Source organism: Macaca fascicularis, chromosome 12 (genome assembly GCF_037993035.2).
Source record: "Macaca fascicularis isolate 582-1 chromosome 12, T2T-MFA8v1.1".
Taxonomy (NCBI): domain Eukaryota; kingdom Metazoa; phylum Chordata; class Mammalia; order Primates; family Cercopithecidae; genus Macaca; species Macaca fascicularis.
Window position 1 is genome coordinate 33,193,777 of NC_088386.1, and position 288,358 is coordinate 33,482,134.

A 288,358-nucleotide genomic window follows, 5' to 3' on the forward strand; every position below is an offset into this window, starting at 1 on the left:
TATCTACTTGTTCTAATTTGATCAATATTTTATTATAAAAACAACATATGCACATAATGAGCTATTATGCCATTGCCATTTCCAGTTAGCTCATAGGTAGCCTCTTTTAACTACCTGTGTTTTTCAGTTTCTGGTGATTAACAACATCTTAGTAATATCAATATGACTTCATTGCTTGACTTACCAACTTAGGATAGTTTTCTTTTATTTAAGCTATTAGAGACAAAAAATTCAGCTTACTTATTCAGCCATCTGCCAAATATTTCCCTGTATTCTGAATTTCAAGAATTATACTATCATTTTAGTTATGCTGCAGGTTGTAAAACACAATGTAAATAAAGTATCTGGGCCTACATATTTGTTCCATCATCTTGAAACCTAAAAAAGACAAGGCAATGTACTTCCCTACACTAATCCACTCCATTTACCACTATCGTACCTACTGTATTATTACTGAAGTATCAAGACTTGTACAAGTTTCTTTCTGATAAAACTGTAATTAATTCAGGTATGTTAATAGTTTGAGATTCTACAAATCTAAGTGCCAATAAATAGCATTAATAATATTTGGATTATCCAAATACTACTTTTTACAAGAACAAAGGAGTATGATCAAAACCATGAAAAGAAACCCAGAGAAAGAAATATAATTCAACATCACATAAGATATGCTAATGAGAAGAGAATCAGCCAGCATCAATCAAAGTAATTCTCTTTTCAAATTTTCTATCATTCAAACAGGACGTATTTTGCTTTGCTTTTTTGAGCATCACCTTCATGGATGGCTCTTTGTTTTTTGGAGGATTCATTCATATCTCAATGCTTCTTTTATGATGCAACTGATATCTTCCAGCTTTTAAGTCATAAAATTTGACCAATAAGGTCACTTTGATCTTTCCGTCATTCTTCTTTATGCACTCTTTCCCTCTTGCAGCAGAAGAGCCATGTCCCAGAAAAGGACCTGGATCCTAGGCAGAAGAGAGCTACAGTCAGCCCACAGTGGGCATGTAACTTAAACATATGGGGCCATTTGCTACCTTAACAGTTTTTACTCTGTTCTGATACAGGCTTGACATGTATGGTTGAGAATTTTTTTATATATAATTTTGAATTACTGTTCTAGCATCCAGTGCTTTTGAAGAAAGATTTGATACCAATTTAACTATAATTTCTCTGCTAATTGATTGATATATTTTATCATGTTCTTTCAGAAAAGTTTTAGAATCTTCAATCATTGGTGTCTTGAACTCTTCTAAGGATTGTCTAAGTGTCAACTTTGTTTCATTCATATTTCAATTAAAGATTTATCTCTCTAGTTCTAATAAATTTCTTCTCTTCCTCCCTTAATTTTTCCCTCTATGTTCCCTAGTCTTAATTGAAGTCTTCTAGCTTTTAAGCCATGATATTGAAATTTTTATTAGAAACAGATCTTCCTAATTTTATATTTTGAATTTCTGTCCTGTAGTTTTAACTGTTAATTTAATTGGAAATTAAATTAATTGCAATTTAAACAAATTGTCCCAGTCATAACATAACATCCTATTGGCTTTAGGTTATATGTGATTTCCTCTATTCATTTCTCATTTTTTTTCTTTTACTAATGACATTTCTAGTGTAAGTACTATGATCTTTTTTCCTAGAAGTCTTTTTGCAATGAAGATAAATATCTTTTCAATTCTCTTTGAAAATAAAAATTGAAATTAAAAATATTACTTTAACTTTGCTGAATTGTATCTGCTTTCCTCTTGATCAGTTGATTGGTGTGTTCATTTTGGTACTTCTGTATCAAGTCATTTGTTTTCCTCAAGTGCTTAGTTGTCTTTAATTTTCTATCATATTTATGAGTAAATGGTGAGGTGGATAATCATAGATAATTAGAGACCTGTTCTAAGCTTCTGACAAGTCTAATACCTATTTTTTTTATTAAAACAATCAAAACATCCTTCTTGTAATTGAAGGACTGACAGCGATGACTATAAGTCCTGGGTGTCGGGACAAGGTGAGCTGGCTTTCAGGTTTCCTATTAGGGTACACAGATGGGGTGTAGGTAGCAAACTGTCCTTCTCCTCTACTGAAAGAAATGTGTTTTCCTCTTAAGATACATACTGCCTTAGGAATCCTAACCTTACATGAATAGGTTGTTCAAACTCAATGGAAAACTCTTTTTCTAGTTTTAGCTACAGAGGCAACTCTACTGCTCTCTGATTTTTGGTATACGTAGATTTGCTTAAATTTAAAAAGATCAATTGACTTAGTATTCATATAGACAGTTTTAAATTTATTCAGATTATTACTCTACAACCCTCCGTACCTTCCCTGCCTAATGATTCTGAGCCTTGGTTTTGCCAGGGTTTTGCCATTCTTTCCAGGGTTTTGCCAGGAAGCTCAGCATCTACTTTTTTTTTTTTTTTTTTTTTTTTTTTGAGACTGGTCATCCAGGCTGGAGTGGAGTGTGTGATCTCAGCTCACTGCAGCCTCAACCTCCCAGGCTCAATGGATCCTCCCACCTCAGCCTCCCAAGTAGCTGGGACTACAGACACATGCCACCATGCCCAGGTAATTTCTTGCATTTTTTTGTAGAGACAGGGTTTCATCATGTTGCCCAGACTCATACGGTTCCAGGGCTCAAGCAATCTGCCCACCTCAGCCTCCCGAAATGTAGCTTCAATGTAGCCTTCTTTGGGGTTTTTCTTTCTATTATGACTTGCATGTTAATGTGGTTCCATTCACTTTCCAAAATGTCCTGTTTCCTGAGATGCTTGGCCTATCCTTAGTATTATTAAGGATATATTTCATTTTGTACCTTCTTACTAGAATCTCAAACATATTTTGGCATGTATGTGTCTCAATCTCCCATCATGAACAGGAAGCTACCAAATTTATTTTCCCAAACATTGGGGAAAGCTATGCATTTATACATTACTAGATGAAAAATTAAATTGTACTAAGAAATTTATGCAAAAATGATATAGAAAAGGGAGGAAGGAAGACTAACATTTGCTGATGACATTCTGATAGCAAAGAATTGAATAAGAGACTTTCTTTTTTGCTTTCATTATCTAATTTGATCTACACAATAACCCTAAGTGGTGTCATTATCCAGTTTTTAAATGTATGTCAGGAAATTCAAATAAAACCAGGGAGCTCAAAGAGTTTAAATAAATTGTCCAGGTCGAGTCATAGGACTAATAAATTGTAGAACTGATCCTGGGCGTGTCTAGCTCTAAATCATCTGCTAGTTGCTTCACAGCATGCTAAATGACTTTGAGTGGTTTAGACTCACTGCTCGAACATTGTTAGTTGTTTCTAAGTTATTACTGTTGTTGTTGTTTTTAAACAGGAGAATAACACGTGAAATATTAGATTTTATTTGCAATCTTCAAACTCAGAGAAATTCTATATAAAGGGAAAATATATTATATTATTTTATTTTATTTTATTTTGAAACGGAGTCTCACTCTTTCGCCCAGGCTGGAGTGCAGTGGCCGGATCTCAGCTCACTGCAAGCTCCGCCTCCCGGGTTCACGCCATTCTCCTGCCTCAGCCTCCTGAGTAACTGGGACTACAGGTGCCCGCCACCTCGCCCGGCTAGTTTTTTGTATTTTTTAGTAGAGACGGGGTTTCACCATGTTAGCCAGGATGGTCTCGATCTCCTGACCTCGTGATCCACCCGTCTCGGCCTCCCAAAGTGCTGGGATTACAGGCTTGAGCCACCGCGCCTGGCCGGGAAAATGTATTTTAAAGTACATTTTCAGACTACCATAAACAGTAGACTATACTGCATCCCTTTCACTGAAATTCAACCAGTGACACATATTTTTCCTCCCCGTAATTGGATTACGCATAGATAGTAACAAACATGTAAATGTTAGTGTTCTTTAATGACAAATCAAGGCTAAAGCAAGAGATGTTGTGATCTGGTGCTCATAGACTATGAGACAAAGACAGTAAAGTGGGTAAATGTAGTTCAGTCTTCCCCCAAAATAGTCTACATGACAAAACAAGGTGACAAAGGCTAGCTCAAGTGTCATGGTCTTCATTCAGTCAAGAAATGCTGTGTTTCTTTCTTCCCCAGTGAATTAGGTATATATGACATTCTCAGTATATGTGGATCTATCAGTCTATCTTCATCCTATATGATTCTTCCCATAAGCAATGGGAGCTGAAAAATTGCAATCAGCAGTAGAAACACAGAAACAAACAAACCCTTTCTGTTAGATGGTTTGTGAGGCAGAATAACATTAGATTTTTCATAGAAAAAAATATACTGACCACATTACTGGTCAACTTATTATTAAAGACTTCTCACAAACAAAAACAAATCTTTGCTATTTTGATATGGCTGAGTTAAAACTTACCGTATTGCAGGGTCTTTTTCATTTATTCAATATCTTCTTGCTTAATTTTCACCATTTATTTGAAGAATACATGTTTATTCTAGTTTATCTCCTTTATTGACTTATTAGTTATGCACCTCTGTTTTGTTGTTAGTGGTTGCTTTATTTTTTGTCCAATAAAACTTTATATGATTATGAAAATGTTCTATTATCTGCATCGTCCAACCCTATTCTCTGGTTACATATGACTATTGTGTCTTTGAAAAGTATATTTAAATTTAATATCAAATAGATACATACAGCTATCAAATGCTATACCATGAAGCTTAAGGGATTACTATGTATAGTTTTAACTTATCCAGGTTTACCTTCAAATAATATTACTTTACCTACCTGGTGATGTGTGCCTGTAGTTCCAGCTACTTGGGGGTATTCTAATTCCAGCTGAGGCAGGAGGATTGCCTGAGTGCAAGAATTTGAGACTGCAGTGAGCTATGATCACACCACTGTGCTCCAGTATTGATGGCAAAGTGATACCCTGTCTCTAATAAGAAAGAAAATAAATTACTTTACCTAGACTATAAGAATCTTTTATCTATGCTGTAAGTTTAAGACTAGACTAGTCTAGTTCAATTGTCATTATGCATTTTATGTCATAAGCCCTATTGTCATAAGCCCCCATTATACATTGCTATCATTTTTGGTTTAAGCAATCATATTTTAAAAACACTTTTAAGTAAAAAGAAGTATCTTATATGTTCCCACATATTTAACTTTTTAAGTGTTCTTCATTCTTTTGTAAATTTCTACCCATCTAAAGGTCTTCTTTCTTTCTTTCTTTTTTTAGTGAAGATCTGCAGATAATGAATTGCCTCCGCTTTGTATGTCTTAAAAAGTATTTATTCCACTTTTGTTTTAAAAGTTGCTTTGGCCGGACACGGTGGCTCAGGCTCTACCTGTAATCCCAGCACTTTGGGAGGCCGAGATGAGGTCACAAGGTCAGGAAATCTAGACCATCCTGGCTAACAAGAGAAACCCCATCTCTGCTGAAAATGCAAAAAATTAACCAGGCGTGGTGGCGGGTGCCTGTAGTCCCAGCTACTCGGGTGGCTGAGGCAGGAGAATGGCATGAACCCAGGAGGTGGAGCTTGCAGTGAGCCAAGATTGCACCACTGCACTCCAGCCTGGGAGACAGAGCAAGACTCCATCTCAAAATAAAAATAAAATAAAATAAAATAAAAAAGTCTTTCTACTGTGTATAGAATTCTAGGTTGACACTTTTCATTCAACATTTTAAAGATGTTGCTCTACTCTTTTCTGGTTTGCATTATTTCTGACAAAATGCCTGCTGTCACTTACCTTTGTTCATTTGTACAAATGGTCTTTTTTTCCTGACTGCTTTTAAGATTTTCTCTTTATCACTGAGATTCAGCAATTTGATTACAATGTGCCTTGCTGTGTCTTTCTTCAGTTTCTTGTGTTGAGGTTGGTTGAGCTGTTCACATTTGTAGGGTTATAGTTTTCATTAAATTTTTAAAAATTGAACAGTATTTCTTCAAATATCTTTCTGTCTCTACCCTATTATTGTTTGTCTCCTTCAGGGATTCTAATTATAGATCTATTAGGCTACTTGATATTGTATTGTCCCACAGCATGTTCACTTTAGAAAAAACTTTTGTTCCCTGCATGTTTAATAAGTTTATCAATTATTTTTAGGCAGGGTCTAAAATGTTGCTAATATGATACAGTGTTTCTTTTTTTTTTTTTTTTTGTCTTAGCTGCTACATTTTTCATCCCTAGAAGTTAAATTTTTGTCTTTCTTTTATAAATTATATTTCTCTCTTCGACATATTTATGCTTTCCTTCATGTTAATTAGCATACAGAAGACATTTTTTGTCTAGAGAAAGGGATATCCAGATGGCTGTTAAACATTATGTATTACGTATTATGTATTGGACCATTCTCATGCTGCTAACAAAGACATACCTGAGGCTGGGTAATTTATACAGGAAAGAGATTTAATTGACTCAGTTCAGCATGGCTGGGGAGGCCTCAGGAAACTTAACAATCTTGGCAGAAAGGGAAACAAACATGTCCTTATTCACATGGCAATAGGAAGTAAAGAATGAGAGCCGAGTGAAGGGAGAAGCCCCTCATAAGACCATCAGATCTTGTGAGAACTTATTCACTATCATGAGAATAGTATGGGGGAGCCACCCCATGATTCAATTACCTCCCACTGGGTCCCTCCTACCTCACCTGGGAATAATGGGAACTGCAATTTAAGATGAGATTTATGTGGAAACAGAGAAAACCATATCACATTATTTCTGGGTGTGTCTGAGAAGTTGTTTCCAGAAGACATTAGCATTTGAATTGGTCAACTGAGTAAAGATCACCCTTACTAACATGGATCAACATCTTTCAATCCATTGAGAGCCCAACACAGCAAAAAGGTGGAGGAGAGCAGATTCACTCTCTCTTCTTGAGCTGGGACATCAATCTTGTCCTGACCTTAGATATCAGAGATCCTGGTTCTTAGGTCTTTAGCCTCCTATAACAACTCTTTAGACTTTATATCATCCCTTTAGATTATGACATCAAGATCCCCCTGATTACTAGGTCTCCAAATTTGGATTGTTTCCCAGCTTGCTGATGGCAGATGATGGAACTTCTCTGCCTCCATAATTACATGAGCCAATTTCCATAGTAAATTAAACCAATCATCTTCTCTCCCCATCCCCATCTGCCTGTTCCTCTTCTCACCCTTTTCTCTTTTATATATAGATAGATATAGGCATAAATATCTTTTACCAGTTCTGTTCCTTTGGAGAACCCTGGCTAATATACCTTTACTACCATTTTGCCTAATATCCTCTCCAGTCAATACCTCTCCAGTCAATAGGCTGTGGATGTCATTGGTCTCATCTTGCTTATTTTTGTTCTCTCAGTTGTCACTATTCCTTACTCTCTGCTGTACAATGTCTGAAAACCATTGCTTCACAAATTTTGTCTTGTTTCTTAGTTCAAGAAGGGGGATAAATTCAGTTCCTGTTATTCTTTTTTTTTTTTTAATTGTACTTTAAGTTCTAGGGTACATGTGCACAATGTGCAGGTTTGTTACGTAGGTATACATGTGCCATGTTGGTGTGCTGCACCTATTAACTCGTCATTTACATTAGGTATTTCTCCTAATGCTATCCCTCTCCCTGACCTCCACTCCATGACTGAGTGAAAATAGTCATGACTATTTTCATGACTGTGATTTTTTACTTACCTCATGCCTGCTTGCATTTGGTAAAAAACAAACAAAAAACAATCCTAGCTGTTAGAATATGTGTGTGGTTGGAATTCTTACACAAGAGCCGGGACCACGTCTTGTAGCCTTTCTGTCCAAACAATTTTACCTTACTGTTTTAGCCTAACCCTCATGTCTGCGTGCGGTTGCTGCTGCTGTTTTAATACTTTTAGAGGCGCTCAAAATCACAAACTATGCTCAACTCACTCTCTGCAGTTCTCATAACTTCCAAAATCTATTTTCTTCCTCCCACCTGACTCATGTACTTTCTGCTCCGCGGTTCCTTCAGCTATACTCACTCTTTGTTAAGTCTCCCACAATTACCATTGTTCCTGGCCCGGACTTCAATCCAGCCTCCCACATTATTCCTGACACCACATCTGAACCCCATGACTGTATTTCTCTGATCCACCAGACATTCACTCCATTTCCCCATATTTCCTTCTTTCCTGTTTCTCACCTTGAACACACTTGGTTTATTGATGGCAGTTCCACCAGGCCTAATCGCCACTCACCAGCAAAGGCAGACTATGCTATAATATCTTCCATACCTATCATTGACGCTACCACTCTGCCCCCTCCCCTACCTCTCAACAAACCAAACTCATTGCCTTAACTTGAGCTATCACTCTTGCAAAAGGACTACGCATCAATATTTATACTGACTCCTTTTTCAGACTCAGCCCGCCTACACCCAGGTGAAATAAACAGCCTTGTTGCTCACATAAAGCCTGATTGGTGGTCTCTTCACGCAGACACGTGAGACAGTATGGATATAGGCAGCTTTTCTTTTTAACGTTTCTAGTTTAGTCCACAATAAATCAATCCAATAATCATAAATTTTAAAATGAGATTATTTTAAAGGTACCATGCATCTTGGGAGAGCAAAAGGGTAAACCTTGGAGGATATATGGCTTATGTCTAATATCTACATTGTTTTGATGTTACATCCAGAACTTTACACCTATTGCGATAGCCTTATTTTACATAAGATGAAGGACATTTTATCAGGAAGACTTCTTCTAAATTAGTCACTCATATTTGAGATATATTTGAATACAAAAGACAGTAAAGCAGTGAAAGAGGGGCAGTGGTCCACATACAAGACTAAGTTGGTGTTTTTTATAAGCAGGCTGGCTAGGAAATGAGGCCCTCCGTGCAGCAAAAATTGCTTGAGAGTAATTTAATAACCAAATATGATCAATAAAAATATCAGGGCTATTTATAATGTGTCGCTAAGAAAGATCACAAACAAAAACTCATTTCAGAGTACTTGCCAGCCATTCATAGTGGGAAGACACATCTCCAATGAGTCAGAATGGCAAAAAATGCTGTAGTTGTCACTGACATTCAGCAAATCATTGGCTTTTGCAGTCTTTAAGAACTAAGAAAAGCTTTGTGTTCACTTTTAAAGCCCCAAGCATTTAAATGGACCGTCTTTTTCTTTATATATGCTATGAAACATAAGTTCTATGTTATCACACATTTATCGACCACTTCAAGCTTAGTAGTGTGTGCTGACTATTTGGATGTATAATGATGGGTAACAGCAGTTTTATCCCTGAATAATTTTATAATAAAAAGGGGTTAAGAATTTATGTCCAAATATTCACAATCCAAGTCATGATATGCTAAGAGCCATAAGGATAGTCTGAGGAAGGATGTCCAGGGGCAGAGATCTCACCTGAATTGTCTCTAATGGATGCTTTCTTGGAGGAGGTAGTTTTAGAGTAGATGACAGAAGGTGGGCAGGATTTTCACAGGAAGACGTAGGAGTGGATGGTAACTTATTAAGAGCAGAGGCAACAAATTACCAGTTAGTGATTTAAAGGAATAAGTACATAGAAGGCTAAGGGAAGAGGGACTCACGGAAGAAGACACTGGAGAGAAAAGTTGGGCATAGGATTATAAAGAGCATTATATGGCAGGCTGAAAGGTTTTTGTGCAAGATAGGTAGGTCCCTTCTGAGTTCCCATGACAGTGCATTACAGAGCTAGGATTTGTTACTAGATTTACAGCTTTACATAGTATGGATTTAAAAAACAAAAACAACAAACAAAAAACAGGTTTTTGGAGAAACTTAAGTTCATATACAAGGAAAAAGATGTCATGTGAGTCCTGATGTTCCTTTCACCCCAAAGAGAGATGTATGGAGGCCAAGGCAATGCTGAGCCTGCAGCAGATCCAAGTGGTACCACTTTACCTTGTTACTCTCACTTTTTCCAGGAAAAGTATGATAAATTAGCCTATCAGTGGACGAATTCACAGATTAATTAGTCACGTGGTGTCTGAATTCATAGAAAGTGTCTGGAGAAGCCAGATAGCTGGAACTTAAAGACGGTGGGTCCCCTGGATGTTACTGTGTGACCCCGAGGATGCCACATGGGAAGCTGAATTTGGACCCAGCAACTCTCATTGAGACATAGTGGTCCTAAGTTCCAGCTAACTTTCAGGGTCACTTTTTGGACCATTATGCTCATTATACCATCAAAGGATTGGAATTAATAAGGTTAATGGAGGTTGCAAATTCAAAAAAATTTCTAAAGCCAAACAGAATTTTAAAGAAAAAGAAGGGCAGGGCTTACGGCATATTGAAAAGATTAACAACATTCAAAGTTAAATGTAGCAAGAACTTGCATAACAAAGGTCAAGATTATCCTGACCCATCTATTGTTCAGATGAGGAGTGAAAAGGATAATAGAGTCAGGATGACTCGGTCATGAAAACAGGTAACTAAAAATATGCCAATACCATCAGCAGTGCTAAGAAATTTAGAAGAGCTAGTTTGGGTGGAAAGAAGGCAGTAAGTCTGTATTTTAGATATTTTGGATTGGAGAGGTCAAGTAGAATCGCTAAACACATTTTGTGCTGTTTTTTTGCCTCAGGTGCACTTCTTTTCTTTTCTTTTCTTTTCTTTTCCTTTCTTTTCTTCTTTTCTTTTCTTCTTTTCTTTTCTTTTCTTTTCTTTTCTTTTCTGAGACAGACTCTCACTCTGTCACCCAGGCTGGAGTGCAGTGGCACGATCACAGCTCCCTGCAGCCTCCAACTCCTGGGCTCAAGCTATCTTCCTGCTACACCTTTCCAAGTAGATGGCACTACAGGCATGCACCACTCCCAGAGAATTTCTTTTGATTTTCTTTAGAGATGGAGTCTCACCGTGTTACCCAGGCTGGTCTCCAACTCCTGTACTCAAGCAATTTTTCTGCCTCGACCTCCCAAAGTGCTGGAATTACATGCATGAGCCATCGCACTCGGCCCATTTAAGTCTTACAATTACTCTTTGAAGTGGAAACTATTATTATTATCCCCATTTTACTGGGAGAACAACTAAGACTTAGAGATATTAAAAATGGCTAATTATACCATTCAGCTAGTAAGTGGCAAAATCCAAATGAAGACAGTCTTCTGATGCAAAGCTGATCAACCACTGAGTCAGAGAGCAAATTCCAACCACAAAGTCTATCTGAGAGCAGCCAGAGGCTTTGGTTTATCCACCTAGTCATGGCAGAAGGAGCTACAGGAAGAAGACAAAATTGTTCAAAGGGAAATAGAGATATGAAAAGAAAGACAACCCTGAAGAAAATGTTGGGACAGACCAATTTGAGTGAGTAGTGGGAAACAGGAAGGAGTAAGAATATGGAGAATGGGAGAAATTAGAGAAGACAGGATGTGTGTTATGAAAAACAAGAAACAAAGTTTGGAGAAAAATCCATAATCCACAATGTAAACTGCTGCCAAAGGGGATAACAACTAGAAGGTTATGGGGAACTTTAGTATAATAATGACAAACAAGTAAAACACGCTTATTACATGTTGGGAACTGTTTTAAGTACTTTACACGTATTAATCATATGGTCATCACAGCAAGTTTATTACCCCATTTCACAGATGGAAGCTGATACACAGAGAAGCAATGCCTTGCTAAAATAATTAAATGGGAGGAACTTTGACTGAGATGTCTCTGACACCCTGGGTTCTGGAGTAAGCAAGCCAAAACCCAATACAGAACTTAAAAGAAAACAAAACTTAACCTCAGCCAATCACAGGCACCCTCCTGGCCATTAGGTAATGTTATCTTGAACTTTCTGTCAAGATATTCTAAATAAGGCATTGGCTCACACTTTAGCCAATCAAATAATTTATTTTATTTGCTCTTACATTCACTTTATAAAAGCTTCCCCTCATGTCCCTTTTTAGTGCTATGAACCATTTCTAGTTTTAAGCTGTCTGATTCATGAATTACTATCTGCTCAAATAAACTCTATCTTTTAAAAGCCAAAAGTCACTCAGCTCGTAAGTAGCAGAGATGTGATGCAACCCAGTGAGTCCAATCCAAGTATGTATGTCCTTCATTGTGCCACAGTTTCAGGAGAATGGCACCTGCACTGACCAGATGGTAGCATGTTAACAAATGACTAAATGATATTATTTTCCATCTTGCTATCCCGTGGTTAATGGGATAACCTGGCTTAGGGATCTTCCTTTCTTGACAACTCACTTTTTAAAAAGCCCAAGAGCTGGAGTCCAGCAAGGGTCAGTGTAGCTGTGCTGCAATGACCACACTGCAGCTTCTGTGGCTCTGGGGACTCCTGGACTCTTTTGACAAGTGAACCAAAGCCTTAAAGGCCAGAATCAGTATTTCTTTGGGAGTTGCTTAACTCCCTCTCCCCTTTTTTCCTGATATATTTTCCTTCAAAATAGCAGAGAAGCCAAGTAGACCCACATATTTGGTAAGAAGTAGAAAAGAGGATGCTGGTGAAGAACAGGGGTCTGAGTCAGTGCTAAACAAAAGGAGGTCCCAGTATCAAACACAAGGGCCTTTTTCATTATGAGTCAGGCCTTTGCTACTTGATTTGAGGCACAGTACATAGAGTTTAGGGTTAACCTTACCTAACCACAGAGAGGCAGCTGCTGGCACCAATGAAAAGGAATGACTGCAAACAACACTCACCAATTCTTTGTCTCCACAAGAAGACCCTCTTAGTCATTCCTTACTGTTCCTATTCATTAATTCCTTTGACAAGGGCCATTGATTGTGAGTTTTGGTTGAAAAGCTCAGCATCTTTCCTGAGAGGAATTCTACGTTATCCCATTAGCTGGAGCAAAGTGGGAGTGAGGCCATTCTGCAGGCCCCAAAGGGGTCTGGTTCTGGGGAGGAACTGATCATGATTTGTATAACTTACCAGCTCAACCCCAAAGCCTCAAATTTCTCATCGCTTATGTTGCTGAATTTATGGCTTCTGCAGCCTCCCCAACTTGCTCTCTCCTTAAGAGCCCAATTTTTTTCTGCCTTCACCATCTTATTGAAGAGCTGTTTGTCAAGATTCCCAATGACGGAGTCCAGGTACCAAGGGGAGGATGGAAGACCAGGCAGGGGAGCCTTGGTTACTGCCCTCCTTTTGTGGGGAGTGGAGTGTGTGTGGAGAGACACTGGTCCTACAAATAAAAGTTGGAAGAATTGAAAGCAACTTTTTCTGTATCAGTGGTTCCCAAACTTTGCTGCATATTGAAATCAACTGGGGACCTTTAAAAAATATGGCTGCCTCATTTCCACTCCCAGACATTCTGATTAAACTAGGATGGGATGGGCATTGGAAGTTTGGAAAGCTGTCCAGCTGATTCTAATATGCAGCAAAGTCTGGGAACCACCAGTCTACACTCCACTTGCCTCCCCTGTTCTAGATTCTTGAAGAATATCTTTGAATGTGTGGTCTTGAGTTGGCTTAAGGAAGTCTGGATCCAACAAACATATTTATTCAAGCTGGCCTGGTGGGCTTTTTCCGTTTGGATCTGGTATGGTGTCATACTTGTTGGAAGGGCCTTTCTGACACCTCAATCTCTTTGCAAAAGTGTACAACAGTTAGGCTTGGTCAGCTGGAAAGGGAGCTTAAAGGAGAGGCAGCAGGTGGCAGAGTCCAAATCTTTAAGTTCTAAAGGCTGACAGAAATCCCTGGAGGCAGGTGGTGAAGAATACCAGAAGAATGGAGGAGGCAGATAATATCTGTTAATCCGGCAAGTTTTGGTGAATGATAAATAGCAGCTTTGATAGGGATACAGCTTGATTCTAGAACAAAGAATGTTCAGGTGGAAGGGTAATCACAACCATTTGAACTGGCCTGGAAGCAGGAGGAGGGAATCTGGTAGCCATGGGAGATGCATTGACACCAATTTTCTGGTCTTCGTTGTACTCATTTTGTGTGAATGTGAGTAATCTGTGTACAGAGATAACAAAACTCTAATGAATATTATTATACAACAACATTGGAAATACGTATTTGGGTGGTGTCATCTACTGGGTGATACATAAGCACCTAGCACAGCTGGGAAGACTTTGCAAAAGAAGCTTGTTGTAGTGTTGTGTAAGCGAATGAACTCCCCAGTGAGACAGACCTGGGAGAACATGGCCTGAACACTTCTAGTTGTGTGATATTGGCCAAGTTACTAAGCTTTCTGAGCCTCATTTTCTTTATCTGTAAAGTGAGAATATGGTTTGCTCTCATAATTTTTTTTTGTTGGATTAAGTAAGATAATGGCATAAACATCTTGTACATTTCTTGGCATATAACACGAGTTCAACAAATACCAGTTGCCTAGCCTTTGAAGGAAGCCAAAATAGTCCTCTCCAGAATACTGAGGATTGTTGAGCTGAAGAATGCATGGGGTATCCTGCCCCTCCCTCTGCCTGCATGATGTCAGGACAGCAATTTATAAAGACAAAAGTCGACCTTCCCTCCTCCGCCTTTCCCACCTAAAGATAGGCTGCTTTCCAATGCTTGCTTATCAGCTCAGAGACAGCAACACCAGAGCATCTAGGAGCAGACTTTACTCTTCCCATAAATTTACATTCCAAAGTTTTCCCGCCTTTAGGAAGCCTGAAGATATTCTCTTCTTTATCGTGTTACTATAGAGGATTTATGGCTCTTTGACAAAATACTATATAAGTAAATCCCCCAAGCCACTACCTTGAGAGAGAAATACTTTGAACTGAGGCCTCTTCTGTATGATGGGTACTGTACGCATTACTAAACTTCTCTTGGCTTTTCTCTTGTTAATCTGACTTTTGTTTTCAGGAAAATGTCTCAATTAAGAGCCTATGAGGGAAAGATAAGAAATAATATCCTCTCCTTTACACTTTTCTCTGTCATCTTGTTCTTTTATCTCTAGGATAGAAACATATTAAAACATTTTTATAATATGCAGCAGGTTTAGTGAAAGGACACAAAGATAGATGTGTACCAGCCCCCCACCTGCTACACCCTTGTTCTGCTCTCTAATCTTTGCACGTACCAGAGGTTTCGTAAGTTCTGTAAGTACATGTTTTTCTTTCTGAGGCCAGGTCACAAGGAATGTTTAAGTAAGATAGCCAGGTCACAAGGTGTGTTTAAGCAAGATAGCCATAAACTGGTCGTGCAACCTGATGCAATATAATTAACTGCCTTTGTGTAAAACTGCTCTTCCGCCTCAAGGGTTGTACTGAAATATCAGAAATGGTGGGAACCAATCATAGTTTGCCAAATCGCTTTGTTCAAACTCCAGCCAATCATACCTCTAATTTGTATAATGATTCTATGCCTACTTTCCTTAGACTATATAACATTGTTCGGAGCTCAGTAGGGGAGCTCTCCTGCCCGTCTCGTTTCACGAGCAAGTGAGAGCTCCAGGTTCGAACCTGTAATAAAGATCCTTGCTGCTTAGCTTTGACTCTGGACTCTGGTGGTCTTCTACGGGGAATAAACGGTCTGGGCATAACAAATGGGGGCTCGTCCGGGATTTACCCCAAGCCCACCAGACCCCCAAGTCAACGGATCTTAATCTGTAGGTAAGCCGGCTTTGTCACTGTCTCTGTCTTTGTCTCTGTCTGTCTCCCTGAAATTTCGCGAAATCCGTAATCTGTAATCTGTATTGGTCTGTTCTGTAAGTGGCACGGTCTTGGCGGACGCGCTAGAAGACAGCCACTCGGGACTGGTGGGAGACATTCCCCAGTGCCCATCTGGGGGCCTCCATCCTTGGTTGCCCGTCTGACTCAGGTCGGAAGTCCGACAGGCGCTCGCGAATGCTCATCGTTATTACTGTCTGTCCGTTATTGTTAAGTGTTAAGTGTAAGCCCAAAACGAAACATAAAACCTTTTCTTTCCCTTCCAGGACCAGACCTGTCGGATACTCCCCTCTGCTTCACACTCATTTTCGTCCCCCCTTCTCTTTGTAGGAGCAGTCCAAAGATGGGCAACAACCAGAGCACGCCGCTCTCACTCCTTGTTACCAATTTTAAGGATGTGAAGGCTCGGGGGCGTAACTTAAGCGTAGAACTAAAGAAGGGAAAGCTAGTTACTTTCTGCCGTTCGGAGTGGCCCTCTTTCGGCGTAGGGTGGCCCTCCGAAGGAACTTTCTGTCTCTCTATTATTACTAAGGTAAAAACTAAGATTTTCCTGCCAGGGCAGTCAGGACATCCTGATCAAATTCCTTATATTCTAGTGTGGCAGGATCTTGTGGAAAACCCACCACCCTGGATAACTCCATTCATCCCTGAGCCCTGCAAAGTCCTAGTAACGCGACCTACAAGACAAAAGACTCCCTCTGCTCCCTTGGCCCCTGTGCTGCCGGACAGCCAGGACCCCCTAACGTTAGAACCCACATTTCCCCCACCATATCCGCACCTTATCCCGCAGGACCCAGTCCCCCAGGGTGGTGCTTCCATAGAGGGAAACCGAGAAGCGGAAGCAGCCGAGAGCGAAAGTAACCTGGGGGGGCCGGCCGGCTGAACACAAGGCCGCGTACAGCGGGACCAAGCTTCCCGACTCCCTGACTCCACTGTAGCCCTGCCTCTCAGAGAAATAGGATCGCTCGATGATACCGGGCTCTCCCGTCTCATGTATTGACCTTTTTCCACCAGTGATTTATACAATTGGAAGTCCCAAAATGCTCGGTTCTCAGATAATCCCAAAGATCTAACCTCGTTGTTAGACAGTGTCATGTTTACTCACCAGCCGACCTGGGATGACTGTCAACAGCTCCTCCGAATCCTGTTCACAACGGAGGAGCGGGAAAGAATCCAAGTTGAGGCCAGAAAACTGGTTCCAGGAGATGACGGCCAGCCAACTGCAAATCCTGACCTCATTAATGCAGCTTTCCCTTTGACCCGGCCCAGATGGAACTACAACACAGCAGAAGGTAGGGGACGACTGCTCATTTATCGCCAGACTCTAACGGCGGGTCTCCGGGCTGCAGCTCGCAAGCCCACCAATTTGGCTAAAGTATATTCTGTGTTACAAGGTAAGACAGAAAGCCCCGCTGTGTATTTAGAGAGATTAATGGAAGCCTTCAGACAGTTTACCCCTATGGACCCGGAAGCACCGGAAAATCAGGCAGCAGTAGTAATGTCCTTTGTAAACCAGGCAACACCAGATATTAAAAGAAAACTCCAGAAATTAGAAGGTTTAGAGGGAAAGCAGATTCAGGACCTCCTTCAGATGGCCCAGCGAGTTTATAATAATAGGGATACTCCAGAAGAAAAACAGTTCAAGGCAACCAAAGAAATGACCAAAGTCTTAGTAGCAGCTTTCCCCCAGGCAGGAAATGGCCAAAACAGAAAGCAGAAAAAGCAAGGCCCTAGGCAAGGATTAGAAAAAGATCAGTGTGCTTATTGCAAGGAACATGGCCACTGGATTAAAGACTGCCCAAAGAAACGGAGACCAGCTAACCCTACCTCCGTACTCGTTATCCAGGACTCTGACTAGGGAGGACGGGGTTCGGACCCCCTCCCCGAACCCAGGGTAACTTTGCAAGTGGAGGGGTCCCCAGTTCGCTTCTTGGTCGATACTGGGGCGGAACGCTCAGTCCTAACCAAACCAATTGGAAAAATGTCTAAGAAAACATCCTGGGTGCACGGGGCCACAGGTATCAAAAAATACCCCTGGACAACCCAGAGGACTGTAGACTTAGGAACGGGAAAAGTCTCCCATTCCTTCCTAGTCATCCCAGAGAGCCCCTGCCCTCTACTAGGGAGGGACTTGTTGACAAAGATGGGGGCCCAAATCCACTTTGAGCCAGAAGGGCCCAAGATAACTGATTCCCAAAACAGGCCAATATCTATCCTGACTGTCACCTTAGAAGATGAGTACCGACTCCATCAACAGCAAAAGCCCCCCGATCAGGGAATTGACTCTTGGCTCCAGCGTTTCCCTGAAGCGTGGGCAGAAACTGGGGGCTTGGGGCTAGCTAAACATCGACCTGCCATATTTGTGGAAGTTAAGCCAGGGACGGACCCGGTTCGGGTTCGGCAATATCCTATGCCCCTGGAGGCAAAAGAAGGAATTACGCCCCATATCCGCCGACTCCTAGACCAGGGAGTCCTACGGGCTTGCCACTCATCCTGGAATACTCCACTGTTACCTGTTCATAAACCCAACAGTACGGACTACAGGCCAGTACAGGATTTAAGAGAAGTTAATAAAAGGGCCACGGACATACATCCCACTGTGCCCAATCCATACACCCTTCTGAGTGCCTTACATCCCAAAAAACAGTGGTATACCGTTCTTGATCTAAAAGACGCTTTCTTCAGCCTTCTTCTGGCTCCCAAAAGTCAAGAACTCTTTGCATTTCAATGGACGGATCCTGAGAGGGGCATCAACGGTCAGCTAACATGGACCAGACTGCCACAAGGGTTCAAGAACTCGCCAACCCTGTTCGATGAAGCCCTTCATGAAGATCTGGGTGAGTACCGGCGGCAACACCCTGAAATAACTCTTTTGCAATATGTTGATGATCTCTTAATAGCGGCCAGGTCCCCAGAAACTTGTGTTCGAGGGACTGAGGACCTCCTGAAGACTCTGGGGGAGCTAGGCTACCGAGCCTCAGCAACAAAGGCTCAGATCTGCAAGTCGGAGGTAACTTATCTGGGGTACCTATTAAAAGGGGGGCAATGCTGGCTAACCAAAGCCCGAAAGGAAACAGTCCTATGCATCCCTAGACCCCAGTCAACACGGCAAGTGAGAGAATTCCTGGGGTCGGCAGGGTTCTGTAGGTTATGGATACCCGGATTTGCTGAGTTAGCCAAGCCCCTATACCAGGCAACAAAGGAACGGCAGCCCTTCAATTGGACGGAAGAGGCTGAGCTGGCCTTTCAGCAAATCAAAACTGCCTTGTTATCAGCCCCCGCGCTGGGGCTCCCTGATGTCTCCAAGCCCTTCCACTTATACGTAGATGAAAGTAAGGGTGTTGCAAAAGCCGTGTTAACACAGTACCTAGGCCCCTGGCAGAGGCCAGTTGCCTATTTGTCAAAAAAATTAGATTCAGTGGCTGCTGGCTGGCCACCCTGCCTCCGGATAATCGCGGCGACCGCCCTAATGGTCCGAGACGCTGATAAACTTATCATGGGGCAAGAGTTGCGCGTTATAACCCCGCATGCCATTGAAGGCGTCCTCCGGCAGTCGCCGGACCGATGGATGAGTAACGCCCGGCTCACCCACTATCAAGGACTGCTGTTAAACCCCCTCAGAATAACTTTTCTGCCCCCAACCTCTTTAAACCCTGCTTCACTGCTGCCAAATCCAGACTTGGACGCCCCGTCCCATGAGTGCACTGAGATACTGGCTCAGGTGCATGGGGTGCGGGAGGACCTGCAAGATGGTCCGCTCCCCGACACAGAACTCACCTGGTTCACTGATGGCAGCAGCTATGTCCACCAAGGCCAGCAGTATGCAGGAGCGGCTGTAACGTCAGAGACTGAGGTAATCTGGGTGGAACCCTTGCCTCCAGGGACATCGGCCCAAAGAGCCGAACTGATAGCCCTTACACAGGCCCTCACCCTAGGGGCAGAGAAAAAACTAACAGTATACACGGATAGCCGCTATGCTTTCGCTACTGCGCACATACATGGGGCCATCTGCAGAGAAAGGGGACTATTAACAGCCGAAGGCAAAGAAATAAAAAACAAGCAAGAGACCCTAGCTCTATTAACTGCTTTGTGGAAACCAAAGAAATTGGCTATCGTACATTGCCCTGGGCATCAGAAACCAACTACGCCAATTGCTCGAGGCAACTTCTTAGCCGACCAAACCGCAAGGAGCATAGCAAAAGCTCCCAGTCAGCTCCTTGCGCTCCAGCTCCCCGATCCTGGCCCGCGAAATTTGCCATGTTTTCCCGACTATACCGAACAGGATCGCGAATGGATGAACACGCTTCCCCTAAAACAGGTTAAAAATGGGTGGTGGACTGATATAAATGACCAAACCATCCTACCAGAAAAATTAGGACAGCAGGTGTTGGAACACATCCACCGGACAACCCACCTGGGTGCCCGGCGAATGATGGACTTAATCAGGCACGCCAAGTTTAGAATCAGGCGCATAGCTGAACTGGCCAGCGATGTCACAACAAATTGCAAAGCCTGCCAACTAAACAACGCTTGCCCCCAAACCCAGACCACCGCAGGAATTAGGTGTAGAGAAACTAGGCCTGGTATCTATTGGGAAATAGACTTTACTGAGATAAAGCCTGGAAAATATGGGTATCAGTACTTACTTGTCTTTGTAGATACTTTTTCAGGATGGACAGAAGCGTTCCCAACTAAGAGAGAAACTGCTCAGGTTGTAGCAAAGAAAATTTTGGAAGAAATCCTCCCCAGGTATGGCTTTCCTGTCCAAATAGGGTCAGACAATGGACCAGCCTTCGTTGCTAAGGTAAGTCAGGATTTGGCTTCCATTCTGGGGGCAAATTGGAAATTACATTGTGCTTATAGGCCCCAAAGCTCAGGACAGGTAGAAAGGATGAATCGGACTCTGAAGGAGACCTTAACTAAATTGACCATGGAGACTGGCGCTAATTGGGTAGTACTTCTCCCCTACGCTCTGTTCCGGGCCCGAAATACCCCTTACAGACTGGGCCTCACACCATATGAAATCATGTATGGCAGACCCCCACCCCTGGTCCCCAGTCTAAAAGATGACTTACTCAAACCTGAAACTGAAAATGTCTCTGAGCTCCTGTTCTCCTTACAAGCCTTACAGAAAATTCACCAGGAAATTTGGCCCAGACTACGAGAACTGTACGAGGCAGGACCTCCGCCGACGCCTCATCCGTTCCAGCCGGGAGACTGGGTCCTAGTCAAGCGCCACCGGCAAGAAACTCTTCAACCCAGGTGGAAAGGACCACTGCAAGTACTCCTGACTACTCCCACCGCTCTCAAAGTAGAAGGCATCGCTTCGTGGATCCACTACACACACGTCAAACCAGTGGACCCAACATCCGACCTTCTTGAGCCGTCTGGAGCACCGGTTACATGGACTGTAGACAAAGCTAAGAACAATCCCTTAAAGCTAACCCTGCGCCGTCATCCCCATAGCCGTAACCATGTCTAGCTTACCTATGCTTTTATGCCTTATGCATCTGACTCTCCTCACTGCTGCGCCGTCTAATCCCTATGTCTGGAGGTTCTGGCTCTATGAGAACAAAACTCACCCCGGGGAAACCCCCCAAGCGGGTAAACTGCTAGCTAGTGCAGACTGCCCCCCCCTCAGGGTGTAATACTATAGTTTACCTCAATTTCACTAGGTTCCAGATTGCCCAACCAGCAATACCCATGATCTGTTTTGAATATGATCAAACTAAATATAATTGTAAAAATTATTGGTGGCACCAGAGTGCAGGTTGCCCATATAGCTACTGTAAGACGCACTCTGTCCGATACTGGAGAGAACGACAAGGGTGGTATTTTTACAAAACTGAGTCTCCCGTCACTTACACTTGGATAATTAGAGACCCATGGGACTCTCGGTGGACAACCCCACAACATGGGGGAGTATATTACTCATCAACTAGTACCTGGCCCAGTAGCCATTTATATCTGTGGAGAAGTCTAGTCCAGATTCAACCCTTAATCCACACACAAATCCACAGGACCCATACCAAGAGAAATACCCCTATTGTTATTCGGCATTTAGCAACAGCCTCTGCAACCAATCGGCTACATACCCTAATAGTCCCATATATGCTCCCCCTGGTGTGTTCTTCTGGTGTAATATGACTCTGTTAAAAACTCTGTCCAAAAGCATCTCTGATGGACAGTTGTGTATCCCTGTTACCCTAGTTCCCCGACTGACACTGCTAACCCCGGCAGAGTTCATAGGCTGGGCAGGGACCGCCCCAACTAAAACTGCGCGACATAGACGAGCAGTTTTTCTACCACTAATTGCCGGAATATCCTTAACCACCTCTGTCGTCGCAGCGGGGTTAGCAGGAGGGGCCCTACAACACTCCATGATAGAAAACGACAAGCTGTTACAACAATTCTCTGTTGCTATGGAAGACTCCGCCTATTCCCTAGCCTCCCTTCAGCGGCAGCTCACCTCCCTAGCACAGGTCACCCTTCAAAACCGCAGAGCCTTAGACTTACTCACGGCTGAGAAAGGAGGTACCTGTATGTTCCTCAAAGAAGAATGCTGTTTCTATATAAATGAGTCAGGGTTAGTTGAGGAAAGAGTCCAACGCCTACACGAACTAAGCTTAGAAATGAAAAAGCAACAATTCACTACAGCCGCTAACAATTGGTGGAGCTCTTCAATGTTTTCCCTTCTGGCACCCCTTTTAGGCCCCCTAATGTCTTTACTACTTCTATTCACTATAGGCCCCTGTGTGGTAAATAAAATTTTACAATTTGTCAGAGAAAGGTTTGATACCATCCAACTAATGGTCCTCCGTAGCCATCACCAGCCTCTCCTGCACCCAGAAAGTGAGGCTATATTATAAGACTCTGGAAATCCAAGATTGGACATCCAGTTACTTATGAGAAGGGAGAAATGAAAGGACACAAAGATAGATGTGTACCAGCCCCCCACCCGCTACACCCTTGTTCTGCTCTCTAATCTTTGCACGTACCAGAGGTTTCGTAAGTTCTGTAAGTACATGTTTTTCTTTCTGAGGCCAGGTCACAAGGAATGTTTAAGTAAGGTAGCCAGGTCACAAGGTGTGTTTAAGCAAGATAGCCATAAACTGGTCGTGCAACCTGATGCAATATAATTAACTGCCTTTGTGTAAAACTGCTCTTCCGCCTCAAGGGTTGTACTGAAATATCAGAAATGGCGGGGACCAATCATAGTTTGCCAAATCGCTTTGTTCAAACTCCAGCCAATCATACCTCTAATTTGTATAATGATTCTATGCCTACTTTCCTTAGACTATATAACATTGTTCGGAGCTCAGTAGGGGAGCTCTCCTGCCCGTCTCGTTTCACGAGCAAGTGAGAGCTCCAGGTTCGAACCTGTAATAAAGATCCTTGCTGCTTAGCTTTGACTCTGGACTCTGGTGGTCTTCTACGGGGAATAAACGGTCTGGGCATAACATTAGTATCACTTAAATTTAAAAATATTATAGGTGATTAAATATAATAACATACATAAAAGTGTTTTGAAAATTATAAAGTACTAAGTGACTCTAAGGTATCATTATTTTAATTACATAATTACACAGGAGCAGCTCCTATCTCATTGTTCTGCCTATTACCGCCTGCTGCTGACTCTCGAATCTGTATTTCTAGGACAAATCCCTGATGGCTTCTTCTCCTCAGGGGCACTCACAAGTCTCCACTTTGCATTTCCGTAAATGGACTCATTACCTTCCTTCCTATGTGTTTTCTTCTATTAGTTGGTGCGAAAGTAATTGCGGTTTTGTCCATTGCTTTTAATGACAATTAAATGGTGCAATTACTTTTCCATCAACCTGACACTTCCATTGGCACTTTGGATGAAGTGATCCTGTCTGTTTTGGGTGAAGAAGGATCTGTCTGTGAATTCAGCTTAGAGTGGTGGAGTGAGCCGAGGAGGATGACTGAATTAGACAGTCGTAATTTGAAATCTTGGAGGGGCAGAACAGTATATGGTGAAATAATATATTCTCGAACCTAATTACCTTGGTTCAAATCCCAGCCTCACCTCCTTCCTATAAGCTGTGTGACCTCAGACAAGCTTCCAGATTTCCCTGTGCCTCAGTTACCTCAGCTGTGGAATGGAGACAATAATAACAACACTTACCTTACAGGGCTACAGTGATAATTAAATGGCCTAACACAGTTAATCTACTTACAGTACGTTCATTATTTATTTGCTTGGTGCTGCCTTTATAGCCACATAGTCTCTGCAAAAGTAGCTCAACTTGGAGCCTATTAGCTTGTCCATGAAGTAGAATAAAAATGCTTGCCTGTTAGAGACTGTGATGATTAAGTGAGAAAGTAAATTTGCTGCCAAAGAGTTGGAGTCATTCTCTAGTTTAGTTGACATCAAGGAAGATCGTGCCTTTTGCCCACTGAAGACAGAAAATATAGATGGGCACCCCCTTCCTGCTTCTCCTTTCTGCATCTAGACTGGTCATCTTACCTGGGATTGGCCAGTTACATTGAATTTGGAAGCCATTACCTTGGATTGGCCAGTTACCCTGGATTTAGCTTCTATTACCTGGGTTTGGCCAGTTCCCCCTGAAACTGTGCATCTCACATGGGAGCCGGTGAATCTAGTGTCCAGGTACCTGGGCAGGCTGGTTCGGCAGAGACACTGTGGACAACACTTTCTCACTTGCTGTCTGGCTACTTCCATTCCCCCATCATGGAGATTCAGAATTAGACTTAAGGAAAGGGCTTCTCACCTGAGCAAAATGAGTGCTGTACATGGTAGGCCTCAGATTACTACAGGACTTGCAGAGAACCCCCACAATAATCAAGAATAATTTCCCTTCTATTTGATATGACTGTATTTACCTAAAACCTGATTTGGGTTAACTTGGGTATCCCTAGACTCTGGCTATCTTGTTGCCATAGGAGGATCTTGATCTGTTTGTGTTTTCTGTCATAAGCACTGGGATTGGTATTCATTCTATTTCCACTTGTGACGTGGTCAGTCATGCTGGAAAGGGGCATTTTCCTCCTCCCTACCTGTTTGATGTGCTTACCTCCTGAAGTCCATGGCCAATATGATTTGTACACACTTTCTTCCAGACAGTAGCTGTTTTCTTGCCAAAGCCTCTGCTGTATATTCTCTCGGTCACATGAGCTCCACATCCCTGTGAATTTGGGCTGCTTCTTCTCTGTCATTGTCCATATTGTGTTTGTCATCTAATATGTGGTGATACTCCCTCCAATGGCTCTCTCTTCTATGGTGTTTAAATAGTGGTCTCTCCACATTCATTGGGTTTCTAACCATTGCAAAACTAGATTCCATCTCCTTAAAGCAATAGTTCTGATGCCTCACTGCAATGATTCTCCCATCGTGCATGTGCAGAAGTGGATTTGCCATGAAGCTAATGAGGCATAAGGTTGAGGGCACCCACTGGCAGGGCCCCTGGCATTATGTTTGTATGGTCATATGTCATTGTAAAATAAATAAAAGTAAGACATTTAACCTAAATAATTTCATACCTCCATGTCTTTCTGCTTTGGTTCGCCCTTTGTACACACCCCCTCGTGTCAGAAGGTGATGTCATAGTGTGGATATTTTAGATTCGTGTAACAGGAATTTCAGCTGAGCGTATATTACAATCCAGTTTGGTGCCATATATCCTTTTTTGATTCACAGCCACATTGTGCCATTATGCTATTTTCCTGAATTTTGTGATGTTTTGGAAATCTGTCAGCTGTGAAAAAAAAACTAGAGCATGTTGTGGCTTATTTCCTTACATAAAATAATGTGTTTATTTTTATTTTATTTTTATTTTTTGAGATGGAATTTTGCTTCTGTTGCCCAGGCTGGAGTGCAATGATGCCATCTTGGCTCACCGCAACCTCTACTTCCCGGGTTCAAATGATTCTCCCGCCTCAGTCTCCTGAGTAGCTGGGATTACAGGTACCTGCCATCATGCTCAGCTAATTTAGAGATAGGGTTTCCCCATGTTGGCTAGGCTAGTCTCAAACTCCTGACCTCAAGTAATCTACCCACCTCAGCCTCCCAAAGTGCTAAGATTACAGGCATGAACTACTGCGCCTTGCCCATGATGTTTATTTTTGTACCTAATTTTGTAACAGAAGTTTTATGATGGTGCCCCAAATTATACAAGCTGCAAGCTTGCAACAACAACAAGAAAGATTCACTGTTGCTCATATTTTTTAAAGAACACACTAGCTTGGGATTCTCATCTCACCCTTCTGGGCTGCTCATGTATTTTCCAAATTTTCCCAACCTCTACCACTGTCAATGAGGAACTTCTACTCCTGCTATTTACTCCTTTTCCCCTCAACATGTCGTACATGTATTTCAAGTCCTGTGTGTCTCTAAATTCCACCCATCACTTTAGGCCCTCACCACATTGCATACCAAGGATAAACATGACAAAGTCACAGTTACTGACTATTTCCTATAGGACAGGTGGTCTGTATACTTTATCTTTAGTTCTTACAGCCTCCTGGAGAGGGAGGCATCATTAGGATCATTCTGTAGTTGAAGAAAGATAATCTGCAGTTATTTTTCCCACTGTCATGGCACACAAAGGCCAAGAGCCAGCATTTGCTATTGCCTTGAAGCAGCAACTCTTTAGAATGAGAACTCACCTCCCACCATCAGTTCAGAGTTATCTGTGATCCCTAAAGTATGATGGTGTCTATCTTGTAAATGACCAATCAGAATCTTAACTGTTTCGTAGACACACTTAATTCCTCCTTCTTCCTCCACCCCAACTAGAGCACAATAACCTGGAAAACTTGGACAAAATTTATGCTTCCATTATATCTCCTGTAGGGCCCACGGCATGCAGACAGGTTAGGGTTTATTAAATCAAGGTACAAATGAAACACTTTATTAGAAAACTAAAATAAAAGCAGTTGGAGGAAGTGCTCAATTTTAATTTATAAGAGTTAGGAAACTTGAGAATAAGAGTCTCTGTTCTAACATTTTAATCCCAAAATAGAAGACAGAAGTTAAATGATGCACAGCAGCAGAAATATATTTGAATCCACAATGTCAAGAAATATTAACTAAAAATGTTTTTGGCACAAAAAGTAATTCACTTGTATCTGGAGACTGACACTTCAGTGTAGGTGATTAGACTGAGAGGAATCCGTAATTTTTAGAATATAGCTGAAAAATTACGTAGAAATTTTGAAATCAACTTCTGTTCTTCTACCTGAAAATGCATATTTTCAAACCCCTATCAAATACAATGATAATGAAGATTAACAAATAAGTTGCATATCAGAAAGATGATAATGCCATTATGGTTTTCTTTCTCTCTCTCTCTCTCTCTCTCTCTTTTTTTAACCTAATTGTCCATATGTTGTTTCATGGAATAGTTGGAGTGAAATATACAAGCTTCAAGTTTTCATTTTCTCTCTCTCTCTCTCTCTCTCTCTCTCTCACTACTCCTCCCTGCCTCCTCTCTTACTCCTATTACATTTCCTTCCTCTCTATCCTTCTCTCTTTCAAAGCATTAATGTATTAAATTAAATGGAACATTTTTTTTTCCATACACAAGCTATAGGTATCTGTCTCCAAAGACCATGCTGGGAAAATTTCTTGATAACCTGCTGTTGCTCAGTCATTGGATCACAGAATCTCAGGTTTATTCTTATAGTGTCTAATATCTTAGATATTACATAGCTCAAAGCATTTCATCAAATTAATAAACATAGTTTAGAATGTCAAGCACCATATTAAATACAATACATATTTTATTTTTGTAAAGGAAATCCATAAGGCACATATTATCTTTACTGTAGAGGAAACATAGGTTGAGAAAGTTGAATAATAATTAACATTTGACTGGGCATGGTGGCTCACGCCTGTAATTCCAATACTTTGGGAGACTGAGTTGGGCGGATCACCTGAGGTCAGGAGTTCGAGACCAGCCTGACCAACATGGTGAAACCTCATCTCTACTAAAAATACACAAATTAGCTGGACATGGTGGCATATGCCTGTAATTTCAGCTACTTAGGAGGCTGAGGCAGGAGAATCACTTCAACCCAGGAGGCGGAGGTTTCAGTGAGCTGAGAGCTGAGATTACACCACTCCAGCCGGGGTAACAGAGCTGAACTCTGTCTCAAAAACAAATAAACAAATTTGTTAACGTTATTTAGGTGCTTACTATATGCCAGGTAATGTTCTGAGTTTTATGTTTGCTAACTTGTCTGATCCTCACACAATGCTCGTAATAGTACTTACAAGACAGAATGTATTGCTGTCCACATTTTGTAGATGAGGTCATTGAGGCCAGGAGACATTCAATGCCATGCCAAGGTCACACAGCTGGTAAGTGCAGACTAGATTGAAAACCAGGCTATCCAGCTTCAGAAACCACAACTCAGCTCAAAATAATGTATCTATTTAGAGAAAGTCTTTGAACTTAAGTCTTTTTTTCCCAAAGCCCATTTTCTTAGTTGCATTGTTTCAATCTTCTTTCCAATTACCTTACAAAAGGTTATTAAGCCTTGTCTACAACCCCTGAATGGCTGGGGGAGATAGGCAGCTTCTGCTTCTGAAGAAAATTCATTCTATTTTCCGACAGCTCTGTTAGAAAATTCTTCCTTATACTGAGCTAAAATGTTCCTCCCCATTACCTGTGTGAAGGGAGCAGGTTAGCAGAAAATGTCACTAGATGTGAGGCTGGACAGGAAGGTAAAGGCTGGAGTGTGCAGTGCCTTGAGGCCATTCCAGCCTCTGAAGCTGCTGCGGGGAGTGATCCCTGAAATAAGTCCAGTGTTAGCACACATCTTCCCGTGCTGCACCTGGACAGCAGGTTTCCACCTTTGCAGAAGGAATCTACTTTCATCTATGCTCCATTTAACAGTGTTGGCTTCTGCTTATCATTCCAAGGTAAAGATGTTTTGTCTCCCAACTCTGACTTTCAGTATTTTACCTACCCTTTTCAGCTTTCTACATTCATCAGTACTTTTTTCAAGCTATTGATAAGCTTGACAGCAAGCTTGATACCAAGAAAGATGTTACTGGATACTGCCTGAAAAAAATAGACTTGAATTTCTCAATCACCATTAAGTTATAGTATTCTTGCCTTGTAATATATTGCCAGAGATTCTCTTCTCTTTTTCTCACCAGGCAGTGTCCTGGGTGCTTCACCAGCTAAGAGATCACTGGGTGAGAAATAGTAAAAATCATAAAACTTGGACCTCTGTAGCCAAGGAGGATGTTTAATGGTGTTACACAGGAAATAAAATGGTATTTATGCTTCTGCTTAATGGAGAATCAATATTTAGCTGTGACCTAATTGGAAACTTCTTTGAATGACAAAGGGGGAAAAAGGTATGGATCATAAAAGTCTACTCACTGCCACAGCTTTGAGAAGAACAAAAAGTTGACTGGGCAGAACACAGAGCAAGTACATGAGGCCAAGGCAAGACAAGAGTACTGACCCAAGAAAGCAGAGCCAGGTGCCTTTCCGGATCCATTCATAACTCATAGCCAGCAGGCTGGGTGCTCGCAGGCTGCAGGCGAAAAAAAGCCCCTTCTTAGAAATACCTGGTAAGGACTTTATTAATTAACGTCTAAACTCTCAGTGGCTATAGCTATAGAGAGGGTAAATTCTCTGTAATTACAATGAAGATCATGATACCAGGAAGCAATCTTCCCAGCCACCTGGGAAGGGTCCAGAGAGGTATCTATCTCATAAGGAAATTAACAAGTTCTGTTCAGAGGAATAAATAAGACATTCTGAGTTAAAGCAAAACAAGACCATTCCCAACTGGCCAAGATATTAGTAAAGGTAGAATGAAATGTAACACAGAGTGGGCCATTTAGATCTTTCATTTTATTATGCAGTCATTCTCACATTGCTTTTTTAATAATCTGCATATAATTTCATTTTGAAAAGGTTCATATGTTTTCTCGAAGTACTCTATTATGAAAAATTAATAGTAATAACTCTCCATGTACCATATTAGAGAGATGTCTGATTTGAGCAAACCCAAACTAAAAATCACATGTAAGACTCACATTTACAACTCTGGAGCTAATGGCAGAATCCTCTCTGTCACAAATCTCCCTATGCCTTTCTAAGGACACTGGCCATTGGATTTAGATCTCAATGGATAATACAGGATGAGCTCATCTCAGGATTCTTAACTTCATAACATCTTGAAAGACCTTTTTTTTTTTTTTTTTTCTCCAAATAAGGTCACATTCATAGGTTCTATGTGGACATATTTTGGTAGGGCTTCCATTAACTCACTATGAAATTCTCACGCATTCACAAACTAAAGGCAGATGTAGGAAGAGGGAAATGGCGAGCACCGGCGTCCATACTGTGACCTCCTGCCTGTGCAAAGGCCGTGAACGTTAGTTCAACATTGCAGACCTCTCAAAAGTTGGCAATGCTCCTCACAGGAGAGGAACTTCATGTGTCAAGGAGAGATGATAAGGGGAGCAACTGCATTTGAGAACGTGAAGAAAAGGTTATTGTGACACTTTGTGGGGAAGTTTTAGCCACATTGAAGCAGAGTAAAGAGTAAATCTTCTCTCTTTACTTTTCAAGACCCACAATTTCCTCACAACCATACCTGGAGATTAGATTAGTTTAGGACCTAAAATCTAAATTCTATTATTTTTTCCCTACCCAAAGGAGACACAGAGCTATTAATAATTGACTGCTTATTAAATCTTACATGTTTTAATAATATTACTCCGTTTTACTTCATTTTTCTTTCCCTTGTAAGAAAGATAACATTCCCACCCATTATATAAATGCGAACACTGAGGTCTTGTGATGTTAAGCAACTTGCCAGGATCTCATAGCTAAGAATTACAGGAGCTGAGACGCACAGAGTCCATGCTCTTTCTAGCCGTGGAGTCTATCTAGAACAGCCCTGGCCCTCTAAGTTGACTGTCTTAACGTGACTGAATTTCCTCCTTTTCTCCTGAAACAGCGACAAAACATCCTTTACCAACAGCCAGAGAAGCTTGGGGCTGAGGGAATAGGTTTTTTCTTTTTGCTTACACTATACTGCCATCTAGTGGATATATAATTAATTACAAATAATACTGTTTCTGGTGTCTTCATTCTTCTGGGGGGGGCGGGGGAGAGGGTATTGGTAATTAACTGATATTTAAATATTGCTTTTAAGCATTGTGATTCTATAAAATCTACATCAACTTCATGCCTTCGCTTCCATATATGCACGCAGGGCTTCTCCTGTACACCTGTCCTACATCTGTGTACCCCACTTGGTCATATTTCGTGTAGCAGAGAAGTGAGTTAGGCCTACCTTCGGTACTCAGAATATGACTTGAAACATCCAGAAATTAAAATCGGATGCAAACACACCACATGCTCCCCCTCCTCCCTCCTCATGGAACTGTGCTCCTTCGGCATGATCTAAATAAAGCTTGTCCAACCTGTGGCCTGCAGGACACATGGTGCTCAGGACAGTTTTGAATGTGGCCAAATTCATAAAGTTTCTTAAAATATTATAAGTATTTTTGCAATTTTTTTAAAGCGCATAAGCTATCGTTAGTGTTCATATATTTTATGTGTGGCCCAAGCCAATTCTTCCAATGTGACCCAGGGAAGTCAAAAGATTGGATACCCCTGGTAAATTGACAGAAATGTTAGGAATAGTTTAGATGAAAATGACCTATAGACTTGCTTTTGATTACCTTTTTAGATCTGAATACATGATTTTTGTCCTACCAAAAATGACATCTGCACTAAGCCGTGGCAGAACTGCCTCTGGTACTGACTGCCCAGCGCACATGCCGGAGTGAGATCACCCATTCAGGGATATGTGCTGAGTGTCTCTGTGTACATGTGGAGTGGAAGGAGGTCTCACCGCCCCGTTACAAAATATACATTCTGAGGCTGCAAGACACCAACTAGTGCTAGTATTAATCTCCTACTGTAGCTGTTGTAAAAAATTACCACAAATTTAGTGGCTTAAAACAATGCATTTTTATTATCTTACTCTTCTGGAGATCAGAAATTTAAAATAGGTTTCATGGGCCAAAAACCAAGGAGTAGGTGTTCTGGTGTCTTCTGGAGGCTCTAGGGGAGCATCTGTTCCCTGACCTCTTCCGACCTCTGGGGGTTGTCTGCATTCTTTGGCTTAGGGCCCCTTACTTCTGTCTTCAAAACCAGCAACATAGCTCCAGTCCTACTCACATTGCTCTCTTTCTGGTTTGCTCTCTTTTGTCGTCCTCTTCTCCACCGAAAAATCCTTGCTGGTTATATTGAGACCACTACAATAATCCAGGATAATGGCCCATCTCCCTATTTTATGGGTAGCTGATTAACCACCTTAATTCCATCTGCGACCTTAATTCCCCTTTGCCATGGAACATAACATATTCACAGGTGCCAGGGATTGAGGCTTGGACATCTTTGGTGGTGTGGGTGGGGCATTATTGTGCTTACTCAATGCTCAATAGAAGGGAAATCTGTACTGAAGTGTTTCTTGCTGGGCCATGGTAGTGACGGGAGAGGCAGGTTCCACTCAGAGATCATTATTTCCCTTCTCGCTGCCTGTCCATCTTCACAGACTGCAGAGAGGCTTGTAAGCATGAGGACACACCCACCCTTAGATTCTGCCCACACTGTTTTGGAAGCCACACTTGATAGTAGATGGGAGCATAGATTTAGACAGATTTCAATTTAAATCTCAGATTTATTCCTAGATGTAAGAACTTGAGCATATTACTAAGCTCAGTTTCTTCATTATTAAAATGGGTGTAATACCTTCCTCCTAGTATTGTTGTAAGGCTTAAGTAAAAGATGTTGGGATCCATGCTGGGGGTGGTGGAGAATGAAAGAACACACAAAAGACAAAGACACACAGAGAATATGGCGGCCGCGCTCAGAGCCTCCGCCTCACTTTATTTATACCTCATAAACCCCACGTCAGCAGAAAGAATGTAATGCAAAACAAACTTTTTTTTCCAGATGTAACCTTCTACTCAGTTCTTTGTTTCTATGCTCTTCCTTATCTGTCCGCCTTCTTGGCGCCTACGGGAGTTCATTAAAAGTTCAATTGGAGACACTGTCCTTGAGCCCTATCTATTCTCAGCATACTGTTTTCAAAGGCCCCTGCATTTCCCCCTTTTTGTTTTTGTTTTGCCTCAATCCTAAAAAGGTAGCCCATATTTGTTCCTGTGTTTTCTTTTGTTTTTGGAGGCGACAGAGGGAGCATCGAATTACCAAAAGAAGTAGACCCAATCCAAGTGCCCAAAGTAATATACTTCCAGAGATTGTAGAAATCCATGTTTTTATTTGGGTCCATGGGTTAAAGGCAGCAAGGCGCTGACCCAGCTTCTGCAGGGTTACGGTTCCAGACAACACATGTAATTGTTGTCGAAATGCTTCGGAAATGTTTTGAGTGAGTTCTTGGATGTCCAAACTAATATTTTTATGGCCTACTAATAATTTTCAGATTACGGTCCAATTTTGAGAGATGTTAAAAGGCACAGGCATTACACAAAATTGAGTGGAGTTCCAATCACATTGTAATGTTATCCAAGTACTGAGTACAGTGAGCTGATTTCCAAGCCATGTCAATGTTTGCTCCGTGTTGTCCAATCTTTTAGCAAGTTGAGAGTCAATGTTTTGTTGTTGAAGTCAATGTTTTGTTGTTGAAGTCATAACCAGTGAGATTGTTTGTGTCATTGTTGCACAAATTCAGCATTTTGTATACTTTGATGTAGAGTGAGCCCTGCTACAGCCGCAGTGGAGATGATGGTGACAAGGCTCATCACCGAGGCAATTATAAGTCCAAGGGCACGGCGGGTTTGCTGGAGAGAAGTTCAAGTATAAGTTTTAAGAGGTGATGCCCCCCACGGTCATGTAAGGTTAACAGGTAGCCAAATTTCTTTACGAGCCCTGAGGATATAAATATCCCCAGTAAAGTTGTGACACCAAGAATGATTGAGGCAAGACAAAAATGTACCCATATCTGTACAATTATCAATTCCCGTATTATTATCACATGTCAAATTTCCCGCTAATAATAGGTAGGGCTTACGGACACAAGCAATAATATATCGGGAGGTATTCCGATATAACTGAATATGAAAGGAGTTATTTGGGTTAGAAAGATTAAGGGACATATTCCCCACAAAAATGTTAATGGCATCGCCTGTAGCTAACAACTTCCAAAGATGACTCTGTACTTTAGGCCTCCTTCACGCCATACCAAGGTTTCATTACTGTTAGCGGCAATACTTTTATTTACCCAGTGTTATTTCAAAGGTATGTGACTAAATTTTATTTGAAAATCACCGTGCACACTCCAATCAGTTATTTACATTTTATTGTATTTTAAAAAATCCGGGGTTTAGTTCCCCGACATTGTTGTCACTCCAGCACCTCAATATTAGGAGAAACCTCTAGAATAGGACAAAAAAGTAAAGAACTATGAATAGTTTCATTACTATATACAGTATGATTATATTAAAAGCTTTTAGTTACAATAATAACAGTTTTAGCAGCCACATGACTATGATTATAGTGAACAGCCCAGGCTTCATGCGATTTTCGGAGACAATGAGGACTATTTCCCATACATATTGGAAGTCCTTCCACTCCAAATTGATATGTGCTGATTATAATTCCTGTTTTCCGTTTTATGTTGTCTTTGTCCATATAGGGGGACGGCATCCAAGTAATGTCATTGGTGAAAACCTTAATTTCCACCTCCTCCCAGGCGACTCCCTGATACAAGGGCGGAAAGGGAATATAAGTCCAATATTCATACAAAGCCTCACTAAGAGAAATAAGTCCCCTGTCGAGGCACATCTAACAAAGGAAGAAATGCATGCTGAATCCAGTTTTTTTTTTCAACAGGATTTCAATTATCTTGTAGGAAACCACTTAGGTCCGCTCCCTGTAAGGACAAGAGCATAGCCCCGTCCCTGTTTTAGAACTTGCCCTTGAACATACTTACCTTCTTCATTAGGATACCAAACCTTTAAATTGTCAGCAGGGACTATCACCGAGGGAGGTGAGGAAAGATGGGTTACGGCAGCGGAATCTTGCAATTGTCTCCATTGATTTAAAAAAATTAAGGTAAAAAGAACCTTCAAAATCTGGTTTCTGGGGGGCTCATTTTCCCCTTTTTGTTTTAGTAGTTGAGTTTTTAAAGTTAAATTTGTGCGCTTAATGATGGCTTGACCTTGACTGTTGCCCGGGATACCGGTGATATGTTGAATATTGTATTGTTGTAAGAAAACTTGTAATTTATGAGAGACATGGGCAGGGGCATTATTAGTTTTAAGTATAAGAGGAATGCCCATGATGGCGAATCAAACCAAGAGATGTGTAATAACAGAATTAGCTTTTATAGATGGTAACGGAGTGGCCCATTGAAAATGAGAAAAGGTATTAATGGTATGATGAACATACTTTAATTGTCTAAAGAAGGGACATCTCATGGATTAACCCCAGGATGGAAGGATGGAATGCTCAAAGGAGTATAGGATAGACAAGCTTGAATAAGAGAACGAGCTTGTTTTTTTTTTTTGTAGTATGTAGGTGGCCGATTAAAAGTGAATTAATCTGAGTATTACCATGAACTAATGGTCCAGGAAATTGAGAATGAGAACGAAGATGAGTGGTGAATAAAGGAGCTCGATGTTGGCTTAAAGTAGAAGATAACAAGGAAAAGAGTTTTTGAAGAGAAGAAGTAGTACAAAGAGGTAAAGTGGCCTGAGAAATATAAGAAGTAACATAAATGGCGTATTGAGAATTACTAACAATGTTACAACCAGTAGTAGGGAAATTAAGTAAGACCATGAGAATAGTAAACAGTTTTTCCTGTTGTACCGAGGGATAAGGATAAACTGTAACTTGAGATTGATGAACACTTCAATATTTAGCCTCACCATTGTTATTAGCATTAGTAAAAAAGGTAGGACCTTGAATAGGAAATACAGAAATTGGTGAGAAAGGCAACACAGAATGTTACCTAAAAAATGAAAAGATTGGAGACTTAGGATATTGGGTAGAAAATTGTCCAACAAAAGAAGCGCAAGTAACTTGTTAAGAATTAGAAGTTGTAAGAAGATAAGTGATTTGATTATGAGTGAATTGAGGAATAATTAAGGAAGGATCTTTTCTCCAAAGTTGTCGACAGTGATGCCGTCCTTTGATGATTAGTTTAGCTAAATGATTGATATAAGTAGTCAAGCGTTTAGATATTTTATTGGACAAAAAGATCCATTTTAGTGGTTAACTAGTTTGATGAATCATTTTTGTGGGAGAAGGTAAAGTATGAAATAAACAAAAGGAAGGGCCTTTTGAAGTTGTTTTTCAACAAGTTGGAGTTCCTGTAAAGCCAAAGGAGTTAAATGGCGTGAGTTGTCTAAGTGACTGTCTCTTTTTAGAATAGAAAAAAGATGTTATAACTGATATGTTGGTATTTCTAAAGCAGGACGCATTCAATTAATGTTTTCTAGAAGTTTTTGAAAATCATTTAATGTTTTTAAATGATCACGTCAAATTTGAATTTTTGGGGGTCGAATATGTTTTTAAGGTATAACCTAAATATTGAATAGGAAAATTTAGTTAAATTTTTTTTGTGGCAATATTAAGGGAGTAGAAAGAAAGCTGAGTTTGTAATGATACAAAAGCATCTTGCTGCTTTTTTTTGGTGGGTGTAGCAAGAAGAATGTCATCCATATAATGATATAAAAAAATAGAAGGATGACGCTTTTGAACAGGATCTAAGGCCCTATGGACAAATTTTTGACACAAGGTAGGGCTATTTAACGTAACTTGAGGTAAAACTTTCTATTGATATCGAGAAAGTGGCTGAAAATTATTAAAAACAGGGACAGAGAAGATCCATACAATGATAAATTAACACAGTTAGAAACTGATTGTTTACAGGATTTAAAGTTCTATGTACGAATTTTTGACATATAGTAGGGCTATTAAGTATACCCTGGGGAAGAAGTTTTTGTTGATATTTTTGAATAGGTTGTCTATTATTATATTTAGGAATAATAAAGGCAAACTTTTTACAATTTTGAGGTTGTAATGGAATAGAGAAAAAACAATTTTTGAGATCTATGACCATTAATTTTTAACTCTGTGGGATAAGGGCAGGATTAGGAAGACCGGGCTGTAAACTTTTCCTAGGTTGAATGTAAACACTTATAGTTTTAAGAACAAGACAAAGACGGGAATTTTATGCAGAAGTACGTGGCTTTAGATTTCTCTTGGCCATTTGCTTTTTGACTTACTTTTTTAAAATCCTAAGTATTTTTTTAGATAATGGCCACTGTTTTACCTAAAGAGGAGTGGTCGTTTTACACTTTAATTATAAAACTTGAGGCTGGTGAACAGTGGCTATGAGTTTAAAGGATTGTAGCCCATTTTGAACATTATATTTTTGACAGTTGAGGAAATATGAAGAATGTTTAAAAAAGCACCAAATTGTTATGAAAGATTTTGTCCCCAAAGATTAATATTGATAGGAATAATATAAAAAAACACTTGACCTTGTTGACCTTTAGGACCGACACAGGTTAAAGGTTTTACGTTTTGATAAACCACAGAAGTAGCACCCAAGTCAGTGAGTGTAACTGAAACTTATCTTTTTTTCCATTGTATAGGCCACTAATTTAAACAAATAATAGACATATTTACCCCCATATCAATTAACCTTTTAAAAACTATTTTATTAATATGTAATGAACATAAGGGCTTTTGATTAGAAACTAAAGTTTTCCAAAAAACAGTTTTTTCTGTGTTACCAAACCCTTCCTATTGAGAATACATTCCCCGGCCTCTAGGCATATAAATTGTGAACTTATACCATAATAAGAATTTTATTAGTAACATCAAGATCAACGATTTTTGAAATCATCATTAACTTCCATATAGTACTGTTGTTTTGACCTAACAAAAGTCCTACATGTCCTTTTGGCAAAGGGCCACACACTCTAATAGTTAATTTATATACTTTTTTATTAGGAGACAAAGTATAAGGCTGAGTAATAGCTAAGTCAGCAGCGGCGCTCTGCTTAGTTGCCGCATAAAGCTGAGAAACTGGGGTAAGGTTTGGGATCCTTAAGGAGGACTTGAATTTATTTCTTAATGTTGTAGGCCATTGCTCACTGAATATTGTAGTAGACTTGTATTGTAATTGTTGGGGCCTTAAACCTGTGGGCCCTGACTCTCATTTTCCAGGAAAGGAGATAGTAAATTTCCACTTTTATCAGTTTTGGAATGACATTTATTTGTCCAATGTCGACCTTTATTACAACATTTGTACACCTCTGAAGGTAGCTTTTTGCCTTGAGGGATAAAAGTGTTCAATTTTTATGACATTTTTTTTTTAAATGTCTAGGTTTACCACACTGAAAACAAATACCTTGTTTGTTATTTTCTTTTAAGGCTTTAGACAAAGCTCCAGCAAATAATTGAGCATTATAAATAGCCCCTCTAACACTAACACAAGTTTTATTATTTTTATCTAAATTGGCCCCATTGGCCTTTAACGATTTTAACAAATTTGACAGTCAGTATAAGTATTTTTAAAAGACAATGTTTGCAACAAAATTTTTGAAGTAAAGCCAGCACTCAAAATTTTTAAGACAGTATCCTGAAGACGGGCTACGAAATTTGGATAGGGTTTATTTGTGCCCTGTAAAATCTTCACAGAGGAAAGGGAAGATTTTCCTGTTATCTTTACCTTATTTTAGGCCCTTAAAAACAAAGTTTTGATTTGAGTAAAGACAACATCATCTAGACCAGTCTGAGCATTAAGAGTAGCATATTGGCCCGTGCCTGTGAGTTGTTCCTCAGTGGGTCCTGGGGGATCACACATAACATTTTTTTTAGTCTGTACATGTGCCTTGTCCATTTACCAGCTGTGTAATTATACCACTGAGAACGATCAAGAAAAGCCTTCCCCAAAGTCTTCCAGTATATAGGAATCATTAAATTTTCTGATGAAAAAATATCAAGAAGACCAAGGCTAGGGGTCCATAGTTAGAAATGGCAGCTTTTATTTTTTAAAAAAATTTAATTTGTAAGGCATTAAATTGGACATTATTGCCACCATTTGAAAACTGAGTATTAGGCACAAAAGAAGCACAAATAATTAGAAACAGATCCAGCTCCTTAAATTTTTTTTAATTAAAAGTATATATAATATATAATAATACTCATATCCCCAAATATAAAGAATCCCAACATATTAATGAGGAAGGCAAATAACCCAACCAAAAGTAGTAGAACAAAGAAATGACAATAAACCTATATGTCTAACATCATTACTCACTAGGAAATATGTATATTAATACCAAATTGAGAATCATTATATACACAATACAATGGTTAAAATTTAAAAACACAGAAAATATCAAGAGGTAGTTAATGTGTTAAGCAACTCGAATACTCAACTTTTGTTTGGAGTGTAAATTGGTGGAACCTATGCACCCCTATAACATAACAATTACCTAGCTGGGGTTATTAATACTATATTAATATTAATAGTTAATATTAATGTGCTTATTTATTGACTATTGAAATACTCATAATATTTTAACATACAATAAGATATACATATACACTGGTTTTGACATATTAAACAGGTGTTTAGTATAAATTTAAAGTATGTCTGATGTGAACAGGGCTTCAACTTTGCCAAACAAAGGTAAAGATAAGGAAGCCGGGGGGTTGGAGGCTCTGGAAAATCCTTTTTTAACAGGGCAGAAGGAAAAGAAACAGGGAAAGCTCGCAAAGGTGAATTAGAAGAATATATCTGTAATATTTGTTGAAGCATTTCCATAATACACTGTATGTCAGAATTTCCCTTAGAAGAAGGAAAAGCTGGCTTTTTTTCTTCTCCCCCTTTTGCTACCCCCCCAACCTCTGTTATCCTGGCACAAATGGGCTCCATTTCAGATTTATTTTTTTCCCAAATCCTTAGATACCTTTTCTCCTGTGGCTACATTACCACACTCTGAATCAGTCTCAAGTAACTCTAATGTCTGAGTGATAGAGTTACACAAGGTCCACAATTTTAGAGGCATAATATACCCTAACTGGAGAGCTCTAAGCAGAGCTTTTACTACCTGTAACCATTCTCTGTGATTCAGCTGCACTTTAGTCTGATACTGAAACCAGTAACAATGTTGTTCAACATGGGCAAACAATCACTTCAAAGTCTTTTTCTTTCACTTCTACTCCTATAGACAGCAACAGTCCTTGAAACAGGCGTAAATATTCTGAGGCCAGAGAGATGGAATTCCCATAATGAAAGCTTAAGAAGGTTCCCCTTAACAATATCCAGGGCTTACCCGCCCCTAGGGGGTTCCCCTTCTTGTTCTCCCCTACTCACCCCTGCTGACCCTGCTCGCTGCGCCACTTGTTGGGGTCTGTGCCGGGGGTGGTGGAGAATGAAAGAACACACAAAAGACAAAGACACACAGAGAATATGGCGGCCACACTCAGAGCCTCCGCCTCACTTTATTTATACCTCATAAACCCCACGTCAGCAGAAAGAATGTAATGCAAAACAAACTTTTTTTTTCCAGATGTAACATTCTACTCAGTTCTTTGTTCCTATGCTCTTCCTTATCTGTCCGCCTTCTTGGCGCCTACGGGAGTTCATTAAAAGTTCAATTGGAGATACTGTCCTTGAGCCCTATCTATTCTCAGCATACTGTTTTCAAAGGCCCCTGCAAAAAGAGTCTCCAAAGAGCACACAGCAGAGCAATAGAGCACATGGCATATATTAGGACTTCATAAAGAACAGTTTCTGCAAATGAAGGTTTTTCTATTCAATATTTAAGGAGAGATTAACTAAACACCCAACTAAACACTTTGCTGGTGCTTGGGGAACAAGGAAAGGACAGTGTATATCCTCACTGAATTAACTGCTAGTGGATGAAAAAAGATTTCATGTGTGAAATTAGAGACCAAGTTATAGCCTATGATAGGTATAGAAGTTGCCCAATCATACACCTTTAGGTGCAGGTGCATTTGTAGAGAACATTGAAGAGAAAGACATAGCCATTAAAAGGAATGAAACAATGACATTTGCAGCAACCTAGATGGAGTTGGAGGCTATTATTATAAGTAAAGTAACTCAGGAATAGAAAACTAAATATTGTATATTCTCACTTATAAGTAGGAGCTAAGCTATGAGGATGCAAAGGCATAAGAATGATAATTTGGACTATGGGGTCTTGGGGGCAAGGGTGGGAGGGGGTGTACACTGCTCGGTGACAGGTGCACCCCATGATCACCACTAAATCACCACTAAATAACTTATCCATGTAATCAAAACCACCTGTTCCCCAAAAGCGATTGAAATAAAATTACAAAAGGAGGAAGATAATCTTTCCTTAATTCGTTCTATTCTTCATTTTCTAGAACATGCATACCAATGTACCCACCTGGGTGGCTATTTCCATACTGTATAAGAATACACATGGAAATATGGTAATTTTGACCTGTTTCCTAATGGTGTTTAGATACATATATATGTATTGCTACCACACACAAGCGCGCACACACACACACACTCACGCACACGCCATTAAGTTATATCAAGACCTGGGGTGGAGCAAGATGGCCGAATAGGAGCAGCTCCAGTCTCCAACTCCCAGCGCGAGCGACACAGAAGACCGGTGATTTCTGCATTTTCAACTGAGGTACTGGGTTCATCTCACTGGGGAGTGCCGGACGATCAGTGCTGGTCAGCTGCTGCAGCCCGACCAGCGAGAGCTGAAGCAGGGTGAGGCATTGCCTCACCTGGGAAGCGCAAGGGGGAAGGGAGTCCCTTTTCCTAGCCAGGGGAACTGAGACACACAACACCTGGAAAATCGGGTAACTCCCACCCCAATACTGCGCTTTAAGCAAACAGGCACACCAGGAGATCATATCCCACACCTGGCCGGGAGGGTCCCACACCCACGGAGCCTCCCTCATTGCTAGTGCAGCAGTCTGTGATCTACCGGCAAGGCAGCAGCGAGGCTGGGGGAGGGGCGCCGGCCATTGCTGAGGCTTAAGTAGATAAACAAAGCTGCTGGGAAGCTCGTACTGGGTGGAGCTCACAGCAGCTCAAGGAAACCTGCCTGTCTCTGTAGACTCCACCTCTGGGGACAGGGCACAGTAAATTAAACAAACGCAGCAGACACCTCTGCAGACGCAAACGACTCTGTCTGACAGCTTTGAAGAGAGCAGTGGATCTCCCAACACGGAGGTTGAGATCTGAGAAGGGACAGACTCCCTGCTCAAGTGGGTCCCTGACCCCTGAGTAGCCTAACTGGGAGACATCCCCCACTAGGGGCAGTCTGACACCCCACACCTCACAGGGAGGAGTACACCCCTGAGAGGAAGCTTCCAAAGCAAGAATCAGACAGGTACACTCGCTGTTCAGAAATATTCTATCTTCTGCAGCCTCTGCTGCTGATACCCATGCAAACAGGGTCTGGAGTGGACCTCAAGCAATCTCCAACAGACCTACAGCTGAGGGTCCTGACTGTTAGAAGGAAAACTATCAAACAGGAAGGACACCTACACCAAAACCCCATCAGTACATCACCATCATCAAAGACCAGAGGCAGATAAAACCACAAAGATGGGGAAAAAGCAGGGCAGAAAAGCTGGAAATTCAAAAAATAAGAGCGCATCTCCCCCGGCAAAGGAGCGCAGCTCATCGCCAGCAACGGATCAAAGCTGGACGGAGAATGACTTTGACGAGATGAGAGAAGAAGGCTTCAGTCCATCAAATTTCTCAGAGCTAAAGGAGGAATTACGTACCCAACACAAAGAAACTAAAAATCTTGAAAAAAAAGTGGAAGAATTGATGGCTAGAGTAATTAATGCAGAGAAGGTCCTAAACGAAATGAAAGAGATGAAAACCATGACACGAGAAATACGTGACAAATGCACAAGCTTCAGTAACCGACTCGATCAACTGCAAGAAAGAGTATCAGCGATTGAGGATCAAATGAATGAAATGAAGCGAGAAGAGAAACCAAAAGAAAAAAGAAGAAAAAGAAATGAACAAAGCCTGCAAGAAGTATGGGATTATGTAAAAAGACCAAATCTACGTCTGATTGGGGTGCCTGAAAGTGAGGGGGAAAATGGAACCAAGTTGGAAAACACTCTTCAGGATATCATCCAGGAGAACTTCCCCAACCTAGTAGGGCAGGCCAACATTCAAATCCAGGAAATACAGAGAACGCCACAAAGATACTCCTCGAGAAGAGCAACTCCAAGACACATAATTGCCAGATTCACCAAAGTTGAAATGAAGGAAAAAATCTTAAGGGCAGCCAGAGAGAAAGGTCAGGTGACCCACAAAGGGAAGCCCATCAGACTAACAGCAGATCTCTCAGCAGAAAGTCTCCAAGCCAGAAGAGAGTGGGGGCCAATATTCAACATTCTTAAAGAAAAGAATTTTAAACCCAGAATTTCATATCCAGCCAAACTAAGTTTCATAAGTGAAGGAGAAATAAAATCATTTACAGATAAGCAAATGCTTAGAGATTTTGTCACCACTAGGCCTGCCTTACAAGGGAACCTGAAGGAAGCACTAAACATGGAAAGGAACAACCGGTACCAGCCATTGCAAAAACATGCCAAAATGTAAAGACCATTGAGGCTAGGAAGAAACTGCATCAACTAACGAGCAAAATAACCAGTTAATATCATAATGGCAGGATCAAGTTCACACATAACAATATTAATCTTAAATGTAAATGGACTAAATGCTCCAATTAAAAGACACAGACTGGCAAACTGGATAAAGAGTCAAGACCCATCAGTCTGCTGTATTCAGGAGACCCATCTCACACGCAGAGACATACATAGGCTCAAAATAAAGGGATGGAGGAAGATTTACCAAGCAAATGGAGAACAAAAAAAAAGCAGGGGTTGCAATACTAGTCTCTGATAAAACAGACTTTAAACCATCAAAGATCAAAAGAGACAAAGAAGGCCATTACATAATGGTAAAGGGATCAATTCAACAGGAAGAGCTAACTATCCTAAATATATATGCACCCAATACAGGAGCACCCAGATTCATCAAGCAAGTCCTTAGAGACTTACAAAGAGACTTAGACTCCCATACAATAATAATGGGAGACTTCAACACTCCACTGTCAACATTAGACAGATCAACGAGACAGAAAGTTAACAAGGATATCCAGGAATTGAACTCATCTCTGCAGCAAGCAGACCTAATAGACATCTATAGAACTCTCCACCCCAAATCAACAGAATATACATTCTTCTCAGCACCACATCGTACTTACTCCAAAATCGACCACGTAATTGGAAGTAAAGCACTCCTCAGCAAATGTACAAGAACAGAAATTACAACAAACTGTCTCTCAGACCACAGTGCAATCAAACTAGAACTCAGGACTAAGAAACTCAATCAAAACCGCTCAACTACATGGAAACTGAACAACCTGCTCCTGAATGACTACTGGGTACATAACGAAATGAAGGCAGAAATAAAGATGTTCTTTGAAACCAATGAGAACAAAGATACAACATACCAGAATCTCTGGGATACATTTAAAGCAGTGTGTAGAGGGAAATTTATAGCACTAAATGCCCACAAGAGAAAACAGGAAAGATCTAAAACTGACACTCTAACATTGCAATTAAAAGAACGAGAGAAGCAAGAGCAAACATATTCGAAAGCTAGCAGAGGGCAAGAAATAACTAAGATCAGAGCAGAACTGAAGGAGATAGAGACACAAAAAACCCTCCAAAAAATCAATGAATCCAGGAGTTGGTTTTTTGAAAAGATCAACAAAATTGACAGATCACTAGCAAGACTAATAAAGAAGAAAAGAGAGAAGAATCAAATCGACGCAATTAAAAATGATAAAGGGGATATCACCACCGACCCCACAGAAATACAAACTACCATCAGAGAATACTATAAACACCTCTACGCAAATAAATTGGAAAATCTAGAAGAAATGGATAATTGCCTGGACACTTACACTCTTCCAAGACTAAACCAGGAAGAAGTTGAATCCCTGAATAGACCAATAGCAGGCTCTGAAATTGAGGCAACAACTAATAGCCTACCAACCAAAAAAAGTCCAGGACCAGATGGATTCACAGCTGAATTCTACCAGAGGTACAAGGAGGAGTTGGTACCATTCCTTCTGAAACTATTCCAGTCAATAGAAAAAGAGGGAATCCTCCCTAACTCATTTTATGAGGCCAACATCATCCTGATACCAAAGCCTGGCAGAGACACAACAAAAAAAGAGAATTTTAGACCAATATCCCTGATGAACATCGATGCAAAAATCCTCAATAAAATACTGGTAAACCGGATTCAGCAACACATCAAAAAGCTTATCCACCATGATCAAGTGGGCTTCATCCCTGGGATGCAAGGCTGGTTCAACATTCGCAAATCAATAAACATAATCCAGCATATAAACAGAACCAAAGACAAAAACCACATGATTATCTCAATAGATGCAGAAAAGGCCTTTGACAAAATTCAACAGCCCTTCATGCTAAAAACCCTCAATAAATTCGGTATTGATGGAACATACCTCAAAATAATAACAGCTATTTATGACAAACCCACAGCCGATATCATACTGAATGGGCAAAAACTGGAAAAATTCCCTTTGAAAGCTGGCACAAGACAGGGATGCCCTCTCTCACCACTCCTATTCAACATAGTGTTGGAAGTTCTGGCTAGGGCAATCAGGCAAGAGAAAGAAATCAAGGGTATTCAGTTAGGAAAAGAAGAAGTCAAATTGTCCCTGTTTGCAGATGACATGATTGTATATTTAGAAAACCCCATTGTCTCAGCCCAAAATCTCCTTAAGCTGATAAGCAACTTCAGCAAAGTCTCAGGATACAAAATTAATGTGCAAAAATCACAAGCATTCTTATACACCAGTAACAGACAAACAGAGAGCCAAATCAGGAATGAACTTCCATTCACAATTGCTTCAAAGAGAATCAAATACGTAGGAATCCAACTTCCAAGGGATGTAAAGGACCTCTTCAAGGAGAACTACAAACCACTGCTCAGTGAAATAAAAGAGGACACAAACAAATGGAAGAACATACCATGCTCATGGATAGGAAGAATCAATATCGTGAAAATGGCCATACTGCCCAAGGTAATTTATACATTCAATGCCATCCCCATCAAGCTACCAATGAGTTTCTTCACAGAATTGGAAAAAACTGCTTTAAAGTTCATATGGAACCAAAAAAGAGCCTGCATCTCCAAGACAATCCTAAGTCAAAAGAACAAAGCTGGAGGCATCACGCTACCTGACTTCAAACTATACTACAAGGCTACAGTAACCAAAACAGCATGGTACTGGTACCAAAACAGAGATATAGACCAATGGAACAGAACAGAGTCCTCAGAAATAATACCACACATCTACAGCCATTTGATCTTTGACAAACCTGAGAGAGACAAGAAATGGGGAAAGGATTCCCTATTTAATAAATGGTGCTGGGAAAATTGGCTAGCCATAAGTAGAAAGCTGAAACTGGATCCTTTCCTTACTCCTTATACGAAAATTAATTCAAGATGGATTAGAGACTTAAATGTTAGACCTAATACCATAAAAATCCTAGAGGAAAACCTAGGTAGTACCATTCAGGACATAGGCATGGGCAAAGACTTCATGTCTAAAACACCAAAAGCAACAGCAGCAAAAGCCAAAATTGACAAATGGGATCTCATTAAACTAAAGAGCTTCTGCACAGCAAAAGAAACTACCATCAGAGTGAACAGGCAACCTACAGAATGGGAGAAAATTTTTGCAATCTACTCATCTGACAAAGGGCTAATATCCAGAACCTACAAAGAACTCAAACAAATTTACAAGAAAAAAAAAACAACCCCATCAAAAAGTGGGCAAAGGATATGAACAGACATTTCTCAAAAGAAGACATTCATACAGCCAACAGACACATGAAAAAATGCTCATCATCACTGGCCATCAGAGAAATGCAAATCAAAACCACAATGAGATACCATCTCACACCAGTTAGAGTGGCGATCATTAAAAAGTCAGGAAACAACAGGTGCTGGAGAGGATGTGGAGAAATAGGAACACTTTTACACTGTTGGTGGGATTGTAAACTAGTTCAACCATTATGGAAAACAGTATGGCGATTCCTCAAGGATCTAGAACTAGATGTACCATATGACCCAGCCATCCCATTACTGGGTATACACCCAAAGGATTATAAATTATGCTGCTATAAAGACACATGCACACGTATGTTTATTGCAGCACTATTCACAACAGCAAAGACTTGGAATCAACCCAAATGTCCATCAGTGACAGATTGGATTAAGAAAATGTGGCACATATACACCATGGAATACTATGCAGCCATAAAAAAGGATGAGTTTGAGTCCTTTGTAGGGACTTGGATGCAGCTGGAATCCATCATTCTTAGCAAACTATCACAAGAACAGAAAACCAAACACCGCATGTTCTCACTCATAGGTGGGAACTGAACAATGAGATCACTCAGACTCAGGAAGGGGAACATCACACACCGGGGCCTATCATGAGGAGGGGTGAGGGGGGAGGGATTGCATTGGGAGTTATACCTGATGTAAATGATGAGTTGATGGGTGCAGCACAGCAACATGGCACAAGTATACATATGTAACAAACCTGCACATTATGCATATGTACCCTACAACTTAATGTATAATGATAATAAATAAATTTAAAAAAATAATAAAATAAAAAATAAAAATTAAAAAAAAAAAGTTATATCAAGACCTATTTTATCCCTAAAAAGAAGTAAACATTTGGCGATAAAAATAAAAATGTCTTTAAAACCATTTTTTTATACTAAAGATTATTGTCTGTGGAAGTCCTGAAATAATGAGGTTAAAAGTTCGTTGGTTATGAGCTACCCCAAAACAATTTACTTAAATTATTTTTTTAAAATCTGTGCTTTTAGGTAGGCTAAATCTATGTGTTCCCTATAGTCTTGTTTCAATAACTTTATTTATGCATATGTTTCTTAGAGAAGGTAATTTTTACAACTATTATAAAATTTTTTGAATTTGTGACATCTAATGATATGGTTTGGCTGTGTCCCCACCCAAATCTCATCTTGAGTTCCCACGTGTTGTGGGAGGGACCTGCTGGGAGGTAATTGAATCACGGGAGCAAGTCTTTCTCCTGCTGTTCTCATGATTGTGAATAAGTCTGATGAGATCTGATGGTTTTAAAAAGAGGCATTCCCCTGCACAAGCTCATTTTCTGTCTGCTGCCATCTACACAAGATGTGACTTGCTCCTCCTTGCCTTCCGCCATAGTTGTGAGGCTTCCCCAGCCACATGGAACTGTAAGTCCAATTAAACCTCTTTCCTTTGTAAATTGCTCTGTATTGGGTATGTCTTTATCAGTGAAAGTGGACTAATACATCTAATACGTTTGAAGATATAGTTCATTTTAGAATTTTATGTAACATTCATGGTTATAATGCATTAATTCCTTGAATATAGAAACTAAACAGTAAAATGCTATTTTGCACATTACAAATATTAAAAAGACATCAAATACAAAGTTTTACTTTGGCCCTGATGGTCTTTTTAATTGCCTCAATAGAATCAGAAAATAGAACCCTGTTTCCCAGGTCTATCAGACCTTCCTGGAACAAACAGAGAACATTTGGCCATGACCAGTTCTGCTTGGATCCGTGCCAACTCTCTCACTTAGATGGCAGCCTTGAGAAAGGTCACCAGGTTTTTATTGTGGCCTCAGTTCCACTCCTGCTCGCTGGAAACCTTAGGACTTGGAGGACTAGATGAGGACTGGAAAACCTAGTACCAACAACAAGATCACAGTTCTCAGATTTGCATGAGCTTGACATTCATTACATACCAGGGACTTTGGCATGAGGACATTAAAAGTAGATGGACAAACCCAATCTCCATTCTGAGTTACATAGCTGAGGCTGAAACTGATGTGGTAGGGAGGTGGTCATAGCTTGGGTAATGATGCCTTTGCAGACTGCATGTGCAACTGTACTTTGAGGCACTGTTGTGAATACACCCAGTACCTCCTCAGAGAAGCCATGGAGTTTTATCTTTGAGAATTGTTCAACGCTAAGCTCAGTGTGCATGCCAAGTCCAGCATGCTAATTCAGTGTGACAAGACTGTCAACCTGGTCCACTTAAGCAGTGGCTAAGGCCACATTCCAGCATAACCTGAGTCAACCCTGCCAGAGGAAGACTGGAAAGGATACACTCAAGAATCCATCATATGTTGTTCCTCTGTGCCTCATTGGAATGTCTTAAAACTGCAGCTGTCCTGAATTTAGTTTTTAGAAAGTAATGGCTAGTTCTTTTCAGTATTTGATAGATAAATTGGACTAGTTGGTAACATTTATTTAGTACTTAATATATGGCAAGCACTTGACTAAGAAACATATGTGCATTATTTATGTAAAGTAGTCAACCACACTGTTAAGTGAGTAGAATTAGTGATTGATGAATTTGAGGCCTGAAGAAGTCAAATGACTTCCCCAAGTTCGCATAGGGATTAAAGAATTGTATTAATGTTCCCCTCACAGCTCTAACCCCTTTGAGTTCTACTGTTACTTAAGAACACAGAAGTTAAATATAAATAAATAAATAAATAAATAAATAAATAAATCTTAATCAAATTTCACTAGCCTTTCTATTTTTTATTCAACGGATTAGTTTTTCTCAGACATAGTCTATCTTTGTCCACTTCCCTACCAAATCAGTTTCCGTCTCAATCATGTAAACTCGGGATAGAGGTTGGGTTTGTCCATCTGCTTTTAATGTCCTCATGCCAAAGATAGACTATGTCTGGCACCTCCGTATCCTTCATGCTAGAATGTGTAGTATTGTGACTCTGAGAGGGGCCACATTTGACTACTTCATGGGATAGATTTTCATTAAGAGCATTCATTTTTTAAAAAAGAGTATTTACAATGGGTCAGGAACTATCATTTGTCCTTTGTTCTGGATTAGGTCATCCAGGAAATAACAGGTTTATTAAATAAAATAAGAAATGGGTAGATGAGGCAATGAGGGCAATAATTGTTAGAAAGAATGAATGGAAGAGATAGGGGGTCATTAGACTCTTTTATCCCATCCATGAGATCATGGAAGGGCAATGGTGTGATCATTTCTATTATATGTTATGTATCAATATAAACTTCTTAGTTTCCTCCATCAACTCACTGAATTAAAATTCTTTCTACTCCAATGACTGGCACATACTAGCCAACAAATCATTATTGTTATTGTTATCACTGTTCTTTTTGCTACGACCATCAATAGAACTCAAAATTTTGGCCAAAAAAAACAAATTTCTTTCTACTCTATGATTATTTATTTCTACAATCAACAGAAAGGAATAAAGGAGTCTTTCTGTCAAGCCTCTGAGAATATGTTCAGTAAATGAAAAAGATTGTTTTGAAGTGGATTCTTAATGTTTTCTCCTTCATTGGCCTAGATTGGAGGTGAAACTCAATTGTCCATTAAGATGAACTTCTCTCTTCAATAATGAGGAGGTGATGATTAGGAGAAATACATTAGCACATAAGAAGGTCAAATATGTACCATAAAATATTAGCTAATGTTTTCCCTTTCCTGGTAATAGAGTTTGGGAGCGTTTCTCATCTATTTAAGAAATGGGCTACATTAGTCTTCAGGTTATGTGACTCAACGTTCTATCATTCTCATAGATCCAGTCCTAAGCTAAGGGGCTTGTTGCTGCCAAAGCTATTACATTTTTTGGATGATTAAAAACAAGAGCTAAGGATTAACAATAATTAAATGCCTCTTCAAAAAGGTCAGTGGTACAAAGAAATGGTTAATTACTGTGAGAGAATAATAAGGAAGTTGAAGAGGATGTATTTTTTTCACAACAAAATTGAGTAAAAGCTATCCAAGCAATGAGATTCACTAATTCATAGCAACTAAGTAGCTAATTAGAAGTCTGTAATTATCTTTGCCACTTAATTAAGAACTCTGTACAGATTTCTCAATATAACTTATTGGAAACTCTACTTATCTTGGTTATTGGGATTTCATGAGGAAACTGCTTTCAGTGTGTTAGATTGTCTCATTAAAACTTTGCTCAGCCATCCGTGGAAGCATGAGTTGATTCCTAAGAGTTTAATAGTTCAGGGTTTGCTGGTTAAGTGTGACTGAAAGGGCATAAGACAGCACAAATAAATTTTTAATGCTCAATCACTAAGGTGGATATTAACCCACTATGCACAACTATGGCATTATTACTTACTTATGTTGGCATTGATTCTTATTGACTGTAGGCATCCATTCTTACCGTTTACTGCCCAGGCTGTATTAGATCATTGTAAAGCTCACCTATTCTACAAACGGGTGACTACCTGGATGGAGAAACAGAACCTACAAGATACTGACTTCAGATTAGCTAATTTGACAATTACAAGAGAGCTCAAACTTATTTCCATCTATAATAGCCAAAACTCATAAAAACAAGTCTCCAGGAAAGAAATCAAAATGCAAAATTGTGGTAGCATCATTCGTGACTCTATTTTTCTGTATTTTTTTAATAGACAGATCCTGTGATTATTATCAACATTGTCAATAATCCTTCTTAGAGAACTTGCAAATGTAGTGGCTACAGTGCTGTAAACAGATGAATAATAAAATAGTAGAAATTCCATTGTCATCAGGTAATATAGAAAGAATGAAGTTAATGAATATGTGTAGCCTCTTAGCCCAACTCTGGAATAAAGTACTTTCTCAGTAAATAGTAAGAAATATAAGAAGAAGCATTTCTCCATGTTTTTAAGACTGATTACTACCTAATTTTTAATAACATATATTTCTTCACCAATTGAATGCATTGCGATTTTTTAACCACCTTATTATAGTTGGACGTTTAGGTCATTTCAAAATTTTTGTGACTGAAAACAGTAACAATCTCTTCATGGACATCTGTATGTATCATGAACATTGTTTTTGCATTTTGAATTATTTCTTATTCTATTCCAAGTGGATTGGCTGGGTCTAGTGTGCGAATTTGTTAAAGAGTCCATTGCAATTGGTCCTACTCTCCTTATTTATTGTCTACTTACTGATAATGGTGAACTGCATATGGTACCTAACTAAGTTTAAAGATTTGTCATGTTTGTAATAAAGATTAATAAAAATACAAAATAGTATGTCATAAATGTGGTAGAAAACAATGAAGTAGAAACTAAGGGCCACTGATTTTTAGACTTTAAGTAGAGATTGAAGCTGGAATTAAGAATTCAAGGAGAAATTTTTATCATTTCATCAGTAAAATGATAGGGACAGGATATATAACAGTGGACTCACAGACAATAAGAAGATGAATTTTGCTGACATGGTTTATTCATACACAGAAATAATAGGGCATCAATGGAGAATCAGGAGTAGGTAGAGGCCAGATAGGAAAGCACTTTCAACATAATTTAAGGCATTTATACTTAATTATTCAGTCAATTGGAAGAAATATGATTTCTCATTATGAGGTTGATACTCAAAAAGGCATTATAGGAATCTATACTTTTTAGGGGTGTGAATTGCAAGTGGTTAAAAGTAGAGAAAAATTTTTTTTCATATACTTGTTAGCTATTTGTATGTCTTCTTTCGAGAAAAGTCTATTTAACTCCTTTGCCCATTTTCAAAATCGAGTTACTTGTTTTCTTGCTATTGAGTTGAATTCCTTATGTATTTTGGACATGAATCCCTTATATGATGTATGGTTTGCAAAATTTTTTCTCTCAATCTGTAGGTTGTCTCTTCACTCTGTTAGCATTGTTTCCCTTGCTGTCCAGAAGCTTTTAGTGTGAAGAAATCTCATTTGTTTATTTTTTCTTTTATTGACTAAGCTTTTGGGATCAAATCTAAAATATCATTGCCCAGACAACTGGTGCAGAGCTTTTCCCTTATGTTTTATTCCAGTGGTATTACAGTTTCCATTATTATGTCTAGGTCTTTTAGCTATTTTGAGTTTATTTCTGTATGTGCTGTAAGATAAAGGTCTAAATTTATTCTTCTGCATGAGGATATCCAGTTTTCCCAGCACCACTTATTGAATTGAAGAGACCAAACTTTTCCATTGTGTGTTCTTGCCATCTTTGATAAAAATCAATTGATTGTAAATATGTAGGTTTATTTTGGGTTTTTCTATCCTGTTTTATTGTGGTATGTTTTTATGCCAATACTACACTGTTTTAATTACTATGACTTTGCAACATATTTTAAAATCAGGTAGTTTGATGCCTCCGGTTTTGTTCTCAAAATTGCCTTGGCTATTCAGGATAATTTCCAGTTCCATATGAATTTTAGAATTTTTTTTTCTATTTCTGTGAAAAAGGACTTGGAATTTTGATAGGGATTGATTGAGTCTATAGATTTTGGAAGGCAGTCTGGAGATTTTTAACAAAATTATTCCCAGCTATGAACACAGAATTTCCTTTCATTTATTTTCAATTTGCTTTATCCAAGGTTTACAGACCTTTTACCTCCTTGGCTAAGTTTAGTCCTAAGTGCTTTTTTTTCCGTAGCTACTCTCAATGGAATTTTTTTCTTGATTTCTTTTTTTGGATAGTTTATTGTTAGTGTATATAAATACTACTAATTTTTGTATACTAATTTTTGCATACTGCAACTTTCCTGAATTTATGTATCAATACTAACAGTCTTTGGTAGAGTCTTTAGAGATTTTTTGTACAGAGTATCACTACTCACTAGGAAAATACAAATTAAAACCACAATGAGGTATCACTTTACTCCTTTTAGTATAGCTATTATTAAAAAGATGAAAGGTGAGTGTTGGTGAGGATGTGCAGAAAAGGGAAACTCTTGTACAGTGTTGTTGGAAATGTGAGTTAGTAACGTTATTAAGGAAAACTAAGGAGAGTTCTCAAGAAACTAAAAATAGAACTACCACATGACTCAGCAATCTTTTATCTAGCTATATATGCAAAGAAATTGAAATCAGCATGTCAAAGAGGTAGCTACATTCCCACGTTCATAGCAGCATTAGTCACAATAGTCAAGATATGGAATCAATAGATAAATCGATAAATAAAATGTAGTGTATTCACACACACACACACACACACACACACACACACACACACACACACACAGACGTGCATGTGCACATGAATATTATCCAGTCTTTAACAAACGGGCAAAATCATATCATTTGCAACAGCATAGATGAACCTGGAGGATATTGTGCTAAGTAAAATAACCAGGCACAAAAAGGCAAATACCACATGATTTCACTTACATGTTGAAATTAAAAAGTCAAACTCAAAGTAAAATAGTCATTATTAGAGGCTGGGTTGGGGAAAAAGGAATGGAAAGTTGTTATATAAAATTCCAGTCAAATTGGAGTTACAAGTTTTTGAGATTGATCGAACAACATGGTAACTACATAGTTAATAACAACATATTGCATATTTCAAATCTAAGAAAGTAAATTTCAAATGTCATTATGAAAAATGATAAGTATGTGAGGTGATGGATATGTTAATTTATCTTGAATTAATCATTGCACATTGTATACATATATCAAAAGATCACATTGCACTCCATAACTGTATACAATTATAATTTGTCTTTTAAAATTTTTGAAAAATAGGGATGGTAAAATGCTAGTAGCCATGGATTTGTCATTAAGAATCTAGAAGCGGCTTCTTGCTATGCAAAAGAGACTCACTTGATATAAATAACTATAGCTTTTATTTTATGTGTTAAGAATGTTGGGTTAAATGTAATAATGTAAAAGTTGACAGGCAGTACAATTTTAACAGTAATAGTTAACATTTTTTACTATTTAGGACCTAGTATGTGGCAGGTACTGTGTGAAGCATTTTACATTTCTTTTTAAAATTCCTCCAAAGCATATATGGTAAGAACTATGATTATCTCAACTTTACAAAAGAAATAATAACTTAAAGAGGTTAAGTAAGTTCCTCATTTAATGTAGATATTTAGGGGCAAAGCCAGGATATGAAATTGCTTCTGCCTGACACCAGAATATTTGGACTATCTTCCTGCAGGCATGGGCACAGTCATGGCAAACATGATTCATTTACTAAAATAACATTATAGAAGTCCAGGAAAAGGGTGGCTCCAGCGTAAATGGAAAAGAGAAAAAGACGTAAGATAAATTACTAAATTGAATACAAGCGGAGAGATGAGGATCTGAGAATAATTTCAAGTGTTTAAACAAGAGATAAAAGGAGAGCCATAGTGCCACTAGTGTAAATAGTCAAACTAGAGCATAAACTTGTTTCCAGTAATAAAATATTTTGGCTTGACAATGGTAAAACAGTATGGGTTTATTTTAGACCAAAGTCCAAGTTTTATAATTGTATCCCTTGAGTCCAGCAATTCCCAAAATAATGTTATTAAGGATGAGGTGTTTCCAGGGAGTGACTTGACCACAGTGCCTATCTTCTCTTCTTCCTAAGATCAGCATACACAGCAATCACTCAACACAGTATTTGGTGAACTAGCTCTACTACCGTGGGCATTAGTATCCTGGATTAAGGATATTCAGTTTCAATCTTACTGAATTTCCTTAACTAAAGAGAAGTAATCTCTTGTTGATTATCAGTCCTCCTTCATGTAAACCAAAGTCCCCATCAAGTTTCAAATGCCTTGTTTTTAAACATGAACCAAAAAAAAAAAAAAAAACCCAAGAAGCTACAAGCACACAAGAAAATTAACATATACATGCAAAAGAAAAATTAAGTATAAAATAGAAAGAAAGAATGGAAGAAAGGAAAAAAGAAAGGAGGGAAGGAAGAGAGGTAGGAAGGAAGGACAAGAGAAAGTTGGTATTGAAAAGAATAGAAAATAGCTTAAAATAATAAAATAAAATATTGATTACTGTTCTCAGAGACAGTCCTGAAGATATTTAATTTATAAAACCCGTGTTGTGGCCCTTAGAAATCATTACGTCTAATGTCTTTTGTTGATAGTGTTTATTGAAAAGAAAAGTGTTTGGATGAATGCTAGTTTCTTAAGGGCTTTTGCTTGAAAATTGCAATATTAATTGTCAGTACTTTTATAGAAAATATCATTGAATGACTACATCTGTGACACAAAAATGAAGGGAATAGTTTTAATGTGAAGCATTTTCTTTATCACAAATTACATATCTAGCAGAATTCACAGCCCTTCAAATAAGGTTTGCATTTACAGGAAACTATCTCTAGAAGCCCCTTGAGAAGCCCTGGATTGGATTCCATGATTCCATCAGGTATCTCTTAGAGGTATCACCTCCTACAGAACTCAGCAAAGCTCTTGCTAGGTAATCCGTAGAAGTATAATAAACTTTAAGTAATAGCCTCATGAAGCCATCACAGTTTACTGGAAGTCACTATTATGGGCAACTAATCTACAAATTTTCTTATATCGTCCAAACTTTGAAGCTTTGCTACAAAAATCTAGGTATAGAATTAGGAAACAAGCATTAAAATTACAGCTGTTTACCATTTGATTTTAAATAAGTCAATTACCATTCGAGTTGTGGTTTCTATGTAAACCATGAATATAGTAATATCCTTATAGTATAAATTGCTAAAAGAATACGTAAATTAAGAAATTTTAAAGCGCTATCTTGATAAATAGCATATAGAAACTCTATTATATTGAAGATAATTTGTTACATGGGCATTAACTAAAATTCCCCTATAAAATCAAGATCATTACACATTATCATAAAAATGGAATATATCTGTTATTTTATCCACCTCAAACAGGTCTAGCTTTATTTTTTAAAAAAATCTATGTATACCCCAAACCCTCTCTCTTCTATTAGAGAGATAGACATTAATTTTGAGAATTAATTTTGAGTATTTTTGAGCATTAATTTTGAGCATTAATATCTTAAATGTAAGATATAGACGTTTGAAATGATGATTTATAAGATCTATCTACAACACTTTGAAACTTAAGCTCTAAATATTTGTAATAATCATCCAACCTGGCCATAACTGTGAATAAAATTGGTCTGAAACATAGATTTTATTTTTTCTAGATTTCTCTTTATATCTATAAATATTTTTAGAATAGTAAATTTACCTTTTCAGCAAAATTATATCTCTCAATTAATCATGTAGAGAAAATATTTATGATCTTCATAAAACTTTCTTTGCCTTATAAACTCCACAATACTACAGAAAATGTCACCAATAAATTACAGCCAATTGAATATTCTTGGAAAAGTTTCTCAAAATGTTAAACATTAGAGTTAGTACATGACCCAACAATTTCACTCCTATATATCCTAAAGAAGTGAAGATATATATTCACACAGAAACTTTTGCATAAGTTATAGCAGCATTATTCATAATAGCCAAAAAGTAGAAACTGTACAAATACACATGGACTGATGAATAGTTAAACAATATGTGGTATATCTATACAATAGAATATCACTTTGCAACAAAAAAGAATGAAGTACTGACACATGTTACAACATCATGAACCTTGAAAACATTAGGCTAAGTGAAAGAAGCTGGTCACAAAAGACCACATGTTGTATGATTCCATTCATATGAAATGTATGGACTAGACAAATCTATAGAGACAGAAATGGGAGGTAAGAAAGGGGACCTTTGAGCATTCTACTCTGTGTGCTTTATATCATTTGAATCTTAGGAAATAATAATATATTCCTATGCTACTCATGGCATTGGAAACGGAGACTTATGTTTTAAGTAACTATAAACTTGCCTATATTTTGATATGGAGTTTCACTCTGTCACCCAGGCTGGAGTGAAGTGGCATGATCTCCGCTCACTGCAAGCTCTGCCTCCCAGGTTCACACCATTCTCCTGCCTCAGCCTCCCGAGTAGCTGTGACTATGGGCGCCCACCACCACGCCCAGCTAATTTTTTTTTTTTTATTTTTAGTAGAGACGGGGTTTCACTGTGTTAGCCAGGATGGTCTCTATCTCCTGACCTTATGATCTGCTCGTCTTGACCTCCCAAAGTTCTGGTATTATAGGCGTGAGCCACAGTGCTGGGCCAGGATTTTTTTTTTTTTTTTTTTTTTTAAGTAAATAGATGGTCCCAATATGCTTCAGAATCCAAGCAAGCAGAAAAGCTGCCTGGGTTCTCTCAACAGATAGCAGGTTCCACCAATATTGAGGAGAAAAGGGGGAGAAGGGTAGACTGAGGCTTGGCCAGACCATGGTCATCCCCTCAGCTCTCAGAAGAGCATGGGGGACAAGTCTACTGGAAAGAAAGGGTGAATGAGCTGAATCTTACCTTTATGATGTGAAATGACTGGCCAGTTGGAAAACTATCATTGACTGTCATCTTGACCATTTTTACTTTAAAACTTTTGTAGGACACAGCACATGATAGATGATATTATAAGCCATGGTATAAGCCATGGTCCTGGACAGTAAAGAAATGACATTGTCACAGGGTCATGGAATAAGTAATGAAAGGACTAGTTAGAAAGCTGGAGGCAGGGTTAAGGGAACCAACAAGAGAAGGTGAACCACAGAGGAGTAGGATGGTATGAAGCCTGACCATTTCAAGGCCTGACTGGAAGTAGAGTAAGTGGTTGCTAAAACCTGTGAGAACTGCCCCTATGAGTGAGGGTCCACCCCACAGGAGCTGTGGCTGTTGATGAAGTATCACTGCTACTATCAAACTGCTATCCAGCCAGAGAAGCAACTTGAGAAGTACAGAACTTTCTCTCCTCCTGCTCTCTACTACCAATGCCCTCTTCCAGCCAAATCTAAAGGTCACATGATACAACAGCAGGATTAAGGGCTGAGAGGGACTAATTAATTACCAAGGCTATTGCCCATTTCAAATGAACTGTGCCTTTAAAATGAACTGATATTTGGGACATTACTATGTTATTCTGGCTGTGTCTTATTTTGCCATTGTCATGTAAATATCAAGGGGAATAAAATGCAAAATGAGGTACACTTAACTACTCAAACATAATGGAAATGTGTTTAAAAGATGGAGGCGAGTCTCTGCAAAAATGAAAATATTTCAGGGAGAATTCACATGTCTGTTCTAGCTCGTATAATTAGAAACCATAAAGTGATTCTCCTGTCTTTGTCATGAGGCTGAAACAATTTTCAGCTGTCCCATTATTCACTGTGGTAAAGAAGATAATATGTAACCTATAAAGTTATTTTGCAAGGGTCTTTTTTTTTTATTTTTGTAGCAAGACATTGCCAGATTTGAAATTCAAGTGATTCAAATGATCAGAATAAGCCAACTGGCACTCTTCAGAACGCTAAATATCAGCCAGGATGATCCTATGTGGATGTAATTTTTTTGGATATCAGAAAAACAAAATTTTGAAAAACAATTCATTCTTTTGACTAATCTAAAAAAAGACTCAACTCATTCTATTATAAATTCAATTATCATCCTATATGACTTTAAAAAGCAAGTAAAACTTAATATGAATAATAAGATATGCATCGAATCATCTCTCGAGTTTCCTTTGCAAATAATGAATGAATGTCTCCAAGTAGAAGAAACAGCCATTTGAGAGTCACAGCAACATGGGCATACTCGGTGTGTTTGAAGAATAGCAACAGGCCAGCATGGCTGCAGCCAAGTGAGCAAGGGGAGATACAGAGATGAAAATGCAGGAGAGTAGCTGAACAAAGCATATAGGATCCTGGAGGCCAAAGGCAGAACTTTGGTTTTTATCCTAGGTGAAAAGTAGCAGAGGCTTCAAGAAGCCTTGCCTGTTTCTGCCTGTTTTTTCTTAACTGTCTAATGTCTGTCATGAGTACAGCAGAACAGCTGCTGCCCTTTCACCCTGGCTCCCAGCAGATTGTTGAAACTGCTTCTTGTGGTGTGTCATGCATGTTTTGGAGTTGGTTTGTTGCTACAGCATAAATTGAGTAATACTTTATTTTTGTGTGCATGTTTATGTCTGTTTTTGACCAACATGTGGATTCCCAGTGCTAGCATGGTTCCCATCAAATAGTAGGTGCTCAGCAAATGAATGAGGGTGGTGAAAATCCCAGGCTACTGCAACAAAATGCCACAGACTGTGTGGCTTAAACAACAGGGCAAGATAGAGGAGGTGATACTCTTGATTGGTTACTTTGCTTATCAAAACCATGCTCCCTCCTGAGCCATTTGTTATCTCTAAGAAATGGCTAGACCAGGAGAGTCAGTCTGTCCCCAATCAGAAGAGTTTTTTTAATGTGTCGAAATACAATATACTGATAACAAAAATAAAAACAATATATTCCCTATTCTCTTACTAATGTTTGTATACTCCATATATTTTTATGTATATATAATGTACTCATACAGATAGGTGCATTTATACTTATAAGTATGTATGTATATTTACCCATACATATATTTCATAGTGATATTATAGCATATGTATTGATTTGCAATTTATCACATAAATTGAAAACATTTTTATGCTTTTTAAAATTTATTTTAAAAAGTTTCATGTTTTATTATACACACACACACACACACACACACACACACACACACACACACACATATACCAGTATGTGTTTAAGCAACATTCTATTGATATTTATGTTTTTCTGGACATTTTTCTAAGATATGCCTGTGCATTTCTACTTGAATATATGTAGTGCAAATTTGTAAAAGTAGAATTGCTGGACCCCAGGGTACACATGATTTGTATTTAGATAGTGACAGATTGTTCTCCAAAAGATTCTCCCAGTTTTCCATGTTTATTGTTAAAATCTTCATTGATGATAAGAATGAACACTTGTGGTTATAAACCACTGGGTGAGATGAAGAAATACAGAGAAATCTTGACATAGGAAGAATAACTTTTCCAGTCATGTCACATGCTTATCCAGAAGTGAATAAAAGGACACTTTGCCATTTACCCGTTGGAATTGACTCTTTTTACATTTTTAAATTTATTTTGGTTACCTTCTTTTTTTTTTTTTTTTTTTTTTTTACTCTTTTTATTCTTATCATCTTTTCTCCTAATGAACTTTCAGTAATACCTATTTTCTCTGGAGCTCCTTGTAACTTTTTATCTTCTCAGATGATTGTATTTATTTATTCATTTATTTATTTACCAGATCCAATTATTTGATTCTAAGGAAAACTCATCTGGACATCAGCTACCCCATTATCGTAAACCCAGAAAAAGTTATTTCCCAGGGCTGCCTCCTCTGGTAATTCACATATTCCAAACTGGTTTTTTTGTAAATTCCCAGTAGTAAGTCTTCTGATACTCCAGATTTCAAACATATTCTCCATATTGTGTTGTAGAGAATATGTTTGAAACCTGGCATATCAGAGGACTGACTACGGTTGTATATTTCAAACATATTCTTTGCCCAATCAGTGGGTCTCTTTTCTTAGAAGGGTCAATCCTAGTTGATGTAATCTGTGTTCTCCCATGGAACTCTCACATATCTCCTCTTTTCTGTGCAATCCACACATGACCAGCAACTAATGCATAAACTCTATACATAACTCTAATGTTCTGGCTTATTTATGTGCTTACTTAGATATAACTTGAAGTTTGTAATATTTTCAGTCTTTTAGTTATCTGTGGGTATGCATTCTGGGAGATTTTATTTATTTTCATTGGTAATTGGTATGATTTTTTGATGACATGGTAAGATTCAAAGTTAGGAAGCTATCACCTTTGCACAATTTTTCTTCATGAGAACTTTCCAAATAAACAAGTTTGTTCTATATTAATTAGGATAACTTCTGAATTGGTAGGAATTAAATAAATGCTAGTCTAATAGTAATAAAGATAATAAACAACAAGATAATATATAGAGCTTTATATTTAAATTATTCACAGTACTTTAAGAGTTTTCAAAATCCTATTAGAAAGGTATTCACAGGCTGGAATCTGATACTATTATTATTATTTGGCCAAACTTTAAGCCAATAAAAAGGATAATATGCTCTTTGAGCTAACTTGATAGGTTGTGTTAAACGGCACATTACAGCTTGTGAGAGAAAATAAAAAGAAGAAAAGGTAAGCCATGCCAGTCGGGGAAACATTCTCACTTTGCAATAATTTTTTGATATTGTAGTTGAATTGCCATTTTATATAACTTCAATCTATTTGCTTGAATAGATAATTCATTACATACTTTATCCCTCTTTGTCTACCCTTCAATACTATTATACAGGCTGCTCATATCTTGAAATCTTGGCTAGTGAATCTTTAGCTATCACTCCAAGGTCATCGTGGCATTTAGATAATTAAGATTTAATACAATATATTACACTTTCAACAAAAATTAAACACCTCAGATTTAAGAAATATAGCCAAAGAGTGAATTCATCAATTATAATGTCTTGCCATCTTCCTTGGAGATTGCTGTTTCCAATAAAAGTGATCATGTAATTTCCCTTTGTCACTACATGGACATGTACTATTAATTTTAAATATTTTGTCTGAAAGAAGGTAGTAACCCAAAATTTGCAGGTATATAACACCTATTAAAAGGAAATGTTTTTAAAATCTATTTTCAGATTTTCTCTAAACGTAAAAAATATTAGACGTTGATCATATCACAGTTCAGTGAGGCTTAATGTAGTTTGAGTACATTGACACTTAGCTATAAAGGACATTATATCTGGACTATGTTTTAAAAGCTAAGAATTGAAGAAATCCAGTTAGATTGTTTGCATTTGATACCCTTAATGATCAAAGGTAAAAATTTTGCTGGTTATATGGAAAATTATAGCGCAAGTTTAGTAAATTTCTAAACTAGAATCTGTTCCTGAGAAAGCCGAAAGATGGCAAAGTGTCATTTTCTTCACTTCTGGCTAAGCATGTGGCATGAGTGGAAAAGTTATTCTTCCTACTTCAAGATTTCTTCGAATTTCTTTATCTCACCCAGTGGTTTATAACAACAAGGGTTCATTCTTATCATCAATGAAGATTTTAACAATAAACATGGAAAACTGGGAGAATCTTTTGGAGAACAATCTGTCACTATCTAAATACAAATCATGTGTACCCTGGGGTCCAGCAATTCTACTTTTACAAATTTGCACTACAGATATCCAAGTAGAAATGCACAAGCATACCTGTAGAAAAATACCTAGAAAAAAACATAAATATCAATAGGATGTTGGTTAAACACATACTGGTACAGATATGTAATAAAACATGCAGCTTTTTAAAAGACGTAGGAAAAACAGCATTAAAATATTTTCAGTTTGTTATGTGATAAAACAAGTTGCAAATCAATATATATGTTGTAATATCACTTATGAAATATATGTACGGGTAAATATACACACATACTGTAAGCATATATGCACATATATGTATAAGTACATACATATATGCATAAAATATATGGAGTGTACAAAAATTACTAGGAAGATAATACGGGATATATTGTTTATGTTTTTGTTTTCAGTATATTATGATATTTTGACATCTTAAAAAACTCTTCTGGTTGGGGACAGGCTGCCCCTCCCGGACTAGCCATTTCTTAGAGATGACAAACGGCTCAGCAGGGAGCATGTATTTGACAAGCAAAGTAACCAATCAAGAGTAACACCTCCTCTATCTTGCCCTGTTGTTTAAGCCACACAGTCTGTGGCATTTTGTTGCAGTAGCCTGGGATTTTCACCACCCTCATTCAATTCCTGAGCACCTACTATTTGATGGGAACCATGCTAGCACTGGGAATCCACATGTTGGTCAAAAACAGACATAAACATGCACACAAAAATAAAATATTACTCAATTTATGCTGTAGCAACAAACCAACTTCAAAACATGTATGACACACCACAAGAAGCAGTTTCAACAATCTGCTGGGAGCCAGGGTGAAAGGGCAGCAGCTATCTGAGTTCTGCTGTACTCATGACAGACATTAGACAGTTAAGAAAAAACAGGCAGAAACAGGCAAGGCTTCTTGAAGCCTCTGCTACTTTTCACCTAGAACAAAAACCAAAGTTCTGTCTTTGGCCTCCAGGATCCTATATGATTTGTTCAGCTCCCCTCCTGCATTTTCACTTCTGTATCTCCCCCTTGCTTCCTTGGCTGCAGTCATGCTGGCCTTTTGCTATTCTTCAAATACACCAAGCATGCCCATGTTGCTGTGACTCTCAAATGGCTGTTTCTTCTACTTGGAGACATTCATTCATTATTTGCAAAGGAAACTTGAGTTGAGAGAAGATTCGATGCATCTCTTATTATTCAATATTAAGCTTTACAAAGTTTGAAAAGGGACAAAATGAGTAGTGTCAAGGCAAAAAATCATTGAAACAGAAACGTTATAAAGAATCATAGGAAAGTCCAAAAACTTATTTGTAATGCTTTTTTCTCCTATCTTATATAAAACACAATCACATAAAGTGCTTAATATAAATGTGCTTGGATAGACATACAATGTGGAAGGATATAAATCATACAACAATAATAGCACAAAGATGAAAGAGGAAAGGTTGCTATATAGAAGCAATTTTTGTATGGTATTGAAATTAAGTTGCTATTAATCGAAATTATATGGTTAGAAATTAAGATGTTAATTAATCTCCAAGGCCAGAACTAAGAAAATACCTTTTATTCTGTTTATTATATTCATCATTTTTCTGTTTTTTAAATTTGTATATATGTAGGGGGTACAAGTTCAATTTTGTTACATGGATAGATTGCATAGTAGCCAAGTAAGGGTTTTAAGGGTATCTATCACTCTAATAATGTACATTGTACCCATTACGTGGTTTCTCATATCTACCCCCACTGCCCCCCCCTCAATCTTCTGAGTCTTTTTTGTCTATCATTCCACTCTCTATGTCTATCTAAACACATATTTTAGCTCTACTTATGAGTGAGAAATGCAATATTTGTTTTATTGTGTCTGACTTCTGTCTATTTTTATACCAGTACCACACCATTTGGCATGGCTTATCAGTTCATCAAATGGTTAAACATATATTTACCATATGACCCAGAAATTTCATAATTAAGTATACATCCAAGGGAAATGAAAATATAAAACTACATAAAAACTTATACATGAATGCTTATGGCATCATTATTCATAATAGCCAAAAGGTGAAAATGAAACAAATTCACCTGTCAGTTGATGAATTAATAGAATGTGATATATCCAGACAATGGAATACTGTTTTGTAATTTAAAAAGAAGGAATCATTGATACCTGTCATAAAATAGTTGAACCCTGAAAACATTCTAAGTGAAAGAAGCCAGTCCCAAAAGACAATATATTATAGAATTCTGTAATACGATATGTTCAGAATAGGCAAATCTAGAGAGACAAAAATTACATGAATAGTTATCTAGGACTAGTGGAGAGGAGTAAGAGGGATGGAGGATTGTAGGATTAGGGTTAACAAGAGCAGTGTTTCTTTTGGGAACAATGAAAATGCTCTAAGGTTTATTTTGGTGATAGTCAACTTTGTGAATATACTAAAAGCCACTGAATTTTACACTTTAAATGTGTGCATTGCCTAGTATGTGAATTGTATCTCTATAGAACAGTTAAAAGTTTGGGGAAGGAGTACTCATACACGCTGCTGTGTGGATGAATCTTGAAACTATTATGCTAAATGAAGTAAGTCAGACACAGAAAGCCACATATTGTAAGATTCAATTTATGTGAAATATCCAAAATAGGCAAATCAGTAGAGGCTGAAAGTTGATTAACACTTGCAAGGGACTAGGGGAAGAAAGGCATGGGGAGTGATTATTATTATTATTATTTTAAGTTCAAGGTTGTATGTGCAGGTTTGTTACACAGGTAATCTTGGGTCATGGGGTTTGTTGTACAGATTATTTCATCACCCAGATATTAAGCCTATCTGGAAGTGACTATGAATGGGCATGAAGTTTGTTTCAGGGTAGATGGAAATTTCCTGAAATTAGACAGTAAGGATTCTTGCAGAGCCCTATGAACCCTGTGATTGTGGCAGAACTAAAAACCACTGAATTGTACATTTTCAAACAGAAAATAGGTACAGTCTTTTAGTTAAAAAATAAATAAATTATCTATTTTTAGTGTATACTGCTGAAGTTAATGGTAAGTGTAATTATCTGACTGTATTTACTTTTAGCCTCCTAAAGATATTTCAAGTTGTTTCTGAACCAATTAGGTGTTTCTTTCCAACTAAAGTGCATTAAGCTCTAAAGTAAATGTTTAATAATTAACATTTATAGATTTAAAAAATACTTTCTTAATTAACAGCATGTAGGATTAATGTAATACTATACCAACTCACACTGTAGTGTTTTTGCCCAAAACTATATTAGCTCCAGATTCAAATGTAGAACCTGGTTGAGTCATGAATGGACATTTATGGGCTCTGACTGCATCCAGTCAAGCCATTAGGAACTTGGTAAGGGCAACTCTGTACAAAGAATAATCAATTTACTTGTGTTCAGATAATAAATCTGATGACAAGAGTTCAACAGCCATGATTATGATTATATTAATTTTACCTGCTATCTGAAAATACAGATTATATTGACCCACTCAGAGTTGTTTCACATAAAATCTCCTAAGGAACAATTTAGGTGAATTTAATCAAATAATCTATATTTTTTTCTTAATCAAGTTCATAAAACAGTATTTGAATTTTTAACTTTTTCAACAACTTGTTGACATAGTAGACAATCAAGGACAGACAGGAAGATTGATTAAGTGGCACTTAAGAATGTTTGAAAGTTTTAAAAAATTCACTGAAGAAATAACATGAATTGAAATTGTGGAATCTCTGTTTTAGCCACAATACTGAAAAGGACAAGGATTTATTTTTCTACTGAGCTTATATTTTAAATGGGGAGTAAAATATAAACTTAAACAAACTAATGAATGGATGAACAAATAACTGAAATAGCATAGTATATTTGAGGTGAGAAACTGTATGGAGATAATGAGCACAGTAAGTAGAAAGAAGTGTGCAAGGGAAGGGATGGGGATATGCTGCAGTGTTAAATAGTGTGATCAGAGAGGGCTTCATTATGAGATGAGAATTGTATGGAGATTTCTCCAAAAATTAAAAATAGAACTACAGTATGATGCAGCAATCCTACCACTGGATATGTATCCAAAGGAAATACAATCAGTGTTCCTATGTTCATTGCAACATTATTCACAAAAGCCCAGATATGAAAGTTACCTAAGCATCCACAAACGGATAAATGGATAAAGAAAATGTGGTATATATTATATATACAATAGATTATTATTCATTCTTGAAAGAAGGAAATCCTGTCATTTGTGATAACATGGATGAACATAGAGGATGTTATGCTAGGTGATATGAGCCAGGCACGGAAAGACAAGTCAGTACTGCATTATCTTACACATACTTGGAATCTAAAAATGACCAACTCATAGAAGTAGAAGGCAGAATAGTGGTTCCCAGGGGTTGGCAAAAAGGTGAAGGATGGGGGGGATTGGGAAGATGTTGATCAAAAGATACTATATTTCTGTTAGATAGAAGAAATAAGTTCAAGAGATCTGTTGTACCACATGGTGACTAGAGTTAGTAACAATATATTGTACACTTGAAAATGGCTCAGAAAGTAAATTTTAAGTGTTTTCATCACAAATAAATAAGTTCATGAGGTAATGTATATGTTAATTAGCTTTATTTAGCCATTCCACAATGTATTATCATAAAAACATGATAAATATGTATTAGGTTGATGCAAAACTTATCACGATTTTTGCTAATATGATTTTTGTTAATTAAAAAATAAATTTTAAAAAAGCTAATGTCTATCAATGGGGTGGTTAATAAACAGTTAAAATGAGTAAAGAGGAGTTAAACAAGGTATTCAAAGGGTGGTAAGAGAATCGTTCTGAAAGAACTACCAGCAAGAGTGAAATCCCTAATGTGCAGTCATGTGGAAACTGGCTTGTAACTGTTCACAAACGCTCATTTTTAAATTATCAGAAATTGTTTGAGCCAGTTGTTAAATATGGTCATTATTAAACATTATATTACATACACATAAAATAAAATAAAATACATGAGAAACAAAGATATTCATTACTTCTTAATCACTTTACTACATTTTATTGATGATCTTGAAATTATTTACTCTTGTTCTTTCTGTATTGTGAATACAATATAATGATGTACTTCTGTGCATTTCTTCTCAATTCTGTGTTCAAAGATGTCACAATGCTCATTTGAAATCTCCAATGGTGGAAGTACTTACATCACAGAAGTTGGCAAACACTACAAATCAGGGCTTTCTTTCGTGTTGTATTGATTATCTAGACACAAGAAAGAGAAGAATGTTAATATTGCATATTGAACTTAAAGTGTGCTGTATCCTATTATTTCAAGATCTTAGTCAACTTCATATATAAAGCATGCTGTGCTTCTGGGTTAATTTTTCTAGGAAATTGCTGTGGTTTCTTCTTCTTTTGTATATGTGAGTGTCTTAGTCTGTTTTGTGTTGCTATAAAAGAATACCCAAGACTGAGTAACTTATTAATTAAAGAGTTTTATTTAGCTCTTGTTTCTGCAGGCTGGACAAGAGGCATGACACCAGCATCTGCTTTTGGTGAGAGCCTCAGACTGCTTCCAATCATGACAGAAGGCAAAAAGGAGCCAGTCTGAACAGAGATCACATGGTGAGAGAGGATGCATAAGAAAGAGAGACGTACCAGACTCTTTTTAACAACCAGCTCTCACAGAAACTAATAGTGAGAACGCACTCATTCCTGTAAGGGTGACACCAAACCTTTCATGACTAGGCCCCACATCCAACATTGAGAATAAAATTTCATCATGAGCATTGTGAAGGACAGACATCCAAACTACAGCAGTGAGTCTCACTTGACTAAGGAGTTTTACCTATACACTGAAGGAAGATCAGAGAGGCTAAATAGATAAAACATGCTTAACTTTAGGGTGACAGGATGGAGATAGAACTCTAAGCTGAGTGGAATGCATATGCCAGAAAGAGTAGAATGCCAACATCTATCCTAGGAATCATAATTCCCAAACAGATAATTTTTACCTCTGTCAAAAAGAACCCTGTTAATTTTTCCTGGGAGTAAATGCTGCATTACAAGCATTTGTAAAGGGGATGTGGAGAGAAAACTGGGGTATTTGACCTATAGGTAGACTTTTAATTAATTACCCTGATTACCCTGCTTTGATTTCCCTTTGATATGGTTGAGCTGTGTCTCCACCCAAATCTCACCTCGAATTGTGATCTCTATTATCTCCATGCATTGAGGGAGTGATCAGGTGGGAGGTGATTGGATCATGGGATGATTTCCCCCATGCTGTTCTTATGATAGTGAATGAGTTCTCGTGAGATCTGATGGTTTTATAAGGCAGTTTTCCCTGCTCTTGCTAGCTCCCTCTTTCCTGCCACCATGTGAAGGTCTTTGCTTTCTCTTTGCCTTCTGCCATGATTGTAAGTTTCCTGAGGCCTCCCCAGCCATGTGGAACTGGGAGTCAATTAAACCTCTCTATGTAGAAAAGGTGCCCATATAAGCCTACACCAAATGGTTAATAGGAGTTCTTTCTGTGCAATAGTACTAACTTAAATTTTTTTCTTTTCTATATTTCCCAATTTTGCAAATAAACCTATTTACTTGCTTAATACAATGGTTTTTAAGGACATGTTACTTTCTGATTTTAAGTTTGCAACTGGTAACATTATTGCTGCCTTCACCAGTTGTCTAGAACTGGCTGATTGGTTATTTTTAATAATAAGATTAACCAGTACTGTCTCAGAAGATTAATTTGTCTTTCAAAACTGGGGTAATTTTTCTTCGTTCATGTTAGTTTAGCTGCAATCAATGAAAGGGAATTTTTACAAAGATAATCAGAGCGTAGATAAGCTTTCAGAGGATATTCTTATTTTCTACTTTCATGTTTTTCCTCAATAGTACCTTAAAAGGCAGCATACATATGAATGAAGATCTGTTAATGTCAGCATTGATTTTATAATCCCTAAGCACAAACTCAAATGGGATCTGATGTCTGCCATGACTTTTTTATTCTTATGGAAAAAGTACGGTTTAAGAAACTATGGCTTCGTTGTTTGTGAGGCAAATATTTCCAACTTTGCTGCATTCCTTGACAATTTGCCTTAAGGAAGAATATATGACTTACTTTTTGCCTAAAAATTTTGTGTGGTGGATTTTTTGATGTAGGTATATATACATATATATTTATAAAATGTATATTAACAAATATTTCTTTATATCCCAAACAATTAAAAATATACTGTCATAGACACCATTATTATGCAATTCCTTCTGGGGGAGATAAGAGGTGTTAGAACATCGATCTCACTTCTTTGGAGGAACAACAACCTGGTTATACCAATAGCTTGGCTGTAGGGTGTAAGAAAGTAATACGTTCCTCACTAGGAAATACATAACTGCCTTTGTGACATTGCAATTAACTCTCAAGTTGGAGACATCTGGTTGTGTGGGGTGTGAGAGTGAGGAGAGATGTCTTTTCTAGTTTCTTCATAACATTTTGCATTCAGGGGTCTCAACCAACAACAATTTATTGATGTTCATATGTATTATTAGATATATTTGGGTATATGGGAATAACTGCTTTAGTCTCAAAGTGAATCATGTTGAAGCAAAACACTAAATAAATGTATTTTGAACTATCTGTATCAAATAGATGATATGTCCTCCTTAGATTAATTCAAAAGTCATTCTTTAAATATGCATTCAGTGAAGTTGTCAGTCCCTCACATTTGTGGCCAGTGAAAGAGCAAAACTATGAAAAGGTTGCCAGAGTCCATAGCATATCACTTGCATGACAATACAGCTGCTGCTAGCGAGACAGATATTAGTGGAAAATTCAAGAACCTAGGGTTGAGGGCATAATTGCATTTGCCAAATCATGCTTAAAACTTAAAAGAGGCTACAGAGCATTGGATGGGGAGAGAGAATGCAAAGCCAAATTCTAGGTGAAAGGCATAGAGGCATAGGGATTGTAAGAAAGACTTTGTGAAAATCATTCTGGTGGAATTTCTGTCCCTAATTCAAACTCAGACTGATAAGTGCCATACTCATCCCCCATATTCTAAACTAGTCACATCAGTCAGTCAAGCCATTGTTGAGAAGACTTAAATGATTACTTCATGGATAACTCTCTGGAGCAGTGGACTGGCAAAGAAATATGTGTAGATATAATGGTTAATCAGACTTAATATTTTATGTTAAATTTGGAATCTGTGTATATTATTTAAAATATTTGTAATAAAAATAATTGATATATTAGATTTGTGGGTTTAAGCTGAGAGAAAATAGGATGTTTTTGTAAACTGAATTGTGATATTTATAGGAACTCAGTTCCTGGCTTGTGTTAATTTATTTATTAGATTGATAACTTGTAATATCATGTCTAAATATATATATATATTTAATTCATAAAATTTAGTTTAGTATGCTTAAGATAATATACTTCACTAAGTTTGTAGACAAGAACTACTGGTTAGGAAACATTAACTGCTTACCTTGGGTTAACCATTAATTTTAAATAAGATGAAATAGACTACTCTCATTTTTATCTAAATATTGCTTATAAGTTAATAAAACATAGATGAACTAAAAGGTCTAAGGAAAACTAATCTTTTAGTAAAATTGAATATTAATTTGAAACTCACAAATATTAAAACTCATGTCAGCCTGCCACGATTGATAACATAAATTTGTATATAATACAATTGATAATGACATCCTATTCCTCATCAAGTGTCAGAGAAAGTTTATAGTTCTAGGTACTTATGGAAGTGGGAAAGAGTGGAGAGACGGTCCAAAGAAATGAGGTCAGGTATGGAAACATTGAGGTCAAGGTCTACCCATCCACAAGACCTCAAATCATCCTCATCGGTATTTAACTCAAAGTGGCCAACAGCCACTAGGTGGTGCCAAACTACAGCCCAAACCAGTTATGGATTTAGCTCACACAGACAAACCGCTGGGCCTCATTCTGACTAAATACATGAACTTGAACCAATTAATTCATTAACCTCACATTAATTGAATTGCATTTTCATAAAATTCAATTTTTGCCCTTCAATCACAGTGTAATGTTGGGATTTTACTGTGACTATAAATATATTTTTGATTCTCAAGGTTTCACCTAACACATTTTAAAAATTTGCATTCATAGACATAGTTGCCTTATAGAAGATGGGAATTGTACAATGCTCCAACTTTTCTCTGTCTGAAGTTATTTGAACTCAGTACAATTTGTCTGGTGTTATTAAGAATATTAACTTGGTCTACATAATCAATGGTACCTAGAGAATATTCCACAAAAGTATTCTGTTTTTAAAGTTAGTAAAATAATTTGTTAATACTTTACCCCAAATATCAAATATACTATACATAATTTGTTACATATTTACATGAAGATAAATATGTTTAACAAATTGTGTATGATATTTACAAGTAACTAATGAAATTGAAACTCTAATTGGTATTCAATGTCAGTCCATTTGTAGTGTACTCATGATTATGATGGGAGTAAACAGGCAAAAGTCTTTATAGCCTTCCTCTTCCTGGACATCAGGCTTCATCATATGTTAACGGAGAGTAAATGAGTTGTCTCCTGGAAGTAAAGCTGATATGCAAATTGTAAGAGGTTCCTTTATCTCTGTATAATTATCCAATGTTCAGATCTGTGCATGTCTATGTACTCTAAGTATACATAATCAACTTAATTTTTATGTTCTGATATTATCTTTATTTTACTAATTGGTGCTAACCCATGAATTACAGAAACACTTTCTTATATGCCATGAATACCTGCAAATGTGTGTATCTGTGCTATATATATCTATGAGAAAGGTTTATCACCTAGGCTGAACACTTGAGTTTCTCCCGTGAGTTTTTTTTCTGTTTGTAAAGATGACCTGTCTTCAAAAGAATCTCTTGCTCTTGGGGGTGAGACTAATCTAACTGACTGAACTAAAGCTTCACTAGAAAGAGATTTTTTGTTCTTTACATGCTAATTACAGTAGTGCTGTGAAAAACCACCCAGAAACATAGGTCCAACACAAGCATGAAGCTATGAAATACATGCCAATTTATGTGAACCTGTACAATACTAGTTCATCCAACCACCCAACACTCTCCAAAAGGATCTCTTAATATATTAGAATATAGACTGATTCACAATTAAAATTTACCATTTGCTTTTAAAAAATATTTTTAAAATTTTTTTGACTTAATTGTATTTTTAATTGACAAATAATAATTGCCATATTCATACATATTCATGGAGTACATAGTAATGTTTGGATACCTATAATGTATGGTGATTAGATGAAGGTAATTAGCATATCTATTATCTCAAAGCTTTAGTATTTATTTGTGTTGGGAGCATTCAATATTCTCTTCCTAGCAATTTGAAACTACATCATACATTGTGGTTAACTATAGTCATCCTACAATGGTATAGATTTCATTATGATATAAATTTAGTTGGTGGCAGCCTACCAGGTACATAGGTCAGAGGGGAGACAATCCTGTAATCAATTATATGACCCAGAGAGCAGACTGTGATCATTGAAACAAATCTATAAAATAAGCATAGACCTGACCTTGGAGGCCCTTGTTTGAACATATCTTTATAATCGTTTCCATGGCATGCCTCCAAAAAATTCAGCAATACCCCATTGGTTTTCTTCCCAAGATGTTAAGAGCAGTAAGCAGTTAGTATTTAAGATAACTGATAGGATCATGAAGAAGCTTCATGGAATTTTAATGATAAAATCTGAGTTGAGGGGAAGCACATTTTAAAGTGCTTGCATTTCTTTCTATGGGACAGTAATTCAAACTATTTTTTTTTAAATATACAAGGCTAAAGTGTTAACATCAAGTATGTTAGCAAAATGAGTAAAATTTTAGAGTTATGAAAGCAATATCAGCCAAGTAGAAAGTAAAAGTATTTCTACTCAAGGCGTATAAATTTCTGTATTAGAAAATAGACCCCTGACTTTGTTGAGGGGTGTTCCATTTGTTAAGTTATAAGTAGTCAATAACTGTCTATCTCTTGAAGACATAGAGAATACCTAATGTCTAAATTATATCCCAAGTACCTAATAATGTGCTAAGACCTTTTGGATCTTCAATAAAATCTAGTGATTAACAATGAAAATAGATTATACTTTTCACAGCCTCCGTATCAAGAGCTTTAATTTGGTAGGTTTGTTTGGCTTCCTTACCGTCAAGTTTGCACATAACGAAATGGGATAAGAGAAACAGGTGTCTTTTGATCTTTAAAACTATACAGATCTGCCCCACCAATTCCAAGTCCAATAAATAATCAATTAACAGCCTCTTTCTGGATATATACGTATATGTAAGTGTATATTTTGACAAAGTGAATATTTTAACTAAATGGCATAAAAATGAAAAAGACGCAATTCCTACCTTCAAGGCACTACAGTCCCTAAGGGAGACAGGTTCATAGTGGTGTAACAGAGGAATAGACATGTGCTTAGTCATATGCAAGTTATAGAAATAAGATGAGGTAACAGTTTTCAAGGGCTTTGAAAAGTTAAGTACATGCACAATAAACCTATTGTTATTAGTATGAGGAATTGCCTTAATTTGAAGGTAAATAAATTGAAAAGAATTTTAATTTTTCTTACACTATATTCCACATTCTTGATGAATTGTGTATTGTACATCCTTCTTGGTATCTCTGGATCTATACAACTTTGTTCCAATTGTCTTTGTATCCGGACAGGCTATGTTCACTGAGCAGAAAAAATGAAACTTGTTTTTTCAGAATGATGGAGTCCAATGGTAATTTGCGATAACATTGATTGGAAAAACAAATATACCTGTATTCAACATGGTCAATCGATATTCTCTGGAACACAGGTAGATCTCAAATTATGTGTTTAATTTGATCAATATTATGCTGCAGTGTCAAGAAATGCATAATTTTATTTCATCTCAACAATGTGAGTAGAATCAAAGTCCTAGTTTAAATGAATCTATTGGGTAATTAGACAGTTCTCTCTGGACTCAGTAGTGACATTCATTCATTGGCTTCTGCAACATGTTTTTATTGAATCCTTACAATGCAACAAGCACTGCACCAGGTGAAGAGTATACAGACATGGAGCAAACTGATAAATGTCTGCCTTGGTCAAAATCTTTTCTACTGTGAGAGGAAAACCCAAACAGGATAAATATAGAAAATACATAGCATTAAGTGCTACAAAAAAAAAAAAATCAATCAATCAATAAAGAACATTGGCAAAGTTTTTGGTGAAAGGATGTTTGTTATACTTTTAGACAGCCTAGCCATAGAAAGTCTCACTGAGAAGGTGATGTTTGATTAAAGACCTGGAGGGGAGAAATTATGCAAATATGTAGATAATGTCATGAATTCAACCAGTATATGTGGTAGAAGCAGAACCAATTACAACACCCTATCTGCTCAGTAACGAGAAATTACAAATTCAAACTATCGTTCCTCTGAATTGGCAGTCTATAGAGTCGTTTTAGCAGGTAGTTACTCTGTGGCTTTTTGTTCCGAAAAGATTGACTATCAACAGTTATGGTAGGCACCATGGGTTCAAAAATCCAAAATGTATTCTCAATTCTTCTCTCTTTTGCTCACCTCTGCATTTAGATGCTAGAAAATCTCCATACATTTCTGCCCGCTAAAGTAGCCGTACAGGACAGTGGCAGTTAAAAGAAAAACATATTTAATTTCTTGAAAGACAACGGGCTCAGTGTCTTGGTACCCTGTCCTTTTGTTATGGCTTTGAATGCAAATAACATAACTCCACATGGGTAGATACCCTGGACCACAGGGTAGCGAGGATGAAGGAAAGGCCCAAAGAATCTCAGAGACGTTAACCCTACAGTCAAGCTGTTAAACCAACACTAAAGCTGCTTTACTCAAGGCTTAAAAAATATATACTTGAGAAAAATACACCCTGATTCATTTGAACTTCTGTAACTCAAGTTTTCATTTATTTGTGGCTAAAACCTTTTCTAATGTTTACAGACAGAAAGAGCTAAACCCATGCAATTGTGAGATTAAACAAAAGCCCGTTCCTGTGCCTAAGACTAACAAAACCTCCATGAGTTCTTGAACTCATTCACCTCTTTGTTTTTTTGTGACTTATCTTACGGAAAATGAGACCTTAATAACAAATAAGTGTAAAAAATTTTCACATTGAAATGATACAAACATTTGATGTAATAAAACCTTGTTGACTTGATAAAGACATCACATTCATTATCTCTTTCATTTAGTAACTGTTTTTTATTTAAAAACACTCTAGAGATAATTTTGATCTCACAAAGGAAGAAGAAAGTTAGATACAAATTCAGGAAATATAATCAAATTCTGATATTAGGAGCTAAAAGACTTGACTTGATATAAGTTGTTCTTTTAGTCACAAAAAAAGGGTTTCTATGTTTTGAGAAAATGATATTGATCAAAGTCCAATGACACCAAATAAATACATCATTATGGAATAAGAATGCCATTTCTATATGGATTTGGTCTTTTGTTGCCAACAGGAGTGTAAACTGTCATTCAACTGCAAAGAGTTATTTAGTAGCTCATGCTTAAAGAACACAAATCATAACCACAGGTTATTTGCTGACTCTTACTAGGAAAAATAATAAGGCTTATTCTTTTGGTAAAATTAAACCATGCATGGTATGAGATAGTGTGACTTGCATTAGGTATCCTATGATAGGAAATTATATCACATTTTCTCATATATTTTTTTATTATTTATTTATGAGGGCTCAAAAGTCCTTTGCTCTGCCACCATAACAAGTTCCACCTTCCCCCTCTACACAGTTTTATAGTCAGAAATACAGAAGAAGTAAATGTAATTAGATAAATTTTATTTACTATTTGTTTTATCCACCAAATGATATTGCTGCTCTCAAGTTTTCTAAAATTGCTTTACGTTATCATACTTACATCAATTTTAGAGCCATCTGCAAATTGAAATGTACATGAAACATAATCTTTAAAGAATCAATACAGCCATGGACATGTTAAAAGAGTTCTGTGATTTGTTTCCACTATTGGAATTGGCAAGTCTTTTAAAAATTGTGTGTGTGTGTGTGTGTGTGTATGCACGCATGGCTGTGTATTTTATAAATTTAATTTAAAGGTAACTAGAAATGACAACAATTAAGCCCTCACAATTAAATATGAATTCTGCCTGTTGTTATTAAGGCCTATTTAAGAAAGAAAAGCTTAAATTCCCTAATTTCTGAGGTTCTAAGCAGATGTTTCCACAACAGGAGAGCAGTCTATGTAACTATATAAAATTTTTAAAAATCTTCTTGATGAATTATATTCATTAGCAGCAAAAGTTTGATGTAGAGCTCTGTACAGAAGAATTCCCCAGGACTCAGAGACTTACTTCTGCCTCTTCTGTCATTGGTTAACAAAGTTTCAGGATGGTGTATATTTACTAGATACAACTCTCTCTCAATATGAGTCAAGATAACATTCTGAGATTTATGAAGCCTAACGTGTCTGATGCTTCTTGGTATTTACTTTACAGCTGTCTTTGTAGTTTATTTACTTTAGGCTCAACTGACTGGGTGCAACCTGAAGTCCTCTGGAATAGTAAAAGTAGAAATCCTCAATACTTCCTCCCAGGGCTATTTATGAAAGTGTCTTTGTTTATTACAAACATATTTGAAATTATTCAGATCAAAAATTGCAGTGCTGTGTTTCTAATCACTATATCACTATTATTTGAGCATCAAATAAAATCAATTTTCTATGATAATTCATATTTTAAACATGCAAATAGAGAAAGTTCTTTCTAAATGTCTACTCTATTGTTGTAGCTGCTTGCCATTTGTGCTGTTTAGTATCACTTTACAGGATTGATTGAAAAGTATAGAATACCTTTTCTCCATGCCAAACCAAAGGTTCCTTTCCCATGGCTAATACTCAGCAGAGGGCAAAGGACTGGAGTACTGCGTCTTAGTTCTAAGTCTTGCACTTACTAATTCTATGACTTTGAGTGAGTCACTCGGGTAAATCTCAGCCTCTTCATACTTAAAAAATGAGATCAAGGAAGTAGTATACATTGGTGTACTATTAACATGGCATGCTTATTATAAATGAGGTTTATAATTGTTCTATTCTATTGTTCTATTCTAATTGTTAATTCTATTAAGCACCGCATAGTTGCAATGAAATATTATATTTTAAATACTGTACAAATATAAAATTAAAATGATTAATTTGAGGCATGGGGAAAGTTGAACACACATAAGGTTATTAGATGCAAAATTAATCTCCAAACCTTGAATTCAAAGATTGGAAACACTGACTATCTATTGGAATGGACAGTTTATTTGTCCATGGTATTCTTGCTTAGTAAACTCTGTGAGGGCTGCCACCATATTTATACAAATCCCTATTTTATTCTAGTGACTAGCATGCTGCCTAATATGTAGTGTGATTAAACACATACATACATATACTTTATATATACAATAATCAACTTGTTGGATGACTACATGCATAAAAAAGAAAAAAAAATATTTCGTTTCTCTATGCAGGGAGGCTGTGAATGAGGATATGGGTGAAAAATTAGGACACATTGGTAGACACAAGAAGACATTAGTAAACCTAACCTTTAAAAGAGTTGTTCAAAAAGAGAAACACCTATGTTGGTAATAGAGCTTTCTCTGTAACAAGATATGTTCAACTGAGGCTAGATTGTTCCTGGACCAAACCAAGGGTTGGGCTGCTTGTTCTTGTGGCCCAATAACGAGATGCAGATGAACTGGGAGAGAAGGGAGTTTACTTCAACAATTGGGTGCAGGGATAAAGCCTGGAAATTATCACCAGACCAACTGAAAATTGCAAAGTTTCCGGAGCTTATATACCTTCTAAGCTATATTTCTACGTATAAGTGTGCATTCATCTAAAGACATAAGTGATTAACTTCTAAGTATAATGAAAGTCTGAGTTTTGAACACCTTCCTCTGGAGACTTAGCCATAGTAAATTTACTTAATCTAAATGGGTCCAGGTGCTGGAGTGACTACCCTTATCTTGTCTCCTGCTAAATCTTGGAGGTTTGGGGAATTCCTTCAGGGCCACAATAAACTTCTCTGTGAAGTTCTGGGGAGTTTCTTCAGACCCACAGGAAAACTTGTTTAATCCTAAACAGGTCCTGTTAAGAATTCCTTCAATACCTTGTCATAGTTCGAGGCCCAGGAAAGGCCCAGGCAAAACTCTTGGTGGGCTTTTGCTATATTCCAGCCTTTGTATAAGGGCACTGGCTCTATCAGCTTTTAATATTTAACTTAACCACTCAGTCAGTGCTGAAACAGTTGTTATGGAAGCCTGTATTCGTGAGACCTGGCCTGCCACAAGGAGACCCCCTATACTGGATATTCTAGAATTCACTGCACTGGCCGAGTGATTAAGGTAACACCTCAGATCTCTTTTAGTAGTCGAATGTATTTCAAACCAAAATAAAAACAACAACTTCTTGGATACCAAATTACTAAGACATTTGAATAAATTAGCTGGTCAATTTAATTAATATAATTGATCCCATTATCTTAGAAACAAATCCAAGGATTGCTTTCTGCATCTGATAATTTTGCATGACTTATAATGGCATGAGGCAATTAATGAACTAGTAAGTGTTGGGAAAGTGTTAGTACTACTAGTATGGTTTGACTCTGTCACAACCCAAATCTCACCTTGAATTATAATAATCCCCACATGTCATGGGAGGCACCTGGTAGGAGGTAATTGAATCATGGGGGCACGTTTTCTCATGCTGTTCTTGTGATAGTGAACAAGTCTCACAAGATCTGATAGTTTTATAAAGGGGAGTTCCCCCACACAAGCTCTCTTGCCTGTCACCACATAAGATGTGACTTTGCTCCTCATTCACCTTCTGCCATGATTGTGAGGCTTCCCTAACCATGTGGAACTGTGAGTAAATTAAACCTCTTTCCTTTATAAACTACCCAGTCTCAGCTATGTCTTTGTAAGCAGCGTGAGAACAGACTAATACAACTACCTCCCTTTTATAGGCAGTAGTGTTGTTTGCTATTTCCTTAGTGCAAATAGAGCTTCTCAAAAAACATTTGCCTTCTTATCAGATGGAATTTGACTAAATTTTTTTAAAGAATTAACAGGGACAAAGGACTTTATGAATGTGACCTGTCTTGTTCTTTAATATCTTTCAAAAGATCTCAAAAGATGCCCCTTGCCATTGTCATTGTTCTGGAAGTAAAAGTGGCAACTGGCTGGCACCAAGCACAGAGTAAGTCATTAGTTCTAAATGCTGAGTAATGGAGCATGACATTTTTCATCAAGAACATCAAAGAGAAATGGTCTTTAAAATATCCACAGCATCAAGTACTGTACATGGACAATTACCATGTGATAGTTAAGTAAAGTGGGTACGCATAGGTTGTTATCACTGCAGTTCTCTCAGAATCCAGAGAGAATGACACTCCCTTTTTACTTAGGAGCAGTTTTATATGTGAAGCTTAACTCATCAAACAACAGTGCAACATAGTCTTAGTGAACTGCTTCAGTTAAATGCACTGTTAAAAACCACAGTCGTGAAATTAGAGAAGTGATAAGAACTTTAGAAATCAACCCTTTTTATCTCATATTTCATGTGAGAAACCTGAAGCCCAGATTGATTGTCTTCTACAAGATCATGTAGAAAGTTATTAGTAAGTCTGTTTGCCTTTGTCTTAGGCCCATACACTTAATGATTACATTGCCAATTCATTGAAAGATTAATATGGTTAATTAAACAGTCTAAATTAACTAAATGACATATGTCAATATTACAGGGCTAGTTGAACTTGCACATTTAACCTCTTTCCTCACCACCTTTCCAACTCCCTGAAATCCATAGCAAAATATTTATACCACATTGGAAACTGAGGAGGAGTGCTGGTTACATGCCAGAAATTTTATGGAATCTTTGCAAGATATAGGATAAGTGAGATCAGAATGAGAGGTAGGCTAGGACATCAAGGGCAAAGTTAAAATCTGATATCTGGCAGAATCTAGCACCAATGTCAAGTTCAGAAGGAAGGTGTCGGGCACAAGGGCAGTAGATAAGAAGTAAACATTAGTCTTTTCAGTTCTTCTTAGAGTAGTATTTATGTGCTAGTACACATAATGTCACCCAGGGTACTCATTTTTAGCTTGTGCTTACTGTGGAATAAAGGATTCTATGTGTGTATATTTGGTGGGCAGCAGAGGGTCAGCCACTGCCATCCGAAGTCTTACAGAAATAAAGCAGCACTCCAGCTAGCCTGGTTTGTAACAACCAACATGAATATAACTTCAGCACAGCGCAAATACTTTCCCTGACCAAGTCTTATCTTTTCTGGATCGCAAAAACAATGGACTTGTATTATGTGTATTATGTATTATGTACTTGTATTATGTGTAGCTATAATCTGTTTTAGAATAATTATAAAATAATTATTATTATTAGGTTGGTGCAAAAGTAATTGTAGTTTTGCCATTACTTTCAGTGGCAAAACCACAATTACTTTTTCACAAACCTAATAAAATAAATCTCAAGAAAAGTCTGTATTCCAAGAACAAGAACATAAATTACACAGGTTGGAGCAAGTGTTAAAGCAGCCATGGTTAATGGAAATAGAAGATTTGCAGTTCAGACCATCAGTTTTCATAAAGAATAAGGTTTGCAGCCCATCTCAAGTGTCTATTTTGTTTTGGGGTCAGAAACTTACAGCATGTTATTGATATGACTCAAATCTTTAACACAAAAGAGAAAATTAAATGCAAAGTATTAAAAAAGAGAACTTCAGACTATAAAGCCTAGAACATTAAATATTCTTTCTTTTTTACTCATTTGATATAAAACTTATGTTGCCTCTCTTAACAAAATATTGTTAAGTGTCTTCTCATCCAATTACCTCCTTTTACTTGATTCTTTATTCATAATCAAACGTCTCATTATTATAGTAAAGCTCTGCCTGTAGTGAGGAAAATATCCTATGGACATCCATGCAAGTGTTTCATTTTACATATTATTTAAAGCAGTTAATCGATCGATCCTCTGATTTTATGGGCTGGTGTGGAGGAGGAGGAGGCATGGGCATTAATAGAGCGAAGGAACGACGATATTAATGTTTGATGAAGAGAACTTAAGGCCAAACAATAAAGTTGATACGAGGTGTTCCATGGATAATTGTATTGTTTGTAAACACTTAACCATATAATAACATAACATTGCAATATGTAAAATAAAATGAAATTTTTAGGAAATTATTTTAACATACATTCTTAAGTCATTTGCAAACAATTTAAACCAAAGGAAATCATGGATATAGCATATTTAAATAATATAATCAGTAACATACATCTTACGTGAAATCTTATAAAAGATGTACAAATATTCTTTTGTAATGGAGCTTTTCTACAAATTGACATACTAAAACATACAGAAAAAAATCAGTCATGAAATTTTAGTGCCAATGTTGCCAGGCCACATTGGAATAAATTGAGAGATAACCAAAAATAGAAAAATAAAAATAAAAAATATTTTAGCTCCAAAATATTTGAGTAAAATATTTTGTAAAATTTCAACACATCAAGTAAGAAATAAGAGCTGCAATGGCATATTACTCTAAAAATAAAAACAGTCAAAGAATTATTTTTTCCAAAACTTGTAAATAGCCAAATTTTATTCAGAACAATATAACTTTAAATGTCTCTATTATTTGATGAAATACATAAAAATTTATTTCTCTTAGCTGCACAAGACCCAGAATGCTCTACCAAGAGTACATTTAAATATTGAAACAACAGATTCTAGGCTATTTAAACTCTACCAGGATATAAAAACAAGTAAATAAATAAAAATATTAAAAATAGCTGAAAATTCCTTTTGAGAAGTTCATGTTAACAAAAAGAAACATTAAAAATAAATTATTGAAAAACAAAATGAAAAACTGTAACTATTAAAAATCCAATTTACTAAATTTAAAAAGGAGTATAAAATAGGGTCAGGCAGAGATTACTCAAGAACTTAAAGAATAATTCAATATTAAGTCACTATAGTTTTCATCATATCAGTAAATCAGATGAAAAACGTTGACGTTATGAATAGAGGCCAAAATGGTGTTTGATTAAATATTAAATTCATTCTTGATGTAAAACAATATAAAAATAAACATTTAAAATGTGAACGTAAAAATAACAAAGAACATATAACTTGACCCAGCCAATATTATGCAATATTGGAAGAAAACAAAAGCTTTTCATAAACGTGCTGTTACTTCTCTAAGAAAAAAAAATGGAAGGAGGAGCATAAAAGAAGGAAGAGTGGTAATTTGACGGTGTCTTAGATTTGATGAAGTACTCTTCACAGCTGTTAAAATCTTGTCCATAAATAGATCATTTTCTCAGCTAATCACATGAAAATCAAATTTATAACCAATTACAAAAGGAGTACATGCAATCAGGGCCTATGCATACATCGTCTCTGAACTTTCGTCAGTGTTTAATACAAGACTAGATGAAAGAGGTAGAAATTACTGAAAGTAGAATTTCCCTCCGTACATTTTCTTCTTAACAAGAAAGAAGATCCCTTACCAAATTGTTTAGCTGAGAAAAAAATCAGTATTTCCAAGAAATGTATATGTTTGTGTTAATTAAACTGATTTCTTCTTAATACATATTATGAAATGTAATAATCACTGATCTACCTATAAGAGTAAATTACAACATTCTATAGCCCCTGTCTAATTACAAATTCTCTTAAAACTTTGGAAGCCTTTGAAAATTAAAACCTTTGGAAATTCTCTTAAAACCTTTGGATTCAGAGAAATCTGACGAATTTTGTCTCCAGCATAAAATATATTGTTTAACATGTGTGACAGCAACAAATTAAAATCAGACTATAAAAATAGGAAACTTAAAGGGGTCAAATCTCAATATGTTTCCTAAAACCAAATGTTTCTGCTTAAAGAAGAAAACTTTTACTTCTGAATTTAAAAAGAAAACATAAATCTTAAAATAGTTACAGTAGTCTCCCAAAATTTTATTGTATGATTATAGGCGTTCATTTTTGACTGCGCCTTTGAAAGTTTATTTTGATAATATATTTCAAACAGAAATGCTTTGTACTAGTGCTTTGTTGCAAGTACTAGTGACTATTTCAGACTCAAAGCTGTGTTGAAGTAATGAAAAAGATAATTATATTTTTGAACCCTTGATATTCTTGTTTACAGAATTGGCATCGCTATTGCCTTAGTCCGTTTAATACTGATACAAAAGAATACCTGAGGCTGGGTAATTTATAAGGAAAAAAGACCTATTTGGTTCACTCTTCTTATGGTGGGAAAGTTCAAGATCGGGCATCTGCATCTGGTGAGGGCCTTAGGCTGCTTCCACTCATGGCGAAAGGCATCAGCCAGTACAGAGATTACCTGACGAGAGAGGAGGCAAGAGGGCGAGGGAGAGGTGCCCGGTTCTTTCAACAACCAGCTCTTGCAGAAATTAAGAGTGGGAACTCATTCACACTGAGGGAGGGCATTGGTCTATTCACGAGAGATCTGCTCCTATAACCCAACCACTTCTCAATAGACCCCACCTCCAACACTGGGGATCCAAATGAAATATGAGGCAAAGGACAGATATCCAAACCATAGCAGCTAGTTATATCATCTAGAACATCCAGAAGATATCTGATAACTTATGAGTACACTGGTTTCTAGTCTTTGAAGCCATGTATTGGGACATATTGTAATATGTGGTATCTTCTAGTTGCTGGGTTTTTTGTGATATGCAGAGCTTTTCAACTTTTTTCAGGATTAGAATAAATAATTGTGCATCAACTTTGTAACTTAACGTGGTGCCCTCCTGCTCTGACTGAAAGTCTCTCTTCCCGATTACATCATTGACAAAACTGAAAAAAGCCACAGAACACATTTGCTTTGGCATTTGTCGAGATTTCCTAATTTTTTTTTAAGAAAAGAAACCTTAAAGCAGAATAAAAAAGTCTTTGACTCATGGACTCTTGATAAATCAAGTATATGATCCAGTGTCTTTGCAGTGTGACTACAAAATAATATCAATTAAACTTAAGAAGAATTAACAATATCTGTAGTTAATTTAAAAATGTAATGTGGAGTAAAAGAAGCAAGTGACAAAATATTTTATTTAAATATGAAGCACAATATATTTTTATTAATATCTTTACTATGAAAATGTGCAGATTGAAAGAACGAGCACCAAGTTTGTAATATTAGGACAAAAGGGGGTCTAGATGTGGACAGAAATCTAGAAAAGGTTTTACATTTTGGAATACTCTAAAAAGGAATATACATCTATTTATGTATTTGTGTGAGTATGTATATGTTTGCATGTGTTCAGAGACAGCATATATAGTTATGTATAGTAATTACACAGTATGTTTCAGATAGATTGATAGGATTAAGAGTATAGGCTTTCAGCTTGATTTATTGAATTTGAAGCCTTTTCTTCTAGTTTTGGGGAAAATATTTGGGAGCAATATTCATTATCTCTTTAGGAAAGGATTAGAATTCTCTACCTCATGCATATCTATCTTCTCCTTTCAACTTGCTTTGATCAATGAACTGTGAGGGAAATTGACATGTGTCTCCTGAGCAAAATCTTGTGAAACCAGCATGTCCTTCACATTTCCCTCCCTTTCCACCTGTGTTTGTGGTCATAGAAACGGGTGGAGATGGACCCTCAGTCAGCCTGGATCCCTGAGTCATTATGATGCACAAAACTCCATTGCAATGCACATGTAGCATGCATGAGAAATGAGGCTTTTGTGTTTTAAGTCACTGAGGCTATTGTTTTATATACAATTGTAGCATAAGCTAGCTTATTCTGACAGATACAGATGCATTGCTGTTGTACTTTTATACGTGTCTAAATTAGAATAAGTTTAGAAGACTGGTGTGTTGTTCCTAAATGAATATAAACTCTCAAGAATTGTTTTTGAGCAATCAGTCCATATCAGATACTAAGCATGTAGGATACAAATACATGCATCTCAGTCCGTTCTCCATGTGTGAATAAAGTAGGGGGTGGAGAGAAAAGTAGTCATGTGAAAAAATAATTAAAAATACGTTTTTTGTTTTATAACAGGATGTTAAGTGCATTTTCTCCAGTGATGTCCGTTATTCTTTTGATACTCCACAGTAACGACAATGGGCATTAGTTGAAGAGGACAGACCATCTCATCTGACTTCCCAGTCAGGGTGGTCTCGGAGCTGATTCTGCAAACCTTAGCCTATAGCCACCTCCAAACAAGAGCATCTGCAAAGAAGAGGCCAGGATATTGAGAAAATGAAATTGGTGGGGTTTTCCTTGAAGAGAATTGTGGGCAAATTGTGCTCTTCCCCTTTCCTTGGACCTTGCTCCCTCATCACCTCAAGAAGAGTGAAAGTGCATCCAAAGAATGGCTTAATGAACAGAAGCGGAGGCCGCGGGGTGGCTCATGCCTGTAATCCCAGCACTGGGAGGCCGAGGTGGGTGGATCACAAGGTCAGGAGATCGAGACCATCCTGGCTAACACGGTGAAAACCCGGCTCTACTAAAAATACAAAAAGTAAAAAAATAAGCTGGGCGTGGTGGTGGGCGCCTGTATTCCCAGCTACTTGGGAGGCTGAGGCAGGAGAATGGCGTGAACCCGGGAGGCGGAGCTTGCAGTGAGCTGAGCTCCAGCCACTGCACTCCAGCCTGGGCGACAGAGCAAGACTTTGTCTCAAAAACAAAACAAAACAAAACCAGAAGCCCTGGAGTTGAGGAGTCAGGAACAGGGCGTGACTCTTGTTGACAGGAGTCCTCTCTGTGAAAGAAGCTGAAGTGTTTTGTGTGATGGAGCGCAGGCAGAACGACATGATAAGAAGAGTTCTTAATTCTATAGAGACAGAGGTAGCGGGATTTTTGTGTAGGAAGAGTTTAGTGCATGGGAGGTAGCAGAACTGTAGTCATCTTAAGAGACTTGGCCCCAGAGAGCTGGCTCAGGGTAAGGTGACTGAGAGACGCCTGGAAGGGGCACCACACCGCCGGGAAGAGTCCGCCCTGGAGAGCTCTGCTCCTGCAAAGGCTCAGTGCCCTGGGAGGCTGTCCAGTACACAGTCACCACTCAAGGATTAAAGGGGCAGAATTTCGGAATTTGTCACACAAGCCCCAGTCCAGAAACATCTGGCCTTTTCTTCAAATCCTCTTTCACTGCTGTGCCTGACCTGAAGGTCAGCTAGAAAGCAGGTAAGGCTGGAATAAAGGAAGAAAGAAGAAAAGTGCACGTGCTCCTCCCTACCCCTCTGCAAGCCTGGAGAACCTCACATCAAGCCTGGGAGTGGGACGGGGAGCTGGAAATGAAGTTTTAGACTAGGCTGCACTTTTTTCTTTTTTGCAAACATGCAATGCATAAGTCAATAATTCTAAATGTACAGCTGGATGACTTTTTTCTTATCTCTACCCATGTAAACCCTAGCCAGAACTTCTCAGGAAACAAACAATATCCTGACTTCTATCACTTTAGATGGCTAACTCTTCTTGAACTCTCCATAAACGGAATTATCCATTACGAAATCTTTTGTGTCTGGCTTCTTTCCCCTACATTATGTCTGTAGGTGTCACACTGAGGGTTGGGTGGTCAGTAGTGTGTTTTTACTGCTGTATAGATTCCCGTGGTGGGAATGTATCACCACTGGTTTATCCATTCCACTAGTGATGGAAGGGTTGTTTTCAGGCTTTGACTATTAGGGGTTAAACTACTATGAACATATTTGTACATGTGTTTCTCACAGGTAAAGTGCATAAGAGTGGACTTGCTGGGTCACAGAAGACCACATTAAACACTAGTAATATAGGGAAAGGCAGTCTCAAACTCACCCCCACTCAGCTACATAAGATTGGGCTTGGGCCTGGAACACTTCCTTATCAAGAGATAGAGTCCTCGCACCTTGAACTGGGCTTGTCGCCTTGTGTGGGTCTATCTTTCCCTGCCTCCAACTCAATGTGTGCACTCCTTTGTTCTGATTAAGTGAGTGTATCATTGGTTCTCCCCGGCTTTTCGTATTTCAGATCCCACAGTTGGGGGAGGGAATGGGAAGGGTGGGTGTTGGGGGGAGGTCTTCTACTGCAGCATAAAGTGGGATGCCTGCAGCCATACTGCCCTCCTTGGCTTTGGAGTGGATCTGCTGTCTATGGGGGACTGGCACATTTCAAGGGACTGGATCTTGTACACACTCTCTCTCTCATTTTGGTGTAAGTAAACACTGTATCATTTAAGCCTGCTAAGCAGCTTGTCTGCTCTCAGTGACCTCAAATCATGCACTGGTCTCTCCGCTGGGTGGCACTTCTTTGCCTGTTAACCTTGACCACATTTCATCACATTCATGTGATAGTCTATCCTGCAGCACAACCTGACCACCAGTGAACACTGAAACAAGTAGATCCTGCTAAACAAGTTTCCTAAGTGTATGTAAAATTTTATACTGTAGTCAGCAGTGTACGAGAGTTCTAGTTGCTCCATTTCCTCACTTATTAAATTTTACATTGAATAGTCTTTTAAGTTTGAGTCATTGTGTAGTGGTGTCTCATTGCATTTCCCCAATAAGTAATGATGTCGTATTGACTCTGTGTGTGTGTGTGTGTGTGTGTGTCTGCCTGTGTGTGTGAAGTTCCTGTTCTAGTCTTTTGACCACTTTGACCATTTTTATTGAGTAGCTTCTTTTTATATATTCAGGATACAAATCCTTAGTTTTATATATAAATTTTCCCCAGTGTGTGGCTGAGCTTTTCACTCTCTAAATGCTGTGTTTTGATAAGCAGAAATTAATTTTATGAAAATTTAATTTATCAATTACAGTTAGTTATAGTTGTGTGCAGTTTGGAAAATCGTTGCCTATCCCAACGTTACAAAAATAATGTCCTATGTTCTCTTTTAAGAGGCTACATTATTTTACATTTCTCACCAAGGTCTCAGATATAGTTGATGTGATTTTTGCAAATCACAAACTTGCTTTTTTATGGGGTAGGAGGAGGGGTAAAAATAAATTTTTCCTCATAGATATCCAGTTGATGAAGCAACTTTTATTGAAAAGGCCATTCTACACATTAAATTGTAGTAGGACTTTTGTCAAAAATCAGGAGACTATACATAGAAATGTCTGTTTCTGATCTATTTTCTGTTTTATTATTCTATGTGTCCATGCTTGTTCTAATACTTTACTGTTTGATTTACTTTAGCTTTATAGTAAGTTTTGATATTTAATCATGTAAATCCTCAAACTTTGTTCTTTTTCAAAGTTATCTTGGCTATTAAATTCTTGGTATTTCCAAATACAGTTTTAAAACAGTGTCAGATAATCCTTTTTTTTACTTGAAGGTGAGATCCTCAGTACCTGAACACAATGGCAAATTCTATGATCTTCTGAAACTAACCTCTGGGTGTGGGAATTTGAAAGTTAGTGGATAAAGTGAGTAGCTATGTTTTCTGCTTTCATCTCACGAAATCTAGTTTATTTAATAATCAGATTGCAATAACATAATAAATTCTATAGTAAGATTGTATATAATTAGCTATATATTGGAAGAGGAAGAAAAAGTTGTAACAGTGATTGTTGATGAAGCTAACATCTTCCCTGCATTTTGAAGTGTGAATAAACGTTCAGCAGGAAGAAAAGGCAGAAAAAAATGTACTTATTTCATGGAATAAGATGTAAGAGATATGAAAGAAAAATATGCGTAATGTAATCAGTAATATTTTTAAAAATAAAAAGTAGGGAAGCCATTAATCTACCGTGGCTGTTACACTGATGTTCAAAATGAGAACTAAAGCCATATTCAACTGCAGCCTCCCATACTTTTATCGTACCATTCTTATATCTGTTCTTTCTTTCTCTTTCTTTTCTTTCTTTCTCTCTTTCTTTCTTTCTTTCTTTCCTTCTTTCTTTCTTTTCCTTTCTTCCCTCTTTCTTTCTTTCTTTCCTTCTTTCTTTTTTTTTTTTTTTGACAGAGTCTCGCTCTGTCACCCAGGCTGGAGTGCAGTGGCACGATCTTGGCTCACTACAACCTCCACCTCCTGGGGCTAAGCAATTCTCCTGCCTCAGCCTCCTGCGTAGCTGGGATTACAGGCATATGCCACCGTATCCAGCTGATTTTTGTATTTTTAGTAGAGGTGCGGTTTCACCATGCTGCCCAGGCTGGTCTCAAATTCCTGACCTCATGATCCCGCCGACTCGATCTTCCAAAGTTCTGGGATTACAGGCGTGGGCCACCGTGCCCAGCCTTAGATCTGTACTTTCTAACAGAGCACCACAAGTAGCATTTCTAACAAATGCTGCAAATCTTAAAGACAATTGTGTTCAGCATAATCTAAGAATACAGAGCATAAAAGCCTATTTTAGAAAAAATATTAAAGGCATAATGTTAAAATTCAACACTTATTTTTAGAACCTACTGTGTGCCAGGCACTTTAAAAAATGTTTTTAATACAAGGATGAGCAAAATTGGCAAAATCTCTGCTCCTGTGGAGTGTCCATTCTAATGAAGAAAACAATAAGCAAGTTAAGAAGCAAATGCATAACATAGTGTTAGGTTGTGATAAGGGCTATGTGGAAAAAATAAAGTGTGATTGAATATGGAATGACACAATGTGTGTGTAGAGAGAGTATTGTTGGAGAGAAGGTTCAGAAGTGAAAGAAATGATGAAAGAACCACAGCAATATCTGGGGCAAGAGGGAATAGCCAAGCAGAAGCCTTAAGGCCGCAAGAGCTGGGAGGTTTAATAAACGGCAAGAAAAATAGTGCAAAAGTGATATAGAGTGGCAGAGGGAAAAGTAGTAAGTAACAGACACAAAAGATAAGCAGGGCCTAGATTCCCTGTGGCCTGGGAGATAATGGTAAAAACTTACGATTTGTTTCATGTGATGAAAATCTGTTATAGAATTTGAGCAGGAAATGATGTGATCTGATCTATGTTTTTGAAAGAATCATTCTGGCTCTTGTTTGGAAAATAGCCAGGGATTGAGGTGGTGAAAAAAATAGTAATGGAAGTAGAGGGAACAGTCAGAAGTGACTGCAGTAATTTAGAAGAGAGATAATGGAAGCATGGCCTGGGGTAGTAGCTACAAAAAAGGTGAGGACTCGATTTAGGATGTGTTGTGAAGAAAAAGTTGACAGGCTTTGCCAATGGAATGGACGTGGAGTGTGTTAGAAATAGGGAATCCAGGCTGATTTTTAAATTGAGGGCCTGCGTCACTGCATAGTTAGAGATGATATTTCCACTAAGATTGGAAGTGAGAGGAAGTATCATATTTGGGGCAGGGAGGAATCAAAGTTTCTGTTTGGAGTGGTTGAATTCAGAATGCTTCTCAGATATCCCAGGAGAGGTATTAATTTGGCAGTCAGGTATCTGAATCTGCACACAGAGGGGAGGTCAAAGCTGGATGTGTTAGTTTAGAAATAACCAGCATTTGGGTAAGATTTAAACCTATGACATAGGATAAAATTATCTAGAGATAGCATTTACTCAAAGAACTCTCAGTATTCAGGAACACAAGCCTATCCAGACTGGCTGGGGATAAATACAGTTTTATGTAGAAGACCAATAGGTGTCCATGTAGAACCAAAGAAAAGGCACAAATAAATAGAAGTCTATCATCTCTCTTGGTTATACAGAATACATGAGGCAGTAAAGGATAAAGGATTAAGCTTTCAACATGTGAATGTCTTGAATTCAGACGTCAAACAGAACTCAATTTGAATCTGTTTCCTACCAGCCAAATGAGTGTTTGGTGAAGATGACCGTGATGATGACGATGACTTACATTTCTTAATGTTTCCCCTTTGTGTGTTGGACTTTTAAACTTGTTCCAGTACAGGTAGGGAAAGGAAATTCACATTAGTTTTTATGTTTTTTTTAATATATATGTGACACACACACATATATACACCACACACACACACACACACACATATATACACCACACACACACACACACACACATATATACACCACACACACACACACACACACATATATACACCACACACACACACACACACATATATACACACACACACACACACACGCACACGCACACACACATAGAGATGGGGTCTCTGTGTGCTGCCCAGGCTGGTCTCAAACTCCTGGGCTCAAGTAATCCTCCTGCCTAGGCCTCCCAAAGTGCTGGGATTACAGGCATGATCCACTGTGCCCTGCCCTAAATATATTTTTTATATAGCAGGAAATCAAAAAAGAACATGAAGATGACAAGTTTTAATCACAGAGGAAAGATTTTGTGAGATAGCATAATTTCATATTCAGGCAGCAAGTCTTTAGCTAATTCTTTAATTAAAGCCGTGACAAAACCATTTTGAAAAAAATGTTTTTGTGATACTTTACCTGTGAAGTGTTGAAAGATCTGCACTTGGTAAATTTAGCATTATGTAATTTTTCTTTTCCCTACAGTAATTACAAAATTCTGGAGGGAGGAAAAAATGTAATATTCTCCAGGAATGAGAAGGGAAGATAATACTCTGAGCTATACTAAACATGATCATTTTTGTACATGCACTTTCAGAAGAGGTCCCATGCTGTGGACTGAAGTTGAAATGAAATACAGTAATTGTCTCCAGCACTAAATACCCATAGGCATATTTTTACAAGAACATACATTAGTATATGCCTGCTACATACATAACAATATGTGTGTATATTTTAAGAGAATCTTAATGTGACCAACAAATAGCAATCAAATTGTTCAAAATTTCAAGCTCAAAATTGAAGAGAAAATTTTTTTACTAAAAAATTATATACACAGAGACAGTGATGCAATGTTGAGCACTAATGTAAATTAGGATGAAATATGAGAAATAATCAGTGCCAACCATCTGCCTAGCTTCTTCTCACTTCTGCCCTTCCTTAGCAGGGGTGAGCTAAAGTTTTTACCTCCTGGGGAGATGGGAAATGACAGTGAGTGAGAGGCTAGTGGGAAAGTTGCAGGCACCCTCTTCTCTAAAAGCAGGAGGCTGTGGGTGAGTACTGCAATTTTTAAAAAAAAATTTTTTTTGAGGTTTCTCTCTGGAAAATGGCTATAAATTCTAACCCTACATTGACAGGGCTCCAGTGATTTGGTCATGGATGTCTACAGTGACTTCTTTATCCTAGTGGATGGCCTAATGCCTAAGTGTTGCCTAATGCCTAAGAGTTCAACCCATGACCAGGTGTCCCACTCACAGGAAATATGCTTATACCAGCAGCCCCCCTTGTGGCTCTTGTCTGACCTATGTCCAGTTTATTTCTACCAAGATATCCATTGTCTAGGAGAGCTTTACCTTGGAAAGAAGTTAGGTTCAGGTGTGTCAGTCAAGTGAGATGCAGAGGAGGCAATGCAACTAAAACCATATAATAGTAGAAGGAGTGTATTACTTACAGATTAAGAGAAAAGGGCAGCACTCCTTGTAGGGCCAATGGGTAGGGGGAGCCATTCTAGACGTACATGCTCAACCAGAACCGGAAAGTGGAGAGCAAAAGAGAGAGTGAGGGGCCTGTGTGCTAAAGCTTTTATTGAACTCCAAGGTATTACCTAAGTGGGTTTCCATGGGAGTTCTAATTTTAGAGTTCAAAGCAGCAAGCTGTTGCAAGTTCTATGTGGCCACACTGTTACCGAGAGGTTGTCGCTGCAGCATATTGGTGCAGTCTGTGGGGGATGGAGGAGTCAGTGGGGTAAGCCAATAGGTGATATCTAGCTATCCCATAGGGAAGGTGGTCAACAGGGGGCAATTGTATAAGGCAGATATCTGGATTGACCACATTAAGGAACTCGGATGAAATAGAGAACTGGAAATTGTGCCAAGGGTGACTAAGCCCCGTTTCTTGTATGAGAAAGTCCAACTTATATTCAAAATGAATGCCAAGGCAATATAACATTATAGGAATTCACCACCATGCATCCCCATGCTACTGAATTTTCAAGTCCAAACTCCCTATATCTAGTTGATAATATGGGTGCCAAGTAATCTGGAAATTCCTGGAATTTCTGCTGCTAATTGGAAGTCCCAGCCCATCTCATTCAAGGTAATTTGTCTTCGGGTCCAAAGTCAGCATTTTATGACACTTAGGTGCTCTCATCAAAGATGTGTGTATGAAAAGGCTTAAGGAGAAAATAGACACAGAACAGCCTGCCTTCGCCCTGTAGGGCTCTCAGGTGGGTCCAACCCACCCTAGGGCTTGGAGTGATTTCAGATACTCTGAATGCCTCTGGTTTCCAAACTGCCATGGCTTGCTGGTGGAGTAAAACAGACCTTGATACCCTTACTATGAATTATATATATGATTGGCTAACTGAAAGCAAAACCATAATGGAACATGACTGCAGACAGGTATACATTCTCCAGGGGGTCCGTGTTTCATTAGGGCAAACACATCTCACCAGGTGAATGGTCTCAATGGCTGGAGGCAGCATGAACCCTAGACTCTTGGATACTTGGATAATTCATTAGGAACAACAGCAGACAGAGTTGAAGCTAGTCTTTGAGAATATTCCTTACAAACCAGTACAGACCAAAATCTTTCAGGTATAAAATTCTCTTCTTTCTTACTGTAGTGTATCTTTGGCAACAGGGGTATACAGATTATGGAAAACTGAAGAATGTAAGTTACATTTTAGTAGCTCCATTCGCTTCCAGGAGTAAGGTGGAATATATATGCGTCCAGAGAGCTTTCTTAATTGGATATGAGCTTACTCTGATCTACTTTAGTACAGATTCCTTGTTTTAATAACAATAAATCTTGTTATTGTTATTGTTATTTAATAACAATATGCTGCAGCATATTCTCTAAATATAATTTACTCATAATAATTAATCAACATTACAGAAGAAAACTATAAATGTAAGGTGATAATATAACATAAAATAAATATTTATATGTCATGTATTACATAGTAAATAAAATAGATACTAAATCAGAAGTAATATAATACAATAAAAATAGGTATTATAGGCTAAAATATATATGTACACATAAACATTTAGTGTAAATGTGCATATAAAATGAGAAAAAGAAAATACATTAAAATGATAGTACTGTAGGTAGGTAGGGGGATTGTGGTGGTTTAATTTTTCACATATTCCAAAATCTTTAATTACTATTTTATAAGATACATAAATTGTAGAATAACTTTTCTTGTTTAGTAACAGCATAGAGGAGAGTAAAACTGGCAGAAATGGGTATGTTTGATCAATGTTGATCCTTCAAACTATAGTGATCCACTTCTGAGAACGAGGAGCTCATGTTTGAGCAAGCCAGGTTCCTACAGAGCGTGAGATTCAGCTTCTCCTGTCATGAAGCGGGGTCAGGTTCTGGGCCAGGAGAGCACTGGCCAGCTTTGGAAGCCATATCTCAGGTCACCTTCAAAAGCACACGTTTCCAAGTCTTTTCCAAACACTGCTTTTCTCACATTAGAATGAAATTTGCCCTCTGAGTTGAAATATTCTATAAAAAACACAAACCTCCTTAAGTAAAATTTAAAGTTAGCTTCTCTGACAGCCAGGATGTGAAGAGACAGTGAAGAGATTCTGACTTTTGGCATTGTCAGCAGTTTTCCCTGACAGTGGAGCTCTGTCTTACTGCAACCTGCAACTCTCGCTTTCCTGCTGTGACTGAGCCAGTGGGATCGTTGGCCAGGAGAGGGCGGCCTCACCCAGTGAGACATAAATCCAGAAGCGCCCTATGAAAGCACTAGGAAGGTGAAATGCAATCATCACCTACACTTGCTCTGCTTTCTGCGGTTTCAGCATTCCACCTTAGAACGTCAGGCTTAACTTTGGAGGTGTTAAATTTCCATGTGTCCGTGAAACACAGCAAGTACTATTTCAGCAGCTTGGAGAGATCCCAAACACAAGTCAGAGAGTTACCTCCGTCAGAGGCTTGCCGCCTTACCCCTGCATGGGTATCAGAAAAAGCTTCCTTTCTGCAACACACATTCCAATCATCACACCGTGGCTAAAAGGCCAAATAGAGGAGAGACATTTGCCCAGATATAGCAAAGCGGATGTTGGTTTGCCTAGGCAATTTTATAAATGATGATTGTGTGCAGGTGTTGGCTAAACAGCCGTAGACTACATATTAAGATAACTTCTGAGGTCTGTTGGAGAGAACGGAAAAGTGGGTGTGTGTGGATGCCTGGCACAGCTTGGGGCTATGGCTATAAGAACCTGAGTCTCGAATTTGCCACAGAATATTCTGTGAGCAAAAAAGACACCTACTTCTCAGTTATAATTCTCATTAGGATTTTTGTAACTTTTTTTTAAGCTGTGAAATCCACAGCTGTGTAACTCTGAGAAAAATCAGTTAACCTGTCTGAACCTAGGTTTCCTCAAATATATTCAGTCTGCACTCCCAGGACCTCACTTTAAGAGAAACCTGAATCTCTTGAGCACAAGCATTTGGATGGGTGTTATTCCCTTCCTGCACACCTGCTGTGCTTCAAGTAGAGAACTGATGTAACCTTTTTCCTCATGTATCCCTGCTTTGAAATCTGTAAATTTCTATCTTGCTCTACCCCTTTCTGATTTATTTTTATTATTATTTTCAACTTCATCGATTCCTTCGAACTACTTTCCATCCACTAAATATTTCTAATGAGCCCTGTAAATTTTTCTTTACCACTTGGAAAAATGTAAAATTTTTTTTGTTCTCAACAAAGGATTGCCAACCCCATCTAGCATTAAAAGGAATAAGAAAAAGCATGACACATTAAAAACAATAAGCATTGATTTCTCTGGCTCTACCTACAGATCTATTTTTGTGAGGCCTTTTGTCCATCTTCACCGCCGCTTCTCTTGCATTTGTCCTTTAAAGTTTCAGCGGACTCTCACAAATAGGGTCTTACTCAGAGCCTCCTGCTGCTGCTGTTTGGCATTGCTGAGCCCGTGGGGCTGGTTCCTGTGGCTCCTCCTGGCCAGTTGTCCACTGCAGGTGCCACGGATCCAAGAATTACCTCTGCCGGGCACCTCCGTCCCACACAATGGCACCCTGCTTCCAGGACATGCTGAGTCCTATCTCAAGGCATTCTTGGTCTTCCCTCAGTATTCGAGAGTAATATTGTTTTATCTAAAACATTCCTGTGTTGACGCTCAGTAACTGTCAGCACAAGTGGGCAGAAGTGTATTGCTTTGGGTAGTGAACTCTCTCCATGCTCTCCCCGGGCCCCTTCTTATCAACTTTACCAGCCATGGGCATGCATCCTGTAGCTTCTCTGTGCTTTGTTCCAAATGGCCTGCCCCTGTGACCTTCTTCAGAGGCTGACCTTGGGCCAGTCCAACCCTCCCAAAGAGAGAGCCTGGAATGCCTGGTACTGTAGATCTGTCTAGGGAAGCATATAGCCAATGACTACGCAAGATTCTGAAAGTCTGATTCCCTTTCCTCAAAATGGGGCAAATTCTGACATAATTTATGGTCTAGAGCTCCCCAAAAGATCTGGCTAAGGCCAGGGAGTTGGCTAAAATTGTGCCTTTCTCTATTCTTCATATTCTTTTCTCTTGCTTTCTTCTCTTGGCCCTTAATAAATACCTTGTTCATGATCTGTGTCTCAGAGTCGGCTTCTGGAAGTCCAGCCTGAGGTATTTGGTCAGGAGGGCAGGGATGATTTTTGAAGGCAGATTCTGAGGATGGGATTCTAGAGTTAAGTCACCAGCTAAGTGGCAATAGATACCCCATCAGAGTGGTATCTGGAGCCCAGAGGGTCCCTGACACACTAGAGCATTGCAGTTGTTAAAACTTTCACCTGGAGCGAATTAAGATGATGTTACGGGTTGAATTAAGTAACCTCAAAAGATGTTGAATTTCACCCCCAGTACCTGGGAATGTGATATTACTGGGAAATAATATATTTGCAGATAATCAAGTTAAAATGATATCATTAGGGTGTGCCATAATTCAATATCACTATTGCCCTCACAAAAAAAGTGAAATTTGAACACGGAGACATACATGCTTAGAGGAAAGATGGTGTGAAGACACAGGGCATCCACAAGAACAATTTGAGGCCAACGGGGAGGTCATGGAACAGTTTCTTCCCTACAGTTCTCAGAACCAACCTTGCCGACACTTTGATTTTGGACTTCTAGTCTCCAAAACAGCAATGCAATAAATTCCTCATGTTCTATGCCACCCAGTTTACTGTATTTTGTTATAGAAGCTCTAGGAAACTAATACAGATGGGATTCTGACAGAAGGGGTATGCTAGATTGTGCAATTTTCTTTGGCTTTTGAAGGTACAAGGTAAACGGTCATTACAAAGGCTGTGGATGGGTTCCATGATAAATGGAAAGGAGAAAAGGGCAGACTCCAGTTGGTCAGCATAAGGCAAAGTGAGAAAGTCAGAAAGTCCCTTGGCAGCTCTCAAACAAACCACCCTTTCCTACAGCCAAGGAAGACCATGCTGAAGACCAGGCCAGGACCAACTATAAGAACAGTGAACCTTTGGTGTCTCATGCCTGTAATCCCGGCACTTTGGGAGGCCGAGGCGGACGGGTCACCTGAGGACAGGAGTTCAAGACCAGCCTGACCAACATGGAGAAACCCCATCTCTACTAAAAATACAAAATTAGCCAGGCGTGGTGGCACATGCCTGTAATCCCAGTTACTCAAGAGGCTGAGGTAGGAGAATCCCTTGAACCTGGGAGGCAGAGTTTGCAGTGAGCTGCGATCATGCCATTGCACTCCAGCCTGGGCAATAAGAGTGAGACTCCATCTCAAAAACAAAAACAAAACAGTGGACCTTAAAGGAAGCCTAATTTACATCCTCAGCAATCCCATGCAACAGCCAGGACCTTGGTAAGGAAGAAATGGCATCTTGAGACTTGGAATCAGAAAATGTGAATAGATGCCATTGAGAAATGTGAACCTGCAGCAGTCCCTGCATTCTCTGGGCCTGCAGAATGGGCCCACACCTTCTTTCTAGAGGCAGAGCTCTCTTTCTTGAAGATGGTAAGCAAGTGTACAAATGTAAGCATAGAAGCCTAACAAGAGATTAATTTTATGGTTTATATCCTTTATTATGCCTTAAGTCCAATATGTTTATTCAACCTTGCAAGTCTGTCTTTGAGAGAAAAGAGGGACATGTTTAAGTCCTCACTCCGCAAGATTTGTAACCATAGGCAATCTACTTAATGGATTTGAGTCTCAATTTTCTTATCTGACAAAAAGTGGTTAATGACATCATAATGTAAGCAGTGTAAAACGACTTCTCAAAGATGGTGCTTGGTAATTCTAATCTATTAAATTTTTCCTAACTTCAAATGTCCCTGATTCTAATAATGGATAAGATGTCTACCACCTAGCAAAGACCCCTGCTGAAAGGTAGCCAGGCAGGGGATATGGAAGGAAGCTTTTCTTTTTATCTTTTTCTTTTTTATCCATTGAGAGGGAGATGAAGTCAACAGCTGTTGAAACAAACAAGCTCATTTAGTGAGTTGAATAATATCAAACTATCGCTCAAATGAAAAGAGCAGCTGGCTTTTTACCAAGGCATCATTGTCAAACACACCCTCACGTTTGGGATCATTAGAAATTTACATGGGGTGAATAGCCTTGGAAAACTATATTTACTTTTTCATAAATCATCAGAAAAATGCTAGCATACTCTCAGTGAGATAAGAGATGAAAAAAGAAACACACACACAGTAGCAGCAGTGGCAGCAGATGTGTATTTTTCATGTGAATGTGAAGAAAAGTGCTGGAAATAAATTTAAGCTTTCTTGAGACAAAGAAGTGGCAGGCATTCAAAGGAAGATAGATGCTTGAAGGAAAATGGAGAAGTGAAGCAGAGAAAAATGCGATCTATTTAAAAGCATAAATTAGTTCCAATGTTTTAGATAGAACTAATTATTCCTAGGCCTGCTAAGAAGTACGACCTCGGGATTTCAGACCTAAGGGTATCTAAGTATTTGCCTTCAAATTGTATTAAGTTTACCTTTGCCTGATTGTAAAAATTCAGTACAGAATGTACATAAGATATAAATAACAAGAAAAATTCATAGTCTCACAGTCTAGTGAAAATTAAGTAACAGTTATAACAGTGTAATAATTCCTTTTTGTATTTTCTGTACATTTTGATATAGTGGATATCAAATAGGAAATAAAGTTTTGAACCCTGCCTTTGTTATTTGATATATTTTTCAATGTCATACAAAACACTTCATAGACATTATTTCTTTTCTTTTTTTTTTTTTTTTTTTTTTTGAGACAGAGTCTCGCTCTGTTGCCCAGGCTGCAGTGCAGTGGCTCGATCTTGGCTTACTGCAAGCTCCGCCTCCTGGGTTCATGCCATTCTCCTGCCTCAGCCTCCCAAGTAGCTGGGACTACAGGCGCCTGCCACCACGCCCGGCTAATTTTTTGTATTTTCAGTAGAGACAAGGTTTCACTGTGTTAGCCAGGATGGTCTTGATCTCCTGACCTCATGATCCGCCTGCCTTGGCCTCCCAAAGTGCTGGGATTATAGGCCTGAGCCACTGCGCCCGGCTCATAGACATTATTTCTAATGACTGCACAATATTCCCTGGCATGATTGTTCATAGTCTCTAAATTCCCTAAAAGTGGAAATTTTGTTTTAAGTGTACAGTATTATAACTATAAAGTTTTGCAGTAACCAAAATTTAGTTTACTTTTTTAGATTATAAAACTAATACGTGTTATGGAAAATATGGAGAAGAAAGAAAATTACAGTAAATCAAAAACAAATTTATCTCCATTTCTTTCCTACCTAGGTTAATCACTTGTAACACTTTATTTTATTTTTTCCAGGTTCCAGAAGTCTTTCTGCCATCTTTGGCTCTTTGCAGATCTCTTTCCTATGCTTCATTGCCTCAGTTCTCCTAGACAAAACTGCATCTGAAATTCAATAAATTTCTATAATTATATTTCAGGCTTTGCATAAAACCTGTAAAGGATATACTTCATGGCACTGCGTTCCAAATTTATACATAAAACAGATTTCTGCTATTGCATTCCAAATTCAGACATAAAACAGACTTCCAACTTCTTTCACCTGTTGGGCTGGTCCCATGTCACATACTCAATGTGCAGTACTCACTTCTTTGGGCCTCAGTAACCCGTGAGTAGAAATGGGATCATTGTAATAAATCTACTTGTATCAATTTATGTTCCTTGTTTTATAACAGCCATTTCTCCCCAACCTTACTTAAATATTTCTGAGAGTAACTAAAGAATATTGGATTGCTTTTGGTTTGAGATGAAATCTGTGCAGAGTCTGTGCCATGAAGGGCTCTGCCTATATTTTGGTTACAGAAGTTATCTTATTTTGGCAGGGTGCAGTGGCTTACGCTTGTGATTCCAGCACTTTGGGAGGTGGAGGTAGGAGAACTGCTTGAGCCTAAGAGTTTGAGACCAGCCTGGGTAACATAGCGAGATCCCATCTCTACTAAAAAAAATTTAATTTTAAAAATGTTAGTGTAAAGCTCTTTGTGCGTATATTGTCTTATGTCATGTTCTCCTCAAGCAGCCCCTGAGATGAGGAGTCATGTGGGAGTAATTTATTAAGAAGGTGATCTCAAAGGAAGATAGGGAAGGAGAAGGGAAAGAAGGATATGTAAGAGAGAGAAACCAATAAAGTGTGTGATTTTTTCAAAGTCCAGTTTCAGCCTCATTCAACTTGAGGCCAGGGAATCAGACTTTCAGACACTTGGACTAGTCAGTCACTGCCTAAGAACTGCACAGAGGGTTAAAACGCCCCATTCTTCCAGCTCTGTGCAGATATACTTAAAGACAGTCCCAGTTGTGGCCAGGTGTGGTGGCTCACTCCTGTAATCCCAGAACTTTGGGAGGCCGAGGCAGATAGATCAAGAAGTCAGAAGTTCGAGACCAACCTGGCCAATATAGTGAAACCCCGTCTGTACTAAAAATACAAACATTAGCCAAGTTTGGTGGCAGTTGCCTGTAATCTCAGCTACTCAGGAGGATCGTTTGAACCCAGGAGGCGGAGGTTGCAGGGAGCTGAGATCTCGCCACTGCACTCCAGCATGGGTGATGGAGCAAGACTCGGACTCAAAAAAAAAAAAAAAAGACAGTCTCAGTTGCAGGCCTTCAGAAGCAAAGCAGAAAGCAGCTGGAAGAAGCTTACAGAAAGAGCAAAAGGAATGCAGGGTATCTGTGTGGTGTCAACAGTGCTCACTATTACTGTGAATGAATATCTGAGTCCCCCCAAAATTCATATATTGAAGCCTAAGTCCCAAGTCGTTGATATTTGGAGGTGGGGCCTTGGGGAGGTGACTAGGTCATGAACATGGAGCCCTCATAGATGTGATTTCTGCCTTCATAAGAAAAGATGATCTCCCTCTCTCCACCATCTAAAGAAGAAGACAGCTGTCTGCAAATCAGGAGGTGGGTCTTCGCCAGTCACGAAGTCTGCTGACACCTGATCCTGGACTTCCTAGGCTCCAGAACTCCAGAAATCAATCTCTGTTGTTTAAATCACTCAGTCTATGGTATCTCGTTATAGCAGCCCAAACTGACTAAGACAATTATATGTGTCAAAATCCTTTCTAATCTGTGGATCTCGGCTTTGTGACTTTGCATGTCTCACAGCCAGCAGAGGATTGTATTATTAATGGTAATCCATGTTGAATTTAATACTAATACTACAAGAATTTTTCATAAAATCAATTTGTTTTTAATCATTTGACTATTGAACTAGTTGTGATTTGAAATCCAAGACAATTAAATCTTTGTAAAATTTGGGTCTTTTTGTAAGATGACTTTAACGACAGAGAAAATGTAAAATTTTAGAAAGTGTAAGACTGTAGTTAGCACTGAGATTAGTATGTAAGGTCTAATGTCATCTATGTGTAGGGCAATCATCAGTGTTACACTTCATTAGAAAGATTGCTTTTAAAAAACAACCAGCGCCTAGGCAGATGGATCACGTGAGGTCAGGAGTTCGAGATCAGCCTAACCAACATGGGGAAACCCTGTCTCTACTAAAAATACAAAAAACTAGCTGGGTGTGGTGGCAGACACCTGCAATCCCAGCTACGTGGGAGGCTGAGGCAGGAAAATCCCTTGAACCTGGGAGGGTCAGAGGTTGCAGTGAGCTGAGCTCACACAACTGCACTCCAGCCTGGGCGACAAGAGTAAAACTCTGTCAAAAACAAACAAACAAACAAACAAACAAACAAACAAAAAATAAGCCAGCTTCACAATGGAAGCAGTTCTATAATTTGTTGGGATTTTGGAATGGCAGTGAGCTACATATCTTTTCTTTCATGTTCTAACATATAGAAGACAAACTAAGTCTTTGTATGTTGGCTAACTCAGCAGGACAGTCTGTGGGAGATTATATCGATCTTTAATACACAATGTAACCATATTGGATATTGATGCATAATTTGGGTCTAATTTCTTCTCTTATCTAAATACCTGTAAACATTTAGAATGAGTTAAATGTATAGGCTCAGAATGACTTTAATAGGCCCTTTTAAATTTATATTTATATACTTAAGTAAGTGCTGATGGCATTGTTGTTTATAATGTTAGGTTTCTTTCTGACATCTCAGAATTTTCCTTAGGGCCTGAGACAGGCAGACTGGTTGGTTCCCTATCTTAAGAATGTCTGAAGGAAAAGGATAAAAACACTTCAACTCAAGCTCTAACTTATCTAACTCTCAGCCAATCAGCAATAAAAGACCCAGGAAGCTATTAACTGCAAATTTCTATTTCAGGGGGCTGGAGACTTTCCCAGAGTCCCACATGCAGAGTCAGACTCAAACTCCAATCTGAAGTCACCTTTTCCTCCTTTTAACACTAAAGTTCACGCCCAGGGGTGGAGATTTAAAATGCTAATGCTACATGCAATGTATGAAGAAACATGTTGAGCCATTATGCAGGTGCTAGCAAAACTCCCCCTATACATTCCCTGATGTAACCCTTCCCTATGGAAAGATCCTATACCTAACTGAACCACACAGTAGCTTCGGGGAGCAGTCCATTCCTTTTTCCTCTCTCATGGCTGGCTCCCTGAGAGGTAATAAACTCTCCTTCATTACTGCATCTGGTGATCTCTCTTGATTTCTGTCCTGGGAGATCACAAGATCCCAGGGCACTGGTAACAAGCTTATCACAGATTCTTTGACTTTCTTCAGTGGTTCTGAAATGGGAGAGTTCCCTTGACCCCTTTGCTGGACTTGTGACATGGGTGGCTTGTTTACTTGGTTACCATGCTGAATCCCTTATGGAAGGAAGCACATGAGTGGGTGGGTGTGGGAACCAGAGCAAATGAATGCTGGAACTGGCCTGTTGCTCCTCTCCAGTGGGAGCAAGCTTTGTGTGGGTTCTGCAGCAGTGTCAAAGTGTGTTACAATGGTGTTTTACCTCTGCTGTCTGGGAGGGGCTGTCTGCAAACCCCAGAGCCCCAGAGGGTATGTGTTACAATCAGCGCTCCTTGAACATTTGCTGTCTGTGGATGGCTAAGTGTTAACCAGCTCAGTGGAGGGTCAGGGTGACAACCTTTTACACTTTGCTCTCTTGGTACCTGAGTCCAGGTACCAGGAAGAATCAGGTCACATGAACAAATTGAAGGCGGTGAATGTGGAGGATTTTATTGAGTGGTAAAAGTGGCCCTCAGTAGGAAGGGGAGCTGAAATAGGGGTGGAGCAGGAAGATAATCTTCCCTTGGAGCCTGCTGTGTCCAGCTGAACTCTTCTCTGACCATAGTAGTCCCTGACCTCCAGCTGTTTCTTCTCATTTCAACATCTAGACACTTCTCTCTTCTGTGTGTGTGTCCACTGAGTCTGGTGCTTGGGGTTCTTATGGGCACAGGATAGAGGGTGGGGTGGGGTGGGCCAAAAGGCAATATTCAGGCGGGAAAACAGGGATAGTTCTCACTTTGGGCTGTAGGTCCAGGCTTGTGAGTGGAGCCCTTGCCAAAGACCCTGCCATCTTCTACTAGTATTTGCCTGCCTTCTGTCCATATCAGTCCAAGACAGTCTGTGCAATTTGGAAGCAGCCAAATCTAAACAGTGTAAAATCTGGATAGTCAGGCAGAATAAGGTTGGAAAAAAATACATAGTTACATAGAATAAAGCTGAAAAAATTAGCTGAGTAATACTCTGTGTGCGCACCTATGTGCACATATAACAAAGTAATAAGTTCTATTTCCTTAGATGTCTCAAAATGTATCTTGAACATATGACAAATAGTTAATGTTCTCTGGGTGACTGCACTGAAGCCCACCACTCACATGGCACACAAATGTCATTTTTTGGTGTGTGATTAAACTTGCCATATTATAATCACAACTTTTAAATACTATATAGAAGCATTAATGTTTTTATTTTTCCTTTTAGATCCTTCACTGAAATCAACCCAATCTGCGCAACAATTCACCAAGGGTGTTGCTATCTCCAATTTCAGGATACATTTTTCATCACCAATATTCAGGTTAACGGGCACTCCTCAACCCTTTGTCAGTCCCTGCCCAGCGTCGCTTTTGAGACTGAACTCTGGACTGCCCTTCCATGTTCTCTTTTCTGTAAAAAGGAGATTTTTCATTTCTGGCAGCACCTAGGAGACAGCAAAGTTAAACGTTGTGTTTCATCACAATCAGTCTTAACTAGCTAAAACTAATTAAACACTAGGAATTTTGAGTAACCCACCTACCCTCACTAGAACCTTTCTGCATCTAACTGAAGATGTTCATGATCAAGAAGCAAGAGGCTGTTTCAGCTCTCATGTACAGATCTCAGCCTTGTATGAAAGCTAGTTCTCAGTGCTTAATTAGCACCAGCAGCATGGCCCTACACTTCGTAGCATTTAAAACCTTGAGTTTTGTCCTTCGGTCCACATATGCAGTTGTTCCGTAATAAGCTCATCTCACCTCCAGGCCCCCCCTGACTCTGTGGCCCATCGTTTTTGTATTTGTCTTTGTCATCTCTAATTACCCTCTTCTGCCTCACCACTACTTAATTATTTATCCTTCTCAGAACCTCTGGAGTGTATTGTACTATATTTTCCTTTTAAAATATGTTGCCAGTGTTCTTAGTTTATCATTTATATGACATTTTCTATGGCAAAGTACATCCCTAATACAAAACCTTAAGCAATCTCATTAAGGGCAGATTGCTGATATGTAATTTATTTTCCCATTCCTAGAGGTGGTGGTCTTCAAAGTGTGGCCTCCAGACAGCAATATCAATATCATCTGGGAATTTGCTAGAAATGTAAATTCTCAAGCCCCAGCTCAAACTCAATGGATCAGAAACTCGGGGTGTGGGGCTCAGCAGTCCTTCAGGTGTTTCTAACCACATATTCAAATTTGGCAATCATTTACTCAGGATATTACTCCTGGTAGTGTCTTAATAAATGCCTATTGGGTTGACTCTGATAATCCTTTCTCTCAGGCTGTCTTAAAAAGAGGGGAATCCAAAAATTCCAGAAAGAAATGAGGAAAAAAGTTACAAAGAATGAAGTAGGGATTTTAGGTTTATGAGCCATTAGAGGGAACTGAGTCTTCACAAAGAAACACAGTACCCTGATTTCCTATCTCATGCTTAATTTTCCTACATTGTCTCACCTCAGCTGCGTGATTCCATGTATCTTGCTAACCCTTCTGTTTGCCTTCTGTAAGGTTACATGTGAATTCTGAGAAAATTCTTTTTCAACTTTCTATCCCTTATTCCCATTTCAGTCTATGTCTTCACAGAAAATTATCACCACAAAGCTGAGCAGTTTCTGTAGAATCTTGGTTCATTCACCAAATTTTTCAGCAAGGGCTTGTTCCCTTTGCACATCTTCACTAAACTTGGAGCTTTTTGATGACTCTCATTTTCTATCACCACCATAGTCTTTAGATGTTCAGTGGAACAGGGAACCATTAGGTTCCCTGCACAGGTTGCTTGGGGCAAAGATGGAAGTTGGAAGTAGGAAAAGCGTGGAGTTAGAATTGGATGATGAATGCTGAAGCAAAAGAGGACTCAACGTCTCTATGGTTTTGCTTTGTGCTGGGCCTTCCTAAGTCTATGTGAGCACCTGATAATTGTTCATTTGATTATATCAAGCTCTTTGGAGCAGTGGCTCTCAACCCTGATTAGGATGTTGGAATCCTTTGGAAGAATTTTTTTTTTTTTAAATCTATGGGCATGGAACCCAGTCATCAGTATTTTTAAAAAATTCCCAGATGGTTTCCATGAGTAGCCAAGTTTGAGAACCATGGTTTTGGATTTCCCAATTGAAGATTGTAAACCATGACATCACTTTGCCTATTTTTCTAAATATTTCTCTTTCTATAGTTAGCTTTCAAAAGTGAGACTACAACTGGATCAAAGAATTACACAAGAAAAGGGAAACTGAGCCATCCTTCAGCAACTCCAGGAGCAAAATCAAGGTCCATACAATGATGGGGTAGTAAATGCTAATACCGTCTATCTCCTTCCCTTGTATTTATCCTTTGTATTTATTCCCTTGTGTTCCCTGGTTTCCCCGCCCCCCCCCCTTTCCTCTCTGGCTTCCTATTCTCCCTTTGTGGCAAAATATCCACTATTCTTGAAGAAAGCTAACCAGCAAACCTGCTAATATTTAAGCTTCAGGGACCCAAAAGGTAACTAAACTTTGATGAACATTTGCATTTCTAAAGAAATTATCTGAAGACAAAAATGTCTAATTCAAAGGACTGAAATGCAAATTGTTATATTTCAGGCTAGAAAGGTATCTAATCCAAGAAACTTCCTTATCACGCTCTGGAAGAAAGTGTGCTGCCTCATGGAAGGCCATTGTAGATGTCCAACTCAACATTGCAGAAAAACAAACAAACAACAGTATAGAAGCATTGGCTTGGGATTGAGAAATGATATTAGTATGGTGCAAAAGTAATTGCAGTTTTTGCGCTTGAAAGTGGTTATTAAAACCGCAATGACTTTTGCACCAACCTATGGATTAGTAATTGATTCACAAAGACATGACACATAAGAAAACCAAGTGCACTGCTTGGCACATAGTAGACATTCAACAAATGCTTTCACTGACAACTTTTTCTTTCCTCCTCAATCATTCACTTTTTAGAATCCTTGAAAAACATTTTACAAATTTTCCAAATATTCAGGAAACGTAAAATAACACCAGATTTAGAGAAGAATTATCGACTGTAGCCAATTTTTGGACCTATACATTTTTTAAACTATGTGATGGGAATCTCTTCATTTTTTAGAGCAATATGGATGCATATCAATTACAAACCTTGCTAAATATCCTTTCTATCTCTGAGGCAATAAAATTCATTATCCTGGTTAGTTTGAGGATATACTTAACCCATAAACACCAACAGCAAGTATAGATTCAGACATTTGTATCTATAACTTAGACAATTTAAAATGCAATATTAAATAATCCAAAATTGTTCAAAGCTCAGTACCTTTTCACACATTAGTACTTTAATTATAAACTTTCTTTTAAAGAGTAAGTGATTAGAAAAGAGTTAGTAAGTAGAAAAGAGTAAAAGAGGTCTTTCTTTCACAATTTGCCAACACATGCATCACTTATTTAAAATCAAACAAAATGCTGTTTGAAAAACAAGAAGGATGGCAAGAATGAAGCTCCTTCATGCAAGATACCTCTGACTACTCTCTAAAGACAGATACTATGGCATGGTCATAGAATTATTGCAGAAAAAAATGTGTCCACTGAGGCCACTTCCTCCAGAGGTAAGGTTTAACTTATGGTAACGTGCTATGGGTCAACAGTTCAAGATGAGGTGTGTGGCTGGCAATTTAAGTGTAAAATTAGATTTAGGCATAATCAATCATCTGATAGCACATCAAATGTATTCTGCATTTGCACATTTAATTAATTACATCTTAATTGAAAACATTTTGCTCATAATGATCAGTTCTAATTTTATTCCAAATTAAATTAGTAGGGGAAAAATTTAGTTTGAGAATTTATTTATTTATATATATAAAGAAAAAGTAAAAATAATGGATTTTCTCTTTTCTTCTTAAAAGGAAGTGTCTTTCTGCTCATTTAGAGGTACAAAGGAAAACATTTAAAACATTCCAGATAAATAAATTGCATTTCATCTGAATGAACATCTAACTTTGGAGACGGAGAAAACCTTCTTTTGTATTGTTGCAGATATGCCTATTATAATATTGGTATAATTACTTTTTCAGCTACAACTCAGATTTCCTGGGTCAGTGCAAAAGACCTTGTTTATTTAGAAGAAGAGATTCTCTGAGAAAGTGGCTCATTAGTCTTAGATTCCTGGACTACACGGTCTGATCTACAAATTAAAATAGCTACTTAAATTCCCTTTATGAAAATTGTGCCTGATAGGGCACTTCCATATGCAATGAGGTTTGTATTTGCACATCTAGAGCATCCAGGAAATCAGAGAAGGTGGGTTTTGTGTCTTTAGATATGCTACAGTTGATAAACCCTAAGATTCAGATATTAACTATTGGATAAGCTCTTGCATTTCCCATAACTGTAGCTTTGAAGTCATTCATTACCTTAATACTAAGGAAAGAAAGTCAGAAAATCCAAAGAGAGAGAATTCTTAGTTATGATTTTTGGACATATAATTAGAAAGAAGTCAGATTTGGCTTTTACAATTAATGCCATATAATGTCACACAAAGTGTTTCCTGCAGTGTGCTCAAAGAGGTCAATTTGTGATTTATTTGCGAGTCATAGATCTGAAATTACTGACTTGTGTGTGTAACAATTTAGCTCTAACTTGGGCATTTAATTTAGCATTACACATAGCTCCTCTTCAATACTGATCCTTGCCCTGAACAAGATGTCATTTCATAAACCCAATTAAACATGGTACTTACTGTGGTTTAAATACTAAGACAGATTAAATGTATTGTCCAGTTTCACAGATCAGCAATGCTTCTCTTCCTGTATCACTAGCTCATGATGGTAACATAAGGGACCAGTCTGTGCCAGTGGATGGGCCAGAATTAAAGAAGATAAATGTTGCTGTCCTGCCTGAAATAAAACTGGGCACCCAAGGTGTCAGAGAGTTGTCTGATATGCTGTGAACTGAATGTCCCATATATATACATTTCAGCCTTTGTTAAATAAGGTAGAATTTTTTCTGGAAGATTAAAAACCCTCTTTCCAAATCTTTGAATTAAAATATTTAGTCAATAAGTAAATCACTGCTATTTTCATCAATATTGGAGTTGTTTCTTCAAGTTTGTGCATTTTCTCAATTAGAAAAAAAAGTCTAATTTGTTTAAATAATGAGAAGTCAACATTGAACTGTTGTCTACTCAATAGCCACAATTCCTTATTTCTTTTTTTACAGTGATCATAGATTGTTTATGTTTGTATTGTTGCAACAATTTCACAGAATATGGATTCCTCTCCCAATCTGAGAGGATGAGCCATGACTGGTCTAGGCCGTGAATATTGTGGTAGATTGTATTGTGTGTTCACAATTCTTTGTTCCCTGGCCAGGTGCAGTGTCTCACACCTGTACTCCTAGCACTTCGGGAAACTGAGGCAGACAGATTGCCAGAGCTCAGGAGTTCAAGAATGGCCTGGGCAACGTGACAAAACCCCTCTCTACTAAAAATACAAAGAATTAGCTGGGTATACTGGTGTGCACCTGTAATCCCAGCTACTTGGGAGGCTGGGGTGTGAGAATCGCTTGAATCCGGGAGGTGAATGATGCAGTGAGCCAAGATTGTGCCACTGCACTCCAGCCTGGATGACAGAGCAAGACTCTGTCTCGGGAAAAAAAAAATTTAAAAAGAGGATTCTTGTTCCCTCCCTGTCCTTACCATGCTTTAATGAGGAAAGATAATATTTCCCTGTATCATTGACTTTAGGCTTGACTATGGGATTGCTCTACCCAGTAGAATTTGGGTAGGTTAATAGTAATAGAAGTAACTGAGCAGAACTTTAAAGAAGCTTCTCCTCTTCAACTCTTGCTCAGCATAAAAATCAAATGCCCTAAGTAGTCGGTGTCTTTCAACATGGGTCCAGGAATGAGAGTCTCCTGGAGCACACCTGAATCTCATCTGTAGTCTAAGGTAGAACTGCTGCAACCAATTCACAAAACTAATGAGCAAGGAGTAAACGCTTGCTGTTATAGGTCATTAGCTTCTTGTCATGTTTCTTAAGCATCATGGGAGCAAAAGCGAACTAATAGAAATGTTAATGTAATTCCCTTTGCTTGTGATTGATTTAGAGATGAACATTTGTCCTGTTTCCAGCTAATAGAATGTATTTAGGAAGAATGCCAAAGGAGGGAGCTAATTAGTAGGATTTTGACCTCTAATGAAAATGATGGCCAAATATATGAAATTTTTTCTTTCTTTGGTTTTATTGTTTAAAGACATAATTATTTAAGTTGTGTTAGTTGTGTGTGATCTTATAACTGTAAGGAATTACATAGAATGAAAATGGAATGTGCTGTGGTGGCAGAACAGAAAGAAGTTGGGTGATTAACATTGTTGAGCTGCTGCAGGAAATCTGGTAGTCTCCATTTCCAGAGGTAGTGTAATGTAGAAAAATTGAATAACTTTATTGCTTAAGTCACTATAAGAATGTCTTCTGTTACTTGCAACCCAATGCACTCAACTAATAAAATATGTTTCTAGAAATACACTTGCCTGCACTCTTTTTAAGACACGCAGACCACATACACACAGATATTTTTAAAGGTCTCGTACTACATAAATTATACTATTTTTTAATTTAAAAAGATAACATGGGCCAGGCACAGTGGCTCACACCTGTAATCCCAGCACTTTGGGAGGCCAAGGCAGGTGGATAATGAGGTCAGGACATCAACACCATCCTGGCTAACATGGTGAAACCCCATCTCTACTAAAATACAAAAAACTAGCTGGACATGGTGGCACACACCTGTAGTCCCAGCTACTTGAGAAGCTGAGGCAGGGGAATTGCTTGAACCCAGGAGGCAGAGGTTGCAGTGAGCCGAGATCACACCACTACACTCCAGCCTGGTGACAGAGCAAGACTCCGTTTCAAAATAATAAAATAAAATAAAAAATAAATAAATAAATAGAATATGATATTTTTTACATTATAGCACCTGTACATTATAAGACTAAAATCTGTCTCATTTTTTAAAGTAACTGCCTAGTACTTTGTGCATGAACACCTTATGCCTTCAAATTGAATTTGAGGATCAACCTCAGTTAGCTATTTTCATAAAATAAATTTAAAAATACATAAAAAGATGAAAAATGTGAGAGAAACATTAAGTGAAATGGAACTTGAATTCATAAGTTGTGATATCCACCTAAATGAGTCACCAAGAGAGAAAACATGAAAAATGAAAAACAAATACAGAAATAATAGAAGAAAACTTTAAAAGGTGAAGAATAAAGAAACACATAGTATAATGTCACTACCCACTCAGTGCTAAGTTAAATGGATTTCTTGAGAAGACTCCAAAAGCAGGTACAAATTTTGAGTATGTGTGTGCACGTGTGTATGTATGCATGCACACACATGTTAAATGTGTACAAAATGTTTTAAAAATCACTTTTATTGAAATATTGCATAAGCACATCTAAGAACAAATTTTAAGCTTGATGAATTTTTACATTTTTAACACAGCCGTTTAACTATCAGCTAAGACAGGAAATAAAACATAACCAGCAACTGTCACCTTGTTTTATATTCACTATCAATCCTTACTCTTTTTTTAATTTGAGATAGAGTCTCATTCTGTTGCTCAGGCTGGAGTGCAGTGGCATGATCTTGGCTCATTGCAACATCCACCCCCTGGGTTCAAGCAATTCTCATGCCTCAGCCTCCCAAGTAGCTAGGATTACAGGCACCCACCACAATGCCCAGCTAATTTTTTAAAATTCAGTAGAGACAGGGTTTTGCCATATGGGCCAGGCTGACCTCTAACTCCTGGCCTCAAGCAATTTGCCCACCTCAGCCTCCTAAAGTGCTGGGATTACAGGCATGAGTTAACCATGCCTGGCCCATTACTCTCTTTTTAATACCCCAAAGGCGACTAATATCCTAATTTCTCACACAAGAGATTGGTTTTGCCTGGGTGTTGAACTTTCTGTAAAGGGAATATCAGTACATTGTTTGCCATATTGATCTATGTTGTTTTATGTAACAATAATGCATATTTATTCATTGTTCTGCAGTATTCAATGTAGAAATAGATCACAATTTATTTCCTATTTCTTCTCCTAATGGATATATTTGGGTTGGTTTCAGTTATTGTTATTATGAACATGATGCTTTATTCTTGTTTTTTTAAGTAAAAATATGTGCAGATTTATAGCTCAACAGAAAAAGCTCTTTTTACCTGGATATCTGGATTTTTTACTCTTGGTGAAGATAACTGCAATGAGATTTATCATGTATGATTTAAAATCAGGAAATGCCTCCTGGTAACCTGCAGGGTCAGTTTTTCACTGATGGTTTACAACTGGCCTAATTGGTTTGACAAACCTAGCTTGATTACATGGACAAGGAGACACAGAAGGCTTGTTGAGAATTTCTCTTCCAAGCCCTCCTGAAAGCAAGATTGCTAGCACACTCTGTGTCTGTGAATACTTGTAGCCCTGGGTAGCTTTCAACATGGGATGTCTTTCAGACTCCCAGTCCATGCCTGCACTCTCTTTCACTTGCTGCACCATATCTTTGCCTTTAAATAAAAGCCCCATGTAAATATGTTCTGTGGAATGTGGTGGTTCCTTTCAAATATCCAAACAAGAAGCTTTTCAGTATGTATACATTTCTATTGAGAATATACCTAAGAATGAATTTGCTATTTGCTGGTTCATAAAAATATATATAGATAGATATATTGATATTTAGACAAAATTTAGAAGTAAAATACACACAAAAATTTCTTGAACCGTTAGAGAATAAGTTACTGACCTGATTCCCAATTATCACCAAATATTTTGGTATTTATTCCTTACAAACAGGATTTCTCCTACATATTCACAACACAACTATCAGCATTGGTTGTATTCCCGCTAATACCCTGTTACTGTCTAATCCCAAGACCCCATTCAAGACCCTGGCACTCTACATTAAGCTAACCCCTGTGTGTAGTTACCCTCTTCACTCTACTCTGGCTCCAACACCTCATACTTGGCCACCCTCATTCTTGGATGCCATCCTTGGACTCCAACCTACCCCTAGATTATTATCCATTTCACATAGATACTCTTCTCATCCTTCCTCAGCTAAACCCATGTGGGTGCTCACCCGACCCTGCTCAGTTAGGCTCTGACACACCAAACATGCTACATCACTGTGATGATGCCCTTTTCATCTTGCCTGGATTCTGCCACCACTTCTGCATGGACTCTTTCTCTTGTTCTTTGGCTTTGATACCTGGCAACTTGGAGCCCTCTTATACAGATGCCCCTTTCATTCTATTTAGACCACAAAAATCCCACAATGATCTACCTCTTCTACATGCAAATCCCTTTTATCCCATTCTGTGCCATTGCCTTACATAGGTACTAACAGACTGTTGGGTTTAGACACCAGGTGATGGATAATACATCTATCTGGATGCTCCCTCACTTTGTTTTGATTCTGACACCCCACGTGGGTCACCTACATGCATTGAAGCCCTTACTCAGTTGTGGCTTCAATCCATGTGAGGCAGCCTTCTTCTGTAGACAGAGGAATTAACCATTTTTCCCTATTCCAAAAATTAACCATTTCCCCAAAGAGCATGGGTTTCTGTCATGGAGAAATAGTGTTTGGATACAAAGGTCTAGAGGCTAGGTGTTCTAGGTTTTCTCACTTCACAAAGCTAAGAAATACATATGCATATGCCAACCAAAGCATACCATAAGGGTAAAATGATGACCTTTTTGAGGTTGGAGGTCACTATCTTTCCATCCTCTCTTCCTTAGAGTATTTCCTTGAAATCTTAATAGGTCCAAATAATAAGTTTACCCTTTTGATTTTGCAATGGAAGAATGCGAACTTTCTGATCCTTGGAATTGTAAACAAATGCCTTCAAAACTTACTTGGGAGTTTTTCCCAAGAGGACTATCTTAGGAAGTAGCCCTTTGTCTCTTGAGGAGATGAGAAGTTATTCTCACTTCTGCTTTGCTAAATAAATTATGTGAAAGTCTCTCTAGATGTTTTAGTCACTTTTGTAGTACCTACGAGCATAGAAATCTGACCATGTTCATGTAGTAATAAACTGTGTTCTCTTTTCTATGTTGGTTCAGAGAGGTCTTTGTTAGTATTATTTTATTTCCAACAAACACACACCCTATATTTCTGTATTGTTACTTTCTAGAGATGGATGACTTTGGATGGTCAAATATTGATAGAAAGGCACTAATGAAAAGTAATTCAGAAAAAAACGCATTTACAGATTTGGTGACAGGAAATAAAGAAATTTTTCCTGTTGAGCTCCAATTATCTCTGAAAGGTAGAAGGGAAGTCATTAGTTGAGAGTATACATGGAATTGGAGGTGGAAGTTTTGAGAAAAATGGAGGCTTATAAAATTAAAATAAGTGTTTCCAATAATGTGAAACAGAACTGATTAAAGAACAAAGCAGACATGATTGCCAAGGAGTCTCTCAGATGAGTTCACGTTGATCACTGTAGTCTATTGTTTCACAATAACTCATTCCAAAGCAAGTTGCATATTGGATTCACCTGGGATCTTTTAAGTTATACTGATTCCTGGGTCCCACCTGCAGAGATTCTGTTGTAATCACTCAGGAGTCTGACATCAGCATGCAGATTTCAAAAGTTCCCCAAGTGATTTTAAAGAGTCTTGAAGATGAAGAACCATTGACCCAGACAGAATGTTCATCACCTTTATTGTTTTCCACAAAAACCTACCATGTAACGAATTTGTGAAGATAGAAAAGTGTATTGCAAATTAGAAATTGAGAGTTGAATTGGCAAACAAATTGAGTCAAATTAAATTCTGAGTTTTAAAACTTTCCTATGGCCACCCCAAGAATGTGGAACCTTCCCTGGGCCTTCACCCCATTGTCTCCAAAGTTAAATCATTTCACTAACTCTTCTCTACTTCCCCAGTCTCTGCTTTCTGCCTGCCTTTTCCTAGTCTACCTGACTCTGTGAACTATAGGTTGGTGCAAAGATAATTGCAGTTTTTGCCATTAAAATTGATGTAAAAAACCGCAAATTACTTTTGCACCAACCTAATAAAACTTCTCACTCCATCACTCAGAGTGATTCAGCTCTCACTAACAACTTGGTGTTCTCCATTTTCCTTTAGCATGGACTACAGCTATTCATCACTTTTGAGAATTTTTAAGAAGCAACATTCTTGCATGTGATCTGGTTTATAGAACCAGGATAAAAGGTCAGTGCTGACTCCAAAGTTTCCCAGACCCAGGAGCTCCTCTGAAATATGTGGCAGAGACAGACCTGCAGGATAAAGACAAGATATGCATTATTTTCTCATTCATTCCATAGATAGCTAGTCCCAGCCTACCGTATCTCAGTATAGAGAGCTGGTCCCAGCCTACCGTTATCTATCTCAGTATAGAGAGCTGCTCCCAGCCTACTGTATCTATCTCAGTATAGAGAGCTCGTCTCAGCCCACTGTATATATCTCAGTATAGAGAGCTCATCCCAGCCTACCATATCTCAGTTCAATGAAAGAAAAAAGATAGACAAATAGATACAGTAGACTGTAGTCCATATAATGGTTTAGTGTACATAGGAAGTACACAAGTACAGTAACATATGGACAAACCAGAGGATGGGAGAAGAAGGGAATTGAGAGAGCATTGCAAGAAGTGAAGAACCCAGGGTCTGAGCTAGCCTCCTGAATCCACATGTATAGAGTTGTAGAATTGGAGTACTACAAAGGATGTTAGAAATCGTCTAATGTAATCACCCTTTGTTATAGATTAGAAAATAGAAGTTTCATAACCTAGGAGTTGAACTGCATTGCAGAAAGTCCCATAACAAGTCAGGGGCAATGCCAGGATTAAATTAGAATCTGGGTTCATTGACAACTGGCCCAGTGATACTCCCTCAACAGGTGAATTTCTAAGGTTCTATGAGCTCTGCTACAGGAGGGAATAGGCCATCAATAGGGTCGCTGGTGGCAGTAGAGGCCTAAACTTGCATGGCTTACACCTGTGTCTGCAAAGTGACTGACTCATTCCAGTCCCATCTGTCCACTCTGCAGTACTTCTTCTCAGAAGTTACCAATGGGGGACATGCTGGATAGATAATTTGGCTTGAGCATAGGGTGTGAGGGAAGGGCACATACTGAAAATAGGAAGGAGAATGAGAAACCTGAAACAAGAACCAGCCTAACAAATACTATACCTTTGAATGGTAAAGCAGGCATATGGTATGGCTTTAGAAAATGACAAGATAACAAAGAAGAGCAAGTAAGACTAGAAAATTGTGACTTTGGGATCTTGTGTCTGAAATAAATGGAGAGACACTTTGGGGAGTGGCAGGCAATGAAGACACATCTACCGTCTGAGGAGGTGACTCAGAGAAATTCAAAACAGGTTTTTGTTTTGTTTTTTTGTTTTGTTTTTTTTTAAAGTCCAATTCAAATATAGTGAAGTGAAGGAGGGTAGATCATTCATTCTCAACTCACTGTGCTTAGTTTCTTAAACGCTGGCCGAATTGTAAAAAACATTTTTGAATGGGACAGTTCTGGTGTCAGCTGTTCTTTCTTTTCTTTTTATTTACCCACTGCTAAAGACTACCATAGAGACATTCTCTACATTCAGTTAGTTAGTTTGACATTTCCCAATTTCCACATTTTAAATTATAGCCTAGGAAATTTCTTTACTTGGAAAAAGATATTCTTATATTAAAACATAAAACTTTTCCCAAGCATCCACTAGTTCATCCAGTAAGCAATTTCTTCATTACACACCAGGGGTCAGTATTGGATTATTAATTTACATGAGCTATTAATTTTTACTTTCCCAGTAATAAAAATGAGAAACAAAATACCAAAAATTGTTATTGTATTAGAGCTTTGGTGTTAGTTCCTTAAGCAAGTATCATCTGTGCAGACATGCATAGATCATGAATGGCTTAAGAAAAATACAAAAGAAAAAGGAAAAAAGCCATCACAATGAAGGTGGTCTTTGTTCTTGAGAAAGGTGGCCTTTGTTCTTTAGGAAGACATCCATGACTCATTCCAGGCACATTAATTATGCCGCTTTTACACAAAAGTTAGTTACTTTTATATGTGAGAATTGTTCACAACTAGTAGTATTAACAGACATGCTGGCAGTGAATTGGAAAGATAATGATAGTTTTTAGAGCCTCATTCAAATCTGCATATCTAAAATAGTGTATCAATTTGGGATGGCCAAAGTTACAGATAATTTGGAGAAATAAAATAGGGGCCCAGCAGTAAAATAATGACTGTATCTCCAGAAGCTTTAAAATTAAATGGAAAGAAGAAAAGACTAAAGGCAGATCAAGCTATTATACTGACTACAGACATATTAAAGGCTTTCCACAGAAAGAGAAAATAGATTAGTCTTGTTTTACTCTAGTCAACAGAGGGTAGAATTATAGAACTGGAGATTGCAGCTGCATATAAGATAGATTTTTTTTTTTTTTTTTTTTTTTTTCTGAGACAGTCTCGCTCTGTCACGAGGCTGGAGTGCAGTGGTGCGATCTTGGCTCACTGCAAGCTCCGCCTCCCAGGTTCATACCATTCTCCTGCCTCAGCCTCCCAAGTAGCTGGGACTACAGGCACCCGTCACCATGCCTGGCTAATTTTTTTAAAATTTATTTTTAGTAGAGATGGGGTTTCATAAGATAGAATTTGTAAGACTCATAGCAATTCCAACATTTTTGCTTAAGTTGCTATAGGGAGTGCCAACATCTAGTATCAGAACAAACTAGATGAATGCCAAAATCTCTTCTATTTTAAGGTTATATGAGAAGGTGATTATGATGCCAAATCCAAATTCCAAACCTCCTTCCAGGTATATATATTTGGGTGGCACCTGCTTTAAGAAGTTTCCCTTAACCTGCCAGAATACAGTTTGCTCATGCTTCTAATACTATGACCATAAATTGTCTTTTGTCACCTTTTGAACCATATTGTACATTTAGTATTATTTAACTTTGTGTTGTTATGTCTTATCTAAAACCAAGATTCTTCTTTTAGGAATACATGTTATTTTATCCTCTGTGACACCTTGCACAATATGATGGAGTTAGTAGATACTCGGATAATATTTGTAGTCTGAACCTATTTCCTTATCTAAAAAGAAATGAATAAAAACACCTACTTTACCTGCCTCACTGAGCTGTTTTGAAGATCAAATGAAATAATGTGCCTGAAAGCACTTTGAAAAGTATAAAATATTATACAAACGTAAGGCATTATTATTTCAGAGGGGGGTTCTCTCAGTTATAACCTCCATGTCAGCTTGAACATAACAGCAATAAAGGAACATTTTTTAAAACTTAATCTGAAAAGAAATTTGTCCCTTCTGGGCACAAATTATAAAACTCCCCCCAAAAAATGTTTGTATGCATTTTTGTTTGTTTGTTTCTAAATAGCATAATGAGCTATGATCTTTCACGGAAAATGTTGCTCTGATAGAAGTAATTCACAATGTAGAAAATTGCCCTTGTGTACTTTCAGGAAAGAATTGCAAACAAATGAGCTATTTTGTCTTCTCAAGCAAAGGGACTTCCCAAGCATGGGTGGCAGCTGTTCAAGTCCATCTGGTCAAGAATTCACTAAGATCATAATGTGAAAGTTGCTCAAATGCAGATTTGCACGACAGCCTGCAAATGTTCCTTTGGAGATGAAATGGTTTCTCAGGCCAATAATCTGCATATTTAAAAGTCTCTAAATACAGGTTTATGGAATAATTCATAACAGCTTAAAGGAACTATCATGGTACACTGGGAAAGTCATCTACATTGCAGGATAGATTTCTTCTGTTGGTTGGTGAGCATTTGTTTATAGTCTGTCTTGACTGTACCATGATTTTATAAGCAGTTCTTTTATTTTTTTTAAAGCATCATTTTGGGACAAAATATTGTGAACAAATAGGGAATATGACTATATTTGTGAAACCCCTTGTTAATTTCAAAGTGATATTTTAAACCTTGAATAAGACATGTGTGCTCATAAATAAGGAGGGAAAAGAAATAATTAACTCAATGTTCATAAGAGCTTCTCTTATGAATAAGAAAGAGATAAGTGATAGAACTATAATCTACAATCTACTCTGATAGTATATTTGCATCACGTCTTAAGCTTTGCTTAGTATTTTAACATGCTGTTTCTTATTATATGTGAAGAATGCTGTGAAGTAGCATGTCAATGTTTTGCAGATGAATAAACTGATGTTAAAAGAGGTTAAGTGACGGATTTTGTACTTCCATTATCTCAAAAGTGCAACTAAAACTGCACTTAGGATTGCCACTCCTGTCTGGGGCCATGGCTTTGGTCCTATTTTCTGTAAGTCTCTGGATGACCTCTGTCCACCCGCTGCCTCTGAGTGCTCTCCTCTCCTTGGCCTTCCTCCCTGGTTTTAGTCCAACACAAGTTACCGCTCTTCAGAATCCTCATGAAACTTCAGGAAAATTGACTGGGTAGGGCTTGTTTCAGAATTATCCTCCAGCGATCTAGGGCTGATTTAGAATTCAGAGAAAGAAGCAAAAGTGCTTATCAAAATGTCTGTTCTAGAGGTAAGCTCAGAGGCACCATGGCAATCCCCACATTTCCCTAGGATGTCTTCAGAAATACCTGATATTGCCATCTCAGGCCCAGATATCATCCATCAGCTGAAGGTCATGGGCAACATTCACATTTTCAGAGTAAAGACGGTTTTAGAAGTCCGTGGGCAATCACCAGTCATGCAGGGAGTTCCAGGGACCAGCCAGTTGTTCCTTTCATGAGTTAGGAGGCAGTAAGGACATCACTGTGATCATTTCCACTGAAAACACAAATTTAAGTCCACTCTGCTACTCAGCAGTTAATGCTGACTTTTGAAAATTATGAAGCAATTATTACCATGGTCTCCTTCTAGGTTTATCAGTGCAGTCAACTCAGAAAATTTTCATTCCTTCAGTATATCCAGCTCCAGCTGATCAGAAAGGGAACAATGAAAAAAGGCTGACATTTGATTCAGAGGTTCTGGAAAGAAAGTGGACGTGGCAACAAAGTGACTGCACTTACAATCGTCCAACCTAACGTCATCAGGGTCCAGGGTAGACCATCTGGGGCTACAGGGGAGAGAAGCCAGTTTCAGAAGCTGTCTATTATAAGCAGCTCTGATTAACGTCTTAGGACCACAAGACAAATTATCATTGGTATTTGGAGGCGAAAGGTCTTGGATGCTCTGGGCCTGGGCGAATATCTGGGTCTAACTCACAATTCTCAGAAAGGCCTTCTGGGTCCATTCCCGATGTATTAACAAAATGCCTGAAACACAGTGGGGTTTGAGCAAATGATAGAATGAATGTTTATGGAAGGACAATTCTCTGACCTCTTCTACTACGTTCTTTAAAGAAAGGTTCTCAGAATTTATGGTTAAAGTATTGTGTAGGAGGGCCGGGCGCGGTGGCTCACGCCTGTAATCCCTGCACTTTGGGAGGCCGAGATGGGCGGATCACGAGGTCAGGAGATCGAGACCATCCTGGCTAACACGGTGAAACCCCGTCTCTACTAAAATACAAAAAAAAAAAAAAAAAAAAAAAAAAAAAATTAGCCGGGCGCGGCGGCGGGCGCCTGTAGTCCCAGCTACTCGGGAGGCTGAGGCAGGAGAATGGTGCGAACCTGGGAGGCGGAGCTTGCAGTGAGCCGAGATGGTGCCACTGCACTCCAGCCTGGGCGACAGAGTGAAGACTCCGCCTCAAAAAAAAAAAAAAAAAAAAAAAAAAAAAAAAAGTATTGTGTAGGTTGAGCATTCTTAATCCAAAAATCTGAAATTCACATTTTTTGAATGCTGACACAATGCTCAAAAGGAAATGCTCATTAAAGCTTTTCAGATTTCAGATTTTTGAATTTGGGATGTCAACCAGTAAGTTTAATGAAAATATTGAAAATTTTTAAAAAATTCCAAAACACATCTTATCCCAAGAGTTTTGGATAAAGAATACTCAACCTGTATTTCAATTGTTTGCTTGTTTGCCCAGTCATCAAAAATGAGCCAGGTACAGTGGCTCATACCTGTAATCCCAGCACTTTGGGAGGCTGAGGCGGGCAGATCACTTGAGGTCAGGAGTTAGAGACCCACCCGGACAATATGGCAAAACTCTGTCTCTACTAAATATTAAAAAAAAAAAATTAGTCTGGCATGATGGCAGACTGATTTTGTAATCCCAGCTCCTCAGGAGGCTGAAGTAGGAGAATCGCTTGAGCTCAGGAGGCGGAGGTTGCAGTGAGCCAAGATTATGTACTGCACTCCAGCCTGGGTGGGAGAGTGAGACTCTGTCAAAAAAAAAAAAGACAGAAGGAGGGAAGGAAGGAAGGAAGGAAGGAAGGAAGGAAGGAAGGAAGGAAGGAAGGAAGGAAGGAAGGAAGGAAGGAAGGAAGGAAGGAAGGAAGGAAGGAAGGAAAGAAAGAAAGAAAGAAAGAAAGAAAGAAAGAAAGAAAGAAAGAAAGAAAGAAAAAGAGAGAGAGAGAGAGAAGGAAGGAAGGAAGGAAGGAAGGAAGGAAGGAAGGAAGGAAGGAAGGAAGGAAGGAAGGAAAGAAAGAGAAAGAAAGGAAGAAAGGAAGAAAGGAAGGAAGGAAGGAAGAAAGAAAGAAAGAAAGAAAGAAAGAAAGAAAGAAAGAAAGAAAGAAAGAAAGAAAGAAAGAAAGAAAGGAAGGAAGGAAGGAAGGAAGGAAGGAAGGAAGGAAGAAAGAAAGAAAGAAAGAAAGAAAGAAAGAAAGAAAGAAAGAAAGAAAGAAAGAAAGAAAGAAAGAAAGAAAGAATTTCTTCAAGAGAGAAATTGTACCTCGTTCATGTCCATCACTCCCATGTATAATATGGCTCCATAAGAACTCAGTCCTTATGAAACTCCATTCAGTAAGGGCTCAGTTTTTTCAGAATGAACAGACCAAGTAAGACCAATTAATTACTTATTGTCATGTAGCTCAGATGAGGAAGGGCTGGGATTTGAGAAAAGGCTCTATTACTAAATAGGATCTGGGTGGATAGATTCCATCACAGATGTAAAGCGAGACTACACTAGCCTGTCCGATAAGATGAAGCGATAGCAGGTTGTAGTTCAGTTAAGTAGATACCCATGAAGGGTTACAAATTAAGTGTTGGCCTGTCCAAACAGATGGATGCAGTATGAGACAATTCATCCTTAAAAGAAGGATAGCAAATTGAAATTAGAAATATTTGGCATTTCAGACGAGGGTCCAAGACAGTGGTCCAGGATCCAGGACTGGGGTACCCCTTCCTGAGGGCAATGACACATAACAAAAAAGAATCAAGCTGAGGAATCAGACTTGGGTGCTCAGGAATCAGACTTGGGTGACTGGAGAGCAGGAGACTAAGTAACAGACTGAGATCCACTTAGCAGAACCAGGGTGTTTTCTCGGCATTAGCTCAGAGACAAAGAAAAAAATGATGAAACCACAGCTTGTAGACATGTAGTCATGTATATCTCCTTAGCATCATTTCAGGATTCGTGCTGAAAGTTAAGGCAATGGTGAAGCTGCAGCAGGATTTTAGGTGGTCATAGCTCAGGAAGGAAGGGTCTTTCAGAGACTTGAAATTAGGCCTGAGCTAAATTTGCAATCTTGGATTTGCTTGCGGATGTTCATTCTACTAACAAACAAACACCAATTTAATTTCCTGATGTTGATTTCAGGAGATTTACAAGAACTAATTGCCTTGAAAGTGATTTTTTTTAAACATCCATTATAGAAAATTCTTTTTCTCACTTGTGAACCCCTCTGAGAAAGAAGTATTATTTATGCAAGTTGATACCTGTTGAACTATTAGAGAGTTGCGGGGAAAAGCCTTCACAGTGTTCACAAGAAAAAGCCTTCTCCAACTATGTCTTACAGATGTATTCTTAAAATAATAACTTAACATATTTATATGTACATCTTTAGTTTAATATCTTACCTAATTGTCCAACAAACTAATTCAGTGTTGTTTGCGATGCATTAAATGAACAAAAGATAAACTGGGTAATAGAGAATCCAGAGAGCCTAGTGGCCCATGAAATCACTGGATTTGCAAAGTGATTTTCTCTTCAGTGCTGTGCACTATCTGAGAACAAAATCTGTTGGCAAAGCACTTTAGTGGCAACCAATGGATTAGAATACAGAGATATTAGGAATGCCACATGGGGTCCAACCAATGGTCCATCCAGGCCAGCCTAGTGCAAAGGCAACATGAGAGGATTTTGGAGAGTGAGGTTGCCTGATGTGGTATCAGTTTATAATGTTGGGATTATTTAATGTGTCTTCCAGAAATCATTTTGTGAACTAACACGTAACTGTAATCTATCATTTTATATAACTCCCTTGACTTTGTCCCACAGCGCTCCCTCTTCGTGTTCTATAAATGTAATGCCCAACATGTGAAGAGAAAATTAACATTCTCCTTTTTCTACTTGCAGACTTCCAAGCATTTCCTGAAACCTTAAACTCTTACTGATTCTTTAAACTATCCCCGTTCCACTTTTCTCTGTAGCAAGTAGCTCTCAATGTGTAGTCCTCAGATGGGCAGCATCCACTGGAAAAGTGCTAGAAATGCACATTCTCGGGCCTCACCCCAGATCTGCTGAAACAGCTCTGGGGTGGGACCCGACAACCTGCATTTTAACAAGCCCTCCAGATGACTCTGAAGCATGCTCAAGACTGAGAAGACTGCATTATGCTAAATTTACCCACCCACCCTTGGGCAAAAATAATGTGGAATTGCATTTACTTTTTAGTTTGATGAGTACTTATCTTGGTGTCTTTTAATTCACCTGATGTTTCTGTTGGTAACAAAACCAACAAAAACATTGTAAATTTGGTATACTGAAATACAAAATAAGAGTGAAGGAGAGAACACAGGTGGTAAAATCAACTACTATAAAGTAGTTTGGGGGCAATTCAGTTTAGAGACAAGCATTATACCTCAAAAACCCAATGAGCATCACGTTATAAAAGCAAAGCTCCAAGGCTGATAATTTTGAGTGAGAACCCTTAAGTCACAAAGAGATTAGTTCACATTCATTATTTCTAAATTTCCCTCACCAAAGTGCAAATTACTAAGGCATTTTTGAGACATTTTTATCAAAATGAAAATAAATGTGTTTGACAAATAATGGAGCAAACTGAGATATATGAGATATTTACTTGTTGGAATATCTGAACATACTAGAAATGTGTCCTTAATTTACTCTATTTGTCTTATATGAAATGTAAAACAATGTTATCCATTAGATTTTAAACATGTTCCAACTGACGCATGTTCCAACTGCTCCAGCCCTGTTGCATAGGACAAGACTCAGTTTTTTCAGAATGAGCAGACCAAATAAAAACAATTACTTATTGTCATTAAAGTTTGTGGGTTTTGATCACATTTTATAAGGGCACAATATAATGTGTTTAATCATCATGGCGGCCTCTCTTTATACATGACTTTCTAAAAACTTAAATGCAAACTTCAAAACCTTTGCCTCATCCTGAATGAGGCCTCATAACAAGCTCTCCAGATGACTCTGTACCAGTGGAAGTACCGGTACCTGAAATCTGATTTCATATTCGATGAGTATTTGTTGAAGGAGAATATTTGTGCCTGTGTTCTGCTGGGCATTTCTGAAGGATATTGACCAGCACAGCATATAAATATTACACTAGCTGTGTCATAGATTGGCACAATGGCAGAAAGAGTATCTCTGAGAATTTACATCCTGGCAGAGGCAAATTATTCAATCAGTCAACTAAGGAGCAAAACATTGTTAAATTCAATTGGAAAAAAAGTTGAAATTTTCTCATATTCTCTGTCATCTAATATTTGATATGTTTTTAATCCATTCAGTTACTCTTCTCTGGATTTCAAATAGAATTTCTAATAAAATGTGTACCAATTCTATCATCAAGCTATTTATGTTCTTTACATTTCTGTTCTTGATAATTATATGCTAGTCTTTGAATATGAAGATAATGCTTCTGACCCAATATTCACAATGCATGTGCCTCAAGTTGCTATGCTTTGCAAGAGAAATAAGTTTATATTGATCTGATGCACTCTCTTTCCCAGTCTTCATGTGACCAATAGCAGCAACTGCAAGACTGTCTGTCACCTGAGTGTGGCTTGCAACCAAGCACATGTGGGAATTCAGTGAAGGCCCTGATCTTGGCCTCACCTCATTATCAACAAAAACCAGCCAAAGACAGTGGTCACTCTTTATCCATGTAAATAGACACTGTAATTTATTTTCAAAAAATCCAAAGGACAAAATTTAAAACCATTGTAATACCAGAAATCTGCACTGTGGGTACTTGGATGATGACAATTAATAAACCTGGGAGGTTTACAATGGTTAGATTGTCAGAAGGCATTAAATGTATGTTCTAATAATAAGAGAACAAGAAAAAAGAATGCCCTGGTGATGTGTAAATTTAAAATACAGTGGTACATGTTAGGAAAACCAAAAATCATTCCATGAACTTTGAAATGAAGGGAGATAGTTCTGAGAGAACTAAAGAAACTGGACTTGAGATCCAAGTTCACAATTTACTCAATTTTTTTTGATACTTTAAGTATGGAAAATTTAATTTTATTATTATAGATAGTAAGGTATAATAGAGAATATAAAGTCCCTTAAATTAAAGTGGTTATAGATCCTGGTTTTCTTGACACTCCTATATCATGCTGATGGTTCCTATGTCAATATTAACATTACCCCCTTCAATTTACAAATGTCTTGCAGTGAGTATGCATGCATGTGTGTAGCTTTCATTTTTATTCTTGTTTGTTTGTTTTGCAAAAATGAAATGATAGCAAACTTGTGATTCTTTCTTCACTGAATATGTACCTTAGAATCTTTATTTTTCTTATTATTCAAAATACTTCCTTTTTTAACCTACTACTTACTCATCATTAAAAATAGTTACTTAATCTTCTTTTAAAACCATTTGCATTGTTTTAAATTTTGCCCTACTGCAGATATTTTCACCACATTCTTTTTTTTTTTTTTTTGAGACGGAGTCTTGCTCTGTTGCCCAGGCTGGACTGCAGTGGCCGGATCTCAGCTCACTGCAAGCTCCGCCTCCCGGGTTTACGCCATTCTCCTGCCTCAGCCTCCCAAGCAGCTGGGACTACAGGCGCCCGCCACCTCGCCCGGCTAGATTTTTGTATTTTTTAGTAGAGATGGGGTTTCACCGTGTTAGCCAGGATGGTCTCGATCTCCTGACCTCATGATTCGCCCGTCTCGGCCTCCCAAAGTGCTGGGATTACAGGCTTGAGCCACCGCGCCCGGCCAGACCACATTCTTTTAAGTTATAACTGCACATGTTTTGGTATTTCTGCAGTTTAAGTTTTTGGAAATGGTATTGGCTCAAAAAAATTAACATTAAAATAACAATGAATATTCCCAAATATAGACACATTTTTGAATCTTCAATTTAATCACTATCAGAAAATTTCAACTTTCCTTAATAATACTTCGAGTTTAAACTAAGGAGTTTTAATTGTTTAAGACCACAAAGATTTGTATCAGAGGGAGGACAAAATGTGAAATATTTTGTCTTGTAATTCATCTGTTGCAGAAAACATCGCTGCTGTTTGGAAATTGAGAAATTGTCCAAACAAGTACACTATGGACAACAAATATCATGAATTGCCTTTCCACACTGAAGTTTCAGAGCCATGGGAGACTTGAGACATCTTCTAAGACAGTTTAAAGAAGTCTCATTTATTTGTCTTTTTATACAATGTAGCAAATCAATATATTAAATAATATAAGAACATCAAGTTTTCTTACATATAAAACTAGAATAACCTATCAAACAAAGCTGTTCCATGTAACTAAGAACTCATTAACCCTGAGGTTCTAGGACTTAATGAAGTCAGTGAAATAGAAGATGATAGTCTCTCATGTGCAACTAGGGCTGCTGATGGGAAAAATATAACAATATCACAGATTCATCAGCGATGTGGCTGGATCGTTGGGTGTGTGAAATGCATCAGCCCTGACTCAGAGATGCCCTCTTTTGCTCATCTTCCTGTCGTTCTGGTGCTGAACACCTGTGCCCACCCATAGCGATCGGTGACTGAGGGCATGGGCACAAACACCTTCCCTTCTCCCTTTTTTCTTTCCCTCTTTTCCTTTTATTCATTTCTCTATCCTTCTTCCTTCCCTTCACAACCCCAACTCTTTTCATATCATCAACAAATGGTAAGTACAGGCCCTGAGGAAGACACAGATGACTAAGAAGAAACTTCTGCCCTTAAGAAGCCCATGATCTAGTCTGGGAGACTGACATAATCTGAGGATCAGACAGCCTGATGAACACCATGATCATGTGCCTGACACCTTAGAATAAAGAAAATGTGGCAACTCATGTTGCTAGGAGGAATCAGGAGAGCTTTGCAGAGCATCTGGCATTTGTGACGTGTCTGGAAGTTCATTGTCTTTGAGTGTAGGAGACCACCATTGGGGCACGTAGGCTGGACCCAGGAACCTTGGACCCTGCATCAAACACAGGCTGCTGAATGGAAGACAGGTGACATTGTCTCTGCCCTCAGTCACTGGCCTGGCTTGCCCAGAAGGCAAGAAATTAAATTGTTATAGGTGGTGTGTACTTGTACCTAAAGATGTCACAGCTAGCTGAGGGGAAATAAGGCCCAGAAGACGGTTAGGGCAGTGAAACTATTCTTTATGATACTGTAATGGGAAATATATGACATATTACATTTAGCAAATCCCATAGAACTGTACAACACAGAGACTAAACCCTAAAATAAACTATGTTTGCTAGTTAATTATAATGAATGAATATTGGTTCATCAATTGTACCAAATGTGCCACACCAACACAAAATGTTAATAGTAGGAAAAACCAGAGGCCAGTGGGGGGACAGAGTGTACAGGAACCCAATATATTTGGCTCACATTTTCTGTAAACCTAAAACTGGTCTAAAAGTCAAAGTCTATTAATTTTTTAAACACTCTGATGTCTACGTTCTCTTAGCTCCTTGTCTTTGTGAAAATAAGAGCAAAATTTTGGTTTTCCTTCTTTAGGACAAGAATTACATTTTAAAAAGCTCCTCCATTACTTTTGATATATCTAATTTTTTTAAATAACTGGATCAAACACTTTAATATTTATGAATGTAGAGCCAATAGGATATCCTGGTAGATTGGAAATGGGAGAAACAGAGGCATAAAGGATGATGCTGAACTTTTTGGCTTGAGCAAGAAGAAGCAGGGATGGTTCTAGGGTGAGCCAAGTGAGATGTTGAGGGCATAAAATTTAAGGAGGACCTTGCGTAGCCATACAAAAGTAAGGTCAGCACTTTCCTGATGCTCTGAATGCCTTAAATGTTGTGCCCAACTGGCTGGCTTGCTTCACCCTTTTCCTAGTCCTGACTGGAACAATGGTGTCACCATCCACTGAGTTGGGGCAGGCTGAGCAGAAGCATGTTTGGGGAGGTTGGATTGAATATAGAAGCCTTGTTCTGGATATGTTGACTCTGAGATGGCCATTGAACATTTAAGTGGAGACATCAGGTAGTCAGTTGGATCTCTGAGTCTATACCTCAGGAAAGAGGCTGAGACTAAAATTATGTATTTAGAAGTTATCACAAAACTAGATGAACTCATGAAGAAAGTGAATACGGATAGATAGATAGATAGATAAGGGAAGAGTTTCAAGGCCTGAGCCATGAAATACTTCTATTTGTCAGAAAGAAAAAGAGGAACCAGCAAGGAACCTTGAAAAAAAGCAAGCAATAAGAGAAGGAACACTGGCAGTGTATATTCCTGGAAGATAAGACAATGCTTCAAGGAGCAGAGTAATAAATTCCGTTTCATGCTGCTACAGTTGAATTACACAAAGCTTGAAACTAGAACTTTGGTGTTAGTAGCATTGAGATCATCAACAATGTTGACTAAAACAGTTTTAATGGAGAGATAACAACAAAAGGCTGAACAGTGTGCCCTGAAGAGAGGAGAGAGGAGAGAAATTTGATTCTGCAAATACATAAAACTCTTTCAAAGGCTTCTTTTAGAAAGAAGAAGGAAGAGAGAGAGAGAATGAGAGGTGAGAGAGAAGCCAGGGGGAAAGAGAGGTCCAGAATTTAGTACTTTCCCACTTTTTCCAACTTGCATCCCAACCCCTTATCTCTGGGTTTAGCAATGAATACTTCGAGATTCTAATATTTCTCTCCTCAGAAGGTGAGATGCAGAAGAGGAGATAGGAAATTGAAATAACAACCACTTTATCCTGATGGATGGGACAAATTCTTTATGAGAGTTTTTCTACCAAGACACTTGTGAAAGGAAGTGGCAACATGTGGCAATTCATCTAAGATCAGCAACTTTTTTTCTCTGTTTGAATTTGTTGATTTGGAAATTATTTGTCTGGCTCTGCAACTGAATCATCATTTGCTCTACCAGTTTTTCTAAAGTTTCACATGCTGATGCTAGTTAAGAAAGAATACATTTTAGTCTGTCAACTTCTGCTTACCAATGAGGATCTAAAAGTGTGTTCAAAGGTAATTTGAACAGAGTCTTTCAAGATAGTGCATCTTTTACTAGATCCGCAGAACAGTAAATATAACTTGATAATCACGCCAAACATTTCTTTGCATTGTAAAATTGAATTGGCAGCTTTGCATAATAAAGGGCTAAAATTACGAACCACACAAGATTTGCCTGAAACTTGATTGTTCAGGCTCAAAATTCTCTACTGAATACTCTTGTGCTTGCTTTTGTATTTATCCATTTTCATGTAACTGCTTACAGCAGACATTTCTTTTTTTAATATTTTTTCATAAAAATAAATTTTAATAAATATGCCAAACCCACTCCAATAGCATCCATCATATTATATGTATTATATAAATACATATTTTACCATTATAATTGACAAACCAACATTTATGAACTAGGTTCTTTGTGGATGCATTAGGAGCAGTGTTTCTTCATAATATATAATATTTTATAATTTCTTATTCTTTACTGCTTGCTGTGCTGTACAAACATTTATAAAATGAGTTGCTTTTGGGGTATGAAATGAGTAATCATCAGAGGAAAAGCATTAGGGACAAGAAAGTGGAGTGAGGATCATGAAGCATTTGCATGTCTTTCTCAAGGTCATGGATACATTTCAGCCCCATGGAAAATCTTGAGAAACAATCCAGCAAGAATGAAATCATGAAATGTTAGCTTCCCCCAAGTAGAAATTCCATAATAGAACTATAAAATTGCTGCTTACAAATTTTATCTTCCAACTTGTACATGAAATTAGGAAATTGAAAGGGCCAGGAGCGACCTTGGAGCTCATCTAGTCTGAACTTATTGTGCATAGGGAAAGCAAAGCTGAGCCATTCTGCAAGTCACACTAATGTGACATAGAAAATACTAGAACCTAAGGTTCAGCATTACTGTTTCAGGTGTTCATCTGCTACAACAAACATTTATCAAACAACTAGTGGGTATAAGAGATCATTTAAACCCACCCCAAAGGAAACAAAGTTGAGGAAAGTACTCTTTGCCTTTGCAGAAATCACCATCTATTATCAAAGCATATGATAGAAATTTCAATATCTAAAACACAAGATCTAATTTGTTAAGTGCCATGAAAATGATATAAGAATTTAAGAAGGGAGAGATACAATGAAGTTTGGGCAAGCCAGTATGTTTCTTGAAGGAATAATTGCGAAGGTAAAATCTCAGTAAAGAAAAATGGGGAAGAAGACGTTAAGCCTGGCAGAAGGTATATTATTAGCAAGTGCAGAAAAATATGCTGTAATAAAAAAGAGCAAGTAGTCTAATGTGACTGGATTTCAATTTACCTTTACATTTTTCTGTCATGTTATTCCATGCTCATAAATTATGGCAATAGTCTAAAGGAACTTGAATATCAGACCAAATTGCCTTGTCTTATATTGCAACCCACTCAAGTCTTTAAGGAGGAAATAACCTGACCCCTGTTCTCTGAGATTTGACAAAAAAAAAAAAAAATTGTGTAGCCTTCCTAAAGTTTGTAATGCATTTCGGAAGGAAAGAGGAAAAAAGAACGAGTGTGTCCTATGTCCTGACCACGTGTTTTACTTGTTTGCTCTGAAAGCCATATCCTGCCCCATTTCCTCCTCAGCTCTGAACGTTGGTCTCACAGTTAGGTTTAGCTAAGTGAAGGCGGAGAAGCGGGCATCCAAAGGGTGGAAGGCAAGAAGAAGCCAGACTATTTCTTCTCACTCTCTGTACTTGAGGTCGTATTTCTTCTCTGGTTTCGGTTCCTGTTGTGCAATCTTTGCCATGGTTCCAGCCTGGCAGCTTCAGCATTTCCTAAGCAGTTCCTTCTCCATGATTTCAGGTCCTGCTGAGGCCCCAACTCAGAGAATTCCGTAGTGCCATAGCCTCTCTTTGACCTCCATTTCTGGTATGATAGAGACTTTCTGCTGTTGCTGAGTACTTCATATTTCCTTATTAACCTTTGCGACTCTTCCAATATAGGATATTAAAGAATCATATTACTGAAATGTTAAAAAGCATAACTGCCTTTAGATATAATTAAACAAACGGCTTCAAACAAAGTCATCATGGGCCTCCCTCTTTCTCCCTATTCCCGGACTCTTCTTTGCTCTTTTTGCATTGTCTTTGCTGTCAGGTCAGTTCTTTCTACATAGTTGGAAAGGTGACTTGTTTGGCCCAAGTCTACATCCTTATGGCTCATAATCCAAATGAAAAAGAGATTATCTATTTTCCAGAGACCCTGTATTAAATCTCAAAGTTGAATTTGATTGATTGGCTAGAGGGTAGGGAGATGAAATTCTCTGGTCTTGGTCATTGGAGGAGGGTAACATGTTATTTCAGCCTCATTCAAGTTTTATACTCAAAAGAAGAGATACTGGGCAAACAACAGCCATCTAAGACAGAGAGATGCTGAAAATTTTCCGTTTCCTCCTCCATATCCACTCTTGATCCTTTTCTAACCTGATTTTGTGCAAAGGAAGCTCACTTCCTTAGCCACTCTCTTCCTTTGTCTTCTGACTTTATGTCAAGGGCAGCCAATGAAGCACACTGCTGTGGGATTGGAAAGCAAGAGGAAAGAGCCTTAGTGGGGTTTATTCCACCCCCATCTGGCCAGACAGTGATGTGGCAGTGGTAGTGGCAGTATCCCTCACTGAAGCAGCTCTTGCTGGGTGGTCTCTCCCATGTGCAAGTTCCCCAATGCTCTGATAAGAGCTCTCACCTCCCCTATCCCCACAGGCCTGATGGTGGGAATAGCCTTCACTACCACTAGTCTCTGGGCGCCTCCCTACTCCTAGTGGGTTCCTTAACTTTGTCCACACTCTGAATGAACTCTTGATAAAACCCCCTTCAGGTATCCTTTTTTTAGCATGCCAATTGACCCAGCCAGGACTTGGTACTTATGGCTTCAATGATTATTTCCGCTTTCTAGCTGACAAAGCCAAAGCTTAAACACTTTCAGAAACTTACTAAAGACCACACAATGAGGAGGATGTGGGGTTAGGACTGAAATTTTGGTTTATTTGCCTTCAAAGTCTGGATCCTAAAAGAACAATTTCTCCCCTTTTGACAGGCATAAACCCAAGAGGATCTATGCCATTGTCATGTGCCTTGTCTGTCTATATTCTACTGAGTGTGATGGGCCAAGCAGATGGGGATTTTTGCTTCCTTAGTAAAATTGTCTCTTAAGTTAAAAAGAAAATCAAAATAAGATGGAGAATCCCCTCTCTTACATTCACAACTTCATGGCTGACTCCAGTTTGCTTTTTGATAATGTACATATTTCATTTCTTTTCTTTCTTTTTTTTTGAGGCGGAGTCACGCTTTGTCACCCAGGCTGGAGTGCAGTGGCCGGATCTCAGCTCACTGCAAGCTCCGCCACCCGGGTTTACGCCATTCTCCTGCCTCAGCCTCCGGAATACCTGGGACTACAGGCGCCCGCCACCTCGCCCGGCTAGTTTTTTGTATTTTTTTTTTTTAGTAGAGACAGGGTTTCACGGTGTTAGCCAGGATGGTCTTGATCTCCTGACCTCGTGATCCGCCCGTCTCGGCCTCCCAAAGTGCTGGGATTACAGGCTTGAGCCACCGCGCCCGGCCCATATTCCATTTCTTATACTCTGTGAGTAAATGGGCCCTTCATAAGCCCATCCAAAGGGGAACTTATAATTTTCATTCTATCCCCTCTCCTTGTACTTTTCTTAAAGTGAATTGCTAGTTAATGCCTGAGAGAGTAAAATTCCTGATCCAATTTTTTAACAAAACGTATAGTTTTATGTGGAGGAAAATAGGAGTCTAGAGGATACTGGGTCTCAATGAACTTTACTCTTCTGAGGAAGGTTAGCAACGGGGATAGGAGTCAGTAGAGGCACTCTCATTAGTCACCAGCTCTGACTGTAAACAGTGGAATAATTGGTTATCATTCTTTACCATAGAACTTTCTCTGGCACCAGATTCATGTAAGTATAATTCAGAAATATAAAGTGGATAACAGCTTATTGTCCAAGGCTCCCAGGGACCAAAAAAGAAGATGCAAAAACAAATGCTTAAAAGTAGCCAAATAACTCTGACCTGGAGTGCTGAAGTTCATTCCAACATCATTTCCATAATATCTCCATACCCAAATGGTATCCCAAAATACATTAAGGAATTAACTAAGAAGTTAAATGGAAAATAATAGCAGGGGTAAAGTGCAATTAATGCCATAGGAAGGAAAGGCAAATACACTGATTTAGCTGAGATTTGACACAACTTTGGAATTCAACTTGGCAAAGTAAGAGGGGACATTGGAAAAGCCACACCTTGCTAAGAGAGAAAGTAGCTTTCTATTCTGAAGTCATAGAAGGCCCAATCTGTGAGAGAAATGAGCAGTGCAGTTTATGGGAAGAATCCAATGCAAGAAGGCATTTACATGAAGCTAAAGCACGGACCTTGAGGGGTCAAGGAAGACAGAAACCTTATTTAATGACAAGGTAACAGAAGCAGAACTAGCACTTTTAAAATTATTTTTAGAATCTTACTTGTGATGCATGCTAATGTCCCAGAGTTGTGTGGGCTTTCCTCCAGAAGTACAGATTCACAAAGGGTTATTTATTTTATTATGCTTTAAGTTCTGGGATGCATGTGCAGAATGTGCAGGTTTGTTACATAGGTATACATGTGCCATGGTGGTTTGCTGCACCCATCAACCTGTCATCTACATTAGGTATTTCTCCTAATGCTATCCCTCCCCTTGCCCCCCATCCCGACAGGCCCTGATGTGTGATGTTTCTCTCCCTGTGTCCATGTGTTCTCACTGTTCAACTCCCACTTATGAGTGAGTTTGGTTTTCTGTTCCTTTGTTAGTTAGCTAAGAATGATGGTTTCCAGCTTCATCCATGGTTATTTTGAGAAAAGTTTAGAGTAAAACAAAAGACAAAAGCCCTCTGTGGTCAGAGTTTGTGCTCTGAGAGGGGGTCCCTTTCTCCATGGTGCTAGATAGTCATGGTGATGCACAGACAAAACAGAAATGACCTCCTTGTTTTCTTCAACAAAGTTCCAATTATTCCCAGATCCTCACCACGGGTGAGAATGAACCTCTGTTGAGTGCAGCATGCTCCATGGTTTGTGTTTATTTACTTTATTTTTGCTGCAAGGTCACAGGCTCCTTTGTAGTCTACAAACACCTTGAGAACAGGGATGGTCTTTACTCATCATTGTTCTTATTCCTCAGCTCAAGGCCTGGACACATAGCAGGCATTTAATAAAGTGAGTTCTGTTAACCTACTCTTTAAATGTTGATGTTGCTTTCTTTTCAAGACATAAACTTATTTAGGTCACACACATACACACACGCCACACACATTCACAATCCAGAAAACTAAATCCGACACATACATACACACAAAGAACAACTGATGTAAAAAATAATAATGGTAAATTGAAGGCAATAAAACATTCATTTTTATACTAAAATAAGATATGAAGAAAGCTGAGCATAAAAGATGGACATGTTCAGAAGCTACAGGAAATCAGACCCACAAAGCATTATTTCATATCTCCATGTACTGATTTTTTTTCTCTAACTTGGGGAATGAGGTAGGATTTCTATTGCCCACCCCCCCCCCCCCCCCACTTTCTGCTGGCTGCTGATGGCTACATTTCCTTTTCTGAGAATCTCACATATTGACCATAGATGTTGTCACTAAACAAACTGTAGGAATCATTAATCAAATAGGAATCAGTAAAAAAGGAAAGAGGTATAAGTGCGTTGAAAAATTTTTCCCTAAATTTCTGCACATTTGTGTCTTAGTTCATTTGAGGGGCTATAACAAAAATACCATAGACTAAGTAATTTATAAACAAAAGAAACTTTGTTGCTCATAATTTCTGGAGGCTGCAAGATCAAGATGACTTCCTATTCAGTGTTTGGCAAGGGTCTACTCACTGCTTCATAGATGGTACCTTCTTGCTGTGCCCTCACATGGAAGAAAGGTTGACCAAGGTTCCTGAAGCCTCTTTATAGGGCATTAATCCAATTCATGAGGAATCTGTCCTCATGGCTTAATTACCCCCTCTGCCCAAAAAGCCACATCTCTTAATACTCTCATATTGGGAATCCAGTTTGATTATATGGGCTGGGCGTGGTGGCTTATGCCTGTAATCCCAGCACTCTGGTTGTGCTGAGGTGGGAGGATCACCTGAGGTCAAGATTTTCAGACCAGCCTGGCCAACATGGTGAAACCCCTCTCTACTAAAAACACAAAAATTAGCTGGGCGTGGTGGCATGTGCCTGTAATCTCAGCTACCAAGGAGGCTGAGACAGGAGAACCACTTGAACCCGGGAGGCAGAGGTTGCAGTGAGCCGAGATGGTGCCACTGCACTCCATTCTGGGTAATGGAGCAAGACTCTGCCAAAAAAAAAAAAAAAAAAAAAAAAAGTTTGAACATATGAATTTTGGGGGTATACAAACATTCCAACCTGGAACATCAGAATGTGACCTTATTTGAAAATAGAATCTTTGTAGATATATTTGGGATACAAAAAGGATTCTGGGATAAAACCACCCTGGATTTATGGTGCATACAAAAATCTAATGACTGGTGTCTGTATGAGAAGAGGGGAAAATACAGAGACACTGGGGATAAGACCGTTTGTAAACCCTAGCAGAGATTGTAGTCATGCTGCCACAGACCAAGAAATGTAAAGACCCACCAGAAGCTGAAAGAGGCAAGGAAAGATTGCAGCTTTCCAAGGAAGGGTGTCCCTGCTAACACACCTCAATTTTGGACTTCTGACCTTCACAACAGTGAGAGAATACATTCCTGTTGTTTAAGCCACCCAGTTTGTGGTACTTTGTTACAGTGGCCTCAGGAAACTAATATAGGAGGGTTTTTGTGTTACAGGATATTGACTTGAGTAGGAGCTCAGATTCCACAGAGAGATAGTTGGATGAGATCTATGTATTAACACCATATTGAATATAAACCCTGTAAATGGGAAGCATTGTTTCCAGGAAGAGAAAATACCACATTCTAACCATATTTATGGTTGCTGAGTCAGGGAGATTCCTGTCAAAACTACCTTATCAGCAACTGTCTGGCTGAGAGGAAGAACAACCTTTTGCCTCTTTTATCTACAGATTTTATGTAGTTAATTAAATAAGTGTTAACTTAATAAAAACCATACTAAAGCAATTTCTAAAAATATCTTTATTAGCCACTTTTTTTAAGGTCTTCAATAGAATAATCAAATCCATGAACAATCCTAGGCCTTCAGGGTTTCATCTTGATATCATTTTGTCAAACTATAGGCTGAGGGAGAAACATTTTCCCTTAGAAGACCTGCTTTCGATCCATCTTTCCACAGAGGCATTTTTCAGGATTCCTGTGTCTAGATTTCACCCTGGGAAACCACGGATAAAACCATCAGTCACATTAATTGCAGGCAGCCCAGGGAATGTTTAGCTGGCACACATGACTAGACCAGTGGTAGAAGCCAAGCAGGACTTAGGATTTTACATTTCTTTACATTTGACCTTTACATTTCTTGTTACAGACATTGTTTATTAATGTCATCATTTTACACTGGAAAAAAATGAAGATCAGGATATTTAAGTGAATTGCTCAAGATTACACAGCTAGTAAATGGCAGACTCAAGTCCTGAGCCCAACATAGCCTTGCCCCAGGGCTGTGCACCATGTTGCTTTTCTCAAAATGTGCTTAAGCCTATTTGCTGGATCACTCTCCTTCTTGAGCTGTAGAAGGGCAAATACCATCTGTCTACTGAAAACAAAATGAGAGCGCCTATTTTTTGCCGGACACTGTGAGAGTAAACAGTGGTTTATAATCCAAGCTCAAACAGTGTATTGGCTGAGTAAAATTTAATAATTACTTTACATCATTTAGATAGTCTGGTTGGATGACTGGCAGTAATTTTCCTACGTTTTTCACTCTTTTGAGGAATAGCCTGGCCCTGGGAGATGGGATGGAGTGAGAAGGAAGAAAAGGCCACATAGTTTTTATAAATCTCATCAAAGTCAAAGGTCTTATGGACATACCTTTGCAATACCTCCCCTGGAACTGACTTAAGTGTTATATGGTTTCACGTGCTCTTGTTTTAGTAATTTCTCCTTGGGAAAACAAACTCATGATTCAGTAAAATTTAAGGAAGTAAATCACCTAAAATTTCACAACAGAATTTCCCCCAAAATGGTGGTGGGAAGCCACCGTTAGAAATAAATTTTTGTCTACTATTTTTCAACTAATTTTTTAAATAGTTGTAAAATACACATAACATAAAATTTACCATCTTAACCATTTTTAAGTGTGCAGTTCAATCGTGTTAAGTGAATTTACATTGTTGTGTAATCAATATCCAGAACTTTTCCATCTGTCACAACTGAAACTCTATCTCTATTAAACAACTCCTCATTTTCCCCTCTCCTTAGCTCCTGGCAAACATAATTCTACTTTTCATTTCTATGAATTTTATTACTTATAGTATTTGTCTTTTTGTGGCTTGCTTATTTCACTTAGCATGTCTGCAAGATGCATCCACGTTGTAGCATTGTGTCAGAGTCTCATTCCCATTTAAGGCTAAATAATATTCCACTGTGTGTGTGTGTATATATATATATATATATATGTATATACAAATTATTTTTCCATTCACCTATAGATGAACACTTGGGTAGTTTCTAATCTTGACTATTGACTATTGTAAGTAATGCTGCTATGCACTCTACCTACTACTTTTAATCACAATTTAAACCCTTACATTTTGAGAAAAGTTGTAAATTAACAGAATATGTTTTATTTAGAAATTTAATCATCATTTTTATCCTCAGATATAATGAGAACAACATAAAGTATTTTTTCTTTGAAGTTCATAAAGTGCCATTGCATAATTTATTTTTACATAAAAATACTTTCTGGGTTGAGCATGGTGGCTCATACCTACAATCTCAACACTTTGGGAGGCTAAGGTAGGAAGATCACTTGAGGCCAAGAGTTCAAGACCAACCTGGACAAGAGAGTGAGACCCTGTCTCTACAAAAACTTTAAAAAATTAACCAGGCATGGTGGTGGATGCCTGTGGACCTAACTACTCAGGAGGCAGAGGTGGGAGGATAGTTTGAGGCCAGGATTTCAAGGCTGTAGTAAGGTGTAATCATACCATTGCACTCTAGCCTGGGCAACAGAGTAAGACCCTGTCTCAGGAAGAAGAAAAATGAAGGAAGGAAGGAAGGAAGGAAGGAAGGAAGGAAGGAAGGAAGGAAGGAAGGAAGGAAGGAAAAAGAAGAAAGAAAGAAAGAGAGAGAGAAAGAAAGGAAGGAAGGAAAGACAGAAGGGAGGGAGGGAGGGAAGGAAGGAAGGAAGGAAGGAAGGAAGGAAGGAAGGAAGGAAGGAAGGAAGGAAGGAAGATGAAATTTCAGAGTACATTGTTGCTTTGAATTGAGTTGTGCATTGGGAAGCATCAGTCTCCCAGGGAGGAACAGCAAGCTGACAAGGTAGCATGAATTCTTCAAAATTTGTCCCACCCAGAGAATAATGTTCTAGATTTTTCTGACATGTTTCTGGAGGGTGATAATGCTGAAAGTCCCTCGCAGAATCATTTCCAATTACTAAATTCACCTGCTTTATTACATCTCAGGAATGAAATCAATTAGGTCTTGCCATTGTTTTTGTTGGGTTGTAACTACTTCAGGATGACTGCCCTACTTAGGGATGGTATCTTAGTCCATTTGCGCTGTTACAAAAATTTTTGTTACAAAAATACCATAAGCAGAGTAGTTTATATGGAACATAAATTTATTTCTTACAGTACTAGAGGCTCAGAAAGTTGAGATTAAGTCACTATCAGCATCGTTATCTGGTGAGGCTCAGTTTTCTGGTTCACAGACAATGTCTTCTCACTGTGTCTTCTCTTACAATGGATTTCTCTTGCAATGAATCTCTCTTGCATCTCTTTAATAAGAGCACTAATCTCATTCACCGATTCATGAATCACTAATCACTTATGAAAGACCCCATTTCCTAATACCATCATATTCGGAATTAGAATTTCAATACAGGAATTTGGGGGGAATATTAGTCTATTGTTGATGGTTTAATGACCTAATTCTCATGGTGGTTTTAACACCTGCTCTCTTTTAATAAAAATAAAATGTTGTAAAATTATATATTTTTTTCTGACTGACAACTCCCTCCCTTCCTCATACTTTAGCCTCTAAAATCACTGATATATTTAGAAGATGGTTTATTTTCTAGGCATTTCTGCAAATTGATTAGGTCGAACTTTTATTTTTCTTTGGCCACTTTTTTTTTTTTTTTTTGAGAGGGAGTCTAGCTCTGTCGCCCAGGCTGGAGTGCGGTGACGCGATCTGGACTCACTGCAAGCTCCACCTCCCGGGTTCACGCCATTTTCCTGCCTCAGCCTCCGGAGTAGCTGGGACTGCAGGCGCCTGCCACCGCGCCCAGCTAATTTTTTGTATTTTTTTAAATTAGAGATGGCGTTTCACCGTGTCAGCCAGGATGGTCTCAATCTCCTGACCTCGTGATCCACCGGCCTCGGCCTTCCAAAGTGCTGGGATTACAGGCGTGAGCCACCACGCCTGGCCATCTTTGGCCAAATATTATATTTATTTTCGAATATATGCATTCTATTTTGATCCTCCTGATCCTACCTCCATTACCCCCAAAAAACTTTTTAAGGATCATACCATTTTAATTAGGAATTTCTTTGGCAACATTCAAAACATGATTTTTCTTTATAAAATTGGACTCCAGTTTGTGCAGACCACATCTGAAGAATGCTACAAATATGTGTGAACTCTGAAGGCTCCCAGTCCAACTTTCTTTGTGTGTGTGTGTGTTTTGAGTCGGAGTTTCACTCTTGTCACCCAGGCTGGAGTGCAGTGGTGTGATCTTGGCTCATTGCAACCTCTGCCTCCTGGGTTCAAGTGATTCTCCTACCTCTGCCTCCCGAGTAGCTGGGATTACAGGCACACACCACCATGCTCAGATCATTTTTGTATTTTTAGTAGAGATGGAGTTTCACCTTGTTGGCCAGGATGGTCTCAATCTCTTGACCTCATGATCTGCCCGCCTTGGCCTCCCAAAGTGCTGGGATTACTGGCGTGAGCCATTGCGCCTGGCCCCAGTCCAACTTTTATTTCTTCATTTTCATCTTTCCTAATTCAGCCTTGCGTTGGAAGCTTCTTCGGATTAAGCCAAGTACACCTTACGTCTTCATGTTCATAGGGGGACCTTAATATTGATATGGTGCTTGTACACTTTAAAATATTTCCATATGTGTTAACCTTGTGGTGATTATCTGAGGCATGACAGATACTATTTTCCTTGTTTCATAGAAGAGAAAACTTGAATTACAGCGAGGTGAAGTGACTGCCCTGAGGGCTTCCTCAGCTAGCAAGTTCAGGATAGGCTGAACTGGATCCCAGATTCCCTGGCTTCCAGTCTGGTACTCTTCCTGCTATTCCATGCTGTGTTCTCTGATTGAAAAATAATAAGTCTTTGGTATTCCTCAGCTTGGTCATATCTGTTTAAAAATCACTTAGCCCACTTTTGTCTGAGTCCTTTAGAACCAAGTGATCCTTTAATCTGTCTTACTAAGTAAATGCTCCCTTCCTGAAGTAAGTGAGTGGCCTACAGAGTTAGATGCCAAACTGAGTTGCAGTCATGGGTTATTTATTGCCAATTTGGCATCACCAACACTCCCTTCTAAGGGTTCCTCTGTCTTTCAGAGAAGTTGGGAGCTGTATTTGTAGAATTCCCTTCCCCGTATGCTTACAAGTTGATTGACCAAGGAGTCCCTTCCCTTGCTGAAGATTTGGAAGGCTGAAATGAACGACAGGCTAGAGGTGGTTATAGGCAGAAATGTGGACAGCTGTGAGATTCTAAGAGGCTCCACCAGAAAACAATGCCCTTCATCACTGCAGACTGTGATGGCTGAAGAGAAATATCTAGAAGTTCATGGAAAATGGACAATGAACAATGAACAGGGAACTGTTCAGCTGGGAGCCGAGGCTGAGGTTGTCTACCATGGCTTCGTTGACCTCAGCTTCCTCCAGTTTTCCAATGATTGTGTAGGCTTCTCGATATCTGCATTAAATCTTTTTAATTTGGACTATTTAGAGCAACCAGTTTTTCTTGAGTAAACCCTGACTGATAGAATCATTCCCATGCTAAGTGCTAACATTTCAATTATGACTTTTATTCTTAATGCTAAAGTATAATTTCAAAAGATATAATTAGGACACCGATGTAAATATAATATGAATACATGGTAAGGATTTTGTTCAACTCATTATTAGGTGGAGAAACAATTAGATATTAAGAATAGTTCAAACAATACTTGAGGAGGTAGGTATTTATAGAACATTTAATTTTAAAATGTTAAGATATTTGGGTTATATATAAAACTTCTTAATATCTTACAGAGCAATACATAATAACCTTTGGGTTTATATTTTCCGCCAAATCATATGCCTTTCACGGGCCAAAAATCAACACGTTAAAGTAAAACTTCTGGGACCTTCAATAGATATATGTATTTTTATTATTATACTTTAAGTTCTAGCGTACATGTGCACAACGTGCAGGTTTGTTACATATGTATACATGTGCCACGTTGGTGTGCTGTACCCATTAACTCGTCATTTACATTAGGTATATCTCCTAATGCTATCCCTCCCCCAACCCCACAACAGGCCTGGTGTGTGATGTTCCCCACCCTGTGTCCAGGTGTTCTCATTGTTCAATTCCCACCTATGAGTGAGAACATGTGGTGTTTGGTTTTCTGTTCTTGCGATAGTTTGCTGACAGTGATGGTTTCCAGCTGCATCCATGTCCCTACAAAGCACATGAACTCATCCTTTTTATGGGTGCATAGTATTCCATGGTGTATATGTGCCACATTTTCTTAATCCAGTCTGTCATTGATGGACATTTGGATTGGTTCCAAGTCTTTGCTATTGTGAATAGTGCTGCAATAAACATACGTGTGCATGTGTCTTTATAGCAGCATCATTTATAATCCTTTGGGCATATACTCAGTAATGGGAGGGCTGGGTCAAATGGTATTTCTAGTTCTAGATCCTTGAGGAATCGCCACACTGTTTTCCATAATGGTTGAACTAGTTTACAATCCCACCAACAGTGTAAAAGTGTTCCTATTTCTCCACATCCTCTCCAGCACCTGTTGTTTCCTGACTTTTTAATGATCACCATTCTAACTGGTGTGAGATGGTATCTCATTGTGGTTTTGATTTGCATTCCTCGATGGCTAGTGATGATGAGCATTTTTTCATGCATCTGTTGGCTACATAAATGTCTTCTTTTGAGAAGTGTCTGTTCATATCCTTTGCCCACTTTTTGATGGAGTTGTTTGTTTTTTTCTCGTAAATTTGTTTGAGTTCTTTGTAGGTTCTGGATATTAGCCTTTTGTCAGATGAGTAGATTGCAAAAATTTTCTCCCATTCTGTAGGTTGCCTGTTCACTCTGATGGTAGTTTCTTTTTCCATGCAGAAGCTCTTTAGTTTAATTAGATCCCATTTGTCAATTTTGGCTTTCGTTGCCATTGCTTTTGGTGTTTTTCACATGAAGTCCTCGCCCATGCCTATGTCCTGAATGGTATTGCCTAGGTTTTCTTCTAGGGTTTTTATGATTTTAGGTCTAACATTTAAGTCTCTAATCCATCTTTAATTAATTTCTGTATAAGGTGTAATGAAGGGATTCACTTTCAGCTTTCTACTTATGGCTAGCCATTTTCCCCAGCACCATTTATCAAATAGGGAATCCTCCTCCCATTTCTTGTTTTTGTCAGGTTTGTCAAAGATCAGATGGTTGTAGAGGTGTGGTATTATTTCTAAGGGCTCTGTTCTGTTCCACTGGTGGTATATATGCATGTTTTGGTACCTGTACCATGCTGTTTTGGTTACTGTAGACTTGTAGTATAGTTTGAAGTCAGGTAGCGTGATGCCTCCCGCTTTGTTCTTTTGTCTTAGGACTGTCTTGGCAATGCGGGCTCTTTTTTGGTTTCATACGAACTTTAAAGTAGTTTTCTCCAGTTTTGTGAAGAAAGTCATTGGTAGCTTAATGGGGATGGCATTGAATCTATAAATTACCTTGGGCAGTATGGCCATTTTCATGATATTGATTCTTCTTATCCATGAGCATGGAATGTTCTTCCATTTGTTTGTGTCCTTTTTTATTTCATTGAGCAGCGGTTTGTAGTTCTCCTTGAAGAGGTCCTTCACATCGCTTGTAAGTTAGATTCCTAGATATTTTATTCTCTTTGAAGCAATTGTGAATGGGAGTTCACTCATGATTTGGTTCTCTGTTTCTCTGCTATTGGTGCATAAGCATGCTAGTGACTTTTGCACATTGATTTTGTATCCTGAGACTTTGCTGAAGTTGCTTATCAGCTTGAGATTTTGGGCTGAGATGATGGGGTTTTCTAAATATACAATCATGTCATCTGCAAACGGGGACAATTTGACTTCCTCTTTTCCTAATTGAATACCCTTTATTTGTTTCTTTTGCCTGATTTCCCTGGCCAGAACTTCCAACACTATGTTGAATAGGAGTGGTGAGAGAGGGCATCCCTGTCTTGTGCCAGTTTTCAAGGGGAATGCTTCCAGTTTTTGCCCATTCTGTATAATATTGGCTGTGGGTTTATCATAAAGAACTCTTATTATTTTGAGATACGTTCCATCAATACCAAGTTATTGAGAGTTTTTATCATGAAGGCTGTTGAATTTTATCTAAGGCTTTTTCTGCATCTATTGAGATAATCATGTGGTTTTTGTCTTTGGTTCTGTTTATATGCTGGATTATGTTTATTGATTTGCATATGTTGAACCAGCCTTGCATCCCAGGAATGAAGTCCGCTTGATCATGGTGGATAAGCTTTTTGATGTGCTGCTGGAGTCAGTTTGCCAGTATTTTATTGAGGATTTTTGCATCGATGTTCATCAGGTATATTGGTCTAAAATTCTCTTTTTTTGTTGTATATCTGTCAGGCTTTGGTATCAGGATGATATTGGCCTCATAAAATGAGTTAGGGGGGATTCTCTCTTTTTCTGTTGATTGGAATAATTTCAGAAGGAACGGTACCAGCTCCTCCTTGTACCTCTGGTAGAATTTGGCTGTCCTGGACTTTTTTTTGGTTGGTAGGGTATTAATTATTGCCGCAATTTCAAAGCCTGTTATTGGTCTATTCAGGGATTCAACTTCTTCCCGTTTTAGTCTTGGGAGAGTGTATGTGTCCAGGAATTTATCCATTTCTTCTAGGTTTTCTAGTTTATTTGTGTAGAGGTGTTTATAGCATTCTCTGGTGGTAGTTTGTATTTCTGTGGGGTCGGTGATGATATTCCTTTTATCATTTTTTATTGCATCTATTTGATTCTTCTCTCTTTTCTTCTCTATTAGTCTTGCTAACGGTCTATCAATTTTGTTGATCTTTTCAAAAAACCATCTCCTGGATTCATTGATTTTTTGAAGTGTTTTTTTGTGTCTCTATCTCCTTCCATTCTGCTCTGATCTTAGTTATTTCTTGCTTTCTGCTAGTTTTTGAATTTGTTTGCTCTTGCTTCTCTAGTTCTTTTAATTGTGATATTAAGGTGTCAATTTTAGAACTTTCCTCTTTCTCTTGTGGGCATTTAGTGCTATAAATTTCCCTCTACACACTGCTTTAAATGTGTCCCAGAGATTCTGGCATGTTGTATCTTTGTTCTCATTGGTTTCAAAGAACATCTTTATTTCTGCCTTCATTTCGTTATGTACCCAGTAGTCATTCAGGAGCAGGTTGTTCAGTTTCCATGTAGTTGAGTGGTTTTGATTGAGTTTCTTAGTCCTGAGTTCTAGTTTGATTGCACTGTGGTCTGAGAGACAGTTTTTTATAATTTCTGTTCTTTTACATTTGCTGAGGAGTGCTTTACTTCCAACTATGTGGTCAGTTTTGGAAGAAGTGCAATGTGGTGCTGAGAAGAATGTATATTCTGTTGATTTGGGGTGGAGAGTTCTGTAGATGTCTATTAGGTCCGCTTGGTGCAGAGTTGAGTTCAATTCCTGGATATCCTTGTTAACTTTCTGTCTCATTGATCTGTCTAATGTTGACAGTGGAGTGTTAAAGTCTGATTTTCTTTTAATTAGCACCATCATCATCATCATTTGCTATACGCTTGATAGGTTATAAACACTACAGTAACATGTTCTCAAACAAGTAATTGTCCTTTCAACAATTTTGTGAGGTACATTTGGTCACTTACATTTTAGAGATTTGGAAACTGAGCCCAGTGAACATAACTGACCTCCTCAAGGTCATGGACTGCATTAGAGCTAGGATTTAAATCCAGATTTGTCTCACACTGAGGCCTGTGATTTCCTCCTGGTTCACTATCACCTAATTAATTCAGATACTCCTGGCCCTCTCTGCATTAATTAATAAAATCAGCTTGGAGAATAACAAAGCTGAAAACTAAGCAAAAGAATATAACTGAATACAAAATGTTATTACAAAAGATTAACTGCCTTGAAAAGTAAAAGCAGTATGAAGTAAGCCAGGTAAACCTTAGGGGGATAAAGGCCTTAGATTATTCAAAAGATAAATATATTTGGAAAAATTTTAACAACTGAGATTAAAAATCCAAAGTTGCCATTTTCACCAGATTATTTTTTCATGGTCTGTGATGTGCCAAGTATAAAGCATAGGAGTAACATAAATGCAGGCTCATGTCCTTGAGCAGGCCCCAACCAAGCAGAGTCTCTCAAACTTGAATAGAATGTGGAATCTTCTTAGCAGAGGGAGTGAGGAAGAGAGATTTCTCAGACTCTGAGCCCATGCCCTCTCATCCCAAGGTCTAGAGAGCACAGTTTGCGAGATTCATGGTGAAAACAGGCCTGATCATTTCTGGTTGTAGAATAAGTTAAATTTTGTCTTTCAATTAACATTTTTCTATTTGCAATATTCTTACGTCATCCTCCACCAGTGTAAAAATCAAAGTTTTATTGTAGGTTAAAGAAAATAAATGAAAGCATGGACCACAAAAACCATAAATGAATTAGTATGAGTAGTGGTTAAGGGGATAGACTCTAGAGTCAGAATATCTGTGTTCAAATCCTGACTCTACTGTGTCCTGTGAAACTTTGGGTTGGTCACTCAGCCTCTCTGTGCCTCAGGGTTGTAACCATCCAGTGGGTTTACCTCGCCCACTGTCTAGACAGAGCCAAGTAATCAAGACAGGGGAATTGCAATAAAGAAAGAGAAAATTCACACACAGCCGGCTGTGCAGAAGACTGGAGTTTTATTATTTCTCAAATCTATCTCCCAGAGCATTCAGAGTTTTTAAGGATAATTTAGTGGGTGGAGGAAGGCCAGTGAGTCTAGAGTGCTGATTGGTTAGATTCGAGATAAAATCATAGGGAATTGAAGCTGTCCTCTCTCACTGAGTCTGTTCCTGGGTGGGGGCCACAAGATCTCACTGAGTCTGTTCCTGGGTGGGGGCCACAAGATCAGGTGAGTCAGTTTATTGATCTGAGTGTTTCAATAAACTGCGTGCCAGCTGATCCCTCAAGTGCAGGGTCTGCAAAATCTCAAGCACTGATCTTAGGAGCAGTTTAGGGAGGATCAGATGTTGTAGCTTCCAGCTGCATGACTCCTAAACCATGACTTCCAATCTTGTGGCTAATTTGTTAGTCTTACAAAAGCAGTCTAGTCCCCAGGCAAGAAGGACGTTTGTTTTGAGAAAGGGCTCTAACATCTTTGTTTTACACTATAAAGTAAGTTCCTCCCAAAGTTAGTTCTACACCCTACACCCCGGAATGAACCAGGACAGCTTGGAGGTTAGAAGCAAGATGGAACTGGTTAGGTCAGATCTCTTTCTCAGTTATGATTTTGCAATAGCTATTTCAGTGTCTTAATCTATAAAACAGTGATAATAAGAATTATACCTCATAGATTTCTATGAGAATGAAATGAGCTAAGAATCATAAAATGTTTGAAAAATTAGCTGGCCTAAATAAGTACTCTTATTTTTAAATATCTGTTAATGAAGTATTAGTTACCTTTTTTTTTTTTTTTTTTTTTTTTTGGTAATAATCTTGGGTGCTGACCCTAAGGAATCTTTTGCACTAAGGCAGAGCTTGCATATAAAAATCCAGCTTGGGCCAGGCGCAGTGGCTCATGCCTGTAATCCCAGCACTTTGGGAGGCCAAGGTGGGCAGATCACGAGGTCAGGAGATTGAGACCGTCCTGGCTAACAAGGTGAAACCCCATCTCTACTAAAAATACAAAAAATTAGCCTGGTGTGGTAGCGGGTGCCTGTAGTCCCTGCTACTCAGGAGGCTGAGGCAGGAGAATGACGTGAACCTGGGAGGTGGAGCTTGCAGTAAGCCCAGATAGCACCACTGCACTCTAGCCTGGGCAACAGAGCAAGACTCCATTTCAAAGAAAAAAAAAAAATCCAGCCTGCACATTTTGAGAAAAGGGATATCACACACTTGATTAGCTCTGCACGGTCTTTGTATCAGAAATGTAAACACTAACTGTTGTAAGAGATAAAGCCTGACATCTCAGTGGCTTAACAAAATAAAGACATTTATTTTTCATCATGTAAAACAAGGATTGGGGCGAGAGTGGAATCTATGGTTGTATTAGTCTGCTCAGGCTGCCATCACAAAATAACCATAGACTGTTTGGCTTAAACAATACATTTTAAAATCACAGTTCTGGAGGCTAGAAAGCCAAGATTAAGATGCTGTCAGGGTTGTTGTCTAGCAAGGACTGGCCTCCTTCTCACCATGCTCTCACATCTTCTTTCCTCTGTGCTCTCAATGCTAGGCACGGGGAGAGACAGCATGCTCTGGTCTTTCTTCTACTAATAAGGAGAAGAGGAGAGAAGGGTTTAGAGAGTCTTTCAGAGATCCAGGCTGAAAGAGGATCCGCCATTTTCAGCATGGAGCTTCTGGGATCTCCCTGAGTGTCAATAATCAGCAGCAAGTGAAGAGAAAGAATTGTACACAGGAGGGGAAGTGGCCAAGGTCAATAATCACTTCTGCCCACTTCCCACTGGCTGAATGCAGTTGTATGCCACCTAACTGCAAGGGAGATTGGGAAACGCTATCTACAGTGTGGAAGGAAATAAATTTTGTGAATAACTAGCTATTGAATAGTCCTATTGAATCTTCCTCACAGTCCTTGGACCTCCTAGACATAAGGGGGAAAAAAGTGCACCTTTTCTTAACTTTTCCAGAGTGTTCTCTAGTTCATGCTACTTTCAAGTTCTTTCCCCAAGCTTTTCTCACCTATGTTTGCCTATGGGGCTATGTGACTCAAAAGTTCATGGGCAATGTGTTCCTATGAAGGAGTGTAGGGCCACTTTTGGTTTATGTTTTAGCTCTAGAGGATGAGGGAAGAGCCAACATGTATCAGTTTGAGGATGGATGTACAGGAGTCATGAGGGGCTTTTTCCACCTTGAACTCATGAGCGCTCTTCAGGCCCTCTTGCTGCACATTCAGAGTTACCAGATTTGTGCATGATATCTCTGCACATACAAGAAAAGAGTTCCTTTGATTGCTCCATATTTTCTGTCATGGTAAAAATGAAGAGCAAGAGAGCTAACACCCTAGAAAAAGGCAATAGCAAAGCACAGATACGTGCCTTTCACCCCCGCCACTATCTTTCCAGAAAATCCCATGTAAACCTTGAGCACACTGCAAAGTCATGGTTTGGAAGGTTTCTTTCTCAACGAGAAATCCCCATGCCACCCTGCCAGTTCACTGGGGCCTCTCAGGCACCATTCTCAGCATGAGCTATTGGTTGGGTCAGGTATGTAGGGGAGCTGCCAGTGCCACTGATGTCACGGGATAATTGTGGGCTCCTGGCCAGGAAGCAGCTGATCTAGTTTGGGGACAGGGTGGGCAGGATGTGCCATTGATTCCCTTATGAGAAATTCCTAAGAATCTACTCTCCATCTGCAGTTAATTCTCCCAGGAGAATTAAGGGATTTTTTTCTCTCTCTCTTCTCTAAAGGGAACAAATAAAGGCCCAATTATTTTTCCAGCATTCTGAGTTTAAGAGTCTACAAACTCTAACTTTTTGTTTCCTGGAAACAGTAAAATTCAATTGCCATTTGTTTTCTTCTTTAAAGTCCCCTTTACTGCACTTTCAAAGTAAGCTTTTCTCATGGCCCTGAAAAGCCTTTGTCTTTAGGTTGTTAGTAAAAACAAGTTGGCCCCTTTGACTCAGTTGGTTGAGATATGAGTGCACTGAAATGTGTCCAACAGGCCATTGCCAAAGTTGTGGTTTTTCAATTTATGTTCGAGACGAAAGAGTCCAAGGAGAATTCCACTTGTGTAGGTTGCATAAGAGCCGACAAACAAAGCTTAACTGGATAAGAGTATAAAGAAAATAAGAGAAGCAAAATGTGTGATAGAGGCCACAGATACTGCCGTAGAGAGCGAGATGGTGACAAGGTGAAAAGGGGCTGCAAATTTATTAACTGGCTCAGTCCTTCCTGAGAGCTCTGCACCGTATCTCCTCCACACAGGTACAGATTTTGCTTTTAGTCTGACAAAGATTAGAGCAAGAAAGAAGCTGCTTTGAAAACAAGAAGAAAAAAATCAGTTTCAGTGCACCGTCTTGTGTAATATTACATCCTATTGTACCCTGTTGTGGTTTAGGTATCACTGTATTCTCTCATTGTGTCATGTATATATTAAGAGCTAAATAAATGTCTGTTTCATTGAATAGTTCAGCTCTGCTCTCACCTCTCCTAATTAAACCAACACCACATGCCACTTGCTACCTCCTGAACAATCATTATTTTTGTGTTTCTTCATTTCTCCAACAAACAGCTCCAAAGTTGTAATGTTCAGCTCTAACATTAACCCTGTTGCTTCTAGAGGCTCTGCACCCATCTCTCTGTTATGCCACACTAACCTTTAGACCTACTAGATAACAATCCTTTGTCCTTCCTTTTTGTCTCCTTATAGGTCCCAATAAGAGTCCCTGAAGACAAAAGGCACATTGCATACCTAACATCGATTACATTTATCTTCCTTCATACAAAAAGCGTCACGTTTCCACATTCAAGAAACAAAGAAACTCATGAGTCATCATGGGAAGAACATGATATTTAGATTCAGACTGATCTACATGCAAATGTGGAACTAATTTCACATTACATGTCCATCTGTAACACTGGGAGTAAAGTATATGACCTCTTTGGATCTGTTTTTTTTATCGGAGTAATAGCAATACTTACCTCGCAGGTTTGTTCTGGGAATTCAATGAAATGACACACGTGCAGTGGGGCTGCAAATGTACTCATGTTAGAGCCAAATGTGGGAAAAACAGGGGCCTTTTGGAGTTCTATATGTAGACTAGTCTTTGTAAACTTGCACCTCCATTGATAGTGGAGGCAGTCGTGTGATCTTGGTTTGATGTAGTAATTGATATGTCATTTAATTAGCAGAATCTGTTTTAGATGCTTTTCAGACTTTCAGATTCTCTCTCCTACCCTTGAACTTCCCTGGAATGACACCAAGGTGTATGAAGGGTTTACTCTGTCCTTGTGATAGTGGAGAGAAAAAAATTCAGATTAAGTGGAGTTCTCAGATGCCCTCTATGCCCAGCTGTGGACAGGCCAGTCGACCTCTCCTTGTCTGAGGACTGCTGAGCTCTGTCTGGCTCTGCCTATCCTTTTGGAGTGAAGCTTTGGCTTCTTGGAATCCAAAGTTTCAGACATTTGTGTGTATTCAAGTCCACCCTCACTTTATCCTATCCACTCTGACCCCAGGCCTCTGACAGGTTGCCTACTCCTTTCTCAACATTTTCACATCCCTTCTGGAGCATTTGGGAAATCTTAAATCCCTGTCATAACAACTGCAGACAATGGAGAGCCAGAGCTTCATTGTGGACTCATCACCTGAACCCCTTCTGCAGTCTTCCCACAGAATTGCTCTGGAGCCACAATGGATCTGGCACCTGACTGAAGGCACAAGTTGTTCTAGGTGCCTGCCGGCTCTGCCTTGGAAAATAATCTATTCCTCTGATATTTGTGTATTTCTCCGTGCTTACTTCTATGTTTGTAAAAGACATTTTTGCATTTGATGTATGATTCTTATGTGGGGCAGTGGGAATAAGAACCTTTTTGTTCTACTTTTTTTTTTCTACCTCCATTATCTGACAGGATGGGAAAGTGTAAGCTTTTCTGTTCCTGTCTGAATGTAACTGTCCTATATCATTTTGTCCTCATTTCTTTTTTTTTTTTTTTTTTTTTTTTTTTTTTTTTTTGAGACGGAGTCTCACGCTGTTGCCCAGGCTGGAGTGCAGTGGCGCGATCTCGGCTCACTGCAAGCTCCGCCTCCCGGGTTCCCGCCATTCTCCTGGCTCAGCCTCCCGAGTAGCTGGGACTACAGGCGCTCACCACCGCGCCCGGCTAATTTTTTGTATTTTTAGTAGAGACGGGGTTTCACTGTGGTCTCGATCTCCTGACCTTGTGATCCGCCCGCCTCGGCCTCCCAAAGTGCTGGGATTACAGGCTTGAGCCACCGCGCCCGGCCTTGTCCTCATTTCTTTAAGATTTCAGTCTCAAAGTTCAGCCCAAATGATGAAATTGGCTGTATCTTAGTTTATTCCAGCTACTACAGCAAAATACCATAGAATGGGTAGCTTATAAAAAACAAAAATTTATTTCTCACCATTCTGAAGTCTGGGAAGTCCAAGATAAAGGCACCAGCAAATTCCATGTCTGCTGAGGGCCTGTTTTCTGTTTCATAGTTGGTGCCTTCTCACTGTGTCCTCACATGGCAGAAGAGGTGAGGGCTTTCTCTTGAGTAACTTATAAGGGCACTAATCCCATTCATGTGGATCTGCACCCATGACCTAATCAGCTCCCTAAATCTTCACCTTCCGATACCATCACCTTAGGAGTTAAAATTTCAACATAAAAAATTCTTAGGAGGCAGAAACAGTCAGACCCTAGTAGGGTGCAAGGAAAGAAATCAGTCCAACCATAAGAAAACTTAGTGAGAAAATACTTCTAAAACTTTATCCCTGTTATAGATGCAAAACACTTGGTGCAGAGCCTGGAATCTTCTATGAACTTGGATGGGTGAATAACACTGTACTACATGGTGATACATGTGAAAGATTGAAGTGTTACACTTAGAACTGACAAATTCAAAACATTCTATAAGACAAGCATCGGGCTCATTCTATTCATTCCACAATCTATAGGCTGAACTCTGCTAAACCTAGCTGATTATATAAAGACATCCGTAAAAGTCTTAATGATGGTTACACTACAAAGCTCTTTGAGTAACTAATCCCAGTGTTAGCCAGCAATGTGTCTTAGGGAAGTTCTTCACATTGACCTGGAATCCAAATACCTAATGAAAAAGAGCAAGTGTCAAACTCAGAATATGTGTCTCTCTCTTCCTGTTTATTTGTAATGGCTTTTAGTGATTAGGAAAACAACAAAAACTATAAATGCAGTTTGTCAACCACAACAATGTACCTTTTCAACTTTTGGCTGATCAAGACATGAAAAGACTATAATTTCACTACTTTTTATATAAATATAACTGCATATTTTCACAGCTTTGCTTTAAGACTTAAGCTCCTCCAGCTGATCATAAATTGCCAGAAAATGTCTGCCCAGTCTATCACAGTGTCTTAATTAAGTAAAGGCATAGAAATTATATGGGGGTCTTGGCCCATGGGACTCACCAGGTGTAATGAATTCTGAAGAAGCAGTAGTTACAGATTTCCCAGGGCATGCTAATAATAAATACCAGTTAAAGGACAACAGAAATAAAGAAATTTTTTCTCTTTTCTACCAATATCTTCCTTTTTAAAAAGATAGCAACTATTAGATCTTTAAGTCTCAATTTTGATGCCATTTCTTTCCAGAGAATTTCTTGGTTTCTCCTTTCCATACTCCATTATGGGCTGTGCTAAGGCACCCTCCTCTGCACTCCTATTGGTAAACAACATTTTTATGGCAGTATTCACACTTGCTATAATTGTCTTGTTACATATTTGTCTCCCCCAGTAAGTCTGTGGCCTTGCCTTGCAGTTATTTTATTCATCAAAATATCACTAGAATTATAGAAAATATGTGGTCCCTAGTTATTTCTCAAAAAAAGATCAAATAAAACATACAAAAATTACCTTTTTAAGCTCCCAGAGCACTTTAGTAACCATAGATGTAGGGAAATTACTTATTTTTTGTTTTTATTTTTGGCTATGAACGAGCCTTCAGTGAGTAAACCTTCAGTTAGTTCACTACCTGTTTCTGCCAAGCTGGGAACTAAAAGATTTGCATTGTATTTTCTGTGGACGCTTGTGTTTCCAATAATTCGCTCCTCAGAGGGCTTTCCCAGGGGGCTGGGGGTGGAGAGGGGCCCACTGATAAACAGCAGATGTCCAGCAGGCCTGAGGCATGTCTGACACATGGATGATGAAGGAGATGGGAAAAAAGGAGCAGCAGCTTCTGGGATGACATATTTAAGAGCCCGAGGAGGTGCGTTGCTTTAAAATTACTGATCATAAGAAATAGCTCCTGCAAATGGTGTGGGGTATGCGCCCTTCTGTCCATGCCAATTCAGTTGGTAAACACACAGAAACAGAATTCTCATGGAGTACTTGAAGCTCATAGAAATGTCAAGAGTAAAGGAATGGGGCAGTTGGAATTCCTGTGCAATTTGAAGCTCTCACTTGAAAATGAGAGAGGTACAAGGAGCCAGAAGTGAACAAACTAGGGGATCAAGCAGGAATAATATATGGTTCAATACTTGTCCGAAGTAAGAGAGATGAAATATTCACTACCTTAGAAAAAGTAAAGTGCTTGCCTTTCTGAGGTCATGGCCTTCCAAGAAGAGATATTTTAGTTTCAATAAATGAGCTCTTTCCACATGAGGCTGAGGGTTTGGCTTTCTTAATCCTGCTTAAAAAATAAAAAATAAATAAATAAATAAAAAAGAGACAGAGAGGGAGAGAAATAAAATGCACCCACTGATGTTCAAAGAGGAAGAGCAAAAGCCTGAACCTGCCATATCAATGACTAACTATAGAGTTATTCACTGAGATAAGATACATAGGATTTGCATCCCAAGAGAGGGCACTGACCCGGTTTGAGAAAGATCATTTGGTTAAGAATTGTTTAATTTCCTTCCTTTTAGAATTTGAAACAACAGAATCTATTAAGCAAAAAGTGGTAAGGGAGCACAAGATGCAGGAGACTTTCTTTGTCCCGAAGTACCTTACAGACTTGTTGAGAAGATTGTACGAATAGGTGAAAGTCACCAAACAATGGCATATGTGCTTGGCATAGAGTGAGCAATTGTTTAATATCTATATAGATTGCTGCTTAGCTAATGGAGTCTATGGTGTATTTACTAGCCTTAAGTACATAATGTTGACTAAACTGTGCTCTGCCCAGACAGACAATGAGGGCTGGTCTTCCAGCTGACCCAACCTTGGGCCTTTACAATGAGTCTCTGAGCTCCCTGTCCTCAGGAGCCACTGCCCTTTGGTCTTGTGAAAACTTTCAGACCATGACCCTTTTGCCCTAACCTTCTCACTTAATTGCCACAATTCTAGTTTATTTGCCAAAGGAAACTAATCTGTGTGATTATGAAAGTAACAAGTAATATGAAGTAATATAAACAAGTGGGATAAAATGTGATGATTTTGTGTTTAGATGAGAAGTTGATCAGTTTGAATTACAGAGGGAAGGTAGTACCCTTGGAGTCTGAAGTATAAATTGATGATCTAAGTGTGCACCCTTGAGCAACTCACCGATTCACAAAACCCGAGTTTCCTCATGTTAGCAGAGAAGGGATCCCAACTGTAGCACAGGCTTTGTTGGGCCAGTGGGGTGAGCCCAGCTGGAGTGAACAGCCTTAAATCATTTTGCATGAACAATGGCTTGTTTGAATAGAAATGCTGGTAGGTCCTTTACTGGTGGTGAGAGAGGGCAATAACAAGTAGAATATAGGTGATAGTCAATCAATTATTTCAACTTATTGGTGATGGTCATTTGGGAAATGCAGGTTACATACAACTGGGAGGTAATGTAATTTTCCTCATAAGGTTATTATGAGGATTAACCAGCAACCACAGTATCCAACAGAGGCTAACGATTTTGTTTGTACATTATTGAATCTTCTATTTTGCAACTAAAATTATTAAGGAAAAACTTCTGTTGATAGTAAAAATACAAGGCTTAGAGTGAAGCGAAGTAATTTGGAGTTTGTATTCTTAACTCCATGATGGTGACTGCACACACTACATTCTCTGGAGGTCACCCTGGCTGCCAGCTTCCAGTACCTTGAGGCATAGACTCCATCTTATTTATCTATATGTATGCTACAGCATCTAATAACGCAGCTTATTGCACTAGAAGCTCACTATGGATATGAAAAGTGAATAAAATTATAATTGGAAGTACATACCAGAAAGGAGCATCAGTACTGTGTTCACTGAAGTCTTATTTAGTAACCCACAGTTTGGAAATGCTATGCTCATGGGGTGCAACGTTAATTAACGAACAATCATGTGCTGACTTCAGGAACAGCAGAAGACAATTATACCTCTGCTGGTGCAGCAGCTCTTTCATCCACATGTGAGCTCTGCATAAAGCCTTGGAAATTTCCATTATAATAAAAACAACCTTGGAGGATCACTGGAGACAGGAGAATCTGTTCTTTATCCCCGACAGTATGGTTGCCTCCTAAAACGAGGTTTTGCCAGCCTGATGCAAAATCCTTGTTGCAAGTCTTGTTTTACATTTACAGGCCACCTCCCAGTGTTCCGTAAAAGAGATCAGACAGAGGTTATGGATATTAAACTCCCACCAAGCCTCCTTTCATGCTGATCTGAGCATAATTTGATTTTAGTCTTAGATCAGAGGAAAATGGGTAATTGGGGCAAATTGGTATTGATCCAGGGGCTTTGTTATATCACTTAGATTCTGAACTCAGGTGAACTTGACCTTGCCCACAGATTCCCCGTCTCTTCCAGATCTCTGCTATCACTCGTGTTGTCTCCCCCATTACTAATGGCTCTGGGCACTCAGGAGCCCAGTCTGGGATCCCTTAGTCATTATGTACTTCTTGATAAATCCACTTACGCTTTTCCCCTTAAATATCTCGCTGAAGATCGCAGTTTTCAGCAGTCTCTGCAATCCTTTGCAACTCTGAAAGAAAGGATCCTTACTCAATAATTATTTGTGCATTGGTGGGAACTGAATGCCAGTGGTATAGTCTTTGTGACTGACATCAAGGATTTAGCCAGAGATGAGCTGGCTAATTGACAGCATTTTTGTTGTTATTGTTTAAAAACTGTGCATAAAGAATTGAATCAACATAATTAAGATTCATGTGTTGAAAAGTCACAGAAGTGCATTGAGTCCCAAGGGGGCAGAGTGGGAGGGAGACATAGTACAGGTCCTCTTTGTCTGTATAATAATGCCAAAGAAGCTCTTGGGGGTCAGCGGAGTGTTAGTGTTCTTGTCAATGCTGTCATTATTAGGGGCTAAGGGCGGGACAACTCCCACCTTTAGGACAGCCTGTGTCTGGGATAACTCTGACACTCTGGCATCCAGAGAATCAGGAGCCAGCAAGGAGTTAGGACTGCAGTGAGCAGAGATGGCTGGGTGCAGAACAGAGACTATGGGAAGGATAAACTCCTGGGGATCAAGGATTAAGGATGAAGGGCACAGGACTAGAGTAAATGTCCTGAAACCACCACTGAAGATAATAAGTGACAAGTGCAATACGATCCTTTTTAGTTTTCTATGGCTGCTGTAATAAATTACTACAAACTTAGGAGCTTAAAACAACCTAACTTTATAATCTTATAGTTCTAGGATCAGAAGTCTAAAATGCATCTCACTAGGCTCATATCAAGGTGTGGGTAGGGCTGCATTTCTTTCTGGAGGCTCTAGAAGAGAACTGACTTTCTGTTTTTTTCTATCTTCTTTCCATCTGTTTTTTTTCTATCTAGAGGCTGCCCACATCTTTCAGCATGGCTCCTTCATCAAGTTTTTCTCATGATGTCATTTTTCTGGTTGTACCCCTTCTGAACCCCTCTTCTACTGTTTTTTTTTTTTTTTTTTTTTTGTATAATTTTAACAGGTAGCCTTAATTTTATCTCCTAACCCTTTTACTGAATCTATCTTGGCTATTGTATTTTAAATTTTAAATTTTAAATTTTCTTTTTCATAGAACTCTTGTCCTCCGGACAATTTCTTATCAATTTGAGATTGCTCTTGGTAGTATTATTTTGGTTTTCGATCTTTATTTCTCGGACTGCCTCTGTTTCCTCCACGTTCTGAATGCTTAACTTCAGGCTTCTTGGACATCCTCTTTTACCTTGTATCCAGAACATGGATAGGTGGTCGGGAGCTAAACCCCTGGTAAAGATGGAGGCATTCTCTCTAGAGAAATGGAGGAGCCCCAAAAACTATGTCTACATGTTGTCAATGAATGGATCCTCAATAAAAGAGCCAAGCCTTTTGTTATCTTTTATGAAACTCACTTGTTAGTTTTCTGAGCTCTAATACCACCTATGTTTTCTGAGCCCTAAGAAACTGATTAAAAGCTCAGGGTTCATGAATGTTACAAGTATGCAAACTCTTACAGAAATACTGCATTCACTTCCTACCCTTCATAAAATTATATGTTTTCAAGGTCTGTCAAATGCTTATTCAGTTTCTCCCTAGAATTGTCATCCTGGAGGGTGGGATAGAGGCATTGTCTATTCTAGTAGCCAACAATCAAAAAAATATCTGGAATACAGATTTGAAAGACACAATGTTTGTTCCTGAGAAGGCTAAAGTGCAGTGATACTGATACACATTTAAGTAGATGTTGTACATGCTATGACTCAAATGTTTGTGTCACCCTAAAATTCACATGTTGAAACCCTAGCCCCAGGGTGATATTATTAGGAGGTGGTGGCCTTTAAGAGATGATTAGATCACATGGGAGAAACCTCATGAATGAGATTAGTGTTTTTATAAAAGAGACTTCCCTTGTGCCTTCCACAATGAGAATACATATTTAAAAGGCTCCGTCTATGAAAAAGCAAACTGTTACTGGACATGGAACCTGCCAATGTCTTGATCTTGGACTCCCTAGCCTTTAGAACTATAAGAAATACATTTCTATTGTTTATAAGATACCTCGTTTATAGTATTTTATTATAGGGACCCAAACAGACTAAGACAGTACATGTTGTTTATATAGGAGTATAATGAGGGTTTAGTAAGAATACACTAAGGTGAAAACAAAATGCAATCAATTGTGGAACAGAAGGGAGAAATGTTGTCTCTGCTTGGAGAGAGTGTTGGAAGCCTTTATAGCAGGGGTAACGTTTGAACTAGGGATTTCTGAAATAAATGTGTACAGAGTAGAATTTCCAGGCCGCAGAACGCATTAAGAAACGCATCAAGAAGCTGTAAAATAGCTTGTTCTTGGCAAATGATATAAAGTTATAGGTGAGGGAATGTTGGTCGTGAGAGGGAGTTTCATTCTCAGAATCAAAATCAGTAGCAGCTATGTGTACTCATCCCACAATGTTGCTTCATAAAAATACAATTGTAAACTTATTCCTTGAAATATTGCAGGCTGCTCATTTTTCCTGGCTTTCTCACTGTGACTGTCTCTCCACCTATCACTTCCTCTTTCTTTAGCTACTGTGCTTGCCATGTCTTCTATTACTCAGTAACTCAGGAGAGAGATATGGGCTTAAACTACCAAGGTCTAACAGGATGGGAGACATGAGGCTTGTCGAATCAAAAAAAAAGGAGTAATTCAACATACATGATGGGATTTGAAGATTTTAATTCATGTCAGAATTCTTTCTGGATTCCAGCTTTGGCTGCAATTTCATAAGAAATCATTAAAGTATAGGTATTTTTAGTTAAAGGATCTAGATGGACAAGACATATTATGGTCTTTAACCCCTGTGCTCCAGAAACTTAGAGCCCTGGTGTTCCAGGCCAGTGTTCTTTTTATCCTGTTTTATCCCCGGTTAGGTCTGCAAAATCAAGAATAAACAGGGTTTCTCTCTTCAGTGGAAACAGGGTCACAAGCCACCAGGTGGCGGTGGTCGTTAAAAGTAGATACAAGTTACAGCACAAGAATATTCTGTACTCCTTCCTCTTTTCATTCTGTCTATACTGGAAAAGTTTTTCATGTTCTAAAATTTCATTGAGTGTCTCCAGCTGGATCCTACTTTTCTATGGGCAAAGCCATTCTTTCAGTTTCTCAAGTTCATGTATTTTTTACCTTTCTAATTACTTATTTTTTAATCCAATTACTCTGCTTCTTACTAACACATTGTTTTTCCATCACATGAATTTTCTCAAATACTTGCAATGGCTTCTCAGCAACTACTTTGTTCTTGTGAAGTTGCTGTGAAGTTGTTAACAATTACTTTGTAGTTAAGTAGTTTTCAAGCTCTTCAGGCTAATAACCAAAACTCATAAAACCTAGAGCAATCCACCTTTACATAAAATAAGCATAGAATCACATAGTGTTGTACGTTGAAAGTACTTAATAAAATTCATAGAAATTATAAATGTACAAATTAGTAAAATAATCACTACACATAAAAATATATAAATATTATTCAAATCTATCAAAATATGTATTTAAAATACCAATCATTGAAATGGCATATAATTGATATTTATATATAATTATAAATATACACATGTATACAAATGAAAATATAAGGGTTTTGGCCCTTACATCTTTTGTCACCAGTAAGTCGTTTAAAGCTGTCAACTGAAAAGTGAAATAACAGGCACTAAAACTTAGAGAAATTATGGTTAGGTTTATTTTGAGCCAGGTTTGAGGTCTTAAGCCTGGAAACACAGACTCAGTGCAGACTGAGAATGAGTCTCCAAAGTAGGTTCCATGAGGCACAGTACATAATTTCCTAATAGAAGGATGCAGGTGGTACAGAAGGTGGGAGAAGCAGGGCCAAGAAGCAGCAGTTACATTCCTATGATTCTGACTGGTGTTCAGTGACACTGAGGGAAGAGAGAGACCCTCTCATATTGTTTTATACTCAGAAAAGGAAAGAGAAGCAGAACTAAAGGCAGGTAGCCCGGTGCCTAGGAACCAGACCCGAAACCAAGGAACCAGACCTGAAACCAGGCCTGGGCCTGCCAGACCTAAGCCTGGTAGTTAAAATTCGACCCCTGACCTAGCAACTCATGTTATCTATAGATTCCAGACATTGTATGGAAAGACATTGTGAAACCTCCTGATCTGTTCTGTTTCACTCTGACCACCAGTGCTTACAGTCCCTGTCACGTACCCCCTGGCTTGCTCAATCAATCACGACCCTCTCACGCGGATCCCCTTAGAGTTGTGAGCCCTTAAAAGGGACAGAAGTTGAGCGCCTGATGAGCTCGGATTTTCACATGCTAGCCTGCTGATGCTCCCAGCTGATTAAAGCCGCTCCCTTCACTATCTCGGTGTCTGAGAGGTTTTGTCCACAGCTCGTCCTGCTACAACAGTATCCATAGAAGACATATATATATGAGATGTACATGCAGTTGAGCAGGTGGAGACTAAGGTTAGTCATCTGAGGATCTGGTACAGGGTGACTGATTCCATTTTGTCTTTGTTCTACCTCCGATACACATGTTTATAACCTGTTCCTGTCAGTGAAATACTTAACAAACTCCAGTTACACAGGTAAGAGGTCAAATTTACTTTATAGGCCTAGGATTTATTACCCATGTGCCTGGCTGCAACCATCGTGGCCACTGTCAAAATTTTCTTTTCTTTTTTTTTTTTTTTCTGACAAAGCCTATAGGCCCTTGAGGTTTAAAGATTACACGTTATAAAATCTCAGCAGGGTACAGTGGCTCATGCCTGTAATCCCATTGCTTTGGGAGGCTGAGGTGGAGGGATAGTGGGAGGCGAGGAGTTCAAGACTAGCCTGGGCAACACTGAAAGATCCCGTGTCTAAGAAAATAAAACAAAACAAAATAAAACGTCAGTGTCATATCAGATTTAACCACAGACCTGTGGTATAAGTCAATGCATCCTCCTATGAAAAGAGCTAACTGTTTTTACATAGAATAGACTAGCTTAATTCATTCACATCCAGGAAACAAGCTCACCAACTGCTTTAAGATTTTATGCTGACTGTAATAGTTATAATAGTTTCATCTTGTATGTATCGAATAATTTATAAATGCATAAGGTGATACTTATTAGATCATTTGAGCCTCACAGGTGTCATATGAGGTTGACAGAATAGTATTATTCATGTTCTATTTTACAGAGAGAAGAATTTAAGTTCAGTAGAAGTAAGGTATTTGTCCAAGATAAGATGGCTAAGAAGTGGCAGAAATCAGCCCCAGTCTCCAGGCCCCAGGTAACAAAGAGAAGCAGGACCAGCTCTGGCTGCTGAGGAGATAGCAGGCAGCTGCTTGGACTCTTTACTACTAGATCTTCCATGGGAACCTGGAGGACTTGGGTCTGGAAGGCTCTGTTTTGGTATCCAGAGAAAGTCTAGAAAAATTCAAGAAAGATAAAAGAACTTCTTTCCTGTCATCCACGTGTAGTTTCCAGACTTTTTTTGTGTGTGTAGCAGAAATTCTTTTTCATAAGAAAACTAAGTTGATCTGCTCTGGTTGAAGGAGAACCCAGGAAGCTGCTGGCTTGGGTTAACGCTACCCTCTCCATATGGCTCCTGAGAGACCTGCAGAATGGAAAGGTCCCAAGAAATATGGTCAGAAAAAAATTGTTTAAAAACACTTGTGGTATTCAGGACCCCCCTTTATAAGCAATAGAAACAGACGTTAGCCCACCTAGGCAGAGAAGGCATTTATTTGAATCCTCTGAATGACTTTGTTTCACTCTCAGCATCAGGGGTCGACCTGGAGAAGTGGACCTAGTAGCTGCTTGCCGAACAGAAGCCTGAAACAGCACCTGGAATAGGTGTGGTGAGGAGACCTCTGCTTCATGTCTTGTTCTCTATTGGGCTTTGGTGCTTTGAGCCCATTCATATCTCTCCCCTGAGTTACTGAGTAATAGAAGACATGGTAAGCACAGTAGCTAAGAAAAGAGGAAGTAATAGGTAGGCAGAGTCACTATGAGGAAGATAGGAAAAATGAGCAGCCTGAAATATTTCAAGGAATAACTTTAAAAATTGTATTTTTCTGAAGCAACATAGTGACATAGATACCCAGTGGCTATTGACTTTGATTCTGAGAATGAACGTTTCCTCTCACAGTCAACATTCCATCATCTATAACTTCTTATCATTTCCCAAGAGCAACAGGCCATTTTTCTTTCTTTCTTTTTTTTTTTTTTTTTGACAGTCTTGCTCTGTTGCCGGGGCTGGAGTGCAGTGGAGCAATCTCGGCTTGCTGCAACCTCCACCTCCTGGGTTCAAGCGATTCTCCTGCCTCCGCCTCACAAGTAGCTGGGATTACAGGTGCATGCCACCACACCCAGCTAATTTTTGTATTTTCAGGAGAGATGCGGTTTCACCATATTGGCCAGGCTGGTCTTCAACTCCTGACCACAAGTGATCCACCTGCCTCGGCCTCCCGAACTGTTGAGATTACAGGCATGAGCCACTGCACCCGGCCTAAAATTTCTTGATGTCTTTATTTTTTAAATGTTTTTAAAATTTCAATAGCTTCTGGGATACAAGAGGGCTTTGGTTACATGGATGAATTGTATAGTGGTGAAGTCTGAGATTGTAGCACGCCTGTCGCCTGAGTAGTGTGCACTGTACGCAGTATGTAGTTTTTTAATCTCTTACCCCCCACCGACCCTCCTACTTCTGAGTCTCCAATGTCCATGATACTACTGCATGCCTTTGTGTACCTATAGCTCAGCTCCCACTTATAAGTGAGAACATGTAGTATTTGGTTTTCCATTCCTTAGTTACTTCACTTAGGATAATGACCTCCAGCTCCATCCAAGTTGCTGCAGGACATTACTTTGTTTTTTTTTTTATGGCTGAGTAGTATTCCACAGTGTATATATACCACATTTTCTTTACCTAATCGTTGGGAGATAGGCACCTAGGTTGGTTCCATAACTTTGCAATTGTGAATTGTGCTTAAAAAACGTATGTGTGCAGGTGTCTTTTTGCTATAATGACTTCTTTTCCTTTGAGTAGATGCTCAGTAGTGGGATTGCTGGATCACATGGTATGGCTACTTTTAGTTCTTTAAGAAATCTCCACACTGTTTTCCATAGAGGTTGTACTAAATTACATTCCCACCAGCAGTGTATTAGCATTCGTTTTTCACCACTTCCACACTAACGTCTGTGCAGGAGTAAGATAGTATCTCTTGATGCCTTTCTTAATGCCTCCTGTTACTTGGAAGTTCGACACTGCCACCTACACATTTCTTTCAGAAACTCTTAGCTCAGAGGTTACACATGGTGAAAAGCATAATTCATACCTCAAGCCAAACTTTCACATCCTAGTCCCGCGACCATTGGCAATTCACTGTTCTGGGCCATGGTCTCTTCATCTGGAAAATGCGGGCAATGCAGGTTGATGGAGTATTAAAGAAGTTAATTGAAGATGACTATAAACTATAACACGGTTTACAAATATAAGATATGATTATTATAATATCCTCCTCTTCTTTCCTCTGTTTATACTCACAGGGAAAATAAAAAAATAATAAAATAAAATAAAAGAATAATAAAAATAAAAGAGTGAAAGCATGCCCCTCTCCCACCCACACACACTTTCCCTATGATCCTTTTCCATCAGCACATTTTCCTGACTTTTGGAACATTCCTTCTCAGGTGTGAATTCTTTAATCACCATTATTAATCTGAGGCCTTGGCTCTCAAAGTTGGTGTTTTTCTGTTTGTTTTGTTTGTTTGTTTGTTTGTTTGTTTTGGTGTGTGTGCAAAGGAAGAGAAGTGAGGAAATCCTAGAAAAATTTAAGGAAGTGAGAAACTGAGGAGAGGTGGGAAGAAGGAATTAGGGAGGTGGAGGGGACAGGTTAAACATCAAGCCTCCTGATGAGCCTGTCTAACCTAAAGCAAAACTGACACACTTTTTCAAAGTTTCCAAGTTGACAATGTTAATTTGTTTATTTTTTAAAATTTACATACAGTAAAATCCATTCTTTTTGGTGTACAGTTCTAGGAGTTTTGACAAATGCCACTGAGACGAGAAGTCTTCTCCCGATTGAAGGTCTTTTCTAGATCCAAGGGTTCGTGGTCTCACCGGCTTCAAGGGATGAAGCCGACTGCAGCAGCGAATGTTATAGCTCCATGAGAGAAACAAGCGGATCCAAAGAGTATGCAGGGAGGCAAGATTTATCAAAGTGAAAACGAAGGTAAAACGAAAGCGAAAGCAGTTTCCATGTGTTCCCTGGAAGGCTAGCCCTTTCTGGGTTGGGTGTCTTATGCTTATATCCGCTTAGGACCCCTCCTTTTTTCCTTTTTTTGTCCTATAGAATTAGCTTATTTTCTATCCACTTGTGGATTGGCGGGCCTGATTGGTTAAAAACATCAGGCTGCATCCCAGAGCTTAAACTCCCTATATGATTGGTTGAAGTTTCAATCCCCTAGCTTGCAGCTGTGACTCATTTTGGCTTAGGGGAAAGTCTTCTTTGATTGGTTTGAAGTTTCAATCCCTTAGCTGGCAGCTATGACTCATTTTGGCTTAGAGGAAAGTCCCCTTAGGGAGGTCCCTATTGACCCAGGAAGTCCAGCCAACTTAGCCAATTAGTCCCTCACCACAATCATGTTCAGAATGTAGAATGGTGCCATCTCTCCATACAGACTCCCTCTTGCTGTTCTTTTGTAGCTCACCCTCCCACAGCCTTTAACCCTGGAAAGCCACTGATCTGCTCTGGTTCTCTCTCGGAATTTAAAAATTGGAAACGAAAATGTTTTATCTGAGCAGCAGATGTGATTTGCCTCTTACCTCAGTATTGCCTGTGGTCTGGATTTTTGCCGTACTGTACTTATAGTAATAAAATTTAGAGAAGAGCTATTGTCTTCAGAGCATTCCTATCATTATTTTGGCAAATGCTGTCCTGTCTGGGTGCTAAAGGAAGGTCCTGAGGGCAGGGAGGATATATTGTGTTTGCAAAAATGAACAAGATCTCATAGAAAGGTCATTTTCAGCACAGAATTGCAACCCTGGTCAAAAATTAAAATTGCTTCTCCATGAGAAACAACTTTTATTAAAGTAAGAACAAATTCTTTCAGGAGAATCCCAGGTTTGATATAATTTTTAATTAAATTTCTCAAAAGCTGGAGCTCATTTATTCTTCCCTCTGTCTGCCACCTAGCAGCAGGTGCAACGCCCTGTATTCATGGAGATCTTGCTTTGAATTCTAATTCCAAGTTGAATTTTCATACATGATTTTGGCTCATTTGAAATTTACTGAAATTATTTTCTTGAATATCATCAATATCTACTTTCGGCTCACATTTTCACTATGGAAGTCTCCCTGCATATGGCTATTAAGAAGTTTGAGCTATATCTCCTTTCAATACCGATTGCAGTTAGTATTTTAAAACAAATTAAATGAAATGAATGAATTCCCCAAACAAATTAAATTCCAATATGCATTAATTTCCTATCCTGACTAGAGATAAAATGGTGATAAAAATGAAACTTAGAAAAATGATTCTAGCAGCAATATTATGAAAAACATGAGCTTTTCACTGTTTATCTGACTAGTAAAAGACCAAATATGTACTGTGAAAAGTTGTAATCAACTTTGACATTTTGTTCCTGGTCCAAACTCAGGGTAGGGCAGCTATTTCTTGCGGACCAATAACAAGATGCAGATGAATTGGGGAGAAAATAAAAAGAGTTTTTATTTCCGTAACCAGTTACAGGGAGAAGGCCTGGATCACCAGACCAACTCAAAATGACAAAGTTTTCCAAAGCTTATATACCTTCTGAGCTGTATGTCTACATGTAAGTGTGCATTCATCTAATGATGTAAGTGATTACCTTCTTTTAATCTGTACCTAAGGCCTGAGTCCTAAAAACCTTTCTCTGGAGCCTCGGTAAATTTACTTTATGTAAATGAGTTCAGGTACTGGTGTGATTACCCTTATCTTGTCTCCTGCTAAATCATGTAGGTTCCCGGAGTTCCCACAGACCTCCAATAAACTTGTTTGTGGAGGCCTGGGGAGTTGCTTCAGACCCACAGTAAAACTTGTTTAATCCTAAGTAGATTCTGTTAAAAGTTCCTTTGTTATTTTGTCATGTTTCAAGGCCCAGGAAAGGCCTAAGCAAAACTCCTGGTGGGTGTTTGTTACATTCCAGCAGTTATGTAAGGGTACCGGCTTTTAATATTTAACTTAACCACTCAGCCAGTACTGAAACAGTTGCTATGGAGGCCTGTGTTAGTGAGACCTGGCCTGCCAACATTTCAACTAATTTCATTAGGCACCATAACTAGAAACACAATATAAAACAGAGCATACATTTGTGAGAGACAAAAATCACTGTACTTTAAACAATTGTCTTTTCTTCCTTTTTTTTTGTTTTTGTTTTGTTTTGTTTTAGTAGTATGGAGTTTTGGAGACAAGATAATCCACAAATCAATTCAGAATTATCGAAAAGCAAATTTTCAAAAATTATTGAGTTAATCTCCATAAACTCTCACCATCTCTGACCCAATCTGCGTTTCACTACTGCTAGAACTGCACCAGTGGAAGTATTAATTTGGAGTAGTAGAGCAGAAAGACTTTAAATACACTTTTGGGAACATTACGCCTCTGTTTTTAACCATAAATTTGTGTTTATTAACTGCAAATTTCACTCGACGGCACAAAATATGTGCCAAATTGATAACTCTGAAACGTATTTTGCCAGAGATGATCTTTGAGCTACTTGAAGAGACTGACACCCCATGCATCCTGGTAGAAGAGCTACTACTTTTTTGGCATTGATTACATTTAAAAACAACTGCTTTGGGAGGCCAATGCAGCAGGATTGCTTGAGGCCAGGAGTTCAAGACCAGACTGGGCAACACAGTGAGACTTCCCAACTCTACAAAAAAAAAAAAAAAAAAAAAAAAAAAAAAAAAAAAAAGCCAGGCATAGTGGCTTGTGCCTGTAGTCCTAGCTACTTAAGAGGCTTAGGCAAGGGGATTGCTTGAGCCCAGGAGTTCAAGGCTGCAGTGTGTGAGGACTGTGCCACTGTACTCCAGCCTGGAGACCCTGTCTCTAAAGGCAACAACAGTAACAACAACAGCTCTTAGAGTCCTAAGTAGGAAATAATAAAATAAACATTGAATACATATGCCTTTTGTTTTTAGCCATGTTGATAAACAGACTTTAATTATTTTCTACTGCCTGAGAACATATGGGTAATTACTTTGATCCCCTTATGTTTTCCAAATTGTTAGTGCATCACAATAGTATAATCTATGCTTAGAAATGCAAAGTAGCTTTGAATTTGTATTAGGGAAGGAGGGGCACCAAAGAGTCAGAGAATGAGATATATCGAGTGCCAAATGTCTTATAAATGACATCCATAATTCCAGCCTGAAATATGAGCCGTGTCTCTGATTAACAGGTGTAAACTCAAGTAATCTTGGAATTTTAGAACTGGAAGTGAATGATGGCATCTAGTTCCCTACAACTGAAGAAATTCAAGACAACTGAATTAAGTGCTTGCTCAAAGTCACACAGGGAGTCAGTAAGCAGAGTAACATGGAGAAACAGGAGTGGGAGTCGCCCGTTAATCTATTTCCTGATCCCCTGGGAGCGCAGGAGGAGAAAGGGACAGACAGCTCTGAAATTCTCAGATCTGAAAAGGAATCCCATCATCATGGGACTCCTAATGACCTCCCATTATCGGGTGCCCACTGATGAGTTTCCCAAAACCCTGATAGATTCCCAAGAAATAGTTTTCGGTCAAATACCCTCATCAAACAAAGGCAGTCTTCTTAAAGAATTCATGAGTACTAGTCCTCATTGACCTGTAGCTATCATAATAGCCACCTTTTGTTTTCACTATTTTATCTGGCATTCAGTGAGTACTTAATATAGTCTTGGTATTTTGCTTTATGCTTTTTTTTTTCCTTTTTCTTTTTCCACTCTCACAACAAATTAATTTACTATAGTAGCCACTTGTTCTGGTTATTGCCTGTTTGATGCTAGATACCATTCTGGTCCTTTCCATCCTCTACTAAGTACTTCAAAAAGTTGAATCCTGCAAGTTATATCACTCATGCTTTTTTGCCAATTGGTTTACAGCTAGTTTTAGGAAAGTGGAAAAATTGGTAGAGATGAGGGGTCAGGAAGAGGAGACACTGAGTACTTCTGCCCATGTCCTGGTGTTTCAGGCAGCATCCTCAAGAGTGCTTGTATCCCCTCCATTGTTCTACCTCCCACTAGGCAGCTTGAGCTCCAGATAACACCTGCTCCTACAGGTGGTACAGGTGGCAAGGGCATGCTGTCCTGAGGGCTTGCTCACCTTCCTTGTTTGCTTTTCAGTTCCAACACCTTTATCATGAGCTACCCGTATTAAAAATTATCTCTGGAACCCTGGACAGAGATTTTGCCATTTGTATTGAAATCTGACTAATACAGCATTACTGTGTTCATCCCATAAATGAAGGAACTGAAAGTTAAAGAAGTCAACCTCACACCAGAGAGTTTATTATATGCCAGGCATTAGGTTGAAAACTTGATACACATTATTTCTTTTAATCCTCGCAAATTTTTATGAGGTAGGAATTATTATCTCTATTTCACATGTAAGAAAATAAAGGTCAGGGAACATTAATAACCTGCCCAATGCCATACTAGTAACTGGTAGACATAGGAACAATGATATCTCTGTCTCTAGATCATAGCAAGGGTACAACCAATTAATTAAGAGATGCTGGAAGATGGCACCTCCCCTTCCGGTGGTTCCCACATATAGTCATTAGCCACACACTTCAGGAAGTTCATGCTAGAGACAGGAGAAAGGTAGCCTGTATGGTATTACCACAACTCAGCCAGTTTAAAAGAAGGTTCAAGTTCTCCAAAGCCACTTTGCAAATAATCACAGGGCTAAAAACAATAGTACACTGCTAATTGTTTAACAATCTGCTCTCCAAGGAGATTTTTTTTTAAAGACCTGATTCATAGAGTTTTCCAGTCTTCATGGTGTAAATGTAACTGGGCAGCTTAACTTCAAAATGCATTTTAAACTTTTTTTTTTCCTTTCTCTTGGGTTTTAAGATATAACCTTGCAGCAAACTGCAGAAGCCTTTTTCCTTAGTCTTAAAATATACTTCATGTCCCGTTTTTTCTCACCATATACTCCCTTCACATTTATCTAAACTGGATGCTAGTATCCAAGTATGTGCCTTCTTAGAAGTCTCAGGGGTTAATCATGAGATAGACAGACCAAGTCTGAAGACCCAGTTGCAAAATTCTAGAGATATGTCAAGGCCGCTAGTTAACAACTGGCCATTGTTGAGAACACATCTGCCAGAGATCAAGGTGGACCAGGACTCAAGATAGCCACCAGAACAAGACACACAGACACTGTACTCAGGCCAATTCTTGCCTGCCTTCCTTAGTAAGTTTTCCTTCTTTAAATTCCTGCCTTCCCACAAAAAATCAAAGTGGTTGCTTTATATGGGAATCTGGCCACTTCCACTTTACCCGTATTGGTTAACAAAGTCTCTATTTCTTTCTACCAGACATTGCTCCTGTTACTTGGACTCTGCAAGCAGTGAGCATCCAGACCTGTGTTCAGTTACATAAATACTCCCACCATGGTTCATTTCTAGCTACTCATGTGATATCAACCAGCTCACAAAGTTCCTGAAATTCTAACAATCAGCTCCACCATACGAGTGGTTAAAGATCTAAAAGGCAGTCAGTATTTGTTGACTAAAATATAGACACTGCTACATACTCCCAGAAGGGTAAAGCAAATGTGACTGGCAATACAAAAAATGTCCTATGACACAGCAATTTCACTCATGATAATAGAAATGAGTGCATATATCCATGAAAGACAGGTGCAGAAATGTTTCTGCCAGCATTGCTCCTAATAGCCCAAACTGGAAGAAAGAGTGCAAATGCCCAATTAAGTAAAAGAAAATGGTTTTGAAAATTATGGAATATTTATATAATGGAATGTGTATTGACATGAATGAACTGCCGATGCACAAAATGTGGGTGTATTTCAAACATATTATGTAGAGCTAAAGAAGGCAGACACAAAAGACTAGAGTATGCATAGTACTCTGTATGACCCTTTCATATGATGGTCAAGACAAGCAAAACGTATCTGGGAAAGTTAAAGTCCAAATGGTGTTTGTCTCAGGGTGGAGAGAGTATTGTTGATTGCAGACATGAGCTAATCCTCTAGGAGACTAGAAATGTAAATATTATAGAAAGGAGACTTGATCTAGGCAATGGTTATATGGATATATACATATATGAAATTTCCTCCACCTGTATCCTTGAGATTTGTATAGTTTATCATATGAAAATTATGCTTAAAAGTTTTAAAAAGTAGTCTTTGGGCCCCACTGGCATATGTTCTCAGATCATGCCCAAGCAAGGTGTATTAATCCGTTTTCATGCTGCTGATAAAGACATACCCAAGACTGGGAAATTTACAAAAGAAAGAGGTTTAGTTGGACTCATGGTTCCACGTGGCTGGGGAGGCCTCACCATCATGGCAGAAGGCAAGGAGGAACAAATCACATCTTACGTGGATGACAGCAGGCAGAGAGAGAACTTGTGCAGGGCAACTCCCATTTTTAAAACCATCAGATCTAGAGAGATCCATTCACTATCATGAGAAGATCATGGGAAAGACCTGCCCCTATAATTCAGTCACCTCCCACTGGGCTCCTCCCATGACATGTGGATAGTACGAGTTATAATCAAAGATGAGATTTGGGTGGGGACTCAGCCAAATCATATTACAAGGCATCTCAGATAAGAATGTTCTAGCCCAGGAGAATGTTCTAGTGCTGAGGTTTCATAGACTATATTTTTTTGGTATATTGAGCACATACTTCTTCACCAGATGCCAGAGAAGTTTGCTTACCACAATCCCTCTATAAGGGCAGTGAGGCAAAATCTCATTTCACAAATTGTATTATTGTAGTTTTGTTTGCTTTTTTGTTTTGATAGCTGTCCAGTTCTTGCTAATTTTCCAGGTTCTAAATACTTACTGACCTTTACCTTTGAGAGGAGATCTAGTACTTTCAAGGTGACTTAAAAATTTTTTTTATTATTAAATGGAAAGTTAGTTCACAGACTCTTTTTTGTTGTGCCTTATTCTTTGTTCACATCCTAAATATTTCATATAAGCTTTATATCTCTAGAATTTCACGGGATTACTCTATGTCTTTTAACAGGATTTTTCTGTCCATCTTCTCTCTTCCTTCTCAATTAATTATCATCCAAGTATTTCATCTGCATCATAAGACAGTTTGGTTTGTCCCTGATTGGGTATTTTGGGCCTTTCTTGTTTTAAGTTAATTAAAACAAAACTATCATAAACTCCACATTAATAAAGTGTAATTGAAACAACTAAGTCATTAATAGTAACAAAATATATGGCATTATTACCAACTGTGTGACCTTAAGCAACTCACATTGGTAAATTTGCCTAATACCATAAAGTGAAGGGGCTTCTTACCCAGAGACCATCTTTAGGTTATCATTTATGATTTATTGACAATCTTTAGATACAGTGGCTCTACTAGCTATGAATATATATACAACTACTTTTAGTTTCACAAGCCCACAAAAACTTATCTTTTTAAAAGATGGAAGGCATTTAACTAAAACTTCAAGAAAGCTTAAAGATCATCTCACCTCTCGTCTTTCCACATTTTTTTTATATATGGAAAAAAAAGTTTAGAGCAGATTTACCTAGTAAGAGGCAAGGCTTGTATAGCATTCAATTTTCTTGCTTCTTATTTCCATGTTTATGAGAAACTTACCTAAGTCTCCTGCGGAATGTAAGATTCCTGATGCCTATTATATTTGACTGAAGTTCCCAGTCTAATCAAGCTCTAAAATTTTATGTGCTATAATTCCAATCCTCCTTTTGAGACCACAGTTGGATCAATCTTCCTGATAAATTTCAAATAAGCTAGCAGATCAAGTAAATCAATCAATTTGTATAAAATACTGTCTTCCTCCATTCTTGTCAAGTGAAAAGAAAATGGGATTCTTTGACCTATTTGACTAACATATTTTAGCAATATTGCTGTTAACATATACCTACTATGTATTGTGCTATTTAGATGATCGGACATAAGAATAAGAAGCTAGACCAATGAGTATGGTGTTCGGAAGACTAAAGACCAGGATGAACAGAAATATCTGAACAATGCTGTGTAAAAGAAAATGGGTCCTGAAGACTTTGCTATTGTTTTTTCTCCTCTTTTGTTCATTTGTTTATTTTTTGGTGTACCACATACAGAGGAAGAAGAATGAACAAGGGAAAGCCTTTGTTTTTTGACCTAGCAAAGATGGTGTTCTATTAAAAGGTGATAGAAAGAACACAGAATTATTCCACTTTTTCTTTGCTCCTATCTTCTGTAACATGGAAAATAATCTTCATGTTGGAAAGACACAGAAAGGTGAGAGGTAATATGGCATAATTTTTTTAAATGAGCCTTGGAATCAAACATTAATTTGAACCCAGGCTCTTCTCTTAGGAGTTATGCGGTCTTATACTATTTATCTGCTCTGAGTCTCACTTGATGGTATCAATAGTTCCATCCCCCAGAGTGTTAGAAGTATATAAGGCACTTTGACACAGTAACAGCTTAATAATTGATATGTAATAGGGGATGGATGCCCAAAATAGGTAAGAAAATAAATAAGAATTTTAAATTAGGCAATAATTTAAAGTCTAAAAAAATTACATTTCAGTGTGCTGAAAGAACTTATAAAAGCAATATTGATGTCACTGCTGGTAACTTTTGAAAAGTCATGGCAAATGATAGATGTGCTAGATTGTTGCTTCAATTTTCCAAAAAAAAAAAAAAAAGGGGAAAAAAAGATTTTCAAGATTCGGTAATTCTAACCAGCCAGCTAGAAGGAAATTCCAGATGCAGTATGGATTATGAAACAGATATTCTATATGCAATTTTAAAAGGAAGTTGTGATTGCTGAAACCAGCACTTAATCAAACACAAATCATGCTGAAAGCAACAAGATTTCCTCTTTTTTTTTTTTGTCTTTTGAGGGACTGCAAGACTAATCAGAGAAATGTCGTAGCCATGATATATTTGCATCTGAAGAGGACATGTGACAAAGGTTTTATGAATCTTTAATATACTAATGTGCATTATAAATACCCAGAGGAAGCTACTCAGTTCAGCACTTTTTAAATTATTTGACTGTGGAACCCTTTTTTTTGCAGAGTAAAATCTGAAAGAAGTTGAGTTGGGCGGAACTTTGGGAAACACTAGTGTAAGCCTGGAAAATAAATCTCCACTTTTTAGGTAGCTTTGGGTATATTGTGTTTATTTTCAAACATCACCTTTTAAAGAAACCCAGACAAACTAGAGTATTTCCAAAGGAGGGGCTAGAGTAACAAATTATATAACGCTATATTGCAGAAGAAATAATTAGGAGCTATGAAAGAGACACCTTGGGGAGTAAGGTTGTCCTGATGGTTGATTTCAAGTTTTTTAATGGTTGTTATATGGAGACAGAACTGGATTACTTCTGTTTAGTTTAAGCAACCAGAAATAGGAGTACTATCTAAGAATTACAGGGCAGCAGGTTTTGGCTGAATACAAAGATTTTTGTGAGAGCGCTAGTCCTGGGATTTGACAGACCTACAATTCAACACCAGTCCTGCAGTTTTTGGTTAGGTAGCTTAATCTCTCAGAAACTAGGTTTTCTCATTTGTAATAGGGGGAAGTTGATGGAGGTACTACAAAGAGTAAATACTACATTAAATTTTATAAGGTCCATACAATTTCTGGCACATAGTAAGTGTTCAAGGAATGGAATTCTGGTGTTATTGGTAACATATAGAGCTACTCAATAATGAAAAGGATGGAGGACATCTGATAGCAGAGAACATCTCAAGAGTGTAAATGTTCAAGCACATTCTTAATTATTTAAAAAAGAACTGAAAGTCTACTTTGGGCAACACATCGGGGAAGTAGCTGTGACTCAGTTCCTGTCTTTATGAGCTAAGTCACATGGGGACAAGCAGGGGAGTTAAGGCAAATATATTAAACAACAGTAACACAAGGATGAATGCTTGCAAGAATATCAGAAATTATGAGCATGAGTGCTGATTATTTTGAGGGAAATATGGAAGGATATATGAAAGTGGTAGCATATGAAGAATAGAAAATTTTTCAATGGATGTGGTAAGAAAGGAAGCAGCATGTTACAGAAGGAACTATTATGAAGAGAGGCTGTAGGCAAAAAAGCATAGGAACGTATCCAGAGAAGCAGCACAATTTGAAGGGGATATAAACGCAAAACTAGAGATAAAATGAGACACAATTCTGGATAATTATTGGGGGAACTGCAGAGTGGATCTTGTACTTGACTTGGGGGTCAGTGGGGAGACTAATTATTATGAGAGAAAGAAAAGACTGTCTTTATCCAAACTTAAAAAAAAAAAAATCATGAAGTTGACAGTGGCAATAAAATTGGTTAGGATCTGTGTGATTCCTAAAGCAGGAAACCCAATTAAAAAAATAGCACAGTATAGGATAACTGGCCAGCCAAATGCAGAAGGTTGAAACTGCACCCCTTCATTATACCATATATAAAAATTAACTTAAGATGGATTAAAGACTTAAATATAAAACGCAAGACTATAGAAACCCTGTAAGACAACCTAGGCAATACCATGCAGGACATACACATGGACAAAGATTTCATGATGAAGACACCAAAAGCAAAAGTTGACAAATGAGAACTAATTACACTAAGGATCGTCTCTACAGCAAAAGAAAACTATGAACAGGAATAAACAACTGATAGAATGGGAGAAAATTTTTGCAAACTATGCACCTGACAAAGGTCTAGTATCCATCATCTATAAGGAACTTAAGTAAATTTACAAGAAAAAAAAAAAAACATTAAAAGTGGATAGAGGACATGAATAGATACTTTTCAAAAGAAGACACATATGCAGCCAACAATCATATGAACAAAAAGTTCAACATCACTTATCATTAGAGAAATGCAAATAAAAACTACAATGAGATACCACCTCACACCGGTCACAGTGGCTATTATGAAAAAGTAAAAAAATAACAGGTGCTGGCAAAGTTGTTGAGAAAAGGAAACACTTATACCCCGTTGGTGGGAGTGTTAGTTCAACCATTGTGGAAGACAGTGTGGCGATTCTTCAAAGACCTAAAGACAGAAATCCCATTCAACCCAGCAATCCCATTACTGGGTATATTATACCCAAAGGAATATAAATTGTTCTGTTATAAACACACATGTATGTGAATGTTTATTGCAACACTATATGCAATAACAAATACATGGAATCAACCTAAGTGCTCATCAATGACAGACTGGACAAAGAAAATGTGATGTATGTATATCATGGAATACTAAGCAGCCATAAAAAAGGATGAGATCATGTCCTTTGTGGGGACATGGATGGAACTGGAGGCCATTATCCTTAGCAAACTAATGCAGGAACAGAAAACCAAATACTGCATATTCTCACTTATAAGTGGGAGCTAAATAATGAGAAAATATGGAAACATTAGATGGGAAAAACACACACTGGGCCTATTGGAGGTGGAGTGTGGGAAGAGGGAGAGAATCAGGAAAAATAACTAATGGGTACTAGGCTTAATACCTGGGTGGTGAAATAATCTGTAAAACAAGCCCCCATGAAACATATTTACCTATGCAACAAATCTGCACATGTACCCTTGAACTTACAATTTTTTTTTTTTTTAAAATAGCACAATAAGTGAAAAATAAAGAGAATCTCAAGTAGGGTGGAAACAGTGGGAATAAAAGGAAGTCCTCAATGGGATCCACATGAAGAGCAGGCTCTGTTGGAGAATATCTGACAGCAGACAAGGGAGGTGATAGTCTCAGAAGACCAAGTTTCAGTTAAGGGAGGTCTTAGCAGCAGTTTTCCAAGAGAAAGTCATGTCAGGAGTATTCCTCAGCAGAATAGCCAACAGCAACTCTTACTGAACATTTATTCAATAGATGAATACATTATTGGCCATTTTTGGTTTGGGTTAAAATGAAACAAAAACAGAGAGATGTAAACATGAATGAATGAATGATTTGGGTTGAGCTCTAAAGAGAAAAATGGAAGATGGTAATACAAGCAAAAGTTTGTCAGAGTCAATCTGAGGAAACGGAAGGCTGGCTGGATAGAGATGTGAGTAGAGAACTAGCAAAGACCTTTTCCAAGGATGAGTGAAGGGCAGAGGAGCTAAATCAGGGCTTGACCAAATAGGGCCTGTGGCCGAACCCAGCCCTACCCACCTGTTTTGTGCAGCCCATGAGCTACCAATAAATTTTATGTTTTTAAATGGTTAAATTCAAAGAATGATAGCATTTCATGACATGTGAAAATGATATGAAACTCAAATTTCAACTTCCATGAATAAAGTGACGATGGTTTTTGTTATTTTATTATTATTATTATTATTATTATTATTATTTTTGCAGAAAGGACTGGCTTGCACTTTTTAAACATTAGTTATATTATTCTCACTACAACCCTATGAGATAAAATTCGTTGTTCCCATTTTACTGATGAGCAAACTGCAGCTTATATTTCAGCCAAAGTCACACAGTTCATTAAGGACAGAGTCATCCACGGCAATCTGCCTATCCAGATGTTCCATTTTCCCCTAGGGTAAAAGCACTGGCTCTAAGAATAGTGAGAACAAAACATACTTATAAAAGAGAGTTGGGGGAGGGGATTGGGGGCTGGGCATGGTGGCTCATGCCTGTAATCCCAGCACTTTGGGAGGCCAAGGTGAGTGGATCATTTGAGGTCAAGAGTTCAAGCCTGGCCAACATGGTGAAACCCCGTCTCTACTAAAAATATAAAAATTAGTGAGGCGTGGTGGCGGGCGCCTATAATCCCAGTTATTCGGGAGGCTGAGACAGGAGAATCACTTCAGCCCAGGAGGCAGAGGTTGCAGTCAGCGGAGATCGCACCATTGCACTCCAGGTTGGGCGACAGAGCGAGACTCCGTCTCAAAAAACAAAAACAAACAAACAAACAGAAAACAAAGGGAGCTGGGGAGTGTTTTGAATGCTTAGAGGACAGTTTGGGAACTCAATTAGAAGGGGACAGTTTAAGCAGACATATTTCTAAGAGACTTATAATGAGTTAACTCATTTGATCCTCACAACTCCTCCATGAGTTGGATGCTATTATTAACAACTCAGTATTAGATAAAGAATTAGATACCTTCTTAAAGACCACTTCCCAGGAGAAAGACTGTGTGTGAGTACTCTGAAGCTTTGGGTCTTCTGGTGGGTGACACCACTGGGTTTCCAAAGGCTCAACCAGCCAAGCGAAGTGTCTTTGACCTCGTCGTGTTCAAAGTGCTTAGGGAAGGATTCTACGGACTGGGCTTTTACCCTGGTGTCCTGCACTCTTGCTCCAAGACTTCTCTCACCACTCTCAATCCCCTAAATGCAGCTTCTGACAGCTTCTAGCTACGAGTTCTTGGGCTCCTCCTTGGTGACTTCCTCTTAAGATAATTTGAGTTACCACAAATCAGCATTTGAAGAAATGCAGCAGATAAGTTGAAAATTTAAGTGCTGAGGGATGTCAAGGCCAAAACAATCCTGTAGAAAGCCCAGAGGCAGATGACAGTCTTTCGTCAAAGATTTCACTGCTGTAGATTTCTGAGAGTGCTGTGTAGCTGTCCTTTTCATCCTGCGTTTGCCACTTTGAACAGTCACTTTCACACTTGGAACTTACTTGCGGCTCTGCTGACAAAACAGGAAGTGATTTGAATACAGTCTGTTTTTATGACCTTTCAACATCAGGAGTTTGAAAAGTTTTAGCAGTGTATTTACAGCCTTGCTTTAGTACTTCTATTTCTTATAAAACAACCGTGTAGGGGTTAAAGTATCAGTGCAAAGTGCTGTTCAAACATTGAGTCAGCAATGAGCTCTGCACGCCAGCCTTTGGTGCATGTTAAATTCAAAACAAGCCTAGCGTGTTTTTTTTTTTTTTTTTTTTTTGGATAGAAACGGGTGGGGGTGGGGAAAGAATGAAGGAACTGGGAAGAGAAGGAGGGGAAGTTAAACCTTGCTTCCCACTCTGTCTTTCTCAGAAAACCAAACATGGCATCTTCCATGAGGAGCTTGTTTTCTGACCACGGGAGATATGTTGAATCTTTCCGGAGGTTTCTCAGCCATTCCACGGAACACCAGTGCATGCAGGAATTCATGGACAAGAAGCTGCCAGGCATAATAGCAAGGTAACAAAAGGGACGTTGTTGTCAAAGGGACAAGCCTGAGACTCGCTGTGCGTCAGTGATAGATGGGTCTAGCTCAGCCTCGCAGGCTGGGCACGGGGATAAGGGCGAGTTACTGATAGCAACTCCCCCTCGTCCCCCTCCTCGCTGCCCTGCCCTGCCTTTCTCCTGCAGTGCTTTGGTTCCATGTTTGCTTTAAACACTCAAAGGCTCCCATTTGTGCTGTATTTCCAGCTGCATAGAGATAAGTGTTAACCATTTGAAGGCATAAATCCATGTTCATTTGGAAAAAGATAAGATGCTAATCTTCGAACTCAGACTTTTCAGCCCTTCTCCAAATTTTACATCCCCAAAAAGGCCCAAAGGGAGTCTGGTATGCTTTTCATCAGAATCAAATATAAATAGTTGCCAAAGTACGATTTGCCCTGAGGATTGAGTCCCTCAGTTCTCATAATATCCATTTAAATTCATTTTCCTTGTCCATTGTTATAGTTATCACTCTCTTCCCCAAAATTGTCTTTTTCTTTCAACTTAATATTAGCAATGTGTTCCTTAAAAAAAGAACCATTTTCTCATTATCAGTGAAACTCACTGGTTCCTATCCTTCTTGCAGAGTTCTTTTTTGGGGTGATTAATGTGTTCAATTTGTGCCAGAGCTGATAAGCATTATGAGAGTAACAGATTCCACATGCTAAAGATAATCAAATCACCTATCTAGGGGTGATTTGCTGTAACTCACTCTGCTTCAGGAAATAATAATGGAAAACTGGGAAGAAATGACTATGGATCCAATTTGCAAACAGCAAAGGAAAGTGGTATTTTATCTTTTGCTGAATTTCTCTATTGTAGGCCTGAAATTCTTTCACCTATGTCTGACCAGAGCAGGCATTATTAGATGTATATAAAATTTTATTTCCCTTTCTATTTAACATGATTCAGATTTTAAATGTTAGCTTTCAAAAAATAGGATACTATATATTAAAAATTAATATATAATAGGATAAGGATGCCAAACATCAAAGCAGATGGCAAATACAGATAACTTCTTATCTAGGAACTAATTATAGTTAACCTCTTTGGGTTTCTTTGCTCACTTATAAAGTTTAAGGTAATGAGTTAATTTCTCAATTCTTTTCCAGTACCAAAAGTATTGCTCATGTCTGTAGCTTACCAGATTTTTGGTTTTCTTCAGCCATACAGAGTTTGGTTTGAAGAGGTGCTGTGGATGGAGATAACGTAATAAAAGATGAATGACCCCTTCCTTATCTTCAAAGTTTAAATCTAACTGGAAATATTATAAAATCTGTGAAAGACTGAAGAATTTTTAAGGGCACACTGTGTGTCTTTTAACAATAGTATATAGTTAGGAATGATCAAACTCAGTGTCATTTATTTAAAAAGTAATTTTTTCCTGAAGGTAGTGTTTGAAATAAGATTTAGCTGAAGAACCTTTAAAATTGTTGCTTAAAGTTGTCTATGAGTTATGAAGTACCAAAACGTGATTAGGATATGCTTTGTGTATGTTAGGGCAGGGTTTGTTGAGTTGGTGGCTCACTGTGCTAATTGAGTGTGGAGCGAGCATATTAACATTTTATTAAAGCAAGACATGCTCATATTTTAAAACATCAAATGGTTCTAAAAACAATCAAATGGTTCTAAAGTGGGTGGGGCCTATAACAAATCCCACCCACTCCATTCTTGATTCTCACTCTCCAGAAGCAACCACTTTCAGCACTTTGAAATCTTTTAGTTATTTATGGAATTTTCTTTCATAATTCAAAATAACATGTTATTTTTCTGTTTCTTCATTTTGCTGTATTAAAATAGCTAATTAGCATGCATATTTCCCACCCTTTCATGTCACCATATTTAGTCAAAATTTTGGTTAAATAATTTGAGTGTTTATGTTATTTTGCCTATGTACATATTATTAATAATTGAGCGATATATTAGACTATGCTTACATTTCCTTTTATGTACAACTTTTTGTTTTCCCTAGAGTTGACTATTGCCTTAATTTTGGTTTCTTTTCTTAGTTCTCTATGTACCTATTACTACTTTGATTCCGAAGCAGATATACTAATCTCGTCTCAATGTATGCAAACATATCAAGGAATCTGTTTATTTTACCCCAAGGGAACAACTTTTCTGAAGCCCTCTGTTCTTTTTTTCAGTTTAGGAAGATCTGCTTTGGCCTGCTATACAACTGTTAAGGAGGGAGTTTATTTCACTTTCTGAGAATCATTTTCTTTCTGAAGTATTTAACTCCCTGATTCTGTATCTCATGCCTTTCATTTGTTTCCTCAGTCCTTTGTTTCCTGAACCAATTCTTTAAAAGCTTTAATAGTGAATGAGAGGTAAACTTTTTGAGACTTTGTATGTTTAAAAATCCCTCGGTTCTATGTTCATCGTTAGACAGTTTGACTGGATATAGAACTGTATACTGAAAACAGTTTTGTATCATAGATCCAAAGGTACTTTTACATTGTCTTTTAGATACCAGAATTGCTGTTAACAAATAAAATACTGGCCAGGTGTGTTGGTTCGTGCATGTAATCTCAGCACTTTGGGAGGCTGAGGCGGGAGGATTATTTGAGCCCAGGAGTTTGAGACAAGCCTAGGCAACACAGCAAGATCCCATCTCTACAGAAAAAGTAAAAAAATTAGCTGAACAAGGTGGCGTGCACCTGTAGCACTGGCTACTCCAGAGGCTGAAGTGGGAAGATTGCTTAAGTCCGGGAGATCAAGGCTTCAGTGAGACATGATTGTGACATTGCACTCAGTCTAGATGACAGAGTGAGACCCTGTCTCATACAAGAGAAAAAAAGAAATCAAATGCTACTCAAAATTCTCATCCTTGGCTTGTGGAATAACTTTTACATTATGTGTTTTGTCTTCACTATTTTGAACTTTTTAGAATCTGATCTCTAGTACTCTGAAATTTTAAAATAGTGAGTTGTGAAATGGTTCCTTTTCACCCATTTTGTGGGTACTCCCTGGGCTAATTCAGTTGAGATTCAGACCCTTCAGTTATGAGGAACTTTGGTAATCATTCCTCCCCTCTGTTTTATTTTTCTGAAACTTTTACTCATCAAATACTTCCTGGATTGATTACCTAATTTTCTTGTATTTCCAGTTTGCTACGACTTTCTCTTTCAGCCTATCTATTAATTTTTTACTATTATATTTTTAATTTCCAAGAATGTTTTCTATAGCATTCTTTTCATCATTATCAGATGTAATACCTTCTTATTCATTACAAAATGTTCCTCTGCTCTCTCTGCCTCTTTCAGTCTCTGTTTCTTATGTTCGACAGCCTAATAAGCCTTGGTTTTCTGTTCAATCAAATAATGAGGCGCTAAAAGGTAGTCAGTTTCTCTTTGTGTAAGTCAGGGCAGGGTTTGTTGAGTGAGTAGCTCACTGAATAATTGAGTGTGGCCTCAGCTCTTTCCTGGGTGATCCTCAGATATAAAATCATGTTAACTTTATTACTGAGATGATTTGTTTCCCTATGGAGGAATTCTTCAATTCCCTATTTGGGGGTAGATGGTGGGGCAGGGCTTGGTGGCAGGAAAAATTATAGTATATAACTATAAATAGTAAACTTGGTTATTGGTGTTGCATATAAAACTTTTAAATCCTTGGCTAGAAAATAGTAAGTTTTCAATAATTATTTGCTGTCATTATAATATGTGAAATGGGATGAATGATAGTATCTAACTCATAGAGGAATTTTAAGGATTCAAAGAGGTGATTCACATAAGTCACTTACATGTGCCTAGAATCATAATAATTGCTAATATATGTGGAGTGCTTGTCATGTGCAGTTACATTTCTAAGAGCTTTACATGAATTAAATAATTGAATCCTCACAATTTCTCCATGAATTAGAAACAGTTACTAATAATCCTACAAGAGAGGTGATATTATTATCTTATCTCACAGAGATGTCAAATAACTTGCTCAAGGTAACGTATCAGTAACCTGGGATTTCAACTTGGGTCCTCTGCTTCATAGCCTCCCTATGCTGTCATAGATGTAAGCATTTTAAAGAATGAACAAAAGGTTAAGATAGAAATGGATATGTTAGGATGCAGGATTATGAACTGGAGGATAATTAGAACTGAAAAAGGCAACTCATTTATAGGTGTTCTTGACCCTAGACTTTGCAAGATTCCTTTAGAACCTTACTTCAACCTTTGTTCCCATCCTGTGACTGTGCAAGCTTTTGCAATGAAGACAAAACACAGGTTTGTTTACCATCCCACAGTCCAAAGAAACAAACACCATCCTTTTCCCTTCACGGTTCCCCTGTAGCAGTCATCTCTTATCCATCTCTCTTTCATCCTTTTTCAACAGACTCCAGATCTGCTTCCTCATTTTTGAGCTCACTTTTAATCCCATTGCCATCTGACTGCAGTCCTCAGTCTTCTTTTTCTCAAAAAAGGACATTCATACAGCCAACAGACACATGAAAAAATGCTCATCATCACTGGCCATCAGAGAAATGCAAATCAAAACCACAGTGAGATACCATCTCACACCAGTTAGAATGGCAATCATTAAAAAGTCAGGAAACAACAGGTGCTGGAGAGGATGTGGAGAAATAGGAACACTTTTACACTGTTGGTGGGATTGTAAACTAGTTCAACCATTATGGAAAACAGTATGGTGATTCCTCAAGGATCTAGAACTAGATGTACCATATGACCCAGCCATCCCATTACTGGGGATATACCCAAAGGATTATAAATCATGCTGCTATAAAGTCACATGCACACATATGTTTATTGCGGCACTATTCACAACAGCAAAGACTTGGAATCAACCCAAATGTCCATCAGTGACAGACTGGATTAAGAAAATGTGGCACATATACACCATGGAATACTATGCAGCCATAAAAATGGATGAGTTTGTGTCCTTTGTAGGGACATGGATGCAGCTGGAAACCATCATTCTCAGCAAACTATCGCAAGAACAGAAAACCAAACACCGCATGTTCTCACTCATAGGTGGGAACTGAACAATGAGATCACTTGGACTCGGGAAGGGGAACATCACACACCGGGGCCTATCACGGGGAGGGGGGAGGGGGGAGGGATTGCATTGGGAGTTATACCTGATGTAAATGACGAGTTGATGGGTGCTGATGAGTTGATGGGTGCAGCACACCAGCATGGCACATGTATACATATGTAACAAACCTGCATGTTATGCACATGTACCCTAGAACTTAAAGTATAATTAAAAAAAAGAAAGAAAGAAAGAAAGAAAGAAAGAAAGAAAGAAAGAAAGAAAGAAAGAAAGAAAGAAAGAAAGAAAAACCAGAAAACAAAAAAGAAAAAAAATTACTATCTAAACCCCATAGCACCTAACAATGTTCTAGGAATTATTAAAATTATTACTTCAAACTTTATATTAAAAACATGAATGAACTTAAAAAAAACTGCTATTATTAAAGACACTCATATTGCCAAATTCGATGTAGATTTTTCCTTTTTTAAGTAGTACACTCTGCTGCTTTTGCTACGACTAAGGGCTTTCTCTGCCTCCAGTTACTCTAGTACTTCTCTGTGCTTTCTTTTCTTCTCTGTCTTCTTTGTGTATTCTTCACAATCCAGTTATCTTTAGAAGTTGATATTGGATCACCATCCACTACTACTCTAACTCTGCAGTAACTTTGGGTGATGGAATCTACTCTTCTAGCATTGACTATTACTTTATGATGATGATTCTCCAGAATACATCCCTGGCCCCGATTTCTCTTCTCCTAGCTTAAATCTTGCAAATTCAAATGTTTGCCGAATTCTTATTTATTTTTTTAAAAAGCCCTGACAAAAACATAAGCTTGTTACCAAACTATATTTCTCAGCTTCCTTTTTGGCATCACCCTTTTCCCAGTCATCCAAGCCTGAAACAGGGAAGTCATTGCGCACCCATATTTTTTTTTTCTTACGTCTTCACATCAGTCTAACAGCAAGTCCTACTGGCTTATTTCCCAATCTATCTACTTCATTCTATTTCTAGTACCTGAGTCATAATTCAGGGCTTTATTGTCTCACATATCATTTTGAGAGCAAAGTGATATCTATTTTTTTAATGCCTAGGATAGAATACACATAATACATGTTTAATAAACATTTGTTCATTAAAAGTAAGGTAAAAAAAAAAAAAAAGGGGGGTAGGGGAGGAAAGAAGGCAGACATTATAGATAGTGGGAACCACCTGAGCCTTTCCCCTATCTACGATGGGTGGCTTATTATATTACCAGACTCGAAACTCCACTTTTTCTATTCTTGTTCTCCAAACAATATTCAAACAAATGGCATTTTCTACCTCTGAGATGTACATAATGCCATTTCCAAGTCTCCCAGTTCAAGATTGTTAATGAATAAAACCTGTATTTTGAAATATACTCTAAAGATGGCAATATAACTGGTATAATTGGGAACTTTCATGTTGGCCTAGTTTTCGTTCATTGTATTTTTAGTCTGTTCTCTTCAACTAGACTAGATAATCAGATTTCACAAAGCACCTAACACATTTTTCTAAAACTACATATTTTTTTTTCTTTCAGGATTGGAGACACAAAATCAGAAATTAAGATTCTAAGCATAGGCGGAGGTGCAGGTACGAATAATATATTTTTAAAGTTTATATTTCACTTCAAACATTATACTGTGTGATGACAATATTGTTCATTTTTTAAGAAAGGTTTCTTTTTCTTTCTTTTTTTTTTTTTTTTTTGCTGTTGGAAGAGATCAGCTTATTAAAACTAGCAATATTACTTCAACTAACATTAATGCCCCCAGAGATTTACAGGGTATAGGACACTAGCCTTCATTACTATCTCTATTGTGAATAAGGGATGTGACTTATTCTTTTAATAAATGAAAAATCAAATAATCAAATAGGATAACTTTAAGGGTAACTCTTATCCAAAATGATTAAAATACTCACAGAAAAGGAAAATCTCATAAGAAGCTTCTTAAGCTTGTGCCACTTAAAGCCTTGTTCATGGACTGGTTACTGCTTTTCAAACTGTTATTTGCCCATGTGAAGATTAGAAATATGCACTGGAATATAAACTGATGCATAGCTTTTTTCATTGAGAAAGTCTCACCATGGGGAAAAATTGTGCTCAATGACAGAGTTAATTTACACTCTTGTGGACACATTCTTTGAGTGGCATGGGCCTAATCTGTTCCCTTCCTCTTAGTTCCAAAACTGAATGCTTAGAATTACCTCTAGCATTCAGAACACTGCTAAGCACCCCCCGTTTTTTTTTTTTTTTTTTTTTTTTTTTTTTTTTTTTTTTTTTTTTTTTTTTGACGGAGTCTCAGTCTGTCGCCCAGGCTGGAGTGTGCAGTGGTGCAATCTTGGCTCAGTGCAACCTCCACCTCCCGAGTTCAAGCAATTGTCCTGTCTCAGCATCCTGAGTAGCTGGGATTACAGGCGCCAACCACCACACCTGGCTAAATTTTGTGTTTTTAATAGAGATGGGGGTTTCACCATCTTGGCCAAGCTGGTCTTGAACTCCTGACCTCATAATCCACTCACCTTGGCCTCCCAAAGTGCTGGGATTATAAGCGTGAGCCAACACACCCAGCCCTAAGCACCCTTTTACAGGCATTTTATAGTCTCATTACTTTTAGATCCAGCATTTTCATTCTAGGGGAAAATTGAAACTCTGGAAAGGTAGATGAACACAGATAACTCGGCCCCCAATGAACTGTATGATCTTGGCTGAAACATCAGTAAAATGAGAACAATTAATGTTATCTCATAAGGTTGTAGTGAGAGTGATATAGGTAGCATTTACAAAGTGCTTAGGACATCTTATTGCTCCTGGAGGGTGAAGGTTATTCTCTTCTGCAAAAGTGAAATAAGTTTCATCTCAAGACTTTTCCTCATATCAACTCCTGAACAGTGTTTGCTTCATTTTTAAGTTGCTAGTCATCTGGAAGTTTGGGTTAATGCATTATTATGTATGAAATATGTAGATATATTATTGATATATTTATCTTTAGTTATTTTATTTTGCCTGAGTGATAGTTCAATAATGGTTACAATTTGATATCAAGTGGACCCTATTGTCACTTGTAACTTAATGCCAAGTGGTAATCCCTTGAACCTCTTAAGTATAAGTGTTCTAGTGCCTCATGAATGAGTTGAATTGTGGCTCATATTAACACAAAGATAACTCTAATGAAATGAGATCACTAATTTTTTGTTTTTTTGTTTGTTTGTTTTTTGAGATGAAGTCTCACTCTCTTGCCCAGGCTAGAGTGCAGTGGCACGATCTTGGCTCACTGCAACCTCTGACTCCCAGGTTCAAGCAATTCTCCCTGCCTCAGCCTCCCAAGTAGCTGGGATTATAGGAACCCGCCACCACACCAGGCTAATTTTTGTATTTTTTAGTAGAGATGGGGTTTCGCCGTGTTGGTCAGGCTGGTCTCGAACTCCTAACCTTGAGTGATTTGCCTGCCTCAGCCTCGCAAAGTGCTGAGATTACAGGCATAAGCCACCATGCCTGACAGAGATCGTTGATTGTAATGTCATTATTTGTTAATTTTTCTTGAAATACACTGTGATATAGTGTAATAAGAAGTAATCCTTAAAATCATTTTACTTTATTATCATCTTGCACCAAGAAAATAGAAACCAACAAAGACAGACAATGAAGGGGATTGCCATGAACAATACCATGGAGGGTATTTAAGCTAAAATACTTTGTTATTGGTTACGGATACTTTAAGTCCCCAAAATTATAATACTTATGAATTGTCTAAAGAATGTCTTATTAATTCATTTAACCAAGACAATTATTTCCTGTGTGTTTTGGATATGAGTTTCAGGCAACCAACAGGCAATGAGACTATCATTTGATAGTGTCACTTGTGCTTGGACAAGAAGAGAAGCCCTACAAGAAAAAGTAATTAAAAACAATCTCTATCATGGCCAAGTTAATTGACCTTTTAATATAAAGTTAATTGAATTTCTAATGCAAATTTATCCAGATGCTTATAATCTATCTAGAGAAAGGAACATTTGGCCTGCACGGTGAGTCCTTACATAAAGGTGCGCATAGAAGCTGATATAGAGAACTTAACAAAATAGAGGGAGCAACTCTTGGAGTTCTTCTGACTGAGCCCCAATAATGTATTAATAACAAGCTCTGCCTTGGGGAGAATGTGGGTGCCCTTTAAGGTCACTTTTCATAAGAAATCAATCAGAAATATAAGAAAAACTCCAAGAAAAATTCAAGTTATATATACTTAGTTTTCACTACCCAACCAAGTTATATGAAATCAAAAGCAATGCATTTAAAATCCCTAGGTCTAGGTGTCTGTTGCTTGAAAAACCAGTGTTTTGAGGGGAGAGGACACTCTACTTCAGTTAGTTTGAGTGCTGACGTAGCAATTGAGAGATGGTTATCTAATCACCTATTATTGGCCTGACTGCAGAACAATGCATTACTATACAGCAAGGAACTTTCTATCCTTGCCTTACAGAAATGGTCTTCGCACATATTCTATGATCTACAGGGTGCCTGAAAGTTTTGTATTGTCCCATGGCTTGAGTATCCTTCCAAATCATTCATTAAACTCCAGTGCCTAGCAAATGAAGCCGTTGATCCTGTTCAGTCCTTTGTGCTCAGCTCCTGTAATGTATCTCATAGGGTCCCATTTCTGTCTTAGTTTACAGGTTTTACTACCTCAATTTTCTTTCCTTGTTTGCACAGATAGGTAGGCACATGGCTTTGGTGCAAATATTCTCTAAGCATTCATAATGGTGCTACCACTTCTCCCACCGTGCTTCAAAAACACACAAAAGCAAACCAGCTAAAAGCCTTCCTAGATGAAATTGCTACTTTTATACCACTTAATTATCGTGTTTTGAGGTGGGGGGGTCTATTTGATTTTTTCAGAGACATGAGCAGGGAGAGGATGCACATGTGCCCTATCGATTGGCTTCTCCTCTTGAGTCTGGTGTTTGTGTGGAAAGAGTTTTCATAGTTTAAGAGAGACTGTAAGGTTTTTGCAAAAGGTGCTTGGCACTTCAGTTTAGAAGCCAAGCAATTATTAGGGCTCTGAGAAATTCGAAAGAAAGGAAATAGATGGCAAACTCTTTGAGTCATCTTCCATATCAATAAAGTATAACTGATAAATAACACTGTTATCCATAGATTTTGCATTCTAATGTTAGGAAAATGTATGAAATAAATATTATATGAACCCAATAGGAATAAAGAGAGGAAAACAAACCATGAACAGAAACACAGACCATGTAACTTTTACAGAGAACAAACTGGGAAGTGTAAAGTTATGCATGTATGTTCATGTATATGAGCTTGTGTGCTTTAATGAGACACAATGAGTAGCCAGAATTGCTTTATTCAGGGTCTTGAAGTATTCTTGTTGTCATTTTCTGCAATTGTTTTTAGGTTTTGAGAGTAATGCATATATTTTAAATCTCATAGAACATACTTTTGGATCCATCAGCATTGGTGCTTCCATAAATTAAACTTCTCAATGGGTGTTCATTGTTTTTCAACTTCTAATGAGTGTTGCCTTCATGCTAGATGGTACATGGGAAAAAAGAATCCCATATTCTTTTTGGTAAGAGAGAATGCTATTAATTTACAGTGCATATATTTATACCTGAAAAAATGTTCCGGAAAGCAGTCATGGCCAATGTGTTCTCCTTGCTCTAGGCTCTGCTTAAAGGATAATCATTTTATCTTTCCCACTATTTGGTTCTTATGTTCAAATGCCAGAAAACTTTTTAAGAGTTAGAAAGAACTACAACTCAAATAATCACATTTAATCCAGCTTTCCTGCTTCTATTTTCATTAACCTATTGTATACTAACTCAGCCACTATATCATTGCTATACCAATAATTGTATTTACATTTATAATTTTTTAATCCACTCAAGCAACTCACATATGAAATACAGGTGTTATCCACCCTCATAATATTTTCTGTCATAATTTTTCTGACATATGTTGAGAGCAGTTTGATGGTTCTCTTGTTCTGCAACATATAGACACCAGCATTTCTACAGACGTTAAAACCTAAAAGAAACTTAAGAGACCATCAACACTCTCACTTCACAAATAAGAAACCTGGAGACCAACAAGGCAGAACAAAACCCAGATCTCTTGACTTTAGTCCAGTCCAACAAATTGCACTAAACAGATTTAATAATTAATTCTTAACTTGCTAAGGGAGAAAGTGTCTGAGACAGCTCTCTATCAATTTAGACGTTTATTTTACCAAGATTGAGGATGCAACTGAGAAAAAGAGACACAGGTTGCAGTAGCATCTGTGATCTGTGCTTTTTCCAAAGAGGTGTTTGAGGGCTTCAATATTTAGAGGGGGAAAAGAAGCAGGAGAGAAGGAGGAAAGAAAGTAATAGGGAGGGTAGGTAGTGAGGTAAGTGGTCACTTTCTTGTGAGGGTTTGATTAGTACTCACTGAATCCACATGTTATATGTAAAAGGAGGGGGGCCACCTGGAGAAACAGTGGCCTTCTATCATTGCACCTATCTGTTTACATACGAAAAGGAAGACAGATTTTGTGTGACCCAGTTCTCAAGTGTAACTCTTCCTTTTAACATAGTGAGTTTGGAGTCCCAAGATTTTATTTTCCTTTCACAAGAGAAATTAGGTACTTAGCAATGACTAGCTATTTGACAATCTAACCTTATCAGATTATTAATCTTGTCTCCTTTCATAAATGACATGTTAAGGTAACACAGAAGCTTAATACTTTAAGCTGATTGGATAGCAATAGAATGAATGTAATTCAAGTAGGAACTGGAAGATCCAGTGTGTCAGGTTTAGAAACTAGGAGGTGGCAGGAAGCAAAGGTTAATATTTACCAATGATCCATAGTAAGCCAACAGTACAGATCAACAAATTTAAAATATGTGAGGAAATGTAGGGAACTGAGGTATTTTTTGCTTGGAAAAAAGAATTTGATTATGCTAATTGCCATTTTTGTATATTTTCTGATGGGCAAACAATAGAATATCTGCCCTCAAAGTGCCAATGGTTGAAAGCTTCAGAGAGTGATTTCTTGGCTCAGTGTAAGAGCATGTTGGCCGGGCCTGATGGCTCATGCCTGTAATCCCAGCACTTTGGAAGGCCGAGGTAGGCGGATCACCTGCTAGGTCAGGAGTTCGAGACTAGCCTGGCCAACATAGTGAAACCCCGGCTCTTCTAGAAATACAAAAATTAGCTGGGCATGGTGGCACATGCCTGTAATCCTAGCTACTCGGGAGGCTGAGGCAGGAGAATTGCTTGAACCCGGGAGGAGGAGGTTGCAGTGAGCCAAGATCAGGCCATTGCCCTCCAGCATGGGCGACAGAGCAAGACTCCATCTAAAAAAAATAAAAAAAAAAAAAGTAGAAGAGCATGTTAATGATGAAACTTGTCCATAAATAGAAAATAACTTCCACTCCTTGGGAGATAAAAAGTTACCTGTCATTCTAGTGGTGTTAGCATAGGTTGGAGAAATACTTTACAGATATATTATGGAAGGGACTCAGGCGCTGATTTCTTGTGTGTTTGAGCCATTAAACATGCTTTGAGTCTTGAAATCTTCTTTTATGAGTCACCTTCTAGAGAAGAGGTAGGATTTTTTTTTTCAGAATAGTGTGGCTATTACCATGTTTGTTGTATTGAGGAAGTGGTATTCTAATGGGGTTTCTAGACCTGCAGACAATTTTGGGAATGGATTTTAATTGCTTGTAATGAAAAATAAGTAAAAACTAATGTACTTATATGCAGCATCATAGCAGTTACTCCTTTATCAGAAGGTTATAGATTATAATCATAAACTAATCTACAAGATTTAGAACTACTTTAGATAAACGCAGTTATAGTTTGGGGCATCATTTTATTAAAGGCATTTATTAAAATATATGATTAAAAATAAAATATTCTTCATAATTTTACCCAAATAATTTACCCCATTGTATTGTATTTAAAACTTTCAGTGAACATTGAGGTATTGTTAAAGACAGATAAGTTACAGATTTGAGAGAATGGAACATAGTGTTAGAACACCGGAATGATTGTCATTAAAAGTAGAGTAAACAAGATTGTTTTTGGCTAATTCAATAAGGTTTGAAACAGCAAAACAAGGGATAATGAACCAAGTGAGGACAAAACTATCATTGCAGATTAAATGATTGTATACTTACAAAAGCAAATAAACTTAGTTCTAAAGCCTTAGAATTAATGAGAATGCAGCAATGGGCTTATACAGGTGACACAGAAAAAAAGCAATATGGTAGGTTCTCATTTTGTTTTGTTGTTGTTAATGTTAGACTGTTTTCCGTTCCCAATTTTATTATTTACAATCTACATAAAAGTCCATGGCATGTGTTTATCTGTAATTTTGCTGAAGGACAAATTTGTATCTTGCCAGTTTTTGTGCCATTTTGGTCTGCGGTGTCTTAATTAGTGAGTAAGTTTCCTCTTGACAGTCACACTGAATAAAACTTTGCAATTTAATATACACGGTCATGTAACTCTGGTGTAGGCGACCTGTTGTTATCTTCATTTTATAGATGGTGAACCTAATAATATATGCCTGAAGGGAACTAGGGAGGTTACAGGGCTTGAGATCAATTCCCTGGGTCTCCTTCAGCTTGATCTCTATTAACAATAACAATCTGAGAGAAATAATGAAAAAATATTTGGTTAATTAGCTAATAATATATTTTATTCAAAATATAAAAAAGGAAAGTTCAAATGCTTACTAAGAATAATTCAAGAAGGCTTAAAAACCAATAACATATAATACTGATGAGGTTACAATGATATGGAAGCTTTCATGTGTAAAAGGTAAGGGTATGAAATTAAAATTTCCCTGAAAGTAATTTGGCATTCTATAGCAAGAACAGTTCTGATTTTTATCTAATATGCCCTGGCCTGGCCCTGCTGGTTGTTAAAAATACTGAAATTCTTGATAAACAGCTACTTTTCTTCCATATTACCACAGTCCCAGATATTGCCTCAGTGCTTTCTCCTGGACATCCTGCCTTGCCTCCCCACCCCCCATCTCCAGGGCTCCAGCAACTGGCCTGGCCTTGCCAGTCCAGGAGGGCTGCTAGGACTATGCTACAGTTCCTCAGCTTGCATCCTTTCTGAGCACCTGCCACCGTTGTAGTTGGGCTTTTTGTTGTTGTTGTTGTTTATCACTCTTTTTAAAAATATCATCACAGATCAAGAGTCTTATTCCAATCATTAATTCCCATTATGGGAATTAACTTAAAAAAATTAATATTTTTGCACAAAAATTTATGGCTCATTTTCAGTCTCCTCACAGTAGCAAAACATCTAAAACTATATATGAGACTGAAGATAGTCAATTTTAAGTATATTTATATGTGTTTATATTAACTATACTATAGTTATATGTGTATATATTAACTATGCTATTTATAATATAATTATAAAATATAGCATTATATAATTATAATTATATAATATATAATATAGTATTTTATATTATAACTATATTATATAGCATATATCATATATAATATATAATACCATATATACTATTTTATATAGCATAACTATATTATGTATGTTATATAGTATATATGGTATATAATATATACCTAATTATAACAATACCATATAGTATACATAATACCATATATAATATGAATAGTATTATATATAATATATAGTATATATTATACTATATTATAATATATATCATATATACTATATGTTGTATATAATGTTATATATAATACTATATAGTATATATAATACTATATATACTATATATTATATAATATATACTATACTATATTATATTATATATACTATTATATAATATAGTATATAATATATAATATATAATAGTATTATATAATACTTTATGACTATGTAATATAATATAATTATATAATATATAATATAGTCTTATATAATATATAGTATAAAGTATACTCCATATTACATAATAGGTAATATACACAAAATAGGTAATCATATTATATATAAGTAATATATTATATAATATATAATTGGTAATACATTATATAATATATAGTATACTACATAAGCATACTATATTATATAATATAGTATATTGTATAATATATAGTATAGTTTATATATGTTATATAGTATAGTTAGTATATGTGTTATTTATAGTATATAATATATAAAGTATAGTTTATGTATATATAAGACAAATTAAATGTAAAATTATATTTTCACATATAAACATATATCCATATATATTTCCATGTATAAAGTATATACAAATACAAATATAAATGTATTTTACATAAATGTATACTTTTATTTATATTATATATGAAAGGTTAATGATTAAATGAATTATTTCACATGTCCATTTAAGAGAATATAGTATAGCCAGTACAAATAACACATTAAAATAAATTTTGATATATTCATAGTTTAACACTCAAGAGAAAGGCAAAATAATTTATATACATCATAATAATCTCACCTAGATAGACTAAGAAAAACCTTGATTTGATCAATGGAGAAAAATAAAAGTTTAGGGAGCAGTGAGATGTTTCTTTTCTACTTTTTTACCTTTTTCTATGTCCCGAGTTTTCTGCATTATTAATTTTTAGCCAGAGAGAAAAAAACAAAACTATAGTTTTATATATGAGAGATGATGGTAGGGACTAGACCCCCTGGCCTCTCCTTCATCTCCTTCAGCTAATTAGCTGAAGCCCAAAGCACTGCTCCAATAAGTGTGTTTTCCTGACAGCTTTTCTTCAGAAGATTTTGATTCACCTGTAACGGTTTTTTTTTTTTTTTGGTGACGTAGTCTACCTCTGTCGCCCAGGCTGGAGTGCGGTGGCGCGATCTCGGCTCACGGCAAGCTCCGCCTCCCAGGTTCACGCCATTCTCCTGCCTCAACCTCCCCAGTAGCTGGGACTACAGGCTCCCGCCACCACGCCCGGCTAATTTTTAAATATTTTTTAGTAGAGACGGGGTTTCACCGTGTTAGCCAGGATGGTCTCCATCTCCTGACCTCGTGATCCTCCTGCCTCAGCCTCCCAAAGTGCTGAGATTACAGGCGTGAGCCACCGCGCCCGGCCCTGTAAAGGTTTTATACCTGTGCAGATACTTAAAGAGCGGTCTCAGCTATGTTGTAGATTAGCAGAGCTTTTCTTCAGAGCCCGTAGATTGTCAGTGCCTAGAACGGAGTATTCAGCTCTGAGGATGGTGAGGATGATACTGATCAAGAGAATGGTGGCTATCCTCTGTTTCTTGAGGTATTTGACGTATCTTTTCTGAGTTTTCCATCAAATATCTGTACATTTCAATCTTCAGCACCCTTTGAAGCATTTTCTCTAAGTTTGTGTTTTGTAGAACATTTTTTCCTGCAGTTGCAAAACCCTTAGGCAGTAGATTTCCTGGGCCAAGGGCCAGAAGACACGTGAAAACAAATGGCAACAGCCTTTTGACGAAGAATTTATATTTATAATCTCCTTCTTGAAACTCTATAGTTATTTTAATATTTTACACTCATATTTTCCTACAGACAGACTGCTTCAATACTGAGGTACCAGGGGATTGGAGGGAGAGAGAGAGAGAGAAAGAGAGAAGTAAAGAAAAGAAAAGATCTTGTCAGGAATCTTCTATCTTTCACATTGCAGTTCACAACCAGATTGTTCTTGGACTGGCTGCAAACCCACAGCTGAAATTATCTTTCATCTCCAAGCACGGAGTTACATGAGCAATCGCTCTTCCTAGAAACCATTTTTTTTACTGCCTGATATTCTAGTAGAGGGAACAAAAATGATAATAATCTTAATGCAACATGTAATAGAATTAAATTTTTCCTGCTGATAATATATATTTGGATATGAGAAATGAAGTAGGGATAGGCTGAAATAGAATGGCAGGAGATATGGCCACAGTCTTTAATCCCCTATTTTCTTGACCTGCAGATTTTCTCATTCGGGGAAGCTCCAGGGTTCTCAAGCAGAATTCGTGTTTCATTTTGTGTAGGACCTGTCAGAAAGACAAGCCAGGCATGAGGATACATGATGAGCACTCTTCTGAGTTGCCATTTGGAGCTGCCCGTTTAATAAGGCACATCTTCCTTTCCCTCATTCCTAGTTTCCTTTAGCCTCTTTTAAGTGTCACCTTTTCCTTGAAGCCTACTTGACCACACAGTTGAAAATTGCAAAGCCTTCACACTGCAGCTTCCCTTTTCTTTGTTGCTTTGGTTTTCTCCGTGGGACTTCTCACCATCCATAAAAAATAGAGTATTTTTGCCTGTTTTATTCACTGCTACGTCTCCAGTGGTTAGAACCTGACATTTAGTAGGTGCTCAAAAAATTGGTTGAATTAATGTATAATAGCTTCACTTTCTTGAGTAATTACTATATATCATGAACTGTGTGGTAAATTATCTCCATATAATGCCTGTAATCTTTACAATGCCTCTAACCCTATAACATAAACCGTTTTATATCCATTTTACACATATGCAATTTAAAGGACAGAGAGGCCCACACATTTGCATAGGATAATTCTGGTGAATAAGAAATTTGAGTTGTTTTGTCTTTCTGTAGGCTGCTTCTTATTATTACTACTATTACTATTTTGAAATGGAGTCTTTCTGGGTCACCCAGGTTGGAGTGGAGTGGCGCGATCTAGGCTCACTGCAACCTCTGTCTCGCAGGCTCAAGTGATTCTCGTGCCTCAGTCACCTGAGTAGTTGAGATTACAGGCTCATGCCACCACGCCCAGATAATTTTTGTATTTTTAGTAGAGATTTCACCATGTTGGCCAGGCTGCTCATGAACTCCTTGCCTCAAGTGATCCACCAGCCTAGGCCTCCCAAAGTGCTGGGATTACAGGCAGGAGCCACTGTACCCAGCCTTAATTTTTTCTTTTCACCAATTTTTTCCATTTTAAATTAAATGTCTTTGGATTTTAAAAAATGTAGCATTTCTCTTCTATCTTATTAAACGTATCCTTGAACTTCAGGGAGTGGAGAATAGTTGTCTGGAAAATGAGACACTTCCTTTTCTTTGTTTTTGAACTTATAAGTTCCACATTCAGAGATCTCCATTATCTGCTCTTCATTGAATGTAAGTGTGATGCATTTATAATACGGCTTGTGTGAAAGCAGGATATTATAACCACAAAAATATCTGACTTTAAAATTAAGTAAAATACTCAATATAGCCCAGAATGGAGACACGGGAATTAATTCTATGGCTGTGGCAGATTTGAGGGACAGGGTGGTACCAAAAATTGAGATTTACAGAGAAGGAGATTTTTAATAAATCAGTTTTCATTAACCTCCCAAATCAAAAAGCCAGCATATTTTGTTTAGCAGGAAATTACACAGGAGTGAAAAAAAAAATCCACAATTCAGCTGATTAGAAAACAAGTTTTCATAAAACTAAAATTTATTACATTTTTAAGAAATTTATAACCAGCTAGCTTCCAAAAATTTGCTCCTCAATATTGCCTAGTAAAAAGTTTTCTTTCCCTTTATATGCTATAATAACATAAACTGCCTACGTGCTATCTATTTTGGAAGCGGAATCACAGAGGGGCTAAGAGTTACTGAAGGCTTATTATTTTCCAGACACTTTGCTAGTCACTTGACATATGTGATCGCATTTTATTCTCATGGAGACTCTGTGGGGACTTCCTTTAAAAATGAAAGAGCTGAAGTTCAGATATTTTGAGGCTCAGATGGTTTAAGATGCATTTCATCATGTAATAGACGGTGGAGCCGATCTCCAAGCCCAGGTCGGATTTTTCCTGAAGCACATGATTTTTTCCTATTATCCCAAAACCTCATCCATAAATATCATGCAGAACCTATGTAGTTGCTCATGATTATTATAAAGTTCTAGAGCCTAAAGTAGTCTAAAGTAAGTCACCCAAAACCAGGAAGAAAGCTAACAGTAGAATACACAGACTTGCCCAAGGGGTATATCCTCCACATCCTCCACGAAGTATTTCCTGCTCTTCTCCTTGGACTCAGCCTCCCTTGTCCTCACTACAGTCACTAACTCTGGCTTTGTATTTTCACTCTTTGCCCTGAAGAATTCCATTATACCATTGTTATAATTTATTGCACTTAATGTGTTTTATGTTTCCCATTACCAATCTGTACATTTTTATTCTCCTATTGTATATTTTTATACAATATACATGTAGTGTATACAATATGTATTGTAGGGAACAAAAAAATTTCCCCCTCAACCCTCATGAATTCTTCATTGGGATGGATCCCTATAACAAAAGATAGATTAATAAGACGGAAACAAACATGTTTATTAAGAGCAGTGCTCATCATATGGGATAAAACCCATAGAAGTGTAACTCGAAGTGGTGGTTTGGAACTCTGGCTTGTAGAGCACCTTCAACAAAAAATAAATTTGTGGGGAAATGACAGGGCAAAGGAAAATTATTTTAGGCTTCCAAAGCTGGGAAACTGTGGGAAGGTAAATATATGGGTGGAAAATAGAGTAAGTTTGTTTGCGGATTCCTCTGGTGCTGTCTCTGGGCCGGTAAGAGTTCAGACTTGTCTCCAGTAAAGGAGAATTTATATCCTGCTCTTAGGCAGAAAAGCAGGAGGATAGGGAAAATTTTCCCTCCATTTGCTGCTTCTTAATTGCCTTTAGCTCAAAAATAATTTTCTTGTCAAAGAGGCAGATGTTGAGGTCACCTATTCTAGTTTCCCTCAATAGATTACTCTTTCTTGCATAGTCACTGAGTACTATACCCTGAAGATTACCTGTATTGCTAAGTATTGATCTGATCTATGCATTCTGACTGTTGCAGAATATTGAATGTTGTGCATCCACCACAATTTTTCTGCCTTATAACTTTTCATCTAACCCCCTTCTATCCCAAGCAATGCTGTGGTGGACGTGGTTCAATATCTCCTTATCCGCCTATGTGAGAATTTCTTTGGCTTACGCATTTTTATTACATGCTCAATTCAGAACTCCTGGATCGTAGGTTATGCATATATTTAATTTGAATAAGTATTACCAAATTAGTCCCCATTGTGGCTGCTCCAGTCTATATTCTCAGTGGCCTGGATGAAATTTCTCTGTCTGAATATCCATCATTACTTAGCATTCTTTAGCGTTCTGATGTTTTACAAGTCCAACAAGCATCAGATGATATTGTATTGCCATTTTAATTTTCATCTCTGATTATTAACGAGTTTGAGCAATGTCAATGTGCCTATTAACTTTTTAAGAAATTATCTCTGTAAGCCCAACAGTGGGCATTTCCTGGCATATAATGGATCCTTAGTGTATGATTGAAAGAAAGACAGTATAGCACACAAAATTCCCAAATTAGTCTCGGGCTTTGATTTTTGGTTCTTGTTGGTTATCTCAAAATCTGAACAATAAGTAAATATCGGAATTAAATTTTTGAGGTAATTAACTATATTAATCAGTTGTCCTGATTTTACAGTAGAAGATTGTCGATAAGGTTGGCATAGAGAAATTAAACTTAAAAAATTTATAAAAATAGCATTTTTAAAAAGTTACCATATGATATAAGGAGTGACTGTGAGTTATATTTTCCCATTTTGTAGATGAGCAAATGAGTTCAAGAGAGATTTAAATACTCTATGAAAAGCATGCAGAATTCTGGTAGCACTATAAAGATAAAGAAAAAAGATTGGGCCATTTAGCTAGGGCTGGCATGAGTTAATTATAATCATTATGTGATTAATAAAACATTTGATATACCACCAATCATGTCATGAAGTTCTGTTCTCTGCCTTTGAATAGTAGTAAACTGGGATTATAATTTTATAATGACAGACCAGTTTAAGACAGTAGACATGACACATAAGACTCTCAACTTCTCACTATCTGCCTACAATGTGCATGGACAAAATTGGTGTGTGCTAAAGGCAGTGCCACAGGAACCAAAACTAAAAGAAAAAAAAAAGAATTAAGAATCTGTAAAACTGCTCTAACTCCATCCCTTGACTGCCTTGGGATCTCAAATAGCAGAAATGTATGTCCATCAACAATGCAAGTGGAAGTGTATGTTCAATTTAAAGCCGTGTCCTAAGAATAGGATTTCACATAATGTGCTAGCTAAAAAGTAGGGGATTGGTAGAGCTTTTGTTAGGGATTTCCTTTCAGCCTGTCTTCACATCCTACCCTTTAAACATGCTTTTTTAAATGTCACAGCAGAGCACCTAGAAAACCTATTTTTCCAACTTGTGACTTCTCTCTTTCCTACATACTTTTATTCTTCTAGTCATCCAAGTAACTATCTTACTAGTAGCAGTCTGTGAGTCTGTCTGTGCATTCATGCATCCATCTAATCAGCTGTCTACCTACTTATCTATATATTTTAAGCAATACGAATTTCATTTTGTAGCCTCTTTTACTAGTGCACTTACCCAGAACAGAAAGTCTCCCACTCAGAAGACCAGTTCTTGGAGTCACCAGATAAAGTTCATATATGATATAAGGTATAATCACATCTTCAGTATACTAACATTTACTATAATATAGCCATGCCTTTTAAAATCAAATACATGTGATTTTATAAAACCAAATGTAAGCCTCCAGAATGGGAGAGAACAACTTGCATTACAGAGTATCCTTGAACCCAGGATGTGGAGCTTGCAGAGAACCAAGATCATGCCACTGCACTCCAGCCTGGGTGACAGAGCGAGACTCCATCTCAAACAAAAAAAAATTAATTAAACTAAAATAAAGATGTTTAATTAGATATTTAGTGGTAAATGTGGTACTAGTATTAGTGGTAAATATGGTAATTAGTGTAGAGAGGTTAAATGATTACAGTAAGCTAAAGACCAAATTGTTGCTAATGTGAGTTGTTTCATATATGTTGATAAATGCCTTGGGATAGTCATTTGCATATAAAATAATAACAGAATAAATTTAGACCTGTAATAATTAGTCAGGGTTCTCTGGAGAAACAGAACCAACAAGATTATATATATATACACACTATATATACTATAGTATATACTATGTATGTATACACTATATATATATACTATATACATACACTATATATACTACAGTATATATAGTGTGTGTATATATATATACACACACACATACACACACACACACACATATATATCTTAATATGTAAAATAAGGAATTAGCTCATGTGATGATGAAGGCTGACAAGTTCCAAGATCTGCAGTTGGTAGGCTGGAGACCCAGGAGAGCTCATGGTGTAAGTTCTAGTCTCAAAGCCAGCAGGCCTGAAGGCTTGAGACTCAACAAGGGCTGATATTTCAGTCTGAGTCTGAAGGTCAGAAATGACCAGTTCCAGCTCAAGCTGTTCTCTTCTGGTCTTGGATTGATTGCATGAGGAAGGGCTGTCTGCTTTACTCAGTCTACCAATTCAAACATTAATCTCATCCAAAAACACCCTCACAGACACATCCAGAATCATGTTTAAGCAAATATCTGAGCACCCCACGGCCCAGTAGAGATGACACATAAAAGTAGGCATCCCAGTTAGGTTTTCTAACTGGGAGATGAACACTTCAAGAATAATTAATTTGAATAAATTTTTATAGAAACATTTCAAATTATAAACAAAAAAAGAGAACTAAAAATAACCTATAATTCTGTCACCGTTAGATAACTCTTGATTTTAATTTGGTGCATATCTTTCTAAACATTGCATATTGAAATGAAGTGCTCTGTATCCCATTGATTTATGCTAATACATATTTGGATTTTCCAACTTTGCTAAAATTACACACATGGGATCAACTGAGAAAATCAGTTACATCATCATCACAAGCACAGACTGAAAAATCATTAATTTGCCTTGCTATTCACAAAAGGGGAGAAAAGGAAAAAAGAAAGAAAATACTATGATATGTTTGAATAGAGTTTGTTTAATCATCAAAATTATTTCTCTATTTGTCACAGAAAATGCTGTAGACTTTGTTTCTTTAGGGGGAAACATTTAATGTCACTTCTTAATAGGGCTTTTGTTAACCTGAACAGCTGTTGGTGTGTTTGTATCTAAAGGCCTTAGGAGGTCAAAACTAAGTAGTCCTCAATCATCAGAGTTATGACCAAGCAATGACCATGAGAGGTCACATGTGGGAAGAGACTGACTATAAACTGAGCATGTATTGCCCTATTCTCCTTAAATGCCATTTTCTGGATCTCAAGTTTAAGATTCCTAGAAAGTTTTGCAATGTACAATAAAAGTAGATTGTTGCCTTCCACATTTTTTTCACTTACTCCTGAATTTGTTGAGAATTTCTGAATGATTTTACTCAATTCTAGTTTACTTTCTGCCATTATTTTGAAACGTTAGTTTGGCTTGTGTTCTCTCTGAAAGCATTTGTAGAGCACTTCATACCTGATACTGGAACATATTCATAACATTGTGGGTCCTGCTCTGAAGGATTCAGTTAGAAAGGACAAATGGCCACTGTTTTTTTTGTTTTTGTTTTTTTGTTTTGTTTTGTTTTTTTAACTTTGAATCTCTTATTCTGATGGCTCATGGTTCTATAGGGTATAATAACCTCTCATATGCTTGCAATGATTAATGATCAAACCAGCTCAGTTATTCAATCCAGCATTTAAGTATCCTTAGTTATTTTTAACAAACTTATTGGAACCAAGCCTTTGCTAGTATATCATATAAATGAAGAAAAGCAGTAATTTAGATCAGTAAAGACAAGTGTGTTTTATCTGTGTTACCAGCTCCAGTCAACTGATGGGTAGTGTCGGGAGGATACTCATGCTGCTTCTGGGCTCTGTGGGAAAGACCACTAAGATTATCAGCTATGAGTGGTAGAGTTTTAGATGTGTAGGAGTTAGCCAGTTGAAGTGAATAAGTGAGGGAGAGCTTTTTAGGCAGAGGAGAAAGCATGGGAGAGGATGGTACATAAAGGAAAGAGGGTAGAATGCAAGCAATTCAGGGCTTCTGGAGCCACAAATTTCAGAATATAAAACTGTGAAAGATGAGACTAAGGGCCAGGCAGATAGTCTATGTTTAGTGGAGCAGCTTGACCTGCATGCATTTTATAGTCACTAGAAGATTTTAAGCAGGGAAGTGATGGGTTTGCTTAGCAGTGTTTAAAATGGTTGTCATGGTAAGGGCTTTGAGGAATACAAGACCAGAGGTAGGCTGACCTTTTAGAATATTATTGCAGTATTCCAAAGATGAATAATCTTGGCCTGCATAAGGGCATTGCCAGTAGGGACAGGAGAGACAAAGTAAACTTCTTGATGGCCAGGAAAGGAAGATAAAGGAAGAAGAAACTTGGAGTGATGATGGATAACAAACAGCATGGGTGAATGTTTCAAGAAAAGATAATACTTAAAACTAAATGAACTAAATGTTAAATGGTTAAACAAGACTGTAGTATGACAGATCTGAACTATTGACCCCCCCCTTTTCTTTTTATAGACAAGATGATTATATAAATCTTTTGGTTGGCAAGGCATGATTACTCACGCCTGTAATCCCAGCACTTTGGGAGGCCAACATAGGCAGATCACCAGAGGTCGAGAGTTCGAGACCAGCCTGGCCATTATGGTGAAACCCCGTCTCTACTAAAAATATGAAAATTAGCCTGGCATGGTGGTACGTGTCTGTAATCCCAGCTACTTGGGAGGCTGAGGCAGGAGAATCACTTGAACCTGGGAGGCAGAGGTTGTAGTGAGATGAGATCGCACCACTGCACTCCAGCCTGGGCAACAGGGCAAGGCTGTCTCAAAAAAATAAAAATAAATATTTTTGTCCTTGTTGTTTTATTTTAAAGAAAGGTTTTTTAAAGAGAAGTTTAGGGTTTGCAGATAAATTGACAGCAAGGTACAGAGATTTCCCATACAACCCCTGCTCTCAAGCATGGATAGTCTCCCCATTATATATATATATTCCCTCCCAGAATTACAGTCTGCTACAATTGATAAACATTCATTGACACATAATTACTAGAAGCTCATAGTTTACTTCAGGGTTTACTTTTGGTGTTGTATTCCATGGGTTTAAACAAATGTATAATGGCATGTATCCACCATTATAGTATTATACAGAGTAGTTTTACTGCCCCCAAAATAATCTATGCTCCATCCCTTCACCTCCACCCCTCAGCCCCTGGCAACCACTGATCTTTTCACTGTTTCCATAATGTTGTCTTTTCCACAATATCATCTAGTTGAAATCACACGGCATGTAAGCTTTTCAGATTGGCTCCCTCCAGTTAATAATATGCATTTAAGTTTCTTCCATGTCTTTTCATGGCTTAGTAACTCATTTCTTTCTTGCGCTGAATGATGTTCTATTTTCTGCATGTACCACAGATTTTTTGTTTGTTTGTTCTTTTACTTATCAGTTTATATGCTGAATGACACATCTTGGTTACTTCCAAGCTTTGGCAATTATGAATAAAGCTAATAAACATCTATGTGCAGATTTTTGTGTGACTATAAGTTTTCAACTCCTTTGGGTAGAAATCAAGGAGCTTGATTACTGAATCCTATGGTAAGATTATGCTTAGTTTTTTAAGAAACTGCCAAACTGTATTCCAAAGTGGCCCCAGATTTACCTTTCCCACCAGCAGCGAATGAGGGTTCCTGTTGCTCTACATCTTTCCCAGCATTTGTTGTCATTAGTGCTCTGGATTTTGGCCCTTCCAGGTGTGTGATGGTATTTCGTTAATGTTTTAATTTGCATTTCATTGATAGCATATGATATGAAATATATTTTTATATATTTATTTGTCATCTATATATCTTCTTTGGTGAGGTGTTTAGGTCTTTGACCCAATTGTTAATTGTGCTGGTTGTTTTCTTGTTGTTGAGATTTAAGAGTTCTTTGTTAACTTTGGATAATAGTCCTTTTTCAGATGTGCTCTTTTCAATTATTTTCTTTCACGCTTGTCATCTCATTCTCTTGACATTTTCTTTTGTAGAGCAGAAGTTTTTAATTTTAATAAAGTTCAGCTTATTAATTATTTCATAGATGATGCCTTTGGTTTCTATCTAAAAAGTCATTGCCATACCCAAGGTCATCTAGGTTTTCCTCTATGTTATATTTTAGGAATTTTACAGTTTTATGTTTTACACATAGTTCTATGATTCATTTTGAGTTAATTTTTGTGAAGGATGTAAGGTCCGTGTCTAGATTCATTTTTTTGCAGGTGGGTATCCAGTTGTTGCAGCACCATTTGTTGAAAAGACTATCTTTGCTCCATTGTATTGCCTTTGCTCCTTTGTCAAAGATCAGTTGACTATATTTATGTGGGTCTATTTCTGGTCCCTCTATTCTGTTCCACTGATCTATTTGTCTATTCTTTTGCCAATACCAGGCTGTTTTGATTAATATGGCTTTATAGTAAGTCTTGAAGTCAGGTAGTGTCAGTTCTCCAACTTTGTTCTTCTCTTTCAATATTATGTTGGAGATTATGGGTATAAATTAGTTTTTAAAAATACATGTCTCCTATTTCTGAGGGATACTGAAAAGCAAATCATATAGAATACAATGTCAAGGAATATTTTATTTTATGATTTTATATCTTACGGATATGTATATATACACACATATATTTATATGTACATATGTATATATTCTGAGGGAAAAACTCAAACTTTTTCCTCTGCTGTCTCACCACAACATTCTACACTGAAGACTTCTATGACCAAATGCATGAGGTTTTTTTCCTCCCAACACCAAGCAGCAGATACCATTAGGTATCTTCCAATTCAATTCAATTCTGATGCCGTCTTCCTGAAAATAATGTCAGATCCCACAGGTTGAGGGCCCAGTTCCACAAGGACTGTCCCCTTTTCAGACACCAGTTGCAAGTTTGGGCCTCCAGAACTTCTGAGCAGCCAGCTTCAAGTTGAGGTTTCCACAACTCCTCTTTGGGTTTGATTAATTTACTAAAGTGGCTCACAGAACTCAGGGAAACTGGCTTACATTTGCTGGTTTATTATATAGGATGTTACAAAGGCTACAGATGAAGAGATGCGTAGGGTAAGGTATGAGAGAAGGTACACAGACCTTTCATGCTCTGCCTGGCTATGCCACCCTTCAGGAGCCTACACATGTTCATTATCTGGAAGCTCTTCAAATCCTGTTCTCTTGGGCCTTTTATGAAGACTTCATTGGATAGGTATGACTGAAGCATGGACAACCATGCAGTAATGTGATTGGACAAAAAGGTTGCAATCTAATACTGATAGACTGAGTGGGGAAACCCAGTGAGGCCTATCTGTTCAGATTCTTCTTGGCCTCTCTGTGCAGCATTAATTCCTCTAGAATATGGGACAGGACCTCCTCTGAAACGAGGTCTTATGACCCTCAATCAGAAAGGTGGAAAAATGTTTTAGTCCTGTCTTGTGTAGGTGAAAGGTTTTCTGAGGTCTGCTCCTGATGCCAAAAGCACCATAACATTATAATAAAAGACTATTAGTAAGGGCTATGGGAATCATAAGCCAGGAGCCATAGATAAAAACTAATATATATAGATATAAAATAATATCACACATACTGATATATGCATATACATGCATTTCTATAGATACATATATGTATGTAAATAGAAGTAGATATTTATATAGCTAGCTATAGATATAGATGATTGTATTATTTCTTACATATATATAACAGTAAGAAATACTAATACCTATTATAAAAGTAACACAGGGCAGGGCCAAGATGGCCAACTAGAAACAGCAGTGTTTGGAGGCTGCCATCGAAAAAAACCATAATAAGCTTGTGAATACTTCACCAGCAACTGAGGCATCCAGATTCTCTCATCAGAACTAACTAGGAGGCTGGCGTGAACCACGAAGAGAAAGAAGAACAGTGTGGTGTGGCGGCCCACACGACAGCCCCATGGGATGGGGGAGTCCTCTCCCACCAGCCAAGAGAGGTAATGGGTGAGCGTGCTTTTTCCACAGAACTGTGCAACCCACCGATTGGAAGATCCCACTCGTGAACCCACACCACCAGGGACTAGCATCCCAACCCAAGAATGCACAGACTCTTAGCCTCTCAATTGGAGGGAATCTGCTTAAGCCTACCGAACTCCTGGAGGGAGGGGTGACCAGCACTGGCTGTGGCTGCCTGCTGTCAAAGCTATTTGAGCTCCTTGGGGGAGGAGCAGGGGACAGCACTGGGATTCGCATCTGCCTAACACAAAGCTCCCTGGGCAGGAGAAGGGAGCTTAGCCCCAGGCTGTGCTTTTCTCCTGCTGGAGAAAGGGAGGCTGGACAGCTTGGTCCCAAGACTTGTCCCTCCCAGTCCAACACACTGGCTGTGGCAGTCTGTGGCCAGAGTGCCTCTTCAGACCCTGACCCATCCTTCCTCACTGGGTAAGTCTTCCCCACCCGAACTCCAGTAACGCCAGCCAGAGGCTCAGGGACTGAACCCGAATCTCCCTGGGCCTGAGTCCCTATGGGGAGGGATGGCTGCAGTCTCTGTGGACCAGCAGACTTAGCCTTTCCTCTTGGTAGTTCTGAGGAATTCAGGCAGCCCAGACAAGTGGGTTCCCCCCAAGTGAGGCACTGTGTTCAACAGGTCCTGTTCCCCATGCCACTCAACTGGGTGAGACTCTTCAATTAGAGGTTGTCAGACACCCTATACAGGAGTGTTCCTACTGGCATCAGGCTGGTGCCCCTCAAGGTCAGAAGTCCCAGAAGAAGCAGGCACTCAACTTTGCTGTTCTCCAGCCTCTTTGAGTAACATCTCCAGGCACAAGAGTGAACCAGATAAATAGGTCCTGAAGTGAACCCCCAGCAAATGGCAGCAGCCCTACAGAAGAGGGACCTAAACACTGAAAGAAAAACAAACAACAGAAAGCAACAACAACAGCGTCAACAACAACAACAAGTCTCCACAAAAACCCTGTCCAAGGGCTAGCAGCCTCAAAGACCAAAACTAGACAAACTCAAGAAGTTGAGAAAATATCAATCAAACAATGCTAAAAATCCAAAAGGTCAGACTGTCTTTGCTCCTCCAAATGATTTCAATGTTTCTCCATCAAGGTCACAGAACTGGAGGGAGGATCAGATGGACAAATTGACAGAAGTAGGTTTCAAAAGATGGGTAATAAAAAACTACACAGATCTAAAGGAGCATGTTCTAACCCAATACAAAGAAGCTAAGAACCTTGATAAAATGTTAGAGGAATTGCTAACTAGAATAACCAGTTTAGAGAGGAGCATAAACAATGTGAGGGAGCTGAAAAACACAGCCCAAGAACTTCCTGAAGCGTACACACGTATCAATCGCTGAATCAAACAAGTGGAAGAAAGGATGTCAGAGTCTGAAGACCACCTTCCTGGAATAAGGCATGCAGATAAGATTAGAGAAAAAAGAATGAAAAGGAATGAACAAAGCTTCCAAGAAATATGGGACTTCATAAGCAGACCAAACCTGCAATTGATTGGAGTACAAGAAGGAGATGGAGAGAATGGAAACAAGCTGGAAAACACACTTCAGGATATTATCCAGGAGAATTTCCTCAACCTAGCAAGACTGCCAACATGCAAATTCAGGAAATAGAGGCAACATCATTAAGATACTCCATAAGAAAATCATAATAAGATACTCCCCAAGACACATATTCATCAGATTGAAGATTAAAATGAAGGAAAATTGTTAAGGTCAGCCAGAGAGAAAGGCCAGGTCACCTACAAAGGGAAGCCCATCAGACTAACAGCAGACCTCTCAGCAGAAACTCTACATGTCAGAAAAGATTGCGGGCCAATATTCAACATTCTTAAAGAAAAAAAATTCAACCTAGAATTTCATATTCAGCCAAACTTGCTTCATAAGTGAAGGAGAAATAAAATCCTTTCCAGACAAGCAAATGCTGAGGAATTTTGTTGTCACCAGGCCTGCCCTGCAAGAGCTCCTGAAGGAAGCACTAAACATGGAAAGGAAAAGCCAGTAGCAGCCACTGCAAAAACACATCAAAATATAAAGATCAATGACATTATGAAGAAACTGCAACAACTAGTGTACAAAATAACCAAACAGCAGCATGATGATAGGGTCAAATTCACACATTCTGATACTAACCTTAAATGTAAATGAGCTAAATGTTCCAATTAAAAAGACACAGACTGGCAAATTGGATAGAGTCAAGACCCATCAGTGTGCTGTATTCAGGAGACCCATCTCATGTGCAAAGACACACATAGGCTCAAAATAAAGGGATGGAGGAAAATTTATCAAGCAAATGGAAAGCAAAAAATAAGCAGGGGTTGCAATCCTAGTCTCTGACAAAACAGACTTTAAACCAACAAAGATCAAAAAAGACAAGGGCATTACATAATGGTAAAGGGAACAATTCAACAAGAAGAGCTAACTATTCTAAATATATATGCACCCAATACAAGAGCACCCAGATTCATAAAACAAGTTTTTAGAGACCTACAAAGAGAGCTATACTCCCAGACAATAACAGTGGAAGACTTTAACACCCCACTGTCAGTATTAGATCAATGAGACAGAAAATTAATAAGGATATTCAGCTCTGGATCAACTGGACCTAGTAGACATCTGCAAAATCAACAGAATATACATTCTTTGCAATGCCACTTGGCACTTATTCTAAAATCGACCACATAATTGGAAATAAAACACTCCTTAGCAAATGCAAAATAACTGGAATCATAACAGCATCTCAGACTACAGTGCAATGAAATTAGAACGCAGGATTAAGAAACTCACTCAAAACCACACAATTACATGGAAATTAAACAACCTGCTCCTGAATAACTCCTGGGTAAATAATGAAATTAATGCAGAAACCAAGAAGTTCTTTGAAACCAACAAGAACAAAGAGACAACCTACCAGAATCTCTGGGACACAACTAAAGCAGTGTTAAGAGGGAAGTTTATAGCACTAAATGGCCCTATCAGAAAGCTTGAAGATCTCAAGTTGACACCCTAACATCACAATTAAAAGAGTTACAGAGGCAAGAACAAACTAATCCAAAAGCTGGCAGAAGACTAGAAATAACTAAGATCAGAGAAGAATTAAAGGAGATAGAGACCCAAAAAAACCTCGAAAAAAAAATCAATGAGGTCAGGAGCTAGTTTTTTGAAAAAATTAACAAAATAGACAGACTGCTAGCTAGACTGATAAAGAAGAAAAGAGAGAAGAATCAAATAGACACAATAAAAAATGATAAAGGGGATATCCCTACTGACCCCACAGAAATACAAACTACCATCAGAGAATACTATAAACACCTCTACATAATAAACTAGAAGCTCTAGAAGAAATGGTTAAATTCCTGGGCACTCCCCCCCCCCGCCCCCGCTCAATTAAGACTAGACCAAGAAGAAGTGGAATCCCTGAATAGACCAATAACAAGTTCTGAAATTGAGGCTGTAATTAATAGCCTACCAACCAAAGAAAGTCCAGGACCAGATGGATTCACAGCTGAGTCCTACCAGAAATACAAAGAGGAGCTGGTACCATTTCTTCAGATACTATTACAAGCGATTGAAAAGGAGGGATGCCTCCCTAACTCATTTTATGAAGCCAGCATCATCCTGATAACAAAATCAGGAAGAGACACAACAAAAAAAGGACACTTCAGGCCAGTATCTCCGATGAGTATCAATGGGAAAATCCTCAATAAAATACTGGCAAACCGAATTCAGCAGCACATCAAAAAACTTATCCACCAGGATGAAGTTGGCTTCATCCCTGGGATGCAAGGCTGGTTCAACATACACAAATCAAAAAACATATTCTATCACATAAGCAGAATGAAAGACAAAAACCACATGATTATCTCAATAGATGCAGAAAAAGGCCTTTGATAAAATTAAACATCTTTTCTTGTTAAAAACTCTCAATAAACTAGGTATTAATGGAACATATCTCAAAATAATAAAAACTATTTATGACAAACTTATCCAACCAATATCATATTGACTGGGCAAAAGCTGGAAGCATTCCTGTTGAAAACTGGTACAAGGCAAGGATGACCTCTCTCACCACTCCTATTCAACATAGTATTGGAAGTTGTTGCCAGGGCAATCAGGCAATAGAAAGAAATAAAAGGTATTCAAATAGGAAGAGAGGAAGTCAAATTGTCTCTGTTTGCAGACAACATGATTGCATATTTAGAAAACCCCATTGTCTCGGCCTAAAAACTTCTGAAACTGATAAGCAGCTTCAGCAAAGTCTCAGGATACAAAATCAATGTGCAGAAATCACAAGCATTCCTTTACGCCAACAATAGACAAACACAGAGCCAAATCATGAATAAACTCCCAATCACAATTGCTACAAAGAGAATAAAATACCTAGGAATACAGCAAAAAGTGATGTGAAGAACCTCTTCAAGGAGAACTACAAAGCATTGTTCAAGGATGTAAGAGAGGATACAATCAAATGGGAAAACATTCCATCCTCCTGGATAAGAAGAATCAATTTTATGAAAATGGCCATACTGCCCAAATTGATTTGTAGATTCAATGCTATTCCCATCAAAATGCCATTGACATTCTTCACAGAATTAGAAAAAGCTATTTTAAGTTTCATATCTAATCAAAGAAGATCACATATAGCCAGGACAATCCTAAGCAAAAGGAACGAAGCTGGAGGCATCATGCTACCTGACTTCAAACTATACTACAAGTCTACAGTAACCAAAACAGCATGGTACTGGTACCAAAACAGACATAGAGACCGATGAAACAGAGACCTCAGAAATAACACCACACATCTACAACCATCTGATCTTCAACAAACCTGACGAAAACAAGCAACAGGGAAAGGATCTCCTATCCAGTAAATGGTGCTGGGAAAACTGGCTAGCCACATGCAGAAAACTGAAACTGGACCCCTTCCTTACACCTTACACAAAAATTAACTCAAGATGGATTAAAGACTTAAATGTAAAACCCAAAACCATAAAAACCTAGAAGAAAATCTAGGCAATACCATTCAGGACATAGGCATGGACAAAGACTTCATGACAAAAATGCCAAAGGCAATTGCAACAAAAGCCAAAATTTACAAATGGGATATAATTAAACTAAAAAGCTTCTGCACAGCAAAAGAAACTATAATCAGAGTGAACAGGCAACCTAGAGAATGGGATAAAATTTCTGCACTCTACCCATCTGATGAAGGTCCAATATCCAGAATTAACAAGGAACTTAAATGAGTTTATAGGAAAAAAACAAACCACCCCATCAAAAAGGGGGCAAAGGATATGAACAGACACTTCTCAAAAGAAGACATTTATGTGGTCAACAAACATATGAACAAGTTAGGACCAAAAAACAAAAGCAGATGGACACTAAAACAACAGGTATAAAATGGAAATGTCCCTGACAAACACGTATGGTCACCCTACTTATGAGGTCAGAAATAGATTTTATGTTCTAATTGACTCTTAAGGAAATAGTTGCATTATCGCCTCTTCTTAAACTTAATTTATTTTTGCTAGGAATCCAGCACACATGGGCTTACACTCTACAGGCTGTTATGCAAACCAATGGTTTCTGTATGTCAATTGTGATTCTAGCATTGTGTCATCTATCAGTGCCCCAGGAAGAGGGACTGCCTGGCTGTGAACATGTTCCAGATTGTGCTAGATATATTTTGCCAACCAGGCCAACCTGAAATGTCTAAGTCCATCTTTGGAGGAGAGCTCATCAAGCCCTGAGGGAATATAATTGCACTTCAGTTATCTTTTTCAAAATGTCAAATTTGAGATCCTCAAATTTTTCATTTAAAATGTGTGACTAGGTTAATATGAGGCAAGAACAGAAAATTTTGGTCTCTAGTCTTTTGGGGGCAAACTAGAATCTATTTCCCATTAGCCCACAGCTATTCTTATCAGGCTTTTGTCTTAGTTATCTTTTTTTCCCTTCAAAATGGTTGCTGAACAGAAGAATTAAAGGTTTTTCATGTCTTTTTAGTATTTGTTATCTTTGTACTTCTTATATGAAGTAGTTAGAAGAACAAATATTGTAGATTTAGACCAATGTGACTTAAACTTCAGGTATATCAATATCCCTTGAATGTCAACATACTCAAATCACCTAATCCAGTTGGGAATATTAATAATATCATGGAACTTGCTGTCAGGATTAATGAGATGTTCCAGGTGAAGAGCCTAGCACAGTGTTTAGCAATTAGTAGGTGGCCAATAATAAATGGCAGCTATAGTTATCAATGAAGAAATACATGATTTTAAGTAGGTAGGGCTGGCTGTGAAGAAAATGGTCACATAAGTGACTTCATACTCTATTTCAGCTTCCTTCCCACTCTTCCTCCTTCCCTCCACACGCACCATGTATGCCATCTCCTATTGCCAGTACTTGGGACTCTCATATGCTCCTGGACCACTGTCTTTTCCTAGTCTAGCATCTTCTGTTCCTGGTTTATTTTCCTCATCTGTTTCCTTCCAGACCTCCCAGTCCTATGACCTCTGCTTTTGCTTCCTGCCATGTGCAACCTTGGAAAGTTTCTGTTAATGTCATTTATGCCAAATGTTAAAGACTAACATCATTTTCCTATGCTAATCTTGCCAGGAGGTATTTCCATTTTAATGAAGGTCAACATCATAACGTAATTGAATAAAAGTGCAAAACATAAGTTGGAGGTATCAGCAATAGGGAGAGAAGAAGTATTTTCAAGAGATGGACTCAAGATAACAATAAAAATAATGAACAGCTAACATTTATTCAGTGCCAACTTTATTTTGCACTGTGCATTATATGCATTACTTCATTTAACCCTCACAACTAATAAATTAGTTACTATTATTATTTTTATTTTTCTAATTAAAAAAATGAAGCTTGGAGAGGTAAAGCAAATTGCCCAAAGTCGTATACACCGAGTAAGTGAAGAAGACAGGTTTAAAACTCAAGTCCATCTGATTATTGTCATCTCTCTTACACTATCCCTTACAGGCTGAATTTTCACCAGGGCACGTATCTACTGACCCTTCTTATAATCATTCTGTAGAGCCTAGTGCAGTGCCTGAAACATGGTATAATATGAATAATATATATGAATAATATAATTATTATATTATATTCATATAATAATATGAATAATATAAGTATGAATAAATATCTGCCTTGCTCATAGTCACCTCACCATACCTTTCTGGAATCACCTCTTGCTTGGAGGCCCTGCCTTGCTCCATATTCTAAGAAATCCAGACTGCTAGTAGTTCCAAATACACTCTTTTATTTTCTGCGTGTGTGTCTGTCATCTTGTCCCCTGTATCTGCAATCCCTCACTTCCCCCCAGTTTCTGGGCTAACTCCCATTTACCCTGAGAGTGACAGAGTTCACGAGTGATCTTTCCCCATGAAGCACCATCACGCTGGCCTCATCTCTCGTCCTCTCCCCACATGTTCTCTTCCCCTTTCCTACCTTGATTCAACTGAGCCAGGGCTATTTCTGTGTCTGTGTCACAGATAACAGTGTTTATAAGGGCAGATATCTGACATGTTTTTCTTCTTTATTTTACCTGACTTATTTGTACCCCTTTTTAATCTGACTTTTTTTCTTGTACTCTTCTGGCCTAGCCTACTCTACCAATTCTGAGGTGCATTTTTTTTTCATATTTTAATACCTCTGATATTGTTATGCTGTCCAGTTGATAAAATCTTAAAATTATAATTGACAGTGGCTTTTTTTATAACTTGGTGAAACAAAAATAAGGGTTTATTTCCTTCTACAATCAACAGCACCTTTGATTTGATGAAATATAGTGATAGATGTTAAAGATCATATGAACGAATGAATGGCACTCACAGCCCTCCTTGAGTCACATTACTATGCCTACTTAAAACCTAGCTGTTCAGCATCACAGGCCTCATGGCGGGGCAGCAGTTGAACATTATTCTTTATTTATGCTAGGCTTTCCTAGTAAAGGTAGGGCAAATAATAAATCAGCTAAAATTGTTTTTAATCATTTCTTGCTGGAATGATGTGACCTGTTCCATATGTTTATCTTCCAGGTGAAATTGATCTTCAAATTGTCTCCAAAGTTCAGGCTCAATACCCAAGGGTTTGTATCAACAATGAAGTTGTTGAGCCAAGTGCTGAACAAATTGCGAAATACAAAGGTACCTGTAACTCCTGGTCCTCTACCCCAGATCCTATCCCAAAAGACTTAACTCAAATTGTTCCCTTGAATGATTAATAATATAGTTACTGTGGTATGCTTTTCGCAAGCTTAGTGGGAGAAGAACTGAATTAGTTCTTGGCAGGCATGACTAAACATCTCAAAATGTGAACAGTGAATAATAAACTCCCTTTTCTATTGACACTTAATCCATTCCCCAGTTGTCATCAATTATTACCTTTTGATGTTTATGCTTAGATAGAGATTCATTCATTGATCCAGAATTATTTAAACCAACCTTAAAGAGCTTATGTTTAGTGGGTTACAGCAAAAGTTCACAAACTTTTCCTGGCAAAGACCAAATAGTAAATATTTTAGACTCAGAAGGTCAGTCCAGTCTCTGTCACAACTAATCAACCTGCCATGTACCACAAAGGCAGCCAAAAAAAGGTAAACTAATGAGCGTGGCTGTATTTGAATAAAACTTTATTTGTAAACACTAAAATTTGAATTTCATATCATTTTCACATATGAAATAGCATCCTTCTTTTGTTTTTTTAAATCATTCAAAAATATATTGACGTGAAACATGAATGGCAGTGACACAAAGTCAGGAAGTAGAACAATATAAGTTTTTAGCTTGCAGTTCATACAAAAATAAGTAGCAGGCTAGATATAGTCCCTGGACAGTGGTTTGCCTACTCCTGAATTATACAAACATATCATCTCTTTCCAATTCACTTTCCATTGATAAAATTCACCAGTTGATTCTTCATTAATACTAAGACAATATAGCCTGTGTCTGCCCAGGGTTCTTGTAATTATTTCTTACTGACTCTTTCTTTCACCTCTAATTTCATTAAATACTAGAAAAAAAAAAAACAGTACGAACTCTCTGGTCTCCCAGACATAAGAAAGAAAAATGTTCTTTCTATCTGTTTGTATATAACATTGATTACATTAAAATTATATATGGAAATGGGTTCCACATTTGCAATTAAAATTGATGGTGTGTCACCTCTTTTCTGTATTTTAGAGCTTGTAGCCAAGACATCAAACCTTGAGAATGTAAAGTTTGCTTGGCATAACGAGACATCATCTGAATATCAAAGAAGAATGTTGGAGAAAAAGGAGGTTCAAAAGTGGGACTTTATTCATATGATTCAGGTAAGAATATGTATTATAAAAAGAAGACTTTTCATATATATATATGTGAGTGTGTATATAATGAATACCTACTATTCTAACTTTTAAAAGGAAAATGAAAATCTTCTGATTTCTAATTTTACAAGTGACTATGATCTGCCCAAATAAAGGATAAAGATGTTTATAATACTAAGATTCTCTTTAACATTCAAAAAACCAGTTTTCTCTAATCAAAATACATCTACAGTTATCCATTGTTAAAAATGTTGGCTTAATTCTTATTTCTTTTTTTGAGATGGGAGTCTCACTGTGTCACCCAGGCTGGAGCATGGTGGCATGATCTTAGCTCACTGTAGCCTTAACCTCCTGAGCTTAAGCAATCCTCCCACTCCAACTTCCTGGTTAGTTGAGACCACAGGTGTGCACCGCCACACCCAACTAATTTTTTTATTTTTTGTAGAGCTGCGGCCATACTATGTTGCCCAGACTGGTCTTGAAATCCTGGGCTCAAGTGATCTTCCCACCTCAACTTCCAACAGTGTTGGAATTATAGGTGTGAGCCACTGCACCCAGTCTTTAATTTATTTTTATATCATTGAATGTTTATATAGAGATTTGAGAATGATAACATCATAACATATTCTCTAGTGACTCTAAAGGTTTGGGTGGACCAATGTCCCAGAGTGTTTCTGTAGTGGACATATCGTCGAAGGGGCAGATTAAATGATGCCTCAGTTCAATAAATTTGTACTTCCATCATCCAGATCCAACAAACTGACTCACACATGTTATAGAAAAGGAGTGACTATTAAGTAGATAACATGGGGCTGGATTTCCAGAGATAACTAATATTTCTGAATAGCATAAGGGATGTATGGGTTTTGGAAGCTGGTTACCATCAGGAAATGTACATATTTTGGCAATACCACTTGATTAACAACAAAACACTATTTTTCTTCCTGGTCTACGATAGTCACCCCAAAAGAATAAACTTACTACAAGTCAAAGGAAGAAATACTCCGATTTTGTCATATACAGGCAATTCTATGTCTCTGCTTCTTTAGCTGATGAAATCTTTTGCCTGTCAGGTAGTACTTTTCACTGTCCAGGATGCCAAGATATTTCTCTACCAGATTTGCTTTTGTTCCCACTTCCTCACATAACTGTTTTATAACTCCCCTCTCTCCTTACTACTCCTGCAGTCTCTCCCAGATCATTCGTTCTGAACCAATGACCTCACTTCACAATGTATAGAGAAAATAGAAACTACGAGATAGAAACTCATTTTTCACCTACTAACTTTGCAAACATAACTGCATTTGTGCACCATCTCCTTCTTCCATCTTACTGCAAAAACCTCCTTTTATCAAAAAACACTCCCTCTGCTTAACCCTGGATCCTATTCTTTTCTCTGTTATAAATGTTTTGATTTCGGGAATCAACTTCTCTTTCCTATTTCTCTTAAAACTTCCATGTTTGTTCCTTCTTTCTCACAGCAATTCTGTTTCCCTCTGCATCTCTATCCTGTTCTTCTCTCTCCATCTCTGTCTACGCCCCATTTTTCTGTGCAGCATCTGTGCCTCTCTATTACTCACTATAGTCCTCACACACTCATGATACTTTTACAACCTCAATGTCAATTCAGAAAATTTCACTGTCTTTGAGAAAAATTTAAGGGATCTTCTATGGGCCACCTCTACATTTCTAGCCAGGTCATATTGCAGATTATTAGTCATCATATTGATTTGCTATATTTGGGTACCTGCCTATGGTCCCTGTGGTGGAAAATGTGGAGTGTGGTCCCTAAGACACCATGAGCCATGCACAGGTCAGGTCCATTTTATTTCATTCATTCATATGAAAGAAGCATAGCTAAAGTACTTTTCTTTTGTGCAATGAGTTCTCTAAGGACAGGCTATTTGGAACATTGAATTCTTGTCCAACAAAGATGAAGATGAGATATAAGAAGTGTCTATGGGGGTGGGGTCCAAAGATGCCAGCCATGGGGAACAATTTCCCATTGTCAATACCTAAGTCCAAGCTCTGTGTTGGGTGGAAAGGCCTGTACTTCACTAGAGATTGGTCCATAATTATTAAAAATGGGTGGCCTGACCCCTAAACACCCTGTGGCCAAGCAGATAACCTCATGCTTTATTTAGTCCAACTTCTTACAGAATCTGTCATCATCAGAGCCTGTCACATTTTCTGTGATTTTAAAAAAGCATCTGTGAGCATATGGAGAAGCTAGTGCAAAGGGCTTAATTGTAAAGCAACGGTCCATGAAATGGGATCTGTTTTTATGGTGCCGAAACCATTTTCTCCCAGAAGAACTGCAATTCACGAATTATAGAATAGGCATAGGATTCATGTCCCCATGTGGAATGGTGACTAAGTGTCTCCAGCTATAAATGTCTATGCTATGGAAGCCAGAAAGAGTAAATTTAAAATCATTTGACTCTAGTCGAACAAATACCATACTTTTCCATTTCCCCAAATATTTTCTCACATTATTGTTCTATGTCTTCATGCAACGTCTTTTATTTTTAAATTTCTTAAGTGTTTTCTTCAATAAAAATTAACTCAACTAGAAAATCAAACTTTCTAGGAGCATCTAGCCCAAGCAATAAAGACTTCAACATAAAGAAGCATCTCATTTCTCTTTTTCCTCATTTCTAGATGCTGTATTATGTAAAAGACATCCCAGCTACCCTGAAATTCTTCCATAGTCTCTTAGGTACCAATGCTAAGATTCTCATTATTGTTGTGTCAGGTAAGTTATTTTCATTCAGCCTGAATTTAAAAACAGCAATAGTACATGTATGCATGGACCCCTGTGTTTGAAAGAAGCTTATGTATTTTGTCTTCATTATGAAATTCTTGCCTTGGCCTCTAATCATCACCAGCTAATTTTCACAGTATTAGGGAAGTTATTCACAACAGTTCTCAATTTAGAAGGTATAATGGAATTAAACATTTGTTTACTTCTTTCTTTTGGTAAAATATGTCTTTCTCTTCTATATAAGAATCCTTTTTATAAAGCTTAGAGTAAATTCAACTGACAAAAGATTTTAAATGAGACCAAAAATAGTAAACGTTTATTTTACCTACTTTGTGCCATTTGAATGTTTCTTTTCCCTCTGTGATGTTTATTAATAAATAAAGGTTTAAGTATTTCAGATATCATCAAATTTAATTAACTTGCATTCTTAGAGCCATGATCAACACTGCTTGCTATAGGTTTTTTCAAATGCCTATCAAAAACAGTTCATTTGTTGTGTTTTGTGTTGGTGTTTTATTTCTAGCGAGGCATGTGAGCATGACCAGTTGCTGGCAGGGATCTAGTATCACACAGAGAACACAAGTAAACATTTTTAGATAATGAAACATTGACATTGTTGAGGACAGTATTTATGACTTCTTTCATTCAGCAACCTTTATCGATTGTCCACCAGTACTTATGGGTTGATTTTAGATACACAACAGACTCTGTCTCCCTAAAGTTATACCAGACCCCATACTTGGGCACTGTATGTCAAAAAATTGATTTGTTCTTAAATATGAAGAATTGCTTTAAAGATGGCAAACATGGTTATAGCTTGTAATCCTGGGTTTGACCTTATGTGAAAGTTTGGCAATAGAGAGCTCCTATACACAACCTCTCCGCCAAGGGAACATTTAGATACACTATTTTTATCTCTAATTCATTAAAAATACTCATTCATGTGGGAGAGGTCTCACTTCCCATTTAGAAGGGCTTATGGAAACTGGATTCATCTTACTAACCTCTCTCTGAACTAATAAAGTGCTATGAACTGCATTTAGAATTGCAAAGTAAACTTAGTTATCAACATTGTAGGCAGCCTATTCTTGATGATATTCATCAATCATATAGAAAAAGTATTGTAGACAGAAATAACAATTCATTGAGAAGTCATATATTTTTTATCTTAGAATATGTTTCATCTCAATGGTAGATCTAATCTTTTATTTATACTTGGTTTATTCCAACATATTTTCAGAAGTTAAGTATCTGAGCACCCAAAAGTTAGCTATCTATGAGTGTATATTACCAATAAGACAAAGCCAGCCTGAAGTTTAGAAGGGAGCATGAATAGTCCACATGTAACTGAGAAGTGACTAAGTGCCCTTATGGCTACAGTATTCTGCTGGCTGTATCATGAATGAATTAATTGATGATTATTGGCATCAAGAAGCTTGAAGACCAAAATGAACTCAATGAAATGTGTTGTATGTTAATACATGGAGCAAGAATACTGAGGCACTTCTAGCTATGTGAATTTGGTCTCTGCATCTCAGTTTATTCAAGGGCTATTTCTGGATAACCATATCTGCATTATGTTACATCTTTTCATATATGTGGTTCATGAGTACCATCTGTAAATAAACATTCATAATTTAAAAAATCAAAAGAAAGGGAGCAAAGACTCAAAAATCAGTTAGCTTTTTTTGAAAAGTATTTTGAGTCAAAAATTATTTAATCAATGTATTTGATGATGGAAATGTTTTATTCACTTTCTCAATATGCAGTTAACAATTCTTCATTACTGCTTATAGCACAGGAGACAGCTATTCCAAAGAGGAAAACATTGTTAATAGACATAAGAATGCAATGAATAACATTTGACAGATTATTAAAGAGATTTTGATGATCTCCTTCCTTTACCATATGCACTTCTTAGAAGGGATTTACACAGCTATAGCCATCCATTTTTTCCTAAAAGAAAAACCACTTAGCAAAAGTAGAAGAAAGATTTAGATATTTTATTTGGGGTTTTCTGCTTATCTTTCTCCTAAAGCTAAGAATGTCTTGGCTTTTTTTGCCTCTATTTGTCAGAATGCTAAGTAAATAAATTAATTAAATATAAGTTAATTTTTTAAAAAAACCCGCTTTTCACATTAATGAATTACTTTGCAGTGAAAAATAATTCTACCTGAAAAGAGAAATAGAATTGTGAACTATGTTGATCATTGTCATCAATTTAGTATAACTGGAATGTCCCCAGATTCTCCAGTCCTATGGGCACGTCATACTTAACTCTTAAACATCCAGAGTAAATGATGGAGCTCTCATTTCAAGTAACTTGGGTAATCCATCCCCTCATCACCATTCCTTTACTCCTGAGGATTCCTGAGGTCAGACTTAAATGCTCCTGATGATTGCCATCCACTGCCTGCTCCAAGTTCAACTTTTGATTTCTTCTCTCTAAATCTTTCATGTACTGCAACTGCCCTTTCTCATCTTATTTCACATTGCCCTAAACATGGACATAGTCCTACCTCCTTCCTTCTCCAAAACACCGTTCTTGCTTTTGACAGATGTTGAGACCTGTGGGGGAGAAAGAGGAACAAAGAACAGAATTTAGCATTAAGGTCCCACCGTGACTCTTTCTCACCTTTCTCTTGCTCAGTCTGGACTCCCTTCCATTGAACCTGCTCTCATAACTTCTCTCAGCCTTCCCTCATATCCTCTTAGTTCAGTGCTGAGATGCCACCTCCTCACTTTCTATTGCAACCCTCTTTTTTAAGTTTTATTTTAAGTTCGGGGGTACATCTGAAGGTTTGTCACATAGGTAAACGTGTCCAGTGGCAGGGGGGTTGTTAAACAGATTATTTCATCACCCAGGTATTAATCCCACTACCCAATCATAATCTTTTCTGCTCCTCCTCCTCCTCCCACCCTCCTTCCTCAAGTAGACCTCAATGTCTGTTGTTTCCTTCTTTGTGTTCATCAGTTCTCATCATTAAACTCCCACTTATAATTGAGAACACGCAGTATTTGGTTTTCTGTTTCTGCGTTAGTTTTCTAAGGCCAATAGTTTCTGGCTCCATCCATGTCCCCGGAAAAGATATGATCTCATTTTATTTTTTTATGACTGCATAGTGTTCCATAGTGTATATGTATCACATTTTCTTTAACCAGTCTGTCACTGATGAGTATTTAGGTTGATTCCATGTCTTTGCTATTGTGAATAATCTTGCAATGAACATTTATGTGCATGTGTCTTTATGATAGAATGATTAATATTCCTCTGGGTATATACCCAGTAATGGGATTCCAAACTATACTATAGGGGGGTACAGTAACCAAACAGCATGGTACTGGTACAAAAACAGGCACATAGACCAATGGAACAGAATAGAGAAACCAGAAATAAGGCCACACACCTACAACCATCTGATCTTTGACAAAGCTGACAAAAACAAGCAATGGGGAAAAGACTTCTTATTCAATAAATCGGGCTGGGATAACTGGCTAGCCATATGCAGAAGATTGAGGCTGGACTCCTTCCTTATACTCTATATAAAAATCAACTCACTATGGCTTAAAGACTACCCAAAACTATAAAAACCCAGAAGACAACCTAGGCAATACCATCCTGCACATAGGAACAGGCAAAGATTCCATGACAAAAACACCAAAAGCAATAAAAACATTGGCAAATGGCATCTAATTAAACTTAAGAGTTTCTGTACAGCAAAAGAAACTATCAACAGAATAAACAGACAACCTACAGAAAGGGAGAAAATATTTGCAAACTATGAATTTGACAAAGGTCTAATATCCATCATCTATAATGAACTTAAATTTACAAGAGAAAAACAACCCCATTAAAACGTGGGCAAAGGACGTGAATAAACACTTCTCAAAAGAAGACAGAGATGTGGCCAACAAACATTTGAAAAAAAGCTCAGCATCACTGATCATTAGCAAAATGAAAATCAAAACCACAATGAGATACCATCTCATACCAGTCAGAATGACTGTGTATTAAAAAGACAAAAAATAACAGATGCTGATGAGGTTGTGGAGTAAAAGGAACACTTATACATTGTTGGTGAGAGTGTAAAGTGGTTCAACCACTGTAGAAAGCAGTATGGCAATTTCTCAGAGAGTTAAAAGAAGAACTACCAGTTGACCCAGCAACCCTCTTATAGAGTAGTTTAATTCCCTTTTATTCTATTTCTGTCACCTAGATAAACCTGTGCATACATGAACTTGTCTTAATAACAACACATTTCCCTGAGATAAATTATTTTGCTCCCCTCCCTGAGATGAGCCTCATCTCATTCACAAAGCATCAGAAGAAGAGTTCAGTTCATGTCTGTCTCCCTCAGATAAGGTATATGATGAAGGTGACTGTAGTTTCCTATTTTTAAAAAATAGCAATAGTTGCTTTGTTATATTAACATACCCAATACAAATATATTGGTTAGCTTTTGGAAAAATAGATAAAATCTAGTTTCCAACATTGGGAACAAATTTGATCCCAAGAAATTTCCAATCAGACATTTTCATATCGATGTCAGTGAACAAAATAATTATTTAAACCCCATTTTTCATTCACTCGACAGATTGAAACATTTCCTAAAGTTGAATATTGACCTAGAACTTGGAATATCTATACCACATTGGTTTACACTAGGTTCTGTTTTTATCAAGATTCTTTGGGTCGCTTTCTCAGTGGAATTTGCCTCATAATTACCTAAAAGGGAAGATGCTTCTGTGTATGTTCATTTGTTGCAGGGTAATATTGTCATCCATAGCTGCTCTGCAATGCACAAAACTGAGTACTCATGGTATACAGGGAGGCATATAGGGAGATTCATCTCTGTTCCTAGATCTTTGTAAAGACTTTGGCACAGAGACAATACTCAGTAAACATGTTTTAATTGAACTAATTGTTTATTATTTCTGCCCTATGATATCAGAACTACAATAAGCTCTGAACATACATCCAAGGAAAAAGAGTATATTTCAGCTAAAACTGACTTGATGAAATCAGAGAACACAGGAATCTCTGGATATTTGCAGATGCAGTTTAATAAATAAGAATCAAAGACTCAATAAAAAAGACACACACACACACACACACACACACAGAGCAAATGGAAGCAGCCAGACAAAAGCAATGAAGAACAACTAAAACTAATTAGGGAAAGAAAAATAAATTGAAATCAGAATTAAATGACAACATTTACTGGTCAGCTTATTGAAATTTATGTTGCTTGATGGAAATCAACCTTTCCTCTGTGTTTGTAAATATCTATTACAGAATTACCCCAACTCAGGAGATAGTCATTTAGTGATAACTAGTAGAAGTTCCTGATAATGGAGATGAAAGAAATTTGATCTGGGGATAAAAAAGAAGAGACATAAGAACAAAAGAGTTGGATTTCTTTAAAAAAATGTGGAGTATCCCACACTAAAATTGTATCAAAGAAATGTTTTTTCTGCAAATGTTATAGCCAAACATCAATTGGGAGGGTTGCTATTTAAAAGGCAGCCTGTCTGGTTAAGGGAGATGAGCCAGAAGGAGATCACTGAAGCTTTCTGTGTGTCCTCTCCTTACCTGAGTAAGGAAGGAGGCAAATCATTGTGTGTTATTTTTAATGCAGTGAAAAAAAAATCTGGTTTATATCATGTTGAAAACAAAAGTAACACCATATGTTGTGCCCACCGAGAGCCATTATAATGCATCAGTCTGGAAGTGCATAATTGCTCAGCTCAGAAATGGCACCAAGTCACATCACTGACACCAGCACATTTTCTGCAGTTAGTGTTTGGTTCTTTTTTCTCTGCCAGGTTAAAAATATAATAATGATGTTAACAGAGCCTCTCTTCAGCCACTGAAATGCTGATTTTCTTGTAATATCTTGTTTGCCGGCAAACTCTTATTTAGGAAGACAATTCACTGTCTTTGGAATAAAAGATTTTTTAATAAATACTCACAACCCTCATTTATTTTCATTGAATGGAAGTTTTATTCTTTCTACTTCATTCCAATTCCACCTTCTCCTAGAGCATATCCTACAGTTACCTCCCCCTCTTCTGAAATATAAGTAGAACATCAATTATCCTAGGCTATTTATTATTTAGCCTATTCTTTGTCTTGGTTCGTCTCTTGGGTTGAATTAAATCTGGGAACTTTAGCTTAATCCATGCATGAGAGTCAAGGGTCTTTGAGCATTCTATAATCATATGCAGAACTGTGTGGGTATGTATTGTTTGTGTATTTTTCTGGAGAGTCAGTTACTCTCACTAAATCATAAAGGGGACTTGGGAACCAAAAGTAGCTCAAGACATTTAATCCTAGAAGCACAAAGAAAGTATAAGTTGTCTCTTATACTGCTTTTGCCAAATCCAGTTTAACACTTCAGTAATGTTAACTAATGTGTCATGGTTCTAAGGGCCTTTACTTTATTAGCTCAGTGAATCCTTGTAGCAGTCTATGAATGAATTATATTATCACCCCTGTTTTACAGATGATAAAACTGAGACACAGGTTCATAAAGTTGGTAAGAGGGAAAGCCAGGCTTCATACTCAGGCAATTGGGTTTTAGAGACCATGCTCTTTATTACTGCCTGTACTGACTGTGTATGTAATATGCATGTATTAGAAGGCCTATAAATAGAAATTCATTATTATTGTAGATTTCTGAATAGCAGGTTTGCTTTTTTAGTCTCAAGATTACGATCAGTGGAAATACACTAGCAGACTAATTCATGTATTTTATAAGCACTTATTACACATCTTTCATCTGCTTACCATTGTGCAATAATTCACTTAAATTATCTCATGTAATACTTGTAGTTGTATTCAAGGTAAGTAAGATAATCCGCATTTTACAGATGAGGAAATTTAAGTTCTGAGAGGCTCATCTCACAAGCCTCATCTCATTCATAAAGCATCAGAAGAAGAGTTCAGTTCATGTCTGTCTCCCTCAGATAAGGTATTCCGTAGCTTCTCTGCAGGGTTAGAATTTCAATTAAATACTACAAACATTGCTAAAGGGTATTCTGAACTTGGGGACAAGATTTATAGAAACCACCTAGTTATTGTCAGTCCAAGGCAGCATCATTTTTTATATAGAGAAGAGAGTAAAAAATCATTTATTTGAGTAAATCATCATTACTGTGCTCTTTTTTTCCATTTTAATTTTTACTATTAAAGACTCTTGTCTGAATTCCAGACTAACAACTACCTTTCTCATATCACCACCTGAATGTCCACTAGGTATCTCAAATCTATATTCCTGAAACCAGAGGCCTGATGATACAAAATTGCTCATCCCTCATTCTTCTCCTCTCCAATAATGGCAATTCTATCTTCTCAGGCCCCCACGCAGAAATCACTGGGGTCATCACTGATTCTTCCCATTTACCCATATCCTACATCCAAACTGTTGGCAAGCCTTGTTGGATCTAGGAGTATAATACATAAAAACTCCCACCACTTCTCTTCACCTCCCAGCTCGCTGGTCCGTGGGACCTGCCGCCACCTATCCCCAGGTGATTATAGTAGCCTTCTCACTGTTCTCCCCACCTCTGCCCTTATGCTCCAGTACTCTCTTCTCATCTGTGTGGCCAGAGTGACCTTATTAAATGTATATTGAGTCATCCTCATGTGCTGTTCCATACAGAAACCATGTTTTGGTAGTGAAGTTGAAACTGAAATTAATTTAAATGAATGCAACTTAAAATTCAGATCTTCAGTCACACTTGAAACTCAAGTCCTAAGCCACCTTTCAAGTGCTCCACAGCAACAAGTGGTGAGTGGCAATCCTGCTGGACAATGCAGATATAGAACGTGTCCATTGGTTCAGAAAGTTCTATCAGACAGCATTATGGTGGTTTCCCATTGGGCCCCAAGTGATCTGGTGCCTTCATCCACTCCCCACCCCTAATCCCTCCAACCTAATCTCCTTCTCCTCTGCCCTCACTCATTCAGCTCCAATTTCACTGGCTTCCCGGCTAGTTCTTTAATGGGCCAAGTATCATCCTGCTTCAGGTCCTTCGCAGCTGCTCATCTGTCTCCTGGAGTCATCTTCCCCCTGATATCTTCATGGCTTGCTGTCAGGTCTCTGCTCAAATGTCAGGTTATTAGAGAGATTCTGTGACCACCCTAGTTAAAACAGCAACCCATCAAAGTCTTTAACTCTCTTAGCACTTATTCAGATTACTTTTTCATTTAGCATTTATCACCATATATTTACTTATTTTTCTCTCTCCTCCCGTACTCCTTGAAATATGAACTGCACAAAGGACAAGATTATTATTTTGTTCTATTATAAGCATCTAGTGTACTTTCTGGCAGACTGCAAATGAAAGAAAGAATAAATGAAAGCATGAATTGTGTTTTATTGCACAGGAAGCAGTGGCTGGGACAAGCTGTGGAGAAAGTACGGATCACGCTTACCCCAGGATGACCTCTGCCTATATGTCACATCAGATGACCTCACTCAGATGCTGGACAACCTAGGGCTTAAGTATGAGTGCTATGACTTTTTGTCCACCTTGGACATATCTGATTGCTTTACTGATGGTAATGAAACTGCAGACCTGCTTTGGGATTTTTTGACTGAAACCTGCAACTTTAATGCCACAGCACCACCTGATCTCAAAGCAGAGCTTGTGAAAGATCTACAAGAGCCTGAATTTAGTACTAAGAAAGAGGGGAAGGTTCTTTTTAATAATAATCTGAGTTTCATAGTGATTGGGGCATAACTATCAATCACAAAAGTATATTCAAAAATTATATTTTGAACAACTCTGATTGCTCATTGATATCCATATTAAAATTACAAACACCTACATTAATGTAGATAAAGCACTGTTTGGATATGAGAAGTAGTGAACTCCAAGACATTATTGGACTTCCATTTGGAATCATATGGGACACTGCTGGTCTTATCCTGTCCCTCCTCCAGGAAGAGAGACCACATGCAGGCTCAACATAACATAAGCTAGAAAAATTAGATGACCGAATTTCTATGGCATATTGATAATAAAATTCATTCCATTTGCTGATTGTCTGAAATTTTTCTAGAATAATAATAAAATATATACTATAGATTCTTTATTAGTGACGTATGCACTTATCAACACTTTGAACACAAAGCCTGTGTTACTGATTTGGCCATTTTATGAAGAAATATTTCTCTTTGTACATTCTTCTATTGTACTTTTTATCTCATTTTTATTAATTTTTAAGAGTAAGCACCTTTAGAATATTAAAAATTAATTCTTTATCATGTGTTGTCATTTCTTCCCATTATGTTTCTCTTGTAATTTTATCTGTGAATTAATAGCTTTTTGTTTGTATTTTTGATATACTGAAGTTTTCTATTATATTCAGCCAAATTTTTTAAAGTCTGGGCTTTGACACATTTTAAAAGACCTTCTAAAACCAAGGTTTTAAAATACTAACATTTTATCAAAATAATATTATAGTTTTGCTTTTTTTAAAAAATGTAATCTTTAATATGTTTGAAATTTAGGTAAGTATAACAGTGAGAACAAACTGTTTCCCCTCAAAATAATAGCCAGATATATAAACAAAATTTATTGAAGAACAAAAAAACACAAAACTAAAACCTGTTCTAGCTTAAAATGCACCTTTTACCAGATTTCTAGGAATTGCGTAAATGCAAGGTTCTAGAAAACCTTCAATGCATTTTGATACTTTGTAGTTTCTTATGTCACTCTTAAGACCTCCTGTGAGACCAAGAGTCATTTGGACTGTAGGATTTCAGGGGGGTTTTGAAAACATATTTGATGTTTCTTATTTTTAATAATAACCCTCTATCATTTTTTACATAAATAGTACATAAATTTCGATAAGTAAATAGCTAATTTAATAATTAATAAATAAATATTTTAAGTATGTAAATAATTAGTACTCCCTGTCAGAAACAAAATAAAAGTAAGGTTTTACTAAACAGCTCATGAGCCCTCATTCTGCCAATGAGGAAGCCTTCAACCTGGTGTGATACTCACTCTTTCATGTAATAGGGCTTCCATGTAATGCTGATGTATAATCACTCTAAAAACTTAAACGACCCCTCTCAGTCACTTAGTTTATCCCCAGGGAATATACTGGCATAGAGAGCCTATTTACACTAATAAGCTACCAAGCTTTGTTGTTCATAATAAGTAAGACAGACTTGCATTGCTCTCTCTTTTTTTTGGACAACTTCATCAATGCTTTTTGAATTATACGTTCCAACAAATGAAACGACAGTTCTCCAATCAGATTCCTGAGTATGAACACTGAATCATTAATCATACTGATATGTACTACTGACAAAGGAAATCTGTGAGGCACATATGATTGATGGGTATGGGGCCATGAAGACCTGGAAGAGCTTCACCAGAAATATGGAAATCAAGACTTTACAGAGTCTTTTGTATAAAGCACACGTGCAAAAACAAACAAAAATAGAACTAACAATCCTATTGAAAGATGCAAAACAATTGCAGTCCATAGATTGGTGTTTGTAAATATGGCCTTTTTCTCGTCCTTGTTAAACCTTTAGTATATAAGGATAAATAAATTCTCACCTGCTTAATTTTAATGCAATTGAAACACACAGCCGTTTTAAAGAGAGAAATTCCATGAAAACCTACTAGTTAGCAATGGGAAGCTAGATAAGTTCAAGGGATAAACCTATCCCTGATTTCTTCTTGCACTGTATGATATTACCAAAATTTGGGGCAGTCACACGCTGGCTTTTCAGGTTTGTTCTCGTGTTTCAGAAGAAAGTGCTCGGGGTGAATTTGGAATGTTGTTTTATGTATCATGGATCTCTCAGTGTTTAACGTGGTGCCTTGCATATGGTAAATGCTAAGTAAAGGGGCATCAATGAATTCTTTCCTTCTCAAACATTTATTTTGTACCTTGTGTGTTCATATTATTATTATAAACAGAGCTCAAGAAAGCCAACAAAGTTATGTGTTGCCATTAGTATGAGTGTAAACCTTAACTTATTTAGGACTCTTTTAGACACTTTTTTTGCACGTATTGTTAGGGCATATTGCCAAAACCCAAAGTGAAATCATGATATGGAGCGCAGCATTTTAGGGCTTGATATTTGCTTATTATAAAAATTGGTGACTTTCTTAATTAAAAACCCTGCCATTCTGGGCCATAAAAATTAAGTAATTTCTAATGCACATCCATAAAAAGAGATGCAAAGGCCATAGAGAATACTAGATCTTAAGTCTGTGGAACTGCACAGACCCTAATGTATATTTAATGTATTTTAAATGTTTGTTTAATGAGAATAGCTTGCACATAATACTTTATTATTGAAATCATATTTGTATGTGTCACCTCATCAGAATGTTACTTCTAAGAAAATGTGAACTTCTTGGGAAGTCCCACAGTGGAGTGAGTGGATTAAAATAACCTTGTTAAATAAGGCTGAAAAGTCGGACTTAACTGGGTACAAATTCTGTTTGTATTAATTACTCACCAAGTGACATTAGGCACTTTATTTTCTCTCTATTCTCATATTTCTTCATCTGCAAAATGAAGTGAATCATAGTATCTACCTCAGAAGATGGTTATGAGAAGCCCAGGAGTTAAGCTTCATAAATATGCACATAAAGTGTTAGACTCATCAGGAATACTCAAAAATATTAACCACTGCTGTTATTAGTTACTCATGGAAACTCAATACAAAATGCAGAGTAAATAAAAAGTTTAAGGACAATTACAACTAAGGCCAGAGAGCTAGTACTTGTAGGATCTGGCCTAGTTTCTGACCTTGAGATTCTTAGCCACAGGAAGATGGCCTCTGTGTCTTTCAGAGCTAAGCTGGTCGTCCAAGAGACCCAAGGTGCCTTCAGGATTGTACCATCCAAGCCCCAACTTAAGGGATCTGCCTCCCTTAGCTATCCATGCTCTAAGTGCCTGTGCTCAGCACCATGTGAAATGGCCCCATCTCAACCCTGCCTGATGAGACTATCCAGCTGGCACATGGATAGAAATCTATAAGCAGAAATTGATGAAATGGTCTTTCTGAAAATTATGAAATGCATCCATTAAAAATTCTCTTAAAAATTTGAAACTACAAATCTGGGGCAATGAGACATTCATTCACTTATTCGTGATATATACAGTTAATCAGTATCTATTGAGTTCCTCTTAGGTGTGAGGGAGTTTTCAAAGCAAAGGACATATCACAGCAAAACAACAACAACAACAACTCATTGACCTGATTTCTAGTGGGTGAAATAGACAAAAAATAAATATATGCCAGATAATGATAGGTGATATTAAGAAAATAAAAGTAAATAAGGGGAAAAGAGTACCAGATGGTGTAATACTAAGTGGAGTGATCAGGGAAGCTATCTTTAAAAGAATGAGATTTGAACAGAGATTGAAATGCAGTGAAGGAGCAAACCATGCATAGAGTTGGGAGAAGAGCATTTGAAGAAGTGCGAATACAAAGGCCCTGATGTGGAAATGAGCTTGACATATCTAAAGGACAATAAGGAGGCGAGTTGGCTTTCTATAGTAGCTGAGCTGAAGGGTCTTAAGATAGATTCAAGTCTAGAGTCACCACTGTGGGCCACATGTGGGAGGACCTCACTGGGTTGCCATGGTTTGAAGGTGAGGCATGGAACCAACTTGTAGAGAGAATGAGAGATGCCAGGAGTGTAAGACCACATGGGCTTGGAATGGGAGATAAGCTTTGGCTGTCTCAAGGAAGGGTCCTTGCAATTTCTATTCCCGTCTGTGTCTGACCTGAAAACAAATAACATTTTACTCCAGGTGTTCTTGTGGGTGTCTGCTTCTTGCCTCCCAAATGTCTTAGGTAGAGCAAAATAGAAGATCTTATTTGGTTCTTACCTCATGAATTAGAAAGATTATTTATTATTATCCTATTTCATAGGTGAGGAAACTGAGATACTAATACATTGAACAATTTAATCCAGCTCCCAAAGCAAGTTGATAACAGGAAATTAGTTAAACCCTATATCTACCGACTCACACTGTATGTCTACATATTGGACAAGTTAAATATGTGATCTTCATTCATCTTAGATGCAGAGTATGACTTCATAGAACTAAATCACCATTGCCCCCAGATATCCACTTGCACATTGAAGGGGATCTGATCATAAAAGGGAAGAAGAAGCAATCAGAGGATCAGAGTACTATGAAAAAAAAAATCACCTCCTTGAATAACGAGATAGGACTCTTTCTAAATACTACACTTCACTAACAAGTTCATTTTTAGCTTGTCATAAATATCTGATTTTTCCATCCCATTGCCTTGACTTTTGCCTGTATTTCGCTGCCTCCTACCAGGTCCCAGACATCACCAATTTCATGTTTAAATTATCATCCATACCCTAGCTCCCCTATGATTCATAAACTGTGCAATACACATCCATAGTACGCGATCAACTAATGCAGGATAGTTAAAGCTAAAGATCCTGTAATCCGTTTCTCAATGTGATATACACCATAAAAAGGCAACTGCAGTAAAAGGGGGGTTGATTTAAGAGGCTCCCTGGGTAACGACAGTCACAATTTCTAAATGTGCCAAAAATTAATTAGGACTCTGAGTCAGATTGTAGTAATCTCTGTGGCAATGGATTAATAAATACAAGACACTGTTCTGGAGGCTACACTGACACACGGGGATACTCTGTACAAGCAGTGTCTTTCCATGATCATATTCTTCTCTTGAAGAATTATCTGTGTTTCCCAATTTGTCTTAATGATACTTGAAGGACTTTGCAAACAACCTGCTTAGGATAGAAAATGTTGAAATAAATCACAGGAGCCATCAGGTATAGTCCAAGTTTGGTGAGTTCTCCAAAGACATTTGCTATAGAAGATGCAGAAAAGTGTCAGTACCTTTATTTATGTTCTACAGCTAACTAATTTCATGCTAATTTCATTTCTGTACTGTGATTCCTTTTTCTGCATGTGTTGATATATGAGTTTCATGAGTTAATTCTCTGGTTTTCAATGCAGGCAGACTGGACATAAATCCCAGGGTTTTGTAGAAGAGGCAGTTGTTCCATGCTGCTTGTTATCAGCATGAGCACACTGCAGCCTTAGCTTATTTATCAAGATATTGCTGCCATGCTGCACATTTCCCAACAGACTTCATCTACCCCACAATAGCCTCTAATGGAAGGTGCATTACCCTCCTTGTGGTTTGTTTATAATTATTTTTATTAGGGTTTTTATTTCTCCAGGACTGACTGGGAGAAGAGTTTGGACTTATTCCTCATTGTATAAGTTACCCAGGCAAGGAAATTAGCCAGGGCTTACTAATCCAGGAGAAGCCTCATGGCATGAATTTGTTTGGGCAAGGTTGGCAACTTTTGAGTTTCCCATCTGTGTGTCCTAGGAATGGTGGAGCAAAAACTGGCTCTTCAGGTTGGCTGCTTCCTTCTGTTTTCTTTGGCCAATCTAATTCGTAGTTTCCAGCTTGAAAAAGAGTTAATCATGGAGGAAGATTATTTGCTAAATAAAACAGACCATAGGGGATTTAAAAGACCCCATTTTAATAATAGTTAACATTTATTGAGGGCTTATGATGTGTCGTACTAATGTTAAGTGTTTATAGGCATTATACAATCTAATCCTCATAACAAGCTTATGAGTGAGTTAGTTACAATTTCTATTCCAGTTTCACAAAGAAGGAAACTGAGGTAAAATTATATATTAAATTATATAATGTGTGCCACATTCTCACATCTGGAGGAGCCAGAATTCTGATACACACGAATTAACCCCAGGGCCATGTTCATAACCACTACATCTTGCTGCCTTTAATGTTGACCTTCATTGACTCTCTGTCCCTTTTCCTCCTCTTTAAGTTTCATATAGGAATTATCTCCTAGCTTCTTAATTTGTATTCTGTTTCCCAGCATGGATCTCACCTGGTGACTCTAGTATAAAAATAGCACCTGTTTGACTTGATCTACTTTGTCCCAAAATATATTATCTTCAAGAGACAAAATACATTATCTTCGAGAGGCAACTCCTGTATGGCTGTGGCTTGGTCTCTTGGGCAAGAGAGAACAATCCCAGCGAACTGATCCATTATTTTGAGCTTGTATAAACGTATCCTCAGTTACTGAGTATCTGATAACAAGAGCCTATTTTATTTTATTTTTATTTTTATTTATTTTTTATTTTTTGAGACGGAGTCTTTCTCTGTTGGCCAGGCTGGAGTGCAGTGGTGCAATCTCGGTTCACTGCAAGCTCCACCTCCTGGGTTCACGTCATTCTCCTGCCTCAGTCTCCCAAGTAGCTGGGACTACAGGCGCCCGCCACCATGCCCAGCTAATTTTTTTTTGTATTTTTAGTAGAGACAGAGTTTCACCTTGTTAGCCAGGATGGTCTCAATCTCCTGACCTTGTGATCCACCCGCCTCAGCCTCCCAAAGTGCCACGCCCGACTACAAGAGGCTTTTTAACAGCAAATATTGAGCCCAGTGTAGCTCCAGCTGGACAGAGTCGTGAAGTGAGGTGGCAGAGACTAGCCTCCTCTCCCTTCCTTCTATGGTAGTAGAATGTCTAATTTTTAACTAGCTACAAGCCTACCCAGATAAGACTACATTTGTTATGCACCCTTGGAGTTTGATATAGCCATATGACTAAGTTCTAGACAACAGAATGTGAGAAGAAATAACACAATTTGTGGATCATGATGACAAAGGAAGAGATATCTTCTCCTCTTCTACTTTCTTTCCTTCTGGATGGCTGGAACGTTACTGTCGTAGTCAGCTATGTCAGACCATGCAGACAAGGACAGCAACACCCTTGGAAATGTGGAGGAACAAGGTACAAGGAGCCGCATCCCTGGACCTGACGGAGCAGAGTTGCCATTTTGGGGTGGACTGCCTGCCCTCTGAGTGTTACTTGAGAGAGAAAGGGCATTCTACCTTGTACGTACGATGTTAACTTTCTTAGAGTAACAGCAGCTGAAACCACGCCCAAACTACCATAGGTAGCTTAATCTGACCCACGTATTTCCCATCTGTTTCAGAATCTTTTTTTTTTAATCTGCAAAGGAAGCCAAAAGAAATATTATGAAAATGGTAAAAAAAAAAAAAAAAAAAAAAAAAAAAAGGAAAACATAACATAAGTTATATTGAGGGTAGCAAAGTGGATGACTGCACTAGAAGAAAAACGTTTTTTCAAAAGGGGCCAAAATATCAAGATGAGAAGTGCACTCATCTTATTCATCACCTGAGTCCTAGACATTTAATCTGCATTATGTCAAATACCCAAAAGATGAACAGATGACTTAGTCATTAATCACGGTATTTAGTTAGATTTCAACAAAACATAAAAATACGAACATTAACAGATTCTATGCATGGTGCCCATGCACTGCTTTTAAAATTTCTGTGGACTGAAGAAAGACCTAGGAGGCTTTTTAGATTAGATACGTAAATTTCTTTGTTCCATCCCAAATCTGAACCATGTGTGCAGTTCAGGAATCTGTCTTTGTGAACTAACCAGGTGATTTTCTGGCTCACCAAAACACCTCAACCTGCAATATATTGAGGTTTGCAAACAATATTATAACAATAAAAAATAGTAATAATTATAGAAACATTAAAATCATACGCTTACCTATCTCGACAAGTATTTATCGAATTGCTGCAATTAATAATAATATTATCTACAGTGAATTGAGTATTTATATTTTCCGGGGACTATATAAAATTCTTGACATATTATTTCATTTTGTTTTCACAATAAAAAGTCAGTCTTTAAAATTATCATCATTTTTCAGATGAAGACTCTGAGGTTTGATAGGTTTAGATAGACTTGCCCACAGTCTAAGCTAAAAAGTGATAGCATGGGGCCATTTCTGGATTTTTCTCCCTTCACAGTCCAGGTGTTTGACTCTTAGACAGGAAGGTCTTTCACGGAATCTTGGAGCCGTCATCATTCAGAGAGAAAAATCATGGCTCAAAGGTTATTCAAGTAAGCAGTAGTGAGCACATAGGTGTTCAGCATGTCTGTACCTGCCATTTGCAAGATATCATATAGGATTTGTGAAAAGACGTGAGTTCAGAGATAAGAAGAAAAGAGAGAACATAAAAACACATTTTCTGAGTTAAAAGGCTACGCTTTGTATAAATCATTTTAGCGATTTTAAACACACACACACACACACACACACACACACACATACACACACACAGAGAGACTTTAGAGATGTAAAAATGCTTTCAGTGGGTTCCCAAGATTGTGACAACTCTAGTTTCAGAATTTTAAATTCATAGTGATTTAACAAAATCTTGTTGTGAATTGTTTCTAATTTATAGTTTAATTTTCTTGAATTTTTTGTCTGCGTTTGGCTAAGTTATGGTCGCATTTTTCAATTTTTTTTCTCTCTTTTTTTTTTTTTTTTTTTTTTGAAGATGAAGTCTTGCTCTGTCTCCCAGACTGGAGTACAGTGGTGCTATCTCAGCTCACTGCAACCTTTGCCTCGTGGGTTCAAGGGATTCTCATGCTTCAGCCTCCCTAGTATCTGGGACTACAGGTGCACACCACCACTCCCAGTAAATATTTTGTCTTTTTTGTGGAGATGAGGTTTTACCATGTTGGCCAGGCCAGTCTCAAAATCTTGACCTCCAGTGATCAGCCGGCCTCAGCCTCCCAAAGTACTGGGATTACAGATGTGAGCCACCACACCTGGCCTACATGTAATATCTGTGGGTGTGTGTCATACATACCCAGACATAAAGACACACACAAATCATTTGTATATGCACTTCCACCTTTGTATCCCAGCTGTTGATCTCTATAGTGACAGAAAGCATGACGTGGATTACAAATTCATTTTAATTTAAGATGAATACTTGTGTATTTTCTTAATTTAAAATAATACTTGCATAAGCAGGACACCAGTATACATCAAATTTTAATGGGATTCTTAATTACAGAAGGAAGTTAAACAACGAAATTAACATACAAGATGTTACATTTAACTCAAAGACCTCAATGTATTTTATGCTTTTGTTTTATAGTAAGAATTTTTAACAAACGGTACTACCAGATAGAGGAAAAAAGTCTTCACTTTCAATAAAAATAAAAATGCTAGAATTAAATAGATTAATATCTAATATTATACCTTCATTTATTTTATGTGCAAAATTATCTTAAATATTTGTTATGGATGAAGTGGCTTTCTACCAAATTGGGCCTTTTCATAGTAGAAAATGTTAACATAAATTGTAGCATAAATCATTGCCTCATAGAATACCAGAAGGCGCATATAAAAACCCATATCTTTACTGCACATATTTCCCATTAACCATAATCTATTAGTAATTGAAGTTCATTACAAATTCTTGTAGACTTTATTGCTATCATGCGGCATGACATACCGGACCTGGCTTGCATAACAAGAAGTCCTTGCTGGGAAATATCCTATTAACAATGACAGTGCATTTGTCATTGTGATAATAAACCTGAGAGCTGTCTGTAGACTATAAATTATCAAGGCGCCATTTGTGCTGCCCTGGCTTGAAGGTTTGTCAGTGTTTCCATTTTAAACCCTTGATTTTCAGTGAGTTGTAACTCAACTATCAGAATCTGCAGTGAGCTGCAACTTTACATCCAAGGACTCAGCTCATGACTTTTTTTGAAACAATTCTTAAATATGACTTACATTTTCCTATCAGGAAGAACAGAGGTCTGCTGGCTTGAGCACAATAGTATCAAAGAGATCTGCAAAACATACTCACTTCCGGCCAAAAAAAAAAAAAAAAAGTTAGAGTTTGTAATGGTCCCTTTTTTATGCCTTAAAAGGACATTATTTATTTTTTAGAAGGGTAACAACTAAAAGCAAATGTCAGACTTTCAAGGTAACTACATATGTCAGGGGATTTTTCCTTTCATGCAAGAGCCTCCATTTCCATCCCTTTCAGATTAATAATTTGAAAAATAGAAGAATTTTCATGGAGCAGTGAGACACACTGCTGTCAAGGGAGGGGAACATTTGAGAAGCAGATGTATATTTGAAACAGAAATAGTAATGATTATGTAAATAGATGTGCCTTTGGCTTAGAGGTGAGCTTTACCAGTCTGTGACATTTCTCAGCCAAGGAGCTGGAAGCCTGCAGAACCAGAAAATGCTTTCTGCATTACATGAAGGACTGGTTCCACAACCTGCAATCTTTCTTACCTCAAACTGGGCTGGTAGACAATTACAATTACTTGAAAAATGTTCCCAATTCCCAAATTAAGGGCATTGACTTCTATGGATACACTGACAGCAACTAAAACTCTCAAGTCTCAAGGTTCTATAGAGGGTGATTAATTCATCTGAGTATTTGGACACCAGTTGCATACAAGCCTGGATGCTGGGTACCACATGAAAGGAAAAAGTGAAGAAAAAGACTGGCTTCAGCTCTCAGAGAGGTTGCTAATTCCTAAGGAAGACTGACAAGTAAGAATACAAATATTATACAAGACAGAGTGAGATGTAAATGGAAAATTGAGCTGTAAAAACTAGTTGAGGAAAGGTAAAGCGATTAATTTTTACCAGAGGCCTAAAGCAACAGACTTCATGGACAGGACACATTTAAGCAGTATCTTCAAGAATTTCATCATTTTAGAGACCACCATACTCCCCGTTTCCACCCCTCACCCCACCATGTAACACAATGCCCTTTCCTGGGATGCGTTACAATGTGAGGAGAATAACACATTCCTACTATAAGAATGACCTAGACTAGCTTGGATGTGGTGGACTAGCAGATATTTGCCCAACTTCTAACAATTACAAATACAAAATAATTTTCACAGTATACCAATTGCTTAGAGAGATTGGGAACAACCAAAGTGTAGCCAGCTAGAATAAACCTTCTTTTATTTTAGGAAAATCCTAATGTCTGGGTCCTTCTAGATCCCTTTTAATGAGACACTGGGCCTTCAATTTTACTCAGTCATTAAGTGAGAGAAAACACAGCATATATTCATTATATTGAATTTATTCTCAAATGTGTTAAAGAAAAATCAAATAGTTCAGACAATATCAAATCAGTGCTTTGGGTAGATAATTTACCGAGACTACATACAAAATCCCAAATCTGTGTCCCAGACACTATGCTAAATGACTGCAAATCATGAAGTAGGTTTTAATATTTCCATTTTATAGAATAGGAAACTGATACTTAGGCAAATGGCAAGTTTTGAGACAGATTAAGATTTGCCTAATACTAAAGAGCTATTTGAAGGTACCACAGAAATTCAAGCTTTGGCTTCCTGACTGCATGGGCAGTCAGACCATGACCTCTAGCCTCCATACACTTCCACTGTTGTCTTTTAGTCTCAAATAATAAATTGGAGAGAGCATTAAGAATGTTAGTTCTCACCCTCCAAAACTTAGTTCCTATTACCAATTAAATATCTTTCAAGTTTTTTCTTTTCTTTCTGAAATAATTTGATTGATGCTCTTCAGATATGTACCATTCTGCTTCAATTTTGTCCTCAAGAGCTATTTCAAAACAGTGGTTTCATGTCAAAATAAAAGCAAAATAGGCTGGGCGTGGTGGCTCATGCCTGTAATCTGAGCACTTTGGGAGGCCGAGGTGGGCAGATCACGATGTCAGGAGTTCAAGACCAGCCTAACCAACATGGTAAAACCTCAACTCACCCAAAAATACAAAAATCAGCCAGGCATGGTGGCACGTGCCTGTAATCACAGCTACTCAGGAGGCTGAGGCAGGAGAATCACGCGAACTCAGGAGGCGGAGGTTGCAGTGAACTGAGATCACGCCACTGCACTCCAGCCTGGGTGACACAGCAAGACTTCACCTCAAAAACAAAACAAAACAAAAAAAAAAACCAGGCAAAATAAGTAAAATGTTATTTTCTCATAAAGGTTATTGATTATATCAAAATAATATAATATTCTCTGACTTGTTTAGAACAAAATTCATAATTCAAGATCCAATTCTCATTTGAAAATAGCTCTGGTCTTTGGGACAATCATGCATATAAAATTTGCTCACATCTAGATAAAAGTTCCGCCACTTTAATTTCAAATTCCACAATGTTCTTGGGCTCCTTGCATCCCATGTTAGCATCTTTGCCATTTGGATATGGCTATCTGTTAGTTCACTTGCTTTCTTTTCAAACTCCTTCCTAGTGCTCTAATAAATTACATATTTTTTTCTATCAAGTTTAATGTCCTTTCAGAGTGGTAAACATGACTTGCAGAGTACACAATGCACTGAAAGATTCTCAGCAAACAGAGTATGGTCATTTTGATTCCAAATGTTTGCCCAGGCAATAGTTTGCCATTTGGAACCAACCCAAAAGCCAGCAAAAGCATGATGGGCCATCTGCTCATTCTTCCTTTCTCATTCTCAAGAATTTAAAACAATTATTTCCATTCATATAGCTTTTTACTTTCAAAGCATTTACCAATTCCTGTGCATATAATTCCATTTATCAACTTAAGCTTTCCACTAAAATAAAAATAGATAATTCAGGGGAAAGTGAAAATCTAACATTTGTCTTATCCAGTGATATCATCAGGTTTTTTTTTTTGTTTGTTTTGTTTTCTTTCTTTCGTGGAGAACCAAAGAACAGGGGCATCAAATACCCCTCAGGTATAAAGCACATGACTTCAGTAAGTAATGTTTTGCTCTCCCTGCCTGGCCAAGTTCCTATGCCCTCATGAGCCAAAGATGGTTCAAACTCAGAATAGTTTTCACATATACCTAATGTAAATGACGAGTTAATGGGTGCAGCACACCAACATGGCACATGTATACGTCTGTAACAAACCTGCACGTTGTGCACATGTACCCTAGAACTTAAAGTATAATAATAATAAAAAAGTTTAACAAAAAAAAACTTTATGCCAAGTATGTGCAGTAACACAAAAGTTCATTTTAAGTTTAGAGATATGATAGTACAGCGTATCTGGGTTCCATGCTGTGTGAAGCCCAAGAAGATAGCAACCTTCACGAAGAAATTTTTCCCTCATCATGGGCAGCTACTGTAGAGTAAAACTGTCACTTCTAATATGGCATAGCCAAGCCTGAAGGGGAAGGGAGGGGCCACAGAGGACACTACACTCCAAGGTGTGTATTTCTACAGGCTCAAATGTGTCTGAGACAGCATTCCAAAGATTCCTCCCACTGTACCTACTGCCACCCAAATGGGTGCTGTGAAAGGTCTGAGAGGCAACTGTTCCTCAATGAATCTTATATTTATGATGAGGAGATGCAGCCCTAGAGGGCAGAACTGCTGGGGTACTCTAAACCCTCTAAAGTCCTTTTCAGATCACATCTTCTAACTATCCTCACTTCCTAAAACTCTTGCACTGTGAATTTTAGAAGTTCTTGTCTCTTATCATTAAAAGAATTTGTATTCTCGATCCCCTGTGTTCCAGCACCTGTTCCTGTCTTGAGGATACCATTTTCCCCATAGCCCTTTCAAATGATAGCTCTTACCCCATTGCATTGTTGTAAGCCTCGCTTGAAGGAAGGATGGTGTCCTCTTATCTCCTCATTGTCACTTCCTTCCTATCTTCTCTTCTTTCTCCATGAAAACAATCGACTTTGAATCTCAGGTCATCAGCCTATTCCAAATACCAGTCCTCCTTGTTTCTGTTATTAACTCATACTTGGAGACCATTTTCTCTTAATTTTTGAGGATTTTTGATCCTAGCTCATTGTCCCTCTTTTTCACACCACTCCTGCTTTTTGGTGATTTCAATTTCCCTCCAACCTAATGTTATCCTGCTAATATCCTGGCTTCTAAGTCACTGACCTCCTCTCTTCCTATGTTCCTCTCAGCTATGTTTCTCAGCCATTCGCTCACATTTGCTCTCTTGTCTTACCCTAACCGCGTGCCCTCCATATTTTCCATTTCCAGCGTCACATTCTTCTATGTTTCCAGCCCACTCCCTCCAGGAACTCCTCTCCAACCTCCCTTTGACCCCATCAGAATCTATAATTTCTCAGTGATATCAATTTACACTTTTCCTGGCTTGCCTTCAATTCAATCCTTTTGTAATCCAGCTTAAATTCTGGTGACCAATAATTATAATCCCTCCCTTGCATGTATGCACAAATTTTTGGTCACTCTCTCACTTCATCATAGGCAAAAACACAGCCCTACTTAAATCTAACTCTTTGTCCACTCCATGCCTGCAACTGTGCAACTGAATACAACTGAAGAAAAGCATAAAACCATGATGAATGGCCTCACTTTAAATTCATGATCACTAATCTCAAGTGGGCTCTTAGTGTTAACTGGAAAATATATTTCCATATCCATTTCTCTCTCACTGTACCAGTGGAGTATGTCATATTTTTAGTTCTTTCCTTAAACCTTCAATACCTCTTCCCCCATCCTTATTAGTTGATGACTTGGTTCCTTCTTCTCAGCAACTTATTTTACTGATAAAGTAAAAGCAACCAGAAAAGAACTTCTGCAAACTCCAACCCCATCTACTCGCTTGCCTGCACCTGTGCCTGTTATACTCTACTTTTCCTTCTGGTGCTGATATGATTCCGATAACTGGAGGAACACCTGGGTTCTTAGTCTGGCACCAATTTTGATAGTGACACAGATCCTGTGGAGTGGTTTTATGGAGCAGAGAGTTTAATAAGAAAGAAAGAAGAAGCTCCCCCATACAGAGACAGAGGGAGGGGAACTCCAAAGCTGCACGAGGAAACCCTGTGTGCTGTGGAAAAGTGACTGCTTATATAAGGAGGTTGGAGGAGGCAGTGTCTGATTTGTGTAGGACTCAGGGTATTGGTTTGACTAGGTATGGCCCTCCCACTCTAGCCTTTTAATATGCAAATGCAGGCCACCATGATGTTCTATACACCTGGGGATATGTGGGGGAGGCATGTTGTCAGGCATATGTTGGGCCAAGGGCCCAAGAAGACTGCAGAAATCGCCTTGTTTGGGTGGACCCAGTTTCTAATGGCCAGCATGGCCCATCTAAGAGCTGGGGTTTTCCTGCTAGACAAGAAACATTTCTGGAGTTGCTTTGAAAGAAACAAAAGCTTCCCAAGGAACGCTTTTCCTCTCTATCTGCCAAAAATAACTTCTTAATAACTCCTATAACAGTACCATATATGCACTATCCATGCTTCTAGCTGATATGAGTGTCTCTACTTGTGCACCAAGTCTCATCTCCTCTGCACTGTCTGAAGACATCATGGCAGCAATTATACCCTCTTTTTACAAACCATGATTTTCTTTTCTCTATTAAGTCTTTCTCTCCAACATAATAACTTGCTTTTTATTCTTCTACCTTCTTTTTACCTCTACTTCATTCTTGAGCCACTATTTATTTCTGCCTTTCCCTTTACAGAAACTTTCCTGGAAAGTGTTTTCTGTCCTTGCTGGGATTCATTTTCTTTCTTAATTCTTCCTTGATTCCACCCCATGTTTTCTCCACACCACTCCATTAATGTTGCTCTTGGCAGCCCCATCAATGACCTCAGATCCAGTGGTAAGTCCTTGGTGCTCACCTTATTCCATCTACTAGCAGTATGTTACATGTTCTATCTTGAAACACATTCTTTAATTGACTTTCCTGACACCCCCCACCCAATGTTTTGCCTCACACCTCATTTGCCACTACCTCTAAAGCTTCTTTTCAAGTTTCTCCTCATCTCCCTGACCTCTTAATATTGGAGTGCCAAGGACTTCATTTTGGAATTTTTATTTTCCTGTTTATGCTCACTTTCATTCTCTTGGGGCTTTACATACTGCTTAAGTACTCGTGATATGCTGACAACTCTAGGATCTCTCTCTCTCTCTATGAATTCTAGATTCATAGAAGCAGCTACCTATGTCACACCCCCTGTTAAATGTCTAATAGGCTTACCAAGTTTAATGTGTCTAAATATTAAGCTTCTAATCTTCCTGACCCCAACCCCAAGCAAATATCCTCTATCTCATCTTTGCCCCATTTCAACTAATGCCATTCTTCCAGAAGCTCTGGCCAGAGACCTTGAATTCTTCTTGGAGTCCTTTCTATTTGTCACATCCTATCCCAAAATGATGCTAAATCTTTTCCACCTCTTTTCCTGAATGTCCTTTACCCAGGAAACTCATGACTCTCTTCTTCACCTCCATTGGCTCTTTACTTAAATGCCACTCTGAGGCCCTCCCTGACCTTGAATTTAAAACTTCACCACCTTATTCTCAACACTTACTATCCACTTCCCTGCATTATTTTTCTCTGTAGCATATATCTCCATTTTAAAAAATGCTATTTATTTATTTTGTTTATTGTCTGTTTGTCTCTCCCATCCTTCCACTGTCATATTATACACTCTTTGAAGACAGGGCTTTGTTTTATTTGCTCACTGCTCTATCCCCAGTACCTAAAACAACACAACACATGATAGGAACTCACTAATAGTTATAGAATATGTTAGGAATACCACTTTCAAGTAACCATTTTGAAGTTTGCATCCCCAGCACCCATCCTGAATATCACAAGGTCTCTTGTCTACTCCCTGAGCGACAGGATCCCTTTGCTTTCCTGCTGAGAGTGAAGCAGTTCTGGAAGGGGAAGCCCAGTAATGTATTCTTGCATGAAAGAAAGCCTGTGGTTTTGATGTGTTAAGGCCTTGGGTATGATGGTTCTCTAGCATTAAAGTGGTGGTGAATAATTCTCTTCCTCCCTGCAATGCAGCATTTTGGTAGATAACGACATCTTATTTTCAGTCTGAATCATTTCTGATGTCCTGTTCATTTCTAACAGCATTCTCATTCTTCTGCATACCACAGTCAAAGGTTTTTGTTCATCTCTGCACTGCCCTGCCCCATCCCACTCACCTTTTCTAAAGTCAGCCTCGATCAGCCAGCGTCCCACTAGAAGTACAGAACCCACTCTGAGGAGTTAAAACAAACACAGAGAATTGTTTCCACAGCTATATAGAATGCAGGGAGGATGCTGAGAAAGCATCCAGTACAGAGGGAGGCAAACCAGAAATGAATGATGGTAGGAAGCTCTTACCCTAAGTCTGAAGGGACCAGAGGGGAGTGTTGTTACTGGAGCACTGGGGTGACAGTCACCTGGTGAAAAAATGGAATCAGGGCAGGTCATCACAGGGTTTTCTGGAGACCAAGAAGAGAAACAGTGGCTTCTGGGAATCACACCATAAACATAGAAGTGGGAATTTCTCCCTCCTTCCCACTAATGGAACATCCAATCTTCCATTAGTGCCTTTCTTGGCATAGGATCCTGAAAAACACAGTCTGCAGGGGTCAGCTAGTCTTCTCCCTTCGCTGCTTCCCCACCCTTTGTGATACATAACAGAACAGGGGGAAATTCGAGAAACAGATATTAAGGTAAACAGCTCCATGAACAGGCACGCAAGTTGGGATTTTGGTCATTTCTAGCAGTCAGAAGTTAATTGCCCCAGACGATCTGAAGATGCCTATAAGAATCTTCAAGATATGAAGTACAACCAAGCTTACTCTTAACGGCTTGGGGTAAGGTGGTGAGGTTTTGTTGTGGGGTGCTGACAGAAACTTAGGATAGTGCAGAAGGGGAGGAGAGGAGGGCCTCCAGCTTTGAGGCTGTTTCAGTTCCCACTAGGGTCATCCCTCTCTCACTAAGGAGCCCATTCTGTGGGAGGTCATGTCTGGGACTTGGGCACCAACACTCAGTTTCCCACTCAATTCCCATGTTCACAGTTGTTGGCAAACTTCCTTCACATTAGTGGGGCTCTGATTTTCAAGAATCCAGAAATTGTCAAAAGGGCTATTAAGCTATTAACCATAGTTCTAAAGGATCATATTGTGAAAGCTATAATTGCCTACAGTAGGTCCCAAATAGAAAAGTAAATATGAAACTTTCTTTTACAAAAAGTTAAATGATGGGAAAGAACTAATTTTGATTAGTTCTCTGATTAACCTTTATCTCTTGACTTATTATCTGAGTAGAATGACAAACTGAATCGCAAACTGAGGAGAATCACATGACTTTCTGGATGGAACTGTACATATATTTTCATCTACCTGCAAAAATAGCATGTATGCTTATTACATCTCCCACCTAATAACAGATTATTTTATAGCTACTTTTTATTTAGTTAAATCTCAGCATTGACAGCTGGGTGCGGCCAGGAGAGGAACACAAGCTTAGGGGAATCCTAAAGAAGTTGATCATTCCCAAAGAAGTTGATCATTCCCTACCTGTTCAATGCTGTGTTACCAGCCCAAGGCAGATCCAAGCTGGGGTAGATAAAAAGCTTTAAACAGTATAAGTCAAAGATATTAAAAGTGTGGATGTTTCACTGGATTGGAATTTTTAATATCTGAGAGAAGCTGAAGAAGCAATGGGATTATCCAGTGTGGAGGATAATAAGTCAAAAGATCAAGGTTAATAGAAAATTGTTTTCTGCTTTCATACACCAAATCCAGCTCATTCAATAGTTAGGTTTTTCAGAGAACAAATAACCTTGTAGATTGTGATTACTGCTGTGAACAAGGTGAGATCAGAAGAGGTCTCCTTCAGGCAATTGTCCTTGAACCTGAGACCTGAGTGATGAGAACAAACAAAATAAACAGAGACTTAGAAAAAAACATACTTAGCAGAACACAGTGGCTCATGCCTGTAATCTCAGTGCTTTGGGAGGCCAAGGTGGGTGGATCACTTGAGGTCAGCAGTTTGAGACCAGCCTGGCCAACATAGCGAAACCGTATCTCTACTAAAAATACCAAAATCAGCTGGGTGTGGTGGCATGTACTTGTGATTCCAGCTACTTGAGAGGCTGAGGCAGAAGAATCACTTAAACCCAGGAGGCAAAGTTTGCAATGAGCTGAGATCGCACCACTGCACTCCAGTCTGGGTGACAGAGTAAGACTCTATCTCAAAAAAAAAAAAAAAAAAAAAAAAAAATTAGGATTCTCGTTTCATTAGTGGAAATAACATGAGTGAAGGTCACAAGGCAGAAACTTCTAGTGATATAGGTATGGACCAAAGTACTAGAAGCATCAGATGCATAGTATATCAGAGGGAGAGGTCATTGGAGAGTGCACTGGAGTCAGGGGCCTAATGCCACAGTGGCTCTGAGATCTGGGCCTTGATTTTGAAATTAGTTAAAAAGGCAATAAGAAGACATTAAAGCATTTGGAGCCACCAGATTTGTGTTTAAAAAATAATAATCCTGGCTTTTCTGAGGTCAGTGTATTGCTGATGAGTAAGGTGGACATAAAGGCATGTGTTGGAAGCATTTTACTAGTTGAAATAAGACGTGGTAGTAGCTTGGCCTGGTGATAGTGGCAGAAGGCAGACAGGAGCGGGTCCCCCGTGAAACTCTACCTTCAAGCTGAGACAGTTTAAAGCCTGGAAGCCAAGCTACAAGTCAAATCCATGGACTGGATTGAGAGTCTCCTTTCCCATTTGGTGACTTTCTTCTGATTGATCCTCACCCTTCACCTATTTTACATATACCTACCCTTCCCTAACTGGTTTTCTACACTGTCATGCCCACCTTTGAGTGGTGGTTTTAACCTTTTTTACGTATGCATATTCACAAACCAGTCAGCATGTACTACCCATTCTGAGCTCATAAAAGCCCTGGACCCAGCTACACTGGGAGGGAGACCACCCAACTTAGGGTGGGGTTTCAGGGATGGTGGATATCAGGGAGATTTGGTAGGTAGAACTTTGACCACATAGTGTGGGATTAATTAAGAAGTTATACACTTGCAGACGTTGGCAGGTCTGTGCTCCCTCTGAAGGCTCCAATGGAGAGCCTTTTCTTGTTCTTCCAGCTTCTGGTCACTGCATACATTCCTCAACTTGTGAGGAACTGAGAGCTGTTCTGTCACTCAGTAGAATTCTTCTCTGCCCTCCTCACCCATTGATTGTCAACGTAACCTTATTATTCTTGGATGCAGGATAAGGACGTGAGAACCACCAAACATGGGTACGAGCCGTAACACAGGCGGGCTGGGGCATGCCCAGCCAAGCTGCAGGCTGAGCATGGAACCTGCAGTGAGTGCAGGATCCAGGCCGGTGTGTAAGCCAGGTGTGGCCCAGCAGGCCAAGTGAATGGGGTACCTCCTGTGTCAGGCCCAGGACTGAGCAAGGTCCAGGTGGGGACATCACTGACTGTGGAGGTCCCTGACTGGCAAAGTGACTGAGAAAAATCCTATACACTAGGTTACTGGGAGAAGAAATAGAGAGATGGTGGATATCAGGGAGAATTGGTAGGTAGAACTTTGACCACGTAGTGTGGGATTAATTAAGAAGCTATAGTGGATGTTATTGATGCCCTGTTCTTGCCTTTTCTCTTGGCAGATTTCCCCTTTTTCCAGCTGCTGTGAGTGCCGGATGCTAGTTGCTCATAGCTGCCACCTTCTCTGGAGCTTTTCCCCAGCAAGACACTAGCTGCAGTGTTGGCGAGGTTAGGTCCTACAACCTCTCACTCCTGAGGAAGCTGGAAACCTGACATGTGGTAACAAAAGGTCAGTCTCCTTGCCTCAAGGTGGGATCAGCTGAGTGCACAATTTGCATTCCAGAGCTTCCTTATGGGACCATGTTGAAGCTAGACTCACTCACATTTTTTGCCCAGCCCTCTCCTGTTTTTCTCACTTCCCTTCTGAGAACACTAATTAAATAAATCACTTGACTATCACTAAATCAATTTCAATATTATAAGTTACTTGAGAATTCTTGTCTGGACCTCTGCTTTTAGGGAACCCAACCTAAAAGAGAATTAATTTTCAGCAGATTACTTTTGACATGACTATGAGGTATCCAAGTAATGACATTAAATAGGTAGATTGATATGGGACTCAACCTCAGAGAGATAGAGTATTTGGGCATTAGTAGCATGTGAATAGTATTAGCAGCCAGAGGAATGGATGGAATTTCCAAGGAGGTATGTAACTAGATAGGAGGATTTAGGGCTGAGCCATGAGATCTCTGACATTTAGAGGTAGAAGTTAAGGATTCAGCAAAAGAGAGAGTGTCGTGTCTTGGGAACTGAAGAAACTCTATGTCTAGATTTTGAGGTTGTGATAGGGTTCTACCAAATGAAATTATATAAAGTGTTAGACTTACTAGTGGTCACTATCTTCTTTAATATACAATATGCAGAAAATTCAAGAAATGTGATGTTCTGTTGAAGAATCTTTTAATCATTGATACCTGCGAACTGATACTTTCAGAGTCTTTATAATTCTAGGTAGGGTTATTTTATGTTAACTGCACAATTAACTCATGTCATCAGTGAAGGTTTTTTCATTTGAATTAAGTCCCTAGTCCCTATAAAATGAGAATTTTCCTCATTTGCTGAAGTCTTTCAATTACTTTCTAAGTTGAATTAGTAGTGCACTAAACTTTTATTTCCAGAGAAATGAGTTCAAGTAGAGGTCATCCATGCAAATGAGTTGAGTGATCTCAAACTAGCTTTTATGGGTGTCAGAAAGTTCTATCTATATTGGTTTATTTTTAAAGGCAAAGGAAAGATTAAAATATGGATTTGATGTATTTATTTAAAGTGAGGTTTGAAAATGACTGTACTTTTGTGAGGTGAGTATCAAAGATCCCCTGAGTTAAAGATACTATGGACAGTGGGGCTACAAATTATGTAAGTTTATACCAAGATATAAGGTTTTTATTACAACAAAACCCAAAGCTCTCAATTCTTGTTTAGTCTCTGCAATATTTTGAATTAGATGGTATTTTTTTCAGCTTAATAATGCTGCAAATGATTTTTTTTTTAAAAGCTAAGCAACTGGAATAAATCATCTTGCAAAAGTTGGCTCATGGTAGTTTCCAATATACTAGTGTGGTGGACTAAATGGTGTTTCTCAAAAAAATATGTCCATGTCTTAATCTCCAGAACTTGTGAATGTGCCTTTATTTGGAAAAAGAATCTTTGAGGATGTCATTAAGTAAAGAATTTCAAGATGATATCAGCCTGGGTTATCTGGGTGTGCCTTAAATTCAGTGACCAGTGTCCCTATAACAGGCAAAACAGGAGAAGACAAACAGAAGAAAGCCACATGAAGACAAAGACAGAGATTAGAGTTTTGCAGCCACAAGCTGAGGAACATATGGAGTGACCAGAAGCTGGAAGAGCCAGAAAAGGCTCTCCACTAGAGCCTTCAGAGGGAGCACAGACCTGCCAACATCTTAATCTCAGATATCTGGCCTCCAGAGCTCTAAGAGAAAAAACTTTTGTTACTGTAAGCCACGAAGTGTGTGGTGATTTGTCGCAGCAGCCACAGAAAACAAATATAAGTAACGGCATTTAAACTGTACGATAAGTATAACACAAATAATAGTAAAACATGGAACACGTACTCTGTGAGAGAGGTTACTGAGCACCTATGCACATTCTACCGGCACTATGTACTCAGAGCTACAGGTTCTTTTTGTCAGCTCAAGCTTATGAAACCCTAGGCAAGATTATCCCCATTTTACAGCTCATGAAATGGGGGCTCGAAAAGGTTAAAATATTTTCCAGAAGGCCACGACAAGTAAGTGAGACAGTGGGGATTTGTGTCCAAGTCTGTCTAACCTCAAAACCTTTGCTCTTTCTAATATACCATTTAGCTTCTTCCACCTGGGGCTCATTTATTTTAGGCCATTTTAAAATTACAGTAAACTGTTCTCGTAGCTAGAATAGTCTTATACAAATATTGGCTGCCAGACAGAGATTTAGTGTCATTAAAGACACTGTAGTCATCTTTCCACTTGAAAACATTTTTTTTTCTGACATCCTCATTCTCTTTCTAGAGAAAGGTTACATGTTAACTATTTCCGAGTCAGACTTGCAACCTTCCTTACTTAACATGGTCAGAAAGATTTTTAGAAAGCTGAAAACAAGTCCTGAGACTGACATGTCAATCATAAGTAGTTATCAAAAAAAATAGGCAAAAGTTATATTTGTTGGGTATGAATTCCTCATATAACCTGTTAGACTAAGTTTGTCAAAGTCTGACCTAAACGATCGGCGCATTTTGGGGAGGATTGAAAAAGTTTCCCTGTTTATCATTGTCAGAAGATGGACATTCCTTGCATTAGAAATTGCACCAAAAAATACCCTCTTGAAATGATAACTTCAAGGAAAATAAGATAATGGTGTAACCACCCCTCAAAAGCCCTTCCTAAATTGTTAATGCACTCCTGGTTTTCCTCAAACAAAGTGGGCAAATTGTTGAGACTGTGAACATTTGTTATTGTCATAGCAGAAGGTAAACTATTTTCATAAATATGCAAAATCTCCTACTGGGCTTCTATAATACTTCCAGCAACTCTGCTGCTGTGTATGTCTATTTCAAATTTGATGATATTAAAAAGGAGGAGAAAGTGCAGAGCATGCAGCTTGGAATTATTTCTGCCCAGGAAAGCTGGCAATTAGAGCCGGGATAGGCAAGCAGGCCTGGGGTAATGGACAGCACCAAGGTAACCTGCTTAATTTGATCTTCCTCAGAGCCTGAAGATGTTGCAAAGTAATTAGCTTTGTTTCTGTATGAAAAAAAAGCAAAACAATAACAATCTTTTTATGATTTCACTGCTGATATACTGAGAGGTTTGCAGTCTGTAAAAGAACAGTGCTATGGAGATCGAAGACAAGAGTCCCTTATCATTACTGGATTGTATTTGTCTATTTATTTTTTGCAGTATTGGGGCCTTTCTCTTTACCCTTCTGTGAGCTTGTGGAAGTCAGAAATCCCTGAAGGGTATTCCCTCAGGATGTCCACATGCCTAGCCACACTGTGGAAGCAGTAAGGACAAGGCTCTCCTTAAGTGACTTAAGTGTAGGTTAAATGAATGAATGAATGAATAAGAGAGGGAGACAGAGATAATGGCAAGAATAATTTTCTCATTATATGACAAACTACTGGGGTTAAGACTGGGATTCAGCCCTGGGATTCAGTCCCGGCTCCACCACTCACCAGCTATGCAACCTTGGACTAGCGACAAACTGTGCCTCAATTTCCTCACCTAGGATAATGTCTGTAACTCACCAGGCACTGTGTCTGGTTTATGTCAGGTATTGGATTCATGGTAGCTGTTATTAACTTCTCAAGATGGTGAGCTCCCTGACGGACTTTGGAAGAGTACGCTTAGAAAGAATTTTTTTTGTTGTTGAAAAGATATTTTTGAGCACCTCTGATGTGACAGCTGCTGCATCTGTCTCTTGAAATAACACAGAAGGTCCCTACTCTACCTAGTGGAGAGATGTGTCCCAAAATAGATAATAATAAGTATAAAGTGTATTATCTATTATTATACAAATTATTCTTAGTGTTGAATTATTCTTAATATTGATGTGATAAATATTACATTTATCACATGTGAAAAGAACCTGAGTTAAGATTGCGGAGCATTCAGGAATTATAACTATGACTAAGCATTGCAAAGATGCAGAAGCAGTTCCTAGTGTTCCTAGAATGGCTGTAAATTTAGCTTGCCCCCAAATCTTTCTCCTGCAGATGATCCCTTTTCTGTTGAACACAGTTTTGTCCCCTGAAAACCATCCTAGGAAGTTAGAACGCCAAAGCTCTGAGGCCTCAGAGGACATAGGTATAATAGATACAATTCTCTTTGGAAAAGACCGAGTTCCCCCAGGCAAGGGTAGCTGAGCATGCAGCAAAGAGAGTGCCAGGTTCCATAACACGTGCAGTTTTTCATGCATTTGCCATGAAGTAGCCCATTGGAATTCCCCGTGTTTGAGGGGAATATATTAATAACTAGCTTGCTACACCATTCCTAGACATCAAAGCTTCAGATCTTGAGCTCCCTTAAAGAGTTGCTGCCTCTTCCCTGTCTACATCCACATTTGGATTTAGAGGAGGGCTGGGACAGGCCCTGAGATTTCCCAAGGCGGATCTCCATTCGTGTGCATTCCCCAACCCCACTACCCACTTCTGATTCTGCAAATATTCAAAAGTCCCCTTTTTATGTGGAGATCAGTGAACATCTCACCCTAAAATCGAGCTTTAGGAATTATAGAAAATTTGAGCAGAAATGGTGGAGGGGAAATGTCTTCCTGTGATGAGGATTCAAATCTTGCAAAAACATTGATCTAGAACAGAGGTTCTCAAACTTCAGCAGGCATTAGAGTCAACTGAAGAACTTATCAGAACACAGATTGCTAGTCCTACTTCCAGAGATTCTGATTCAGTAGGTTTTGGATGGGGCTTTGAGAGTGTGCATTTCTAGCAGGTTGCAAATGATGCTGCTGCTGCTGGTCTGGTGATTGGACTTAGAGAATCAATGGCCTAGTAGGTTATGGTAAAGGAAACAAAACTGGATGGAGAGGAGGGAGTTCTAGATTCTTAGCTTAAATATGTCACAAATTCGTAGTAAAAATTTTAAGAAATTCTGCTCTTCCTCTCTGAGTTTCAGGCTCTACAACTGCAAAATTGGTGAGATTGGGAGCCATACTTTTCCAGATGCTTGTGACAGAAAACTGATTCCTATTAGCTTAAAAACAAAATGGAGCTGATTGGGTCATGAACTAGAAAAGGCCATGTGCAGATATTTGACTTCACGTGTGCCTGGGTTCAGCTCTCAAACAATGTCACTGGGCTTCTGTACCTTTCCGTCTCTCAGTTGGGCTTCATTCTCAGGCAAGTTCTCACTTTGCCTGAGAGTGGTGCCAAGAGGACCACTAAGAGAGTGTAGCCTATCTCCTTAGCAGCTATAGGGAGGATCTCTATCTCTCAGTAGCTCCAGACAAAAGTACTGGGGCTGGCATTCATTTCTTGGAGTGGGACTTGTGACCACTTTGGGACATGTTGTCCAGGCCAGGAGCATGTGCAAACTCATGAAACTAAAGGGTAAGGTAAATACAGCTTAGGCCACATGGACCAAAAGTAGGGGAGAGCTGACTCCACAGTAACACCAAGATGTTGCTCTCAGAAGAAAGAGGAATGGAGGGGCCACAGCAGAAGATTGTAACTTGGGGATGGATAAATCAGATCAACTATGTTTCAACTTGTTTTTCTTTACCCTGTGGACCAGCAGCCAAGAAGATTACTTTAAAAGGGTTCATGCTTTGAAAGTCAGTGTAAGTTTTTTTTCTCCTCTTTTGTGATACAAAATTATGTTGACTATTTTACATGCTTTTAAAATACCACCCCCTCCCGGGGTATGTGACTCCCTGAATGGGATCAGGGCAGATATCGTTGCCAGTGAGGGAGCAGGGAGCTTGTCAGACCTGAGTTTAAGTCCCAGCAACACCACTGGCTGTCTGGGTAACCCTGAGCAAATGGAATGGGGTATCAATACCTATCTTCCCGGGTGACGGTGGGAATCAAATTAGGTGATGTCTATAAAGTACCTGTCCCATACAAATATTCAACAGATGGAAACTACTTTTATTATTATTGCTAAACTCAGTGAGGTCCATTTGTCAAAATAGTCTTGATTCCAGCTAGAAGCTCAGGATTATTTCAGTCTGTGGACACTGAGACCCAGAGAGCCAATTTGAATAAAGTCACCAATTTGGCAGACTTGGGGTTATTTTCTTCTCTTCTCAACTCACAGTGAGCACTGATATCTTTTTAATAAGGAATCTGGAGCATTTCTGGGAGTTTACAAAATAAGGTAGAAAGTAGCCTGGGTGCGATGAACATAAAAAATAGAGGGAACACAAAGGGAACCTGGAATCAGTGGGAAACTTCATTTTCTTTAATTAGCATATTTAAGTGAAGCTTAGAAGCTGCTCCTTCCCTGAAACATTGCATTTTATTAAAAGCTGTTTAGAGCTCATAACCATTCTGCTGATTTTCTCAAAACACGTTCTCCTTATAGGCCGGTGCTAAACTGTGCATATGAAATGAGCTCAGTTTAATGTTGTGTTAAAAGAATTTGGTCTCCAGAGCTGTCTCTCTTCTTAATAATATGTAATCATACTCCATCTATTTAGTTTTCATTTAACTTGCCCCATGCAGGCAATGAATCCAGTTTAATTAAATGTGCCTTTAAATAGTCGAACGGCACTCATCTGCACCTAGCAAGCCTCCCTTTCATCCTATTAAGACCCCCTCAAGATATAAAAACCCAATAAAGAGGCCATGTAAAATGTGTGTCTGATAATGCGAGGGAAGTCTGACATTTGCTCCATAGTTTAGTGAAACCTGCAGTAGCTTTTGGGCACATTGTCACAGCTGAATGGAGCTGGTGTGGGGCCTCAGGTTCTGGAGGGCTGTATCTAGATGAATCGTCATAAATAGCACATTTGAAGATGAGCCGGTGATCTTCTGGGTTGGAGCCAGCAGCAAAGTAAGTGAGGCAACTGAGACACCAGACAGTTACCCAGGGGAGCTCTCAGAGGGTCTTTAAAGAGGGCCTGGCCTGTGCCTCTGGTCATACTCTCTGGGGACAATGGGTGGATGAGGCCGCAGCTTTCCCTATTATAAGATGTGCTAAGAGGGAAGGGAAACCCATCCTGAAAACTGAGAGCAGAAAATTAGGCAGTATTTTGCAGTCAAGAAGGGGTAACAGTAGAATACATAATTGTTACAGTGACCATCCTAATCTGAGTCCCTCAGTTAAGGACTGGATTCAGTTCAATCTAGCGCTTCATGATTCACCGCAAGTAACACATTATTTCTCCAGCAACTGCCAAGTGCTAGCCCGTGTTACAGACCAGAGATACAACAAGCAGATGACAAGCAGATAATTAGATGGTGTCAGGTGGTGAGAAGAAAGAGAAGAAAAAGAATACATCTCAGGTGGTGAGAAGAAAGAGAATACATTAACCATGGAGGTTAATGGAGTGGGCAATTATAGGAGTGGGGTGGACATATTGTCAGCGGAGACCTCATTTGTTAGGTACAATTTGGTAAGCTCAGATTTGACACACTCCTGTTGGTTATGTGCTCAGGGCTAAGTTCTAGGGGCTTTTACATTGTATGTCAGAGACTGTCTACAATGTGTTACTCCATTGGTTGACTTAATTGATCGTGTTGATCGGTTGGGGCCCCCTTTCTTTATTTCTTTATGTTGTGTCCTTCTTCAACAGCATGCAAAACAAGACTTTTTCCAGCTGTTCGCTCAGGAATTTTTAAATGCTACGTTTTATTGTTCTTTGTGAGTTCTAATGTATGTAAGCCCTACCTGCCTAGTGAGAAAATCAACTCTTTAATGTTGATAACTCAGCCTTTTAGTTGTCTACTTCCCACCCAGCAGGAATGCCTTTGTAATATAGGGTAACACAAACTTCAAACTGTAATATGATTTTAAAATTTATATTTTGGTACTTTATGCTTTGAAAAACTGACCTCTGTATCATCCCAATAAACCTGTGTGGTGAACAAAATCTGTAACATCCAGCTGTGTGGTCTTAGTCAAATTCATTCACTCATTTATTCATCCATTTAATAAATGTGATTTCAGGTTCATGATTACTTTCCTTGGAATTCAGCTTTCTCATTTATAATTTAGGGACATTAATGCTCATTTTGCATAATGTGAAAATGATATGGTAAATAGGTTAAATAACTACCACAATGTACATAATAGGTGCACAGTAAATAAGAGCTATTTGTGAGTCCAAACATGTGTAGGATGATGAGTGGAAGCAGGAGATATGAGACGTCATGCAAAAGAAATAGCTAGAGGCCAGATCGTGATGGACTTAAAAACCTAATTGCAATGTGGGTCACTTGAAGTATTTTAAGCAAGGAAGTGGCATGATCATATGATTATACTGGTGACTGCATAGAGAACGGATTAAAAGAAGACAAAAGTAGAAGCAGAAACACCATTTAGATGGGTATTGCATTGGTCCACGCAGGGAATGATGGTGGTTTGAGTGTGATAAAGGAGATGAAGGGAAGGCAGCAGACACACAAGGTACAGTTCAACAATGGAATGGACAGGACTTGCTAGTGAATTGAATCTGGGAAGTAAGGGAAAGGGAAGAGACTCCCAGCTTTCCAAGTTAAGCAATCAAATGTTTTCTGAGGGAAGTAACACTCAAGGACAAATAGGTTTGCCACTTAGTTTCCACATATCACACCTAGATTCCTAATGACAGCATCCGCCTAAAGCTCAGAAGATAATGCTGGATGAGAAAATAAGTTCCCTGACTTTAACATCCCATGGTATTTAAAGCCATGGGAGGCGATGAGATCACCTGGAGAGAAACTGAAGTGTGAGAAGAGAGGAGGACTCTGGTGAGATCTCTGAAGAACTACACAGCTTCAAGGTTGCATAAAGGAGGAGAAAGTGAGGAGTGGCCAGTGGCACAGCAGAAAAATCACAGATGCTAGGAAGAGAGAGTGATTCAAAAGGAGGGTGGTTTTTAATTCTCTCAAAACTATCTGAGAGGTAAAGTTAGTTGAGGGTTTAGCAGAACAGAGGTCATTGAAGACCCTGATATGAGAAAATTCAGAAGACAAGAGGAAAAACCAGTTTGGAATAAATATGAGAATAAAGGGCAAAAAACAAGTGGAACTATTTTTTAGGAAAGAGTTATCGAGACCTACTACATTCCAGGCACTGCTACAGATGCAGGGACTGAGCAGTCAATTGACAGTGTCTTAAGTTACTTCTGTTGTAGAGGGAAGACAGACAATAAACATACAAATAAATATGCGATATGTCAGCTGGAAAGAATAATGCAGCATTAAGCAAGACTTAAAGGGACGTAAAGGAGTGTTGAGTGGATATGGCTGTTGTCTTATCTAGGGAGATCAGAGAAGTTGGCCAGGGAAGTCCTCTCTTATGCTGAGGTGTTAGAGCACGGACCTATAGAAAATGAGAGACAGCATGCACCATGAAATATCTGTGAAGACAATAGCAAAGACTTGGAACCAACCCAAATGTTTATCAATGATAGGGTAGATTAAGAAAATATGGCACATGTACACCATGGAATACTCTGCAGCCATAAAAAAGGATGAGTTCATGTCCTTTGTAGGGACATGGATGAAGCTGGAAACCATCATTCTGAGCAAACTATCGCAAAGACAGAAAACCAAACACCGCATGTTCTCACTCTTAGGTGGGAATTGAACAATGAGAACATCTGGACACAGGGCAGGGAACATCACACACTGGGGCCTATTGAGGGGTGGGAGCATGGGGGAGGGAAAGCATTGGCAGAAATACCTAATGTAAATGACGAGTTGACGGGTGCAGCAAACCAACATGGCACATGTATACGTCTGTAACAAACCTGCACGTTGTGCACATTTACCCTAGAACTTAAAGTGTGTGTGTGTGTGTGTGTGTGTATATGTATATATGTATCTGTGAAGAGCACATTCCAGGCAGAAGAAGCAGTACATACAAGGGACCTGAAGCAGCTTCATGAATAGCATTGATAAGAAACATCAATGAACACTCAGCATGGCTTGAGTGGAGTGCATGAAGTAAAACAGGGTAGTAGGTGAGGTCAGAGTGGTGAAGAGGGGTGGTAGGGTAGATCATGTCAGGCTTTAGAAATCTTTTTTCAAAGACAGTCTTTTCCTCTAAGTTGCAAGGTATTTGGGAGGTTTCTATCAGAAGCTGCTGCAAGGTGGACCGGGTAGAAGCAGAGAAATCCATTGGGGGCTATCGTTGTCATCCAGTAAGAGGTAATAGCAGCTTGCACCAGATGGTAGTAGTCAAATGGTGGGAAAAAATCAAATTCTGAAAATATTTTAAAGCTAAAGGTAATGTAATTTACTAATAAACTGGATGTTAAGTATAAGTGATGGAAAAAAGTCAAGGATGACTACATAAATGATTTGGGAAGTTGACTGTGAAGAAGGGTTCAAAATATTAGACAATGGCTGGAAGGGACAGGGAAAAAGGTGAGCAGTTTAAGAATATGATTGCCTGAAAATGAGAAGAAATCTGTATTACCTCAGCTAAGACTGCTGTAACATAATACCACAGACAGGGTGGTTTAAGAACAGAAATTTGGCCTGGTGGTGTGGCTCACGCCTGTAGTCCCAGCACTTTGGGAGGCCGAGGCGAGGGGATCACGAGGTCAGGAGTTCAAGACCAGCCTGGCCAAGGTGATGAAACCCCATCTCTACTAAAAACACAAAAATTAGCCAGGTGCAGTGTCAGGTGCCTGTAATCCCAGTTACTTGGGAGGCTGAAGCAGGAGAGTTACTTGAACACAGGGGGCAGAGGTTGCAGTGAGCTGACAGTACCACTGTACTCCAGCCTGGGTGACAGAGTGAGACTCCGTCTCAAAAAAAAAAAAAAAAGAAATTTATTTTCTAACAGTTCTGGAGGCTGCAAGTTCAAGACCAAGAGGCAGCAGGGTAGGTCTCCTCTGAGGCCCCTCTCCTTGGCATCCAGATGGCTATCCCTTTGCTGTCTTTTCACACGGTCGCCCTCTGTGCACGCACATCCCTGGTGTGTCTGTGTGCCGAATCTCCTCTTTTTCTAAAAACACCAGTCCTATTGGAATAAGGCACAACCTAGTGCTGTCATTTTAACATAATTACCTTTTTAAAGGCCCTATATCCAAATGTGGTCACATTCTGACTTACTGTGGGTTAGAGCTTTAATACATGGATTTTGGGGAAAACACTATAAAATGCGTATCATTGTGATTTTGACTTAGTAGCCATAGAAGAAGAGGAATCACATGAAAGTGTACTGCTCTCCCTCTTTTCAGACTGAAATATCATCTAAGATCAGTATTTGCAATGACCCACGTGGTAGTCGAGGGGGAGCGTGTCTTGCAGCAAGGCTTTTGGATTGTTCTTGGACATAAAGGGTGGATTATATAAAGAAGAGTTTTTGGAAAATATTTGCAGGATTGGTATGGAAGCCACATGTCCTTTTATGGAATCAGGTTCTAGAAATTGAAACCTACAGATTTTGAACTTGCCACCTGTACCACACACATTTTTCTAAACCTAGTCTCAGATTGAGAAAGAGAGACAGAAAATGAGATCAGGAAATAAAAATAATAAAAAAGGAATGAAAGTGTAGTTTTGACCTAAGGACCTTAAACAGAACAACGGGTTACTCAGATACTCCTTTTTTAAATAATGAAAATGAAATGAGAGAAAGTAGATGGTCGTTGTTATCACTATTATCACAGCTGTCATTCCCTCATTGATGCCTTATTAAGATGGATTTTAGTTACATCGCAATCTAATATGGTGTTTGGCATAGAAGAAGTGCTAAATAAATATTTTTAAATAACTGCCAGTGAAGGAGAGAAAAAGAGAACCTGAGTCATTGAGGTGATGCGCGAGTAGGATGCAAGCCAGGACAGAAGTTTACAGGGCCATATGTGGGTAAAAATGGCCATACTGAAGTAGGGACTCTGTGATATATACCTCATTCTTACTCGGGGCAGTGATAAAAAAGGGAGAGCCTTGTTCAAAAAAACTGGACAACAGTGTCATTATAAGGGAAAGCATTTACCTTTTTTTCCATAGACATCCTTTGTTCAACCCCATGCTTCAAGGTTGCACATTCAAAACATACCTTCAAAGATTACAGCTTTTAGAGTTTCAAGACAGCAACAGAAGAGTGTTCAACCATGTGAGAGCTCTTCATAGGCCCTGTTCTCCCTGTTCCACTGTAATCCATAAATGGTTGGAAATGCAGACCACTGAAGAGAATTAATTAGGACTTTTCAGATTAAATGGGAACAATTCAAAGAGTCAAAAGTTTATTTTCCATCCAGTGTGAGTTTCCTATTTAGTTCAGTAAAGCTCAACTTTTATCAATAGTTTCATTCTCTTGTGGTACGTAAAACCTACACATAGGCAGAGGCACCCAGAGGGAACTACATTCTGAGTTATTAGTAAATTCTCTCCAAGTGAAGCTGCCAAACACAGCTGCTTAAAACTAGATATAGCTTCTCAGGAAGCAGCCCAAGCTCAGGCTCTGCCACTGAGATTGGATTAACAGGAGCTCACAGGGCTCCCTTGGATAAGCTGCATGGACCCAGGGTTGTTAATTTGAGAACTTTATTAAATAGTGGATTAGGATTGAAAGGGAAGGCATCCAAATGTAAGAAGCCCTAGTTTGTTGAAATGAGAAAATTGATACTGAATGAGGTTATCTTTTGAATCTGGGCAGACTTGTTTTGGCTACCCTACTGCTCAACTCCTAATTAGTAGGGCAGAGAAACGAGTCCACGTAGGCTAAATGGCCAAGAACAGATGAAAATCAGCTAATAATATAGTAATTAGGAACAAAGCCAAAGCAGGACCTGCAGATGCCCAAAGTTAAAGAGATGCAAAGAAAAGTGTTGCTATCTTTAAAAAACAAAAACAAAAACAAAATAAAACAAAACAACAAAACAGGACTGGTCAGAACAAGTTTTTCAACAGCATATACTTTTGGACTAAGATTGAGGATGAAGGTAACAGGAAAATGATTAGCCCCATAGTTAGGATTACTTATATTTAGAAAAATATTTGCAAAACTTTCCTTCTTTCATATCATAATGAACACTGAAATTGTGTTGTTTTCCAACATAGCTGCTAATATTTGCAAAGTAATAATTTTGCAAAGGAAATGGCTTGAAATAAAGCATGCCTGATGCTTAAGAGAAAGCAAAGAATGCTATCTTTGAGTAGTTACTTAGGTAGCTTTTGATCAGAAGGAAGTGACATAGAAACATCCGATTCCAGTCTCACTGGTGCTGTTTACTCCATGTGACCATTATCTTTTCTTACTTCTGCACTGGCTTTAGGGTACTTCTACATCATATGAAAGTACTGTACAATTTCCAAGTTCCTTCTAAGTCAAACATTCTGTTACTCTTCCCTCCAAAAGATCCTTCAAGACAATGGAAGACTAAATAGCAACTAGAACTTGCTTTGAAGTAAGGCTGACATTGTCTGCAAACAGGTTAAATAATTATGCTTATATTTTATACTGTTATATATTTTCCCATTGCATCTTCACAGTTTTCCCCAGACCTTATCTGTGTATATAGGTACACATGCATAACTGCTTTAACAGTAAAAACATGGTCAGAAATGTAAAAGTTCAAGATGCAAGTTTGATGACATACTCTATTTCTCCAAATTAAAATAAAACTAGATCAATCCCTTACAGGAATTTTAGAAAAGTGTTAGCCATCTCTTCCTCTTTGATTTCCATGTAAAAAGATGGAGAAGCACACTTTCTAATCCTTCTGTTTCAGTTTCTTTAGCCAATGGGTTTTTATTAGCAAAAAGTGTCACTGAAGAATCTGGCTGATAATGTCCAGCACTGCAGTTTTTCACTAGACCAATAATATGGTTTGGCTTTGTCCTCACCCAAATCTCACCTTGAATTGTAACTCCCATAATCCCTACATGTCCTGGGAAGGACCTGGTGGGAGGTAATTGAATCATGGGGGCAGATTTTTCTCATGCTGTTCTCGTGATAGTAAGTCTCACAAGATCTGATGGTTTTATAAAGGGGAGTTCCCCTACACAAGCCTTCTTGCCTGCCACCAAGTAACAAGTGACTTTGCTCCTCATTTGTCTTCAGCTATGATTGTGAGGCCACGCCAGCCATGAGGAACTGTGAGTCAATTAAACCTCTTTCCTTTTTAAATTACCCAGTCTCAGGTATGTCTTTATTAGCAGTGTGAGAACAGACTAATACCACCAGCATCCATCAGTGATATTTCAAGAGAAGAAGAGATTGAAAGTGCTTTTCGGTGCTGCATTCAACTCAAGTGTAGCCTACACCTAAGAAGTTTCCAATGTGGTTCCAGAAACCCTTTATAAAAATAAATAAGTTATATGATGAAATAACTCCGTATTCCATTAAAATCTTTTAACTCTCTATGCTTAATTAACAAAGGGTAGGAGTATGGGACAAAATAATAATCACCGTTTAGCTCAAGCCAACAAATATTTGCTGAAATTCTTCTCCATATAAGCAACTTATTTTTATGTGGGTAACACAAAGATGAAACCAACTCTGACTTCTATAGAGAAAGAAGGCCACAATGGAGATGACAACAGTGTATAACTGTTATTGGTGCAATAAGTGGAAAACAAAGCATCATGGTGTTGAGGGTGGAAGGTGGTAGTGGGGAATTCATTTGTTGGGAGCATTCGTAATTCATTTTGACTTGGAGGTTTAGTAGAACTTCAACAGTGAGAGAAGTAAAGGCAAAAACAAATATAATAATAATGGCGAATATTTTCTGCATAATTACTTGATAATATTACTGATTTTTATTTTAGGGAGGAAATCTTGACCAATATATCTTATGTGTGACATTGCACAGCCAGAACTTGAAAGCATATTTGGCATCAAGGCCTGAATTTATAAAACTGAGAGGGACAAATAGAATACTATATTTGGGCAAAGCCTGTAGTGTCCAGTATGGTTGTGGTATCTGGTGAGGGAGAAAATGTAGCAGAAGACAAAGTGGTAATTTAGTCCAGATTTTAGAAGTCTTTGACTATCAGACAATATCGGACACCATTTATTGAACAAGAGTCCCTGATACTGTCCATTCCGGAAAAGGAGGGAACCTTTACTATGACACATAGTTAAATGTTAATACCACAGGTGCCCCCCAGGTAGGCTAATAACTAGATGCATCTTCAAAATAATTTACTTTTCGGGCTGGGCATGGAGGCTCACACCTGTAATCCCAGCACTCTGAGAGACCAAGGCAGGCAGATCACTTGGGGTCAGGAGTTGGAGACCAGCTCAGCCAACATGGTGAAACTCCACCTCTACTAAAATACAAAAATTAGCCAAGCATGTTGGCATGTGCCTATAGTCCCACCTACTAGGGAGGCTGAGGAAGGGAAATTGCTTGAACCCAGGAGGCAGAGGTTGCGTTGAGCCGAGATGGTGCCACTGCACTCCATCCTGGGTGACAAAGCAAGACTCCATCTCAAGAAAACAAACAAACAAAAAACAAATTGCTTTACTCAGCATTGAAAAGAGAAGCAGAGCACTGTTTGGGGAATGTTGAATAAAAGAAGCTCATAGTGGAAATACTTGGACTTGTATATATTTTTTCTGAGTTCTGGCTCCAAACTTTCATGTAAAATAGAAAAGAAAAACTGTTTTATGCCTCAGTTCATTTGAGCTGCTATTTAAAAAGGCCATAAACTGGGTGTCTTATGAAAAACAAAAATATTATTTTTCACAGTTCTGGAGACTGGGAAGTCCAAGATCAAGGAGACAGCAGATGCAGTGTCTGGTGAAGGTTTGCTTTCTGGTTCACAGATGGCACCTTCTTGCTGTGTTCTCACATTGTGAAAGGGGAAAGGATGCTCTCTGGAGCCTCTTGTGTAAAAGCATTAAGCCCATCACCTAATCTAATCATCTCTCAAGGGCTTTACTTCCTAACACATCATATTGGTGATCAGGTTTCAGTGTATGAATTTAGGGGGAACACTAGCATTCAGACTATAGCAAAACCTCTCCATTAATTTGAAACAGAAGCACCTTATAAGATATTTTGTGATATCAATCGTTATTTAATCAAGTTTTTTAAAGAGTTTCACTCCTCCTCCAAAGTTATCATTAGTATATAGACATTTGCCATGTTTTCTGATTGACTAAGACTTTCCCAACACCACTCCAACAAAGAAGCCATAGAAATGGCTTTGCCAGCTTCATTGCAGCTTGAATTCAGGCATGTTACCTAGACAACATCAAGTGAATGCACTTTGCAAAATATGATAGAAAGCAAGCAGTGTGAGGAAGAAAGAATTGCACATAATCCATTTTGTTTTTGTTGCCAAGATTAGTGAAGTATCCAGCATCTGAAGTTTGTAGTGGCTGCAGAAGTTGCAAAGGTGCTTTTCTTACGTCAAAGGGGCATTGTGAAGGAATCAATAGTGCTTTCAGAAGCAGTGAGTTCTTGATGCACAAGTGGTGTTGGTACAAATTGTATTATCTAGTGAGTGTGCAGTTTTCTTACCAGACCAGTTTCACAGTGTGGTTTAAAGGCATTGCCCTGAACACTTAGCCTCCAATTTTCTTTTAATAATTCTGTGACTTGTTAAATTCTTTTAATAATTCTGTGACTTTTCTTTTAATAATTCTGTGACTTGTGTAATACATTCGTTTTCTGTTTAATTGTCCTAAGCTAGCTTCTGTTGCCTGGATCTGCAAATCTCATCTAGTACACAATGTCCTTTCTTTTCTGAGAATCTTAATTTTCTCTACCTTATTCCATATTCAGTGATGTTTTCAATCCTCAACTGATGGTTTGGCAGCTCATATGGATGGGTGCTTCAGGCAACTGTTGTACCAACCTGTTATTGAATCTGGAACTAAATATTGGATGGAGCAACTCTAGGAAGGCAGCCAGTGAAAGGACATGGGTCACTATGTGGCAGAAAAATGGTGGGGAGCAGTAACAGGAAGGCTTAGCTGTAGCGCTGAAAAATATTAGGCTCAGATTCATAATTTATCTTGGACTAGCCTTGTGTACAACTGTAGTAACATTTTAATTGTCAGTTGCTCCCATCTCTAAGTTTCCACAGCATATCACAGCTTGGTTATATCACATAATGTACTACAATTATCAGTTTATTCATCTGCCTCTACCATTAGACTGAAGCCAGAACCGAAATACTCTTGTGTGTCTGTAACTAGTACTGATTGTTGGACTTCATGGAAGACCCAACAGCTTCTCTCATCACCACCCCACAAATTTTGAACAAATTGATAGATAAGATAAAAGATTAATAGAAAACACTGATATAGTATTTTTCTAAGCATTTTCCATTAACTCATTTGGTCTATAACAATCTTGTAAAAGTAGGTACCTGTAGTACCTACCTATTTTCTCAGCACATTGCCAAATATAAATCAACAGGAAATGTAAAATCAACACAATAATAAAACTCCAAATAGCTGAATATAAACTTCTTTCCAGGATCAAATTCCTTGAGAGAAAATAAGTTCCATAGATTAGATCCCCTTGAAAATTCAAATTTAGATACAACAAAATTCAAAGTCATTAAGTCCAAAATCTAGTATTATTGTCCTTGGCCATGTAAGGCCAAAGAAAAGTGAAGCCCTTTTTGTATTCTACTCAGTCTTAGCTCAAGAGATTTTCAATGCCTGGCTTCCTTTAGAAGCCGCAGCCAGTGTTATCCATCGCTAGAATACAGGCCATTTTTCTGAACCTCAGGAACTGAATTAGTTCAACATCAAGTCTGTCATGTACCTCACTTTTTAATGAGTCCAAAGATATTTTAAAACACAAGAGTTTATTCCAGTACTGCTGCAAACCTTAAACATGTAGAAACAAAGGGAATTCCTACTCCTCAAGACCTCATTTTAGATAAAGAATTTAGGGCTTCCAAAGACTATAGCAAAGATTTGATGGTATCTGAAAAAAAGTGAGTAGATAAAGAAAATTCTAATTTCAGCTCCAAATGTACCAATCAGGCCTTTCCTGTTTAAGAAGATGATCAACTGTAAATTTAAACTCAATTAGGAGATCTTTTTGAACAATAGTTAACTTGGGCACTGTACATTTGTCTTATCTGAGATGGAGTTTCACTCAGGGATTCTGTCTCCCATTGCAGAAAGGGCTATTTGACATCACATTGTGTCTTCTAGAGTTTACAAATATGCAATGGTGGCGGTCCAATCATCAAGCCTTTCTTGAAGTAACATTATTTCCCATTAAGTGCATTTAAACCTCCCTAATTTCCATGTTTCCTTTGATCCCTGTGTCCCTGGCATCCTTGTCCCCTACGGAGCATGGGTTTTTCTAGAAGCATATTTGCTCTCTCCCATGCCAGCAGGCATTCTTATTCCCTGATGTCTATTAACAAAACTCCTTGACAGGGAATTGATGAGGCCTAAAACACCTGCCTCCTAGAGGAAGTTTCTCCCTTGTCGTATCTGACTTTCAGTTGAACCAATACCTGGAAACTGAGATGGTTTTTGCTGCTTCTGAAACTTGTAATGAGGGGCCCTGAGGAACAAAATTTCTAACATGTGCTCTTCAAATAGAATAAAATACAAAAAAAGTTTAGTAATTAATCCAGGACAAATGTGAGGTCAATTTGTGTGTGTGTGTGTGTGTGTGTGTGTGTGTGTGTGTAAGAGAAGGGTGATTCTTGAGGCACCTAATAAGCCCCAGGGCTATGGAATTTTCTCCACATTCCCAATATTGAATTGAATTTGCAGTAACAGATCCAATACAATCCAGCATATTTTAATACTAGAACCTTACCAGAGCTCTATGTATAGATCTCAGCCACCTTAGGGCTTAAAAGTGATAAATATTCCACCTATTATATCTAAAATGATCTTCCAATACCTGTTCAAGCTGAACTTGAGTAGTTTAAGATTTAGCCATGCAGCTGGTACCATAAGTAAGTACCCTCCATTGGGCTAAAAACTTTGGCAAGATCCATGACATAATTTGTGGGGATTAGTGCAAAATGGAAATGTGGGCTCCTTCAAGTCAGAGGCCCTGTGTGACTGCACTGCTCCTACACCCATGACAAGCGCCTGCACTGTGATGGCCCATAGGTTGTTTGTAGACTTAGCATCCCTTTGTCTAACTTCAGCCCACTTCATTACCAGTATAACTGATAGGAAACTTCACATAGATGTGAGACAAATTTGGTTTCACGATGTAGAGCCTTCATATTAGACAGATTGACAGTTCTGGTCACAAACAGTGAGGGGAAACCACACGCTAACCCCCATTAGAATAGAAACTTTACTGCTCAGCTTAACACATGACTAAGAGCTGTGCAGGCAGGTTTCAAAAATAAGGAAAAGAACAAGGGGAAGAGTTATGCCAAATTTCTATTTGAAACTTCCTCGTGGTAAGCCACTCTCACCTCAACTCCCAGCCTGGGAAACTGTGAGTGTGGAGATTTAGAGATGCCAAGTGTGATATATTTGCTGATGTTCTCCTTCTTGTAGGAACAGTGAGCCAGGGAAGGGAGGTCCCCACCCCAGTTTCCCATATCCCTAGACAACACTGATGATAATGTCTAGCATGCGATAAGTGTTTAATAAATATTTTCCTAAAGAATAAATGTCCCAAAGTTAGTACACATGTAACTTGGTCTATGTTAGGATTTCTGGTAGAACTCCTTATTCTCCACAGAATCAAATAATTAACTTCCTGGCAGCACAGTATTAGACAACATCATTCACTATATATGTCATGAATTTCTTCCTCAATTCTTTTCCTATCTTGGTTTGCTGAACAACAGCTGCTTCTAAACCCTGCTCTTAGTCAATGTGCAGCATAGAGTACCGGACAGAGGATCAAGAAAATTCAGTTTGAGTCTAAGTTTTGTCTCTGATTTGCCCTAGAATTTAAGACAATCAACTCATCTCTTAGCCTTAGCTTTCTACTTCAACATGAAGAGGTCAAATTATAAACAAAGCTTTCAACATTTCACGTTGCCCAGCCATCTCTCAATCTAAAGCCCAGAACGTCCAAGGCAAAAGAAAGGCAGCTCACTTCACCTGCAAAAGATATGTGTATACAGACATTCTATATTAGGTTGAATATTTAAAGTAGATCCTCACAGGCATATTAAAAATGTCTGCCATTAAACAAAAGAGAGAGATGATTTAGTATGATAATATATGACAAGATAATTCTTCATATTTCAAAAGGTCATGGATAAATTATTCAGTGGTAAGTAATATTTTTAATATATAGCTCATCATACTTCATGGAGGTTGACTGAAAACTAATTTTTTTGTCATTGTTATGAAATCCTGCTTATGCCCATAGAGAACCTCTGCATCCTGCCAGTAGCCATTCACTCCGCTGGTGGTGAGTCCATGAATCGGGTGATGATGGTGCTATGCTTCTATAGTGCTGACTAGTGGAGCTGTGATGGCAACAGAGCCACCACCACACTGTCGTTAGGACTTTTCCTTAGACTCAGGGCTGACTCAGGGCAAAACTGTGAAATAGATGAGGTTTTATCTTGGGAACCATGTCACATGTCCCATGAACAATTCTACTTGACCACTGCCTCTGTGTCAGTATAAGGGACTGAGAGTACTGTCCCTACAACAGCATGCGACACGCCAGTGCACGATTTATAGCAAGGAACAGGAAGGCAAATGTAACATGTTCTCTGGGTTTTATATCTTATAATGTGTCCTGTGAACTTTGCCTGCTTTTTACTTTGTAAAACCTGTGTAATGGAAAGGAGAGAGCCTACCTCTTACTCTCAAATGAGAAATGAAATGATGTATAGTTATTATTCCTGCTAACAGTCTTGAGTATAACAGAGAATGAGTCCCCTCAAGAAGGAGGAAGCATAAGCAACAGTTTAACAACAGAAAATTTTTTTTGTTTCCTTCTTCTAAAAAAGAACAGATCTTGAATCTTTACTCCAATTAAAAAAAAAAAATAAGGCCTAAAAGACTCACTCAGTGCATGCTGAGAAATCAATGTGGGTAATGTCTGATTATTAACATCATTTTGAGTAGAAAATAAAAGGACTTTGATGAAAACTTGTCTAAAATGTCTCTTAAATTTTCTGAATCATCCCCATTGTTTTATAAAATGAATGAATAAATTTAAACTCTGAGAAAGAGTGTGAGTCTTCCAAAATATTTTGATAACTCTCCTAAAATAAATACATACCCCCTAGTTCTCTTGGGGTGGAGGGGTGGTGTTGTTGGACTTATCTCCCACCATCCCACCACTCCCATGTCAAGGCCACACAATAGGCCAAAAGTTTCAACACCCTGAACACCAAACTTGCTAGAATTTGCCACATTGATCATACTCTTTTACACCAGTTGATGGGAGCAAAGCTACATTCCAGGTAGCTAGATTCAAGCACTATACGTTCCTCTCTTCAATGCTTCTTTCCCTGTCACCAGGCTATGCCCTGCCCTCTGGTTACAAATTCCACTCCCTCACTTTTTCTGTTCCCCATCTCAACTTAGGCATTAGACTTATTTATTTATTCTTTTTGGCATATCTTTATTTAAAAAAAAATAAATTCCATTTTTTTTTTGGTTGAAAAGTCTCTTTTTTACTCCCTTCAAGATCTTTTTCAAGGATTCTTTCCTACTTTTTGTCACCCAAGACCAAGATTACTCCTTACCTACTCTAATGTTTAAGGCAATGGATAACGCTGTACCTGATGGATCTGACAATCTTACGCATGATATGATGAAGTAGGGCAGGAGACACTGGAAAAAATCAAGTACTCTGCTAATACCTGGAGGCCTGGAATCTTGGAAGGCAAAGATCTCCACTATGTATATTTTTTGCACTGGATCCTATGCCACAATTCCACTGAAGGTGTCCAGCATATTCAGACGTTCCACCTGTTTACTCAAGGAAAATGGATCTAATAACATTGAACACACAGACACGGTGGTGGCCTAATGTAGCCTTCCTATCAGGAGTCTTTGCTTTATTAGAAAAGATATTGTGGGGCCAGGCACGGTGGCTCATGCCTGTAATTCCAGCACTTTGGGAGGCTGAGGCAGGAGGATCACTTGAGGTCAGGAATTTGAGACCAGCCCAGCCAACGTGGTAAAACCCTGCCTCTACCAAAAATACAAAAATTAGCTGGGCATGGTGGTGCACACCTAATCCCAGCTACTCGGGAGGCTGAGCAGGTCAATTACTTGTATCTGGGAGGTGGAGGTTTCAGTGAGCCAAGATTGCACCACTGCACTCCAGCCTGGGCAACAGAGGGAGACTCTGTCCCCCTTCTACCTCCCCCGCAAGAAAAAAGGAAGAAAAATGTTTAGGAAGAACAGGAAGATATGCTTAATTAAAAGGCATGGCATAAATCCCTAGCATAAAAATCCAGATGGAAAATCACTAGGGAAGGCAACTTCTTATTTCCTCTACTTATAAAATCAAAACAATTTACTATGAAGCCACCTGATAGTCACCTGGGCTCCATTTTCAGGGAGGCATTTGAGAAAGTAGTAGAGAGTGCAGGATGGAGAAAGATACATTTGCCAGCCTTCTTATTGTAACTGAAGGCCTTTCCACTTCTGTGTCTTTTAAAATAGAAGCTCCAGAGTAAATCACAACACAGGAAAACTAAGCAACCACAAGTGGAAGCACAAGTTGTTGAATTTTGCAGTGAGTAATAAAACATCAAAGTAGTGGCAAATCCAAAGAAGTGAACTGATGGAGGATGTGAGATTTTTTTCTTTTTTGAGGTTCAAGAAATTTTTTTTGACAATCTTTTTCTTCCCTTTCTTTCTTTCTCTATCTTTCCTTCCTTCCTTCCCTTCCCTTCCCTTTTTCTTCCTTCCTTCCTTCCTTCCTTCCTTCCTTCCTTCCTTCCTTTCTTCTCTACCTTTCCTTTCTTCCTTTCTTCTCTACCTCTCTTTTCTTTCTCTTTCTTCTTCTTTCTTTCCATTTTTCCTTTGTTTCTTTCCTTCCTTCCTTCCTTCCTTCTCTCTTCCTTTCTTTCTTCTCTTCTCCCCTTCCTTTCTTTTCTTTCTCTCTTTATTTTATTTTGAGATAATGTCACCCTCTATGGCCCCTGCTGGAATGCAGTGGTGTGATCCCAGCTTGCTGCAAGCCTCTGCCTCCCAGGTTCCAGTGATTCTCCTGTTTCAGCCTCCCAGCTAGCTGGGATTACAGGCACGCACCACCATGCCTGGCTAATTTTTTTTTTTTTTTTTTGTATTTTTAATAGAGACAGGGCTTCACCATGTTGGCCAGGCTGGTCTTGAACTCCTGACCTCAGGTGATCCACCTACCTCGGCCTCCCAAAGTGATAGGATTACAGGTGTGAGCCACTACGCCTGGCCTCTTTTCTCTCTTTCTTTCTCTTGCTCTCCTTTTCTGTCTCTCTCTTTCTTTATCTCTTTCAATTTTACCCTTGACTAAAAACTTACTTGATTCTCAGCCCTAGCTGTCTTGATAAGCTAGATGGATTGGCAACTTTGGCACAGAAAAAGAGTGAAAATTCTTTGTCTCTGTTTCTTGATGCCTACATGGAGCATGTTTTGGGGAAGGAAAAAAAATGCGTTGTCTAGTCGTATGATCCACTGAAAGAAATTTGACTTGTTCTTGTGAGGCATAGGTGCTCTCCAGGAAATAACACCAAATTTCAGGCTAAAAGTCAGGAAAGAGTGCATAAAAGGTAGAGAATGAGTAAATTCATAATCAGGGTAAAATGGACAACAATGTAGACCACACACGTGGGCATACGGGTGGTAGATATGAAAAATAGCCTTGGAAACATTCACATATAACATAGGCCTAGGAAACACTCATATTTAATTTTAATTATATTGCATGGGAATGATGATTAATCTTTGAAAAGACTGTTGTGGAAGTCTGTTATTCTATGTCACCCACTTTGTGACTATCCTGGTACAAACCTTTAACATCTCTCCCTGAGCCTATAGCTACTTGAGTGTTCACAACTCCACTGTTGCTGTCTTCTTGTCCACACTGTCAATAAAGGTTGTTCATAAACCACAAATGTCATTATGGTGCTCTGCTGCTGAACTGCCTCAATAGCCTGTTGTTATCTAGAAGATTAAGCCCAAAGTCCTTAGGAAGGGCTTGGCTTACCTCATTTCCTAGAAATATCCAACACTTAGACTCTATCAATGTACTTATCTGCCAAATGTACACCTCATTATCTTAAATTTGCGTTTCCTTTTTTTTCAACTTTCAAATTTTGAACCAATTTTAAACTTACAGAAAAGTTGAAAAAATATTACAGAGACTTTTTGTATATTCCTCACTCCTCTTCCCCTCCCATCTTGCATAACAATAGTTCATTTATCAAGTAAAAGGAATTGACATGAGGAAATACTATTAACTAAAGACCTTATTCAAATTCTACCCTTTTTACCACTAACTTTTTTCTGGTTCCATACCATATTCAGAATCCCACCTTGCATTTTAGTTGTTATTTCCTCCTAGTCTCCGACAGTCTGTAATAGTTCCTTAGTCTTTCCTCGTCTTCCCTGACGTTGACACTCTTGAAGAGCAATGATCAGTTGTTTTGCTAAATGTTCCTCAGGTGTGGTGTGTCTCATGTGTTTTCTTGGGATCAGAGTAATGTTATTTTATTTATTTAATTTTTTTTTTGGCAAGAACACCACAAAATGATATTGTGTTTTTCTCAGTGCATCATATCACGGAGCTCATAATGTTGATATGTCTTGTTATTGGCATAGCTATATTCTATCCATTAGAAGGTTGTTTCTGCCAGATTTTACTTCTGTAAAATTATCCTTGCTTTCATAGTCAATCATACCTTGGAGGATATGCTTTGAGGATATGTAAATTTTGTTTTTTCTTAAGCTTTTACCCAATAAATTTAAGACTCATCAGTGAATTTTACCTGCAATAATTATTACTGATACATGACCAGTTTCTCATTGTTTTCCTCTTTGCCTTAAATGCCTAGTTCCATTTTTTTTCTTCTATCTAATTACTCCTTATATGGCTTATCCCAGTTGAAGATTTTTCTTCTCTGAGAAACCTTTTCACACAGTCCCAGGCAGACCAAGGTTTCATCTCTCCATACTTTCTTAGCATCCTCACACATAGCTCCACAATACTCACCACCGTGGTTACTGGTTGTTTTTATTACCCTGGGAGTCACTCTGTATGACTACAAACTCCTTGAGGGAGACAACATTCTCTTAACATTTTTTCTACCAATACCTAGTATGGGATCTGGTCTAAAAGAGACTATCAGTATGTGCTTAGAGAAGAAATGAATGCATCTATTATATTATTTCCAAAATTTAGAGTTTTTTTGTTACAGTTAGAAGAATAATGTTCAGTTCTAAAACCGTGATTCTGATTTTCTGCCAAAATTTTCCGCCTTTGGGAAATTTACGATGTGTCTGGAATCAGCCCTATTTAATCTAAAATCAAGTCAAAATCTTGTTTTCTACTTTTTTTCCCTACCTTCCCTCCTTATACAATGGTCTACTCTTTTCTCCTCCACTTGTGATTCTGTTTGTACATATATTTTCAGGAGCAAAAGTAAATAAACTACTCATTCATTCATTTTGCTAAGCTTCTGGGTATCTCCTGCCCTGGTCCTGACATGATCTTCTTTAATCCTTGGTGGTATATTTCCTCCTGTGTATTTTCTTTATTCTGTAAATTTAAGGGAGGTTTTGTAAAACTGCCTTTAATCCCCTGAAGATACAAAACAAACAGTGGAAATTGACTCTTTGCCTAATAGTTATTATCATTATTATTACATAATCAGTGGTTTGAGTCATTAATGCAGGAAACTAGGCATGAATGTGGATGAATGGCCTGCCTGGCCATGTGCCCACAGACGTCAGCAGTAGCTGATAAAACTGTAAATGCTAAAAGGAACTTGTCCTCCTTTTCCATCACCATCGTCATCATCATCATCATTACCACAGTCATGTCATCATCACTGTCTTCATCACGAAAACCTATACCACGTTGTCTGTGGTCTGCACAGAACCATGACTAATACCAACCATGCCTAATCCTTTAACATCACTCTTTTGAACCCTGTTAGCACTTTGAACCCTCATACCACCTGATTTTGACAGTTCCTTTAGACTGCATTGTAGCCATTTGGTGCTGCGATCTTGTCCTTCTTGACCTACTTTTCTCTACCTTTATTAGGCCAGGAATATCATAAAGACTGAGATAAAAGATTATACTCCTCTTTATCATTAGCATTTATTGCTGTATGAAAACATAATAGTGGCTCAATAACTGTTCGTGGAATTAAACTATTTGTCTTCCATATAGATAAAGAAACGATAAATTGGGGAAAGGCATGTAAAAAATTAATAATTCCAGAATCAAAGCTCAGCTTTTTCATTGATAAAATGTTATTGATAAGCACATTTTGTGTACAGACAAGACTTCCAGATGTTCTAAGAAGTTGGAAGCATGGATTCTAGAATGAGACCTGCAAATACCAAAGATTCATTCAAACGTGATTTATGTAATACTTTTTTAATAGTGGGAGACATTCAACAAAAGGAATAATCTAAATGTTATTCTTTTTGCATCCACAACAGTACTAATTTTAAGATTCTACCACCTCTTAATTCATATTTACGGTATCTTAGTTCTGATCTTCATTATTTTTCACCTGGATAATTGTAATACCTTCAAATGATTTTCCACCTTCTAATTTCTTCTCCCTACAGTTCATAAGAGATGACTCCCCATTGATCATAAGACCAAGTTCTAATTCCTTTTAATAGCATATTCAATTTCAACTACCAGTCTATTTTATCGGGCTTCTCTGTTACCATGCTCTGAGAGCTGCACTGCAGCTACCTAGAACTTCACAAATCTCCAGAGAAAGTGCACCATGCTCTTTATTATTCCATGCATTTCTTCATAGAGTTTCTATAACTTGAAAAGCCCATCAATTTGATTTGATCTTTCAGGATCGACATAAAAATATTATCCTCTCAATGAGGTATTCTATAAGTTTATAAGACAGAATTGTTCTGCCTCCATCATTTGCCATAGAACTCCATTTGTCATATTGTGTTAGAGTTACAGTTTATCCTTGAACAGCACAGATTTGGACAGTACAGATCACTTATATGTGGATTTTTTTTCAATAGAATGTACACTCAGTGTTCCTGCCTTTTCTGCTTCACCTTCTACCTCCTCGATCACTTCTGCCTCTGCTACCCCTGAATCAGCAAGACCAATCCCTCCTCTTTCCCTCCTCAGTCCACTCAACATGAAGATGATGAGGATGAAGATCTTTATGAAGATCTACTTCCACTTAATAAATAATAAAAATATTTTATCTTCCTTGCAATTTTCTTAATAAAACTATCTTTTTTCTAGCATACGTTATTGTAAGAATATAGTATATATTACAGATAGCATACAAATTATGTATTAACTGACTGTTTATGTTATCAGTAAAGGTTCTGGCCAACATTAGGCTGCTGCTAGTTAAGTTTTTTGGGAGTCAAGAGTTATACTCAGATTTTTAATTGTGCAGGGAATCAGCACCACAAAGCCTCTCATTGTTCAAGGATCAACTGCATTTGTTTATCAAACTGAAGTTCCCTAAGGCTAATAGCTGTTCATCTCTGCACCAACACCTAGAGAAAAATTGTAGTAGGCTGAGGTGCTCTAACAAACCCTGAAATCTCTGTTGTCTATCACAATGAGAACTTAATGTTTACTCGTGAAAGACCATTGTGATAGCAGGGGGTGTGTGGGGGGGTGGGGTGAGATTTTCTGTTCCATACAGTCACTCAGGGACCCAGGCTTCTTATGTATTATGACAACTCTATGTTCAATATGTAGACTCCAAATGTTCCACAGGAGCAGTAAGTAGAAGGTTGCATGTGGGAGATTTTTATAGGTGAGACCTGGAAATGGCATACAATTTTATATCACATTCCAGTGCCATAATAGATGCTATCTAACTTAAAGCATTCTGGGAAATGTAGTTTAGCTGCATGCCCAGAAAACAGAAGAGAGACATGGATATTTGAAGGGACAGCATCCTCTGCCATTCTGCTGAGTAAATGGGTGCAGAATGAGTACAATGGAAGGCTCTTTTTAATCTGAAGTCATTGTGGTGAATGGAGGAACAAAGAAAATAGTTTTTGAATCCAACAATCTTGGTTTCAGACTATAGCAATGCAAGCCAATTAGAAGCTCTGTGACCATGGTAGGTACCTAAAACTCTCTAAACCTCAAGTTATTCATCTGTAAATGAAGTTGGTATGGGGATTACTGAGAAATACATGAAAAGCACCTGGAACATAGGAGGAACTATTTAATAATTATTCTAATTTCATTCAAATCAATATTTTTAAGAATATGCAGTGTGCTAGAGCAATGTGCTAAGCATTAGGAATAGAAAAATCTATTCAAAGCATCCCTCACCTTTAGGAAATCAGAGACCAATTGTTAGGACATAATTGTAGATAAGAAAACGAACATTTAAAACACACAGTGATCAACAGGCTTTTTATTATAGAGGGTAGCAAAATACCCAATGAACATGAAAAATGACTCAAATCATGAATCATCTTTACATATGTATAGGAACCCATCATGGTTGTACGTTGGGTAAAATTAAAGATACGAACAATACAAAGTGTTGGCAAGTTTATGAAGCAACTGTGACTCTCTTGCCTAGCTGGAGGAGTGGAAATTGGTCCAATTACACTGAAAAAATATTTTAAAGTACTTACTAAATCTTAACATACATATATCCTGCAACCTAGCAATCGCACTTCTAGACATATGCCCAACAGAAATGAGTGCTTATGTTCACCATAATATACAAGAACAGCCTCTTTATGCATAGAAGTGTTAAACTGGAAAGAAACCAAATTAGCTGGGAAGAAGCCTGAATGAATTTTCTGGGGTGATGAAAATGTTCCATATCTTCATATGGATGCCAGTTACACCTAAACAGTTAAGATCTGTATGTTTTAATGTATATAAATGATGGTTTAATAATAACAGTAATAACAATAATGTCAACAATATTAAAAAATACATTTTAAAACAGGTGCTTCCAAATTGGCAGATGCAAGGGTCTGTTATCACATTTCAGTTGTAGTTTTTGATGATGACTCCTATATCCTAGGATATGCCACAGCTCCCCCTGCACCCAAAGAAATTTCACCAATGACACAGACCATCTCAATAATTCTCTCCACATTATCAGAGTTATTTGTATTAAAAACTCATCCTCAGTTGTGGCATTAAGGCAATCTAGCTATTTCATGGCTGTTCTTCATACTAACCAGGTTACAGTTCAAAACAGACCCAAACATACCCTCCTTTTTGGACAAGAATTCAGATAGTTATTTTGTTTCTCTGCTTGCCAAACAAAATTCACTGTATAAATTAACCTTCTTCATTAAAAAAGGGATAATCTTCACGTCAGTGACAAAACACAGCAAGTAGGGAAGAAAATATTTTATTGCAAATTTGACTTAAAATAAGAGGTAATAAAACCAATTTCTTCTAAGTCCTCTAAAGCACTGTCTTTTAAAGACTATATCTTGTTCCCTAATTACATGGTAATACATGAATACAGTAAAAATATTTGGAAATATAAAATATACTATATATAACATACATAAAATATACGTTCTCTTTTAAAAGCTATTTAGACTAAAAAATTACAAAGTAAAGAATAAAAATTAGAAAAAATATCAAAATCACTCACAATTTCCCCGTGCAAATAAAGTAAACATTATAAATATAATGCCATAGAAGAATTGCTTATTGCTTTGGCTGTCCAGGTGTTAGGTCTTTGCGTCTGTGAATAGAATGATGGAATGGGGAGTGTCTTCCCATCTGGCTCCATTGGCAATATAAATATTATAATTTTTCTTTGATCACATTATTTTCCAATTTTTGTTTATCCTAAATTTACATATTTTGCTATTTCCATATGTTCACTTGCATATACTTACAATTGTATTTTAATGATAGTTGGAAAAGGCTATCCACCCCTTTAAATCAGAAATCTATTATTTTTAGGATGGGGAATACCAATGAATTGATAGTAAGATCTACTGCCAAACAGTATAAGAGTTTCCATAAAGTATGGGTTGTTAAGGATGCTAGATGCAATTTTTGGCAGAAAAAGCCAAAGTAAAAAATTTCTAAAGGCAAAGAAAAACATGGAGAAAATTGTCCTATAATCATTATACAATAACAGATTCCTCTGTTGGCCACCTCGCAGATTCCTATGTGAAAAGATGTGGTAGAGTTGACTTGCACATTTAGTCTCATTGGAATCATTCCTCTTTTCTACTTAGTGACATTTGCTTCAGATCATTAGCAACCAAGAAAGCAGTATATAAGGTGACAGAAAAATTGAAATGGACACTCTGGTGTATTGTTTCCCACTAAAGATCAAGGTTCAGATACTCAGGGATGTAAAATAGATAAAAAAGCAGTCACCTATGGCAAATATGATGTGAACTTTATGCCAATAATGTAACATTATTTGGTATAGAAATCATTTCCTTCACCTTCAAAAGGAAAGCTTTGAATATAATTTACCTGACTTCTGTAGTTCTTGGTGGTGGTTTTTCATGGAGAGACTTGTCAGTTGGTCTCTGCCAAATGTGCCACTTTTATGGAATCATAAACGGTGCTTTCCTTGCAGAAGAGGACTAATTTAATCAGAAATGGAATTCTAAACCTCTTAATATCCCGTAGGGCTCTTATAAAGTTTGACATTGTAAAATCTGAAATAGCTCACAGAAAATTTAAAAAAAAATAGTTTGGATTTCAGATAAGAAATGCAACATATTTATACTTGGGAGAGGGAGAAACCTAGAAGTAGAGCATTGGACAAAATACCCTATCTCACACACATCTCGTCTAACCCTGGTTACATTGAAATCTCTACCTACTCTACACTTGCTTCCTAGCAAGATGAGCAGTGGAACTTCCTAAGCAGTTGAACATGGCTAGAGGAAAAACACACAGCCATATTAACTGGCATCATTTCATCTCTAGGACAGTAAATGTAAAATTGTCCCATTGTTAGGCTATCCTCATGATACCAACTGAAACTTCAAAGTACCAGGCTCTGTTTTGAACTCCCAAGCAACTCTATGGCATAACTACCATTACTATCTCAGTTTTACAGATCAGAGAACTAAGGTACTTAGCTGGTAAGTATGTTACTTGAGGCCATGATCATAAGTGAACCAGCCAGACTGGATCACAGACAGTCTGGCTCCACAGTCAGTAACTAGTAACCAGCCCACTATACTGCCTCTGCCATCTTCTCTCATGTGTCTAGTAAACTTGGTTCTCCACTGTTAAAAACCAATATTTACACACATACTTTCTCTTAAAACCTACAAGAATCATTCCCTTTTCTTCATTCTTGATTGATGACCTTGGTTTTATTTCCCTGAGAAAATAAATTATTCAGAAAAGGACACATTCATCTTTCCATCTCCCAGGTTCAATGAATTTCTGTCCATATATCCCACTCTGTTTCCTGACACAGTGGGTAGGGTAAAACATCTTTATTCAGTTCAGGCTGCTGGAAACTGTTCCTCCAAAGAGTACTGATTTCCATTCCCTCTTGCTTGCTCTGGAATTTGGCTCTTACATCAAATTTATTCTTTCTATTGGATAATCCCCATCAACTTAGGTAGTAGAGGCAGTGATGCCACAAAAGATTTCCTTTGCTATCCTATATTTACCATGGGCCTTTGCAGTTAGGCAGGTCATGTGATTAGTTTTGACCAATCAGATGTGCATCACTTGCAGGCTGACAGTGAAAACCCCACTCATCCTTTTCTAGTGTTTATCTTCTGCTGCAGCAATGAGTTGGCTCCATATTTGAGATACGGAGTAGATATAGAGTATAAAACAACAGAGCCTCAATCAGACTGTGACCCTGAGAAACTAGGGAGCAAAACCTTCAGCCAACCCTCCTTGAACATATAGCATAAGTGAAAAATAAACCTTTGTTGTAGATCACTGAGATTTAGGGTCCAATTTGTTACTGAAGCATACTTTAGCCTATCCTGACCACTGGAGCATGTAAACACATTGTGAAAAACAATCTTGATCCTACATCTCCTTCTAGCTATCTTCAATTTTTTCTGCCATGTTTAGAAAAAAAAGCAATGAGTGCATTTTCTATAGTCAATCTTCACTTCCTCACCTTCTGTTTTCTTTTAACTCTATAATCAGGCTTTTATCCTCACTCATCACTCTTATCGGTGTTGCCAATGCTTTTGTTGCCATAAATTCATCAGTCAGTTCTATGTCCTTGTATTACTCAAACATTCAGAAAACTCAGAATACTCTCTTTACTTTATTCTCTGTGAAGTTTATTTTTTTTCACAGATGGCTCCTCTTCAGTTCGGTTTGCTGGTTTCTTTTTCTATATCCTTCTTTGAATGTTGTCCTGCCCCCATTCTTGGTCCTTCGCCCTGTTCTCTCTCTGCCTCCCTCTGCAATCTGCCATTTCCGTGATCTTATATAGAATCTACATGTTGATAATGTCCCAATTTGTATTCCCCATCCAGACCTCTTCCAGATTCCAGACTCATCTCTGACTTACTGTTAGTAGCACTAGCAGTAGTTCACAGGTGCTTAAAATCTAATGTGTTCATATCCACATTTTTTTCCACCTCAAATCCTCAAAAGGTCTCCTCTCTCGCTATCTTCTTCATCTTAGCCACCAACATTCTTCTACTTGCTGAAGCTCAATCACAGCCTGTGCTTAAAGGAAGGTAGTATGCTCCTCCATTCTAGATGCCTAGATATTCATCCCATAATCTCAAATCTTTCTCTCACCTCAACAGCCCCACATCCAGGCCACCAGAAAGCCCTATTGGGTGTACTCTCAAAAATATATCCAAGTCCCATTACTTTTGTTCACTTTTTCAAATATCACACTTCTCTGAGATACCATCTCCTTCACAGACTTTAGATATTATCTCAAAACTGACTGTGTTGTTTCTACTCTTGCCATTCAATAGTCTATTCTCCACACAGTCACCAGAGAGCTCCTTCAAACTACACCTCAGGTTCTATCCCTTCTCCTGCAACATTCTACCACAGCTTCTCATCATGTGGGGGAGGACAGCCCAGCTCATTACCGTGGGCTCCCTTGGTCTCTGTGGCTCTCCAACCTAACTCCTGCTTTACTTATCCTCATTCCCTCCACTTCAACCGTACTAGCTCCTTAAAGTTTATACAATACCATGAGCTCATTTTCTGTTCCCAGACCCTTATATCTGCCATCCCCTCCCTTTTGAATACTACTTTGTCAGAACTTTATACAGCTTGCTCTTTCATATCTTCAGGTCTCTGCTCAAATATCACCTCCTCAGGTGCCTCTCAGAGCCTCTCCTGACATCGAAAGTAGTCTTACCACTGCCTACACTACACCTCTTTTAATTTCTTGGTAACATCATAATATGAAAGTATATTTTGGGTTTTTTTCTGAGACAGAGTTTCACTCTGTTGCCCAAGCTTGAGTGCAGTGGTGCAATCTCGACTCACTGCAACCTCCATCTCCTGGGTTCAAGTGATTCTCATCCCTCAGCCTCCTAAGTAGCTAGGATTATAGGTGTGTGCCACCACACCCAGCCAATTTTTGTATTTTTATTAGAGATGGAGTTTTGCCATGTTGGCCAGGCTGTCCTTGAACCTCTGACCCCAAGTGATCTGCCCACCTTGGCCTCACAAAGTCCTGGGATTACAGGCATAAGCCACAATACCCAGCCCCAAATCCTTCTTTGCCTGACTATTCGGTTTTTGTCTTCCCTACAGTAACTTAAATATAAGGAGTTGTCTTGTTTGTCCCTGGATTTCTAGTGCTCTGAACAGAACTTAGAGTCTAGTACGTGTTCCATGCCTCTCTGTTGTATTAATGAATGATCAACCATACATCTAACTTTGCATATAGTACATTTGAAATTGTATCATTTTTCTTCAGATTTTAATTCCCAAAGAAAGGGAAAGATTCAATGAAGCAGAAAATCTCCCTGATATAGAAAAGATCACCAACCATCCCTATCTGAGCAGAGACCAAGTCTACAAATAGTTGACAAATTGTCTGAGTTTTGGTCAATTCATTTTTTTAAAATTATACTTTATGTTCTGGGATACTTGTGCAGAAAGTGCAGGTTTGTTACATAGGTATTCACATACCATGGTGGTTTGCTGCACCTATCAACCCGTCATCTACATGAGGTATTTCTCCTAATGCTATCCCTTTCCTGTTCTCCTACCCCCTACAGGCCCCGGTGTGTGATGTTGTCCTCCCTGTGACCAGTGGAGTGTTAAAGTCTCCCAATATTATTTTGTGGGAGCCTAAGTCGCTTTGTAGGTCTCTAAGAATTTTCTTTATGAATCTGGGTGCTCCTGTATTGGGTGCATATATATTCAGGATAGTTAGCTCTTCCTGTTGTGTTAATCCCTTTACCATTAGGTAATGCCCTTCTTTGTCTCTTTTGATCTTTGTTGGTTTAAAGTCTGTTTTATCAGAGACAAGGATTGCAACCCTGCTCTTTTTTTTTCTTTCCATTTGCTTGGTAAATAGTCCTCCATCCCTTTATTTTGAGCCTATGTGTGTCTTTGCATGTGAGATGGGTCTCCTGAATACAGGACACAGATGGGTCTTGAATCGTTATCCAATTTGCCAGTCTGTGTCTTTTAATTGGAAAATTTAGCCTGTTTACAGTTAAGGTTAATATTGTTATGTGTGAATTTGGTCCTGTCATTATGATGTTAGCTGGTTATTTTGCCTGTTAGTTGATGCAGATTCTTCATAGTGTCAACTGTCTTTACAATTTGGTATGTTTTTGTCATGGCTGGTACCAAAAGTTTTTCCTTTCCATATTTAGTGCTTCCTTCAGGAGCGTTTGTAAGGCAGGCCTGGTGGTGACAAAATCCTCAGCATTTGATTGTCTGTAAAGGATTTCATTTCTCCTTAGCTTATGAAGCTAAATTTGACTGGATATGGAATTCTGGGTTGAAAATTCTTTCTTTAAGAATGTTGAATATTGGTTAAAAATTCTTTTCTTTAAGAATGTTGAATATTGGCACCCACTCTTTTCTGGCTTGTAGGGTTTCTGCTGAGAGATCCTCTGTTAGTCTGATGGGCTTCCCTTTGTAGGTAACCTGACCTTTCTTTCTGGCTGCCCTTAATATTATTTCGTTCATTTCAACCTTGGTGAATCTGATGATTATGTGTCTTGGGGTTGCTCTTCTCAAGGAGTATCTTTGTGGTGTTCTCTGTATTTCCTGAATTTCAATCTTGGCCTATCTTGCTAGGTTGGGGAAGTTCTCCTGGATAATATCCTGAAGAGTGTTTTCCAACTTGGTTCCATTCTCCCTGTGACTTTTAGGTACACCAATCAAACGTAGGTTTGGTCTTTTCACACAGTCCCAAGTTTCTTGGAGGCTTTGTTCATTATTTTTCATTCTTTTTTCTCTTGTCTGCATACTTTATTTCATTAAGTTGATCTTCAGTCTTTGATATCCTTTCTTCTACTTGAATGATTTGACTATTGATACTCGTGTGTGCTTTACGAAATTTTTATGCTGTGTTTTTTAGCTCCATCAGGTCATCTATGTTCTTCTCTAAAGTGGTTATTCTAGTTAGCAATTCCTCTAACCTTTTTTCAAGGTTCTTAGCTTCTTTGCATTGGGTTAGAACATGTTCCTTTTGCTTGGAGTAGTTTGTTATTACCCACCTTCTGAAGCCTACTTCTGTCAATTCATCAAACTCATTCGCCATCCAGTTGTGTTCCCCTGCTGGTAAGGAGTTGTGATCCTTTGGAGAAGAATAGGTGTCCTGGTTTTGGAATTTTCAGCCTTTTGACGTTGTTTTTTACCTCATCTTCATGGATTTATCTACCTCTGGTCTTTGATTTTGGTGACCTTCGAATAGGGTTTTGGTATGGACATCATTTTGGTTGATGTTGATGCTCTTCCTTCCCATTTGCTAGTTTCCCTCCTAACAGGCCCCTCTGCTGCAGGTCTGCTGAAATTTTTCTGGAGGTCAACTCCAGACCCTATTTGCCTGGGTGTCACCAGCAGAGGCTGCAGAACAGCAAAGATTGCTGCCTGTTCCTTCCTCTGGAAGCTTCATCCCAGAGGGGCACCCGCCAGATGCCGGCCAGACCTCTCCTGTATGAGGTATGTCTTGACCTCTGCTGGGAGGTGTCTCCCAGTCAGGAGGCATGGGGGTCAGGGACCCACTTGAGGAGGCAGTCTGTCCCTTAGCAAAGCTTGAGCGCTATGCTGGGAGATCCTCTGCTCTCTTCAGAGCTGGTAGGCAAGGACGTGTAAGTTGCTGAAGCTGCGCCCACGGCTGCCTCTTCCTCCAGGTGCTTTGTCCCAGGGAGATGGGTGTTTTATCTGTAAGCTCCTGACTGGGGTTGCTGCCTTTCTTTCAGAGATGCCCTGCCCAGAGAGGAGGAATCTAGAGAGGCAGTCTGGCTACAGCAACTTTGTGGTGCTCTGGTGGCCTCCACCCAGTCCAAACTTCCTGGTGGCTTTGTTTACACTGTCAGTGGAAAACCGCCTACTCAAGCCTCAGTAATGGCGGATGCCCCTCCCTACAACAGGTTCGATGGTCCCAGATAGACATCAGACTGTCTGCTGGCAGCAACAATTCCAAGCCAGTGGATCTTAGCTTGCTGGGCTCTGTGGGGGTGGGATCCACTGAGCAAGACCACTTGGCTTGCTGATTTCAGCTCCCTTTCCAGGGAGTGAATTGTTCTGTCTAGCTGCCATTCCAGGTGCCACTAGGGTATGAGAAAAACATCCTGCAGCTGACTAGGTATCTGCCCAAATGGCCACCCAGTTTTGCGCTTGAAACTCAGGGCCCTGGTGGTGTAGACACCCGAGGGAATCTCCTGGTCTATGGGTTGTGAAGACCATGGGAAAAGTGTAGTATCTGGGCCAGAGTGCACCATTCCTCATGGCACAGTCCCTCAAGGCTTCCCTTGGCCAAGGCAGGGAGTTCCCAACCCCTTGCACTTCCCTGGGTGAAGCGATGCCCCACCTTGCTTTGGCTCACCCTCCGTGGGCTGCACCCACTGTCAAACCAGTCCCAGTGAGATGAACCGGATACTTCAGTTGGAAATGCAGAAGTCACCTGCCTTCTGCATTGATCTCTCTGGGAGCTGCAGACTGGAGCTGTTCCTGTTCTGCCATCTTGCCAGCCACACTGTCAATTCATTTTGTAAGAGTCACCTCCTGAATGTGTAGGTTTTTGCAGTCACTGGATCAGCCATGCAGTCAATTCAATTCAGTCTCAGAAGGCATAGAGATTGAGTGTTTTAAAACTTTTTTTTTTAACCTTCCCAACATGGGCAGTCTTTACTTTGAACAATTTCCAACACAGAAACCACAATTTATGAAAAGCTCTGCAGGCATTAACCTTGTTGCATCCCCTTTCTTGCTGTATGATTTCCTTTTCACCTTCAAGTACTTAAAAAGCACATTTGCCCTTGTTACTAGAAAAACTAATGTTGGGCAATTGATTAGAATCTTTACTAATCTTCATGTTTCCTGAATTCATATTAACAGAAGAGTGAAAAACCAATGGCCTCATTTGAGGTCATTCCAAATAAAGCCTCATCTTCATCTTACCATTTGAGCACTCAGTTTAAGAGCAAAACTCATCACAGAGCAGAAAAAGGGCAAGTTTTAGCTGTTAAGCTTCAGGCTGACTTGATCCGAAATAAATGCTTTGTAATCTCTCTTTAAACAAAAGCTTTAGTTTCTGTAATCCTCTTCTTTATCTATTCCTATGAAGCCTCCTGAGGCTGAAGCTGCTGTTCACGTCATTTTTATAAACAGCCTAGATCTCTGCCCACAAATTGCATTCCAAGGGTGATGGCAGTGGTGTCGATTTAGCTCAAGGCTCAAGTGTCATGAGTCATGTTTCCCTCCCTTTGGAGACACTTGCCCAAGCAATCCCAAGCATCCTCTGCTTGTTTTCTCATTGCACAGACGTCCTGTTACTGAGCATCCATTCAGCCAAGAACCCTGGCTCATTAAAGCATGACTAAGAGACTATTGTGTCTGTCTGCACCTTCTGTTCTTGAAAAGCCTTCCATTTGGTGTGTAAATACTCACTGTGCCACATTGCATTCAGGGCTCCATCCAAAGCCTGATGCATTTGACAGGGTCCTTCAGTGCCTGTAAATTTCCACTGCCTTTCCTAAAGGAAACAGCAAGGAGACTTAGGGCCCATGACATCAAACTGATGGTCTTAGGAATGATGATCTAACCAGAATTGAAATGGCTTACACTGGCTGAGTCACCATGGACTTTCAAACAGGTATCTGAAGATACATGTTGTTAAAAACCTTCATGTGGAGGCAATGAAAAGCTATACTTCAAATAAATGGCAAAAAATAAAAATAAAAACATAGCTCTGTGCATAAATGTTAGAAAAAATATCCACCATTTGCTGTACTTCTTTTAGCAGAGCCATGTGTGCTCCTGCCTGAGTGCAACACACATGCACCCTACACACAAGGACCCTTCCCCAATAACTACCCTTCTACCTTCTCACAAGCTCAACTTCTAGCTATTTGCATGAGAAAAACAATTTCTGGGTAAATCCTCACAAGACTGACTTGGACTTAGAACCTGGGTCAGACTCGTTGCTAAAATAGAAGCCATAGCTGGGAATAAAGAGATCTGGATTCTTAAGTAGTGCCTAGTTAATTAAAGGGGCATGGGACTATTGAATTAAACAGATCTTGATTTAAATCCCCCGTATGTTATTTATTAATTGTGTTAATAAGCAAGTACTTAAAGTTTGAGTCTCACTTTCCTCTTATATATAAGGCTTCCTGAAAGCATTAACAGTGATGTATATGAAGTGGCCAATACAAAGTAAGACCTCAATAAATGGTGAGCACCTTCTTTTATGTGCTACTCTTATTTTTATTGGACAAGGTATGCAACCTCTTTGGGCCCCAATTTCTTTCTCAAAGAATCAGTTCTAGCGCTCAAAGATTCAGAACTCAGTGCTTACACTTTGGGAAGGAGGACTGATGTAAAGAATCAGGATTTTCTGGACAAGTTGATGAATCTCCTCCCTCTCTTTGGTGTCCTTGAATGAGTGGTAGATGGATAAAAGTCCGGTGTCCACATATGAACAGATGCTAATAAAGTGAGGTGGGATGATGGTAAGGCCTTAAAGTAGACAGTATAAAACCTCCACTTTTGTCTTGGCCTTCTCTATTTCCCTCGCTTACTCACTCTATCTCCTTCTCTCTCTCCCTTT

At 38.3% G+C, this 288,358-nt stretch overlaps 1 protein-coding gene and 2 long non-coding RNA genes across 5 annotated transcripts; 1 reads left to right on the top strand and 2 right to left on the bottom strand.

The window, feature by feature from the left end:
* Nucleotides 1-32,385: 32,385 nt before the first annotated feature.
* LOC141408137 (uncharacterized) lies at nucleotides 32,386-39,981 on the bottom strand. Its single transcript, XR_012420934.1, has 2 exons — nucleotides 39,897-39,981; nucleotides 32,386-34,258 (listed from the first exon to the last, which is right to left on the bottom strand). It is a non-coding gene; the product is annotated as an uncharacterized lncRNA (long non-coding RNA).
* A 27,621-nt stretch (nucleotides 39,982-67,602) lies between these two features.
* LOC102146050 (uncharacterized) lies at nucleotides 67,603-179,176 on the bottom strand. 2 transcript variants are annotated; one of them, XR_010579860.2, is made up of 3 exons: nucleotides 178,645-179,176; nucleotides 120,327-120,666; nucleotides 115,394-115,987 (listed from the first exon to the last, which is right to left on the bottom strand). It is a non-coding gene; the product is annotated as an uncharacterized lncRNA (long non-coding RNA). The 2 variants fall into 2 exon arrangements; XR_012420935.1 differs by lacking the exons at nucleotides 115,394-115,987; nucleotides 120,327-120,666 and adding an exon at nucleotides 67,603-67,818.
* A 329-nt stretch (nucleotides 179,177-179,505) lies between these two features.
* Nucleotides 179,506-228,984, top strand: LOC135964432 (histamine N-methyltransferase-like). 2 transcript variants are annotated; one of them, XM_074008590.1, is made up of 7 exons: nucleotides 179,506-179,668; nucleotides 182,162-182,199; nucleotides 186,246-186,298; nucleotides 215,681-215,788; nucleotides 216,824-216,954; nucleotides 219,610-219,703; nucleotides 228,105-228,984. In XM_074008590.1, the coding sequence occupies exons 5-7, from the start codon at nucleotides 216,904-216,906 to the stop codon at nucleotides 228,458-228,460; spliced, it is 501 nt and encodes a 166-aa protein (XP_073864691.1). In that variant the 5' UTR covers nucleotides 179,506-179,668; nucleotides 182,162-182,199; nucleotides 186,246-186,298; nucleotides 215,681-215,788; nucleotides 216,824-216,903; the 3' UTR covers nucleotides 228,461-228,984. The 2 variants fall into 2 exon arrangements, with proteins under 2 accessions (XP_073864691.1, XP_065381507.1); XM_065525435.2 differs by lacking the exon at nucleotides 182,162-182,199.
* Nucleotides 228,985-288,358: the final 59,374 nt, after the last annotated feature.

Coding starts and splice junctions, on each gene's coding strand:
- LOC135964432 (XM_065525435.2), top strand. CDS start 179,532: ATGGCATCTTCCATGAGGAGCTTGTTTTCTGACCACGGGAGATATGTT. Junction 215,789..216,823: donor ACAAATTGCGAAATACAAAG/GTACCTGTAACT, acceptor TCTGTATTTTAG/AGCTTGTAGCCAAGACATCA. Junction 219,704..228,104: donor TCTCATTATTGTTGTGTCAG/GTAAGTTATTTT, acceptor TTTATTGCACAG/GAAGCAGTGGCTGGGACAAG.